At 42.7% G+C, this 214,577-nt stretch overlaps 6 protein-coding genes and 1 pseudogene across 8 annotated transcripts; 6 read left to right on the forward strand and 1 right to left on the reverse strand.

The window, feature by feature from the left end:
- The first annotated feature begins 1,592 nt into the window (after window positions 1-1,592).
- On the forward strand, window positions 1,593-19,688 carry phgdh (phosphoglycerate dehydrogenase). The gene is made up of 12 exons (XM_064975985.1): window positions 1,593-1,876; window positions 2,587-2,738; window positions 4,453-4,518; window positions 4,675-4,729; window positions 4,897-4,995; window positions 5,084-5,216; window positions 5,333-5,481; window positions 11,696-11,848; window positions 17,863-18,001; window positions 18,316-18,443; window positions 18,563-18,779; window positions 19,069-19,688. Exons 1-12 carry the CDS (start codon window positions 1,739-1,741, stop codon window positions 19,221-19,223), a joined length of 1,584 nt encoding a protein of 527 aa, XP_064832057.1. The 5' UTR covers window positions 1,593-1,738; the 3' UTR covers window positions 19,224-19,688.
- A 300-nt stretch (window positions 19,689-19,988) lies between these two features.
- Window positions 19,989-23,003, forward strand: klhl23 (kelch-like family member 23). Of its 2 annotated transcripts, none has more exons than XM_064975483.1 (4): window positions 19,989-20,361; window positions 20,706-21,935; window positions 22,242-22,394; window positions 22,484-23,003. In XM_064975483.1, the coding sequence occupies exons 2-4, from the start codon at window positions 20,711-20,713 to the stop codon at window positions 22,792-22,794; spliced, it is 1,689 nt and encodes a 562-aa protein (XP_064831555.1). In that variant the 5' UTR covers window positions 19,989-20,361; window positions 20,706-20,710; the 3' UTR covers window positions 22,795-23,003. The 2 variants fall into 2 exon arrangements, with proteins under 2 accessions (XP_064831555.1, XP_064831556.1); XM_064975484.1 differs by having other exon boundaries at window positions 19,989-20,296.
- A 3,537-nt stretch (window positions 23,004-26,540) lies between these two features.
- LOC135547210 (lupus La protein homolog B-like) lies at window positions 26,541-29,954 on the forward strand. The gene is made up of 12 exons (XM_064975988.1): window positions 26,541-26,675; window positions 27,192-27,255; window positions 27,360-27,463; window positions 27,573-27,747; window positions 27,840-27,947; window positions 28,050-28,153; window positions 28,231-28,302; window positions 28,394-28,436; window positions 28,668-28,805; window positions 28,882-29,071; window positions 29,149-29,265; window positions 29,381-29,954. Exons 2-12 carry the CDS (start codon window positions 27,199-27,201, stop codon window positions 29,473-29,475), a joined length of 1,203 nt encoding a protein of 400 aa, XP_064832060.1. The 5' UTR covers window positions 26,541-26,675; window positions 27,192-27,198; the 3' UTR covers window positions 29,476-29,954.
- Window positions 27,958-32,226, reverse strand: mettl5 (methyltransferase 5, N6-adenosine). The gene is made up of 7 exons (XM_064975989.1): window positions 31,872-32,226; window positions 31,501-31,615; window positions 31,235-31,419; window positions 31,076-31,158; window positions 30,935-30,986; window positions 30,019-30,068; window positions 27,958-29,598 (listed from the first exon to the last, which is right to left on the reverse strand). The coding sequence occupies exons 1-7, from the start codon at window positions 31,969-31,971 to the stop codon at window positions 29,557-29,559; spliced, it is 627 nt and encodes a 208-aa protein (XP_064832061.1). The 5' UTR covers window positions 31,972-32,226; the 3' UTR covers window positions 27,958-29,556.
- A 63-nt stretch (window positions 32,227-32,289) lies between these two features.
- LOC135547209 (E3 ubiquitin-protein ligase ubr3-like) lies at window positions 32,290-73,845 on the forward strand. Of its 2 annotated transcripts, none has more exons than XM_064975986.1 (39): window positions 32,290-33,127; window positions 34,916-35,055; window positions 35,251-35,403; window positions 35,594-35,743; window positions 35,913-35,950; window positions 36,045-36,108; window positions 36,222-36,352; window positions 36,497-36,725; window positions 36,849-37,028; window positions 38,229-38,362; window positions 38,475-38,561; window positions 38,652-38,717; window positions 38,804-38,893; window positions 40,589-40,717; window positions 40,810-40,862; window positions 41,021-41,154; window positions 41,290-41,375; window positions 41,789-41,930; window positions 42,724-42,820; window positions 44,502-44,646; window positions 44,793-44,897; window positions 44,986-45,162; window positions 46,199-46,650; window positions 47,735-47,823; window positions 50,119-50,268; window positions 51,177-51,310; window positions 54,207-54,317; window positions 54,421-54,633; window positions 54,936-55,072; window positions 58,198-58,283; window positions 62,779-62,881; window positions 65,033-65,133; window positions 66,872-66,996; window positions 67,977-68,084; window positions 68,313-68,438; window positions 68,555-68,734; window positions 69,613-69,822; window positions 70,022-70,161; window positions 70,314-73,845. In XM_064975986.1, exons 1-39 carry the CDS (start codon window positions 32,694-32,696, stop codon window positions 70,429-70,431), a joined length of 5,547 nt encoding a protein of 1,848 aa, XP_064832058.1. In that variant the 5' UTR covers window positions 32,290-32,693; the 3' UTR covers window positions 70,432-73,845. The 2 variants fall into 2 exon arrangements, with proteins under 2 accessions (XP_064832058.1, XP_064832059.1); XM_064975987.1 differs by having other exon boundaries at window positions 54,421-54,621.
- Window positions 73,846-87,123: 13,278 nt separating this feature from the next.
- On the forward strand, window positions 87,124-187,399 carry LOC135546822 (myosin-IIIb-like; annotated as a pseudogene).
- Window positions 187,400-199,264: 11,865 nt separating this feature from the next.
- LOC135546928 (transcription factor Sp5-like) lies at window positions 199,265-201,582 on the forward strand. Its single transcript, XM_064975485.1, has 2 exons — window positions 199,265-199,630; window positions 200,027-201,582. Exons 1-2 carry the CDS (start codon window positions 199,580-199,582, stop codon window positions 201,092-201,094), a joined length of 1,119 nt encoding a protein of 372 aa, XP_064831557.1. The 5' UTR covers window positions 199,265-199,579; the 3' UTR covers window positions 201,095-201,582.
- Window positions 201,583-214,577: the final 12,995 nt, after the last annotated feature.

Consider the following 214,577-nt stretch of genomic DNA (forward strand, 5'->3'; position numbering starts at 1 on the left):
GATGATGACAGATTAAATGTCAGGAAACCCCTACCTCTCCCAACACCTTCCATCTTAACAATGGGAAATCAACACACTCATTTTCAAATGTAAATAGCAAACAATTATATATATTTTTTAACCTCATGTCATAATCTAACCTATATCTAGTACACTGGTAAAACTCACCCTACTTATATCAGATATACGTTAGAATTACAAATAAACAAGTAACACAAAAGTTATATCATTTATCTGTGAAGAGAGTCTCAACCAGAGAAATCATCAATTTCGATAATAAAACAACAGCGCCCTCTTGTGGCGAAATGCGATATCGCCATAAACTGCACCAGCAACGTCTTATCTGATTCTTCAACGGCAACCACGGCGAAGTTCTGAGATGGAAATCCAGCGAAGGATGATCCGATCCAGAAGAACGGTCACGGCACCACTGTAACAGTACTCTTCTTGCGTTGTGTACAATCAATCATCGACACGAACTCCAACGTGAAGCACCAGTCATGGAGATTTATAATGACAGGAACAGCACAAAATTGCACGTCATGCAATGCACGGCTCACCGTCCAACTCTGCACTCACGCACTGTACAAAATATACGAACCCCCCCCCACCAGACACAGTAAATTGCTAGCTAGTATTAGCGGGAATTCTCTACAACAAAATGCACAACAAATATTCACCAAAAAACGCTGGATCTTATGTGTGATGTTCGAATAACATTTACAAACAAATTGATATAAATTGTACATTTAAATCCTCACTTGGGAGTATAAAAATCACTTTTGACGTACAGTGCTTTGCAACCAACAACTTGGCTGATTTGGTGCTTGTTCACTGGGACGATTCTAACTGAAACATCCTCCCTCGTAAGCAAGCTACGCAAACCAGCCAATAAGATGCCATGTTGAGAAGGCGAAGGCAAAACAAAACTAAAACCAAAAACCCATTGGCTTAACAATAAAGTGGCAAGGGGAATCACCAATATAACCCTGTTACACTTGCCCAGCTACATGTATAGACAATACAATTAGGTAAGCTAGATATCTATTCAGGATAGTACACAGACCACCAGATGCATAATGTTGCATTTTTAAAAGGGAGAAATTATAGATCAGCTAACTGCGTGACCATAGCAAGACTGGGTAAAGTTAGGGATGGAGTTTGACACTACAGCGTCGACGAACAGAGACAGGCCTGTCATCTGACAGTCAGTCTAATTGAGGTGCTTAAGTCTGTGCTTGATTTAGGAAGCCTATCACAGATTTTGAAAGCTGTTTCACTAAGTTTGAACTGATGTTCTTGAGAAATCAGCTACAAATGTATAATGTTTAAGGGAGGGAGTGGCTTGCACTCAAATACACATTTTCTTCAGTTTTGAAAATTGTAATAAAAAAAAATCTGTCTTTGAAACAAATAATCAGCAGAATTGTGTTACTATTGTACAACATTTCCATGTGATTATTGCATAGTATTTCTGGTCCAATAAGAATATAACAAATATAATTTATGTAGTTCCAGCTTCAGTATATATTGTCTCTCCCTGTTTCAGCATCACGTCAGAAAACTGGAGATGAGAAGAGGCGGGTTTACTTTGAAAGGGGGCAGTCCTTAGCCGAGTATTTTATTTTATTCAAAACCAACTGAACTCAGAGAACTTTTCAGCGTGTCCATCAGTTTACGAAAAAGGGTTCAACCATTCAAGTGTGAAAGTTTACCCAACGGTTGAGAGAACAGCAAAATGGCCCCAATATCCATCAAACGCATTTTAATCAGTGAAAGTGTTGACCCTTGTTGTAAGAAGATCCTGCAAGAAAATGGAATCCAAGTTACAGAGAAGCAAAATATGAGTAAGGATGACTTGATTGCGGAGATCAAGGTAAGAGTTTACATATTTTTTTCAAATTTGCATGAATTCCACGTAATAAACATTTAAGGCATGACATGCATTTTTGTTCAACGATGTCTTTCTAAAATTTGAAAAAATTCACAGTTGGTATCAAATGTATAATATTGAAAAAAGTATGTCGCGTTTGGTCATTGGTTGAATAACCTCATCAAAAGTCCCCCTGGGGGAAAAAAACCCGATGATTTCTGCGTTTCAGACAACTGGATTTTATATAGCGGATGATTTACAGCAGTTGCAGTTTAGTGGATTCTTGCATGTGCGGTCTCGTCCTCCTCTCTTTGGTGTCACGCTACAGTGTAGTACAGCCTTCTTGGAAATATGATGCAACTGCACCAAGTATTTAATGATTTCCCTCGTTTGGCCGACTATAGTCTATAAACACTATAGAATTACATTTAAGACTGGGGCTTTCTTCACGTTCTACCTCGTACGTTCAAAATGTAGACTACACATAGTTTGATCAATCACACCAGAGACGACTCATCTCATATTTAGCTTGTTTTCCTCATGACATCATGTGATGCCAAATCAATAACGAATGTTTGATTAATGCAAAAATTCCAACTATATAAGCTCATTCCTTATCTCATCAAATTACTCCAGTGAACAATATATACTTTTGTCATGCACTGGCATAACTATGCATATCATCTTTTTTTCCTTTTTCTATCCACCTCCAGGACTATGATGGCCTGCTGGTTCGATCAGCAACAAAGGTGACAGCTGATGTCATCAACGCTGCTGGTAACCTCAAAATCATTGGAAGAGCTGGGACTGGCGTTGACAATGTGGATGTGGATGCTGCTACTATAAAGGGCATAATTGTCATGAAGTAAGTTTGCAAAATAATAGTGTCATTCGTTAAGTCGTTGATACAGCCGTGTATCGTTTTAAGGAAACTCTTACAGTTGAAGTCAGAAGTTTACATGCACCTTAGCCAAACATATTTAAAGTAAATTTTTCACAATTTCTGACATTTAATCCTAGTAATAATTCCCTGCCTTACGTCAGTTAGGATCACCACTTCATTTTAAGAATGTGAAATGTCAAGAATAATAGTAGAGAGTGATTTATTTCAGCTTTGATTTCTTTCATCACATTCCCAGTGGGTCAGAAGTTTACATACACTCAATCAGTATTTGGTAGCATTGCCTTAAAATTGTTTCACTTGGGTCAAATTTTTTGGGTAACCTTCCACAAGCTTCCCACAATAAGTTGGGTGAATTTTGTCCCATTCCTCCTGACAGAGCTGGTGTAACCGAGTCAGGCTTGTAGGCCTCCTTGCTCGCACACACTTTTTCAGTTCTGCCCACAAATTTTCTATAGGATTGAAGTCGGGGCTTTGTGATGGCCATTCGAATACCTTGACATTGCTGTCCTTAAGCCATTTTGACACCACTTTGGAAGTATGCTTGGGGTCATTGTTTATTTTGAAGACCTATTTGCGACCAAGCTTTAACTTCCTGACTGAAGCCTTGAGATGTTGCTTCAATATATCAACATAATTTTCCTACCTCATGATGCCATCTATTTTGTGAAGTGCACCAGTCATTTCTGCAGCAAAGCACCCCCACAACATGATGCTGCCACCCCTGTGCTTGACGGTTGGGATGGTGTTCTTCGGCTTGCAAGCCTCCCCCTTTTCCCTCCAAACATAACGATGGTCATTATGGCCAAACCATGTGCAGTTACAAACAGTAGTCTGGCGTTTTTATGGTGGTTTTGGAGCAGTGGCTTCTTCCTTGCTGAGCGGCATTTCAGGTTATGTCGATATAGGACTTGTTTTACTGTGGATATAGATACTTTTGTACCTGTTTCCTCCAGCATCTTCACAAGGTCCTTTGCTTTTGTTCTGGGATTGATTTGTACTTTTCACACCAAAGCACGTTCATCTCTAGGAGACAGAATGCGTCTCCTTCCTGAGCGGTATGACGGCTGCGTGGTCCCATGGTGTTTATACTTGCGTACTATTGTTTGTACAGATTAACGTGGTACCTTCAGACATTTGGAAATTGCTCCCAAGGATGAACCAGACTTGTGGAGGTCTACAATTGTTTTTCTGAGGTCTTGGCTGATTTCTTTTGATTTTCCCATGATGTCAAGCAAAGAGGCACTGAGTTAGAAGGTTGGCCTTGAAATACATCCACAGGCACACCACCAATTGACTCATGTTATGTAAATTAGCCTATCAGAAGCTTCTAAAGCCAAGACATAATTTTCTGGAATTTTCCAAGCTGTTTAAAGGCACAGTCAATGTAGTGTATGTGAACTTCTGACCCACTGGAATTGTGATATAGTGAATTATAAGTGAAATAATCTGTGTAAACAATTGTTGGAAAAATTACTTGTCATGCACAAAGTAGATGTCCTAACCTACTTGCCAAAACTATAGTTTGTTAACAAATGTGTGGAGTTGTTGAAAAATGAATTTTAATGACTATGTGTATGTAAACTTCTGACTTCAACTGTATGTCTAAATCAAATCACCACAGATCAGTCTTTTCCCTGAATATTAGACTATTGTATGTGTCATTACCCTCTTCTAGCACACCAAGTGGCAACACCATCAGTGCTGCAGAGCTGACATGCACCCTGTTGATGAGCCTCTCAAGGTAAGACAATACAACAGATGATACAGAATACCTCTCGGGCCTAGTTCATGGTATTGGTTAGACACTGCTTTGCACTATACACCCCCATCTGTCCTTTTCATCCTACTTTTACAGGAAGGTTTGATATAACTTAATTCAAAACCATTCCCTTCCTAGACATGTGCCCCAAGCAGCCATGTCCATGAAAGCAGGGAACTGGGATCGTAAGAAGGTGAAGAGTATTTTGGTTTCCCTTTTATTTTGACACACAAAGCAATTACTCTCACTTGGTCTGCCCCAGTGTCCATCCAATCATCAATAATTCAATCTGATTTGTAAATCTATGGTGTCTCAAACTCTTCAGGGACCTGGGTCAAAGTTGTGTTAATGATTTTTCAGTTCATGGGCACAGAGCTGTACGGCAAAATACTTGGAATAGTTGGACTTGGAAGAATTGGAAAGGAAGTCGCCTCCAGAATGCAGTCCTTTGGCATGAAGGTTGGTTCATAATCCTCTGAAAAGTAAAACGATCTTTAAAAGCTGCCTACTGTAGCACGATCATGGTAACTGAATTTGCTTTCGACAGACCATCGGCTATGATCCAATCACCCCTCCTGAGGTGACTGCTACCTGGGGGGTCGAGCAGATGTCCCTGGAGCAGCTGTGGCCCAAGTGTGATTACATCACTGTCCACACTCCTCTCATGCCTTCTACAGCTGGTGAGTTTTATAGAGGTGGCATGGTTGTGGTACTGGAGGGTATAAAGTGATTAGATCGATTATCAAACAAAAAACCCATTATTTTCCACTTGAGGTTAAATTGTTGTTTCTCCTAGGACTACTGAACGACACGTCATTTGCCAAGTGCAAGAAAGGTGTAAAGGTCGTGAACTGTGCACGCGGGGGCATCATCGATGAGGATGCTCTCCTCAGAGCTTTGGAGTCTAGACAGTGTGGAGGGGCTGGCCTTGATGTTTTTGTCGAGGCAAGAATACCACGTCACATCATTTTTAAAACAAGCCATAGAAAGTTGGTTGCAATTTCAGTTTAATCCACCAGAAAAGACAATTATTACAACAAATACTATGGTTAAACTCAAATATACTAATTAATAGAAAACATACATGTATTTTGGGAATCAAAAAAAGGTATAATCTTTGTAAATTATATCATAAATAGGACTGTTGGAGTTATGTCACACATGCAGCTAACAAAAATATATATGAAATGTCTGCTCTATCCAAAATTACAACCAACTCATTGGAGCATTACCGCAAAAGTGTTAGAGGGAGAAAGTAAGGAACTTGTCTGTGCAATAAAGATATAATAACAATAATAACAAAGCAAAACCAGGTTTTTAGACATTTTTGAATATTGATAAAAAATAACAACTGAATTATCACATTTTATATAAGTATTCAAACCCTTTACTCAGTACAAATCCAAGTCAAATTGATTGGTCACATACACATGTTTAGCAGATGTTATTGCGGGTGTAGCGAAATACTTGTGTTTCTACCTCAGACATTGCAGTAACATCGAACAAGTAATGTCTAAACATTTCACAACATATACCCAATACACACAAATCTAAGTAAAGGAATGGAATTAAGAATATATAAATATATGAACGAGCAATGTCAGAGCGGCATAGACTAAGATATATAATAGAATACAGTATATACATAAGAGATGAGTGATGCAAAATATGTAAACATTATTAAAGTGACTAGTGTTCCATTTATTAAAGTGGCCAGTGATTTCAAGTCTATGTATATAGTCAGCAGCCTCTAATGTGCTAGTGATGGCTATTTAACAGTCTGATGGCCTTGAGATAGAAGCTGTTTTTCAGTCTCTGTCCGATGCACCTGCACTGACCTCGCCTTCTTGATGATAGCAGGGTGAATTGGCAGTGGCTTGTGTGGTTGTTGTCCTTGATCAGCTTTTTGGCCTTCCTGCGACATCGGGTATTGTAGGTGTCCTGGTGGGCAAGTAGTTTGCCCGCGGTGATTCATTGGGCAGACAGCACCACCCTCTGGAGAGCCCAGAGGTTGCGGGCTGTGCAGTTGCTGTACCAGGTGGTGATCCAGCCCTACAGAATGCTCTCAATTGTGCATCTGTAAGAGATTGTGAGGGCTTTAGGTGCCAAGCAAAAAAAAAATCAGCCTCCTGAGGTTGAAGAGTATGTGGATGGACCATTTCAGTTTGTCAGCGACGTGTACGTCGAGGAACTTGAAGCTTTCCACCTTATCCACTGTGGTACCGTTGATGTGGATGGGGGGTGCTCCCTCCGCTGTTTCCTGTAGTCCATGATCATCTCTTTTGTTTTATTGACGTTGAATAAGAGATTATTTTCCTGGCACCACACTCCCAGAGCCCTCACCTCCTTTTGTAGGCTGTTTCGTCATTGTTGGTAATCAAGCCTACTACTGTTGTGTCGTCTGCAAAATTGATGATTGAGCTGGAGGCCTGCTTGGCCACGCAGTCATAGGAAAACAGGGAGCACAGGAGGGGGCTGAGCACGCACCCTTGTGGGGCCCCAGTGTTGAGGATCAGCAAAGTGAAGGTGTGGTGTCCTACCTTCACCACCTGGCGGTGGCCCGTCAGGACCCAGTTGCACAGGGTGGGGTTCAGACCCAGGGCCTTGAGCTTGGAAGGTACTATGGTGTTGAATGCTGAGCTGTAGTCAATGAACAGCATTCTTTCATAGGTACTCCTCTTGTCCAGATGGGTTGAAGCACCTTTGACGCGATTACAGTCTCAAGTCTTCTTGGGTATGACGCTACAAGCTTGGCACACCTGTATTTGGGGACTTTCTCCCATTCTTCTCTGCAGATCCTCTCATGCTCTGTCAGGTTGGAATGGGGAGCGTCGCCGCACAGCTTTTTTCAGGTCTCTCCAGAGATGTTAGATCGGGTTAATGTCCAGGCTCTGGCTGGTCCAGTCAAGGACATTCAGAGACTTGTCCCGAAGCCACTCCTGCGTTGTCTTGGCTGTGTGCTTAGGGTCGTTGTTCTGTTGGAAGATGAGCCTTCGCCCCAGTCAGAGATTGTGAGCGCTCTGAGCAGGTTTTCATCGAGAATCTCTGTTTTTATTTATTTGACCAAACAAGTCAGTAAAGAACAAAGGCCGTCATTGTAAATACAAATTTGTGAGGATGGCACATACAGAGAGGGCTGCCTCATTTTTAGTCCTTAGGAAACTTTGCAGTATTCCGTTTTTTTTAAGCATTTCACTACACTCGCAATAACATCTGCATGTGACCAATGAAATTTGATTTGGCCTACACCGGACAAACTGACGATGCTGGGCCAATTGTGCACCGTCCTATGAGACTCCGTATCACGGCCGGTTGTAATACAGCCTGGATTCGAACCAGGGTGTCTGTAGTGACGCCTCTAGCACTGAGATGCAGTGCCTTAGACCGCTGTACCACTCGGGAGCCCGTTCATCTTTCCCTCGATCCTGACTAGTCTCCCATTCCCTGCTGCTGAGAAACATCCCAGAGCATGATGCTGCAACCACCATGCTTCAACCTGGGGATGCTGCCAGGTTTCTTCCAGACAACGCTTGGCATTCAGGCCAAAGAGTTCAATCTTGGTTTCATCAGACCAGAGAATTTTGTTTCTCATGGTCTGAGTGTCCTTTCACTCCAAGTGGGCTGTCATGTGCCTTTTACTGAGGAGTGGCTTCCGTCTGGCCACTCTACTTGATTGGTGGAGTGCTACAGAGCTGGTTGTCCTTCTGGAAGGTTCTCCCATCTCCACAGAGGCACTCTGGAGCTCTGTCCGAGTGAGCATCGGGTTCTTGGTCACCTCCATGACCAAGGCCCTTCTCCCCCAATTGCTCAATTTGTCCATGTTGGCCAGCTATAGGAAGAATCTTGATTGTTCCAAACTAATTCCATTTAAAAATGATGGCCACTGTATTTTGGTGGACCTTCAATGCTGCAGAAATGTTTGGATACCCTTCCCTTTATCTGTGCCTTGACACAATCCTTTCTCGGAGCTCTACGGACAATTCCTTCGACCTCATGGCTTGGTTTTTGCTCTGACATGCACTGTCAACTGTGGGACCTTATGTAGACAGGTGTGTGCCTTTCCACATGTCCCATCAATTGAATTTACCACAGGTGGACTCCAATCAGGTTGTAGAAACATTTCAAGGATGATCAATGGAAACAGGATGGACCTGAGCTCAATTTCATGACTCATAGCAAAGGGTCTGCACTGTATGTACAGTACCTGTCAAAAGTTTGGACACATCTACTAATTTAAGGGTTTTTCTTTATTTTTACTGTTTTCTACATTGAAATAACACATGGAATCGTGTAGTAACCAAACAAGTGTTAATCAAATAAAAATGTATTTTAGATTTTAGATTCTTCAAAGTAGCCACCCTTTGCCTTGATGACAGCTTTGCACACTCTTGGCTTTTTCTCAACCAGCTTCACCTGGAATGCTGCGGTCCTTCACTCTGCGGTCCAACTCATCCCAAGCCATCTCACTTGGGTTGACGTCAGGTGATTGTGGAGGCCAGGTCATCTGATGCAGCACCATCACTCTCCTTCTTGGTCAAATAGCCCTTACAAAGCCTGGAGGTGTGTTTGGTTATTGTCCTGTTGAAAATCAAATGATAGTCCCACTAAGTGCAAACCAGATGGGATGGCATATCGCTGCAGAATGCTGTGGTAGCCATGCTGGTTAAGTGTGCCTTGAATTCTAAATATATCACAGACCGTGTCACCAGAAAAGCACCATCACGCCTCCTCCTCCATGCTTCATGGTGTGAACCACACATGTGGAGATCATCCGTTCACCTACTCTGCGTCTCACAAAGACACGGCGGTTGGAACCAAGAATATCACATTTGGACTCATCAGACCAAAGGACAGATTTCCACCAGTCTAATGTCCATTGCTCGTGTTTCTTGGCCCAAGCAAGTCTTTTTCTTATCTGAGTTCTTTAGTAGTGGTTTCTTTGCAGCAATTCGACCATGAAGGCCTGATTCACACAGTCTCTTCTGAACAGTTGATGTTGAGATGTGTCTGTTACTTGAACTCTGAAGTATTTATTTGGGATACAATTTCTAAGGCTGGTAACTGTAATGAACTTATCCTCTGCAGCAGAGGTAACTATGATGTTTTTTGCGACTGCACTTAAAGAAACTTTCAAAATTCTTGAAATTGTCCATATTGACTGACCTTAATGTCTTAAAGTAATGATGGACTATTGTTTTTCTTTGCTTATTTGAGTTTTTCTTGCCATAATATGGACTTGGTCTTATACAGAAGATAGCCTTATTTGGTAAATCACCCCTACCATGTTACAACACAACTGATTGGCTCAAATGCATTAAGAAGGAAAGAAATTCCACAAATTCAGTTTTAACAAGGCACACCTGTTAATTGAAATGCATTCCAGGTAACTACCTCGTGAAGGTGGTTGAGAGAATGCCAAGTGTGCAAACCTGTCATCAAGGCAAAGGCTGGATACTTTGAAGAATATAAAATATATTTTGATTTGTTTAATACTTTTGGTTACTACATGATTCCATATGTGTTGTTTCATAGGTTTGATGTCTTCACTATTATTCTACAAGGTAGAAAATAGTAAAACATAAAGAAAAACCCTTGAATGAGTAGGTGTGTCCAAACTTTTGACTGGTACTGTATATGGGGATACCACCATCCCAGCTCTGCATATTTCAGTAGATAATTTGTTTTGGGACTGTCCACATTTAGATTATTTTTGATTGTAAGTTCAAGAATGGCTGAAGAAATGCAACATTTACCTGAAGCTAACTCTGCAAATAGCAATGCTAGGTGATTCGAAAAGTCATAGTTAATCAATTTTTGCTGAGTGTTATTAAATCATCTTTAATTTACAATCTGTAGAAACTATGAGAACAAGGTTCAGAACTTTTGTGAAATAGGAGAGTTGAACAATATATGGCAAATAGAAATCAAAACCGGATGGTCTATATAGATGGATGGGAGGGGTTGAGGGTAGCTGAAGGATGGGACTAAAAACAAACAAGTTAACTAAACCAAAATATACTTTCTGTAAAATGTATGTATACGCTGGAAGTAGAAGCCAAACTGCTGTTGACCATTAGTTTACTCCAATTAGGGGGGAGGGTTTGGGGGAAAATAACAAAGAAAAAATATATTTACACTGACGGTCACTTCGAAATTTCCTTGGTTTTGATAGAAAAGCAAAAAAAAAAATTGTCCATTAAATTAACATAAAATTGATCACAAATACAGTGTAGGCATTGTTAATGTTGTAAATTACTATTGTAGCTGGAAACGGCTGAATTTTAATGGAATATCTACATAAGTTTAGAGGCCCATTATCAGCAACCATTACTTTTGTTAGCTAATCCAAGTTGATCATTTTAAAAGGTTAATTGATCATTAGAAAACCCTTTTGCGGTTATGTTAGCACAGCTGAAAACGGCTGTGCTGATTTATTAAAGAAGCAATAAAACTGTCCTTTAGACTAGTTGACTATCTGTAGCTTCAGCATTTGTGGGTTCGATTACAGGCTCAAAATGGCCAGAAACAAAGAACTGTCTTCTGAAAGTCATCAGTCTATTCGTGTTCTGAGAATTGAAGGCTATTCCATGCGAGAAATTGCCAAGAAACGGAAGATTTCGTACAGCGCTGTGTACTCCCTTCACAGAACAGCGCAAACTGGCCCTAACCAGAATAGAAAGAGGAGTGGAAGGCCCCGGGGAACAACTGAGGCGACTCCGGGATGCTGGCCTTCTAGGCAGAGTTCCTCTGTCCAGTGTCTGTGTTCTTTTGCCCATCTTAATATTTTCTTTTTATTGGCCAGTCTGAGATGTGTCTTTTTCTTTGCAACTCTGCCGAGAAGGCCAACATCCCGGAGTCGCCTCTTCACTGTTGACGGACAAAAAATGTGCTTTTCGTTCAAAAACAAGAATTTCTAAGTGACCCCAAATGGTAGTGTATATATTTATTTACAAAATATATCCATATTTATTTACAAAAATATATGGGGGATTGGAAATTATGCAGACAATTACATTGATAGAAGCCACAATATATCTGCAATATTAAATCTAATTTACAACTAAAAAATAATCACGTTGTATTAATTTATTTTATTTTACTTGTCTTCCCTTCAATATTGCCAGTCTCACTTACATCATGGCGTTACATTCGTTCTCAGGAACCCCCAAAGAACCGTGCCCTGGTGAACCATCCCAATGTGATTAGCTGTCCTCACCTGGGTGCCAGTACAAAGGAGGCCCAGGCACGCTGTGGGCAGGACATCGCTCTGCAGATTGTGGACATGGTGATGGGCAAGAGCTTGGTTGGAGCAGTGAGTTCTTCTCTTCTATTACAGTCAAGCAAATGCCTATAGGTGCCCTACTCTAATAGGTTTTTTCTTTGATTGTTTCAGTGTTGCTTATGGTTAGAAAAACTGTTCCCTTCAGACCTTGAAACGTTCACAAATTGAACGTGTTCGTAACAATGTAACACAAAATGTAACCCTCAAGGTTGTTCACAAAGGATTCTAATGATAGTTTTGTTGCAAGAATGTATCTTCAATATTGAGTCATACTTTGCAATAATGTTCGCATTTTATCGCATTTTATTTGTCACATGCTTCGTAAACCGGTGTAGACTACCAGTGAAATGCTTTCTTACGGATCCTTCCCAACAATGCAGAGAGAAAAAGTGGGAAATAATATAAAAATAATAACACATGGAATAAATACACAATAAGTAACGAAAACTTGTCTATATACACCGACTTAGTACTGGTAGTCCATGTGCAGAGGTACAAGGTAATTGAGGTAGATATGTACATATAGGTAGGGATAAAGTGACTAGGCAACAGGATAGATAATAAACAGTAGCAGCAGCATGTGATGAGTCAAAAGAGGTAATGCAAAAGGGATCAAATCAAATTATATTTGTCACATACACATGGTCAGCAGATGTTAATGCGAGTGTAGCGAAATGCTTGTGCTAACCAACAAGTAATCTAACTAACAATTCCAAAACTAATTTCTTATACACAGTGTAAGGGGATAAAGAATATGTACATAAAGATATATGAATGAGTGATGGTGCAGAGCAGCATAGGCAAGATACAGTAGATGGTATCGAGTACAGTATATACATATGAGATGAGTATGTAAACAAAGTGGCATAGTTAAAGTGGCTAGTGATACATTTATTACATAAGGATGCAGTAGATGATAGAGTACAGTATATACGTATACATATGAGATGAATAATGTAGGCTATGTAAACATTATATTAGGTAGCATTGTTTAAAGTGGCTAGTGATATATTTTACATCCTTTCCCATCAATACCCATTATTAAAGTGGCTGGAGTTGAGTCAGTGTGTTGGCAGCAGCCACTCAATGTTAGTGGTTGCTGTTTAACAGTCTGATGGCCTTGAGATAAAAGCTGTTTCTCAGTCTCTCGGTCCCAGCTTTGATGCACCTGTACTGACCTCGCCTTCTGGATGATAGCGGGGTGAACAGGCAGTGGCTCGGGTGTGTGTTGTCCTTGATGATCTTTATGGCCTTCCTGTAACATCGGGTGGTGTAGGTGTCCTGGAGGGCAGGTAGTTTGCCCCCGGTGATACGTTGTGCAGACCTCACTACCCTCTGGAGAGCCTTACGGTTGTGGGCGGAGCAGTTGCCATACCAGGCGGTGATACAGCCCGCCAGGATGCTCTCGATTGTGCATCTGTAGAAGTTTGTGAGTGCTTTTGGTGACAAGCCGAATTTCTTCAGCCTCCTGAGGTTGAAGAGGCGCTGCTGCGCCTTCTTCACGATGCTGTCTGTGTGAGTGGACCAATTCAGTTTGTCTGTGATGTGTATGCCGAGGAACTTAAAACTTACTACCCTCTCCACTACTGTTCCATCGATGTGGATAGGGGGGTGTTCCCTCTGCTATTTCCTGAAGTCCACAATCATCTCCTTAGTTTTGTTGGCGTTGAGTGTGAGGTTATTGTCCCGACACCACACTCCGAGGGCCCTCACCTCCTCCCTGTAGGCCGTCTCGTCGTTGTTGGTAATCAAGCCTACCACTGTTGTGTCGTCCACAAACTTGATGATTGAGTTGGAGGCGTGCGTTGCTGCGCAGTCGTGGGTGAACAGGGAGTACAGGAGAGGGCTCAGAACGCACCCTTGTGGGGCCCCAGTGTTGTGGATCAGCGGGGTGGAGATGTTGTTGCCTACCCTCACCACCTGGGGGCGGCCCGTCAGGAAGTCCAGTACCCAGTTGCACAGGGCGGGGTCGAGACCTAGGGAACAGCAGACTGGTATAGGGATTGATTGAATATGTCCGTAAACACACCAGCCAGCTGGTCTGCGCATGCTCTGAGGGCGCGGCTGGGGATGCCGTCTGGGCCTGCAGCCTTGCGAGGGTTAACACGTTTAAATGTTTTACTCACCTCGGCTGCAGTGAAGGAGAGACCGCATGTTTCCGTTGCAGGCCGTGTCAGTGGCACTGTATTGTCCTCAAAGCGGGCAAAAAAGTTATTTAGTCTGCCTGGGAGCAAGACATCCTGGTCCGTGACTGAGCTGGATTTCTTCTTATAGTCCGTGATTGACTGTAGACCCTGCCACATACCTCTTGTGTCTGAGCCGTTGACTTGAGATTCTACTTTGTCTCTATACTGACGCTGAGCTTGTTTGATAGCCTTACGGAGGGAATAGCTGCACTGTTTGTATTCGGTCATATTACCAGTCACCTTGCCCTGATTAAAAGCAGTGGTTCGCGCTTTCAGTTTCACGCGAATGCTGCCATCAATCCACGGTTTCTGGTTAGGGAATGTTTTAATCGTTGCTATGGGAATGACATCTTCAACGCACGTTCTAATGAACTCGCACACTGAATCAGCGTATTCGTCAATGTTGTTGCCTGACTCAATACGAAACATGTCCCAGTCCACGTGATGGAAGCAATCTTGGAGTGTGGAATCAGCTTGGTCGGACCAGCGTTGGACAGACCTCAGCGTGGGAGCTTCTTGTTTCAGGTCAATGCAGATAGTCCGGGAAGGTTTTTGGTTAACTATTTAGCAGTCTTATGGCTTGGGGGTAGAAGCTGTTCAGGGTCCGGTTGGTTGTTTGGTTAGTTCGTTTTACACATGCTGTGTAGTAAAACCGGTTGGGCAAAAACAATGCATCTCAATGCAATAGAGCTTCTTGATACACTTTTCGGTCCTCATTCCAAATTATAAACCGGGTGGTTCGAGCACTGAATACTGATTGCCATGGTATATTTAAGTGATAATGCCGTGGTATGTTTAAGTGAAAATGCCTGAGAAGCTGGTGTTTGGAGGACATTGGGACAGGTGTTGTTAGGCCCAAGACGAAGACCGTGCCAATATATCCTCCAAACAGCGGTTTCGAAGGCATTATCAATTTTTTATACCATGGGTTACCAACATATTCAAATAATGATTCATATATTCATTAAAAATGTTATTTTGATTAATTTATTCATACAATTTCATCTTTCCACAAGGTATAGTCCCGACACAAATCTAGGGTTGCTACCCAAGCCTGCTGATCTTTATTTCTATCGGTTCTGTTGCCAGAGACGCGACCCAGTCGTTTAGTCTTTTTGTTCTGTATCTATGGAAGCGACCCAGTCGTTCGTTCTAAATGTTATATTGCCATACTGACTGGCAACGTTCTTATCCCTTGGTTGCTAGCTAGCCAAATATGGCAGGTAGCCTAGTGGTTAGAGTAGGGGTTGACAAACTTTTTGGCTCGGGGGCCACATCGGGATTCTGAAATTCAACAGAGGGCTGCATTTTTTTGGGGACCAATTGTTTGTAAAAATCCATTTGCGGGGGCCTCCCGAGTGGTGCAGGGGTCTAAGGCATCACTACAGACCCGGTTCGATCCCAGGCTGTGTCACAGCTGGCTGTGACTGGGGGACCCATGAGGCGACGCCCAATTGGCCAAGCGTCGTCCGGGTTAGGAGAGGGTTTGGCGGGCCGGGCGCATGCACGCTGACGCGGTCGCCAGGTGTACTATGTTTCCTCTGACACATTGGTGTGGCTGGCTTCCAGGGGAAGCGGGCATTGTTTCAAGAAGCAGTGCGGCTTGGTTGGGTCGTGTTTCTGAAGACTCTCGGCTCTCGACCTTCACCTCTCCCGAGTCCATACAGGAGTTGCAGCAATGGGACAAGACTGTAACTGCCAATTGGATACCAATGTTTTTTTTTTTTTTTTGAATGTCTCGTGTGCCAGAATGAAGTGCCCAGCGGGCCAGACAACTGACTTGGTATTCCCCTTTCCCTAACTCACAGTCATGTCAAACAGTGTATCCAGAATAACAACAAAGTAGCTGCATTTGCAGTTGTATAAGCTGTTTCCTAGTGACATTTATTTGGATACATCCAATGAGCTAATGAGGCGAGATTTCACCTGGCATAGAAGTGCTCTCTCATTAGGAGGCTGTTCAGAAGAGCTAGCCAAAGGCACATCTAACATAATCTCTCCAAACGGAAGCTGGAAAGACAGCAAACTAGCTGCACTTTGTTTTACCTGTTTGGTGTGTATATATATATTTATATTTATTTACATATATATATATTTATATTTATTTACATATATATTTATTTTTATTTATTTATATATTACATATATATTTATTTATATATATATATATATATGCAGTACCAGACAAAAGTTTGGACACACCTACTCATTCCAGGGTTTTTCTTTATTTTATGAATATATATATATATATATGTGTATGTATATATATATATATATATGTGTGTATTATATTTATTATATTTATTATATATTTATTTATATATAAATCATTTCTATAAATATATATAAATAATTTCTATAAATATATATAAATAATTTCTATAAATATATATAAATAATTTCTATAAATGTATATAAATAATTTCTATAAATATATATAAATAATTTCTATAAATATATATAAATAATTTCTATAAATATATATATTTCTATAAATATATATAAATATATAAATATATATACATATTTATTTCTATAAATATATAAATAATTTCTATATATATATATATATATATATATATATATATATATATATATATATATATATATATATATATATTATTATATATACACAGTACCAGACAAAAGTTTGGACACACCTACTCATTCCAGGGTTTTTCTTTATTTTTACTATTTTCAAAACTTTGAAATATCACACATTGAATCATGTAGTGACCAGAAAAGTGTTTGGGATGTGTTGGACCACAGAGTGAAGGAAAAACAGCCAACAAGTGCTCAATATATTTGGACTGTTGTAAAAGCATTCCAGGTGAAGCTGGTTGAGAAAATGCTAAAAGTGTGCAAAGTTGTCAAGGCAAAGGGTAGCTACTTTGAAGAATCTCAAATATAAAATCTATTTTGCATTGTTTAACACTTTTTTTGGTTACTACATGATTTAATGTTATTTAATAGATTTGATGTCTTCACTATTATTCTACAATGTAGAAAACGGTCAAAATAAAGAAAAACCCTTGAATGAGTAGGAGTTCTAACCAGTTGTGTGACCGGATGTGTATGTATGTATGTATGTATGTATGTATATATAACGCTGATTCATGATTTCCACTCACTGAGAAAAGCTGCCTGCCTGTCTCATCCCGACTCCCAACATGTTCATTAATATGTGACAGCTGGAGATCGAATTTGACTATTGAAACCATGTTGCAGGCTCCACCTGTTTACGAACAGTGAAAAGCTTACTTACGGGCCCATCCCAACAATGCAGAGAAAGAAAATAGAGAAATAATAGAAAAGTAAAACACGTAATAATAAATACACAACGAGTAACAATAACTTAGCTATATACACGGGGTACCAGTACCGAGTCGATGTGCAGGGGTCCGAGGTGGATCGGTTCATGTAACTAGGAATAAACCGTAGCAGCAGCGTATTTGATGAGTAAAAAAATGTTTGTGCTAAAAGGGTCAATGTAGATAGTCTGGGTAGCTATATGGTTAGATATTTAAATAACCTTTTAGCAGTCTTATGTCTGCGGGTAGAAGATTTTCAGGGTCCTGTTGGTTCCAGACTTGGTGAATCGGTACTGCTTTCTGTGTGGTAGCAGAGAACAGTCTGTGACTTGGGTGGCTGGAGTCTGACCAATTTTAGGGCCTTCCTCGGACACTGCCTGGTATAGAAGACCTGGATGGCACCTGGTATAGAAGCTTCTGTAGCACCTTGTGGTCGGATGCCAAGCAGTTGTCATACCAAGCGGTGATGCAACCCGTCAAGATGCTCTCAATGGTGCAGATGTATTACTTTTTTTGATAGGTTACATGTGCAATTTGGTGTGTGCAGGTGAATGCCCAGGTTTTGGCAAGCACATTCACCCCAGAGTCTCACCAGTGGATCAAACTTGGAGAGGCCATAGGAGCAGCCCTGAAATCATGCACCACCTCTAAACAACCCTTCAGCCAAGTCCAAATCATAACTCAAGGTAAGCACTGCCAGGCATTAGACTGTGTCCTAATATCATTCAGTTGCTTAATTTTCTCTGAAACTGCTGATCAGGCTTGATAGATGAAAAGATGTGTTAACATTACATGACCACTGTTCTCAGATCAGTGATCATAGGGTAAAGGAGACGATTGATGCCATTTTTGGATGCCATTCAAGCACACATATATTAGTGGAAGCTTTTGTTGTGCTTTGGTTTGTCTACCCCTGGTGGCATAATGGTGTAAATCACGAAAGTGTGGGCTCTCTGGCCATGCAAACTGAACATGGTCTATTATTTTTATCACAACCTAGGAGACTGCTTGAAAGATTCCTCCGCTTACATGACCTCAGCAGTAATGGTTGGATTACTTAGTGATGGGTCCCAGAGTTGCCCCAACCTGGTCAATTCACTGACCCTGGCCAAGGAATCTGGAATCACGGTAAAATGGCCACCATTGACACTTGGCTGAAGGTCATATTTTATTAATGACCTATCTTGTGTAATATAAATAAATAATCTTATTTGAGATGGATGACATTCTTTAAAAAAAAATCTCAGGTAACCAGAAACCACAGTGAGGGTCTGACTCAAGGTGCATGTGAGGTGGAGATCTCTGTCAATGGCTCCAGCTACAGAGCTACTGGTTCAGTACAGGGAGGAGTACCAGTCTTGTTGGAGCTGAATCGCAGCGTGTTCCGACAGCCGGTCTCTCTCACTGGCAACCTGCTGTTCTTCAAGGCCGTGGCGTCTCCTCCGCTCCTGCCCTCTGTGACTGGTGATAAAGCTATTTTTCACATTGTAACCTCACTATTGACTAAATTGAGCCATTCTTCTGTCTATTCAGCACAAGATTAGCAAGGTATACCGCCTTATTTGTTACTTATTTGACATAATCAAACGTGAATGATTTCTCTTTTCAGTCTGCATTCTTAACTCTTACTTGTTCTGCCTTTTACCATCAGGATGTGTTTACACCAAGTTCGCACTTGACAGCAAGCTTGCAAGATGAGCAGAATAACTGTTGACACGTATTTTACCTTGACTGTCTCCCACTCTTTCCTCAGGTTTGCTGGCCACGGCGGGAGTGGAAATGGAGTCATTCAGTGCCCCTGCAGCTCGTAGTGGAGATCAGTGGTACTGTGTGGGGTTATCCTCTCTCTTGGGGGACCTTGGTGCCTTAAAACCTTTAGTGAAAGCAGCAGCACAGGTCTCTGTGTAAATGGCAGCGAGAGCATATTGTTACAATGCTGAAGGACCAGTAGAGCGTTCCAATGTCTAAAAATCGAACCACTGAAGATTTGAGTATTCTAAATGGTTTCTTTTTGGCCTTTTAGCGTTTCAATACTTACTTTACAACACGTAGAAAGTATTTGTTTTATTTAACATTACACATCTAGAAAAAAATACTAAAAATGTCATTTCTATTGTAGAGATGCTGACTGTGTAGAATTTAATAAATACATGTTGCATTATTACAATTGTTTTATATTTTCTTGTATTCTCTACTTGCCGATTTTGCTAAATTTTCTCAATGTCAACACACCAGTAGGAAGATAACTGAAATGGGAAACAAAAAAACAATCCATCTCATCTGACCAATAAACTCATATGCATTTGCTGTGCACCCTAGGTTTCTATGGTGACTAGCCTATTTCTAGCATAAAATATTCCCTTGGGTGCAATAGAGATGAAATATGCTATGTTCGTTTACCAGCCTTTGTATACTGTATATTTAATAAATGTCCTGTTATTTCAACTGCCTAAAGTAAAATGTGCGTCACTTAGATGATTTTACTTAGCAGTTAGCAGTGAGGTTGTGAACCATAAAATCAGTGTTGGTCATAAGGTTTGATGCAGCACTTGTTCATGGCACCACACTACAATCTCTCTTTAGATTATGCAATCCTAATCCTTATTAGGATTTGGCTAAAACTGCCATGGCAACGAACGAGACTGAATGGAAGTGGCTCTGCGGTGGGGGAATTCCTCAATCAAATTAAAATAGGCTACCAACCATACCGTTTTTTTTGTTCACTTTGGGGTATTGATTGTCCTTGTGCGCAACGATGCTGTCTCGACTCAACCATTGTCGTGGTTGGAGAATGTGTGTCCAGGGAATAACGGGAACGGTGATTCGCTAAAGCGGTCTATTTGGCTGGTTGTATGTAGCCTATTATCTGTGAAGCAGGCTGGAGTATATGGAGCAGGGTGACAGCCGGCGCCTCTCCAACTATACACAGATACCAAAATAGGACAGCGGTGTGCCACAAAGGTCCTGAGAGCTAATTTGAGGTTAGTGTCTGCGAGCGCCTGTTTCAGTCTAGAAAGCGCAATTCATGCCATTAGACGGTGGAAAGGTAAGCGTGAATGAGGGAATATGGATTTGAAGATAAATGGTTCGTACAATGTTGTGAATAATGTTTAGTAGTATAGAATCCAGTGGTTTGAGAGTAGAAACTCATGTCCTCTGCTGATTACTCGAGAGCCTTTATTGCACTCTCAGATCGTAGCCTACTGATGTGTGTATAGATTTAAATAGCCCTAATATTGTAGTAGCCTATGTTGTGGTAAAGATGGAAGCCAACATGTAAAGAAAGCTATCAGATTTGAGTTGTTTTTAGCCCTATAGTATATAAAATGACACAATAAATTAAAGCCACAAATTATGAATGATGTGTTCTATCTTCTCTTCATTTTCTAGCCACTATGTCAGACAAAGGAAAAGGAAGCTACATTTATGACTTTTGTGACATCGCCCATCCAAATGAACTATTGGATGCTCTGAGAGAGTTCTACCTAGGTGGCATATTCACCGACATCACCCTACAATGTGCCACGGGACAGGTATTTTACTGTCACAAGGCAGCATTGTCAGCCCGCAGCTCTTATTTCAAAGTCATGTTCACAGCCGACATGAAGGAGCGGTCAAACAACCTCATCAAACTGACAGGGATTGATTATGACGTTCTGAGTGCTTTGGTGAACTACGTATACACTTCCAGGGTGAACATCACGGAGACAAATGTACAGAGCCTGCTGGAGGCAGCAGACCTCTTACAGTTCAGCTCAGTGAAGAAGGCTTGCGAAGACTTCCTTATACGCTTCCTGGATGTGGACAACTGCCTGGGTATGCACTCTTTTGCTGAGCTGCACATCTGCCCTGAGCTGGAGCGGGAGGCACGGAGGGTAATGCTCAGCAGGTTTGAGGACCTTCTACAGCAGGAGGAATTCTTGGAGGTGGACTACGACAAGCTGAGTTCCGTCATGTCTCTTAAGAACATCAACGTATGGAAGGATGACGTTCTCTTGGATGCGGTGGTCAAATGGGTCACCTATGACATTGTTAACCGTATTGATCACGTTCAGGGCCTACTCTGTTGTGTCCATCTTGAGCTGGATGAGGTGTACTTCAAGACTGCCCTGGATGGACAGAGGCAATGCTTACTGGGCAATGAGGGAAAAGTAAGGTCATTGATTATCAGCGCATTGAAGTCCAACTGCAAAGAGACTTCAGCGAGCAGGAAGAAAGTGTCCTCAAGCATGTATGTTATTGGAGGGTACTACTGGCATCCGCTCTGTGAAGTCCACATATGGGATCCAATAAGCAACACATGGGTGCAAGGAAAAGACATGCCTGACCAGACCAGAGAGAGCTATAGTGTATCTTTACTGGGGGCAAATATTTATGTGACTGGGGGTTATATGACTGAGACTATTGAAGCCCTGGACACAGTTTGGATTTATAATGGTGATTGTGATGAATGGACTGAGGGATGTCCCATGATCACTGCCAGATACTACCACTGTTCTGTGGCTTTACACGGCTGTATCTATGCCATAGGAGGGTACAGAGGGGGAGCTATACAACTTGAGACTGAATTCTATGACCCCTTAAAAAAGAAATGGTTCCCTACAGCCAACATGATACAAGGTATGAAAACATAAACAGAAGCACTATACAGAGGAGTTAGTTACAATGAGAAGACACCTGAGCAAACATGCAGGTCTGTGTTGCTCTAGTATTGCCCTTGAATTTGTCCGTTCCACATGGTTGGGCCAAAAGCGATCTTGGCCACTCATTCACTATTTGATTCTTAGCCATTGACCTGTAAATAATTACTTTCAAGTTATTTTGCATATTAAAATAACATGCAAAATACTTTACTGAGTCGCACTAATGAAATCAGGATTGTTTTGGCTGTTCACTGTTTTTGATCAAATGCTTCCTCTTTCAAAGGTGTAGGAAATGCCACTGCGTGTGTCATGAATGACACAATCTATGTGACCGGTGGCCACTATGGATCCAGAGGAAGCAGCACCTATGAAAAAATTCAGGCCTACAGGCCGGACATAAATGAATGGAACATTGTCACAATCAGTCCTCATCCAGGTATGACAGATTTTGAAGGAAGTGGGCATTTTATTTGAATTTGTATTCAGTAATATTTAGTAAGGAAATCCTTGTACTCATGCTTTCAGAGTATGGCCTGTGCTCTGTTTCTCTGAACAACAAACTGTACTTGGTGGGAGGACAGACTACGATCACCGACTGCTACGACCCAGAGAGAGATGAGTGGAGGCAGTTGTCAGTGATGAAGGAGAGGAGGATGGAGTGTGGTGCTGTAGTGATCAATGGCTGCATCTATGTGACCGGGGGATATTCCTATTCAAAGGGGACGTATCTGCAGAGCATTGAAAAGTATGACCCAGAGCTGGACACCTGGGAGGTTGTGGGAAGCCTCCCCAGCCCAGCAAGAACACACGGATGCATTTGCATTTACAGTGTGTAGTGTCTTTTTAATGTACTTTTACAACAAACATCAACTAAATCCCATGGATGCAGTTCCTTCGTGCCATACGGCCCATGAGTGGTAGGGGCTATGTACAGTGCCTTGCGAAAGTATTCGGCCCCCTTGAACTTTGCGACCTTTTGCCACATTTCAGGCTTCAAACATAAAGATATAAAACTGTATTTTTTTGTGAAGAATCAACAACAAGTGGGACACAATCATGAAGTGGAACGACATTTATTGGATATTTCAAACTTTTTTAACAAATCAAAAACTGAAAAATTGGGCGTGCAAAATTATTCAGCCCCCTTAACTTAATACTTTGTAGCGCCACCTTTTGCTGCAATTACAGCTGTAAGTTGCTTGGGGTATGTCTCTATCAGTTTTGCACATCGAGAGACTGACATTTTTTCCCATTCCTCCTTGCAAAACAGCTCGAGCTCAGTGAGGTTGGATGGAGAGCATTTGTGAACAGCAGTTTTCAGTTCTTTCCACAGATTCTCGATTGGATTCAAGTCTGGACTTTGACTTGGCCATTAGAACACCTGGATATGTTTATTTTTGAACCATTCCATTGTAGATTTTGCTTTATGTTTTGGATCATTGTCTTGTTGGAAGACAAATCTCCGTCCCAGTCTCAGGTCTTTTGCAGACTCCATCAGGTTTTCTTCCAGAATGGTCCTTTATTTGGCTCCATCCATCTTCCCATCAATTTTAACCATCTTCCCTGTCCCTGCTGAAGAAAAGCAGGCCCAAACCATGATGCTGCCACCACCATGTTTGACAGTGGGGATGGTGTGTTCAGAGTGATGAGCTGTGTTGCTTTTACGCCAAACATAACGTTTTGCATTGTTGCCAAAAAGTTCAATTTTGGTTTCATCTGACCAGAGCATCTTCTTCCACATGTTTGGTGTGTCTCCCAGGTGGATTGTGGCAAACTTTAAACAACACTTTTTATGGATATCTTTAAGAAATGTCTTTCTTCTTGCCACTCTTCCATAAAGGCCAGATTTGTGCAATAAACGACTGATTGTTGTCCTATGGACAGAGTCTCCCACCTCAGCTGTAGATCTCTGCAGTTCATCCAGAGTGATCATAGGCCTCTTGGCTGCATCTCTGATCAGTCTTCTCCTTGTATGAGCTGAAAGTTTAGAGGGACGGCCAGGTCTTGGTAGATTTGCAGTGGTCTGATACTCCTTCCATTTCAATATTATCGCTTGCACAGTGCTCCTTGGGATGTTTAAAGCTTGGAAAATCTTTTTGCATCCAAATCTGGCTTTAAACTTCTTCACAACAGTATCTCGGCCCTGCCTGGTGTGTTCCTTGTTCTTCATGATGCTCTCTGCGCTTTTAACGGACCTCTGAGACTATCACATTGCAGGTGCATTTATACGGAGACTTGATTACACACAGGTGGATTGTATTTATCATCATTAGTCATTTAGGTCAACATTGGATCATTCAGAGATCCTCACTGAACTTCTGAAGAGAGTTTGTTGCACTAAAAGTAAAGGGGCTGAATAATTTTGCACGCCCAATTTTTCAGTTTTTGATTTGTTAAAAAAGTTTGAAATGTCCAATAAATGTCGTTCCACTTCATGATTGTGTCCCACTTGTTGTTGATTCTTCACAAAAAAATACAGATTTATATCTTTATGTTTGAAGCCTGAAATGTGGCAAAAGGTCGCAAAGTTCAAGGGGGCCGAATACTTTCGCAAGGCACTGTATGTGTGTGACAGGTGCTAAGAATCTTTAAACAGTTACGCTGTTTAGAGTATCTTTTATAACCAGTTGGCCAAAAATGAATGTTCAGTGACAAATGATTGCTGCTGGTTTAATATTACAAAAAGAGCACATCATTTTCAATCCACTTATACATCTAACACATTGGTTCTCATGCACTTAACATTACCAGTTGTGTAATTTTGGCTTAGACAGGTTAACCTTGTAGAGCTCTACATATGCACACAGTTTTTAGACAAATCTCTACATTTGAAGCACAAATGTCATCAACCATACACCTGAATCTTAGGGTTTGGGGGATGCACAATTATTTCGGTTTACTTTGTTTAGACCTCTGATTCTGAATGTAAAAAGAATGAGCTACAACAGCTGTTGGTAAAAACCAAACTGATGATTATGGATTCAAAAATGTATAGGCAGAAGCAGACCACTGCCTAAACGTTGCAACAGTCTGCGGTTGATTGATTCAGTATGCACCTGATTTTACTTGATAAATGTAACTTTAAAGATGCAATATGCAGAAATTGCTCCGCCATTTCCTGGTTGCTTGTCCACCATTTCCTGGTTGCTTGTCATAGTTTGCCTAATTTCAGTTTATGTGACAAAACAAGGAAGTATAGTGTTGAGAATCATTGTACCATCTAAACCACTGTGAACCTTTTCAATAAACAAAAATATTGTATTTTCAGCTGTTTGAAGGTAAAATATGAGGGTGGGTGAAAACAGATTTGGGTGCTGTGGAATCAGTGAGGGTAACCAGAAGTGGTCTTGTGAAAGTTGTTTGTGTTTCTGCTGGTCAAAGGGAGCAGGCGCTCCATGTTAAACGAATGTGGGCAAGAGATGTGAATTATTTTGCTCTCAAGAAAAGGGTGCCATTGAAAGGAGTGATTACTGGGATAGAGGTAATTGTGAAAGCTGACAAGTTGAGTTTTTCAGGATTAGAGTAGTGCAGAAGTTGTCATATGTTGAGGCAGTGAAGAAGGTAGAAGAAGATGTGTCAATGGGGAGGGATCCTAAGAGGAGTGGTGTGAGTAGTAGATCTGTACCAGTACATAAGAATGAACCAACAAGTGATATATGTTTCAGTAAGATTGGAATTTTGGCATTTATAGTAATGGTTATCAACTGTACTGCAGGGATGAAATGTAAGTCGCAGAAAATAGCGGTTGTGGTGGCAGCTGCAGAGAGGTATTTGAGTGTGCGAGACTTGACATCAGAAGAGTTACAGGGTGTGTTAAGTGGTAGTGTACCATCATTTCAGGCTGTTGGCCTGAAGTAGGACTAAGTATATTTAAATAGGGGAGTATGGTATTTTTAAAAATGTTAAATTGGTGAGTTTCGCATTAGATGGTAGGGTGTTTTTTGTATTTGTGTATTTTAGTATAATTGAGTTATACTCCAGTCTAATAGGTGGCGTTAATGCAATATTTATTGTATGCCAACCACCGTTAAACCTCATCGAATACGAATTTAGGCAGCGCTGTACTGTAGTCTCGGCACGAGTGCAGAACGTAAAACCACAGTACAATGAGGCAGATATTTCACTGGATGTATAAATGTCAAGCATCCGCTTGGCGTTTCCACTCACTGCCAAATATGGTAGTGAGAGGAAGCCCATGGGCGGGCCCTGAGAGAAGATGGACCCAGATCGATTTTGGCCGACATTCTGCAAATGCTCTCATCGATGAAACAGTTGCTCTCAATACAGATGTCTGTTCCCAAAACAAGAATCTGCTATGAACAGAGTGGACTAAGTTTAGTAGACTTTACCCTACGAAAAAGTTAATCGCGCTGTGTAGAAGGAATGCAAAGGCGAAATGAGCAGAGTAGGCGTTCCCTAACGGACATATGCAGAATTATTCTAAAACGCGCCAATAGGATCTCGCTACCGTGTGCTTGGCTCTGCCCACGTCCATGCCTGTTCTGCCTACTGTGACTCATTTGTTCTATTGGAAATGACAGGCAGTGGTCTTACTTGGTTTAGTTATAAATCTTTGGCACACCAAGGCAGTTTTGGCCCTCAACGATCTCCGTAGCACGCAGGACAACCCACTTGCTTGCCAACGTGATTTAGCGCGTGTGGAAGAAAGCCTTCTCATCAATCTGAATTTCTGCAGGTAGCAAGTCAATATATCACAGTAAGTAAATATATTCCAATTAACCAGCGTTTAAACTTACTATGCAAGTCCTCTTATTTTGTATAGAATTGTCCTATCTTATATTTTAGAGGCCCGTGAGAAAGAAACAGTTACACGCTAGCTAACTAGCAGGCTAACGTAACGAGTTAGCAGACCGAGCGAGGCATTTCATGTACGTGCTGAACACGCTGTAAACGGCCCGTTAGGCCATGTCTTCCTTTGAATTTAGAGGTTATGTTACTGTAACCATTAGTGAACGCAATTCACACGGGCTTTCTATAGTACCAGGTAGCTTGCTAGGCTGGGTAACATGACTGTCTTCAGTCAGGAGTGAAAACGTGGGTGAGCAAAGGCTTTTCCCCACGCAAACTTCATGCGCTTGTCCGTTGTGTAATTAGCTGTCACGGCTCGTGCATGTCGCTAAAGCATTTTCCATTTGTTTTGTGTTGCTTATAAATCAATAAAATTGATTTGTCACATTTGTATCTAATAAATACTCTATTTACTTCTTTTCAGACTCATCATGGCAGAAATTCAAGAAATGTCTGAACTTGAGAAAAAGGTGGCTCAACAGCTTGAGGTATTATACTGGAGCTGTATATTCAAATATGGTGATATATACTGACAACAAACATGGAAAATGCTGGTCTTCCCCGATTGACACGTTTTTATTCATCTTCAAAGTACTACTTTGGTGATCACAACCTTCCAAGAGACAAGTTCCTCAAAGAACAGTTGCAGCTCGATGATGGCTGGGTGACTCTGGAAACCATGCTCAAGTTTAACAGGTTTGTGCAATTTAATTGTATCAGTTGACGCTTGGGACTTGGTAAGGCCTACATACATGTTTATTGTTAGCTGTAACATAATTTGTAACTTTCCCCTTATCATTTTCAGGCTGAAATGCTTGACTACCGATCACAGTGTAATTGTTGAGTCTCTGAAGAAATCCCAGACTGGCCTTTTGGAATTAAGTGAGGATACGACAAAAATCAGGAGAATCTCAAGCAAGCCCTTACCAGAACTGAACGACAAGTACAAAGATACCCTCAAACACAAATCTGTGTACATTGTAAGTTGAATTTTCCAAGATTCGAGATGCACCTAATTACAGCTGTTTGGAGCCCTGTGTTTGTATGTTAAACATTTTCTATGATCTTCCAGAAAGGTTTCCCATTGGAGACAACCCTTGATGAAATCGAGGGGTGGCTGAAAGGGAAAGGCGTCATAGAAAACATTCAGATGCGACGCAACTTCCAAAAGAATTTCAAGGTGATTCAGATCAACTTTATTATCCCACCAGGGGGAAATTTATTTAGTACATGAAAATAATGCGTGTAATACAAAACACTCAGCATCTCCATCCATTTTCAGGGCTCAGTATTCCTGGTTTTTGACACTGAAGAAGCATCAAAGCAGTTCCTAGCACGCACAGACACCAAATCATTCAAAGAAAATGATATGATTATACTTTCAAGGTAGGCGGAGGCTAAACTACCACGACCAAGTCTAATATGGTGAAAAGGGTATGAATTAACTCTGCTCTTGTTTTCAGAGAGGACTACCATGCAAAGAAATCAGAGGATAGAAAACTGTTAAAAGCAGAGTCCAAGGCTAAGGCTAAACAGTGAGTACATTACTGATCTTTTAATCATGTTTTTTTTTTCTGAATGTTTTTTTGTTCAAGTAAATTGTTCCAAATTAAATTTGTTTTACAGTGACAAGGACGAAAAACAAAAACAAGCAGAGGAAGAGGAAATGGTAAGATCTCTGGAAGTGCTATCACAAATCCTTATTGAGATTGTTTTGAAAGGGTTTTCATTATGGCTGAACATTTTGAAAGTAGCATCTGTTATTGGACAATTTTGTGTAGCACCACCTATTTAAGCCATTTTTTTTGCTTCTATTGGATAGGACCCTTTGTATTTTTCTTCCCAAAACAGGGAGGTTTAAAGTTGTTCTAAAGGTCTGCTGCTTTATTTTACACTGTAGAAATCTCTGGACGAGCAGACCGGATGCCTGTTGAAGTTCTCAGGCAATCTTGACAGTGTTTCAAGAGAGGACTTTCACGAGGTGTTCTCAGGTCATGGTCAAATCAAATGGATTGATTTCACCAGGGGTGCCAAAGAGGTAGTAATTGCAGTGTAATAAACCATTTGAACCACCCTTCAATTACAAATGTCATAGGAAATAAATTATCTTACAGGGTACCATCCTCTTCAGAGTGAGTGCCAAGGAAGCTCTTGATAAGGCAAAGGAAGCAAGTGGAGGAAACTTGAAAATTAAAGGTGAAGACGTTACGTGGGAAGTGGTGGAGGGAGATGCAGAGAGGGAAGCTCTGAAAAAGATAATTGAAGACCAACAGGAATCTCTCAACAGACGTCGAGGTGGTAGAGGTAACCTATTTCAAGGCGTTTTTTAAATGTATCTTAATGTCATTTCTGATCTGATGGTGCATTTCCTCTCTTTACAGGTGGCCGAAAATCAGGTGGTAGAGGGGGGAGAGGAGGACGAAGGGACAGGGGTGGACGTGATGGCAAGTCACACTACCAAGGCAGAAAGACCAAATTTGATGATAGTGATGATGACGGTAAAAGTAGTTATGTTAATCACGCAATATATGATTCTGCCGAGACGTGTCAATTATAAACTTTGGAACAATTGAGTATCTAATGTTTTCCTTCTAAATTCCATTTCTCCAATAGCACCTCCTAGCCCGAAGAAGCGAGCGCTGGAAGAAGTGTGCAAAGATGCTGATGCTCCAGCTGCAAAAATTGTCAAAACTGAAAATGGTTCTTAAATGTACTAGCACGTCTCGTTGAGGCATTTTATTTGAAAAGATACCCATTGAAAACAACTTTATTTCATTCCAGTGGAGGCTTCATGTTGTGGAAAACCGTAGGAAGTCCACCTTGATGTCAACCTAGAAAACAATTTAGAATATAAGACTGGAAAGTGTTCAGCCTTATCAGTAATGTGGTGTGCATCTTACATGGTCAATACCTATCAAGTTCTACCCTGAACATACTTTATGGGACTAATTTAATATGGATTTCATTAGTTGTGTTGACTGCATCTAAACAAATCATTTCATTTCAGCGGGAGCATATTACGCCTGTTTTAGTCACCTCCATACAAAGATGTGCATGTTAATAGAAAATTGTTAATCAGTGCCATTCTTTCAATTGTTTTAATCAAGTGTATACGGTTGAGTCCTAAAGCATAGATCTTGTTCCTTTTACTTTTGTGAATAGCCATTAAAGTTGAGTGTAAGTCAGATTCTCAGAAGCATATGTTCAAAGCACTTGTCTCAACAATTTAGACTTGCCAACATTTTTCTTACCGATTTCTTCTTGTGGAACTTGTAGGACGCTGGCAAGTCATATCTTAGCTCTGTCAAGGAGAGAAACACATTGTTAGGTTTCATGTGTACTTGTTCGTCACCTCCACTGCAGTGTTGTAGTTGAGTCACAAGTCCCTCTGGCTAAGTCAGTTGCCGGTGGTGGAGTTCCTATGGCTGACTATCGAGTCCTAGTCCATGTGCTCAAGTCTTGAATCGGTGTTAAACAAAATACATGAACATTGGTTTGTGCACAGTGAAAGCAAAGTGAATGGGGTTCATTAGACATTTTGGTTAGTGCTGGTTGTTGGCTTCTACAGTAGATATCTGCCCAGCAGAAATGTGACGGAAAGATTTGTGAGCATTGAAGTAACGCAAAGAATTGTCACCCAATGGTGATAATTGCCTGCAATAGCCTATGAAACATATCCATACGCAGGCTCACACATTTCATTTGCTGATTTGACAACTGAACATTTAATGTTTTGAAGGGATATATTCTCCAGGCAGTATTGGCTATTACTCCTGTCAGATTGATAAGAATGTCAATAATAAACAGGCTCACAGCTCTACTTTTCACATATGTGGGTGAATACCAAAAATTTAAGGGAGACTTTTCAGAACCGGCCTATGGGATGCTGTGGGGAAAAAAGTGAGTGAGATGACAAATTCAAACAGCCTACTTTCCTATACTCAAGGTGAAAGAATGACATTGCTAGACTTAAACTTAATATCAGTTTTGTAGACTGGTGGTTACGAGGAAGCCAGAGCTGCTTGAGCGTTATGTAGCCTATGATTGGAGGTGGAGCTAGAGAACAACCCTTGCTAATAGTTTGCCTATCAAGTACAAGTCACGGTAAGGTGAGTCAGAAGTAATCAAGACTCGAGTACTACAACTCTGTTGTGACATTTCTGTTACCTGCTATTACTTCCATTTTTACTCCCCAGTCACTTGCTTTCTTCTGTATGTGCTGTAATTAGGCAAAAAGAGGAATTAGACAACACTTATGGCAGAAGTTGTTGAAAGAGTAGTACACCATGGAGTGTTCTGACAACTTACGTCTCGTGTTGATGTTTTGTGAAGGGAATATACTGCTGTTGTTGCCATAGTTAAAGCCGTCCTCAGAAACTGCATGTCCATACCTTTATTTTTGAGAAAGCAATCAAAGGTTTATAACACATCAATTGGTTGTTTTATCACCTTAAAATATGATCTCACCTTGGTTGTGTTTGGTACCAAATGGAGGATTCATTATCACAGTGTCAAATTTCTTGGCATATGCATGGGATCTCAGGGAGCACATGTCACACTGGATCAGGTCTACGTTGGTCAGCTCAAATTCCTCAGAGTTCCTTTTGAATATCTCCAGTGCATCGTCATCAATGTCAAACCCAACACACAAACTATAAGAGAGGAAGGTGAGTGGTTAGATAAATACTCCAGTACAATAGCTTTTATTCAGACAGTTGGTGTTATTTTCTTACCCTGCATCAAGCATTGCTGCTCCAATGCTAAGAACGCCACATCCGCATCCCAAATCTGCAACCAATTTGCCCTCGATGTCATCAAATGTGTTGTGGATTGTATAAAGCATACATGCTGAAAAGATACGTTTAAATTACTAAAATTAGACTCAGCAATTTCAATTACAACACAATTCAAATTGGCATGCAAACAAATTGTGAAGAGCCAGTAGGAGGTTGGCAGATTGTTGTAGTTGACATCTATGCAAAAGTCGCTCGGATGTGTATGACGTAATGTCATACGGCTGAGTCTATCTTCAACAACAAACACACGTTTGTAATGTTATAGCGTTAGTGGGCCACCTATATTGATTATTGTGGAGTAGTCTTACCTGCAATGTGAGGGCTGGTTGGATATTGTTCAAGAAGAATTTTGGGTTCTTCAAAGGCGTCCACTTGTTGAAGACAACTTTCCAACGCTTTCAGTTTCATATTGGCTGGATAGCAAACCTTGACCTGCTACAACTAACACACAACGCCGAGAGCCCTATCGGAAAGGCAACATATATCAAGGAAGCTAGATTGTACTCGACAACTGCTCCCTGTAAATGCAATCCAAGAATTGGTTTGATTGTTTACCTTTGCTGGCCACATTTGAGCTAGAATTTTAGCATTCTATGCCATACTCACAGCACACCCCTCTTCAGAGCCACGGGGAAGGTGTACAGCGTGACACTTCCGCATTAGTGGGGTCTCAATGAAAACAATCCGAGGTGGAACAGACGCTAAGAAAAGTAGTACAGCTCTATGATCATGGTGTTTTTGCAATACAAAATATGCATAACATTTTCTGATTCCACTAGTTACTGCCACCATTGGAATTATCATTCCATAGTTAGGGATTAGCTAGTTTACTCTAATCGTGGGTTGTGATGATGGTTTATCTATATAACTTTTGGTGTACAAAATTGCATGGTCACGGTTGATCAGCTGCCTACTGGACAGCAGTAGCCGAAACTACTACACAGCTTGATCACCTGCCACACTGGATGTGGATTTGCAATGAAGCCAGGTCAGTGTGTTTGAACCAGTGATTTATATACGTCATTGGTTTAACACAATAGACGCGGAACACAATATCGAATGTATCGCGAGAAATTACGAGAACGTAGCAACAGGACAACAAAAATACATTTGTGTACAAGCCAGAGTGCATGATGGCGGCGTTGCTGCTACGCCGGGACAAGAAATCTACTGCTGCTCATTTAAAGTCAGACCTTAATCGGACTGACAACAGCTCTGGTGTCCGACAACTTCAAGAGCTGCTTGATTCTGTTCTTAATCCAGAAAAGCCACCGGCAGACACCGAGGCTCTTGACTGGTGTAAATGTCTAATAGCAGGAGAAGAAGGTTTCGAGGAGTTCTGCAAAACGGTCCGGTCCTATGACAATGCTACTCTATGCGGCTTGGTTTGGACAGCAAATTTTGTGGCATACCGCTGTCGGACTTGTGGCATTTCTCCTTGCATGTCACTCTGCGCAGAGTGTTTTAACAACGGCGATCACACAGGCCATGATTTCAATATGTTCAGGAGCCAGGCTGGTGGGGCCTGTGACTGTGGAGATAGTAATGTCATGCGAGAAACTGGGTAAGTCCTTAGCTTAAGAGCGCTAGCTGGCTAATCGCTAACGTTAACTGGCTAGCTAGATTGTAGTGACATTTTCTAATGAATTGATAACTTGCCATTTTTTTGACAGCAACTGACATAACCAAACAATTTTTAACAATGTATGGGGCAGGTCTAGCTATAGCTAGGCTGTCATAATGCCCAGTTTGCTGGCTAACAGCTAACGTTAGCTCGTAAAGTTCTACCTAGTATGCATGTTGCCTTACTGAGTCTAGTTTATATAGCAACTGTGCCGTTTTGACAGGTCCCCTTAATTTTACTGACATGTCACTGAACATGCTATTGATTGAAAAACCATTCATCTTTAGATTTAGCTATACAAAACCTAAACACTAATGGGGGTACTAGTTCGCCTGCGTTTAGACATTCCAATTCGGATCTTTTCACGAATTGGAGCTCTGAAAAAGCTCTAAATTATTGAAAATACAAATTATTTGGAAAAAAATGAAATTGGGCGTTAGCTAGCTAACAAAACACCAGAGGCTAGTTCGTCACTGTCATAGGACCCAACCCCAGCAATCTAGTCAAGTACACACAGCTTTGAACAATGGCTATAAACACCGCAGAGGTGTGTACACCTGTATACCCAACAGAAACATTTTACCTTTTAAGAATCCAATTGAACAAAACGTAATACTTGCATTTTATAGGTTCGCATTTCATATTCTTAATGCAAATACTGTGCTATTGAAATGAACTAATCCTACAAGGTTTCTAGGATAATTACAATTTGTCCCTGCATAATACCTCAATCACTTTTTGTAACATATCAGCTCATGTTTAGATTTAAAGGGTCTACTGCACTTCCTGATTTTGGCCTCATTTTTAAAGATTTGGTTAATTAGAGGCCATGATTCAATTTAAACGCGAGTTGGTTTTGGGGTGTGGTTTGATGTGGGTGTGTGTTTGCAGGTGGGAAGAGTTAACCAAATGATTCTGCCAATTAGCTTCAGTCTGGTGTGTGCCCGTTGCAAAGTTGGTTTGACTTTGGATAGCCTATCTCTGGGGCAAGTTACGGACCACCAATAAACAAGACAATATTTCAATTTTGTGCACCTTTTAGTTTTATTAAATATTTGTATATGAATTAATTAGCTCAAACCAACTATACATTTAAGTTATTGAAATTTGAATTATTGGAATTTTACAATTGTCCTATGTACTTGGTGTAATTTAGATGGTCCTTAACTAGCCCCGCAGGGATTACCGAAGTCAACCCACATTTACCACGGGCATTACAATAGAGTCTTGCAGCTGCACTCTGAATTGATGATTACTTGTGGGCAGGATTGAAACAAACCAAACTTTCATTTGTGTTCTGAAGCAAGTCACGACCACAAGTTCCTCAACTCAGTTTTGGATGACAGTGACTTTATGGCACTATTTACACTTTAGTCAATTTTGACAGAATAAATGCTTCTGACTCATATTGATGCCACATAGGTTATTTTCTAAATTAAATATAACATATCTTCTTTGCAGCTTACTCCCCACCATTCCTTTAAATTATTAGTTTCCACTTCTGCAGTTATTTTGTCTGATGGATGACAATGACATTTTATTCAAGGCAGTCAGATACTACTAGCCTAACTTAAAATGCACATATTCCACTATCAAAGGAAGACGAAATACACTGCTAGTGTCCGTTAGATAGGTTGTCCTGTAATTGTTCCCAATTACTTCCACAATTTTTATTTTAGGTACTTCTCTTGGTTATGAAATAAAAGTATATGGATGTTGTTCTGTCAGGTTTTGCAGACGGCATCGGTTAAGAACCGGGGAGAATGTTCCTTCAGTCCCCCGAGACTTACTACTGATGTCAGAGATGGTCCTCCCTCGCTTCATCATCTGTATCATACAGTACCTAAGGGATGGATACACTGAACCAGGTGGGAGAAACAGCATCGCACTACGTCTACAGAACACCCTAAAAGCACCTGATTGCAATTAAACAGCCCTCGGAGAACAAAACATTGTGGAGAAAGTTATTTTACAACTATCTTATGTAGGTCATTCTGCTTGTTTTCATGTGCCCTTCTGACACATTTTAATTTCACAACTTTTATCATACCTTGCTCTCACAGACACATCAGCTGAGAGGGACCTACAGAAGGTCTTACAGCAGCTAGAGCCCCAGATCACCTTCCTCGAAGAACTGACGAAGATGGGCGGAGCAATGAGAACTGTGCTGACAAAGATCCTAACGAATCAGCAAACATTCAAGGACCTGAGCATGGGTAAATATGTCTGTTTTCACTTACTCATAGTGCCATTGAGTGATTTGTTATTCTGACCGGGGGGGAGGAACTATCAAAAGGTGACATGATACTAATCAATATTGCCAAACCATAATAATTCAATGCTTCACACATGCTAATGAATGTCTGTTAGTTTAAAACATATCTCATATGTAAATATGCCCTATAGGTCAAGAAGAGAATGTATTTGCAAAAAAGAACTACGAGAACTACCTGTCAGCACTGAAGAACTCAGGCCTGGTGTCTGTGGAGGAGAAGGCCCAGACTGGGGCTGCAGAGCCCACACGAGGTTCTGAGACAGGGGCTCTGGGCTTACTGGGTAAGACCTCATCCACTCTTTAGGAGTTGGAACTCAAAATAAGAGTCTCTGATAGCATGCCATTTGTTGTGGTATGGAAACATAATGGAAGTAGTGTTTCTCAATGGCTCATTAATCAGGGAAATAAAGAAGTAATGGCTGCCATCTGTCTCTGCTCTGTTTTCTTTAGGAGCCGCAGCACCATCCAGCTCTGAGTCCAATAAAGAGGTATGTGAATATTGTATCAGAATAGTTAGTCTTTCTTCTCAGTATTGAAATATAGATACAGTAGTTATAATACTTCCCATTGTTTTTCTTAAAGGAGGATCAAGATGGGCAATCTATTGGACAGAGAAAGAGGGTGAAACTTAGTAGCTCAACCAAAGGTAATTTACATAACAAGCATTACATTCTATGTAAATGATGAATGATTTAAAAAAATGTGAAACTCAACATTGGCAGGAGTCACCAGTTTGAATAATGTATATTCTCTCCTTAGATCCATCCATTATGGACTCTCTGAAACACAAATGTTTTCTGGAGGAGTTGCTGTTTTGGACAATAAAGTACGAGTTCCCTCAGAAGATGGTTACTTTTCTACTGAACATGCTGCCAGATCAAGACTACAAGGTATGCATTTCAGGTTGTAGCTGTAAGTCTAGTGGCTCTGCTGCATTATTTAAAACACATTTTTTAGAGAAGCTGTTATGACTGCAGAATGTAGTCAATTATTACCTGTTTGATTGTTGTGCTTTTTTTGTTGTTGTTTTGTAGATCACCTTCACAAAAACATTTGTTCAACATTATGCGTTCATCATGAAAACTCTGATGAAAAGCCAGGAGTCGGATACCATGTCCAACCGCATCGTACATATCAGTGTACAGCTGTTCAGCAATGAGGACTTAGCACGTCACGTGACGGAGGAGTGTCAACTCCTAGACATCATGGTCACTGTCCTCCTCTACATGATGGAGAGTTGCCTTATCAAAAGTGAACTTCAAGGTGAGCCGTGTTTGAATGACCGTCCTGATGATTGTTTGACTGACTTTGTGAATCTGAACTGCTTCCCACACTACCAAGCCTCATTGTGGTCAGTCAGTCTTTTTTTTCTCTCGTTATTTCCAGATGAAGAGAACAGCCGCCACGTTGTGGTTAACTGCAGCGAGGCTCTGCTGAAGAACAACACTTACTGGCCTTTAGTTAGCGACTTTATTAATATTCTCTCACACCAAAGTGTAGCGAAGAAATTCCTGGAGGACCACTCACTGCTCATGCTGTGGATGAGCTTTGTGTCCTTCTTTCAAGGTAATTCCCTGTGGATTTAAGAATCTGAATAGCAGTGGTAGCTGGGATTGTGATATGTGTCAGTATTTGCTTCAAGGATGACTAATCGTTATTCGCTGGTGTGATTTTTAGTCTGAGCTTTACCTATTGGAGTCATGTGCTATCATCTGTCTCTGTTAAAGGCCCAGTGCAGCCAAAAATGTGATTTTTCTGTGTTTTTATATATTTCTACACTGCGGTTGGAATAATACCGTGAAAATATGAAAACGATCATAATACCCTTTTAGTGTAAGAGCTGTTTGAAAAGACAGCTAGAAATTTCAGCCTGTTTTGGTGCGATGGGAGTTTTGGCCTGCCTGGTTACGTCACCAGGCGGTAAATGAGTTAATAGACCAATAACAGTGTTACAAACCTCTGCCAATAATGGCTAGTTTTCAATTTTCCCCTCCCCACTCCGACCACTCCTAGGAAAATTTGTGCTTGGGGAAATTGCTCTTTTCTAAGATGCTCTTTTTTTGTAAGGTAACCAGAAATTATTTTGATATTGAGAGTAAGACGTCTGCATTGGCCCGTTAGTATCTGCTTAGTCATATGACGTAATATTAGTTCTCTGTAATTCCCTTCCATTGGTGGTAGTCACTGCTTATTTAGCTGGTAACTATTTTCAGTAGCTGAGCAAGATGTCCAGCAAAACAGATGTTATGGCACATTGAAGGCAACTTTTATTTTACACTTCTAGGAATTGAACCTGACAAAGACAATTACAGAGCATGTTATTCCTTGGCCTCGTTCAACATTATAGCAGACGGTGCAGGCAACCGCCGACTGACTGCGTCATAAATAACTACTCATTATTATTTGTAGATCAGTCAGTCACCATTTACCCACAATGCCTCATGGATTTGATGCTATCAAACACGGCCCTTGTCTGTGCAGCACTCCTGCTATGTGTCCACCATAACCCTAAAAATAACCCCTAGCCGCAGATACTGTGGGCTGGAGTATCCACTTACTTAGGCAAGATGCAGAGAGCATAGTGCCGTTATGGTATGAGTGTAGGCTGCCCTTACATACATGGGATTTCCCCCATTCTTAAGACTTATCTAGATGTCAACAAATATGTTTTCCGGGTTAACACTGCTTTGTCTTTGTGAATGAGACCACAGTAATGCTATCTGTTACGTGATGACTAACCCTGAAAGCTCTTGCCTGGTCCTGTAGGTATGAACTTGAATAAGCGGGAGTTGAGTGAGCACGTGGAGTTTGAGTCCCAGACATACTATGCAGCATTTGCGGCCGAGTTGGAGGCCTGCGCACAACCAATGTGGGGTCTCCTCACACACTGCAAAGTCAAAGTGAGTCCAATATCCCTCTTAAATGTAATGCAGATCACGTTACGGCTATTTGACATTCAGGTGTTAAGCACAGAAACCGAAAATGATTATACGAATCATTGTTTATTTGCAGGAGACACAGGAATACACCAAGACGGTGGTGCGCTACTGCTTGGAGACTCTGCAGATCTGGTTTGATGCCATTGGCTTTGTGGATGAGGTAACTCTGCAAATATGCACAACAGTCAGGAATCATTGTGTCGACAGAGGTTTCCTTTAGTGTTTATATCTGGTCTCTGTTTCTCTGTAGCTTGCTCCAAATCAGGTGACGTTTCACCTGCCACTGCACCGTTACTACGCCATGTTCCTAAGCAAGGTTTGGCAGATCTACAACACTTAAAGTTCTGTTCCTGGCGCTTAAGCCCTCTTTGTTGTGAGTTGACTGTGCCTATTGTCTCACAGGCAGTGAAGTGCCAGGGGCTTGACCTGGAGAGTCTCCTCCCAGACCAAGAGATGCTCATGAGGATCATGGTCCATCCACTCCAGATTCAGGTATTGCACCAATAAAGGACCATTACACATGCCATTTCAATGCCTTAATAATGCCTCACATATCAGAAGAAGTTGTGGGTGAATAAGGTCCCGCAATGTCTAAAAAGGAAAGGCTGACTTCTCTCGTATACCCAAACAGTTGTTAGTCTATTACACACACACACACACCACAGTGCATTCGGAAAATATTCAGACCTGAGAACAGGTTTAGATTTTTATTTAGCAAATGTATAAACATTAACATACCTTATTTACATAAGTATTCAGACCCTTTGCTATGACACTTGAAATTAAGCTCCGGTGCATCCTGTTTCCATTGATCATCCTTGATGTTGCTACTACTTGATTGAAGTCCACCTGTGGTAAATTCAATTGATTGGACATGATTTGGAAAGGCACACGCGTGTCTATACAAGGTCCCACAGTTGACAGTGCATATCAGAGCAAAAACCAAGCCTTGAGGTTGACGGAATTGTCAGTCGAGTTCTGAGACAGGGCTGTGTCGAGGCACAGATCTTGAAGGTCCCCAAGAACACAGTGGCCTCCATCATTCTTTAATGGAAAAAGTTTGGAACCACCAAGACCCTTCCTAGAGCTGGCCTCACAACCAAACTGAGCAATCGGGGAGAAAGGCTGACAGAGGTCCAGAGTCCCTTTGTGGAGATGGGAGACACTTCCAGAGGGATAACAATCTCTGCAGCACTCCACCAATCAGGCCTTTATAGTAGTGGCCAGACAGAAGCCACTCTTCAGTAAAAGGCACATGACTGCCCGCTTGGAGTTTGCCAAAAGGCAACTAAAGGACTCTCCGACCATAAGAACAATATTCTCTGGTCTGATGAAACCAAGATTGAACTATTTGACCTGAATGCCAAGCGTCACATCGGGAGGAAAACTGGCATCATCCCTACGGTGAAACATGGTGGTGGCAGCATCATGCTCTGGGGATGTTTTTCAGCAGCAGGGACTGGAAGACTAGTCAACATCGAGGGAAAGATTAACGTAGCAAAGCACAGAGAGATCCTCAATGAAAACCTGCTCCAGAGCGCTCAGATCCTCAGACTGGGTGAAGGTTCACCTTCCAACAGGACAATAACCCTAAGCACGCAGCCAAGACAACGCAGGAGTGGCTGCGGGACAGGTCTCAATGTCCTTGAGTGGCCCAGCCAGAGCCCGGACTTGAACCCAATCAAACATATCTGGAGAGACCTGAAAATAGCTGTGCAGCGACGCTCCCCATCCAACCTGACAGAGCTTGAGAGGATCTGCAGAGAAGAATGGGAGACACTCCCCAAATACAGGTGTGCTAAGCTTGTAGCGTCATACCCAAGAAGACTCGAAGGGTGTAATCGCTGCCGAAGGTGCTTCAACAAAGAGTAGAGGGAATTAAGTAAATGTGATTTTTATTTAAAAAAATCTTTACCTGGTTTTATTGTCATTATTGGCTATTGTGTGTAGATGAGGACAAACTATTTAATAACGTTTTGAATAAGGCTGTAACGTAACAAAATGTGGGAAAAGTCAAGTGGTCTGAATACTTTCCGAATGCACTGTATATGAGTAGGAGTCGTCGACTGACTTGTTTTAGCGGTTCCTGTGTGACTGCACTCTGGAGGTACCTTAATATTTGTTCAGTGTAATGTATACAGTAGGTACATAGCAGTTTATGTTAATGTCCCTTGTGTTTTCTTGTAGGCAAGCCTGTCAGAGATCCACAGTAACATGTGGGTCAGAAATGGTCTGCAGATTAAAGGACAGGCTATGACCTACGTGCAGTCTCACTTCTGCAACTCGATGATCGATCCAGACATCTTTCTGCTCCAGGTATATACTACTTTCTTCAAGGTGATTACAACATTAGGGATTGTTAGGTCCTAAACTCCATTCAATAATTGGGAAGAACAATCTTTCGACAGGTGTGTGCCTCGAGGCTAGATCCAGACTACTTCATCTCTTCCGTGTTCGAGAGGTACGGTCGACCCTTCTGGAAAAGTCCTTTTCGACCTGTCGTTTTTCGCCGAACTTCATTGACCTTGTTTATCACCTGTTGAAAAATCCCATTTTGAGTAACTAGTTGACGAGTAGCCCGGAGGTTTTACTGGCAGTAACATGTGTTTTCTTATCCAGATTCAAAGTGGTGGACCTGTTGACCATGGCCTCTGTGCACCAGAATACTGCACTTGACGGTGAGCAGGAGAGGCCAATGCTGGAGGGAGCCTTGACGTTTCTCGTCATCTTGTCCAGTCTTCGCATCCACTTGGGTAAGTGCAGATGCAACAAGGGAGAAGAAAGTTGTACATCAACAACAATTGGTATGTTTGTACACTATATTAGTGTTATCCATTGTTTTTTCTTTTTATACATTGGTAATGAATATTTCTCCCTTTCGTTGATAGGCATGGCAGATGACGAGATTCTTAGAGCCGAGATGGTCTCCCAACTGTGCATGAACGACCGTACCCACAGTTCACTGTTGGACCTCGTATCCTCACTGTTTTATCAGCCTCACAATTCACAGTAGAATTAATTGAACATCCTTACCCATGGTTAGTATGTTCTCACTTTGATTCTCATAATGACTTGTTGGTAGCTGAATATTTGGTCTCCAGATTTTTTTTTGTCAGTAATCTTTTTCTGAAGCGCTAGTTTTTTCTTTTCTTGGTAGCATGTGTAATTGTGTTGTCCTTGTTTTACAAAATGGAAAACCCACCAAAACACCTTGTTTTCATCAGACCTCCCCTTGTTGGTACATGTGACTTTGATTGTGACTAGTTTAATCAATGAAAGATTGATGTGTGTTAAATGATGCAATCTTGCCATTTTCACATTTTGGGATCACCTTCAATTATGCTGCACATTTGCCCGGGTACATACTTTCCTGAAGTGAATATTCAGATTCCTGAGAATCCCAACCCCAAGAGTGGGATCGTCCCAGGAAGTTGCAGCTTTGAGGAGATGCTGTCTGCCGTGGCTGACTTCAAAGCCCCCGTGTTTGAACTAGGGGGTTCCATGCAGCAGGGCATGTACACACCTAAAGGTAAGTTGTCTATTGTAGTTCCTGGCTTGGGATGTGTTCACTAGGGAAAGAACGGAACTAAACTGGGAGGGACCTGTATTTGTGCAATAGAAACTCTAGTTTTCACTTCAAAAACGTTTTACAACGGTGCAAAAAGTTTTTGCTGCGGTGTGTGACTAATGAATAGATGCTGTCCAAAAGCTTTGTTGGATCAACACCAAGCATATTGTTTTCATTCAACATAATCACTGCTTTTTCACCAGTCTGCCTTGAGAGGGCACTCATGCACCACAATTGACTCTAGTTCTACCCATGCAGAAGCCTAGGGACTTGCACAATTCACAAGTCTCAATCAAGACGTGGTCCCTCTTGAAGACTTAATTATTGTCCTGTACACGTTTGAAATTGGCCCAATTTCCAGTCTAAGTGTTGTTTTTTTTGTGATGGAGACCTCATACAGTCTGTATAATGTTTTATGAGGCCATTCTGTAATGATATGATTGTTCTGTTGGTGGTTTTATTAACCCTTATTTTACCAGGTGTGTTCTCAGTCAACTTATTCTCATTTACATAGAGACATTGGAAAGGTTTGTGGGTAGGTGGTAACAGCCAGAACCGCATTAGGTTAGTGTCATTGGAGGCGTCAGATTGTCATTGCAACGCCACATTTCCTGTCATTGCACATTCCACTTGGGGGCAGGCTAACTCCACTTTCTGAGGCCCCACGAGAGGGAAGAAAAAAAAAAAAAAGAATTTTATGGCAATGTGACTTTTTAGCAGCCGTTCCTCAAGTATTGGTCTTTCTGTTTTCCAGCGGAGGTGTGGGAGAAGGAGTTTGACCCCATCATGGTTATTCTCAGAACAGTCTACCGTCGTGATGTCCAGTCAGCAATGGACAGATACTCAGCATTGTAAGTTAAGTCACTAAGCTCATCGTCTCCAGCAAGAAATGAAGAATGGTTTATTTTACAACAAAAAAAACGTGTGAAATAATTTTCAGGTTTTGAATGACTAGGTATGAGTATATAGTTATTTTAACAGTACATTCAGAATGTCATGTTATGTAGTTCTGGTTCGTTTAAGTTTTACAGTTGGTCATGTTTGAAACCGAGTGGGTGGGTGTCATGCCCTGCATAATAATAATAATTTGTAAAGTGCTTTTCTCAGACCCAAGATGCAATTTAAAAAAATAACAATCAAAGCTGTCATCAGGTCTGGAGCACATGAGAACAGAATTAGCAGAGGTTCTTGAGAAAGCCTTTCTGAACAGCACGGTCTTGAGCTCTGCCTTTTTTAAAGAAGGACCAACAGTGCAGCCCTAATAGTGTCTGGAAGTATGTTCCAGAGCCGCAGAGCCGCGCAACTGAAAGCCCTGTCACCCATAGTTTTTCGTCTGTTAGAGGGCTGCTGAAGGGAGACGGACCAGGAGGAGCGACGGGTGCGTATTGGGCAGCAGAGTAGAATGAGGTCGGACAGGTACTTGGGCCCTGAGTCGTGGATAGCCTGGTAGATGTGAACCAAGATTTTGTAGTCGACATGTGAGCATGTGGGGAGCCAGTTGAGGTTGAGGACATGTGCTGCACATTTCTGGACATTGTAGCCTGTTTAGGCACTTGACAGATGCGCCAACAAAAAGGGCGTTTACAGTAGTCCAGACAGGATGAAATAAAGTCATGGATGAGTCGCTCACCTGCAGGATGTGATGGCGTAGGTCGTAATCTGGCAATGTTCTGTAGATGGAAAAATTTGACTTACTGGCTCACTATTCCCGCCTGTCCTTGAAGAGGGGTTCGGCCAACGTGGTGAAGAGGGCGGGGTTGGTTCCAATATTTTAATTGCGAGCTGTAATACAACTGAGAATCCTTCCTTGTGAGATCTAGGTTGGACGTCTCCGAAGACAAATGTGATGGTTGGGGTGGAAGAGAGAGATGGTGTTAGGTTCATTTCCTGACGATCTCTTTAAGATGTGAAGTGACTAAATCTACTGAAGTGTCCTCTCCTGGCAGCCCTTCTTAATTTGAAATAGCAGTTTAAGGGCAAGGAAAGATTACATGGGTAATGGATGAAACATTTTTCTTGCTCTGTGATTTCTGTAAATACCAAATGTAGGCTATATTGAACCAAGGCAATTTTAGAATTTCAAGCTATTCAACCCATGTTGAACAACAAATAAGAATGATTTCGATTTGTTTTTGCTGTTTTTAGATCATCACATGTTGAAACATACATTCTAGTACGGTGTGTAGTAACCCTGTCATGACACCAGGTGATTGTATTTCCCCCTTGAAGCATATTGAGGCTGCAATTTCCCCACAAGTCTGTGATAGAAGGCTTATGTCACTCGTTCACATTGTCGGAATATGACGGATTGCCTGTCAACCAGGCCACGTTGTTATATAACCACGATTCTTTCATCGCTAATAGCTTGTTCTTTCAGCCGATCGGCTGTTATTTTGCGTTGACTGACAGGTGCCGTGTGGTAGATTCCTCAGGAGATGATTTAATGTTACATTATTACCTATGCGTTTGTGATGTTGGGTTGAGCTCTATTGATTATTGCTCGGAATTGACCTGATTTGTTGTTGCATCCAGCTTGAAACAGTCCGGGATGCACACGACGGGGAATCCATGGCCACCGTACAAAGAGCGAACTCCTCTGCACCCATGTTACAAAGGCCTGGACAGGCTGTTGCACTGCAAAACTCTTCACATTGTCATCTTCACACTGCTTTACAAGGTGACCCTTCCAACACCTCTTCACTCACTCGTCCCTCAAAGAAACACCTGTGCATAGGAATTTCATTGTCTTTGATCAAATCTGATGGTGAGATTTGCCCCTATGGTTGAATTTGGCAGAACTATAATGAAATGTTTTGTTTTTAGATCTGGCTGGATCACTCCAACATGTCTGAGCACGTTCTGTGCATGGTGCTCTACCTGATTGAGCTGGGCTTGGACAACCAGGTTGAAGAGGACAAGGGGGATGAGGTTAGACCTTCAGCCACTCAGACCACGTTCGTCAGTTTCTTCCTATGTGCCCTTCACATTAACCCCCTTTCTCATGTTCTGTGACTAGGAGCCTTGCATTGAGGAGCACTGCCATGACAGCTGGTTCCCAGGCACCAACCTCTTGTCCAACCTGCACCATGTCATCAACTACGTGAGGGTGAGGGTACCTGAGACTGCCCCCGAGGTGAAGAGGGAGAGGGAGCCCCCTGCCAGCACCAGCGCCGAGGCATCCAACTTCGGCCAGGTCAGTTAACACCCTGCCTGCACACTGGGTGGTACTGCCTCGACTCGTGTATTCATGCTACTGTGTTCAGAATTTCTTACCCCTGGGTAGATGAGGTATAATGTTCCTTCAGTATACTGGGTATTATTTGTATTATGTAGCCTGTTATATCTTTTGATGTGGAGAGGTCGCTCTTTGCCAGTGTTATATGTGTTAAAAGCACTTACGTAATGTTGTTTTTGCCGTGCTTCTGCTCCACAGAATTCCAGGCGTCTAACAGGGAATTGGAGAGAGGTAGCGGTTTGCATTTTGAGTGTTTTGTTTGGTCTTACTAGGAAGACCTGGATGATGTCCTCAGGGCCTTGCAGTGTGTTTTCTTCTGACTGTCGTGTAAAACCTCCATTACAACGTTATTCTCTTGTTCATGTCTTATGATTTGTAGCCATATTTAGGTCATTTTGTGTGTGTGGTGGTGTGCTCTGATGGGGTTGAATCTAAGTGTATAATGTGAGTCTGAGTAAACGCTTTTTAACTGCATGGTACCTTGATAGATGGCGCTCCGACAGGGCTGTGTGATATATGTATATCTAACAGTGCTCCCATCCATTGTCAGGGCAAGTCATTGCAATTGTTCCAATGTTTTTCACATTTAAGGGGGGGTTGAATTTTCCTCTCATAATATGAACTAGAACTCTGTGGTTTCTCTTGAAAAGTCAGCAGAATTAGGGGTATTTAATGTGACTTCGATATGTGCGCCGTGCCCATCTGCTGATGGCAAGGGGGCCTCCTAATGTAGGGATGCGGGATCCATCATGCCAAAATGGATTTCTGTGACGTTGTAATTTGAGCAGGCATTTGTGTCGTGCACATAAACACTCCATTGAAAGACCGCTTTTTGACATGGACCGGCTGAATTGAAAGGAAAGGTGGTCACATGGGTGTCTCTCTTGCTCTCCCTCATCTGCATGTGTTTATTGAGAGGGCCATGGTTTGTGCTGCATGTTTGGAAAGCAGGTGTGTGTAGGAGAGATTTGACGTGTGCCTCTGCTATTGGTAGAATGTGCGGGAGGCGCAGGTGTTCAGCCTGGTGGCGGAGCGCCGGAGGAAGTTCCAGGAGATCATCAACCGCAGCAGCACAGAGGCGAGCCAGGCGGTGCGGCCCAAGAGCAGCTCCACTCGCTGGGTCCCGCCCGGCACGCCTCCCCAGCTGGTCACCGAGATCTTGGAGATCCACGAGAGCATGCTCTCCCTGCTCATCAAGCTGCACCAGAAGCTGTCGGCCAAGCAGAACTCGCTGTCGGCCACCTGGCTGGAGGACATGGACGCCAACCCAAACCGCCACGCCCACGGGGACGGCATCACCGCCATCGAGCGCATCCTCACCAAGGCGGCCACGCGTAGCCACCAGAGCAAGCGCAGCATCCAGGAGATCTGTGGGAAGGTCTTTCCTCCCGTCGCTCCCAAGAAGAACAGCCCAACTGCCAAGAAGACCATGGATAAGGAGGAGAGGTTTGTTACAGGTTGCCACTCCGTTTGCAAAACCATCAACTTATGTGTGGTGTCTCTTAAAATGAATACAATAATCAATGTTGAACTGTTTCAATGTGAGGACTTTATTAGCTTTTGAAATGAGAAACTCTTTTTTGAAGTTAGTCAAAGGGCATCTGAAGAGTATGAATTTGTAAAAGAATATATATATATATATATATATATATATATATATATTCAATCAATCAGCGTAGATGGAGCCTTGTTCTCGGGCTGTTGCCAGGGCGACTGGGCCAGCCAATGGCAGAGGAAGCTGAAAGGGGGTGCTTCACATTTCTCAGACGGCCTGTCTGTGCCCCTGACGCTGTCAGTGGGAATTACTGAGCTGTGGCGCTCCTGTCACCATTTGTTTATGTCCTCTTATTAGGGGTCTCTATTTACAGTCAACCCTGCTCGCTGGAAGTCTGCACAGGATCGACAGCTAGCCACATTAGGGAAGTAATCACCTTCACAGACCAGCACCCAGTCACATACTGTAGCCGTGCTCAGAATAGGCTCTTACGTTGTAGTTTGTATGTATCAGTGTCCAATGCTACAAAGCCAATCTCGCATGATCTTGTGTGCCTTTGTGGCGGCGTCTGAGGAAAAACGAGCGTTGTGTAACGGGCAGACCAGTCACTGTCTGGAAATGGTAACGCATTGGTTGGTGAGTGGTGGTGATGTTCATGGCTTGCCATTGAGAGAAGGGCTTTTGGTGCATTATTAAAACGAAGCATTTCCACTTACACATGGAAGCTGTTGCTATGGTGATGGGCTAACCCAATCAGTGAAGAGAATGGGCATTACTCCTGCATCAAAATAATGGAAGCCTGGGCCACATGCCTCAGCACTCTATTTTAAGTACACATTTTGATTAGAATAGCTCTGTAGGATTTTTTTGGTTTGTTTTATGTGTGGTGGTGTCACCTCAAGTCTCCGACTATTTCCAAGCTATGCAACACTTTGACACTTATGTGAAATGGTATGACTGTGACTCTTTGTATTGATACTAGTTTTTTATATGGAAGTAGTCTTCTGTGATTTTGAAGTTTTGTTTTCCGGTCAGGCGTCTGAGGGCTCGAGAGAGACAGCAAAAACTCCTGGCTGAGTTTGCCTCCAGACAGAAGAGTTTCATGGAAACAGCCATGGATGTCGGTAAGGCAGTGACTCATTTGGTCCAGCACCATTTCTCATTCTCAAAGCACATTCCTGTTGTTTTCCCCATCTATGAGTTATTGTGAATGTTGGGTCAGTCTTCTCAGAAACCTTTCCAAGCTTCTAGCTGTACTTATGTATTGACAGATTTATTCGATGGCGCAATATATATGCTAGGACTTCTTGGATACGGGGCCCGGTTCGCTATAACATTGAAGTGGACTCCACGCCACTCATGCTGAGGACATTTTATAGACTCGTTCCATTATAGTCTTTGAAGGAAAGAAAGCTTTGCCCCCCCGTGGCAAGGTGACACTGGCCACAGCCCCCGGCCCTCCCATGGACTACCTACACTTGTTAGGCGCAATGAGAGGAAAGCACTCCCCTGGGGTTGGAGTCGCACTGGTCGAGTGCACAGCGGATCAAAGCACTAATAGTGGTATGGACTCCCAGGGACGACCCTGACACAGCGTGGTTAGCGGATGAATAATGGTCTCTGTGATCAGAGGGAACACTTAGGCAGGGTTTAACAATGTAAATGGCCTATTTGCACAGATTTTGAAGAAACGTACAATTGGTTAGGTAGTAATTTCGCCATCTTATTTGCAGGTGTCCCTGCTGACAATGCCCCACATTTATTGAATGGATTAGCTTGCGTGTCCATCTCCTCAGTATAAAGATTGGTCATTGGCTTCTCATGAGCTATGTTTGTTTCACAGGTTGAATCAAAGGTCACAGAGGATATGAATATTTGTGCTGGGATTTTGACAAGGCAAATAGGTCCAATGGTGAAAGCATCTGTTCAAACACGAATCTCCCAGTGCTCTCGGCCGCAGTGGTTATGGGCTTTGTGGAAAACCAAAGATAAGACCAACATCCGGGTACTATGATGTCTTGTGTTCTTATGCGCAAAGACAAAATCCCCTTTTTTGAATTCCCGTTTACAGTGTTGCATTTTTGTTCTCGCTCCTAGCTGTGTGCCACATGAAAGATGACCATTTTGAATACGGTGAGGCTCGTGCGTTTCAAGATATGATCCTATTGTTTCTGAGCATTCATGCGTTTGACTCGAGCAACAGATCTGCTTTTTAAATGGATTTTGTAGCATGACTTATTATGGGCTCTAAATTGGAATGATTATGATCTAGAATTTCGCGTGTAAATGACTTTGGATAGTGATTTGTTTACGATTGAGCAGTTGTAGGCTATGCCGTTGGAGGGCTAAAAATACCACCGCATCCTTCATAGGATGCCATCTGAAAGCATTCAATTTGTCACTACAACTATCCTCACTCAATCATGCTGCAGTGTTGACTGCAAAGATTTTACACGTATGTTGTTCAGGAGCAAAAAATAGCATAGCCAGGCAGTCGTCCTCCATAGCAACACCAGTGTCCTTGTCTCCAGCTCAGCGTGCACTGACGGCCCGAGGCCTGAGCTGTTCCTTCTAACGCCAACTGTTTTCATTTCCCCTGGAACACACCGACCTCTCTCGAGATCAGTCCACCTGACGCAATAAATCAATTCCAACACGGGGTTGACATTTCTATGCCGTATTTGCTGTTCAAATTGAAATATTTTTTTAACGTTTTCTTTTTTTCAAATGAAATTCACTTCAGTAATTAATCTCTCGTGCCACGCCAATCACTTGGACAGAGCAAGCAGAGAGCTGAAAGTGTTGACGCGAGGCACAGTCCTTTCCACTACAGTAGAGTGAGTGGTGGACCAGTATGTCTGAACGCTACCTGTGCTTTTGTCTATGCTTATCCTCTTTAACCACCCCTTCTCATCTTGCAATTGAGAAAATGCAATTGTATAGGAAAATGCATGCTATTTCACTGAAGTGGAACTGTTGAGACCCGTGTCCAACCGAATAGAACTAGTCATTGATTTGCTCCGAATTATGAAAGAACAAAGTAATTGAGCGTGGTATTATTTCTAGGAATGAACGCAAGCTTATCTGGCACCTCCTCAAATGGCATTTTATTAACTGCCTGTTTTAGCCAGACCCAAAGACAGCAGTTTCACACCACATTACCGCCACACATGGCTTGCCAAGATCTTCCCCGAGCTCCAAGTACTTATTCCAATATGTTTGTCTCCTCGTTTAATGTCAATTGCTCAGAGAATCTGTTTTTAGAATGCAAAATTGCTATCCAGCTCCAAATGGGATTTGTTCTAGATGATCTCTCCAGCATTTCTGATGAAGCCTTTTTAAAAATTTTATGTGGTATTAATGAAGTGTTCAAGTGAGGAACCAAAAGTAACCCTTTTGTGTTGTCGTGTGTCTGTCAGAATCCCCGGACACTGAAGCAGCCATGGACCTGGGTGCCTCTGAAGTAAAGGAGTCTGAGGTCCTCTATGACTGTGTGATCTGTGGCCAGAGTGGCCCTTCCACTGAGGACCGGCCCACTGGCCTGGTTGTTCTCCTCCAGGCCTCCTCAGGTACTACTGTACTACATCCCCCAGTAGCCCCCTCCCTGTTTCACATCACTAGATGAATGGCCTACACAATCTGCTTTTGTCTCACCACCGTCCTGGTTGTGTAGTTCAATTTCATCCACCACCTAATGAAATGGCAATACGGAGTCATTTGAACAGGGTAGTGTATTTCATAGATAAGAACATTAGCATTCCCTTAGCACGGCCCTTGCCGATTTAAACCAAAACAGTTATTCATGGCAGCTTGGCTCCACCATATTGGAAATCTAATTTTAATAGGTAGTTGAGCTGTTTTAATTGGCTCATTTATCATTCACGTTGATCCCTGGCTGCGTTTTCATACAGCCTCTCACTGCTAAGAGTTAATTTCGATGCCATGCTGCTCAGATAGAGGATCATTCACTGTCATGAAAATAAACTGCATGTTTTATTAGTAATTAGTTGCGGTTTGGGAACACTTGCCGCCTCAAGGTCAAACGAACACCTTATATGATCTGCCAACTGCTATTTCATATGATGCCTATCAAAAGACAATGTAAACGCTAAGTTAATTATCTCCCCGATCATTATTGCACACGGTCGTCTTGTCCTTAGATCGGAAGCCATAATCATTGGGAGCGGGATATTTTTCCCGGACTGCCGCTGATTACTGAGAGGATGTGCGGGAGACGAGCTGTCATTATCGACTGATTTATCACTCACTAATCTCTGTTCCTGATGTGGAAAAGGGGGGAAAACGTCTGCTTTTGACGACAGGCATTCCTTCAACGTGACATGTTTTCCACGCAACCGCTGCCCCTCGATTGTTCTATGTAAATGTTATGCAGACTTATAAATGGGAATCTGAGAGATCCTTATGCGTAGTAATACATTATCACTCACTACGAGCCCCCGTGCTCTGACTCTTTCAGTGCTGGGACACCGATGCAAGAGCGACGAGGCGAAGAAACTGCCAACCACTGACGAGGAGCGCATCTACCCAGCGGACACGTGCGGGGCTGCTCACGACGTCAGGCTGGCTCTCATGCAGAGCTTCTTCAAAGATGTAGGTGTCTGACTCACTCACTTGGTTATTTTGCACACATTTTATAAACTGTATATCTCTCGTGTCTTTGGTTTTGATCTATCAAGTAAAAAGGCTCACTGTAACACACAGGTAAGCATTCCTGTTTTTTGTTGTTTTTTAAAAACATTTTATTGTGTACTTTTCCCCCTTTTTCCTTCCCAATTGTTGTGGTATCCAATTGGTAGTTAGTCTTGTCCCATCGCTGCAACTCCTGTACGGACTCGGGGGAGGCAAAGGTCGAGAGCCATGCGTCCTGCGAAACATGACCCATCCAAGCCGCACTGCTTCTTGACACTGCTCGCTTAACTTGGAAGCCAGCCGCACCAATGTGTCAGAGGAAACACTGTACAGCTGGTGACCGAAGTCAGCGTGCATTGCGCCCGGCTGCAACAAGGAGTCGCTAGAGCGCGGCCGGCTGCGACACTGCCCGGGATCGAATCCGTATCAGTGCCTTAGACTGCTGCGCCACTCGGGAGGCCAGCATTCCAGTCTCTCATGCACATGGAGTGGATTCTCATCATAGATGTTGAACCATTTCTGCCTGAGTGGGTTTCCGGTGATTCAACAGCCTAGTCCCAGCCCCCGGCGAAGTGTGCCTGCCTGTCTGTCAGTAGCCGACTCAACTCAACTGAGTCAAGCGGCAACTACTGCGGGCTATTTGTGTGCTGGAATCAGTAGTTTTTTTTGTTTTTTTTTACTGAAACTTCATTCTATGTCATGACCGAGCTATAGTCGCCACTCAAATCATTCGTAAATCACCAAGTTACGTTTAATCGGCTAGTCTGTCAGTAACTCCAGCAGCCTGAGAGCGGAGATAATGAGGCATGGAGGATTTAGACCTCCCGACAGACCTTCTCCTCCACCTTATTTTTTATTTTTTCCCTCTCTCTCTGACTGGGAGCACTGAGGCAGTTAGTCAGTGACTAAGAAACACTGCCACTGTCTTTCAGTTTTAGCTGCACTGCTATTCTTTCGTTCTTTCTCCAGAGAATGTTACTGCCTTACTGGCACATAGAAATTTAAATTCAGAGTTTAAAACTGCCACTTGCATTTGCAACCCTTTTGACTTGGCAGTGCGACACCTAATTTGAATTGGTTGGTTGGGTGCCAGTGATTGTTTTTTGATTTGTAATTTATTTTTTAATTTGTCATTTATTTTTTGCTTGTCACATTTATTTTTTGGTTCACAATTGGCTTTAAAAAAAACTGAAGATTTATTCAAACATTGGGAATGCAGACCATTCAAAAAGTTTGGTCTGAAGTCTTTGCGATGCGCAATTGTCATTGTGCTCTGTTTTTGAATTAACATTTTGAAAGGCTTTCCTAACAAATCTTCCCAATAAAAAGTTGACTGCAAAGTAGGCCTACCTGGCAGACTTATCACAATTTGTATCAATCGCGGGGCAACTGTAGATATTTGTTTTCCCCCTCCAAACTATCAATGTAAATATATTGTCAAGTTAAAATGTAATTATTTGTGTATGGAGGGTGGGTCATTATAGGCTACTTGCTCAGCCTGCAAATTTAAAGAGAACATTTAAGTGATTCACGCATCATCTGCTTTCCCGGGCCCAGTGTTCTTTGCATTCGGGCCAGTAGCTTTAGCACTGGCCCAGTGTGCCACTGGCAAAATTTCCTGAATGTCAAGCCCTGCGAGTGCATGCTAATTTAAAATATGGCTAGTTGTTTTTAACCTGGTTCTGTATAAAATGCAGTTACATGATGGGACACAGGTCAGGAGAAAATTGGTGTGCCCAAATCATGTGCTGGTGCCATCAACTGAAAAAGTGGAAAAAAGTTTGTCTTGAGCCTTGTAATTCATTAGAAATTTAGTTAAATGAATCTATTGTAAACTCAGCAAAAAAATAAACTTCCTCTCACTGTCAACTGTGTTTATTTTCAGCAAATTTAACATGTATAAATATTTGTATGAACATAAGATTCAACAACTGAGACAAACTGAACAAGTTCCACAGACATGTGACTAACAAATTGAATAATATGTCCCTGTCAAAAGTAAGTCATGTACTGGCTATACGCGAATCCGACCATCACCCCTGGTGAGACAAAACCACGACTCGCCAGGGAAGAGCACTTTTTGCCAGTCCTGTCTGGTCCAGCGACATTGGGTTTGTGCCCATAGGCGACGTCGTTGACGGTGATGTCTGATGAGGACCTGCCTTACAACAGGCCTACAAGCCCTCAGTCCAGCCTCTCTCAGCCTATTGCGGACAGTCTGAGCACTGATGGAGGGATTGTGCGTTCCTGGTGTAACTCAGGCAGTTGTTGCCATCCTGTCCCGCATGTGAGATGTTCGGATGTACCGATCCTGTACAGGTGTTGTTACACGTGGTCTGCCACTGCGAAGACAATCAGCTGTCCGTTCTGTTTCCCTGTAGCGCTGTCTTAAGCGTCTCACAGTACGGACATTGCAATATATTGCCCTGGCCACATCTGCAGTCCTCATGCCTCCTTGCGGCATGCCTAATGCACGTTCACGCAGATGAGCAGGGACCCTAGGTATCTTTGTTTTGGTGTTTTTCAGAGTCAGTAGAAAGGCCTCTTTAGTGTCCTAAGTTTTCATGACTGTGACCTTAATTGCCTACCGTCTGTTAGCTGTTAGTGTCTTAATGACCGTTCCACAGGTGCATGTTCATTAATGTTTCATTGAACAAGCATGGGAAACAGTGTTCAAACCCTTTACAGTGAAGATCTGAAGTTATTTAGATTTTTACGAATTATCTTTGAAAGACAGGGTCCTGGAAAAAGAGACGTTCTTTTCTTTGCTGAGTATATATTTAATTTCCACCGTTATGGAACTTCAAAGGGAATAGACTCTAACCTGTCTTGTGCTGTTCTCTTGTCTGTTTCGCAGAGTTCCTGTCTGCAGTCAGTCTCAATAGGCTGGGATGGAGGTGTGTATGTGCAGACCTGTGGACACACCCTGCACATAGACTGCCACAAGTCCTACATGGAGTCACTGCGGGTAAGAGAGTATCTATACGAGAGTATGGATTGACATAAGAGACATGACATGAGGCAGTCCTACCCTGCCTCTGTAATAATCCCAAGTGCATTTTTTTACACAGAATGACCAGGTGATGCAGGGCTTCTCTGTGGATAAGGGAGAGTTCACCTGCCCGCTGTGCAGACAGTTTGCTAACAGCGTGCTGCCCTGCCGCCCGGGCCGGAGCACCGAGGTGGTCAGCTGGCACATGCCCAGCAACAAGAAGACCTCTGTGCTGGTGAAGGAGGTGGAGGACCTGCAAGAGCAGCTGGGATTTTTCCCAGTAAGCACCACTGTAAGGCAGAGAGGTCTATACAGCTTCACCCCAGTCTGTTCCCCTGATCACTCCATTTTAACGCATCACTAGCTGACAAATGAGACTGACACGAACGATATTGCAGCTTTTTTAGTGGTACCCCAGTTTGACCTCCGTTCATATTGAACTGGTCATCTCCTGGCAAACCTTTGCTGTGGTTTGTTTCCCATACCATACCAGTGATTTGCAAATGCATACCAGTGGGTGACCATTATGTCGAAATTACCATTGTTGTCAAAATGGAGATGCTATGAAGTCACGGTGTAACCTTTCCCCTTCAGACGGAGTCCAACCTCAGTAAGGAGATGGAGTTGGTTATCAAGGACATCAAGAACACCACCCAGAGGAAGTACATGGACTATGGCAAGAACCCGGGTTCCCCTGACAATGACTTCCTCTTCATGTACTCTGTGGCCAGGTGAGTGACACTGCAGTCTGCTCTGAGACTCTTCAAAATAATACAATTTTAGAGACTCCATTTGTCACAGTCATACAGAGAATTCTCAATTTCAAGCTAGACTAAGTGAAAGTGCACCCTGCTGACAGGCCTTGGAGATGTGGGATAGCCCGCAGTGACCAGTCTATCTTTCAGTGATACTGTGTTCCTGTGGCTAGTGACTCCCTCACCTTGCTCCAGTCAGACAGGGAGGTCCTCCTTCACTGCTCTTATTATGCACACCACTGACTATTGTCTGGTGGCCGCTGGCTGCCTGTCCTGTCTGCTCCTTTGTGCTCTTAAAGCCAGCTCCCTGCCTGACATTAGCCTACAATAACTGGGCACAGAAAGAGAATTGCAACCTTTCCTGAGTTTAGCCTAGTTGTATTTTTGTTTTTTTCCCATTGAGTGCACGCACTTCTTCGATTTGAGAAGGGCTGCTTGAAAAGGCTTTTGTACATCAACTTTGGTGTACAGTCGAAGCGTATCGAATTTGTCTTTGTACCTGCATCGGATATATAGAGTATTTTGAAGAAGGGGAAAAATGAAGTTGCTCGGAACCTGTGAAGGTTTTCTTGATTGCCTTTATTCATACCTCTGCTTGTACTGCAGTGTGGGGCTGGAAGTGCTGCTTCTAAGCAGCTTTGTCAGTCACGGCTGCAGTAAAATGGTATTGACTCTGGTTGGTTCCACCATCCTTTGCCTTGTCTTTTATTACCTCTGACTGTATGGATTTATCACTCTGCCTCCCTTTGACTGATTTGAAGAGCTCTTTTTCTCCTGAGCGCTTATTCACAGTTTTGTTGCGCCGTGTGTTAGAGCCCAAATCGTCCTTCCTTGAACAACACGCTCCTCTGTAAAAATCTGGAGGTAGCAGGCGCTCTGCAGTGCTTTTATCATAACCTGAAATTGATCATGCGTTACAGGGAGTAGAGAATGCAACCGTCATTCTATTCTTTCACCAGAGTGTTGTGGGAAGGCCTTGGTCCCTCCCCGACCTCTCCCCGTCCTCATGACACGGTCCACTCAACCGGTTCCTCACCCTGTGCCCGGCAGAAAGAAATCCCTGCTTCCTGTGTCTGGGTTTCTGTTGGCTTTTACAAGTTCAGTGAACAGTGCAAATTGCCTGAGGAATAGACAATTCCTCTGTCACAGGGGCGCTCTTATCAGTAGCAGACAGATTGAGCTTGGCGCAGCTGCATTATCTATGTGAAATTGCTTTTTCATACAGGGAGCCCGAGGATTTTTTCCCCCACCTTCCCAGCCGTTGGGAGGAAATGGCCAGTGGCAGGATCAAAACAACTCCAGTTCAGTCTAACTTTAGCAACAACTACTGTATCTGCTTTTAATATCAATTTATTCTGTTACGGCTTTTATTTCATTATTTGGTGGCGCAAATGTTTATATTAAATGTTTACACGGAAACTGTGGATGAAACAGCTGTTATGCCAACAGCCTAGCTTGTGCAAACTCGGAACCGTTGAAGTTCTGTAATTTGTTGATATGGAATAGCTGGTCCAAAACAAACACAACAACAAATCTGATGGGTTTTTATAAATTGGGGGAAAGTCAAGTCACGCATATATTGAGGATAATTCTGCTAGGTGATGCGTTTAGGTTTTCCCACTAGCCCTACTGTTTTAGGTTGCTAATAGAGCCGAACCAATATGGGATTTTTCGGTCTGATACTCATTTTTTAATGGAGGCAAAAAGTCACATTTTATTTTATTTTTTATTTTTTTATTTTTTACACATTGTGCTCCAAAGGATTAACGTATTCTGTAAATTATGATTTCTTAACACAATATATTAAAATTAACGTTATTTAAGAACATTTTATTTGTGGATTACAGGATATCCACCAAAAAGCAACTATCCTGTATAAATATGGCAGTAAATTATACCTTCTTTAGTTTACTTTCTTAGGTACAACTTAAAGATGTCTATGGCAGTGGATAAGAAGCATTCAAAAGTGTTTGTGCTAAACCACCACAAGGGATGGCTGGTTGAATGAAACTGTCAAGTAAATCTGAAACTGCACTGTCCACAAATACGCGTTGAAATGCAGTAACATGCCGTTTGTAGTGTTTACCACTAGGTGTCAGTTTCAGCGTTTGTCTCGAGTTGATTTACTACAGTGTTTACAACAGTCACAGGTCCTGTAAACAAACACGTAAATGGCAACCTTTGACGAGCACAAGTTGGCTGTTCATTACGACAATGTTTTGTCATAGAAACCATATGTACCATACATTGTTATTAAATAGGACATGTACTGGCTATACATTTCAACTGCAAATGGCATGCGCTGATGACTGTTTTATGCAGGCAAAATCTTGCCGCACTGGTTTTGGTCACACGTTTTCATTTAGTTACCTAACTAAACGTAGCTACTTATCTCATCGTGAATGCAACCACATGGACTGAATGATAAATCTGTGACAACGGTCTTGCTTTTTGCAGATTGTATATTTCACAAAACGAACTAAGCCCATTAGCTAACATAATAGGTCCAGACACTATAACGGTGTTATGTTTGTGTCATGGACGAGTATTCACTCGGGCTAACAGTGTCCAGTGTTCTCGCTAAAGTAGCACAGATTGTTAGCTAGCTAAGCAAACTACCTTGCTGGCTACCTAGCCAGCTAATGTTAACTAAGTGAGAATGTGATGAGGACAAGGCTGCTTGCTTGGTGAAGTGTGTTTCTTGTTTATTTGACCAAGCCTACGGCTGAATGATGTTCCCTCTTCAGGCAACATTACATTTTTTTATGTCATAAAATTAGCAGACTTGTTTATTATATGTTTCTAATGTCGGCGCTTTATCTGTGGGATAAAAAACCGATACAAATATTTGTGAAAGGCTAATATCAGCCGCTAAAATCGGTCAATTGATTAATCGATATGCTCGAGTGGCTACTGCCATATCCGGTAGATGACAAGAAGGAATGTTAATAATCCACTTTTTTGTTGTTGTCCTGTTTCTGAATGGGGGGGGGAAACTCAGTCAGACTCCCTGAGCTAACAATGGCTGTGAAAATGCGTTAATCTTCCTCTTGTCCCTCTAAGTCCAACCAGTATGCTTAGTAATGGTTGTGTTTCCTCAGGACAAACCTGGAGCTGGAGCTGGTGCACCGTGGAGGTAACCTGTGTTCTGGAGGAGCCAGTGGTGCAGCCAAGCGCTCCTGTCTCAGTGAGTACACCACACCATTCTTCTGGTCTTGCTTCCCACTAGATTAACATGAGTGAACCCTCGTCCATCCATATACTCTGCTATACAAAGTGTGTTGTTCCCTGCTCGACCACGTCGCTATTGTGTACATCTGAAGTATGCCCGTCGACCCATGTTTCATATCATCGCATTTAAAAATGAATAATATTTTTTTTAAAGAGCATTAAGTATTTGTCTGTTTACTTTGTTATTTGATGATGAGGTTCATTGGTATTTAGGCTGACGAATACGGTGACTCGTGGGTGGCGGGGACGCCATGTCTCATCGACCTTTTGTGTAATGAAGTGTCAGAGTTGAGATTGGATTGATGTAACCGTTGGACCGTTTGTAAAGATTGTCGATTAGCAGGGAAGGCGAGCTTGGTATCCCAGGTGAGCTGTTGCCGTTGTGTTTTCTGGACATGGATCAAGTGCTGTTGTAGTTGATTGTGTGGCAAGGACGGCCTGCTCTGGGGGGGACTGGGAATGAAGACTGAGTGATGTTGTCCTGAGCTGTGACTGGGCCCCACTGTGACAATGTCAAAGACAAAGCCTCAGAGAATGGTATCCAATGGGAAGACGTGCAGACCGTGTAAGGTTTGCTTTTTGGATTGGCGAGTCGTTTTTAGATCCCCCAAGGTGTTTCTCCTTTATTGTACTTTGTCATTTGAATTGCACCTTTTAAAAAAAAATATATGTTAAACATTACTTTCTCCTAGTCAGAACTGAGCCTGTGGATGAGGGCATCCCATTTCCCCACTCTGTTTTAATTAGTCTGTTTAGTGGTGATGCATTTTAGCCGCTCGCTGCACTAGTGAGAGGCCTGTCATCCTTGATTGGGGCAAAATACATTTCACGCTAGAGGACTGACATTTTCTGAGCTACATTAAGTTGCGTAGCTGCGCTGGCGGGCAAGTAGCAATACATTAGTGATTTGTCTTCGTAGGGAATGGGATATGGAGGGGAACGTGGGACATGCGATAACAACTATAACCCAAGTGAGTTCCTAAGCCATATCCCACAAGGCACTTACAGTGGCAAGAAAAAAGTGTGTGAAGCCTTTGGAATTACTCGGATTTCTGCATAAATTGGTCATCAAATTGAATCTGATCTTCATCTAGGTCACAACAATAAACACAGTGTGCTTAAACTAATAACACACATTATTGTATTTTCTTGTCTATATTAAATACATCTTTTAAACATTCACAGTGTAGGATGGAAAAAGTATGTGAAGCCCTAGGCTAATGACTTCTCCAAAAGCTAATTGGGAGTCAGCTAACCCGGAGTCCAATAAATGAGAAGAGATTGGAGATGTTGGTTAGAGCTGCCTTGCCCTATTAAAAAACACTCACAAAATTTCAGTTTGTTATTCACAAGAAGCATTACCTGATGTGAACCATGCCTCAAACGAAAGAGATCTCAGAAGACCTACGATTAAGAATAGTTGACTTGCATATAGCTGGAAAGGGTTACAAATGTATCTCTAAAAGCCTTGATGTTCATTAGTCCACGGTAAGACAAATTGTCTATAAATGGAGAAAGTTCAGCACTATTGCTACTCTCCCTAGGAGTGGCCGTCCTGCAAAGATGACTGCAAGAGCACAGCGCAGAATGCTCAATGAGGTTAAGCAGAATCCTAGAGTGTCAGCTGAAGACTTACAGAAATCTCTGGAACATGCTAACGTCTCTGTTGACGAGTCTACGATACGTAAAACACTAAACAAGTATGGTGTTCATGGGAGGACACCAAGGAAGAAGTCACTGCTGTCCCCAACAAAACATTGCTGCACATCTGAATTTTGCAATCGAGCACCTGGATGTTCCACAGCGCTACTGGCAAAATATTCTGTGGACAGATGAAACTACAGTTGAGTTGTTTGGAAGGAACACACAACACTATGTGTGGAGAAAAAAAGGCACAACATCAACCTCATCCCAACTGTAAGTATGGTGAAGGAAGCATCATGTTATGTGACTGGTTTGCTGCCTCGGGGCCTGGACAACTTGCTATCATCGACAGAAAATGAATTCCCAACTTTATCAAGACATTTTGCAGGAGAGTGTTATGCTATCTGTCCGCCAATTGAAGCTCAACAGCGGTTTGGTGATGCAACATGACAACGACCCAAAATGCAGAAGTAAATCACCAACAGAGTGGCTTCAACAGACGAATACGCCTTCTGGAGTGGCCCAGTCAGAGTCCTGACCTCAACCCAATTGAGATGCTGTGGCATGACCTCAAGCAGTTCACACCAGACATAACAAGAATATTGCTGAAATAGTTTGGTGAAGAGGAATGGTCCAAAATTCTTCCTGACCGTTGTGCAGGTCTCATCCACAACTACAGAAAACGTTTGGTTGAGGTTATTGCTGCCAAAGGAGGGTCAGCCAGTTATTAAATCCAAGGGTTCACATATTTTTCCCACCCTGCACTGTGAATGTTTACACTGTGTGTTCAATAAAGACATGAACACGTATAATTGTTTGTAAGTTTAAGCAGACTGTCTATTGTTGTGACCTAGACGAAGATCAAATTTGATGACCAATTTATGCAGAAATCCAGGTATTTCCAAAGAGTTCACATACTTTTTCTTGCCACTGTATATTGTTAGGCTCATGAGGATGTCATGGGCTGGGGAGGGGAGCAGGAAATCCCTTGCGTTAAATCAACTGGAGAGTCCACACCTCAAATAGCTTGCATCTGGTTTATCAGCCAGAGAGAAGGTTTTGAATTAGGCCAGTCTACTGATGTAGCCTGCACAGAGAAGACGGCCTTGAACATCCAATACAATACTGTTAGGCCGACACCCACCGTATCACAATGAGATGATCAATTCCTATGGGCACATTTCAAAAGTGTTTGTACACTGGGGGGGGGGGGTAAAAGTAATCTAGGCCCACCATAGGTCACACAGGCATGACTAATCTAGATTAGTGGCTTGGCGGGGTAAAGATCATGGCAAATAGCATGAGCTTTGATAGAAGGCAAGGCCAGATCAATATCTGAAGGCATCTCTATTGATGTTGTCAGACTGTGTGGCTGTGTGTGGGGTGGGGGGGAGTAGAGAAGAGCAGCATGCTGAGGGGGAAGCATGCAGATGGAAGAGGTGGAAGCCATGTGAGCTGCAATTTGAAGCCCGGTTCCCTGCCACCTTGAAGGGCATTGGCTAGCGTTCCTTCCGACACAGTGTCCCTCCTCACATGTTGTCCTCTAGTGGAGAGACTTGAACCCCATCTGACAGGCGGAGGGACTGAATCGGAGTCACTCACCTCCCTCAGCTTCTGGTTTGTATCCTGCTGCTGTTGTGTTTCGACTGTAGAGGGCGGTGTTGCGCTAGTTTGACAGCCATGTTGACAAACACACCTGAAAGTCCATATTGCAGCAGTGGAATTCAATGTGTTGCTGCATTACAGCTGTCATAACTCTCTGGGGTCAAAGTCAAATATTGAGCTACAGGTTTGTTGACAAGGTTGCATGTAAAAAAAAGTAGCCTACACGAGAGCAGGTGGTATAAAGCGTTCGCCTGCTTGTAATCTGAAAAAACAGACATGAGTTACCTCTGTTTCGTTCAGCCATTCCTATGTGGAAAGAATAGAACATGAGCTTAGGAGATCTTATACATTTTGTTCTATGAGATACAGTATCAGTCAGTTAACAAAACCTTTATGTGCTTCAAAATTCACATATCTTCTAGAACAAAACGTATAAGATCTCCTAAGCCTGTGCATACCTTATTTTCAGTATTAATCCAAAATCTCAATTTTCCCATAGACTTTGTCCAACGAACCATGGTGCAATTGGTACATACAAAAATATGCTATATCCCTTTCGGGTAAAATTTTCATATTTCCAATACACTTTTAACTATGGCCCTAATGAACACTAACCTAGTGGGCTGTTGTGTGAGGCCACTATAAGAAGTAGGTTAAATTGTTTTTGAGCAAATTACATAAGAGGACACTGTTCCAGGAGGTGATAACATTTTTGTTTGTGTGTGCGTGCGTGCACCTTGGTGCAGCAGGTAGCCTAGTGGTTAGAGCGTTGGTTGCAAGATCGAATCCCCGAGCTGATGAGGTAAAAATCTGTCGTTCTGCCCCTGAACAAGGCAGTTGTTCCTATACACTGTTCCTAGGCCGTCATTGTAAATAAGAAATTGTTCTTAACTGACGTGCCTAATTAAATTTAAAAAGAAAGGTGTGACACTCTTCATGGTACACAGTGAACAGGTGTGACTCCTGACCAGAGGATAGCTGGGAGCAGAGTAGTGCCGTCTATCCATCTGGCCTGCTGTCTCCCAGCCAAACCATTACGCTCAGTGCAATCAAATCAACTGTATTTGGCATTTGATTCATTGATCGTGGGCGCTGGCCTACTGACATGCAGGTGGACAGTTTTACAGTAGCTGTCTCATTTCTGTGCCAGTGTTCTGATCTATCTCGCTGACCATTTTTAAAATTTCTCCTCTGTCTTTCAGATCAGCTGTTCCACGTGCTTGCCATGCACATGCGTCTGTACAGCATTGATTCTGCTTACAACCCCTGGACCAGGTTGACCCAGGTGGCCCTGAGCAGAGACAAGTGAGTGACGGCTATCCTGACGCTACACCACACAGACCTTTTCATCTACTTTGGCCTCTCCTCGTCCTGCAATCCCACTACACATATGGCTGTCTTATCACAAACTCCGCCACACACCCTGCATCAGCCAAACACACTGAACCTCTCTCCCCCCGAATCCTGCAGCTCCACCTCACCTGACATCTCTATAGCCCTCTCCTGATCCCAGTTTATCCTCACAGCACCCTAGCACAGCCTATAATCAGTGCCACTTTCCCCTCATGCTCAACACCACCACATCCTGCGTGCCCTGACAGCTTTTCCTCCAGGCAAAGAGGATTTAAAAACGGAGAAGGAACCCATGTGTGGTTGCCATAGATGCCAATAATTGCTGCATCTGGCAAATTACCGGGTGCTCCACAGAGAGCGAAACGACCCCTTCAGACGCTGCACCGAGAAACAACTGCCCCACACATCTCAGCCCTCCCCCGCCCAGCGTCATCTTTCACAGCATCGTAGAAACCGAGACATTTAACAAGGCAGTCTCCTTCACACGCTCGGTCTCTCCACACTGCTTGTTTGTGTAGCATCAGGTGTGCTCTCGGGCGTCAGTTTGCCTTCCGAGGTTTACAGCCTTGAGAGCGATCAGCATCCCACTCGTATAACACTTCGCACTATTAGATAAGCTAACGACCTCTCTCCCTCCCGAGACGGCTTTTACACCTGTTACTATTTAAATGCTTCGAGCCATGCAGGCATCTCGGTGGAGCAATTTTGTGTTAAAAATACCTTGTTAGGGATTCGGAAGGCAGCTATGTCACTGACACCCTCATGCAACCGTGTAGCTCTATTTAAACGGGACAAGGGAATGACGACGCTCATGCCTTCCAGACAGTGACCTAGACATTCACTTTTTTCATATCCTTTCACATATGTCCATTTTTGTGGATGCGTTTCACTTTTTTTTTGTTTTCAAAAGACCTGCATTGCTCATTGTATGTATTGGTCATCTGGATTTGACTGCAATTTAGCTGCGAGTGCTGCATACTGTAGTTTAGTCTTTTGCATGAGAGGGAATTAAAAGCACATTGCTGCGTCAGTTTTTCTGTTGTACGCTAGAATAAAATGGAATGCATTATTGTGTAAGTGTGGCCCCTTTTCAGTCGAAATCCCTGGACGTCTCCTTAAGGTAGAGTGGAGATTAGAGGCTCTCTCTGTGGGCAGCCAGAAGAAAACAAACCATTTTTTAAAATGGAGACGGCAAACAACAATCTTCAGTATGTGGCTCCAGCTGCATTATAGCAGTGAGTCACGGGATATAAAGGAAATATGCTTTGCTTTCCCCCACTGCATTAAAGTGGAGGGCAATTAGAAAGTGTGTGTTGTCATTGTTTTTTTAAGCAACGTTTTCAAGTGCAGCGTATATATTCAAGGGAGGACTTTGCTCTTGGCCCTGACAAGATAAAAAGCAATAGGATATGTATAGTGTGTACATAACCTCACTCCATTTAATGGTTTTCCTAACATTCCCCTACCAATGCCAAGTTATTGGGAATGGTCAGGGGTTGTAAAATGGCCAGGATTGATTTTGGGAAATTCGGTTAAACCTTTACACAAACATTTGATTTGTGTTCTACCATTCAATGTTATAAATTAGGACTTTTCCACCTGTTCTGCAGTGCAATACAAGTATCGAGGAATTCTCTCTAAGGAAAAACAATATATATTTTTTTCATTTCATGAATAAAAATAATTCACCTTGGGAGATCGAACTTGATCATAACAAACACATTTTAGAGCCCACAACGGCAGTCCATTTTATGGGGGGTTTGTTTACGTAGTCTTTCTAGGGCAGACCAGGGCTTTTGGCACCGGTAGGCTGCTACACAGTAGCCAACCAGCAGAGCTTGTGACTTCACGCTCCAGACCGGACACAGGATTCACCCAGGCCACGATCGTATTCAAATTGAACGTGCGTTCCTGGAACGGTCTTCCGGTGGCTGTTCCGGCCCATTTCCACCCCCTAATAAAACCTTTTACGGGTACCCACAGTTTCTTGTTAAACTACATACTTTACTCTTAATGAGCGTGCTGTATGTTTTTCAACACGTCTTTAAAAATCCTTACCCTGAGCTTGTATTGGTAAAAGGTTCCATGTGTTGTTCCCTACAGCTGCCTGGATGACGAGAGACCAGAAGTCCCCATGCTGTTCAGAGACTGCCCATCCCTGCTGATCATCTTTGTGTTGACCATGCCACAGCCGCTACGCAAAGGTGCTGTCACTGTTCTTACTATCCTGACTGTGTTTTCCCGATCAGTCCAAAGGGACCGGGAGGGGATGGTGGGTTAATGAGGCTACAGAGGGATGTTTTTCAGTGGCTGGGTCAGAACGGCAAACCGTTACCAGTCCGAATCATGACTGAATGTAGGGAGGGGTCTTATCTGTTCCCTCTTTTTTTTTTTGTATTTGGCTGTGAGGAGCAGAATGACATGGATCGCTTTATGGAGGCCGCCCGCTTCACATGCCCTTCATCTCCAGCTGAGCGCTTCCTGTTTGAGCTCCTCCAGGCTCGGCACCGTGCGCCTGGGGAGGGCCACCACGTTGGAGGCCAGGTTGCAGCAATCATAGGCCTACTTACTGGGTGCCATGCCACACAAAGCTGATAATTTCAGTGATTACTGAACTGACTGAACCCATGGACACTGAGGTGGTTTGACGCCTGAAGATCTCTCCTAGCATCAGAACAGGGGCGAGATAATCAACTCTGTTAAACCAATATACAAGTTATAAAGAGCCATTGGTTCTGTGAGGGGATATGTCTGTGACAGGTTTTTTCTCTCAAACGAAAGCCATTTCACAGCTATAAGATCACTCCTCCATATCGACTGTAACACTTCCTTACATTGCCCTAAAGAGTCTGCCGGGGAAAAGGGCACTCAATGTCTTATTAGCTTTTAGATGGTCTTTGTATAGTTTTTCAATTCCACATTGATTAAGCCAAAATAAGCATGACGGTCCTCATTGTGGAATGGTGAATTGATTGTAATACATCACAATGAGAGATGGGTGTGAATTAAGCATTTTATTAAAGTCGTTGCATGGCGATCAGGACGTGCCTGGGTTTTTGTCGTGTTTAGAGTGGATAGGTGGGAGGGGTGGGGAGGTCCTAACAGCCTGTGTGTCCTTCATGGATGTAAAGGGGTTGTCTTTTCAATGTGCTGACGCAACACAATGGACCTGTCACCAGCACCACTCTCCTGAGGAGGGCAAATAATGGCGCTCATTGTATTTCTTGTCACTTCAAATCCAACGCCTATTTCCACCTGGCGGCCTGGGTGCCAGCTGCCTCCTGCTAATTACCAGTCTCTATTTGATGAGCCTTTATAAACACTGGAGATGAGAGCCATTCCTCTGGAGACCAAATGCAACCTATTGACTTGTCTTCTAGCCCAATAAAAATGGTGTCAATCTCTTGTAGGCACCCTGATTTCCCAGCTTACAGAGCATTCTAGGCCTCTTAAGTAATTTATTTTATTCCGGTTGCTCATAAATGAAACTGCTTTCTATTTAACAAGCTGTTCTAAGTAGTAATTGGGAAGAGAAAATATTTCTAAATCGATGTGTTGTTCCACTCAGTAAGTGGTCTGTGTAGATAACACATCTTGGCTATTGTGATTTCCTATTTTGGCTGAATGCTAGGATGATCTATTCACATCCATAATTGTCAAAATGCCAATGAAGGGCAGTATTTGCATATTCTCCCAAAACAATAGGTGTTGCCATCATACTCCTGTTTTTTATGCTAAGCAGTCTGTCATCCATAACAGTAGTTATTCCAATGAGAATGGCAACAACTTAATTATAAATCTGTTATGATTCTCAAAACAATGAGACGGTCGGCCGAGTGTCATGACCAGGAAAACGTATGTGCGACACGATATATTTGTTCCTCTGACATTAGTGCACCTAACCTGGGTCTGTGCATCGCCTCTCTCTCTCTGTCCCTGTAGAACACTTCATCTGTCTGGTGAGGATGCTGTACAACCTGCAGTACACCCAGGCCCTGGCTGCTCTCTCGGCCAAGTTCAGCCCCGAGGAGAGGCAGGCCTGGAGCACGTCTGGAACTCTCAAGAAGGTAATGGAGATATCACCCTCATCGCCGTACTGCTGCTTTGTACTCTACCCAAGGGCCTTAGGATGCACTGGCTTCACAACATATCTATACTTTCTACTTGTTATCCCTGGGACCTGTTTACATCTGTGGCAAATGAAGGTGTGATGCAAATTAAGATTAAGACCTGGCCACGAGTTCTGTTAAGCAGTTTGGGCTGTAGATATATCGATCATCGTTAACAAGGAGAGAGTGATTACCGGAGCTGGTTGGCATTAATTGGCTATTCATCTTCAGTCTATTAAATCTGTATTAGCGAGTGGCTGGTTGGAATGTAAATGGGCCAACAGCAAAATGCCTCCCCTTCAGGGTGTTTTCGATCTATTGTGGCGCAGCTGAATATCTTACCCCACTTTGTCACGAACAGTGTAGCACTCTCTCACAAGCTGTCATTAAGACGGCTTGGAAATCCTCATTGTTAACACAGGCCACATTTGGAGTGATGTCATTGTATTTAAATTGCTGTAGATAAAAAGACGGTCTCAACCGAGATCCCGAGCCCAGAGGAAGGAAATCCAAAGACATTCAATTCCTCCCGCTATAAATCTTTGACAGAGAACACCAGGCTAGATAAGACTGGCTGCTGTTTTCTATTCCCCCCCCCCACCGTGAGCTTGATAAACGCTATCAGATCATTATTTCAATCAGTTGAATTTGATCAGAACACTCAGTCATTTCTTGGTGCCTATTTCTTTTATTGCATAAAAATTATTATTTATTATTCTGCGTTAGTTATTTTATACAGTGCACATTTTAAAGGGAGGTACGGGGGTTGGAGACACTGCAGCACACTTGACAATGGACTGCTTGAATATCATATGAAGCTGGTCCAGTGGCGTGAGACTCCTGAGAGCCTAATTGTGTCATACTGCTGTTGTACTACAAAAAGTATTATGTACTCTCAATGTGTCACCTCTCCACTGCCTTTGGACCATCTCCCACAGAATGCTTTCAATGCCGAGAAGTCCTATGAAGCTCTTCTCAGCCATGTCATCACTGAGCTGTCCAAGGTGAAGACTGTGTATGACGTGAACACTGACGAGCCATCCATGGTAAGCCATATCAAGTTCCGTAAAAATATATTAAACCATTTCAAAGCTGCCAAGCTCCCAGTACTTGGCTAGCCAGCCCCCCCACCCCACCCTCAGTTGTCTTTATTTTTTTACATGATAAATTGACCATTTAACACCATCTGTGCTCTCTCTGAAGGAGATCTATATCACCCCATTATCTGTTGAGAGGTTATTGATGAGGCATTACTCCTGTGCTTCCTTTCCCAGCTGAGCTCCAGTGTGTGGTCCCCACAGTCCATAGAGTACAGCCTCCAGCAGTTCTGCCTGCCTTACCTCCGCCTCTCCTGTCTCCTGCAGCACCATCTTTATGGGGACAACCTGTCAGGCTGCCCGGTATGGTTACTGCTACTGTTGCGCACCTCCCCACCTCTCTGCCTGCCTGCGTCTCTGTTCCATAGCTGCTCCAACCTCACGGCTTTAACTCATACTGACCATTTGTTCTGTTTCAGGAGGAAGAAGAGTTCTCAGGCCTGGCTGGCTGTTTAGGGCTCCTTGACCCAGCCCCTCAACCATCTAACCCCATGTACAGTGCCTCATGTCTGGACTGGACGGTCAGTGCTTTCGACCTGATGTCTCAATGGTGCTCTGAGGTCACAGGGCTCGCCGACACTCAGGCTGAGAAATCAATGGTAGGTTTGAGGCTGAGCACTTCTCTCCACCAATCGTTCTCCAGTATAGCGTCTCCAAAACACCAATGGTGGCGTCATTCTTTTCCCTTGTTCTTTTGGTACTAGTGACACCATGCGTTAGCTGTGGCACTGAATATAACCCCTCTTCACCTCTGGGAGTGATGGTTTTTCACACACTACCTGTGTCAATCAGCACTGTCCTTTTCTGCCATACATCACACAATGAAATCTCCCATCGCTTCACACGGCCATTCCGGATGATTCCCGCATACCTTTCAACTGTGGACATTGTTTATTGTCGCACCCTGTGGAGCTGAAGGGCATACACAAAATGTGGCATATAGGAACTTTTAAGGATTTATTCGGTAGAAGGCTTAAAACAGGCCAGCTTTTATTTCCTATATTTCTAAATCCTTTTTAGTAGCAAGTGGAGAGACTCAATGCCCAAACTGAAATGAATGTACAGTAACCTCAGTGTTTCTTGGGCTGATGCTTAGAGGAGCAGGAAACAAAGTGCTGTGGTATTTTCTTCGATGTCTTAAGGCTGCTGAGCCGGGCCGATGAGTCCGCTTACTAGAAGAGTCTATTGACAGTAGGTTAGAGAGCGAGTGGACGAGCACATGGTTAAATGAAAGGGACTTCGGATTCAGCTCTCGAGCGATTGGATTGGCTTTCGTAAGTTATGGGCTGCTGAAGTTTAGGCCTACCGTGGACACAGCACAATCGTGAGCCAGATAAAGCCCCCCCCCAGCTCCCATTGTCTATAAAGTCTGCACAATGTGGTCCGAGCTGTTACAAAAGATTGCCTAGGGCACAAAGTTGGGGTTCGTAATTGGAATAATGTTGTGACTTGCCGTGGTTAATTTCCCTCCATCCAGACTTTGCTTGTCCAGGATCTGCAGTGGGCCTCCCCTCACCTCCTCCACTTACCAGACAACTACAACACCATCTTCCAGTACTACCACAAGAAGGCCTGCACTGCCTGCAAAAAAGTTCCAAAGGACCCGGCGCTTTGCCTCGTCTGTGGCACCTTCGTCTGCCTCAAAGGGCTGTGCTGCAAGCAGCACGGGATCTGCGAATGCGTTTGGGTGAGTGGCCCTGCTTTTCAAAGGCCATATTAGACTATATCTGATATATTTCTTATTCAGCGAGTGGCTTCATTTTTTTAGGTCATTGATGGATAGTGTTACTCTCTTGTACAAAATAAGAACTTGCATGTTTGGGTGGCGCTGCTGGGTGCAGAGGACAATGTGTTTTGGTGAATAGGTTGTGTGTGTCTGTCTTTAGCACTCTCAACACTGTGGCGCCGCCACAGGCATCTTCCTATTGATCAACGCCTCGGTCATCATCATCATCCGAGGACACCGCTTCTGCCTGTGGGGCTCCGTTTACCTGGATGCCCATGGAGAGGAGGACCGCGATCTACGGTACAAATACACGCCATATACCCTTTGCATTACACTTCAGTTTCATCTCACACAATCATCTTGTCAGGTTCTCACTAGAATGGTTGATGTGGGGGGGGACTATGCTGAAAACATTGTTTGAAATCACATTTTCTATTCTGTTTTTTTTACAGCCGTGGAAAGCCCCTGTTTCTATGTGTGGAGAGGTATAGAGTGCTGGAGCAACAGTGGGTCTCGCACACCTTCGATCACATCAACAAGCGCTGGGGGCCTCACTACAACGGACTGTAAGGTCACCTGAACCCACACCCTGATGGGAAAGAATCTCTTTGGTTTATGTGTCTGCCTCTGTAAAACATATGGGAATCTTATCATGTGATATAAACAAACATGCAGTGAGGGTATTACTGCCACAGCCTTGGTTTATGTGAAGTTTTGTGTACAATCATGCCTAAAGACTAACCGTGTGTGTTTTTTTTATTTAAGTGATTTACTGTGTGGATTTTAACTGGGAGAAAGCACAACTTTGCCCAGTAACAGATTGGTTCTGAAGTGGTTTAGAAGACAGAAATATTTTTTGGGGGGGGCTCAGTTGGGTGAGTATTTGTACACTGATTGGCTAACAGTATGAGCTCGAGAGATATACATATAGACAAATTTGCCCTTGGTAATGTTAATGATAAGCATATTGTCACAATGTATGGGTTGGTGCATATCGCTCATTTTTCAGACTTTGTACTGCTGGCATGGGTTTAAAGCTCTTGATAAGTATAGCGATGTTATTGCAAATTGTGTTCTCGGTGTGTTTGTTGGGACATTATGGTAGGTGACAAGTCCACTCAGAGTTTATTGCCGTCAAGCACAGGCTCTTCTTTTTTACAGTGTAGTTGCAATTCATCCTCAGGTATATTTTTTTTGTTGCTGTAGTTTAGAATACAACATTTTAAATATTTAAATAAATGCTGGTGCTCATTGTTCAAATAAGTAATTTTACTTTTTGTAAAGATTTTTTATTTTCTAAAGAAATAAATGCTTTACGTTTATGGTAGATGACTGGCAAACATGGTCACCATCGCTATTGGTCTTTGCAGTCCTGCCTTTACTTAGGCTCCGGCCAGGTCCCTGAGGAAACTCAATGACCACTCACCAGTCCGGCCACAGTAGAGTACACATAAGACTGGTGTGGAGTATCTGTCTACTGTAATTGGCATGTTCTTTTTCCAAAACTTCCATTGCTGAGAATCATTTCAAGTGCATTGGGATTTTGCTAGAGTTAAAATATTTGAATTTGGGGACTCAATGCATAAGTTATACTACTGATATGGCATTCTGTAAGGGAATGGTTGTAGTTTCATCTTTTTATGCTGATGAAGACTTTTGCAGTTTTAGATAGTACAGTTGAATATTTCTTTTGTGAGTACATGGGCAATACTTGGTTTGGCCTTTCACATTTCCTTTGAGTTGCTCTGTGAAGTTATAGTAAATGTATTGGAAGATGTATATGGGCGCATAATGCAAAACCCTATCTTTGATTAACTAAAGGAACTAGTTGAAGATGGCTTTCGGTCTCTTCAAATTGTTATCTTTGAAACTCCATAAGATGTCATTTAGTTGGTTTTGAGAGGTGTAATAGTGTTAACCTTAACATAACACATGGATGTCATTCACCTAATCCACACTTGTGGTACAATATATTTTTTTATACTGTCAAATAACCAATCTGTTTATTTGCTTTTGGTTGCCAAAGGTTATAATTAAAGTAGCTATATTTACCGTGCCTTCGGAAAGTATTCAGACCCCTTGACTTTTTCCACATTTTCTGTTCGGGCTTATTCTGAAATTGTTTTTTGACCCCAATTTACACACACTACCCCATAATGATAAAGCAAAAATAGTTTTTTTTAAACAACTAACAAACTGATATCACATTTACATAAGTATTCAGACCCTTTACTCAGTACTTTGTTGAAGCACCTTTGGCAGCCATTACAGCATCGAGTCTTCTTGGGTATGATGCTACAAGCTTGGCTCACCTGTATTTGTGGAGTTTCTCCCATTCTTCTCTGCAGATCCTTTCCAGCTCTGTCAGGTTGGATGGGAAGTGTTGCTGCACAGCTTTTTTCAGGTCTCTCCAGAGATGTTCGATCGGTTTCAAGTCCGGGCTCTGGCTGGGCCACTCAAGGACATGTGTGCTTAGTCGTTGTCCTGTTTGAATGTGAACCTTTGCCCCAGGTCTTGCGCTATCTGGAGCTTGTTTTCAAGGATCTCTGTTCTTTGCTCTGTTCATCTTTGCCTCGATCCTGACTAGTCTCCCAGTCCCTGATAAACCTCCCCACAGGATGATGCTGCCACCACTATGCTTCACCGTGATGGTGCCAGGTTTTCTCCAGACGTGATGCTTGGCATTCATGCCAAAGAGTTCAATCTTGGTTTCATCAGACCAGAGAATCTTGTTTCTCATGGTCTGAGTCTTTAGGTGCGTTTTGACAAACTCCAAGCGGGCTGTCGAGCCTTCAGTTTGGCTAGGCGGCCAGCTCTAGGAAGTCTTGGTGGTTCCAAACTTCCATTTAAGAATGATGGATGCCACTGTGTTCTTGGGGACCTGCAGAAATGTTTTGGTACCCTTCCCCAAATCTGTGCCTCGACACAATCCTGTCTCGGAGCTCTACAGACAATTCCTTTGACCTCATGGCTTGGTTTTTGCTCTGACATGTACTGTCAACTGTGGGACCTTGTCTAGACATGTGTGTGCCTTTCCAAATGAAGTCCAATCAATTGAATTTACCACAGATGGACTCCAATCAAGTAATAGCAACATCAAGGATGAAAATGGAAACAGGATGCACCTGAGCTCAATTTCAAGTCACATAGCAAAGGGTCTGAATACTTATGTAAGTAAATAAGGTATTTCTGTTTTTTTTGTTTTTAATACATTTGCAAACATTTTTAAACCAGTTTTTGCTTTGTCAATATGGGTTATTGTGTGTAGATTGCTGAGGATTTTTTTTATTTATTTTTATCCATTTTAGAATAAGGCTGTAACTTAACAAATTGTGGAACAAGTCAAGGGGTCTGAATACTTTCCGAAGGCACTGTATAAGGAAGACATTCCCCTATGCCTAAATTTCTCCAAGTTTAAATTAAGATATTTCCTTGGGTCATGGATGCATTCCAACATAAGACATCGGACTTCAATACCCATAATATACCATGGTCATGAGATTGTTTTAATCACAGTTTTTGAGTTTGGTGTCTGAAATGCTTAGTTTCAATTACCATGTCTCCAACTGGAAGAGTCGATAAATCTGAAGTTGTGCCTGAAAGAGTAATATTGCCTTGTTTCGTGAAAAATCCCTGGGTAATTAATTCTGGTGAAAAGATTTGGTGAATTGCTGGTCCACATCGTGCTCAAAGGAGGTACATTTTAAGGGGGAAAAAACGCGCATGCTGCTTATGTGTACTGTTTCCCTTCCCTTTCTTTTTGCAGTCCCCACTTTGTACATGACTGCAACAGAAAATCCAATGAGTGAGTGTACATGCTAATTGAAAGCTTTTTGTGTGTTCACCTGTATGAATGAAAATCAGAAAACACAGTACATTACTGTAGGTGCTGATTCATACTTTCTGAGTTGGATCAGAAAGTGTGACTTAGACATTTATTGCAAAATGTAACATATGTGAATAAAATATAAACTGACTCGTTTATCTTCATTGTCCACGCTAACGTATTTTAGATTTCCCTATGGACCAAATTATTTTATTCTCACTAGTTTTCTTCCCTGTCCCATTCAGTGTAGTTAATTAACATAATTGGCCTGCAGCAAAGTCCCTTGTGCTTCCGGTGTCTACGCTGGCTATGATTTCTCAGGACATCAAGTCAGAGGTTAGCTCCATGGTAACCCTTAATAGTAGGTCTCTTAGCACTAACATGTATATCCTGTTCTTAAATTCAACTGTTCAGTACAGTTGGGAAAATAAGAAACTGAATGGTTCAAATGGAAAATAATTCTACACAAAAAGTGACAGGTAACCACTCTCCCCACATTGTTTCTCCCAGCCACTCGGTCAACATTCTGCTCTCCGCTCTGGTCATATGGGAAAAGCCCATCTCCCTTTCTACACCACCATTATAAGCAGCCTCTCTTCTGTGTTCTTGTCAAATTTGTATTATTGCATATAGGAAATGTATTGGTACAGTGCTTACATCATGAGAAGCTCCCCCCCCAAAAAACATACTATAATTGAAAAACACAATTACATAATTGATTCAGATTCATCAAATTGTTGCAACTAGAGGATCTCAGGGCATTGTTGCAGAAATGTGCAGATGGAACAGATCATTGCTCTGGGAGTGCTATGGATCACTTACTCATTGGCTGAACATTGTAGATTAAATCTGGCTCCTATCTGAAATAACTTTACAGGAAGAGCTATCATTTCTACTTTGGCACATATATTCAGTGGCTTTGTCTTTGTAGTTAGGAATAAAGGATGCTGTGCAATTTGGTTGAGTTCAATTCAAACATTTTAAAGGAGAAACAGGTTTGGCAAATAGGCCAATCACAATGCGTTGTTGCCGGGAAATGAGGGCATCTCATGCCAACTATGACAGCAACAGATTTGTGCACTGAAGTAAAATTGAGTTGAAATTGCAAAGACTAAAGGCCTCTCCAACGAAATTACCAATACCTTACAAAGCCTCTATGTCATGGCATCATCTCCAGTTAGTGAAATTTTGTCGGACATCCAGAAGTTACCAGCAGGGAATCCTAAGAGTTTCAACATTGATGAAATTGTTTGCTAGGCCAAGGTCTTATTCTGAGATGGACGCTTATTATCACACGAACACGGAAATATCCGCCACAGGTATCATCCCTAAATTTAAGCGATTTGTTGCTTCCGTGCTTTGGTAAAAAACCTTCAGTTAATAATTGTATGTATTTGTAAGACATTATATGCTATGTTTTATATTATCCTAAATAAGAAGTATGGAGTGCAGCAGTAGCCCGAAGAGCAACTATTTTAGGGTATGTTACATCCTCTCAATTGCTTATCAAGTTCCTCTTAATTAAATCATTGACGGGTTAGTGACGGTCACTACTATCCGGGAATCCTCGGGACGTCCCTACCATAAACCCTAATCCCTATTTACCTAACCTTAATACTTACCTTAACTATTTTACATATCTTAACTACTTTACATTTTACAAACTGGAAAGAACAAAAATATTCAACATGTTTTTATTTTATTTAACCTTTATTTAACTAGGCAAGTCAGTTAAGAACTAATTATTATTTACAATGATGGCCTAACAGGGAACAGTGGGTTCACTGCCTTGTTCAGGGTGACAGATTTTTACCTTGTCAGCTCAGGGGTTCGATCCAGCAGCCCAAAGCTCTAACCACTAGGCTACCTGCTGACTATTGTAATATATGATCACAATAGTCTGAAATTAAATTTCAGTCGTTTGAAAGGAAATTAAGTTATATATTTTTTGTTATATTATCTCTTAAAAATGGATATCTATGGTGAGGGCAACAGTACCAAAAATGAACCTATGCCTACAGTACCATACAAAGAGTGAATACTGTAGACTGACATGAAGCTCACATTAAGGCTTTGAGAAAATACTAGATGGAACTCATGGCCAAATATGAATGGTCCCTATCACTCAATACCAAGCCACTTGCATTCACACCTGTATAGGCTTGGCTACTGTATGCATTGGCTACAACCTTTTACAAACTCATATCAACCTAAATACTAGTTTTGGTCACAGTCATGTCTCTATTGCACTTGTATGATAACATACAGTGCACATGGGATAAATGTATAGTATTGACGATAGGGTGTGTTGTTTTCACTCAATGCTCAGGAAAATCACCTCAATGACAAATACAGTACCAGTCAAAAGCTTGGACACACCTACTCATTCAAGGGTTTTTCTTTATTTTTACTATTTTCTACATTGCAGAATAATAGTGAAGACATCAAAACTATGAAATACCACATATGGAATCATGTAGTAACCAAAAAAGGGAACACTTAAACAACACATTGTAACTCCAAGTCAATCACACTTCTGTGAAATCAAACTGTCCACTTAGCAAGCAACACTGATTGACAATAAATTTCACATGCTGTTGTGCAAATGGAATAGACAACAGGTGGAAATTATAGGCAATTGGCAAGACACCCCCAATAAAGGAGTGGTTCTGCAGGTGGGGACCACAGACCACTTCTCAGTTCTGATGTTTTGGTCACTTTTGAATGCTGGCGATGCTTTCACTCTAGTGGTAGTATGAGACGGAATCTACAACCCACACAAGTGGCTCAGGTAGTGCAGCTCATCCAGGATGGCACATCAATGCGAGCTGTGGCAAGAAGGTTTGCTGTGTCTTGTCAGCGTAGTGTCCAGAGCATGGTGGTGCTACCAGGAGACAGGCCAGTACATCAGGAGACAGGAATGCAGGAATGCTGGAAGATGGACGTTAACACTGCTGGACTGGTCTCCTGCTGCATCGAGCCTTTGTCGTCCTGGTGTTGGAAGACCCAATCTTGGGCTCTCACTGACAAGTTCCGCCTGGTGGGGAGCTGTGAGGATAGATTGGCATAGGCCACGTAACTCCTGCTTGAGGTCTTCGTCCCTCCTCTCAAGGCAGGTGAAAAGTTGCTGAAAAAGGGTTACCATGGTTGGGTGTGGTTCTGGTCCCCCAACTGCTCCTTCAGTCAGCAGCTCACCCAGTTCTGGTTGTCTTTGGCCCCGCGGTCGGGCTCCTAGTTTCTCATACTTGACCTCTTCTTCAACAGACAATTCCATGGTATTCCACCCCGGTTCAACTTCAGGTACCTTTTCTGACAGTTGATGCTGTTGCTGAGAACGCAATCCTGTACGCATTCCTTTACCTCTCTTGTTGGAATTCACTGATTTGCGGTACGCCATCCCACCACTGCCACCATATGTCACGTAGAGTAGGCCAGAAGGCTAAACTGGATAACCTAACCTCTATAAAAATAAAAAGATGGCGGAACCGCAAAAGTTCTTCTGTGCAAAGGTGTTTATTTACAAGTGATTCCGGAACAAAAAACAGTACTGCCATCAACGTCTACCTTATGGGACAGCTTAAAAACAATGCTGCCCCATCCACAGCTCAATCCAAACTGCCTCTTCATGACTGAAAGAGAGGCTCCTTTTGTAGGGCTAGCCCCTCCCCTCAGAACAATTAACCCTAATTAATTAATCAATTAACAATACAAACCTACATTTTCCATGAACTAAACATACTAAAGGATATACATTGCAACACGGTTTTAAACAATATCACAACATAACATTTACAACATTACATCACTACTGACAATATCTTTCAATATGCCCATATGCATTAATGAGCCATTTGGGACAGGCACTATAAAGCCAACCCAATTCCCTTAGCTCGGGTCCTTTTCCAGCATACCCGGAAGCTACAGAGATGGAGAGAGAGGAACAGAACAAACAAACAATGCGCTCATCCACAACATTGATAAGTATAATAATGATTGTATCTCTCAAAAAAAAAAATTGACAAGTGTGAAATGCATGCACCAAGACAGAAGTTAATTTGTGTGTTGACCCACATTGTTAACTTATCTTATAATGGCGCAGGGAGGAGTGATGAATATGTGTGTGCGTTAAAGAACCAAATGCTGCCCTCGGCCAGTGACGGACTTCTACGTCACACTCCATGAGGGTGGTATGAGGGCCCGGCGTCCACAGATGGGGGTTGTGCTTACAGCCCAACACCGTGCAGGACGTTTGGCATTTGCCAGAGAACACCAAGATTGGCAAATTCGCCACTGGCGCCCTGTGCTCTTCACAGATTAAAGCAGGTTCACACTGAGCACAAGACAGACGTGACAGAGTCTGGAGAATGTTCTGCTGCCTGCAACATCCTCCAGCATTACCGGTTTGGCGGTGGGTCAGTCATGGTGTGGGGTGGCATTTCTTTGGGGGGACCGTACAGCCCTCCATGTGCTCGCCAGAGGTAGCTTGACTGCCATTAGGTACCGAGATGAGATCCTCAGACCCCTTGTGAGACCATATGCTGGTGCGGTTGGCCCTGGGATCCTCCTAATGCAAGACAATGCTAGACCTCATGTGGCTGGAGTGTGTCAGCAGTTCCTGCAAGAGGAAGGCATTGATGCTATGGACTGACCCGCCCGTTCCCCAGACCTGAATCCAATTGAGCACATCTGGGACATCATGTCTCTCTCCATCCACCAACAGATATGTTGCACCACAGACTGTCCAGGAGTTGGCGGATGCTTTAGTCCAGGTCTGGGAGGAGATCCCTCAGGAGACCATCCGCCACCTCATCAGGAGCATGCCCAGGCATTGTAGTGTAGGGAGGTCATACAGGCACGTGGAGGCCACACACACTACTGAACCTCATTTTGACTTGTTTTAAGGACATGACATCGAAGTTGGATCAGCCTGTAGTGTGGCTTTCCACTTTAATTTTGAGTGTGACTCCAAATCCAGACCTCCATGGGTTGGTACATTTGATTTCCATTGATAATTTTTGTGATATTGTTGTCAGCACAATCCACTATGTAAAGAAAAAAGTATTTAATAAGAATATTTATTTCAGATCTAGGATTTTTTGAGCAGTGTATATTTGATATTCTTCAAAGTAGCTACCCTTTTCCTTGATGACAGCTTTGCACACTCTTGGCATTCTCTGAACCAGCTTCATGAATGTCTGATTCACATAGTCTCCTCTGAACAGTTGATGTTGAGATGTGTCTGTTACTTGAACTCTGTGAAGCATTTATTTGGGCTGCAATCTGAGTTGCAGTTAACTCTAATAAACGTATCCTCTGTAGCAGAGGTTACTCTGGGTCTTCCTTTCCTGTGGTGGTCCTCATGAGAGCCAGTTTCATCATAGCGCTTGATGGTTTTTGCGACTGCACTTGAAGAAACTTTCAAAGTTCGGATTGCACTGACTTTCATGTCTTAAAGTAATGACGGACTGTTGTTTCTCTTTGCTTATTTGAGCTGATTCTGCCATAATATGGACTTGGTCTTTTACCAAATAGTGCTATCTTCTGTATACCATCCATCCCTTCCTTGTTACAACACAACTAATTGGCTTAAACACATTAAGAAGGAAAGAAATTCCACAAGTGAACTTTTTAACAAGGCACACCTGTTAATTGAAATGCATTTCAGCTGTCTACCTAGTGAAGCTGGTTGAGAGAATGCCAAGAGTGTGGAACGCTGTCATCAAGGCAAAGGGTGGCTACTTTGAAGAATCTCAAATATGAATATCTTTAGATTTATTTAACACTTTTTCTGGTTACCACATGATTCCAAGGCACCTGAATATTTAGAGCTAGATCACATTGCTGATTCCCACTGCATGAATAAATTATCTTGGCTGATAAGCATGATTTAGTCAGGGACATGTTGCTAGGATAGACACAGAGACACACTTAGCAGAATGTGATGGGGAATCAACTGTTACAAACAACGTACACGTTATGCATGAATCTCAAATATAAAATGTATTTTGATTTGTTTAACACTTTTTTGGTTACCACATGATTCCATGGGGCGGCAGGGTAGCCTAGTGGTTAGAGCATTGGACTAGTAACTGGAAGGTTGCAAGTTCAAACCCCCCGAGCTGACAAGGTACAAATCTGTCGTTCTGCCCCTGAACAGGCAGTTAACCCACTGTTCCTAGGCTGTCATTGAAAATAAGGATTTGTTCTTAACTGACTTGCCTAGTTAAATAAAGGTAAAAAAAATTGTTATTTCATAGTTTTGATGTCTTCACTATTATTCTATAATGTAGAAAATAGTACGAATAAAGAAAAACCCTTGAATGAGTAGGTGTGTTCAGACTTTTGACTGGTACTGTATATTTTTGACTGGTACTGTATATATTTTCATTTTAGCCATCAAAAGAGTACTTTCCTGAGAGCAATAGCAGCTGGACTGGCAATATCCTACTAATTCAGATCAGAGGCTTGAGCACCAGGAGAAAGTTGATATTGTAGAGTGGGTGTCTGATGCTGCCAGCCACTTTGGCCACACAGCTGCTCTCTAGCAATAGCCTGGCATAGATGTCTGGGCAACAGGACATTCAACATGTTTGCAATGCAGAGAGTAGACTCACAGATGCTTAGAAACAAAATAGATCCATTCGTTGAGAGTAAATCAATGGCTCCAAAAAAACCATTTTCATCTTATTGATGCACAAGGCATGTGTGATTTACTGCATTTGAACGGGACTGAGCTGGTAAAATTAATTTCCGGTGATAAATAATAATAGCGTTGTCTTTTATCTGAAGTCTTACAGGGAGGAAAATGATTGGGCGGTCTCGTCTCGTGTTACACTCGCAGACTTTCAAAGAAGGCTATTCTCTCCCTCTTGTCCCACGTTATGTTTGCTTTCTTTGAGGAAGGACACATTGAAGGACATCCGCCACCACTTTGCACTGCATGTTTCAGATCAGTTTTATCCATCTCGTGTCAAGCCATCACTCACCCTGCTCCTACGCCAATTCATAAATCTATCCACATTGGTGCAGTGACAGAGAGAGACCTGGTGGTCCAAATATCGTTTACCTTTATTCTCGTCAACCGGTGCTCAAAATAAAAGCTCCCCATCTCCCACAGGATCAGTCAACCTCTGATACATTGCACTTATGTGACAAACTGAAGAGATGTGAGAATTGAACTCTCCTCCATTGAGAATATTCATCATTCAGGGAATATGGAATACATACATATGTAAATGTTTTTTTCTGATCCATCACGCACTACGACTTACTCAGGTGAATGTTTAGGCACCATCATGTTGTTTATGGCCTCACTTTATACAGACTGATTTATTATAGGCCTAACCCATCTGCTTTGATGCTATGGGGCAGTTTCCCGGACACAGATTAAACCTATTCCTGGACTAAAACGCATAATTAATTTTTTTTACCTTTATTTAACTAGGCAAGTCAGTTAACAACAAATTCTTATTTTCAATGATGGCCTAGGGACAGCAGTTTAACTGCCTGTTCAGGGGCAGAACGACAGATTTGTACTTTGTCAGCTTGGGGGATTTGAACTTGCAACCTTTCGGTTACTAGTCCAACACTCTAACCACTAGGCTACCCTGACGCTCCAAGAGAATCACTATTGAAAAGGCTGAATCTGTGTCCAAGAAACCACCCCTCATTATGTGATTACTTAATATGACTTAATATCTCACCTGTCATTGGTTAAAGACACCAAAGTCAGATAGAAAATTATATATATAAAAAAAAAAGCAATTGTAATAGTAAGCTCTTTCAGTTTGATTTGTGTGGAGCCTGGGGTTGGGGTAGAGAAAAGCACCATTCAAGGTAATCCCAGGCCAATCCAATTGATGCTGAAGACATTGAAGTGTTGGTAGTGGTGTCTTGATGGACATCGACAGGGTCCCTGTGGTGCGTGCTAATCCAGATTCCCAGTGCAATGCTACTTGTTACATGTCCCCTCGGAGATAAGCAAGTGTCATTGGTATGGGTCTTGTTTTACTATGAGACACTTTAGTCGTTTGTCTGCAGTCCAAGGCTTAATGAATAACAGAACAACACTCCCGATGTAAGTATCGTCGTTTGGTTTGAATTTTGCTTTCTCATCGGCTGCTTTAAACCTGTTAAGTGCCTCCCTTGGCCAAATAGATGTGTCATTGGGCTCAATGAGTCGTTTAGTGGTCTACTGTATAATATAATATATAGCAAGCTGTTAATATCTTTAGTGTTGATATATTGGTAATGAGAAAGTGTGTTTTGGTGAATCATTGCATGTAGATCAGTGTGGTCAAAGCCATATGCAGGATGTTTTGATCAGTCAAAGTCCTGCACCCAATTCATGTAAGTTAAACGTGATTGGGAGTCCCATAGGGCGGTACACAATTGGCCGAGCATCGTTAGGGTTTGGCCGGGGTTGGCCATCATTGTAAATAAGAATTTGTTCTTAACTGACTTGCCTAGTTAAATAACGGTCAAATGAAAATTAAATAAAAATGCAAAAGAGACACAATCAATTGATATGTCTCTTTAGAAAGTTGAGGTGCCAGTAATGTCGACTCTTACCAGTGATAACGCTAAACCAAACAAATGAATAAAAGAAATCATCTCTGTTTTTCTTGACTATTGTTTGCCTTGTCTCATTATAAATCAAATCCTAGCAAATGTATGTATATAGCCCTTCTTACATCAGCTGAAATATCAAAGTGCTGTACAGAAACCCAGCCTAAAACCCCGAACAGCAAGCAATGCAGGTGTTGAAGCACGTTGGCTAGGAAAAACTCCCTAGAAAGGCCAAAACCTAGGAAGAAACCTAGAGAGGAACCAGGCTATGAGGGGTGGCCAGTCCTCTTCTGGCTGTGCCGGTTGGAGATTATAACAGAACATGGCCAAGATGTTCAAATGTTCATAAATGACCAGCATGGTCAAATAATAATAATCACAGTAGTTGTCGAGGGTGCAACAAATCAGCACCTCTGGAGTAAACGTCAGTTGGCTTTTCATATCCGATCATTGAGAATATCTCTACCGCTCCTGCTGTCTCTAGAGAGTTGAAAACAGCAGGTCTGGGACAGGTAGCATGTCCGGTGAACAGGTCAGTGTTCCATAGCCGCAGGCAGAACAGTTGAAACTGGAGCAGCAGCACGGCCAGGTGGACTGGGGATAGCAAGGAGTCATCATGCCAGGTAGTCCTGAGGCATGGTCCTAGGGCTCAGGTCCTCCGAGAGAGAGAAAGAAAGAAAGAGAGAATTAGAGAGAGCATACTTAAATTCACACAGGACACCGGATAAGACAGGAGAAATACTCCAGATATAACAGACTGACCCTAGCCCCCCGACACATAAACTACTGCAGCATAAATACTGGAGGCTGAGACCGGGAGGGTCAGGAGACACTGTGGCCCCATCCGATGATACCCCCGGACAGGGCCAAACAGGCAGGATATAACTCCACCCACTTTGCCAAAGCACAGCCCCCACACCACTACAGGGATAAGCCGAGTATAGCCCACAAAGATCTCCGCCACGGCACAACCCAAGGGGGGGCACCAACCCAGACAGGAAGACCACGTCAGTGACTCAAACCACTCAAGTGACACACCCCTCCTAGGGAAGAGCACCAGTAAGCCAGTGACTCAGCCCCTGTAATAGGGTTAGAGGCAGAGAATCCCAGTGGAGAGAGGGGAACCGGGCAGGCAGAGGCAGCAAGGGCGGTTCGTTGCTCCAGAGCCTTTCCGTTCACCTTCACACTCCTGGGGCCAGACTACACTCAATCATATGACCTACTGAAGAGATTAGTCTTCTGTAAAGACTTAAAGGTTGAGACAGAGTCTGCTTCTCTCACATGGGTAGGCAGACCATTCCTTAAAAATGGAGCACTATAGGAGAAAGCCCTGCCTCCAGCTGTTTGCTTAGAAATTCTAGGGATAATCAGGAGGCCTGCGTCTTGGGGGGGGGTGGTCAATGTAAATAGTCTACTATATGACAGCAGTCTTATGGCTTGGAGGTAGAAGCTGTTATGGAGCCTGTTGGTCCTAGACTTGGCACTCCGCTACCACTTGCCATGCGGTAGCTGAGAGAACAGTCTATGATTTGAGTGACTGGAGTCTTTGACGATTTTTGGGGCATTCCTCTGACACTTCCTAATATATAGGACCTGGATGGCAGGAAGCTTGGCCTCAGTGATATACTGGGCTGTACTCGCTACCCTCTGTAGCGCCTTACGGTCAGATGCCGAGCAGTTGCCATACCAGGCGGTGATACAACCGGTCAGGATGCTCTTGACCGGTTGGATGCTCTCCTGAGGGGGACAAGGTGTTGTCGTGCCCTCTTCACAACTGTCTTGGTATGTTTGGACCATGATATTTTGTTGGTGATGTGGACCCACTCCACTACAGTACCGTTGATGTTAATGGGGGCCTGTTCGGCCCACCTTTTCCTGTAGTCCACAATCAGCTCCTTTGTCTTGCTGACATTGAGGGAGAGGTTGTTGTCCTGGCATCACACTGCCAGGTCTCTGACCTCCTCCCTATAGTCTGTCTCATCGTTGTCGGTCATCATGCCTACCACTGATGTGTCGTCAGCAAATTTAATGATTGTGTTGGAGTCACGCAGTCGTGGGTGAGGGGACTAAGCACGCAGATGGGTTGTTGCCTACCCTTACTACCTGGGGTCGGCCCATCAGGAAGTCCAGGATCCAGTTGCAGAGGGAGGTGTGTAGTCCCAGGGTCCTTATCTTAGTGATGAGCTTTGTGGGCGCTATGGTGTTGAACGCTGAGGTGTAGTCAATGAACAGCATTCTCATGCAGGTGTTCCTTTTGTCCAGGTGGGAAAGGACAGTGTGGAGTGCGATTGAGATTGCTTCGTCTGTGGATCTGTTGGAGCGGTATGTGAATTGGAGTGGGTCTAGTTAGGATGGTGTTGATGTGAGCCAGGACCAGCCTTTCAAGCACATCATGGCTACTGATGTGAGTGGTACGGGGCGGTAATCATTTAGGCAGGTTACCTTCACTTCCTTGGACACAAGGACTATGGTGGTCTGCTTGAAACATGTTTGTATTACAGACTCTGTCAGGGAGAGGTTGAAAATGTCAGTGAAGACACTTGCCAGTTGGTCCGTACATGTTTTGAGTGCACACGTCCTTGTAATCCGTCTGGCCCCGCGGCTTTGTGAATGTTGACCTGTTTAAAGGTCTTGCTCACATTGGCTACCGAGAGCGTGATCACACAGTCACCAGGAATATCTGGTGCTCTCATGCATGCTTCAGTGTTGCTTGCCTCGAAGCGACTATAAAAGGCATTTAGCTCATCTGGTAGGCTCGCGTCACTGGGCAGCTCGCAGCTGGGGTTCCCTTTGTAGTCCGTAATCATTTTCAAGCCCTGCTACATCCAACGAGCATCAGAGCCGGTGTAGTAGGATTCAGTCTTAATCCTGTATTGACGCTTTGCCTGTTTGATAGTTCGTCTGAGGGCGTAGAGGAATTTCTTATAAGCATCCCGATTAGTGTCCCGCTCCTTGAAAGCGGCAGCTCTAGCCTTTAGCTCGATGCAGATGTTGCCTGTAATCCATGGCTTCTGGTTGGGATATATACAGTGCCTTGCGAAAGTATTCGGCCCCCTTGAACTTTGCAACCTTTTGCCATATTTCAGGCTTCAAACATAAAGATATAAAACTGTATTTTTTTGTGAAGAATCAACAACAAGTGGGACACAATCATGAAGTGGAACGACATTTATTGGATATTTCAAACTTTTTTAACAAATCAAAAACTGAAAAATTGGGCGTGCAAAATTATTCAGCCCCTTTACTTTCAGTGCAGCAAACTCTCTCCAGAAGTTCAGTGAGGATCTCTGAATGATCCAATGTTGACCTAAATGACTAATGATGATAAATGCAATCCACCTGTGTGTAATCAAGTCTCCGTATAAATGCACCTGCACTGTGATAGTCTCAGAGGTCCGTTAAAAGCGCAGAGAGCATCATGAAGAACAAGGAACACACCAGGCAGGTCCGAGATACTGTTGTGAAGAGGTTAAAAGCTGGATTTGGATACAAAAAGATTTCCCAAGCTTTAAACATCCCAAGGAGCACTGTGCACTGTGATAGTCTCAGAGGTCCGTTAAAAGCGCAGAGAGCATCATGAAGAACAAGGAACACACCAGGCAGGTCCGAGATACTGTTGTGAAGAGGTTAAAAGCTGGATTTGGATACAAAAAGATTTCCCAAGCTTTAAACATCCCAAGGAGCACTGTGCAAGCGATAATATTGAAATGGAAGGAGTATCAGACCACTGCAAAACTACCAAGACCTGGCCGTCCCTCTAAACTTTCAGCTCATACAAGGAGAAGACTGATCAGAGATGCAGCCAAGAGGCCCATGATCACTCTGGATGAACTGCAGAGTTCTACAGCTGAGGTGGGAGACTCTGTCCATAGGACAACAATCAGTCGTATATTGCACAAATCTGGCCTTTATGGAAGAGTGGCAAGAAGAAAGCCATTTCTTAAAGATATCCATAAAAAGTGTCATTTAAAGTTTGCCACAAGCCACCTGGGAGACACAACAAACATGTGGAAGAAGGTGCTCTGGTCAGATGAAACCAAAATTGAACTTTATGGCAACAATGCAAAACGTTATGTTTGGCGTAAAAGCAACACAGCTCATCACCCTGAACACACCATACCCACTGTCAAACATGGTGGTGGCAGCATCATGGTTTGGGACTGCTTTTCTTCAGCAAGGACAGGGAAGATGGTTAAAATTGATGGGAAGATGGATGGAGCCAAATACAGCACCATTCTGGAAGAAAACCTGATGGAGTCTGCAAAAGACCTGAGACTGGGACGGAGATTTGTCTTCCAACAAGACAATGATCCAAAACATCAAGCAAAATCTACAATGGAATGGTTCAAAAATAAACATATCCATGTGTTAGAATGGCCAAGTCAAAGTCCAGACCTGAATCCAATCGAGAATCTGTGGAAAGAACTGAAAACTGCTGTTCACAAATGCTCTCCATCCAACCTCACTGAGCTCGAGCTGTTTTGCAAGGAGGAATGGGAAAAAATTCAGTCTCTCGATGTGCTAAACTGATAGAGACATACCCCAAGCGACTTACAGCTGTAATTGCAGCAAAAGGTGGCGCTACAAAGTATTAACTTAAGGGGGCTGAATAATTTTGCACGCCCAATTTTTCAGTTTTTGATTTGTTTAAAAAAGTTTGAAATATCCAATAAATGTCGTTACACTTCATGATTGTGTCCCACTTGTTGTTGATTCTTCACAAAAAAATACAGTTTTATATCTTTATGTTTGAAGCCTGAAATGTGGCAAAAGGTTGCAAAGTTCAAGAGGGCCGAATACTTTCGCAAGGCACTGTATGTACGGTCACTGTGGGGACGACGTCGTCGATGCACTTATTGATGAAGCCGATGACGGAGGTGGTATACTCCTCAATGCCATTGAATGAATCCCGGAAGATTTTCCAGTCTGTGCTAGCAAAACAGTCCTGTAGCGTAGCATCTGTGTCATCTGACCGCTTACGTATTGAGCGATTCGCTGGCACGCCAATGTACCTGTCCTTGTATTTACTGTTCCCAAGTAGATTCATTACCTGCCTCCTTTTCATCCATTTCCACCCCATTTCTACACCCACTCTCTACAGTCGTCCTTACCATCTCCCTCCGCCTTTATGTATGTCCTGACCTTAGTGATGTGCAGCCAGCTAACAGACCTGTCTGTGGTGCTGAGGCCAGGGTGGACTTCAGTGGCGCCATGTTGTGTTTGTGAGATTCAAGCTGAGTGCTTGCCTGTGATTGTGTCAGTGCTTCAATCCCTCTTGCGCCTCTCGCTGCCCCCCTGCTGCAGCTCCCTAGCTGGGTATGAAGATGTAGCTGCTTCCCTGCTCATCCCTCTCCTTGATTAGACCGCTGACAGTATCGTTCACGTATCCAGGAAGAGGAATTCTGCCTCTGTGACACTTTTTCTTCACTTCCACTGAGATTTAAACTGATATAGAAGAAGATTCATTGGTACTTCTAACCAAGAGTTAGTTTCCCTGTGTTTAATGGTTCCGGGCTCTGATTGAGGGTATTTTAGTTCCCTTAAATTTTATTTCAACATCCTTTTTTAGAAATGTAAGTATTTGTCGACACTTTGTTTTGTCTTTTGGTGTGTTGGTGTTCAGTCGACTGATGTTCATGTGTCCTCCATGTCGAAGGATGTTGATGAGGAGATTGAGGCTGAGTACAACATCCTGAGGACCCTGTCCAACCGCCCCAACGTGGTCAAGTTCTATGGCATGTTCTAGAAGTCAGACAGCCTCTGGATGGTTCTAGAAGTGAGATCGCCTGGGTTTTTCTGTCTCGCTTCTGTCTCGCCCAGCTTTACAATCCAGTCATATATTATATACTGTATCTACTGTACAACATGCAGTTAATCATTTAAGGGCTCATACAGTAGCACTTTGTCATTTGAGGCAATATAACCCAGTGGTGTGAGCTTGTCAAACAAGACAGTGTCTGATTGTGCTCAGTATAGGTAGCTGCACTTTATCGCCTTTGTTACATTTCCACCAATATGATCAACACAGTCTTACAGTAGACTACAGCCCATCTTTGTTGTTGTCTGTTTGAGCAGTAGAAAGATCACAAACGGTAGATTTACTTTAAAGAGCTGAGAGGAGGTCACCCTCCTACACTGGGGGAAAAATCTCAAGTTTAAAAGCTCTGGAAGGAGTTGTTACTCCAGTCTAATTGTATGTGTGGGAGGGATGGCTCTTGTAATTAATCATAATCTAGAGTGGTGAGTATTGGAGGAACCACTGTTGTTTCTCACTCTCACACACATGCGCACACACACACACACACAGCTGTGCAACGGGGGCTCAGTCACAGATCTCATCAAAGGCCTACTCATGCGAAGCCAACAGCTGCTGGAGCCCGTTATCACACACATTTTATATGGTTCCCTCTTGGTGAGATGGCCAACTGCAAAATGCCTACTGACAGCAGGGTGTGGCATCCACACACAATGGACAGGGGATTGACTCAGGAGGTGGCAGGGTGTGGGAGTAATACGCATGGCGGTAGACAGCTTTATTATTAACAAACAATTATTAATGGCATTACTGACACTTATTAAGCCCCTCCTCCTGCCTGCCAGGGTCTCCAGCATTTACACAACAGCCAGATTTTCCATTGTGACATCAAAGGAAACAACATGCTTCTGACAACCGAGGGAGGAGTCAAGCTTGTTGACTTTGGTAATGGCTGTGTTTTCCTGTTGTGGGGGCACTTCACTTCTGTCTGGGCCTTCATTTAAAGGTCCAATGCAGCCGTTTTTTTATATCTCAATATCAAATCATTTATGGGATTGTTTTAAATTAAAATGTTCAAAAATAAACTAAAATATCTTCTTAGCAAACAACAATTTCTCAAGTAAGACTTTTGCTAGGAATGTCGAGAAGTGGTCAGCGTGGGAAGCGGTAAACTGAGAACTAGCAGAAAGGTTTGGAAATCTCTTTCTTATTGGTTTATTAACTAATTTAGTACCTGGTGATGTCATCAGGCAGGCTAAAACTCCATCCCACCAAAACAGGCTTAAATTTCTGGGGGTCTTTTCAAAACAACTCTTACACTTAAAGAGCATTATCATAATTTTCACAATTTCACATTATTATTCCAACCTCATAGTGTGGAAATATACACTCACCAGCCAGTTTAATAGGTACACCCATCTGGTACCGTCGGACCCCCTTTTTCCTCCAGAACAGACTGAATTCTTTGGGGCATTCTCTAAGGTGTCAAAAATTCCACAAGGATGTTGGTCCATCACGAGATACTGGATCCAGTGTGCCTGGCACCGATGATAATACCACTCTCAGTCGCTTCACTCATTTTGCCTATTCTAACATTTTAATCGAACAGTAACTGAATGCCTCAATCCCTGTCTACTTGCTTTATATAGAAAAAGCGATCCATTTTCGTGAAACAGGGTGGTGTACATAAACTGGCCGGTGAGTGTATATAAAACACAGCACTATCACATTTTTGAACACATTGGGCCTTTAACAGATAACTCATCATTGATAGTTCACGGTTAATCCAATTGTTTTATTTGTCCACATAAAAGCCTGTGATATTATTGGTAAATACAAACATATGGGCATCAATGCGGTGATGCAGTACTCTTTCCATGTCTTTGTTACCGACCCTATGTAACATCTTTGTATTTCATGGACCATAGCTTAACCTAAGGCTATTATTGTCAATTTAAATTGCATTATTTGATCCTTTGCATATAAAAAAAGAAAGCTGCTCTGGCAAATGACTTTGAGTTGCCCCAGGCATGTTTATGTCCTCTGTGTGCTGAGAATGAAGTGGAATCCTGCTGATAAAAATCTGTCCCACTTAATTAGAAATGATTATGGTGGTATGGCAGGTTAACACACCAAGTGATATGCCATATCGCTATTGATTGATTCACACACTTTCCCTCTGTTTATGTAATTCACATGCATGTAATATGCACACAAATATAGAGTACCAGTCAAAAGTTTGGACACACCTACTCATTCAAAAGATTTTCTTTATTTTTACTATTTTCAACATTGTAGAATAATAGTGAAGACATAAACTATTACATAACAAATATGGAATCATGTAGTAAACAAAACAGTATTAAATAAATATTTTAGATTCTTTAAAGTAGCCACCCTTTGCCTTAATGACAGCTTTGCACACTTGGCATTCTCTCAACCAGCTTCATGAGGAATGCTTTTCCAACAGTCTTGAAGGAGTTCCCACATATGCTGAGCACTTGTTGGCTGCTTTTCCTTCACCCTGCGGTCCAACTCATCCCAAACCATCTCAATTTGGTTGAGGTCGGGTGATTGTGAAGGCCAGGTAATCTGATGAAATGTTTTGATGTCCCCACAAAGTCTCTGAAGCTGGAGTCTTTTATCTCCCTCTCTAACTTTAAGCATTATCTGTCAGAGAAGCTTACCGATCACTGTACCTGTACACAGCCAATCTGTAAATAGCACACCTGACTACCTCATCCCCATATTATTACTTACCCTCTTGCTCTTCTGCACCCCAGTATCTCTACTTGCACATCATCATCTGCACATATATCACTCCAGTATTAATGCTAAGTTGTAATTATTTTCACCTCTATGGCCAATTTATTGCCTACCTCCCTACTCTTCTACATTTGCACACACTGTACAGAGATTCTTTCTATTTTTATTTTATTTTGTGTTATTAACTGTATGTTTGTTTATGTGTAACTGTGTTTTTGTTTGTTTTTATCGCACTGCTATGCTTTATCTTGGCCAGGTCGCAGTTGTAAATGAGAACTTGTTCTCAACTGGCCTACCTGGTTAGATAAAGGTGAAAAAAAAATGCACCACCATTACTCTCCTTCTTGGTCAAATAGCCCTTACACAGCCTGGAAGTGTATTTGGGGTCATTGTTGTGTTGAAAAAACAAATGACTGTTGAAAAAAACAACGTTTTTCTGCTTTTAAAAAAAAGTATTTTTCTTGATCTCTGAAACAGAATCCCCCAACAGAAGCGAACTAGCTACTAGCTAGTAGTCAGCTAACCACTGCTAGCGGTCATCAGCTACCTTTAGTGCGGAAAGCTCTTGCCAGTTTGTACAACGCGATTCAAACTAGAGCATACCAGACCTATTTTCTCTCCATATCCCCGGATTCTGACCGCAAGCACTGAACACACCTGGTTCATCTCAGCTAGCTAGCTGCAATTCGAGTGACTACTCCCGGCTAACGTCTCTGTCCCGAAGCAAGCACCAACTAGCCTGGAGCTAGCCCATGCTAGGCCCATCTCCCGGCTAGCTGAAGAGGTCCATCAGCCACTCCTGGGCTACAATACTTATTTTGCCAACTGGCCTGGACCCCTTTTACTGCTGGTACGGGGTACGGAACCCCGCCGATCCTTCACGACTGGACTACCGACGTAATCTGCTCGAGGGGGTTACTCGACTGGCTCTTAGTTCGCGACGTCCCCGGAATGCCCGCCTGCTAGCAGCGGCCCGCTAGCTGTCTAGAGCATATTGGACTGTTAGCTAATAGGTCCATCGGCCACTTTCTCGGGCCACTATTCCTATTTTGCCAATTGGCCTGGGCCCCTTTTACTACACGAAGCCCTGCTTATCCATCACGACTGGACTACCGACGTAATCTGCCCAAGGTTTTTTTTTTCTCCAACAGGCCCCTCCGTCGTGACGTCCCCTGAGTGCCCATCTGCTAGCCTGCTAGCCGCAGCCCGCTAGCTGTCTAGAACATATTGGACTGTTAGCTGAATAGATCCATTTGCTAATTGGACTGGACCCCTCTGCTACACAGAACCCTACTAATCCATCACGACTGGTCTATTGACGGAACCGCACAAGGAGGCTCCTCCATCGCGACATCCCTCTAAGGCCCTTCTGCTAGCTTGCTATCCCCGGCCTGCTAGCTGTCTGAATCGCCATGTCTCCAGCCAGCCCAGCCACTCACTGGACCCCAATGATCACTCGGCTACACATGCCTCTCCCTAATGTCAATATGCCTTGTCCATTACTGTTCTGGTTAGTGATTATTGTTTTATTTCACTGTAGAGCCTCTAGGCATGCTCAATATGCCTTAACCAACCAAAAAGTTCCACCTCCCACATATGCGATGACATCACCTGGAGACTATCTCTCTCATCATCACTCAATGCCTAGGTTCACCTCCAATGTACTCACATCCTACCATACCTTTGTCTGTACATTATGCATTGAATCAATTCTAGCGCGGCCAGAAACCTGATCCTTTTACTCTCTGTTACGAACTTACTAGACAACCAGTTCTTATAGCCTTTAGCCGTACCCTTATCCTACTCCTCCTCTGTTCCTCTGGTGATTTAGAGGTTAATCCAGGACCTGCAGTGCCTAGTTCCACTTCTATTCCCCAGATGATCTCATTTGTTGATTCTGTAACCGTAAGAGCCTTGGTTTCATGCATGTTAACATTAGAAGCCTCCTCCCAAAGTTTGTTTTATTCACTGCTTTAGCACACTCTGCCAGCCTGGATGTCTTAGCCATGTCTGAATCCTGGCTTAGGAAGACCACCAAAAAAAATGACATTTTCATCCCTAACTGCCAAAGGGGCCGGAGTTGCAATCTACTGCAGAGATAGTCTGCAGAGTTCTGTCTTACTATCAAGGTCTGTACCCAAACAATTCGAGCTTCTACTTATAAAAATCCACCTTTCCAGAAACAAGTCTCTCACCGTTGCCGCTTGCTATAGACCACTCTCTGCCGCCAGCTGTGCCGGGGCACCATATGTAAATTGATTGCCACCCATCTATCTTCAGAGCTCGTGCTGCTAGGTGACCTAAACTGGGACATGCTTAACACCCCTTCCATCCTACAATCTAAGCTTGATGCCCTCAATCTCACACAAATTATCAATGAACCTACCTGGTACAACCCCAAATCTGTAAACACGGGGCACCCTCATAGATATCATCCTAACCAACTTGCCTCCAAAAACACCTCTGCTGCTGTTTTCAACCAAGATCTCAGCAATCACCGCCTCATTGCCTGCATCCATAATGGGTCTGCGGTCAGACGACCACCCCTCATCACTGTCAAACGCTCCCTAAAACACTTCAGCAAGCAGGCCTTTCTAATCACCCTGGCCGGAGTATCCTGAATGATATTGACCTTATCCCGTCAGTAGAGGATGGGTTATTCTTTTAACTTATTGGCGCACCCATCCAGTTAGCGGGATAATTTTCGTCAACATCCGTTGAATTGCAGAGCGCCAAATTCAAATTACAGTGGGGCAAAAAAGTATTTAGTCAGCCACCAATTGTGCAAGTTCTCCTGCTTAAAAAGATGAGAGAGGCCTGTAATTTTCAACATAGGTACACTTCAACTATGACAGATAAAATTAGAAAAAAAAACTAGAAAATCACATTGTAGGATTTTTTATGAATTTATTTGCAAATTATGGTGGAAAATAAGTATTTGAAAAATGTTAGAACCAGGAACTGATATAGCCCTTGGTTCACTCCAGACCTGACTGGCCTTGACCAGCACAAAAACATCCTGTGGCGTACTGCATTAGCATCGAATAGCCCCTGTGATATGCAACTTTTCAGGGAAGTTAGGAACCAATATACACAGGCATTTAGGAAAGCTAAGGCTAGCTATTTCAAACAGAAATGTGTATCCTGTAGCACAAACTCAAAAAAGTTCTGGGACACTGTAAAGTCCATGGAGAAAAAGAGCACCTCCTCCCAGCTGCCCACTGCACTGAGGCTAGGAAACACTGTCACCACCGATAAATCCATGATAATTGATCATTTCAATAAGCATTTTTCTACGGCTGGCAATGCTTTCCACCTGGCTACCCCTACACCGGTCAACTGGGGTAGGCACCCCCCACAGCAACTCACCCAAGCCTCCCCCATTTCTCCTTCACCCAAATCCAGATAGCTGATGTTCTGAAAGAGCTGCAAAATCTGGACCCCTACAAATCAGCCAGGCTAGACAATCTGGACCCTCTCTTTCTAAGATTATCTGCCGAAACCCCTTACTAGCCTGTTCAACCTCTTTTGTATCACATGAGATTGTCAAAGATTGGAAAGCTGCCGCGATCATCCCCCTCTTCAAAGGGGGAGACACTCTAGACCCAAACTGCTACAGACCTATATCTATCCTACCCTGCCTTTCTAAGGTCTTCGAAAGCCAAGTTAACAAACAGATTACCGACCATTTCGAATCCCACCGTACCTTCTCCGTTATGCAATCTGGTTTCAGAGCTGGTCATGGGTGCACCTCAGCCACGCTCAAGGTCCTAAATGATATCATAACTGCCATCAATAAGAGACATTACTGTGCAGCCGTATTCATCGACCTGGCCAAGGCTTTCGACTCTGTCAATCACCACATTCTTATCGGCAGACTAAACAGCCTTGGTTTCTCAAATGACTGTCTCGCCTGGTTCACCAACTACCTCTCTGATAGAGTTCAGTGTGTCAAATCGGAGGGCCTGTTGTCTGGACCTCTGGCAATCTCTATGGGGGTGCCACAGGGTTCAATTTTCGGGCCGACTCTCTTCTCTGTATACATCAATGATGTCGGTCTTGCTGCTGGTGATTCTCTGATCAACCTCTACGCAGACGACATCATTCTGTATACTTATGGCCCTTCTTTGAACACTGTGTTAACTAACCTCCAGACGAGCTCCAATGCCATACAACTCTCCTTCCATTGCCTCCAACTGCTCTTAAATTCAAGTAAAAATAAATGCTTGCTCTTCAACCGATCACTGCCCACACCTGCCTGCTCATCCAGCATCACTACCCTGGACGGTTCTGACTGATATGTGGACAACAACAAATATCTAGGTGTCTGGTTAGACTGTAAACTCTCCTTCCAGACTCACATTAAGCATTTCCAATCCACAATTTGTTGAATTTATTATGGATAAATGAATAAACAATATCCCCATTTTAAATAGAATTGTAACTAAGTAAACTTATACTCTGTTTTATAAGTGATCAACAATATGAGTTCATAAGAAGGGATTGTGTGACACGGACAAGGAGTAATAAAAAGTTAATGAACACCATTCCAACTAGGAATAAAACAAATGGGTTGTGGACTGTGAAAACAGATAAGGTCATTAGCCTATAGTTGACCCTACAGAAACTTAGCTCTGGGGTTTTTAGATAAGGCAGTGAGTGCATTCCTAGGTTTTCTGTTAATTAAAACTGTCAGTTCAGTGGTGATCGATAATGTTGAGGGGTCAAAAGTTATCTGGGAGTGTGTTAGTACGTTAGAATGAACTTTTCACCTTACTTTGTCCCGGTCAAGAGGAGGGGATTCTGTTAAAGCAATGAAATGACGTCATGATCTGTATATAAACTGCTGCACGTGATTAAATGGTAGCTCGCTCCGAGAATAAATTCTATTACCTATTATTGAAAGACTGGTCTGCGTCTATTTTATGCAAACAAGAAATCTTACAAATTCTCATAAAATAGATTAACGGCTTTCAATTGATGAAAGCACATTGGCATAATTAAATTACAGTAACACAATTAAATCTAGAATCGGCTTCCTATTTCGCAACAAAGCATACTTCACTCATGCTGCCAAACATACCCTTGTAAAACTGACTATCCTACCGATCCTCGACTTCGTCGATGTCATTTACAAAATAGCCTCCAACACTCTACTCAACAAATTGGATGCAGTCTATCACGGTGCCATCCGTTTTGTCACCAAAGCCCCATATACTACCCACCATTGCGACCTGTACTCTCTCGTTGGCTGGCCCTCGCTTCATACTCGTCGCCAAACCCACAGGCTCCAGGTAATCTACAAGTCTGCTAGGTAAAGCCCCGCCTTATCTCAGCTCACTGGTCACCATAGCAGCACCCACCCGTAGCACGCGCTCCAGCAGGTATATCTCACTAGTCACCCCCAAAGCCAATTCCTACATTGTGTCCGCCTTTCCCTCCAGTTCTCTGCTGCCAATGGCTGGAACGAACTGCAAACATCGCTGAAGCTGGAGACTCATATCTCCCTCACTAACTTTAAGCACCAGCTGTCAGAGCAGCTCAAAGATCACTGCACCTGCACATAGCCCATCTGTAAATAGCCCGTCCAACTACCTCATCTCCATACTGTATTTATTTATTTATTTATTTATTTATCTTGCTCCTTTGCAACCCAGTATCTCTACTTGCACATTCATCTTCTGCACATCACTCCAGTGTTTAGTTGGTATATAGTAATTACTTGATGCACCATGGCCTATTTATTGCCTTACCTCCCTTATCTTACCTCATTTGCACACACTGTATATAGATTTGTTCTACTGTATTATTGACTGTATGTTTGTTTATTCCATGTGTAACTCTGTGTTGTTGTATGTGTCGAACTGATGGTCAGGTCGCAGTTGTAAATGAGAACTTGTTCTCAACTAGCCTACCTGGTTAAATAAAGGTTTAATAAAAATAAATAATAATAAAAAATACATTAATAAGCGCAAAACTGATGGGTCGGCGTATCGCTGCAGAATGCTGTGGTAGCCATGCTGGTTAAGTGTGCCTTGACTTCTAAATAAATCACTGACAGTGTCAACAGCAAAGCACCCCCACACAATCACACCTCCTCCTCCATGCTTCACGGTGGGAACCACACATACGGAGATCATCTGTTCACCTACTCTGCGTCACACAAAGACACGGCAGTTGGAACCAAAAATCAAAGATTTGGGCTCATCATACCAAAGGACAGATTTCCACCGGTCAAATGTCCATTGCTTATGTTTCTTGGCCCAAGCAAGTCTCATATTTTTTTATTGGTGTCCTTTAGTAGTGGTTTCTTTGCAGCAATTCGACTCTGAAAACCCATTCACGCAGTCTCCTCTTAACAGTTGATGTTGAGATGTCTGTTACTTGAACTCTGTGAATCATTTATTTGGGCTGCAAGTTCTGGTAGTCTGGTAACTCTAACGAATGTATCCTCTGCAACAAAGCTAACTCTAGGTCTTCCTTTCCTGTGGCATTCCTCATGAGAGCCAGTTTCATCATAGCTCTTGATGGTTTTTGGCGACTGCACTTGAAGAAACTTTCAAAGTTCTTGAAATGTTCCTGATTGTCTGACTTTCATGTCTTAAAGTAATGATGGACTATTGTTTCTCTTTGCTTATTAGAGCTGTTCTTGCCATAATATGGACTTGGTCTTTTACCAAATAGTGCTATCTTCTGTATACCACCTCTACCTTGTCATAACACAACTGATTGCCTCAAACGCATTAAGAAGGAAAGAAATTACACAAATGAATTTTTAACAAGGCACACCTGTTAATTGAAATGCATTCCAGGTGACTACCTCATGAAGCTGGATTAGAGAATGCCAAGAGTGTACAAAGCTGTCATCAAGGCAAGGATGGCTACTTTGAAGAATCTCAAATACAAAATATATTTTGATTTGTTTAACACTTTTTCGGTTACTACATGATTCCATGTGTGTTATTTCATAGTTTTGATGTCTTTACTATTATTCTACAATGTAGAAAATAGTAAAAATAAAGAAAAAGCCTTGAATGAGAAGGTGTGTCCAAACTTTTGACTGGTACTGTACATGACAGAATAATAAAGCATATTAAACAACAGTGAATATGCCATTATAACAGGTCATGTGATATAATACATCAAATCTTAATTTTGCATCAAACATTGACTCACATCAAACATTGATTCACTATCCAGGTGTCTCTGCTCAGCTGACGAGGGCACATTTGCGAAGAAACACCTTCGTTGGCATTCCCTTTTGAATGGCAGCTGAGGTTAGCCTTTTTTACATGACCCACTAAACCCCTTTTACTTGGGGTTGCATGAGAACCTAAAGACTTAGCACAGAAATATCATACACGATGACACCATTGAGTTGTATTCCATGTGCTATATGGACTGTCGAGAGTGATAGACGAGTGTGTACTCACCTGATGTATGACTTTAACTGTAACCTTTTTAAATTAACATTACAATGTGTATTTTAAACACAGACCATTTTAAAATGACTTGATCTTATGCATTGTTGTTTCATGTTACTTCCGCTTCAGAATCAATGAAAGCCTTTTGGTGCCCATACGAAGTTACTACCTCACTATTGCTAATACACCTGCTTGTGTCATGTTTGTCCTGCCTGTGTCATCCCAGGTCATCGCCTGTGAGCAGCCCACTGTGACGTGTGGTCACTTGGCATCACAGCCATAGAGCTGGCTGATGGAGACCCCCAGTTGTCTGAGATGCACCCCATCAAAGTCCTCTTCAAGATCCCACGGTAAGGCACTAGAGGGCTCCATCTGCACACAGCTGGCTGGGACAGATCAGGCACACAGCTGGCTGGGACAGATCAGGCACACAGCTGCGTATACTTTCATAAAAAGCCTTTGATTTTTGTCTGGAGGAAAATGGCAAACTGAATTTAGAAGTGGATCATCGCAGAGCCATTTCTCTGAAAATAATAAAATGCCAAATACGCCAAGAAATTGTAAAGATTCTTAATGTTATTTTGTGTGCTCATGAAATGCAGGATAGACCTGGTAGAAATGCCTTAAATTAGGAAAATAATTAGTGTGCTTCAATGCGTGTTTCCAAGCTAAAACGCTAGATTGTAAATTCAATTGAAAATTCCAGAATGATAAACTGAACAGAAACTTAATCAAGAGTAAATGGAACAATATTTGGCCTTACCCTTAAAACTGTTACTTAATCAGAAAAATCTCTAACGTAAACACAATTTCTAATGAATAATTACTTGAAAGCTTTGATACTACAAGTGACTGACCTTTTGCTGTCGGCACAGTAGCACAATTATCTCCCACTTTGGTGATGATGAGCCCTTTTGATTGCAATTTGCATTGGTGATTAGCTCCATTCACATTGAGATGAGGCTGTCACCAGCCACCCATCACAATGTTATCTCCACCCCACCAAACCTGATGAGAAACAAGCATGCGTCGTGTCGCAGGAGTTCTGGTAGCCACAACAGCAGTTTATCACACCAAACTCAAGGGAACGTAAAACGGGTCACAACAATTAAAGGCGCAGAGAAAGCTCTCCTGGTCAAACGAACGCTCCCAAATCCCAGAGCCTGGAATAACACTGCCGGGTCTGGGATGGGGCATGCATTCAGTCATCTGAGTTGATAGGATGGAATCATTTCAGTGGGATGTACAAATGGTTAGCTCCTAAATTCTGTATAGTGCTGAAATGGTAATTGGCCTGTTTTTGGTAGAAAGGTGAAAACGGCAGACAACACCTTAAAGAGATGAAGCTATTGACACAGTCCCAGAGCAGGTTTTTGCATTTTGTGTTAAGGATGTTAATTTCCCTTAGATACCATTCACTAGAGGTCATGATTAACAAAGAAAGGGCATGTACATTTCTCTCCTTTTTAACATTCATCCCTTTTTATTCACCTTTTTTCTGAAATCGTTTGACTTTCTGAGTGATTTGGAATACGAAGAGTTACACGTGTGCAGCGACCTACCTTTGTTGAGACTGGGGTTTCTTTTTCTAAATAAAAATAGATACTTGGCCCTGGCCCATAAATCTTTTGAATTGGGACCTTTGGCTGGGCAGCTCCAGGATAAATCAAAGTGTGAGCACACTGAACCATGAAATGATTCTGTTAAAATATATTTCTCCATCAATGCAGCACGGCGGTCACAATTATAAGGGGAGGTTGCCTGACATTGTCTGTCGTATGTGGATTCTATTCGAAACAGAAGACTTGTGTCACGAAGTTGTGTATCGGCTTGCTGCACTTTTATTCTGCACATTGATGAGCACGGAAATGATAATGATACACTATAAATGACCTTAATGATTGTAAAGAGGTAGATTTTAATGATTTGGGGTGTTGTTTCCTACGAGTGTTTCACATGCTTCAGGAGCTCTTTATATTGACTATCTCATAAGCCGTAATCAGAGCGGCTTCTCCTGATAACCATTGTCCTTGGGAATAACAGGTTTCATAAACATCTCACTTGCACTGAAACATGCTAGATTTTTCTTATGACATTAGATCGTATGTCCTTGCACACGTTCCTGTATTTCCATCTCACAGTCCGGTCAAAGGGACAGTATATTAATCTACTGTGTAAATCCCAAGATTATTCCTAGGACGAGGACATACCATTCCAAACATGGTCACCATTTGGTATAAGCATTAAGAAAAGCACATTGGATGTGTCTATGAAATATGGTAATAACGGCATATTCAGTGACACTGTCTAAATCTAATTGATGCATCTCTTTCTGGCTCCATCTATTTCCTGTGGTTTTGTGATGTCGCTGGCAGTATGTAATCCTTGGGTTGAGATCTGAGAGGGTTCTGGTTGTTTTGGCTGGCTGAGGTCTATGCCCCTCGGTGTACTGCAGCATCTCCTCCACGTCGTACAGCAGATGGAGTTGCCTGAGGGTGTGGACTGTGCAGATAAAACAACAGCACCATTAATGTAGCCAGGCCTCTGGGGGCAGGGACACTGGGGCTGAACACAGGCAGGACTACTGCAAACCATGTGATAGAGCTGTGGATTGGCGGTGGGAACTTGCACAGATGGTATCCCTTTCACAGCGACCAGTGTGAAGTGCTGAAAGGAGTTCAGATCGCTGTCAGGGAAGCTGCTCTGCTCCTCCACTCCATTTATACCTGCTGCTTGGTCCTCCTGTTCACAGATAGCATCAGATACAAGGAATTGTATTGATTCCAGCACTAGTGTAAATCAGTATTACAGATGTAGGATCTTAATTAGAGCCAGTTTGCTACAGAAGGAGCAACAGGAAATGTGAATTATTATGTGGATTATAATTAATGGACATTTTTGTAGGGGTTGATACATTTTTAAAAAGGGAAATGACAAACTTCAGATGTCTGTTTTAAACCTCAAATACACTATAAGTTTGACATTTCCTGCAATGCAGGAAAGGTCTGATGCAACAGGGTGATCAAATTAAGATCCTACATCTGTAACAGTAAACTAAGGCGGGCCCAGGATTCATTCAGTTGCAGATAGACCTCCAAGAGCCAAGCACATATCCTCCACTACGGAAACAGATTATATGCCCATTTTAAAATGGGCTGGATGTAATTTTGCCTGCTATATAGTATGTAATATATGTGGGGCCCGTGGTTATTATGAATGTGGGTAATGGAGCATATAAAAGGGTAAAGCTGTAAAACGGTTAACTGCAGAATTAATTATGGATACTTGAGACGATGCTCTCAGATATTCAATATGTGGGAAGGTTAATTGCTTGAGCCAATATTCTCCATGCTGTATTAGCCAAACCCTGACAAAAGTCCTGTGTAAAGTCATAGGGAGAAGGTTGTGAAGGTTAACAGTAATTGGCAAAGAAGTCCAAAGCTGTGTTGATCCACCCAGATCCCAGTGGATATTAGCAATATATATAACTGGGCTTTGTGTCTGTCGGAAGGGAGACGAGAACTGAGGAGGATGATGGGAGTAAATGATGGCTTGTCAGAGGCAACAAAGGCAAATTAAATCATAGGGCAAGTGAGCGGAATCCCAAGCAGTGTTCTGGTGAGAGGTAATACACCAGCCAAAAGCCACAGGTGATGTAAAGGCTACAGAGCAGAACAGTCATGGGTGAAAGACATCAATACAATGTTTACTGTTTTCTTTTACCGATACTCTTCATCCATTTTCAGGGCTCAGATTGTGAAATTGACACCTGACTATCAGCCACACAGAAAGCAGGCTTTGGTTCAATGTTCAATGTGAACAGAATACTTGGCAGAATGTCAACAGTGATTCTTGTGTTGCGATCTTGACATTAAAGAATACATGCACTGATATTTACTAAATCCTGTGTGGCTTAGTCAGTAGAGCATGGCACTTGGAATGCCACGGTTTGTGGGTTTGATTCCCGCTGCTTGGGCCACCCATATGAAAGTGGTATGCATGCCCAACTATGGTGTACATATGCATTCAGCCCATGTAACATTTTGGTGATTTGAATGAGAGGCTGGGATTAGGGTTGAGGTTAAGATGTATTCTTGCTCTTCTACAAACAGTGAGACTTTTTGATTGAGAAGTTAGTTTCAATGTTAACTCACAGCTTCTGGCACAGACGTTTCACATGTTGGGCATTTTGGAATGTATGTGGCAGATAATTACTATTGACTACATGCCAGCTGGCCGATCCATCGTAGATTGATAGTGTCTGAATGTTGCTGATCTTGTACTGTACTCGTCCCATGTTTGTATCTCTCTTCTGTAGGTCTTTTTAAACACATAGCATCAGGAATAGTTTTTCAAAGGAGGCTGAAAAGATTTGTCATGGGCCCTTAGATCGTCAAAAAGTTCTACAGCTGCACCATCGAGAGCATCTTGACTGGCTGCATCACCGCTTGGTATGGCAAACGCTCCGCCCTCGACCGCAAAGCACGACAGAGGGTGGTGCAGAAAGCCCAGTACATCACTGGGGCTGAGCTCCCAGCCATCCAGGACCTCTATATAGGTGGTGTCAGAGAAAGGCTTGTAAAATTGCCAAAGACTCCAGTCACCCAAGCCATAAATTGTTCACTCTGCTACCGTCCGGCAAACAGTACAAGAGCATCGGCTCTCGGTCCAACAGGCTCTAAGACAGCTTCTACCCCCAAGCCATAAATAGTAAATTAATAGTTACCTGGACTATCTGCACTGACCCTACTATGCACACTCACTAGACAATATACACTGAGTGTACAAAACATTAGGAACACCTGCTCTTTCCATGACGTAGACTGACCAGGTGAATCCAGGTGAAAGCTATGATCCCTTATTGATGTCACCTGTTAAATCCACTTCATTCAGTGTAGATGAAGGGGAGTCAGGTTAAAGAAGGATTGTTAAGCCTTGAGACAATTGAGACATGGGTTGTGTATGTGTGCCATTCAAAGAGTGAAAGGTCATGACAGAATATTTAAATGTCTTTGAACAGGGTATGGTAGTAGATGCCAGGCGCACAGGTTTGAGTGTGTCAAGAACTGCAACGCTGCTGGGTTTTTCACGCTCAACAGTTTCCCGTGTGTATCAAGAATGGTCCACCAGCCAAAGGACATCCAGCCAATTTGACACAACTGTGGGAAGCAATGTAGTCAACATGGGCCAGCATCCCTTTGGAACGGTTTCGACACCTTGTAGAGTCCATGCCCCAACAAATTGAGGTTGTTCTAAGGGCAAAAGGGGGTGCAACTCAATATTAGGAAGGTGTTCCTAATGTTTTGTACACTCAGTGTATACATGCTCACTCACACACACTACTTTGACACTCCCACACAAATCCAAGACACATTCACATACATTACAATCACATACACACACACACCGACACAACACAAACACTGAGTGTACAAAACATTAGGAACACCTTCCTAATATTTTGCCATCAGAACAGCCTCAATTCCTTGGGGCATGGACTCAACAAGCGTTCCACAGGGATGCTGGACCATGTTGACTCCAATGCTTCCAACAGTGTGTCAAGTTGGCTGGATGTCCTTTGGGTGGTGGACCATTCTTGATACACATGGGACATTGTTGAGTGTGAAAAACCCAGCAGCGTTGCAGTTCTTGACACACTCAAACCGGTGTGCTTTGCCTCCAGAAAGTATTCAGACCACTTGACTTTTTCCACATTTTGTTACGTTACAGCCTTATTCTAAAATTGATTAAATAAATATAAATCCTCAGCAATTTACACACGATTCCCCATAATAACAAAGTGAAAACGGGTTTCTAGACATTTTAGCAAATGTATAAAAAGAAAATAACTGAAATACCTTATTTGCATAAGTATTCAGACCCTTTGCTATGAGACTCGAAATTGAGCTCAGGTGAATCCTGTCTCCATTGATCATCCTTGATATGTTTCTACAACTTGATTGGAGTCCAACCTGTGGTAAATTCAATTGATTGGACATGATTTGGAAAGGCACACACCTGTCTAAATAAGGTCCCACAGTTGACAGTGCATGTCAGAGCAAAAACCAAGCCTTCCATAGAACTCCGAGACAGGATTGTGTCGAGGCACTGATCTGAGGAAGGGTACCAAAAAATGTCTGCAGCATTGAAGGTCCCCAAGAACACAATGGCCTCCATCGAAGAGGTTTGAAACCACCAAGACTCTTCCTAGAGGACAACCATCTCGGCAGCACTCCACCAATCAGGATTTTATGCTAGAGTGGCCAGACGGCAGACACTCCTCAGTAAAAGGCACATGACAGCCCGCTTGGAGTTTGCCAAAAGGCACATAAAGACTCCAAGTGTCATGTCTTGTTATGTCTGTTCCTGTCCTTTCTCTTCATTCTCTCTCTCTGCTGGTCTTTTTAGGTTACCTTCTCTGTCTCTCATCCCTCAGCTGTTCTACATTTCCCCTAACTAGCTCATTCTCTCTTTCCCCACCTGTTCTCTCTTCCCCCTCTGATTAGGTCTCTATTTCTTTCTCTGTTCCTGCTACTTTCAGTGTCTGATTCTTGTTTGTGTTTTTTGATGCCAGAAGCAAGCTGTCGTCTCGTTTGCTTCCACCTTGTCCTGTCCTGTCGGAGTCTGCATGGCAGGTGCAACCTGCATTATACTACGTTCTTTTGTTCCATTGACTACGTTGGAAGAGGATTTATGCCATTCCTGTTTTTTATTAAAGAACTCTGTTTTCTGTTAAAACCGCGTTTGGGTCTTCACTCAAGTTCATAACAGAAGAATCAGACCAAGAATGGACCCAGCGGCTCCGGACCCTTTTCACTCCGCCGTCGAGATCCAGGGAGCGATGCTAGGCAGACACGAGGAGGAATTGTCTGCTGCTCAACATGCCGTTGAGACCCTGGCCGTCCAAGTCTCCGACCTCACAAGACGGGTTCACCAACTCCGCCTCGATCCACCGCCCACTTCCAGGGTTTCCGAGTCTCCGGAGCCCAGGATCAACAACCCGCCGTGTTACTCTGGGGAGCCCACTGAGTGCCGCTCATTCCTCACTCAGTGTGATGTGGTGTTCTCTCTCCAGCCCAACACTTACTCCAGGAGCGCAGCCCGCATCGCCTACGTCATTTCTCTCCTTACCGGACGGGCGCGTGAGTGGGGCACGGCAGTCTGGGAGGCGAGGGCTGAGTGTATTAACCAGTATCAGGACTTTAAGGAGGAGATGATACGGGTTTTTGACCGTTCTGTTTTTGGCGAGGAGGCTTCCAGGGCCCTGTCTTCCCTATGTCAGGGGAATAGATCCATAACGGATTATTCTATTGAGTTTCGGACTCTCGCTGCCTCTAGTGACTGGAACGAGCCGGCTTTGCTCGCTCGTTTTCTGGAGGGTCTCCACGTCGAGGTTAAGGATGAGATCCTCTCCCGGGAGGTTCCTTCCAGTCTGGACTCCTTAATAGCTCTCGCTATTCGCATAGAGCGACGGTTTGATCTTCGTCGCCGAGCTCGTGGAAAGGAGCTCACGTTCTCCGTTGCTCCCCTCTCCACATCACTGCCACCTGCCGCATCACTGCCACCCTCCCCCGCCGGCTCGGATGCTGAGCCTATGCAGCTGGGGGGTATTCGCATCTCGGCCAAGGAGAGGGAACGGAGAATCACCAATCGCCTCTGTCTCTACTGCGGCTCCGCTGGTCATTTTGTCACCTCATGTCCAGTAAAAGCCAGAGCTCATCAGTAAGAGGAGGGCTACTGGTGAGCGCAACTACTCAGGCCTCTCCTTCTGGATCACGCACTACCTTTCCGGTCCATCTCCGCTGGCCCGGTTCATCTGCTTCCTGCAGTGCCTTGATAGACTCTGGGGCGGAGGGCTGTTTTATGGACGAGACCTGGGCTCGGGAACATGACATTCCTCTCAGACAGTTAGGGGAGCCCAGGGCCTTGTTCGCTTTAGATGGTAGTTCTCTCCCCAAGATTCAGCGTGAGACGCTGCCTTTAACCCTCACTGTCTCTGGTAATCATAGCGAAACCATTTCTTTTTTAATTTTTCGTTCACCTTTTACACCTGTTGTTTTGGGTCATCCCTGGCTAGTGCGCCATAACCCTTCTATTAATTGGTCTAGTAATACTATCCTATCCTGGAATGTTTCTTGTCATGTAACCTGTTTAATGTCTGCTATCCCTCCTGTTTCCTCTGTCTCTTCTTCACAGGAGGAGCCTGGCGATTTGACAGGGGTGCCGGAGGAGTATCACGATCTGCGCACGGTGTTCAGTCGTTCCAAGGCCACTTCTCTCCCTCCACACCGGTCGTATGACTGTAGTATTGATCTCCTTCCGGGAACTACTCCCCCGGGGTAGATTATACTCTCTGTCGGCTCCCGAACGTAAGGCTCTCGAGGATTATTTGTCGGTTTCGCTCGACGCCGGTACCATAGTCTCCTCCTCCTCCCCCGCCGGCGCGGGGTTCTTTTTTGTTCAGAAGAAGGACGGGTCCCTGCGCCCATGCGTGGATTATCGAGGGCTGAATGACATTACAGTTAAGAATCGTTATCCGCTTCCTCTTATGTCTTCAGCCTTCGAGATCCTGCAGGGAGCCAGGTTTTTCACCAAATTGGACCTTCGTAACGCCTACCATCTCGTGCGCATCAGGGAGGGGGACGAGTGGAAGACGGCGTTTAACACTCCGTTAGGGCACTTTGAATACCGGGTTCTTCCTTTCGGCCTCGTTAACGCTCCAGCTGTCTTTCAGGCACTAGTTAACGACGTCCTGAGAGACATGCTGAACATTTTTGTTTTCGTTTACATGGATGATATCCTGATTTTTTCACCGTCTCTCTCGATTCATGTTCAGCACGTGCGACGCGTCCTCCAGCGCCTTTTGGAGAACTGTCTTTATGTGAAGGCTGAGAAGTGCACTTTTCATGCCGCCTCTGTCCTTTTCTCGGTTCCGTTATTTCCGCTGAGGGCATTAAGATGGATCCCGCTAAGGTCCAGGCTGTCATTGATTGGCCCGTTCCTAAGTCACGCGTCGAGCTGCAGCGCTTTCTGGGCTTCGCTAATTTCTACCGTCGTTTCATCCGTAATTTCGGTCAGGTGGCAGCTCCTCTCACAGCCCTTACTTCTGTTAAGACGTGCTTTAAGTGGTCCGTTTCCGCCCAGGGAGCTTTTGATCTTCTTAAGAATCGTTTTACATCCGCACCTATTCTTGTTACACCTGACATCTCTAGACAGTTTGTTGTTGAGGTTGACGCGTCAGAGGTGGGCGTGGGAGCCATTCTTTCTCAGCGCTCTCTCTCTGACGGCAGGGTCCATCCTTGCGCGTTTTCTCTCATCGCTTATCGCCGTCAGAACGTAACTATGATGTTGGTAATCGCGAACTGCTCGCCATCCGCTTAGCCCTAGGCGAATGGCGACAGTGGTTGGAGGGGGCGACCGTTCCTTTTGTCGTTTGGACTGACCATAGGAACCTTGAGTACATCCGTTCAGCCAAACGACTTAATGCGCGTCAGGCTCGTTGGGCTCTGTTTTTCGCTCGTTTCGAGTTTGTTATTTCTTATCGTCCGGGCTCAAAAACACCAAACCTGATGCTTTATCTCGTCTCTTCAGTTCTTCTGAGGTCTCCACCGACCCCGATGGGATTCTCCCTGAGGGGCGTGTTGTCGGGTTGACTGTCTGGGGAATTGAGAGGCAGGTAAAGCAAGCACTCGCTCACACTCCGTCGCCGCGAGCTTGCCCTAGGAACCTTCTGTTCGTTCCCGTTCCTACTCGTCCGGCCGTTCTTCAGTGGGCCCACTCTGCCAAGTTAGCCGGCCACCCCGGCGTTCGGGGTACGCTCGCTTCCATTCGCCAGCGTTTCTGGTGGCCCACTCGGGAACGTGACGCGCGTCGATTTGTCGCCGCTTGTTCGGTCTGCGCGCAGACTAAATCTGGGAACTCTCCTCCTGCCGGCCGTCTCAGACCGCTTCCCATTCCCTCTCGACCGTGGTCTCACATCGCTTTAGATTTTATCACCGGACTGCCTTCATCAGCGGGGAAGACAGTTATTCTTACGGTTGTCGATAGATTCTCTAAGGCGGCTCATTTCATTCCTCTCGATAAGCTCCCTTCTGCTAAGGAGACGGCTCAGATCATTATCGAGAATGTTTTCCGAATTCATGGCCTTCCGTCTGACGTCGTTTCCGACAGAGGCCCGCAGTTCACGTCTCAATTTTGGAGGGAGTTTTGCCGTTTGATTGGGGCTTCCGTCAGTCTCTCGTCCGGCTTTCATCCCCAGTCTAACGGTCAAGCCGAACGGGCCAATCAGACTGTTGGTCGCATTTTACGCAGTCTTTCTTTTCGTAACCCTGCGTCTTGGTCAGAACAGCTCCCCTGGGCAGAGTACGCCCACAACTCGCTTCCTCGTCTGCTACCGGTCTATCCCCTTTTCAGTGTAGCCTCGGGTACCAGCCTCCGCTGTTCTCATCTCAGCTCGCCGAGTCCTGCGTCCCCTCCGCTCAGGCTTTTGTCCAGCGTTGCGAGCGCACCTGGAAGGGGGTCAGGTCGGCACTTTGCCGTAATAGGGCGCAGACTGTGAGGGCCGCTAATAAGCGTAGGACCAAGAGTCCTAGATATTGTTGCGGTCAGAGAGTATGGCTCTCCACTCAGAACCTTCCCCTTAAGACAGCTTCTCGCAAGTTGGCCCCGCGGTTCATTGGTCCGTTCCGTATTTCCCAGGTCATTAATCCTGTCGCAGTGCGACTTCTTCTCCCGCGCTATCTTCGTCGCGTTCACCCGGTCTTCCATGTCTCCTGTGTTAAGCCCGTTCTTCGCGCCCCGCTCGTCCCTCCCCCCATCCTTGTCGAGGCGCACCCATCTACAGGGTTCGTAAGATTTTGGACATGCGCCCTCGGGGCCGTGGTCATCAGTACCTAGTGGATTGGGAGGGGTACGGTCCTGAGGAGAGGAGTTGGGTTCCCTCTCGGGACGTGCTGGACCGTTCGCTGATCGATGATTTCCTCCGTTGCCGCCAGGTTTCCTCCTCGAGTGCGCCAGGAGGCGCTCGGTGAGTGGGGGGTACTGTCATGTCTTGTTATGTCTGTTCCTGTCCTTTCTCTTCATTCTCTCTCTCTGCTGGTCTTTTAGGTTACCTTCTCTGTCTCTCATCCCTCAGCTGTTCTACATTTCCCCTAACTAGCTCATTCTCTCTTTCCCCACCTGTTCTCTCTTCCCCCTCTGATTAGGTCTCTATTTCTTTCTCTGTTCCTGCTACTTTCAGTGTCTGATTCTTGTTTGTGTTTTTTGATGCCAGAAGCAAGCTGTCGTCTCGTTTGCTTCCACCTTGTCCTGTCCTGTCGGAGTCTGCATGGCAGGTGCAACCTGCATTATACTACGTTCTTTTGTTCCATTGACTACGTTGGAAGAGGATTTATGCCATTCCTGTTTTTTATTAAAGAACTCTGTTTTCTGTTAAAACCGCGTTTGGGTCTTCACTCAAGTTCATAACACCAAGACCATGAGTAACAAGATTCTCTGTTCTGATGAAACCAAGATTGAACTATTTGGCCTGAATGCCAAATGTCACATCTGGAGGAAACCTGGCACCATCCCTACGGTGAAGCATCATGCTATGAGGATGTTTTTCAGCGGCAGGGACTGGGAGACTAGTCAAGATCGAGGCAAAGATGAAGGGAGCAAAGTACAGAGAGATCCATGATGACAATCTGCTCCAGAGTGCTCAGGACCTCAGACTGGGGCGAAGGTTCACCTTCCAACAGGTCAATGACCCTAAGCACATAGCCAAGATAATGCAGGAGTGGCTTCGGGACAAGTCTGTGAATGTCCTTGAGTGGCCCAGCCAGAGCCCGGACTTGAACCCGATTGAACATCTCTGGAGAGTCCTGACAATAGCTGTGCAGCAACACTCCCCATCCAACATTTACAGAGCTTGAGAGGATCTGCAGAGAATGGGAGACGCTCCCCAAATACAGGTGTACCAAACTTGTAGCATCATACCCAAGAAGACTCGATGCTGTAATCAATTACCAAAGGTGCTTCAACAAAGTACTGCGTAAAGTGTCTGAATACTTATTTGAATGGAACATTTCAGGTTTTTTTATATACATTAGCAAAAATGTATAAAAACCTGTTTTTGCTTTTTCATTATGGGGTATTGTGTGTAGATTGATGAGGGGAAAAAACAATTTAATCAATTTTAGAGTAAGGCTGTAACGTAACCATACATGGAGAAACGGCTTGTTCTCCTTCAACATATAGCTTTTAAGACCTAATGCACATCTGCTATTTTGGCAGTTTCAACCTATAAGACGGATATTGGTTGTGTGACAGTCCAATCATGAGCAGAACAGTCAGTGTTTAGAACATTATGCATCTATCTTTCTATAATGCAGTTATTCTATGCAGGCACACTGTGATACTCCCTCCCAGTCCATCCTACAATACCCTGTGTTGGTGGCGAGCCTGAAGACAGCAGAGAAAAATGTTGCAGCACTTCTCCTTGTTCACTCATGTGTGCTCAACAGAACTGTTGGCTCTCTCAGATGATAGATGAGCTGGAGTTTGAGCAGGTGGCTCACAGACGAAGTCTTTATTATGTTTTCCCATACTGCTGCACTTTGCCCCTTTTCAAGGCCATCAGGCTCGCTTTGTTTTCATGCTGTTGCCCCTCGAAGTTCAAAGGCTGCCAGTCTCTTTACTTTTCCACAGTTTAATGATGAACTGTGTATTCCAATATTCTATAGCTCTATCTACTGTATGACTTTGGCTGTCAGGATTCATGTACATTTTCCAAACCGTTTTTTTTTTTCATGTCTATTAGGAAAATGGGAAGAATTATGAGCTCTGCATACAAAGTATCATACCCCTATGTTCCTCTATTCTTTTTTGTCTTTCTTCTGAGCTTAGTAGCAGACTTAATGCTTTAAAAGTGGTGCTGACAACCACTGATTTTTGCCTCAATCCACTGTGACACACATTTGACAGGAGGAGTGCCCAGGCCTAGATTTAAATAAGCCAATTGTGTTTACAATATGAGTCGGTGCTCTCACAAATACTGGAAGAAAAAAAGATGCCTGAATTTGCTAAGCACAATGAGGGTACTTGACAGTGTTATCACCAATGTGCTGGTGTATTGACTTTGTAATATATAAGCAGTGCAGCAGTACAACATCAAGGCAAGAGCATAGCTGCAGGCTCATATTATAGTTTGTCTTGAAGCAGTCAGTTAGTAGGCTTTGATCTGCACTTCAGAAAGGACTGTCTGTCTGAATCTCTATCACAGACCCGAGCGACTTAGTGGTGGAAAGAATGACACATTTTCTCTGAAAAATAAAGATGTTTAATAGGCTCTCGTTTATGTGTAGCCTATAGCTTTGTTCTTGATGATGTTTTCTTGTCAAAGAAATTAGAACCATTTGTTCTTGGTTGTTTTTTCATGGCTTAAATGTACATAGCTTTTCTTCAGAGTCGCTGTCTCCATTTAATAAATTAGTCAATGATACATTGAAGATTAAGCTTGATAGCTTAAAGGGAACCAAAACCTGCGGACTCTCCTTCACTGCAGCCGACGTGAGGAAAACATTTAAGCGTGTTAACCCTCGCAAGGCTGCAGGCCCAGACGGCATCCCCAGCCGCATCCTCAGAGCATGCGCAGACCAGCTGGCTGGTGTGTTTACAGACATATTCAACCAATCCTTATCCCAGTCTGCTGTTCCCACATGCTTCAAGAGGGCCACCATTGTCCCTGTTCCCAAGAAAGCTACGGTAACTGAGCTAAACGACTACCGCCCCGTGGCACTCACTTCCGTCATCGTGAAGTGCTTTGAGAGACTCGTCAAGGACCATATCACCTCCACCCTAGCTGACACCTGAGACCCACTCAAATTTGCTTACTGCCCAAATAGGTCCACAGACGATGCAATCTCAACCACACAGCACACTGCCCTAACCCATCTGGACAAGAGATATACCTATGTGATATTGCTGTTCATCGACGACAGCTCAGCATTTAACACCATAGTATCCTCCAAACTCGTCATCAAGCTCGAGACCCTGGATCTCGACTTCCCCCTGTGCAACTGGGTACTGGACTTCCTGACGGGCCGCCCCCAGGTGGTGAGGGTAGGTAACAACATCTCCACCCCGCTGATCCTCAACACTGGGGCCCCACAAGAGTGCGTTCTGAGCCCTCTCCTGTACTCCCTGTTCACCCATGACTGCGTGGCCATGCACGCCTCCAACTCAATCATCAAGTTTACGGACGACACTACAGTGGTAGGCTTGATTACCAACAACGACGAGATGGCCTACAGGGAGGAGGTGAGGGCCCTCGGAGTGTGGTGTCAGGAAAATAACCTCTCACTCAATGTCAACAAAACAAAGGAGATGATTGTGGACTTCAGGAAACAGCAGAGGGAGCACCCCCCTATCCACATCGACGGGACAGTAGTGGAGAGGGTAGTAAGCTTTAAGTTCCTCGGCATACACATCACGGACAAACTGAATTGGTCCACCCACACAGACACCGTCGTGAAGAAGGCGCAGCAGCGCCTCTTCAATCTCAGGAGGCTGAAGAAATTTGGCTTGTCACCAAAAGCACTCACAGACTGCTACAGATGCACAATCGAGAGCATCCTGTCGGGCTGTATCACCACCTGGTACGGCCACTGCTCCGCCCACAACCGTAAGGCTCTCCAGAGGGTAGTAAGGTCTGCACAACACATCACTGGGGGCAAACTACCTGCCCTCCAGGCCACCTACACCACCTGATGTCACAGGAAGGCCATAAAGATCATCAAGGACAACAACCACCCGAGCCACTGCCGGTTCACCCCGCTATCATCCAGAAGGCGAGGTCAGTATAGGTGCATCAAAGCAGGGACCGAGAGACTGAAAAACAGCTTCTATCTAAGGGCATCAGACTGTTAATCAGCCACCACGAACATTGAGTGGCTGCTGCCAACACACTGACTCAACTCCAGCCACTTTAATAATTGGAATTGATGGAAATTGATGTAAAATATATCACTAGCCACTTTAAACAATGGAACTTAATATAATGTTTACATACCCTACATTACTCATCTCGTATATGTATATACTGTACCCTATATCATCTACTGCATCTTTATGTAATACATGTATCACTAGACACTTTAAACTATGCCACTTTGTTTACATACCCTACATTACTCATCTCATATGTATATACTGTACTCGATACCATCTACTGTATCTTGCCTATGCCGTTCTGTACCATCACTCATTCATATATCTTTATGTACATATTCTTTATCCCTTTACAGTTGTGTGTATAAGGTAGTAGTTTTGGAATTGTTAGGTTAGATTACTCATTGGTTATTACTGCCTTGTCGGAACTAGACCCACAAGCATTTCGCTACACTCGCATTAACATCTGCTAACCATGTGTATGTGACAAATAAATTTGATTTGATTTTGATAATCCACCCCCCAAAAATACAAATCATGAAACTCCTGTCAATTTGGTGAAAGCCTATGTTCTATCGGTGGGTAAAATAAAACATTTCCCCACGACTTCTAAGTGGTCCTTCTGTGAAATCAGGAAATCGTGTAGGAACTCGTTATAGCTACATGGTTCTTGTCACACGAGATGGGGTATAAAACATCACATTTCATAATTTTTCAAAAATCAATTACCTGCCCACCAAATCAGCCAATAGATTGTATGGGCATACCTGTCTAGAACACATTCGTCTATTTCTATCATCATGACAAAGTATACATTTCACTTAGATGTACTCATTCTTAACAGTGTACCAAACGCTCCCTGCAAGTCTGTTGGAAACGTGCGAAAGGGCAACTGTTGCCATAGCAACGTACTCTGCACAAGCCCTGGACAGAGACGACCTGCAAATTGGAAGTCAGTGAGATATACCCCTAAATGGATTGTGCAGTTTGTTTAGGCGATTGTACAGCTAGCTAGCTACTTCACATAATGACATTGACGTTGGTAGTATTGTGTGTCGCTTCGTTTGCTAGCTAGCTCACCAGCCAGCCCAGAGAGAGCATTGCATTATGGGTCGACTTGAGCTGCAACTTATTTCCACAACGATTTTAACATGTTTCTACCAACCAACGACAAAATGTAACGTTTGTTCACCGGAAAATATTATTTTCACATGTTAGTGTTATTTAACACTATTAATCACAGGAATTAGTGGTTTGGGGTGGATTATCCTTTTAAGTGTATAAATGCACCCTATCCAATATGACATTATCACTCATGATCGAAATCATATTGTTGATTATAATATGCGTGTAAACATAACTGGTCACCCTCTTCCCCATTACATTATTTCTTTAATTTCTTTGGTGAGCATGCTGAGCTGTGTATAGTGTAGACATGATCATGCCCAGTATTTGAGCCTTCTTTTACTGCCCTGGCTTCATTCCTGATACATGTATCAACCACTGAACTAATCTCGAGGTACTCGTTATAGATGGTTTCTTTAAATGCTGCTGACAGAGGTATTACCGGGTCCCATAATTTTGGCTCCCGCTGGCAGATGCTTCCTACCAGACCGTTAAGGAGCTGTTATCATTTGTCACTTTTCTCTTGCTGCCTGGCATGGCCCTGGCTTGGCTGGCTCTCCACCGGCCTGTACTCCAAATTGTGTAACTCTCAGGTCCTATGACTATAATCAGCACTCAAGATTATACTCAACCATGCTGCTGCTCCAGTCTCATGAGAATGATCGTGTTTATGCCAATGACAACAACATCAATAACTTAAACATTTCTAGTTCAATATTTAAAAAAAAATATCTTCATATCCAAGGAATGATGATTTTTGTGTTGTGTGCGTTTGTTTCAGAAACCCTTCCCCTACGTGGCGCAGAAGCTTCACTTCATTGCCTGGTGAGTATCCTTCATAGCCGAGTGCTTCCTGCTAAATAGTGTTCCTCTATTCCTACACAGTAATGAGGATGCTGGGCCCGATAGTGGGCAAATATTCCAGTTGGAGAATATACCTACTACTGGCAGCTTTTATTTAGATCACTTTTTTTATTTTATTGTGCATGTTTATTTTTCTTTATTTACTCCTTGAAGCAACCAACTGGCCCCAATGCAGCTAGTTAATGGTGATAAGAACAACATATATGAATTGCAGTTAGTTACTGGTGATAAGAACAACATATATGAATTGCAGTTAGTTAATGGCGTTTGACAACAAAATATATGATTTGTTACTTTCTAACCAACTGGCCCCAATGCAGTTAGTTAATGGCGATGACAACAAAATATATGAATTGTTACTTTCAAACCAACTGGCCCCAATGCAGTTAGTTAATGGCGATGACAACAACATATATGAATTGTTACTTTCTAACCAACTGGCCCCAATGCAGTTAGTTAATGGTGATGATAACAACATATATGAATTGTTACTTTCTAACCAACTGGCCCCAATGCAGTTAGTTAATGGTGATGACAACAAAATATATGAATGTGTTACTTTCTAACCAACACAAGCCCATTACAATGCAAAAATAGAGTACACTTGTACATCTGACTTTTAAAAATGTAATTGGTTTCAATGGCGAGACTTCAATCTTTTCCCATTTGACCAACGGAGCAGAATGCACTGGTTACACATTTGGTTCTGGGCATCCTTTGATCACTGGAAATGGAAGGACTTGAAATTGATATTTTTTAAGCTAGATTGTATCAACCCTTTTATCTTCCTCATATTTCATCACTTTTCATTTCCATAAATCTGTCGCAGAGGAAAAACGAATTCTACTGAATTATCAGTTTTATCTTTAGGACGAGATAAGTAATCAGTCCCTCCAGTGTGGAAAACAAATAATGTCAACATTGGCCCATAATAGTCTCGCTGAATAAACAACCTCAATATCTAACATGCAGTGCAAATTGGAGCAGTGAGCGAGGTGTAAATGAGAGAGAAAATTCAATTTCTTCAGGGGTTACTTATGGGTGGGGATTTTTGTCTTCCTTCTGTGTTGTTATTGGTGGAAAAGATTGAAAGGCAATGGTTATTCATTCATTATTAATAATGAAAACATCAAACAGTACAGCTGTGAACCCATAACCATTAGTGGTAGCAGACTCATTTATTTGTGTTAGTCATGCATTCCTCAGAGCACCAGGTCTGTCAGAGTTGGATTAGAAGCTGTAGCTGAGTCCAATCTATAGTTGGTGCTACACTACTGCCTTAAAATGCTGGTAAATCTTTGTTTGAACCTATCATGCAGACATTTTGTTTCATATTGCATATTGAACATTGTTTTAATGATGTTATTACCAAGCACCTTTTGTGTGCCTCGTTATTTATTAATTTGGTGTAGCTGGAGAGCTGAAAGAGACTGTTCAAGGCCCACGTGAACAGGAACAAATGGATGGTGCTGTTGTGTTATAGGAACCCTATAGCAGTGGGTTTCTATGCCATTTGTGTCATTTCTTGGGAATGCTGGCATCTTTATTGATTCTCTTAAAAAGCTCAATTATTCTCTCTCGTTCCGAGAGAACACAACTCATGCAACCATTACTTGATTCTTACAATACAATGTTTATAAAACATCTTACTGTAATGTTTTTTTTTTGTTTTTGTTTTTAAACACACACATTTTTATTTCACTTTACATATTCAGATGCAATGCATTTTATTGGGTGGTTTTTTTTTTCAATCGTGCTCTCTCTCAGTAGCATGAGGTAATGGATTCTGTGATATCAGATCAGAAATAATCTCCTCAAACAAAGCCCACCAGGCTACAATGTGTGGAGGGTGGACAATGTTATCAGGCCTGGCACAATGTTTGTGAGGACTCTCCTGCTCTCAGCCAGACCAAATCAAATTTGATGTGCCACATATGTGGTAAACAACAGGTGTAGGCTAACAGTGAAATGCTTACTTACAGGTCCTTCCCAACAATGCAGAGAGAAAGAAAATAGAGAAATAATAGAAGCTAATAAAAAATACATAATGAGTGACGATAACTTGGCTATAAACACCAGGGTGTGTGTGTGTGTGTCTACTATCGCTGTTCTGGATAATAAAATGCATCATCAGTGTCTGTCCCCATGCAGCCAAAGGAGCCGTCTCTTGAAACAAAGTGACCTGATGTTTAGCATCCCGGCTGCGCATCTCGGCTAATGGCTGCAACCTCTGCTTAATGTCCTGACACTAATGAATTCGAGGAATGAATTTCCAGAGCAGACTGATAGAAAACTGATAGAAAGAGGAAGAAAGCGGAAGCAGAGTTGCAGCCCAGATTAGGTAGCAGGAGTCAGATTGGTTTTGTTCTCTTATCTCTTTGCTGTCTGCCTGCAGAGTTGTGTCGCAGTACTATAAAATATATTCAGGCGTTTTAAGTGTTTAGCTGAATTAAAGAATGATTGATGTTTTGAAGGGGAAGGGATTTATACTGTGTGATGGCTATAGGTAAACATCTTTTCAGAATGAAAGCGGGATAACAAAAAAAAAACTAATTTCAAAAGAAAGTACTTGGCAGCAGGATTAAATACCCTCGCCATTTGAAATGGTATCACACCATGTCCAAGGACTTTTTACCAGTGTAAAAAAATATATATATATAATTTGAACAACATTCTATTGCCTCTGGATTGAAAATATTTATATCGTACATCATAGATGTGAAGGCAGTAGTATAGTGATATACATGACCACCATGACAAAGAGTGGTCTCTAATTAAACACGGCACATAGCAGATAGAGGTCATCCATGGCTGTGCCAAAAACAGAGCTGTTTGCACTGGGGGGCCATGGTGATGACCAGACCATGCTCACAGAGGGGACAGTGTTCATACACAGAAGCACTGATGAGAAGCTCCATAGAAGCACCCTACTGAGAACACCCTTGTCAGATAATACAGAGAAATCAGCTTTGTAAGATGTTCAGGTCACCGTACTCTTTGTTTATTTAGTTTTTGTACATGTGTTGACGTCGCCTCAAATGTAAAGATCCACCAGGTGAATTAGTTATCAGAGGTTTTGTTTTAAACCAAGGAAAAGGTTGCACCAGGGTTGGTTTTCGATCTCATTTATGATGTATTGTGATGTTGTAATTGCATTCTGTCGCTACACAGGTGTCGGTTAAAATATTTTGAGGCTTGTCCGTCTGTGACCCGCCTTCTGGAACACCCATTCATTAAACAGGCCCATGGCAAAGGCTCTCGGTCAACAGCTGTCCACACTCATCTACGAGCAACAAGACCCGGGCTCCAAACTTAAGACCAAGTAAGTGTATTGTCACCTCAAAGAAATCCTAACATTTTCAGCTGAAAAATTCCCGAGGCGACTAGGTGAAAAATCTGCCGATGTGTCCTTGAGCAAGGCACTTAAACCTAATTGCTTCTGTAAATCGCTCTGGGTTCGAGCATCTGCTAAAATAAAAGAATCTAAAAGAATCCCCACTGCAGAACTTATTAATGAATTGATGAGCTGATATGTGTATTCTCACCAGTGGGTGGCAGAGTTTTATTTCCTTTCACTGTCCCTTCAAACCAGTGTAACAGATATGATGTGTAGTCAAAGTAATGAGAAGTATGTGATTAAAGAGAAGCTAGGGGAGTGAAACTAATTTGATAGGAGTGATTGTGCTGACTCAAAGTTAGATTAATAAAAGTGGTTTTCTCCCAATGGATCGTTTTTAACAGTGTGACGACGACGAACATTTAGTACAGAGCACTCCTCCACCCATATGATTAAACCAATTATCCATGGAATAAAACACTTCAGTCTCATATTGATTTACTTGTAGAAAATACTAACTGTTCAACCTTGCATTGTCACTGAATTTAGAATTATGCAATGATTTATATCGTGCCTACGGTGAGCTTTTATTCAAGAACAGTTGATTGTGATTGGGAAATTATTCTGTTGACTGCTTATCAAGTTTATTTTAGGACACAGACTGACTGGGGTTCGTAGACTAGAAGTAATCACACGTGTGCCAATTCTATAAGTCTGACTTACATCCAACCACCACATACTGTACAGTAGAGTATCTTACTGCTGGTGCAGTTATTAAACACATTCGTTTTCTGCAATTCTACACATGTTTGGGCCCATGCCATGGCATTTTTACTATTTTAGATTGTCCCGGACTGTCTATTTTTTATTTTGCTGATTGTTAGATCTCAAAGATTATGTTATTCAAAAATATATTCCTCCATTATATTTTCTGCATACTTTATATCTGGTTTCAGCCATTTAAGTTCACACTGAAACATTTTACAATCCTGAACAACAACAAAAAATATATATGCTTTTATATATTTTTGGTTAACATTTTGCAGTGGTGGCCACTAAAATGCATATAGGGGAAACACTGCACTTTGTGAATGAGATCTTGCCCATTTCATTGTTCATATTAGGTTTAGTATCTGAACTTGACCGGAATTTCTGGGTGCAATATTTTAGTGGTGATAACAGTTTTATTTTAGAGCTTGTTGTTTTTGTCAAAAGTGCTGATTAACCTAGCGAATCTCGATTACATGTCTATTTACACACACACACACACACACACACACACACACACACACACACACACACACACACACACACACACACACACACACACACACACACACACACACACACACACACACACATCCCTCCAATTATCCCAATGCGCCAGCTGCCTCTGTGCTGACCTCTTGCCAGCAGGCCCCATTGTAGAGTGAAAGGTCAAACAGAGAAAGTACAATCACAGCCTGTAATAATGGTGGAGTTCTCCCTGGGGAACACCCTTATGGGCCACCAACTACCCATCTAAATGAATGGGTTTTATATCCAGACAGATTATTAGTCATTTAGCTGTACTCTTTAGTCACTATAATGCTTTCTTCACCAATATTTTGTCCTTTTCTCCAACAGACATAAAATAATCAATACTCCTAAAACAGTCAAAATAGAGAGCAGTCCTGATGATGATCTGGTGAACCTGGAGGTTTTAGATGAGGTAAGATTGGATACTGTATGTTGACTTCATTGTTGTTGGACTAGAGGACGGTATATGTACACTACCGTTCAAAAGTTTGGGGTCACTTAGAATTGTCCTTGTTTTCCATGAAAACATACATGAAATGAGTTGCAAAATGAATAGGAAATATAGTCAAGACGTTGACAAGGTTATAAAAAATGATTTTTAATTTAAATAATAATTGTGTTCTTCAAACGTTGCTTTTTTCAAAGAATCCTTGCAGCAATTACAGCCTTGCAGACCTTTTGGCATTCTAGTTGTCAGTTTGTTGATGTAATCTGAAGAGATTTCACCCTATGCTTCATGAAGCACCTCCCACAAATTGGATTGGCTTGATGGGCACTTCTTACTTACCATACGGTCAAGCTGCTCCCACAACAGCTCAATAGGTTTGAGATCCGGTGACTGTGCTGGTCACTCCATTATAGACAGAATACCAGCTGACTGCTTCTTCCCTAAATAGTTCTTACATAGTTTGGAGCTGTGCTTTGGGTCATTGTCCTGTTGTAGGAGGAAATTGGCTCCAATTAAGCGCTGTCCACATGGTATGGCATGGTGTTGCAAAATGGAGTGATAGCCTTCCTTCTTCAAGATCCCTTTTACCCTGTACAAATGTCTTTACCATCACCAAAGCACCCCCAGACCATCACATTGCCTCCACCATGCTTGACAGATGGCGTCAAGCACTCCTCCGGCATCTTTTAATTTTTTTCTGCTTCTCACAAATATTCTTCTTTGTGATCCGAACACCTCAAACTTAGATTCTTCTGTCCAAAACACTTTTTTCCCCAATCTTCCTCTGTCCAGTGTCTGTGTTATTTTGCCCATCTTAATCTTTTATTTTTATTGGCCAGTCTGAGATATGGCTTTTTCTTTGCAACTCTGCCTAGAAGGCCAGCATCCCGGAGTCGCCTCTTCACTGTTGACGTTGAGACTGGTGTTTTGCGGGTACTATTTTATGAAGTTGCCAGTTGAGGACTTGTGAGGCATCTGTTTCTCAAACTAGACACTCTAATGTACTTGTCCTCTTGCTCAGTTGTGCACGGGGCCTTCTGCTCCTCTTCCTATTCTGGTTAGAGACAGTTTGCTCTGTTCTGTGAAGGGAGTAGTACACAGCGCTGTACGAGATCTCCAGTTTCTTGGCAATTTCTCGCATGGAATAGCCTTCATTTCTCAGAACACGAATAGACTGATGGGTTTCAGAAGAAATTCTCAGGCCGACTCTTTTCTCTGTATTTATCAATGATGTTGCTCTTGCTGCTGGTGATTCTCTGATCCACCTCTACGGAGACGACACCAATCTGTATACTTCTGGCCCTTCTTTGGACACTGTGTTAACAAACCGCCAGACGATTCAATGACATACAACACTCCTTCCGTGGCCTCCAACTGCTCTTAAATAGTAAAACTAAATGCATGATCTTCAACCGATCGCTGCTCGCACCCGCCCGCCCGACTAGCATCACTACTTTGGACGGTTCTGACTTAGAATATGTGGACAACTACAAATACCTAGGTGTCTGGTTAGACTGTAAACTCTCCTTCCAGACTCACATTAAGCATCTCCAATCCAAAATTAAATCTAGAATCGGCTTCCTATTTCGCAACAAAGTCTACTTCGCTCATGCTGCTAAACATACCCTCGTAAAACTGACTATCCTACCGATCCTTGACTTCGGCGATGTCATTTACAAAATAACCTCCAACACTACTCAGCAAACTGGATGCAGTCTATCACAGTGCCATCTGTTTTCTCACCAAAGCCCCATATACTACTCACCACTGCGACCTGTGTGCACTCGTTGGCTGGCCCTCGCTACATATTCGTCGCCAAACCCACTGGCTCTAGGTCATCTATAAGTCTTTGCTACGTAAAGCCCCGCCATATCTCAGCTCACTGGTCACCATAGCAATACCGACCCGTAGCACGTGCTCCAGCAGGTATATTTCACTGGTCATCCCCAAAGCCAACGCCTCTTTGGCCGCCTTTCCTTCCAGTTCTCTGCTGCCAGTGACTGGAATGAATTGCAAAAATCACTTAAGCTGGAGACATATCTCCCTCACTAACTTTAAGCATCAGCTGTCAGAGCAGCTTACCGATCACTGCACCTGTACACAGCCCATCTGTAAATAGCCCCCCCAACATCCCCATATTGTTATTTATTTTTGCTCTTTTGCATCCCAGTATCTCTACTCACACATCATCATCTGCACATCCATCACTCCAGTGTCAATGCTAAATTGTAATTATTTCGCCACTATGGCCTATTTATTGCCTCACCTCCCTAATCTTACTACATTTGCACACACTCTATATAGATTTTTCTATTGTGTTATTGACTGTACGTTTGTTTATCCCGTGTGAGAACTCTGTGTTGTTTTTGTTGTACTGCTTTGCTTTATCTTGGCCAGGTCACAGTTGTAAATGAGAACTTGTTCTCAACTGGCCTACCTGGTTAAATAAAGGTGAAATAAAAAATAGATTTAAAAAAGTTATTTGTTTCTGGCCATTTTGAGCCTGTAATCGAACCCACAAATGCTGAATCTCCAGATACTCAACTAGTCTAAAGAAGGCCAGTTGTATCGCTTCTTTAATCAGAACAACAGTTTTCAGCTGTGCTAACATAATTGCAAAAGGGTTTTCTAATGATCAATTAGACTTTTAAAATTATAAACTTATTATCTAACACAGGAATGATGGTTGCTGATAATGGGCCTCTGTACGCCTATATTTCATTAAATCTGCCGTTTCCAGCTATAATAGTCATTTACAAGATTAGCTATGTCTACACTGTATTTCGGATCAATGTGAGGTTATTTGTCAAATTAGCTTTTCTTTCAAAAACAAGGACATTTCTAAGTGACCCCAAACTTCTGAACGGTAGTGTAGGTATTTTACACAATGTGTGTTCTCCTTCTTCTCTGCAGGAGACCCTCATCAAACACCTCTCGAAGAGATATTACGAGCTTCAGATATACATGTACGTTGGAGACATCCTTATCGCTCTCAATCCCTTTCAAACTCTAAGCATCTACTCGGAACAGGTTAGTTTATGACAGCAGTGTCATTGTGTGTCATAATTCCTGTGAATACCTCTGTAAAGACAGAATGGTATTGATATTCTAATATGGTGGGTTTGCTCACAGTTCTCTAAGCTGTACCATGGGGTGGAGCGAGCCGACAGTCCTCCACACATCTTTGCTGCTGCTGAAGCAGCATACCAGGGCATGATGACCTTCTGCAAAGACCAGGCATCTTGTGTGTGGAAGTAATATTTAGTGATATGCAGTTTTATATGGATAATGTTATCATTGGCATTTCTTTGTGAAATGATCTCGTTTAGAGATCTAGTGATGCATTTGTTTGAGACATCCCGGTGACAAAGTGGTTGTTGATGTGTTTCAGTGGAGAGAGTGGAGCTGGGAAGACCGAGAGTGCCCATCTGATTGTCCAGCATCTCATCTGGGAAAGGTACTGTTTGTGTGCTAAAACCCCATGAATCAGTTTCACATATTCTACTACATCATGTTCACAAATATTGAACTAAGTTTTCCACCTTGATGGAGTTCAAGCTGACCACGACTCCATTTTGCTGATACCTGCCTACAGACAAAAGTTAAAAAAAGAAGCTCCCACGCTGAGGTCTGTCCAACGCTGGTCCGACCAAGCTGACTCCACACTCCAAGACTGCTTCCACCACGTGGACTGGGACATGTTTCGTATTGCGTCAAATAACAACATTGACGAATACGCTGATTCGGTGTGCGAGTTTATTAGAACTTGCGTTGAAGATGTTGTTCCCATAGCAACGATTAAAACATTCCCTAACCAGAAACCTTGGATTGATGGCAGCATTCGCGTGAAACTGAAAGCGCGAACCACTGCTTTCAATCAGGGCAAGGTGTCTGGTAACATGACTGAATACAAACAATGCAGCTATTCCCTCCGTAAGGCTATCAAACAAGCTAAGCGTCAGTACAGAGACAAAGTAGAATCCCAATTCAACGGCTCAGACACAAGAGGCATGTGGCAGGGTCTACAGTCAATCACGGACTACAGGAAGAAATCCAGCCCAGTCACGGACCAGGATGTCTTGCTCCCAGGCAGACTAAATAACTTTTTTGCCCGCTTTGAGGACAATATAGTGCCACTGACACTGCCTACAACAGAAAAATGCGGTCTCTCCTTCACTGCAGCCGAGGTGAGTAAAACATTTAAACGTGTTAACCCTCGCAAGGCTGCAGGCCCAGACGGCATCCCCAGCCGCGCCCTCAGAGCATGCGCAGACCAGCTGGCTGGTGTGTTTACGGACATATTCAATCAATCCCTATACCAGTCTGCTGTTCCCACATGCTTCAAGAGGGCCACCATTGTTCCTGTTCCCAAGAAAGCTAAGGTAACTGAGCTAAACGACTACCGCCCCGTAGCACTCACTTCCGTCATCATGAAGTGCTTTGAGAGACTAGTCAAGGACCATATCACCTCCACCCTACCTGACACCCTAGACCCACTCCAATTTGCTTACCGCTCAAATAGGTCCACAGACGATGCAATCTCAACCACACTGCACACTGCCCTAACCCATCTGGACAAGAGGAATACCTATGTGAGAATGCTGTTCATCGACTACAGCTCGGCATTCAACACCATAGTACCCTCCAAGCTCGTCATCAAGCTCGAGACCCTGGGTCTCGACCCCGCCCTGTGCAACTGGGTACTGGACTTCCTGACGGGCCGCCCCCAGGTGGTGAGGGTAGGTAACAACATCTCCTCCCCGCTGATCCTCAACACTGGGGCCCCACAAGGGTGCGTGCTGAGCCCTCTCCTGTACTCCCTGTTCACCCACGACTGCGTGGCCACGCACGCCTCCAACTCAATCATCAAGTTTGCGGACGACACAACAGTGGTAGGCTTGATTACCAACAACGACGAGACGGCCTACAGGGAGGAGGTGAGGGCCCTCGGAGTGTGGTGTCAGGAAAATAACCTCACACTCAACGTCAACAAAACTAAGGAGATGATTGTGGACTTCAGGAAACAGCAGAGGGAACACACAAACTGAATTGGTCCACTCACACAGACAGCATCGTGAAGAAGGCGCAGCAGCGCCTCTTCAACCTTCAGGAGGCTGACGAAATTCGGCTTGTCACCAAAAGCACTCACAAACTTCTACAGATGCACAATCGAGAGCATCCTGGCGGGCTGTATCACCGCCTGGTACGGCAACTGCTCCGCCCTCAACCGTAAGTCTCTCCAGAGGGTAGTGAGGTCTGCACAACGCATCACCGGGGGCAAACTACCTGCCCTCCAGGACACCTACACCACCCGATATTACAGGAAGGCCATAAAGATCATCAAGGACATCAACCACCCGAGCCACTGCCTGTTCACCCCGCTATCATCCAGAAGGCGAGGTCAGTACAGGTGCATCAAAGCTGGGACCGAGAGACTGAAAAACAGCTTCTATCTCAAGGCCATCAGACTGTTAAACAGCCACCACTAACATTGAGTGGCTGCTGCCAACACACTGACACTGACTCAACTCCAGCCACTTTAATAATTGGAATTGATGGGAAATGATGTAAATATATCACTAGCCACTTTAAACAATGTTACCTTATATAATGTTACTTACCCTACATTATGAATCTCATATGCATACGTATATACTGTACTCTATATCATCGACTGCATCCTTATGTAATACATGTATCACTAGCCACTTTAACTATGCCACTTTGTTTACATACTCATCTCATATGTATATACTGTACTCGATACCATCTACTGTATCCTGCCTATGCTGCTCTGTACCATCACTCATTCATATATCCTTATGTACATATTCTTTATCCCCTTACACTGTGTATAAGACAGTAGTTTAGGAATTGTTAGTTAGATTACTTGTTGGTTATTACTGCATTGTCGGAACTAGAAGCACAAGCATTTCGCTACACTCGCATTAACATCTGCTAACCATGTGTATGTGACAAATAAAATTTGATTTGATTATTCAATGGACAGATTAAGACACTGATATATTTAGTCCTACATATTTCGCTTGTATTGCCTCTGCAGGGAGTTGTGTAAAAACAATTGCTTTACTGTGATCCCAGGCAAACCATCGGGACGCTGCGGGAGAAGATCCTCCAGGTGAATCCCCTGGTGGAGGCATTTGGGAACACGTGTACGGCCATTAACGACAATTCCAGTCTCTCTCCAGTACCTGGAGATTAAGAATTCACTGCAATTACTTCCCAACACCAGACAGATAAAAGTGAAGTGTCTAATGCTGAGGCCTTAGAAAATGGTAAGACAACAGTACTTCAGTATTATTAGCAAAAGCAATTTTTTCTTGCATAGTTTGATTTAATAATAGATGGTAACATTCCAACCTATTGGTGCATACACAGTATTGCTAAATTGTTTCTTCCTTGCTGCTGTATGTGACAGGGGCCTGCTCTGTCCCTCAGCTTCTGCCTTGCTCTGCATCGGCCCTGAGGTGCTCATGGAGGCCCTGGCGTCCCGCTGTGTGGTAACCCGGGGAGACACCATCATCCACACCAGTACTGTAGACAAAGCCGGGACGCCATGTCCAAGGCTCTGTACGGACACCTCTTCAGCTGGATAGTCAACCGCATCAATGCCCTTCTGCAGCCTGATATGAATAACGAGTAAGTGTAAGGCACTGGTTCTCTCTCTCTGGTCCCTCTTGTCTTTGGTTGTTGCACTCTGCTTCAGATGTGTGTGTGTGTTGCTGTATATTATTAAGCTCTAGTGACCCTTCTATCTGGGTGGAGAACCGAACACGGAGAGTAGAATATTAATGGACAGCAGGAGACAAGAAAGGGCGCAAAAGAAGTAGAATACATTTTAGTTGCGTGCGGAGAAAATAATATTCAGATGATTAAAATATCTTCAGAGAGACTGTAAAGGGTTGTTCATTGATCCAAAATAATTCCCTCATAAATGTGAGCGTGGACTGTCAGGGAGTCATCTGCTGTCTCTGAGCTGCGGAAGGCCCACAGGGTCTGTTTCCACTTCAATCATCTGCACACTCTGTTATTGCCATTAATAACCTGTTAACCAAGACAAAAGGTGACCTCTAATGTCTTGGTAATTGAAGGGATTATGGGAAATGGTGTCTCTCCATCTTAGCAATACCGGAGTGAAATCACTCTGTTGTAAGGTCTGTGTTTAGTGTAGACCTAAAGACTTGTCTAGATCACGGTTAAATAAAGACTCTTTGTACAATACTTGTTAATCATAAAATGTTATGATTCATTGATTGTAGTCAGAGAGCTCTGAATGTTCATAATTGTTGTTTCCCCATAAAGTAGAACTGGCCATTCAGATCAAAATATTCTCTATTTGGGTTGAACTTGGTTCATCATTAAAGTTTCATAAGTCAATGTGGTTGCTTGGGATTTGCTCAGACAGTTCCACACAAGAATGATTTTGTTCGTCTGTCCTGTTTTTCCCCTTTGAAGTGCTGCAGAAAGTGGCATGAATGTGGGAATCCTGGTCATCTTTGGATTCGAGAACTTCAAGAAAAACTCCTTTGAACAACTTTCCATCAACATTGCAAATGAGCAGATTCAGTTTGACTTCAACCAGCACATTTTTTCAAATCAAATCAAAGTTGATTTGTCACGTGCGCGGAATAGAACAGGTGTAGACCTTACAAGTGGAATTCTTGCTCACAGGCTCTAACCAATAGTGCAAAAAAAAGTATTAGGTGAACAAGAGGTAGGTAAAGAAATAAAAGAACAGTAAAAAGACAGGCTATATACAGTAGCGAGGCTGTAAAAGTAGAGAGATTACATACAGAAGAACAGTCGTATTCCTTTTACCTTCCAGTGTAGTGAGAGCAACTTTATCACGGTGCTACATCATACCTGACGTATATCTGCCTGCTTCAACGCCAACAACTCAGATAAACATGAAATGACACAGGGAATCGATAGAACATCCCTCAGAGATGCACAAGAACAATATAACATTCCAAATGTGTGAACCTTTCCTTTAAATATCCAGATGCAGTATGCCAGCTTGTTCGTCAATCACAGGAGAAGTGTCTCTTAAATGAAACACTGTAATTCAGTGTTGTCTTCTTCATAGCTTTATATGACGTTAAAATGATACTTTTTCTTCTCCCTCAACTACTAGTTATTATTCTCGTAATTGATTTACTGAAGCTGTTTACCCTGGAGTGTGGGAGTTTATTGCTTTCGCTGACAACGTTGTGTAGAAATGAATCAAGAGCACTTTTTTGCTGCATTGTCCTTTTGTCTCAACGTTTGCTCTCTAGCAATTCCTTTCAAGGGAATTAGAGTGAAAGCTGGTATTCATGATCACTTTATTCATGTATAACGTATAGATAAGAATTGAAGTGTAAGAATGAGGTTGTGTTCTTAACGGTATGTGCTGGATGTGACCTTTTGGAAGCATTTGTAGACCACGGCTTAACTAGGCATACTTCATTTCCGGATCATAACTAGGTGACTTTCCTGCATGATTTGTCATGTTACATAGAATATGTTTTAGTTGACTTCGATTTAGGGTTAGTGGTTTAGCGGGAAAGTGATTTTTATCATGTGAAAATGTCTTCAATCCAGTGGTACACAGAAGCGGATTATTCTGAGTTAATGATTTAAACATGGGGACGGTTTAGATCCGTTGCTTCCACTTTATTGGTCAAATATATATTTAAAATAACTTTTTGAATTAAATTAAGCAGATGCAATAATGTGATACGCCTCTGGGTTATTTGCTAATGGAACTAAATTATGAATTAGTAAGTGGCTTTATTTGTTATTTCAGAACAGTTCTGTATAATTTCAGCAACTGATTTTGTTATACATTTCAGCCGAAGAAGGAGAACTGGACTGGTGCTGTTGATTTAAGAACTTTTTTTAAACATGCAAAAATCCTATTTAGCCTAGATTGTTTAATTGGGTTATTTAGTGAAATCATTAACTGTGGACTGTTCTATATTCTCTGTGTTTTAATTAGATGGAGTATCAGAGCGCGGGGCTGGATGCCAGTATGAGGACAACCATCCCATCCTGAACATGTTCCTCCAGAAGCCCATGGGCCTGCTCTCTCTGATGGATGAGGAGAGCCGGTTCCCCCAGGCCACCAAGCAGACCCTAGTGGGTAAGACAAGGCCTCACAAGCAGACACGGTCAAGTCCATGTGCACTAAAACAACCCTGCTCTGGTGGGTAAGACAAGGCCTCACAAGCAGACAAGGTCAAGGTCATGTGTACTAAAACAACCCTGCTCTGGTGGGTAAGACAAGGCCTCACAAGCAGACAAGGTCAAGGTCATGTGTACTAAAACAACCCTGCTCTGGTGGGTAAGACAAGGCCTCACAAGCAGACAAGGTCAAGGTCATGTGTACTAAAACAACCCTGCTCTGGTGGGTAAGACAAGGCCTCACAAGCAGACAAGGTCAAGGTCATGTGTACTAAAACAACCCTGCTCTGGTGGGTAAGACGAGGCCTCACCAGCAGACACGGTCAAGTCCATGTGCACTAAAACAACCCTGCTCTGGTGGGTAAGACAAGGCCTCACCAGCAGACAAGGTCAAGGTCATGTGTACTAAAACAACCCTGCTCTGGTGGGTAAGACGAGGCCTCACCAGCAGACACGGTCAAGTCCATGTGCACTAAAACAACCCTGCTCTGGTGGGTAAGACAAGGCCTCACCAGCAGACAAGGTCAAGGTCATGTGTACTAAAACAACCCTGCTCTGAAAACAACAATGTTTAATTAAGATTAGTATTTTTTTTTCAATGTTATCTTCAAATATGTTTTCTCTTCAGATACGTTTGAGGACAATCTGTACTACAAGTACTTCTGGAGACCAAAACATATTGAGCTCTGCTTTGGGATTCACCATTATGCTGGCAAGGTGTAGATCAGGGCCTTGTTGCGAATAAAGTTAAGCACTACGACGATCGTACCAGTACATCGTTATTTACGAGCCAACTTTTTAAGAGTGTTTCCCAAACAAGCACATTTATTTGCATCCCCATTAGCTTTTACAGAAGCAGCAGCTACTCTTCCTGGGGTCCATAAAAAACACCAAACATGACAAGTAACAAAACACTGAAACACTCTAACTGCTAGGCTATCTGCTGCCCATCACTCTAACGATGATCTTAACGCTACGAAGGCTCTGGGAATTGAGGCCCAGTGCAGTATGTATGGATTAGTATCCAATGTATCATTGGTGCTTGCACACTAATACAGTTGGATAGGTCATTTTTTTTATCAGGTATGGTTTGATTATCCCTTTGCTGTCATGTACGTCTTGTACAACGTGTACGAGTTTCTGGAAAAGAACTGAGACGCTCTTCCTGCAGACATTGTTGTCCATTAACAAAAACCGGTAGGTCGCAAGACTTTCAATAAAAATGTTTTAGAATTCATTATCATTCATTATCACTCATTTGGAGTGTTATGTTACTGCCCCAAATTCCTTACAGGAAGTTGGAAACCTCACTTTTTGTTTAAACAACTAAATCATCTTAATTCTGTTTACACTGTGGTAGACATGTATTGGGGTCCCGATGAGTGTACAAAACACTAGGAACACCTACTCTTTCCATGACGAAGACTGACCAGGTGAATCCAGGTGAAAGCTATGATCCCTAATTGATGTCACCTGTTAAATCCACTTCAATCAGTGTAGATTAATGAGAGGAGACAGGTTAAAGAAGGATTGTTAAGCCTTGAGACATGGATTGTGTATGTGTGCCATTCAGAAAGTGAATGGTTAAGACTAAATATTTACGTACTCTGAACGGGGTATGGTAGTAGGTGTCAGGCACACGTGGTTTGAGTGTCAAGAACTGCAACGCTGGTGGGTTTTTCATGCTCAACAATTTCCTGTGTGTATCAAGAATGGTCCACCACCCAAAGAATATCCAGCCAACTTGACACAATTGTGGGAAGCATTGGAGTCAACATGGGCCAGCATCACTGTGGAATGCTTTCGACACCCTGTAGAGTCCATGCCCCAACGAATTGAGCCTGTTCTGTGGGCAAAAGGTGGTTCAACTCAATAGCAGGAAGGTGTTCCTAATGTTTGGGACACTCAGTGTATGATTGTGTGTTTTTGTTTCTAGTATTGTTCATGTCTCAAACTTTCAGGTAAGGAGATTTTCTTTTCTTTTTTAAAGACGCCTCTCCAGACACAGCGGCATCCTGGTCCTCCTCCACTCAAATCCTCTCTCTCTGCGATGCGTTACTGTGTGTGGATAAATCTCCAGTATCCATTATCTCCTGAGAGGCTCAGCTCTCCATGGAGGGCTCTGTTTTTTATTTTCACTAAGCTGCCCCGTTTGGTTTCCTGCTGCTTGCTGCTATCTACAGATTGTGCAGCAACGGGATATTTTTGTGATAAGGTTTCCAAATACCCAGGAGATGAAGAAACGGTATTTAGAGATCATATAAGCAACTCTTCTTCCCAGTCTTTTCTGTGCAGTTAAATAAAGGTGGTAATATCCTCATCATTAGCCGTGGCTGGGGCCCCGTGGTCACTTGGCTGAGCCGGCATGCTAATGGATGTGTTCAATTACCAGATACAGCACTTCATACTTTCCTGCAGTTAAGCCACATTATGTGCTTCGCTTCCTTTTGAGCCACCTGTAAATGACTGCTTTCAGTTATAGTCGAATTAAGAGCAGCTCCAATTTACGATGGGTACTTTTGGTTTAGCTTCCATTAGAAATCCATGTGCAATGTCTATAGGCTATATTGGAACGTAGTGCATGAGGTGAGCCCACAGCCATCCTCTTTACTTGATTGTAGAAAAATACACTAGCATGAAAAAGTAAATTCAGTATAATGTGAATGGGTGGAGAATTCACTGCACTTTGGTACTCCGAAGTATTGAGTAACAGCAGAGATGTGGTTCACCATTCATTGCTCCAGACATGGTGTCAATTAGGCCTAAAAGCCTCTCTAATTTGGTTCAGCTTGTCCAACGGCTTTCTTATATTCAGCATAAACACACAAAGGGATATACACTACATAACCAAAAGTATGTGGACACTCGTCGAACATTTAATTCCAAAATCCTGGGCATTAACATGAAGCTGGGCCCCTCCCCCCTTTGCTGCTATAACAGCCTCCACTCTTCTGGGAAGGCTTTCCACCAGATATTGGAACATTGCTGCGGGAACTTGATTCCATTCAGACACAACGGCATTAGTGAGGTCGGGCACTGATGTTGGGCGATTAGGCCCGGCTCGCAATCTGCGTTCCAATTCATCTCAAAGGTGTTTTATAGAGTTGAGGTCAGGGCTCTGTGGAGGCCAGTCAAGTTCTTCCCCACTTTTTAAAAATTTGTATTTTTTAAATTATTATAATATTTTTTTTTACCCCTTTTTCTCCCCAATTTCATGGTATCCAAATGGTAGTTAGTCTTATCTCATCGCTGCAACTCCCGTACGGACTCGGGAGAGGCGAAGGTCGAAAGCCGTGCGTCCTCCGAAACACAACCCAGCCTAGCCACACTGCTTGACACAATGTGTCGTAGAAAACACCTTTGTTTTTGCCCTAGCACTACACACCTGATTCAAATCATCAAAGCCTTTTGATGAGTTGATCATTTGAATCAGCTGTGTAGTGCTAGGGCAAAAACAATAATGTGCACCCCTTTGGGCCCCCAGGACCAGGATTGAGAACCAATGCCTTAGACCACTGTGCCACTTAGGAGGCTTTCAATACCAATCTCAACAAACCCTTTCAGTATGGACCTGGCTTTGTGCATGGGGGCATTGTCATGCTCAAACAGGAAAGGGCCTTCCCCAAACTATTGCCACAAAGTTGGAAGCACAGAATCGTCTAGAATATCATTGTATGCTGTAGCTATAAGATTTCCCTTTACTGGAACTAAGGGGCCTAGTTCGAACCATGAAAAACAGCCCCAGATCATTATTCCTCCTCCATCAAACTTTACAGCTGGCACTATGCATTCAGGAAGGTAGTATTCTTCTGGCATCCACCAAACCCAGATTCGTCAATCAGACTGCCAGATGGGGAAGCATGATTCATCATTTCAGAGAACACGTTTCCACTGCTCCAGAGAGCTTTACACCACTCCAGTCGACACTTGGCATTGCGCATGGTGATCTTAGGCTTGTGTGTGGCTGCTTGGCAATAGAAACCTGTTTCCTGACGCTCCCGACTAACAGTTTTTGTGCTGGCGTTGCTTCCAGAGGCAGTTTGGAACTCAGTAGTGAGTGTTGCTACTGAGGACAGATGATTTTTTACGCGCGACGCTCATCTGCACTCGATGGTCCCATTTGGTGAGCTTGTGTGGCCTACCACTTTGCGGCTGGGGCAGTTGTTACTCCTAGATGTTTCCACTTCACAATAACCACACTTACAGTTGGCCGGGATAGCTCAAGCAGGGCAGAAATTTGACGAACTGACTTGTTGGAAAGGTGGCATCGTATGACAGTGCCAGGTTAAAATTTACTGAGCTCTTCAATAAGGCCATTCTACTGCCAATGTTTGTCTATGGAGATTGCATGGCGGTGTGCTTGACTGTATACACCTGTCAGCAACCAATGTGGCTGAAAACCATGAATCCACGAATTTGAAGGGGTGTCCACATACTTTTGTGTATATATAGTGTATTTGCAGCAATGTCATTGGGTCAAGTGCACAGTAGGTAATAGGCATCAAGTTGAGATTATCATGATTGACTGCAGTAAAAGCGTTATTACTGTGTAGTTGTAATCTAGTCATTGTTGTTATTAGTGTTTCAGTCATGGAATCTTACCCTGTATCTCGTCTCTCGTTCTCACTGGTTTTGAGAATGTCCACAGGGTGCCCTCACTCAATATTCAACATTCCTCTGATATAGAGGTCCTGTCTTCTTATGACACTTCATGAAAGTTTAGATAATCACGTAAGATAAGAGCTTTGAGACAATCCACTTCTGCTTATCAAGTGGGAAAGGCTTGAGTTCCCTTTTAAGTGACAAATAGCAGAGGAAAATTGTAATTCCATTCTTCAGGGTAAAATCTGGAGGAATGTAATTTGCATTTTAGTTCATATCATAGATTCAGTGTTATTTATTAAATTACTGCTATCAGATGCAAATCTATTTAACCCAGGTTGGTTTAGTTTTATGCTGCCGAGTTGTGAATACCAACCGGGTGGCCCTAGTTGTGACCACTAGGTGTCAGCCTTGTTGACATTTGAGATGAAAGGACAATGGTGGATCCGGAACAAATAAAGTCATTGAATAAACTTTTATCTGTCTTATCAAATGTGAATATCAAATTAAAATAACCAAAGCATGTAACACTTTCCTGTTTGTTCTTCAAATGACGTCTCAAAGTGATTGAAGATACTGTGAACACTTGACTGCCTGGAACATTTCAGTGCTGTCAGTAAATATTACTAATTGGGAATGGACTGGTCTAGAAATGTTCAAATAAATTGAAATGTCGCATATTGATAAGTAAGATGTGATTGCACTTTAGAGTGAACCATCAAAGCCCCAGAAAGTGAACAGATTTCCTGACCTGAATAGTGGGACCACTTGAGTCTAGCAGAATCTCATCAGGCAGGGTCCTTGAGGCTTGGCCATGTGGTGGTGTTTTGTCAGAGGAAATTGGATGTATTTGCATCGACAAATTCCTCCAAGCCACGGCCTTTCCCAGATCCCTCAGATCAGAGTGTCTGAATCGGTTGAGCTGTGTATGGTCCGGTGAGGCCTGGGAGGCCTGCGGTCAGAGGAGTTGTATGTATCCTTAGGGTCGTTGTCAGCAGAGCACATCTGCACACAGGCATGGCACCGTATGACAGCCCTCACTCTGCCAGAGCAGCCTGCAGGGCATAGGGGTCGAATTCTATTTTTTTATGGTGCATGGCTCCTTACTGCTGGCTTGCTTCTGAAGCTAAGCAGAGTTGGTCCTGGTCAGTCCCTGGATGGGAGACCAGATGCTGCTGGAAGTGGTGTTGGAGGGACAGTAGGAGGCACTCTTTCCTCTGGTCTAAAAAAAATATCTCATTGCCCCAGGGCAGTGATTGGGGACACTGCCCTGTGTAGGGTACCGTCTTACGGCTGGGACGTTAAACGGGTGTCCTGACTCTCTGTGGTCATTAAAGATCCCAAGGCACTTATCGTAAGAGTTGGGGTGTTAACCCCGGTGTCCTGGCTAAATTCCCAATCCGGCCCTCAAACCATCACAGTCACTTTATAATCCCCAGTTTACGATTGGCTTTTTCACCCCCCACCTCTCCCTTGTAACTATTCCCCTGGTTGTTGCTGTAAATGAGAATGTGTTCTCAGTCAACTTGCCTGGTAAAATAACAGATAAAATATAGATTTACAGTATACTTACTGTATGTGTGCAGAATGGCGCTGAAGGAAATATCAGCCATTTTACGGGTTCCTGACCAATTGTACTATTTTGTGTTTTCTTGAGCTAATGTTTAAAAAAAATACACAATGTTTCCGCCAACGTTTTCTATGAACGAACAGAGGTCCTGGACATCAGAACAGTGATTACTAACCTCGATTTGGATAAGGATTTCTATTTCAATGAGTTGGTGGCGAAGGACATACGGCTCATTCCGGGCCAGGCCAAATCCCTGACACTCGAAAAAGGAAGAGGCGACGTTATTGAAGCCGGCGTGCGGGATAACTGATGAGACAATGTTGGCGAGTGGATAAACCGCCTCTACCCTCTGTTCTATTGGTGAATGTGCAATCACTGGAGAATAAACTGGACGAGTTCCGTTCGAGAGTATCTTGTCAACGTGATCTGAAGAACTGTAATATCCTATATTTCTCTGAGTCGTGGCTGAACAAGGACATGGAAAATATAAATCTAGTTGTTTTTTCTATATATCGGCAGGATAGAACAGCAGCGTCAGGTAAGCTCAAGGCGGGTGGTGTGTGTCTCTTTGTTAATAACAGCTGGTGCACGATTTGTCTTGAGGCTCCACTCACCTGAGTTAGAATACCTCATGATAAGCTGTAGACCAAACTATTTACTCATTGTTTTCATTTATATTTTTGTAGCTGTCTATTTACCACCACAAGCAGATGCTGACACAAAGACTGCACTCAACATGGTGTATAGGGCCATAAGCAAACAAGAAAATGCTCACTCAGAGACAGTGCTCCTAGTGGCCGGTGATTTTAATGGAAGAAAATCCATTTTACCTCATTTCCACCAGCATTTCACCTGTGCAACTAGAGGTGCAAAAACTCTAGATGGCCTTTACTCAACACACGGAGAAGCATAGAAAACTCTCTCTCGCCCTCCATTTGGCAAATCTGACCTTAACTCTATCCTCCTGATTCCTGCTTACAAGCAAAAACTCAAACAGGAAGTACCAATATGGAAGTGGTCCGATGATGCGGATGCTAAGCTACAGGACTGTTTCGCTAGCACAGACTGGAATATGTTCCAGGATTCATCAGATAGCATTGAGTAGTTTACCATATCAGTCACCTGCTTCATCAATAAGTGGATTGATGATGTCATCCCCACTGTGAGTGTACATACATATCTCAACCAGAAGCCATGGATTACAGGCAACATCTGCACTGAGCTAAAGACTAGAGCTACCACTTTCAGTGAGTGGGACACGAATCCGGATGCTTATAAAAAATCCTGCTACGCCCTCCAAAGAACCATCAACCTGGCAATGCGTCAGGACAAAGATCGAATCCTACTACACCGGCCCTGACGCTCGTCGGATGTGGCAGGGCTTCCAAACTATCACAGATTACAAAGGGAAACCCGGCCAACCTGGGATAAATGCCTTCTATGCTCACTTAGAGGCAACAATGAACCATGAATGAGAGCACTAACTGTTCCAGGCGACTGTGTGATCATGTTCTCCATAGCCGATGGGAGTAAGACCTTTAAACAAGTTAACATTCAAACTGATTACCAGGGCACTTACTGAGAGTATGTGCTGACCAGCTGACAAATTTTGCCTGACTCAGTCTGTAATACTTACATGTTGGAAGCAGACCACCATAGTCCCTGTGCCCAAGAAAACCAAGCTAACCAGTCTAAATGACTATTTCCCTGTAGCACTCACATCTGTAGACATGAAATCCTTTGAAAGGCTGCTTATGGCTCACATCAACACCATCATCCCAGACACCCTGGACCCACTTCAATTTGCATACCATCCTAACAGATCCACAGATGATGCAATCTCAACTGCACTCTACACTGCTCTTTCCTACCTGGACAAAAGGAACACCTGCGTGAGAATGCTGTTCATTGACTACAGCTCAGTTTTCAACACCATAGTGCCCTCCAAGCTCATCACTAAGCTATGGACCTTGAGACTGAACACCTTCCTCCGTAACTGAATTCTGGACTTTCTGACAGGCAGTGCTCAGCTGTTGAGAGAAGGTAACATATCCCCTACGCTGACCCTTAACACGGGGAGTCCTAGGGGATGTGTGCTTGGTCCCCTCCTGTACTCTGTTCACCCACGACTGTGTGCCCATACACAACTTCAACACTTAAGTTTGCAGACGACACAATGGTGGTAGGCCTGTACAGCCTATAGGGAGGAGTTCAGAGACCTGGCAATGTGGTGCCAGGACAACAACCTCTCCCTCAATGTCAGCAAGACAAAGGAGCTGATCGTGGACTAAAGAAAACGGAGTGCCGAGCACACCCCCATACACATCCACAGTGCTGTCGTGGAGCAGGTTGAGGAAGTTCCTCGGTGTCCACATCACCAAGGACCTATCATAGTCTAGACACACCAACACAGTCGTGATGAGCCTCTTCCCCCTCAGGAGGCTGAAACGATTTTTGCTTTGGACCTCAGATCCTCAAAAAGTTATACGACGGCACCATTAAGAGCATCTGACTGTTTGCATCACCTCTTAGTATAGCAACTGCTTAGCATCCGACCATAAGACACGACAGAGGGTAGTGCGTACAGCCCAGTACATCACTGGGGTCGATCTCCCTGCCTAAAGGTACCGGAGCACCAAGTTTTGGACCAAAAGACTCCCGAATAGCTTCTACCCCTAAGCTTAACAGTTAATCAAATGGCTACCCGGACTATTTGCATTGACCCCCTTTTTTTGTTGCTCTGACTCTCTTCCACTGACTATGCACACTCACTGGACTCTACCCACACACCCAAACATACTAAACTGACACACACACACACACACACACTACATACAGTTGAAGTCCGAAGTTTACATACACCTTAGCCAAATACATTTAAACTCAGTTTTTCACAATTCCTGATATTTAATCCTAGTAAAAAATTCACTATTTTAGGTCAGTTAGGATCACCACTTTATTTTAAGAATGTGAAATGTCAGAATAATAGTAGAGAGAATGATTTATTTCAGCTTTTATTTATTTCGTCACATTTCCAGTGGGTCAGAACTTTACATACACTCAATGATTATTTGGTAGCATTACCTTTAAATTGTTTAACTTGGATCAAAAGTTTCGGGTAGCCTTCTACAAGCTTTTCACAATAAGTTGGGTGAATTTTGTCCCATTCCTCCTGACAGAGCTGGTGTAACTGAATCAGGTTTGTAGGCTTCCTTGCTTGCACACGCTTTTTCAGTTCTGCCCACAAAATTTATATAGGATTAAGGTCAGGGCTTTGTGATGGCCACTCCAATACCTTGACTTTGTTGTCCTTAGGCCATTTTGCCACAACTTTGGAAGTATGCTTGGGGTCATTGTCCATTTGGAAAACCCATTTGCGACCAAGCTTTAACTTCCTGACTGATGTCTTGATGTTGCTTCAATATATCCACATAATTTTACCTCCTCATGATGCCATCTATTTTGTGAAGTGCGTCAGTCCCTCCTGCAGCAAAACACCCCCACAACATGATTTTTCCTCCTAACATAACTATGGTCCTTACGGCCAAACGGTACTATTTTTTGTTTCATCAGACCAGAGGACATTTCTCCAAAAAGTACGATCTTTGTGCAGTTGCAAACCGTAGTCTAGCTTTTTTTATGGCGGATTTGGAGCAGGGACTTCGTCCTTGCTGAGCGGCATTTCAGGTTATGACGATATAGGACTCTTTTGCTGTCCTGGGATTGATTTGCACTTTTCGCACCAAAGTATGTTCATCTCTAGGAGACAGAACGCTTCTCCTTCCTAAGTGGTATGGCGGCTGCGTGGTCCCATGGTGTTTATACTTGCGTACTATTGTTTGTACAGATGAACGTGATACCTTCAGGCGTTTGGAGATCGCTCCCAAGGATGAACCAGACTTGTGGAGGTCTACAATTATTTTCTAAGGTCTTGGCTGATTTCCTTTGATTTTCCCATGATGTCAAGGACAGTGGCACTGAGTTTGAAGGTAGACCTTGAAATACATCCACAGGTACACCTCCAATTGACTCAAATGATGTGAATTAGCCTATCAGAAGCTTCTAAAGCTATTACATAATTTTCTGGAATTTTCCAAGCTGTTTAATGCACAGTCAACTTAGTATATGTGTATGTGAACGTCTGACCAACTGGAATTGTGATCCAATGAAAATTTTGTGAAATAATCTGTCTGTAAACAATTGTTGGAAAAAGAACTTGTCATGCACAAAGTAGATGTCCTAACCGACTTGCCAAAACTATAGTTTGTTAACAAGAAATTTGTGGAGTGGTTGAAAAATGAGTGTTAATGACTCCAACCTAAGTGTATGTAAACTTCCGACTTCAGCTGTACATCTGATCGCAATTACCTCAACTACACTGTACCCCTGCACATCGACCAGGTACCTGTCCTCCTTGTATATTGTTATTAATATTGCCTCATTATTGTTATTTTATTATGTTGCTATTTCCTTTTTTTGTTTTTTTGTTTTTGTAAAATGTTCTTTCTTTTTAACTCTGTGTTGTTGTAAGTAAGCATTTCACAGGTAAAGTCTACACCTATTTGACGTATGTGACAAAGAAAATTGTATTTGATGTAATCAATTTATTTCTTCTGTCGCACAATATATTAATATGAATTGTGTATTTCTCTGGGTTTTTAGCATGTACGTACATCAACCAAGTTGTATCTACATTAATAACCAGGTAATATAAACACGACTAGTGTCAGGATCATTTGTGTATGTTTTGAATTATTAGGTATCCTCGGCTTATTGGTGAAAACATGCAAGTAAAATGGTGTGTTGTGGGTTTGTAATGTTTATGTGTATTAACTTAAACACTTGCAAGTGAACGTACATACATTTTATAATGCCTATTTTGCAAATGTGTATTAGCTTGGAGACTAGTATCTAATAAAGTCAGCAAAAAAAGAAACGTCCTCTCACTGTCAACAGTGTTAATTTTCAGCAAACTTGACATGTGTAAATATTTGTATGAACATAACAAGATTCAACAACTGAGACATAAACTGAACAAGTTCCACAGACATATGACTAACAGAAATGGAATAATGTGTCACTGAACAAAGGGGGTGTCAAAATCAAAAGTATCAGTCATTATCTGGTGTGGCCACCAGCTGCATGAAGTACTGCAGTGCATCTCCTCATGGACTGCACCAGATGTGCCAGTTCTTGCTGTGAGAAGTTACTCCACTCTTCCACCAAGGCACCTGCAAGTTCCTGGACATTTCTGGGGGGAATGGCCCTAGCCCTCAACCTCCGATACAACAGGTCCTAGACGTGCTCAATGTGATTGAGATCCAGGCTCTTCGCTGGCCATGGCAGAACACTGACATTCCTGTCTTGCAGGAAATCATGCACAGAACAAGCAGTATGGCTGGTGGCATTGTCATGCTGGTGGCTCATGTCAGGATGAGCCTGCAGGAAGGGTACCACATGAGTGAGGAGGATGTCTTCCCTGTAACACACAGCGTTGAGATTGCCTGGAATGACAACAAGCTCAGTCCGATGATGCAGTGACACACCACCCCAGACCATGACGGACCCTCCACCTCCAAATCGCTCCCACTCCAGAGTACAGGCCTCGGTGTAACGCTCATTCCTTCGAAGATAAACGCGAATCCGACCATCACCCCTGGTGAGACAAAATCGCAACTCGTCAGTGAAGAGCACTTTTTGCCAGTCCATTCTGCTCCAGTGAGGGTGGATTTGTGCCCATAGGCGACATTGTTGCCGGTGATGTCTGGTGAGGACCTGCCTTACAACAGGCCTACAAGCCCTCAGTCCAGCCTCTCTCAGCTTATTGCGGACAGTCTGAGCACTGATGGAGGGATTGTGCATTCTTGGTGTAACTCGGGCAGTTGTTGTTGCCATCTTGTACCTGTCCCGCAGGTGTGATGTTCAGATGTACCGATCGTGTGCAGGTGTTGGTACTGACCCTGCGAGGACGATCAGCAGTCCGTCCTGTCTCCCTGTAGCTCTGTCTTAGGCGTCTCACAGTACGGACATTGGAATTTATTACCCTGGCCACACCTGCAGTCCTCATGCCTCCTTGCAGCATGCCTAATGCACATTCACACAGAGCAGGGAGCAGGGAGCAGGGACCTTGGGCATCTTTCTCTTGGTGTTTTTCAGAGTCAGTAGAAAGGCCTCTTTAGTGTCCTAAGTTTTCATGACTGTGACCTTAATTGCCTACCGTCTGTAAGCTGTTAGTGTCTTAATGACCGTTCCACAGCTGCATGTTCATTAATTGTTTATGGTTCATTGAACAAGCATTGGAAACAGTGTTTAAATAATTTACAATGAAGATCTGTGAAGTTTGGATTTTTACGAATACTCTTTGAAAGACAAGGTCCTGAAAAAGGGATTTTTTATTTTTTTGCTGAGTGTATATATAGATGGTAAAACACTATTAACACACTGTATATTTATCTATAGTTCTGTGGTATGAGCCATGTGGCTTTGAAGTCATCTCTTTGTCGTGGCAACCTTATTTTACCGCAGAGAAAATGTCAATACTGTATATAGGTCTATGTACCTTTTATTGTAAATACACAAGCTTACATTTCAAACATACAAGAAGTGGTCACAGACTGATTGTAATACATTACAAATAATTTCTATTCATGTACTATGCAAGTCTGTATGTTCCGAGTTAGTGCATTCTCTGCATCAACCAGTACAGTACATTTAACTCCATATAGTTTTCTGCACGTAATTCCGCTGTGATGTTTGAAATGGTACATGTTGGTTCAACATATTTCACAACTCCAAGACAGTACGATGTTCCTCTCTTCATGTTAAGACATTCTCTTAAGAATTGACATGTTCCTTCAGCCGTGCAGCAGGATGACACAACGTGCCCTTTGTTCTCTTTTAGTAGTCTGCCTTTCATCCCACTGGGTTGCATTCCTCTATGCTTCGTCAGGGTGCCAAGCTAGTCCTCCATCTACAGTGCATTCGGAAAGTATTCAGGTACCTTGCCTTTTTCCCTATTTTGTTACGGTACAGCCTTATTCTAAAATGGATTTTTAAAAATGTGACTCATCAATCTACACACAATACCCCATAATGACAAAGCAAAACCAGGTTTTTGGAGATTTTTGCAAATTTCTCAAATATAAAAAACTATCACAATTACATAAGTATTCAGACCCTTTACTCAGTACTTTGTTGAAGCACCTTTGGCAGCGTTTGGGTATGACGCTACAAGCTTGGCACAACTGTATTTGAGGAGTTTCTCCCATTCTTCTCTCTCGATCCTCTCAAGCTCTGTCAGGTTGGATGGGGAATGTCACTGCACAGTTATTTTCAGGTCTCTCCAGACATGTTTGATCGGGTTCAAGTCCGGGCTCTGGCTGCGCCACTCAAGCACATTCAGAGACTTGTCCCGAAGCCACTCTTGCGTTGTCTTGGCTGTGTGCTTAGGGTCATTGTCCTGCTGGAAGGTGAACCTTCACCCCAGTTTGAGGTCAAGGATCTCTCTGTACTTTGTTCCATTCATCTTTCCCTCAATCATGATTAGTCTCCCAGTCCCTGCTGCTGAAAACATCCCCACATCATGATGCTGCTGCCACCACCATTCTTCACCGTAGATTGTTTCCATGTTTCCTCAAGACGTGACACTTGGCATTCAGGCCAAAGAGTTCAAACTTGGTTTCATCAGACCAGAGAATCTTGTTTCTCATGGTTTGAGATTCCTTTCGGTGCCTTTTGGCAAACTCCAAGTGGGCTGTCATGTGCCTTTTACTAAGGAGTGGCTTCCGTCTGGCCACTCTACCAGAAAGGCCTGATTGGTGGAGTGATGCAGAGATGGTTGTCCTTCTGTAAGGTTCTCCGAAATCCACAGAGAAACACTGGAGCTCTGGCAGAGTGACCATCGGGTTCTTGGTCACATCCCTGACCAAGGCTCTTCTCCCCCGATTGCTCAGTTTGGCCGGGCGACCTTCTCTCCTTAAGAATGATGGAGGCCATTGTGTTCTTAGGAACCTTCAATGCTGGAGAACATTTTTGGTACCCTTTCCACGATCTGTGCTTCGACACAATCTTGTCTCTGAGATCTACGGACAATTCTTTCGACGTCATGGCTTGGTTTTTGCTCTGACATGCACTGTCAACTATAGGACCTTTATATAGACAGGTGTGTGCCTTTTCCAAGTCCTGTCCAATCAATTTAATTACCACAGGTGGCTCCAATCAAGTTGTCGAAACATCTCAAGGATGATCAATGGAAACGGGATGCGCCTGAGCTCAATTTCAAGTCTCATAGCAAAGGGTCTGAATACTTATGTAAATAAGGTATTTCTGTTTTTTACAATAAGGCTGTAACCTAATAAAATGTGAAAAAGGGAAGGGGTCTGAATACTTTCTGAATGTACTGTATATGTCTAAGCATGAATCTTAAGTAATACTTTTGTATAGTTTCTCTAATCACAGGGAATGTTTTGAGTCAGCAGTCAGATTCTGATACCCCTTTACTTTGATACCACAAGTCACATAAGTATATTCTTTGATAATGTTGTATCACTAAAAGCCAATTATGCCATGGTTTTGATGATTGATCTGCTTTGACAGTAGTGGATGGCATTTAACATGAACTGCCTCTGGATTAGTCTCTGTGCGTAAATGGTGCTGGTTATGGGGGGCGAGGGTTATGGCTGCCATAATCTCATTTGCTTAGTTGCTGACTTGGGTTTCCAGATCACATTTATTCAAAAACGAGAGCGGGAGAGCAGGAGAGATATCCACCAAGCCTCTGCAAACTCAGCTTTGCGAGGCTGCTCTCTTACAACTTTGATTGTCCCCTGTGTCGACAGCTCGATCCACAGCATCTGAAGGACAAGGCTCGCACTGGCACTCATAAAAGAATGTAGGGAGGTGTCATATTGAACGCGGGATTGCTTTTTAATCCCGGGTACATTGACTATTCTTGTCAATAGAAACCCAATACAACTGCCAGCTTGAGCTTTTTTTCTATATGATTCTTGCTGGGCTTAATTTTCAACGTGAACGCACAGATGCCAGGGAAGGCTTTTTCTCATTTTCTCCCTCTGTGTATCTGTGGCGACAGCCCATGCCAAGAGCAACACGCATGAAGCAGAAACGATCAGTGTGATCCTCCAGCACCGCCTGCTCCCTAAGACGGGATGACCTGATAGGAGATGGACCCCCTCACTTCCTCCTATCCACCCCTACAGCCTCTCGTGATTAACCCTCTGGTGAATACATACCGTTTTGTACAGTTGTGATGATGACTCCGAATATTGAGAATAGCCACGGTTGGGTTTTCAGTAAGAGGATGTTATCTGGTTTTAAAAAGGAAGATTTAGTGGAAAGGTGCAGGCTTAGTTAGAGAGGTGATTTACCTGAGCGATTGACAAAACGTTTTTGCTGATGGCCCATGCACGTTGTAAGGCATGAGCCTACATACTTGACTCAAAAACAGATTCCATTGCCTTTAAAGTGCAACGGTGACTTCTTCCCACTCCGTATGTGCTCAGTGTCAATGCTACACTAGTATTACCAACAGACAGAAACCAAACGTTTCATCTCAATCTGTCATTGACTTTACCACAGTCTTGTGATTTAAGGTTTGCTTTTATGCTGGACATCTCAGGTGCTGGTATGTTTCAAGAAAGGAAATCTGTGAGCGGAGTGACAGTTAAGCACTAATCATGTAGTCATAAGGGAATAGGGAATCACAAGGAGAATGAATTAATAAGAGCTGCCGAGGGAATACATGTAGAAAGAAGTGAGAGTGTCCGTTGCGAGGCTTAGGTACAACTGTCATAGCGTCCCTCATCATCAAAACACAGCCCCTTCATCTCCCCTTGGTGGTGTCATGGCAAGTGAGAGGCGTGAAAGCACAGCGACACTTGATGGGCCCGTTCGACACTCAGCCGCTAATTCATCATGACAAATGTGCTCAGATGATCTGGCCCAGCAGCACTAATGGGGAGAGGAGAGACCGACTCCAATTAATCCATCCAGCTTTACTTTGGGCTAATTGGAGCGCGTCCCTGCTTCTGCACTGGCCTAGCAGCTACCTGACACCATTTATCTGTGGGCACCATTTTGAGAGATCCATTTTTGTGTGTTTGGCTGAGGCCTGTAAGATGTTTCTTTTATTTTTCCACAGAAGAGCTCTTCTCAAATTTGACTGACTGCCTCAATTTGGTCTTACGTAGCAAAATTTGATTATTTATTTTTTTACATTGGATACAAGTAGAGACTATGAGCTAGAAAATGGTATATCATGCTCTGCAGTTGAGGAACAATGGGAAAGTAATTCTGCTTTGAAAGTTGATAAACTTGTAACCTCACTTTTGAGAAAATGGCCCTAGAATGTTTTAGTACACCTACTGGAGAGCTCTTCTTTGTCTACACCCATTCAGCATCGTCCACACCCTCTTAAGCCTTAGCCCCACCCATCTCCATAAGGATTCACAAGTGAGGCCATGTGCTAAACAGAGTGAGTAGTTTAGTAAACAACGAAAGATTTCAAGACTAAAAGTGGTAAAAGTAGTAGCCTACAATAAGGAAAAACCCCAGGTAAAAAATACACTATATAGTCCTTTGCCTATATCCTAATTTGTGACAACCCTCCCACTGTCTGCCGAATTATTTCTCTTTGCTTTTGTTTTCCTTAATAAGATGTCGGTGGGCAGAGCCAGGAGGGTCGTCACCAAAATGGGACACACATGAGCTCGGGTGTGTCCCAGGGATAAATATACCTTTCCTTCATACATTGAGGAGACTCTCTCCACACAGACACACTTTTGTTTTTCGTTGTGGCAATTTTGGGGCCTCTTTTTGTTCATTTGTTTTGGCACTTCTCAACACCCCTCATTATCACCAACTATGCACGCATCCACTCATTCATGCAGACACAGGAGGCAGATGGTTTGAGTCTCTGATATTTATTGTACAACAAGGGGCAGGCAAGAGGCAGGTCGAGGACAGGCAAAAGTTCACAAACCAGGTTGGAGTCCAAGCAGTACAGGGCGGCAAGCAGGCTCGAGGGCAGGCTGAATGGTCAACCAGGCGGGCTTAGTGTCAGGGCAGGCAAGAGGTCAAAACCAGGACGACAAAAAAAAGAGACTAGGAAAACAGGAACTCGGAAAACACGCTAGTAATCTTGACAAGGCAAACAGGCAACAGACAAACAGAGAACACAGATATACACACACTGAGGGTAATAGGGAAGATGGGTGACACCTGGAGGGGGGTGGAGACAATCACAAGGACAGATGAAACAGATCAGGGTGTGACAACACTACTGACTACACACTCACCATTGTTATTTAATAAATATGTTTGTCATTTCTGTATCTTCGTGTTGTCTCCCTCTTTGTTACGGGCTACGAGCTGGTTCGTAACAAATCTGACTTTGATACAGGTCATGTTCTTCACATTACTGTCTCTGGTAAACACACACAATATCAAATAAAATCTAAGTTTTGTTTGTCACTTGCACAGGATACAGAAGGTATAAACGGTACAGTGAAATGGTTACTTGCGTAGTAGTAATATCAAAAACAGGAAGTGAGAAGATAATATTTGCATTTGGTTTTACTTGCATTTAAGAGCAGTTGGAGGCCACAGAAGGAGTGTTGTATGGCATTGAAGCTTGTTTGAAGGTTTAACACAGTGTCCAAAGAAGGGCCAGAAGTATACAGAATGTTGTTGTCTGCGTAGAGATTCACCAGCAGCAAGAGTGACATCATTAGTATATACAGAGAAAAGAGTCATCCCGAGAATTGAACCCTGTGGCACCCCCATAGAGACTGCCAGAGGTCTGGACAACAGGCCCTCTGATTTGACACACTGAACTCTACCTGAGAAATAGTTGGTGAACCAGGCGAGGCAATCATTTGAGAAACCAAGGCAGTTGATTCTGCCGATAAGAATGTGGTGATTGACAGAGTCGTCCTTGGCCAGGTCGATGAAGACGGCTGCACAGTACTGTCTTTTATCAATGGCGGTTAATGATATCGTTTAGTACCTTGAGCGTGGCCGAGGTGCACCCATGACCAGCTCTGAAACCAGATTGCATAGCGGAGATGGTAAGGTGGGATTCAAAATGTTCGGTGATCTGTTTGTTAACTTGGCTTTCGAAGACTTTAGATGCCAGTTTACATTCAAATGCCTCTCCTGTGACATATGCTTAGTTTCCTGAAACGAGTATGTTATGGATTCTAATTTTAAAAATTGTCACATATTCCAAATAAAAACAAGTGTAGACTACCTGTGAAATGCTTACTTGCGAGAAAAAAACAACTTTGTTCTAAAACTCGTCAGTCTATTATTGTTTTGAGAAATGAAGGCAATTCCATGCGAGAAATTGCCAAGAAAGATCTCGTACACATCTGTGTACTACTCCCTTCACAGAACAGAACATGGAATAGCCTTAATTTCTCAGAACAAGAATAGACTGACGAGTTTCAGAATAAAGTTCTTTGTTTCTGGCCATTTTGAGCCTGTAATTGAACCCACGAATGCTGATGCTCCAGATACTCAACTAGTCTAAAGAAGGCCAGCTTTATTGCTTCTTTAAACCAGGACAACAGTTTTCAGCTGTGCTAACATAATTGCAAAAGGGTTGTCTAGTGATCAATTAGCCTTTTTAAAATGATTAGCTTGGTTTAGCTAACACAATTGGTACACAGGAGTGATGGTTTCTGATAATGGGCCTCTGTACGCCAATGTAGATATTCCATAACAAATCTGCCGTTTTCAGCTCAGAAGACAATTCCACCATTAACAATGTCTACACTGTATTTCTGATCAATTTTATGTTATTTTAATGGACAAAAAATTTGCTTTTCTTTCAAAAACAAGGACATTTCTAAGTGACCCCAAACTTTTGAACAGTAGTGTGTGTGTGTATATATAGCCTCAATAAGGAAAATATCTAAAATATATATACATACATATATACATGTTGTTTTAGCAAATCAATCAATCCAAATTGTGCAGTGGCCATTTGGTGAAACAAAACACCAAAAAGTTGAATGACATTCAGAGATTGTCAAGCCATGCCTTCAATACTGGTTAGGCCTACAAAGTAGGGATTGATGTATTTTCTGTTTGTCGCGATTGACAAAGTCTATTTATTGTGGTGTTGAAAACACAAACCATGATATTGAAGCTCTGGATGTTGTTATGCTTTGTTTCTTGGTTGTGTGGTGTATTAGCACAGAGACCAGTTGGTGGAAAATTTGTTGCATATATTTAATATAACTATTAATATGGCATCCACATGTAGAAAATCTGATTTCCCCGTAGCTGATCATTGTCTGCAGCCGGCTCTGATTGTAGTGTAAATGAAACAGGCAGGGAAAGTGAGCTTGTCCCTAGGGTGCTTGGCGAACCCTCAACCTTCTGGCCCGTAGCCCTACGGGAGATCAACTGTGCCACAAAAACAAGTGACACAGTCGATAGCCACATTTATAAATTCAGGGTTGCTACAGTTATTGTTATTTGTGGCCAAAAACATTATTTTGAGTTCATGTGGAGGGGGAGGGTGTGCATTTTTTTTTTACAGTCAGGACCAGCCCCCCCAGTAAATGTCAAACTGTCCCTCATGTGTTTTGTCAGACATAAATTGTAATTTCTGTCATTCCATTTCTTAGCCCTGTTTACAAGCCAGCAGTGGGATACAAGGTGGTATGCTGTTGCATGATTTCATAATTTATGCAATACTGTGCTTCTGTGCATTTTCTGTTTGTTTGCGGTAGTGGTGTGTGGGTAAAATCACTGTGGAAGCCAAGCCAGGGAAAAAAATACATATTACAACCCGTGTGTTGTGATAATTGTGTTGTTTGCTCTATAACCTGTTAGTTCATATGCCTCTACTAATCCAGCACCATTTCAACATCATCTAATCACCTATGCTTAGTCTAATACAGTGACAACTAAAAGATACCAAAACTATTTTGTCCAATCAACGTAAGCTATATAAATATGATGTGGCTGTCGATGGTACAGGTGTGTGTGTGTGTGTGTGTGTGTGTGTGTGTGTGTGTGTGTGTGTGTGTGTGTGTGTGTGTGTGTGTGTGTGTGTGTGTGTGTGTGTGTGTGTGTGTGTGTGCATGCTTGCAAGTAGAATAAAACATGTTAACTCACCCTACTTGTAGAGGAATGGCAGCAATGCCATCCTCTTCTTTTTCATGTTGATGAAATTGTCTATAACTCTGTCATACAGAGTCACACTAAATGCGGAAGACACATTTCAGTTGAATACCTTCGGTTGTACAACTGACTAGGTATCCCCCTTTCCTTTTAGTTTTTGTTGTCCTAGGCTACCTGGCTAAAATGCTTGCTTGCTAGCCTAACTTCCTTTCACGGGCAAATATGCACCAGCCTACTACATCTAGCTACATGTTTAACATCCATCCTCTCAGGCTAGGGGCACAATGTATATGTTTATGATTGATCAGAATTGTTGTTATAATCATTGGCCAGTATGGAAAATTAAGTAAAACCACAAGTCCAAATCCCTATCTCCATCCATGGCTAAATAATGAATGGGACGATTTTAGCTAGCTAGCTAACCACCGGAAGACAACAACAACAACAATTCAATTTTTTTCTGTCTATGACGTTTGGATTGTGATGATGTCATTGGTGTGAAGGCAAATCCAACCTGGCTTCCCTTTACACTTTTTTTTGGTGTGCCAGGACCATTCACAACTGTGCTTACTCAGTTTAGCTCAACCCTGATTGGCTATTATTTTATATATAAAAAATTATCAGGGAGACCAAATGCTTGCAAGCTTCCCTTGCATTCAATGCTAGCTAAACTAAAAAAAGAAACGTCCTCTCACTGCCAACTGCGTTTATTTTCAGCAAACTTAACATGTGTAAATATTTGTATGAACATAACAAGATTCAACAACTGAGACATAAATTGAACATGTTTCACAGACGTGACTAACAGAAATTGAATAATGTGTCCCTGAACAAAGGGTGGGTCAAAATTGAAAAGTAACAGTCAGTGTCTGGTGTGGCCACCAGCTGCATTAAGTACTGCAGTGCATCTCCTCCTCATGGACTGCACCAGATGTGCCAGTCTTTGCTGTGAGATGTTACCCCACTCTTCCACCAAGGCACCTGCAAGTTCCCGGACATTTCTGGGGGGAATGTCCCCAGGCCCCCCCTCTCTGATCCAACAGGTCCCAGACGTGCTCAATGGGATTGAGATCCAGGCTCTTCGCTGGCCATGGCAGAACACTGACGTTCCTGTCTTGCAGAAAATCACGCACAGAACGAGCAGTATGGCTGGTGGCATTGTCATGCTGGAGGGTCATGTCAGGATGAGCCTGCAGGAAGGGTAGTACATAAGGGAGGAGGATGTCTTCCCTGTAACACACAGCGTTGAGATTGCCTGCAATGACAACAAGCTCAGTCCGATAATGCTGTGACACACCACCCCAGACCATGAAGGACCCTCCACCTCCAAATCGATCCCGCTCCAGAGTACAGGCCTCGGTGTAAAGCTCATTCCTTTGACAATGAACGTGAATTCGACCATCATCCCTGGTGATGTTACACGTGGTCTGCCACTGTGAGGACGATCAGCTGTCCGTCCTGTCTCCCTCTAGCTGTCTTAGACATCTCACAGTATGGACATTGCAATTTATTGCCCTGGCCACATCTGCAGTCCTCATGCCTCCTTGCAGCATAACTAATGCACGTTCACGCAGATGAGCAGGGACCTTGGGCATCTTTATTTTGGTGTTTTTCAGAGTCAGTAGAAAGGCCTCTTTAGTGTCCTAAGTTTTCATGACTGTGACCTTAATTGCCTACCATCTGTAAGCTGTTAGTGTCTTAATGACCGTTCCACAGTTGCATGTTCATTAATTGTTTATGGTTCATTGAACAAGCATGGGAAACAGTGTTTAAACCCTTTACAATGAAGATCTGTAAAGTTATTTGGATTTTTACGAATAATCTTTGAAAGACTGGGTCCTGAAAAAGGGACATTTCTTTGTGTGGCAACAATGTCATACTCTTTCTGACCAAAATGTGTGACTGTCGGACCCTAAACACAATGTCATTGTTATTACCGTTGAATAAATGACTATATTCTGTTTCAAATCATATGTTGTGGGCTGTCTTGACTACAGCTGTGTGTGTGATGTGACAACACATTCCTTTGGCATGAAGTGAAGCCTTTTGGCAAGAGCAGGACGTTCCTGTTAGACTTGATCGGACTTTTAATTAATCCATGGCAAATGGATTTCTATCACTCCAGAGATGCGAAACTGTATGAGTCATACTGTAGAATATGAACGGATTGTTTGTCCGTTGGAACAAGAAAAGTGTGATTTCAGGCCATAGTTGTTTTAGGTGAATCATTCTCAGCTATTTTTTTAATTTTTTATCTTTATTTAACCAGGCAAGTCAGTTAAGAACAAATTCTTATTTTCAATGACGGCCTAGGAACAGTGGGTTAACTGCCTGTTCAGGGGCAGAACGACAGATTTGTATCTTGGCAGCTCAGGGATTGACCTAAAGTGTTGTAATTATCATGAAAGGAATGACCTCATCTTAGTCCATTTGAAGTACGGGTCTATGAAATCCAGGATGTTTTCCTCGGAGTGTGTACTGCAGCCTGGTTAATGCTGCCTCCTGTTTCTGGAGACGTATTTTTCTAAGGTGTGTGTGGCACATCTGTGTGTGTGTGGCACATCTGTGCAGCTATTGTTTATTCATGGCGTAAAACCCTTTGAAATGTGTTAAGATACTTCCCACTCATTATAAAAAATCCTGCCACCCATGGATTAGGACTTTGATGTCACCAATCCTGCTTCAAAGGCTTATTTCGCTGCTATTAATCACAGTTTAGCCTCTGAAGATATAGCCAGAGAAAACATTTGGACATCTTGTGCAGAAACTTTGAAATGTTTCAGACTGTCTTGCATACGCTTGGTTCATATCCTCTCGTCCGTGTGCAGGAGGGACTGTAGCACCCCCTGTGCAGACAGCTGTACTGCTGATTCCATACAATCCAGCTCAGAATGGTCCTAAACTGCCCTTTCTGTCTACCTGAAGGATTACCCAACACACTGGTCCACAATGGAACTGGCCTACTCTTAGAGTCATGCTTGTTGAAAGCAGGAGTTAACTTGATTTTTCTCTCTATGGCAACTGTAATACTCTGGGTACAGTAGTTAACTTTTTCTATTGAAAGGATTGCTCTGTATAATAGACCGTATACTGTCAATACAGGTAACTGCCAAAATAAAGGAAACACCAACATAAAGTGTCTTCATAGGGCGTTGGGCCACCATGAGCCAGAACAGCTTCAATGCATAGATTATACAAGTGTCTGGAACTCTATTGCAGGGATACAACAGCATTCTTCCACGAGAAATTCCATAATTTGGTGTTTTGTTGATGGTGGTGGAAAACTCTGTCTCAAGCGCCGCTCCAGAATCTCCCATAAGTGTTCAATTGGGTTGACTGGTTACTGAGACGACCAGGGCATATGGTTTACATCATGTTCATGCTCATCAAACCATTCAGTGACCACTCGGGCCCTGTGGATGGAGGCATTGCCATCCTATAGGGGGGCATTGTCATGCTAGCCAAAATAATGGCCTGCCAAGCAGTTTTATACATGACCCTAAGCATGATGGGTTGTTATTTGCTTCATTAACTCAGGACCCACACCTGTGAGGAAGCACCTGCTTTCAATATACTTTATGTCCCTCATTTACTCAAGTTTTCATGACCTGTATGTGGTATTGTATTGACTTGTTGCTTTCTGTATTGGTTTGAACAGGTCATCTGGCCACTTCCAGGGCGAGAGTCAATGCTGCCTCAAGGTCAATGTCACCCCAGCTCAGCTCAGCTCAGGACACCAAAAAGTGGGCTCTCTCTCCCTTAACCCTTTATACAACTCAAAAAACATCATGGTGGTGGCTATTATTTCATCCAAGTTGAGACCATATCACTCCTTATATACGTTTACAGGCATTGCATCAAAAACAAACAGTAGAAATCAAACACGACGTAGCATTCGCATGTGACTTCCAATTAAAGCAGATCGATTTGAATCCTTTGAACACTGAGAACCATTTGAGTCCATTTGCACCATGCTCTACCTTTAACTGCGACCCCCCCCCCCCCTCCTGGCACGACAAGGATGAATTGTCAAAGGGGGCATATCTCAGTGGTCCCCTCTGTCAACAGCTGGTGAGGAAGGAGGCTTTAAATGCTGACTGCTGATACAGCTTGCTCTTACAATTCCTGTTGTAAAGAACAACATGTTGAATTGTTGAGGTTTGATGGATGTTAAAGGCCTCTAGACAGCGTGAGGTCACAGTTAGGCCATAAACAATTACATCCTGCTACAGCCCTCTGAAAAGGCTATCTGGGGTTATACCTCACCTATAAACTAGTGTAGTAAACCTGACTTTTGCACGTTCCCCCTCAGTGTTGCACTTAGTGTACCATAAAAGTAATTGTCAGCGATTTATACAAATAATACTCTGCTGCTCTATTCATCTCTCACTGTCTGAACTAACCTCATTTAAGGAGAACCATTCACTACAATCATAATGTCCAGTTAAGATTTTGTCCATTGTCAAATATTGTATATTAAGAAAATACTTCTCACGTTAGGATTTTTTGTTGTACCCCTTAAAGGGGATGTCAGATTATTTCTTCTTCTCTATACTCTTGTAATGTCCTTTCTTTCCATGTTTCTCAACAACACCTTCCTGTATTCAGTCTCCCAAATACCTATTGAAGGTAAGAACAGCCTATGGTTTACAATGCATTCGGAAATAATTCAGACCCCTTGAATTTTTCCACATTTTGTTACGTTACAGCTTTATTCTAAAATGTGTTAAATTGGTTTCCCCCCCTCATTAATCTACACACAATACCTCATAATGGCAAAGCAAAAAAGTATATATATTTTTTTTTTGCAAATGTATATATATTTTTTTAAATGATTCAGACCCGTTACTTTGTTGAAGCACCTTTTGCAGCGATTACAGTCTCGTATCTCCTTGGGCATGACTCTACAAGCCTGGCATACCTGTATTTAGGGAATTTCTCCCATTCTTCTCTGCAGATCCTCTCAAGCTCTGTCAGGTTGGATGGGGAGCGTCGCTTCACAGCTATTTCCAGGTCTCTCCAGAGATGTTAGATCTGGTTCATATATGGGCTCTGGCTGGGGCACACAAGGGCATTCAGAGACTTGTCCCGAAGCCGCTCCTGCGTTGTCTTGGCTGTGTGCTTAGGGTCATTGTCATGTTGGAATGTGAACCTTCACCGCAGTCTTAAGTCCTGAGCCCTCTGAAGCAGGTTTTAATCAAGAATCTCTCTGTACTTTGCTTCGTTCATCTTTCCCTCAATCCTGACTAGTCTCCCAGTCCCTGCTGCTGAAAAACATCCCCACCGCATGATGCTGCCACCGCCATGCTTCACCGTAGCGATGGTGCCAGGTTTCCTCCAGACGTGACGCTTGGCATTCAGGCCAAAGAGTTCAATCTTCGTTTCATCAGACCAGAGAATCTTGTTTCTCATGGTCTGAGAGTCCTTTAGGTGAGTGGGCTGTCATGTGTCTTTTATTGAGTAGTGGCTTCCGTCTGGCCACTCTACCAAAAAGGTCTGATTGGTGGAGTGCTGCAGAGATGTTTGTCCTTCTGTAAGGTTCTCCCATTTCCACAGAGGAACTCTGGACTTTCAGAGTGACCATCGGGTTCTTGGTCACCTCCCTGACCAAGGCCCTTCTCTTCTGGTTGCTTAGTTTGGCCAGGTGCCCAGCTCTTGGAAGAATCTTTGTGATTCCAAACTTCTTCCTTTTAAGAATGATGGAGGCCACTGTTGTTATTGGGGACCTTCAATGCTGCAGACATTTTTTAGTACCCTTCCCCTGGTCTGTGCCTCAACACAATCCTGTCTCTGAGCTCTACAGACAATCCCTTCGACCTCATGGTTTGGTTTTTGCTCTGATATGCACTGTCAACTGTGGGACCTTTATATAGACAGGTGTGTGCCTTTCCAAATCATGTCCAATCAATTGAATTTACCACAGGTAGACTCCAATAAAGTTGTAGAAACATCTCAAGGATGATCAATGGAAACAGGATGCAGCTGAGCTCAATTTCGAGTCTCATAGTAAAGGGTCTGAATACTTATGTAAATAAGGTACCTCTGTTTTTTTTATATACATTTGCACACAAAAAAATACAAGCTGTTTTCCCTTTGTCATTATCATCAATGTTTAAAATATATATAAATATTTTAGAATGAGGTTGTAATGTAACAGAATGTAGAACAAGGTCTGAATACTTTCCAAATGCACTGTATCTTAAACCTCATCTTTCTTGAGTCTTAATGATAGACCAAAGGTAACATGTTGCGGGGTCACTTACGCTGGGGTTTGACATTGTGCCATTTTAATGCAGTCTTTGGAAAAGCATCAAACCACCTTATGAGCTACAGCAGTGGTTCCCAACCAGGGGTACTTGACGTATCCACGGGGGTTACTTGAGAAGACTCATGAGACCATTGGCCTACTGGTAAAATACACATGAGGGGGCACTTCAGGGGTACTCTGGGCAGAGCAACATTGACTTGGTGGTACAGGAACAGAGAAACGAACCACTCGGCTACACTGTACCTGCTCTGTGAGAAGAAAGTACATGGTAACGGTTAGTCAAACTCTGAAATGTGACTGATGTAAAATGCTCAATCAAAGTCGGTGGAAAGTTCGAAACAGTTAACCGATGAGAAGTTCATAAAAGTTATCATTGCAAAACAATGATGGAACTGGTGCAGTCGTGTGGACGGCCCTTGTTAAAAGACATGAACAGAAGTAGTTGAACAGAAAGGGGATAATTGCTGGTAGTTCTATCTGAACAGTGTTGAACATAGTAAACTGTCAGAACATCCAATTGCTCCATGAAGTTATTCAGAAAATGTTTGACATACCTTTCCCCCTGTGCTAAGATCAAATAAAGTATTAAGATATGCACTTTGCTGTGTAGACTTACTATGAAATATAGATTGAGTCATACATTTGATTGAAGCCATGATGTGCGAGGACCATTAAAATGCTTATATTGCGTCCTCGTTAACCCGTTGTTAGAAGGACTATCTGGTTTGGGATGTCAAGCCTCATTATACAGAGCAGCGTTAGCTGCAATTCTCCCATGGCCCTACACTGTTGGCTTTAAGTGTTTATGGTGCTGCTGCCCTACAGAGACAACACCGAACAAGCAACAATGTACTGTTTTCCATCCCATTGTGAGGTAGGAATTATGGTGACAGCTTGTGTTTAGGTGGACACCATGGAGATGATGCGGCACCCTGAGGAAACCACCAACATGAGACAGACAGTGGCCTCCTACTTCCGGGTATACATCTCCCTAACCATCATCATCATCACTATACCCAATCATTCCATTTCAGCAATGTTTTTCATTTAACTCTAATACAGTACAGAAATAGAAAAGGGTTTTCATTTTTGGGTCGATTTATATCCACCAGTGAATAAGAATGTCAGTAAGAAGATTGTTTTGCTGACACAATGACAAACCAGCGTCAGCACGATATCTGGGAATTCCACAATGACCGTAGGAAATAATGCATAATGCAAATAATAATCCCTGTTTTCTTGTTTGCTCCGCCCCCGTCGCCTTGCTTTGTCTCCTCACTGCGTTGGCAGCACTCCCTGATGGATCTGCTGTCTAAGATGGTGGTGGGTTGGCCCCACTGTGCGCTGCATAAAGCCCAACGATGACAGACAGGCGCTGGGTTCCTGTAAGGGGAGGGTGCAGCTGCGTTACGCTGGGGTCCTGGAGACAGTGAACATCCGCCACCAGGGCTACTCCCACCACATCCTGTTTGGAGAGTTTGTTAACAGGTAACAACCGCGCTCTACTGGGCGCCGGGGCGCTAGCTGTGCACTCACGCTGAGTGCTGACACGACCCCAGAGTTAGAGCAGAACAAGTGCACGGCGTGTGCTACATCACACAAAACACAGCTTCTTTAATTGGAAAGGAGTCCAAACTTGAGCAGAGCAAGCGGCTCACTAATTGGCAGTCGTTAGTGATAGCATAAGACTACATCTCTTAACTGGGTGGGTTCACTTCACGGAACTGGGAAATAAGGGCAGAACTCAAACAGAGAGGAACTCTGAGGCTGAGGATAGACATTTTAATTGATTTCTTTACTATTCATGAAGGGTTTGTTTTTGTGCCCCATGTCCTGGATAGTGTCTATATCTGATATAGGAGCCCATTATTCCCTGGGTGGTTGTCATGAATGATGAAATTGGGTTACTGACTTTTTTTTCTACTAGATACAGGATATTAGATAAGGTTTTTATTTGTTTTCCCAATGTCTGGCAACATCTGCCAATGTGAGAGGTATCAGAATTTCTTCAATTGAAATGGCCTAATAAAATATTAAGCTTAGATTTGATTTTATCCACTCCAAAAAAATCCAAAAGCAGGTATTTAAACCTTCTTGAATCCTGTCAAGAATAAAATACATACTCAAACTCGGTCCTTGGGGAAATGTAGGAAACCTACGTTTGATCAATTATCCTTTGAAAAATATTCCAGGCACCTCCAATGGGGAGCTTTAATACGATATCAAATGTAATTAGCTTGGGCTTGTGGCCTGTGTAAAAAGCAGTGAGACGGCTGGTTAGTTCCGCTGCTCCAGGGTAGCTTTTAAAAGATTGTGTGTTTAATTTAGCCTGATTTCTTGCAGAAAACCCTGAATGACCATAAGCTGTTATTCTGCCTATCCCAATTCTAGGACGGTGTTGGTGAGGCTATTTTCACAGTGTTAAAGGTGACAGTTCATCACCTGACAATGGGCTGTTAACCCTCATAGAGTGTGTGTGTGCGTGCGTGTGTGTGTGTGTGCGTGTGGTAAAGGGGGGCTAGATTCTCAAACGTTCAAACTCTGCTGTTCTATTGTCTTACTGGATGGAATGAACCCGTCTATTGTTTGGAGTATAGGAGGCCGTATCTTAGCATGTCCCTGGCTTTCTGGCCTCTGTCGTGACTGCAACCTCGCAATCGAGTCCACCCCATCCCATCCAAGCCGGGCAGAAATAATACTGACAGACTCAGTAGTTAAACTGCACCTTAAGTGGAAAACTGATTTAAATGTGTGCTCTCATATCAAAGGCACATCTGAGGTTACCAAGGAGTGTGCTCTGTATTTGCCATCAAAGAAATAACAGGTATCAACAGGAATTAGAATGAAAGGCTGTGGAATGGGGGTGTTCAAATATGTTTTTCTTCCAACTCGATTGTTTCTTTGACCAACACCAGAACACAAGGAATGAACCAGCAGTTTGGGAGCCTTGATGTCCCTGAACAAACAGTTGTATCAGCTCTGTCCTATGCAGGTGTTTTGTAAACTGTGACAGGCAGGACAGTCAAAGCCTTAGACAATGAAGTAGAGGCATTCCATGGAGTTGATTTACACAGATTGGCCCTGATGGGGATCATCTGTGTAATTGAAATAAGAGAGCGTGGTCCATTCAAAAAGAGCTCAGACAGTAGGCCTCTGTTAGCGGCTCATGGCTCAGTGAGTCTCGTTTTCTTTGTGCACTGTGGGTGGACCCATGCCTCAGATCCCATGCATGGTAATTCATTTAATTTAGATTTAAACAAAAATTAAATCAACTTGTATGGAGGAAGAGTCTCTGAACGGTCTGAAAACATCAATTCAGAGCAAAACATATGATTACGATATACACTATATATACAAAAGTATGTGGACAGCCCTTCAAATTAGTGGATACTGCTATTTCAGCCACACCCATTGCTGACAGGTGTATAATATCTAGCACACAGCCATGTAATCTCCATAGACAAACATTGGCAGTAGAATGGCCTTACTGAAGAGCTCAGTGACTTTGAACGTGGCACTGTCATAGGATGCCACCTTTCCAAAAAATCAGTTTGTCAAATTTCTTCCCTTCTCGAGTTGCCCCGGGCTACTGTAAGTGCTGTTATTGTGAAGTGGAAACGTCTAGAAGCTCAGCCGCACAAGCTCACAGAACAGGACCGGCGAGTGCTGAAGCACATAGTGCATAAAAATTGTCTGTCCTTGGTTGCAACACTCACTACCAAGTTTAAACTGCCTCTGGAAGCAACGTCAGCACAAGAACTGTTCATCTGGAGCTTCATGAAATGGGTTTCCATGGCCGAGCAGCCACACTCAAGCCTAAAATCACCATGCGTAATGCCAAACGCCGGCTGGAGTGGTGTAAAGCTCGCCACCTTTGGACTCTGGGCAGTGGAAATGTGTTCTCTGGAGTGATAAATCACGCTTCACCATCTGGGTTTGGCGCATTCCAGGAGAACGCTACCTGCCCGAATGCATAGTACCAACTGTAAAGTTTGGTGGAAGATGAATAATGGTTGGGGCTGTTTTTCATGGTTCGGGCTATGCCCCTTAGTTCCAGTGAAGGGAAATCTTAACGCTACAGCATACAATGACATTCTAGACGATTCTGTTCTTCCAACTTTGTGGCATCAGTTTGGTGAAGACCCGTTCCTTATTTTAGCCTGATGGTGCCACATGCAGAAAGCAAGGTCCATACAGAAATGGTTTGTCGAGATCGGTGTGGAATAACTTCACTGGCCTGAACAGAGCCCTGACCTCAACCCCCATCAAACACCTTTAGAATGAATTGGGATGCAAACTGCGAGCCAGGCCTAATCGCCCAACATCAGTGCCCGGCCTCACTAATGCTCTTATGGCTGAATGGAAGCAAGTCCCCTCAGCAATGTTCCAACATCTAGTGGGATGCTTTCCCAGAAGATTGGAGGCTGTTATGGCAGCAAAGGGGGGACCAACTCCATATTAATGCCCATGATTTTGGAAGAAGATGTTCGACGAGCAGGTGGCCAAATACTTTTGGTCATGGAGTGTATGATAAAGGTCAGACAGTAAAATGTCATATCTTTCCCTCGCCCCTTTTTCATAGGTATTACTACCTTGCTTTCCGGGCTCACCGGGTTCCTGACACCAGCAAAGAGATTGCCGTTGCCATACTGGAGCGGGCCAAACTAGAAAACTGGGTCTTAGGGAAGACGAAGGTAAAGTGGTGATGATTATCCAGATACATTATAGTAATGTTTGTTTCCAAACCTATGGCTGGCATCTCAACTCTGTCCATGGATTGAGGTGTTTCAATGTTAAGCTCCCTGGGTGTACTGTGTGTCAGTTGTTCCTGAACTACTACCATGTGGAGCAGCTGAACCTGCTGCTGAGAGAGGTGATCGCACGGGTGGTGGTGTTGCAGTCCTACATCACCGGCGCGCTGGGGGGCGAGGCGCTACCGCAGAGAGGAGGAGAAGAGAAACCACGAAGCCATCTTCCAGTCAGGGATACCTCCACCTGGCATAATCTGGACTAGTTTTCGTTAAAGAGATTAGTTTGATAACCACAGTGTGAACGATAGGGGCCAAAAGAGCAACGCTTCAGAGAGTAGACAATAAGAGCTCTGAGAGTTCAAAGGGATCTAGCTCATTGCCACCTGGTTGTGGTGTGTTTTGAAGTGGGATCTCATGTTGTAGGTGCTGTCTATGTTTCACTGAGGTTGATCAGTAGCTTTTTTCTCTCTGTAGCCTAGAGGGGCCACACTGCCCGACAGAATCTCAAGCAAACCAGGAAGGAGTGGGAAGCTGCATCTGTTTGCATAAAATCAGGTAAAGCATTGGTGATATTGTTCTATTGCTCTCAGAAGTACTCAACACACTCGGTCGGGAGCTTCTGGAATTCATGTCCAGTTTATGTGCTGGGGGGGGGGTTTCTTTCAATATTTTTTAAGAGAAATTAATAAAAGCCAGAAAATCGTAAGGTTTGATAAAATACCTTATTGATCTCAATAAGCATTCCATGAAACAGTAATCATTCATTAATAATGTATAAAGAAAGGCTCTTGAAAGTTTGGGCAGCATTTGGTCTCCATGTTTCAGAAGAACAGTGCACATTGAGATCCTTTTTTCCTTTCATCTCTTTCCCAGTAAAGGCAAGAGAGAGACTTATCCCTTCTGTTTCCTCACAACTTCCTCTCTCAAATTCCCAGTCTATTACACTGCTCTCACATACCAGAAACAAGATGCCTTTTTGTACTGTCAACCTTTTCATCTGAAATGTAAATTAATTCTTACTCAGTGTGCCTTGACGAAGATCAAAGTGAGCACATTAACCTTTTCGGGCCTCCCCCACTCCTTTGAGCCTCTCGCTGGAGGACAAGGGAGGGTGCCAAGAAAGGGAGGGTTGAGGAGGGAAGAGGAGGGCTGGGGGAGGAGACTTGGCGTTGTTTTATGTGGCTCCTAAGGGCTGCCCTCATCTGGCACACGGAGCATCTCAGTCGCCTGCTCACCTTGTGTAATTGTCCTCCATTAAAACACTTATAAATAACATTGTGGAATGGATAAACAGGTTTTTTGGTGTGAGAAAAACTTCACTGTCGGCTCTCGCTCGCTATCTCTTTGTAGAAGTGCACATTGATGTGTTTGTGTGTGGGCAGGAGGGCTGTGGAAAGGGCTCGTCTTTACATAAGTGGGGCCTCAGCCCCCCCGACGGAACACTCCAACACACTCACACTGTGTGTTTGACTGCAGTTTACAGCCTTTGAGGTGGGCCTACATTTGCATTTTTTAAATAAACAGATGCCTTTCAAATGTATGAGCCTGGTGGCTCCTCAGATCTCGACAGGGCCTGGGGGGGGCTGCTAACCATCGATCAGATTAGACCATGGAAAATAGAGCTGCTTAACAATGTACTGCAACATGGTTTGCCACTGTGTCAAATTTTACAACTAAAACACTAAGCCCTTTGACTGAATAATGTGAATTGCCCTAATTTGATACATCCAAAAGAGCTGAGGTTCCCCTTTTTAATCACATATTGTTTTGAAAATGAAACCCTCCTTTTAGTACTGGATAACATCTTTGTTTAGAGAAATTGTCAAAGACTCCAGTCACCCGAGTCATAGACTGTTCTCTCTGCTAACACACGGCAAGTGGTACCGGAGCGCCAAGTCTAGGACCAAAAGGCTCCTTAACAGCTTCTACCCTCAAGCCATAAGACTGTTGAACATTTAATCAAATGGCCACCCGGACTATTTACATTGACCCCCCCCTTGTTTTTACAATGCTGCTACTCGCTGTTTACCCCCCATGCATAGTCGATCTTCACCCAGGGGCAAGAGGCCACACCACCGAGGACATGCATTTTTGGGTCAGTTTCAGTTATCTCTGTCTCTGTTTGTGTTTATGTATCCGTTAGGCCCTAATGATTAGGATGCTCCAAAGTTCAGCCATACAGACAGCAGGGTCCTCCACAATGCCCCTAATAGGGGATGATATTCTGTCTTTGAAGGTCATTTGATCTGAGCCTGGTGTGCACCCCTGTCAAGCTCTTTCTCAAGTTCTTACAAAAGGACCTCCGGTAGAGACCACAGTCATGGGGCAAGGGGGTTTGCATACCAGTCACTCAACCGGAGTTCTACTAGGCAGATTTATTTCCTCCCCTCTTTAATGTATTGTTGTTTCAACCACCAGGAAGCTCCTCCTCTTGCACCACATCTCCTTTTTATAAGCCTAATAAATATCTTTCCACCAAGATAGCGGTCAGACAAGCGCGCTAACGGGGCTGGGCTCTGAACTGGTCTCCAGATGTAAGAGCTGAATGCCCGTTTGTGTTTACTCAGCATATAGACGACTCGTCATTAAGGAAGTATGTGTAAAGCAGGAGAGCAACAGCTGAACTGCAGTATACATGGTGTCTGGCCAGTGCTGCTCGCAAATCCAACCTAGCTGACTCTCACACTCTCCTTTAACACTTGTTCTTTCATTCAAGTCCCTTATTTGCTCTCTCTTGCCTTAGTATTTAGAATAGTATTAGTTTATTCCATTATCTTTAAATGTTAAAGGTCCAATGCAGCTGTTTTTTTTTAAATCTCAATATCAAATCATTTCTGGGTAACAGTTAAGTACCTTACTGTGATTGTTTTCAATTTAAATAGTAAAACAAAAGGAACAAAAATAGCAATTTCTCAATCAATCATTTTGCTAGGACTGTCTGGGAGTGGGCTGAGTGGGGAGGGGAAAACTGAAAACTTGCTGTTATTGGCAGAGAGGTTTGGAACTATCTTTGTTACTGGTCTATTAATGGATTTAATGGTGCCACCAGACAGGCCCAAACCCCATCCCAACAAAACAGACTGAAATTTCAGGCAGTCTTCAAATGGCTCTTACACAATTTTTGTACATTCTTTTTTTATTTAACCATTATTTAACTAGGCAAGTCAGTTAAGAACAAATTCTTATTTACAATGACGGCCTACCCCACTATAAGGGCATTATCATAATTTTCACAATTTCACAGGATCATTCCAATCTCATAGTGTAGAAATATATATAAAACACAGGGAAAGGATGTTTTTTACTGCATTGGGCCTTTAAGGATCTGAACTGACAGGTTTTGAATGCCATTTTTAGAGGGTAAATACATAGAAAATCCTTCCCACTGGGCACAAACTGTTTGAATCAGTGTTGTTTCTACGTGACGTGTCAACATATTGTGATATGGAATCTACGTGGTGTTACGAGTTTTTTGTTTTTTCAATTTATGTTTTTAGGTTGGACTTTAGCACGTATAGCTCGTTAGCACGTAGGGCGCACCGTTTGGTGTCACCTCGTTAGTCAGTATGTGTTACACTAGTGCCGGCTTGTCATCTCGTTAGTGGGAAGGTGTTTCCCCTATGCTCCAGTTGTCTTGATAGATGCGGAGGGTTAACACCTTTAGTTGGCTCTCCCTATTTAGATTTCTAGACACACAATCCTTTATCCGACTTCTTAGACTTTCGTTTTGCTCCACCTTTTTGGTTTGCTTCCTGTCTTTAAAAGTTTGGTGTGGGTTTTTCTTTTGTTTGCCTCTTAGTGACGCAAATTTAGTGGGCTCTCATGATGGGTGTTTTTTATGTCCCAGTTCTTGCTGTAAAGCAACTTTCAGTGGACACCCCACATGAGTGTCTTTTAGAACCCCTCCTAAAACAACATCCTGTTCCCTTTTGGTTGTTGTCACTGACTCTTTGTTAGTTCCTCCTTCTGGTTGAGCGACATTTTTCGTTTTCTCGCTGGGGAACGTGACAGTGGAAAATACATTGGACTTTTGGAATACAGTAAATCGCCTATTAACTTGTCGACAAGTTATCACATATGTTGGATTCACGTCGCCAACTAAACCAAAAAAAAAAGTTATAGAATAGGATTAGCTATCCAACCATTAGATACATCTCTTTACATGTTGATATTTGGTTGCATGATCAACCAAACACAATTCAATACTACTTTTGTAACACAGTAAATAGTCTACAGTTAAGGCTATCTTGCAAACTAATGTAACAGTATTCAAATGAGTAACACATAGATGGCCACATTTAGAGGTTACTATAACTACAGTATAAATGTCTTACATAATCATAGAAAGAGTGCATGTTCAACATAGCATGCAATGTTGCAGGACTCACAATTGCTACAATAATCTGTGCAGAATCTCATACAGCATTGAACACTTGCACCTTTTAATGTAATGTTAAGGAGAAAAGGGGAAACCTAGTCAGTTGCACAACTGAATGCATTCAACTGAAATGTGTCTTCCACATTTAACCCGACCCCTCTGAATCAGAAAGGTACAGGGGGCTGCCTTAATTACATCCATGGCACCCAGGGAACAATGGGTTAACTGCCTTGCTCAGGGGTAGAACAACAGATTTTTACCTTGTCAGCTCAGGGATTTGATCCTGCAACCTCTCAGTTACTAACCATCAGGCTACCAGCAGGCAGGCAGGCAGTTACCTGCAATCCAGGTCATTTGATTGTGCTATTAGATGAAGCACAGTGATAAGACATTAAGTTGTTGTATACATGCAAAATATCTGACATTGTATTCCAACTTTGCTGTGCTTTTAAAAGGTCGAAGGATAGTGATAACACATTGGGAATTCAACAAACTTCTGTCTTGCCTTTTTGAGTGGGTGAATAAATGTTGAAATCTCATTGATCAACGTCTCAACCAAATAATACCCAAATGTCCACGTTGAAATGACGTGGTGAACAGTGGTGTTGAGCACTCGCCAACTGATGCACAGATCCTCCGTTTTGATGGAGATGAAATCTTTATTCATTTCAACTTTTGTTGACTTTGTCGGTCAAGGCAATGCATCTCTCCAGACTCTTACTAGATTTTTACATCTGAAAATGTTATGCTTGTTGTATACCCGGGCTGAGTTTTTCTTCTGGGAATTTTTCTCCATGTTTACAATCATATTCCCTGGTGAGAAAACTTCAAAACTCAACTTAACAATTCTGTTTAATCAGTGTTGGAATCGCTCCATATAGATTTATTTTGACTTGATCTGGCACATTCTCTCCTTTTAAGATCTGTGTGCTCTTACCTAGACACTGTTACTTTCCCCTTTCATATCCCTCAGTGCACACGGTCTATGTTTGTGTCCATCTCCAAAGGTTTCTAGTGCATCATACTTCCAAATGTGAATAATATTATCCGTCTTTGTTCTATTGCTCCTGTGTAGTGTGTCTTCGAATTTTGATTATATCTACTGTACCACATTAAATCTATTGTGGTAGGTGGTTAAGGGTCAGTCCTCTAAACTATCTTTTTCACCTTCTGTAGATATGAGGGCAGACACATTTTCAGTGATGAGAGAAGGTAAGTTTATATCAGAGAAATTCATATTTTTTAGCATGCGGCTCTAGCTTTAGCTATGTATTCATAATGCTGTAGTTCTACAAAGCCCCTTTAACATAGATTATTCGTGAGAGTTTTTTTGAGTCCTTGAGACAAAAGACTTCTCTTGCTCCAAACTCCATCTCAGAGGAGAGACAGGGTGGTACGGGTATGGAAGAATCAAAAGGCTGGAAATTCACTGCTGAGAATAAATGCTCGCTGTTCCCTGAGGTGATTTGTCTTTGCGCTTCTCTTTCTACAGATGTAAGAGCCCTTTTTTAGTAAAGACCTGAGGTTCTTTGGTACCACTTTGATATCCTGCTCGAATTCAATATGTGAAATAGAAGAGCCACTCCGTGACTTGGAGCACATCACAGTCTTTGAAGTCTGATCCAATTTTTGCTGCTCACCATTTGATGTTGAAAGGATGAAATGAGGAAAACGTAGAGTTTTTGCCAGTAACTCTGCTGAGCATATGTAAGATTAAAAAAGCAAAATCCTTTGGAGGATGTACTTAGAAATGTTAAGCAGATTAATACTTTCCTATAGCTCTTTTATTTAAAGATAAAATTAAATATGAGAGGATGTCTGTGTGTGCTGTTATTTTCACCCTCACAATTAAGTCCGTGTGCTGCTATTTGCAGGAAGGTAGGGGTAACAGAGGGGCATATGCGATTGCATTAGCATGTGATTAACATTGCAAAACACATTCATGGGTTCTAGTAAATTCATCTGCCAAAACAGTAAATTCAAAATAAATTAATTTGAATCCTGTGACTGAGTAAGAAACAATAATAAGACATGACTATGAACCAATAATAAATAGGCAGCCTGCTTTTACCTGTCTGTCTGTCTGTCTGTCTGTCTGTCTGTCTGTTTCCATTGACAGTATTCTTCAGGCTGTGTTTATGCCTCTTCTTTAAAGGTTGCCTCCGACAACCATAATAGACAAGTGAGAGACAACAGCAGAGACAAAGGGATAGAAGACACAGTAGTGAATCCTTGTAGGGAGACAGGCAGTCTGCGAGACACAGTGTAAACAAGGTAAGCCCGAGCACACAGCTGGCGGGTGCAGGTAATTACAAAAGGAGACAGGAGAAATCCTGCTTTAATGGATAAAGTGCCATTTTTAATACAGAACCCCTTTCAACCTTTCATCCCTACCAATCCTTCCTGACATTTTTTTGTTGACAACAAAGGGATGGTGTATTATGAGTAATCATTTCTGTGGTATTTTAATAACCTGGGTCAGATCATCATAAACGACGTCTCATCGCGAGGGTTTTAGAAGCACCGAGCACTTCAAAGCCTCATTTTCCCACACGCCGAGCCCTTCACTAAAGATCCCATCAATGTCTCTAATAGACCCACATAGTAATGGTGACAGGAAAAAACACAAACCCTGATTTGTTGAACATATGTTTGGTTTGCTTTTTGCCCAAGGCGCTGAAATCCATTAATTCATGCTGCCTGGGAGGCTGAGTGGGTGGCTGAACAGGGGGTTGCTGATTACGGCCGTCACCCAGCCCACCGCTAGCCTGTCTGGGTAATGGGGGCTCGGCCCTTCATTAATGTTATTAGGAGTCTGAGGTAAGAGACAGAGGTGGAATACCGTTTAGCAGCGCGGCCAGGAGATTATGTGGATTAGACATGATAATATAACACAGACAGTGCTCTCCAGCGGGCGCAGGATTAGTGTCAGCACGCCACAGCAGGTCTGGGTTAGATAGCGGCTAATCCGGTAATGCCAGATACAGGTGACCCCCGCTCTGAAGCATCACTGCCGCTGACGAGAGACTGCTTTTAAGAATTCATGACATGTGATGTGAATATAAAGGGAAATGCTGGAAGGAGTAGTAGTTCCCTGCTTTATAGCAAAAATAATTGAGCAGTCATGCCATTATGAATTGGGAACAGTGTTTGGGAAAATATTCATTATTAATAGCTAGGTTCATTAATGAAGTTTGAAACTCCCCTCTCCTAAGAGCAGGGGAATAGTTTTTGGGCAAAATGCAAAATGCTGTGATAAAACTTTTTCCTTTTCAATAAGCCATGGGCTTTCCTAATACTTTACTTCTGTTGTGTGCAGAGAACACACAGACTTTCAGGTGTCCATTATCCCTTTCCTCCCCCTTTGTGTTCTGAGGTCTGCTTGTGGCTCCAGTTGCTTTCAGGAAACCATATTTGAATACATTGAGGGAGGCCACGGTGGCTCAGCAACCCAGGGCACACTTTGATCCCTGCAGATCTGAGGCCTTTTTTCTATCCTGAGGTTGAGCGAGTGATGGAAGCCTGGCCCTGCCAGATGTTTGGAGACCAGGCTTCTTCCTGTGTCTCATCCTGCTGACGCCCCTGGTGATCGCTTATATTCTGAGGTGAAACTGGAGTGTTTCAGGACACCAACAGAGAAAGTTCCAAATCAGGCCAGGAAATTCAAATCCGCTTTTGCGTTTGGCCAAAACCGCTTTGGCACGACCCGGAACCTCTCTTTGAGTTTGATGGACTCTAAGTCCCTTCTCCAGGAAGTCATTTGACTGAGCCCAGCTCTGCTGTGTGGGCCAGGCCATTCAACCCCCTTTGTGCTTCAAAACAAAGAAAGCAAGACAGGAGGAGATTACCCCCAGTTTAAAAGATGTCTGTTTCAGTGTATGTTTAACACAGGGCTAAGGGACTATCCCCCAGCTTTAGCCAGATAGCCGCAGTGCTGTCTTTTATGGAGGGAAGGAGGGAAGAGAGAATTGATGCACTCCACAGTCACAGCCCTTTCCTCGCATGTCTGAGGTGTCAACCTTTGATTTGCAACATTTTGTCACCGAGAAAGTTCAGCGAGGCGCAGTCATGTAAACAGAACACTTACAGTACGTAACTTCTCCCTACCTGTCTCTCCGGCCTGAATATGAATACAATATAAATCATATTTCAAAACGAGTCACGCAGACGAAAGGCTCTGCGAGTAACGTGGCGATATGATCAGAGTGCTGTTTACGCTCCTCAGTGTGGTAAACAGGCTGGTGCCGAGGATCAGTCAGAGGCTGACTTTATGGTTTATGAAAGCTGAGCTACTTATGTTAACAGGCTTTTTGAAGATTATAGTGCTGGTAAACATACATGTCAGGAGTGAGACGGTGATAAAGAGGAGTCACAACACAGAGACCAATTACCACTGCGTCTGGGAAGACTCTTAACCTGGTCTTTTGAAGAGTAGGGAAGAAAATGGAAAGGAAAAGAGGAAGGCTCAGTACCTTTGAGGTTTCCTATTACTTATTGGTTATGGTCATGTACTTTGAACTATATAGCGTGTACTAGTCAATGTGCATTGATCTGGTTGGCACCCCGAGCTGTCCTGCAACTTTAAGTGATCAATGGGAACCCGGTAATAGGCCATGGTATTACCCAGCTGTACTAAAACCCACATTCACTGATCCATCCCACTTTCCTACCATTCAACTACCCCATTACCACCAGCTCTTGACACCACTAACCACATGTCCTCTCACTTGCTGTGCAACCACGACGCCCCCCTCCCCCAGCCCAGCGCCTACCCTCACCACCACCGCCATATCAACATACATCTGCAAGACAAATGATCCACCCTCTCCGTGTTCCTCAGACAAACGCTCTCCCTCCCTCTCCCTGTCTCTCAGCCTTTTGATTTATCTGTCTGTCTCCACACATCATAGAGGCTGAACCGGATGCCTCACACATTTCTTCAGTTTTAGGCAAATTACAGGCACGTAGCTGAGATTTGGAGTGGATAGGAAGGCTCAATTTAACGGAAGGAAGAAAGAACTCCTCCCGTCTGCCACTACCTAGCATAATCCTCTTAATGTCAGTGAGAGTAGTTAACAGGATGTACTTCCAAACTACTCATCACAATTTCTACAGGATAATCTGTTTCAACGTACCTGTAGTATAGCAAGGTGTAAGATTATATTCAAACTTTGTGGCTTGGGTTATTTTGAACGTTTTTTTTTTCGTAATCAGAACTTTTAGGATATCCAGATTGTTGAAGTTGTTGTCCTTTTTAGAAATGGTTATAAGAATGAGTGTTACCCAGCACAGTGCATTTTAGTTACTTTGGTTCGTCACTTTGCGGGATGGTTTCTCAATGACTGCGCGACTTCTCCTGTGCAACATACCAACATGCACTCACTGCTTCACCTGGAGGGCTGCACTGAGACGTCATACAGAAGTCTGACAAATGATTGACAAGTGATTTTCACCGGCACATGAATATTTCTTCCGGAGTCAAGCCCCAAATCTCCAGTCAGTGGAAAATGATTGATTTCAGTGTGAAAAATTGGTTGTAAGTAACAACATCCTCTGCCTGCATTAGTGAAAAACAGATGCAGGAACTGCCCTTCAGAGCATAATCTAGAGAACCCTGTGATTTTCCGAGTGTGCCTTTTATAATTCAAAGCACATGGGTTACCATTTAAGTACGATGTCCCAAATGAAGACATTGGTAATAAATTACAGGAGTCCTGGAAAGCTCTGGAACTCCCCTTGAAGTTTGACTGGAGCTAGCTGTCTATTCAGGGACTTTCTGTTAGCAATAAACTGTGTGTGTGCGTGCGTGCGTGTGTGTGTGAGGGGGTTTGCAGGGGAAAGAGAGGGGTCTGGGCTACACATGCCTCATTTAGACATCAAAGGACTCCACTGATGATTTTTCCTTATAATCCATGCCTTTTGCAGATCCGGGTCCCTCCATCTGAATAAACAAAGCCCAAGTGGTTAACTATGGTCTGGGAGAAGTCAGGTGATCCCAACACGTGATTCAGGAAGTAAATCGATACGTCTCCTAATTTATTCAGCTAAAATCCCTTTTAGCAGCTAATTTATTGAGGAGTATTCTGATTTTCAAGGTATTTACAACTGGTATGTAGAGATCAGAACCTCTTTGAAAATTAAAGAAGTTGTCACGTTCTGACCTTTTATTTTCCTTTGTTTTGTCTTTATTTAGTATGGTCAAGGCGTGAGTTGGGGTGGGCAGTCTATGTTTAGTGTTTCTGTGTTTAGGTTTCTGTTTCGGCCTAGTATGGTTCTCAATCAGAGGCAGGTGTCGTTAGTTGTCTCTGATTGAGAATCATACTTAGGTAGCCCGGGTTTCACTGTTGGTTTGTGGGTGTTTGTTTCTGTGTCTGTCACCACACGGGACTGTTTCGGTTTGGTTTTAGTTCATGTTCACATTTATTGTTTTGTAGTCCTTAATGTTCTGTTTATGTTTTATAATAAACGTTTTGGTCCGATCCCTGCTACACCTCCTCTTCAGACGAAGAGGAGGAAATCTGCCGTTATAGAAGTACCTATCTCAAAAATGATTCTCATCCTTTTTATCTGTCGATGTAAGCATGTACAATATGTAAGTATGCTGCAAAGAACCGCAAACTCTGCTGGGGGGAAAATCTGATAAGGAAAATCAATGTTGTATGAATTGCAACACTTCTGTATTCTCTGTTGACCATTGATCTACCCCACACCAAACATCAGATGGTGCCCACCATCATTTAACAGGCCTGGTGTAAGCCAGTCTCTGACCTCTTCCCAGACCTACCTGGTTCCAAAGTGCTCTCATGCCTGAAGTCCATTTGGCAGCCTCAGTCCCTGTAGGTATCTGCAGGAACAGCTTTCCTCTGGGACTGGCCTGGATCAAATGGCAGTGATTTTCCAAACTGAGGCGGAGATGGGAAGCCTGACCCATTCTCTGATCTGCTATACGCTTTAATCACTGCGGGTCAGGCTGGATAAATGGGGATGTTGGAACTGGGAGTTTTTGACTCCTGGACTGCACACTCACACAGGGATCCAGGTGTATACAAGTTACAGCTGTTCACTCAGGATGGAGGGTCTAAAGTGAATAGAGAAAGCATCTCAACTCAGACCCCAAACATAAATATCCTCCATTCAGGAATCTAATGCTATAATGAATCATTCCTTTGCCATAAACATTCATGATGTCCTTCGTTTCTTTGTTTTAAAGGAAAGGGCAATGTCTTACTGAACAGAACTTGGTTGGAATCTTGATTAGAAAATGAATGTCAACTATCAAGATTGCATGTCAGCTACCAAGCTAACTCGCTATCTAGAGCACAACTACGTTTTTCTTAACATGTTTTGTTCCAGTGAAAAACAGTGCATGTGTCACGACTTCCGCCGAAGACGGTCCCTCTCCTTGTTCGGGCGGCGTTCGGCGGTCAACGTCACCGGCGTTCTAGCCATCGCCGATCCACTTTTCATTTTCCATTTGTTTTGTCTTTGTCTTACACACCTGGTTTAAATCCCCCAATTACCTGTTCATTATTTAACCCTCTGTTCCCCCATGTTTTTTTGTGAGTAATTGTTTCTATGTAGGAAGGTGCGTTATTGTGGACTCTGTTTTTGTATTCCATTTATTATATGTTGAGTAATATACATTTATTTACTCATATCTGCTGTCCTGCGCCTGACTCCTATACACCAGCTACACACAGACTTCCTTACAGCATGCTGCTATGTACTGTAGTTAAAATATTCTGCAGTATGATTACATTATGACACTTTGTTCAAGGCCGTCAGGATTCATTATTCTTAATTGAGTGCTTTGATTCGGTTTCAGGGGAATTTAAATGTGCTTATCAAACCCATTTCAAACGTCATTAGCAGAATAATGTCCCACACACATTTTTTTTGTAAAAACCTTCAGCCGATTGAAGCTTACGTCAATTGGCCATGCTCCCAGCAAGCTTTGTGGTGCCATTGGGAAAAGATGAGCATCAACCAATTGGTGCTTATGTCAATACATTGCATTCAATGGGAAAAGATGAGTGTCAACCAATTGAAGCTTATGTCAATACATTACATTAAAAATGATGTGAAATAAGCCTTTCACTAACTAATACTCACACTTTACCTTTTCCCCCCCTTACTAGCTCTGACTTTGCTGATAGCTACTTTATTGAGGAAAAATGTGTTTACTATGACTGTCATATGTGGTTGTCCCACCTAGCTATCTTAGGATGAATGCACTAACTGTAAGTCACTCTGGATAAGTCTGCTAAATGACTAAAATGTAAATGAGTGTCTCCTTCCTCTCTCTATCTCTCTCCCCTCCTTCACCTTCTCTCTCCCCCTCCCTCCCACCATCTCCCCCTTATCTCCCTCCCCTCCATTCACTCGCCCTCCTTCTTCCCCTCCTCCCTCTCATCTCTCTCAATTCAATTTAAGGGCTTTATTGGCATTGGAAACAAATGTTAACATTGACAAAGCAAGTGAGACAGATATTAAACAAAAGTGAAATAAACAATAAAAATGAACAGTAAACTTTACACTCACAGAAGTACCAAAAGAATAAAGACATTTCAAATGTCATATTATGTCTATATACACTGTTGTATATACAGTTCTGTATGTGTGTTGACTCTACCCCCCTCCCCTCTCTCCTTCACCCTGTCTCTTTCTCTCTTCCCTCCTTCTCGCCCTCCCTCCTCTCCCCTCCCTCTCTCCCTTCTCCCCCTCCATTCTTTCCCTCCTTCTTTGCCTCCCCTCCGCCTTTTCTCATCTTCTTGTCCCTCCTCTCTCTCCCTCCTCTCCAACCTCCACAGACAGGACATTGACGCTGAAAGACAGGCAGGCAGACGAAGGCAGACACACAGACAGTTTCTAGAACTGCAAGACCATTGTGTCCAATTGAGGTAAAAATGCTTTTGGATCGATTGACTTCCAATTTCATATGCCGGAACATGATGGTTCCCCGGTCACAAGTGTATATATAATTTGGGAAGATTCAACTTTTTTAAGCCTTCAAAACAGCCCCTATGACTCCCAATTAAGTCACTTACTGTAATTGCAGGAAGTAGAAATGAAATGTATGGACTCCTGGGGACACCCTTTAACATTGCCCTGAGCTTCAAGTCTTTATGTTAAGAATGGACCGTTCAACAGAGGATGGAAGACATTGTTTTTGTGTAACTGCAGGGAGAGAATGAAGCCCCATGTTGAGGATGAATTAACCCATTTCATGTTGCCACAGTAAGCGGAACCTCAACACAGGGCATCCCTATAAGGCCACGATGAGTTGTGTGGAAGCGCGGTTAGCTGGCTCAATTACAGTCCACGGGTGGGTAATGGTTATGTGAGGGCTATAGGTAATGCTTTTCTATGGAAGAAAGGCCTTGTTCTCTGTGGGACCAAGTTTTCAATGAGAAGAGTTCAGGTTGTAGGCTTGCGTTCATCGGGAGCATCTGTTGATCTCTCCCATACCTGGATTTTGTTTCCATTCTGTCAATGTCACTCAAAAGCTGTTCACTCCTTTACCGTCGGGCAGACTGTATTTGATCATGAGGTCTGATACCAACTTCAAGTCATGTCTACCTTTCTGTAATGTAGTGGGGGGTGGGGCGAATTAATTAGGGTTATTTCGAGGATTGAGGCCCTTTAAAAAATATATATATTTCACCTTTATTTAACCAGGTAGGCTAGTTGAGAACAAGTTCCCATTTACAACTGCGACCTGGCCAAGATAAAGCAAAGCAGTTTGACAGATACAACAACACAGAGTTACACATGGAATAAACAAACATACAGTCAATAATACAGTAGGAAAAAAATGATATACAGTGTGTGCAAATGAGGTGAGGTAAGGCAATAAAATGGGCAATAGTGGCAAGGTAATACGATATAGCAATTAAACACTGGAGTGATAGATGTGCGGAAGATTGATGCGCAAGTAGAGATACTGGGGTGCAAAGGATCAAAATAAATGAATAAATACAGTATGGGGATGAGGTAGTCGGATGGGCTATTTACAGATGGGCTATGTACAGGTTCAATGATCTGTGAGGTGCTCTGACAGCTGGTGCTTAAAGTCAGTGAGGGGGATATGAGTCTCCAGCTTCAGCGATTTTATTTTTTATTTTTTTTCTCCAGTCATTGGCAGCAGAGAACTGGAAGGAAAGGCGGCCAAAGTAGGAATTGGCTTTAGGGGTGACCAGTGAAATATAACTGCTGGAGCGCGTGCTGCGGGTGGGTGCTGCTATGGTTACCAGTGAACTGAGATAAGGTGGGGTTTTACCTAGCAAAGACTTGTAGATGACCTGGAGCGAGTGGATTTGGCAATGAATATGAAGCGAGGGCCAGTCAACAAGAGCGTACAGGTCGCAGTGGTGGGTAGTATATGGGGCTTTGGTGACAAAACAGATGGTGTTAGACTTCATCCAATTTGTTAAGTAGAGTGTTAGAGGCTATTGTTGCGAAATAGGAAGCTGATTCTAGATTTAATTTTGGATTGGAGATGCCTAATGTGGGTCTGGAAGGAGAGTTTACAATTTAACCAGACACCTAGGTATTTGTAGTTGTCCACAAATTCTAGGTCAGAACCGTCCAGAGTAGTGATGCTGGACGGGCGGGCGGGCAGGTGCGGGCAGTGATCGGTTGAAGAGCATGCATTTAGTTTTACTTGCATTTAAGAGCAGTTGGAGGCCACGGAATGAGTGTTGTATGGCATTGAAGCTCGTCTGGAGGTTAGTTAACACAGTGCCCAAAGAAGGGCCAGAAGTATACAGAATGGTGTCGTCTGCGTAGAGGTGGATCAGAGAATCACCAGCAGCAAGACCGACATCATTGATGTATACAGAGAAGAGAGTCAGCCCGAGAATTGAACCCTGTGGCACCCCCATAGAGACTGCCTGAGGTCCGGACAACAGGCCCTCCGATTTGACACACTGAACTCTATCAGAGAGGTAGTTGGTGAACCAGGCGATGCAGTCATTTGAGATACCAAGACTGTTGAGTCTGCCAATAAGAATGTGGTGATTGACAGAGTCGAAAGCCTTGGCCAGGTCGATGAATACGGCTGCACAGGACCTTGAGCGTGGCTAAGGTGCACCCATGACCAGCTCGGAAGCCAGATTGCATAGCGGAGAAGGTACGGTGGGATTCGATATGGTCAGTGATCTGTTTGTTAACTTGGCAGGGTTGGATAGATACACTGGGGCAAAAAAGCATTTCGTCAGCCACTAATTGTGCAAGTTCTCCCACTTAAAAAGATGAGAGGCCTGTAATTTTCATCATAGGTACACTTCAACTATGACATTCGTTACCTGTATTAATGGCGCCTGTTTGAACTTGTTATCGGTATAAAAGACACCTGTCCACAAACTCAAACAGTCACACTCCAAACTCCACTATGGCCAAGACCAAAGAGCTGTCAAAGGACAACAGAAACAAAATTGTAGACCTGCACCAGGCTGGGAAGACTGAATCTACTTTAGGTAAGCAGCTTCGTCTGAAGAATTCAACTGTGGGAGCAATTATTAGGAAATGGAAGACATACAAGACCACTGATAATCTCCCTCGATCTGAGGCTCCACACAAGATCTCACCCTGTGGGGTCAAAATGATCACAAGAATGGTGAGCAAAAATCCCAGAACCACACGGGGTGGACCTAGTGAATGACCTGCAGAGAACTGGGACCAAAGTAACAAAGCCTACCATCAGTAACACACTACGCCGCCAGGGACTCAAATCCTGCAGTGCCAGACGTGTCCCCCTGCTTAAGCCAGTACATGTCCAGGCCCGTCTGAAGTTTGCTAGAGAGCATTTGGATGATCCAGAAGACTGGGAGAATGTCATATGGTCAGATGAAACCAAAATATAACCTTTTGGTTAAAAACTCAACTCGTTGTGTTTGGAGGACAAAGAATGCTGAGTTGCATCCAAAGAACACCAAACCTACTGTGAAGCATGGGGGTGGAAACATCATGCTTTGGGGCTGTTTTTCTGCAAAGGGACCAGGACGACTGATCCGTGTAAAGGAAAGAATGAATGGGGCCATGTCTTGTGAGATTTTGAGTGAAAACCTCCTTCCATCAGCAAGGGCATTGAAGATGAAACGTGGCTGGGTCTTTCAGCATGACAATGATCCCAAACACACCGCCCGGGCAATGAAGGAATGGTTTTGTAAGAAGCATTTCAAGGTCCTGGAGTGGCCTAGCCAATCTCCAGATCTCAACCCCATAGAAAATCTTTGGAGGGAGTGGAAAGTCTGTGTTGCCCAGCAACAGCCCCAAAACATCACTGCTCTAGAGGAGATCTGCATGGAGGAATGGGCCAAAATACCAGCAACAGTGTGTGAAAACCTTGTGAAGACTTACAGAAAACGTTTGACCTCTGTCATTGCCAACAAAGGGTATATACCAAAGTATTGAGATAAACTTTTGTTAATGACCAAATACTTATTTTCAACCATCATTTGCAAATCAATTCATTAAAAATCCTACAATGTGATTTTCTGGATTTTCTTTTCTCATTTTGTCTGTCATAGTTGAAGTGTACCCATGATGAAAATTACAGGCCTCTCATCTTTTTAAGTGGGAGAACTTGCACAATTGGTGGCTGACTAAATACTTTTTTTGCCCCACTGTATAGGTCTGTAGCAGTTTGGGTCTAGAGTGTCTCCCCCTTTGAAGAGGGGGATGACCGCAGCAGCTTTCCAATCTTTGGGGATCTCAGACTATATGAAAGAGAGGTTGAACAGGCTTGTTATAGGGGTTGCAACAATTTCAGAAGATAATTTTAGAAAGAGGGGGTCCAGATTTTCTAGCCCGGCTGATTTGTAGGGGTCCAGATTTTGCAGCTCTTTCAGAACATCAGCTATCTTGATTTGGGTGAAGGAGAAATGGGGGAGGCTTGGGCGAGTTGCTGTGGGGGGTGCAGCGCACTTGACCGGGGTAGGGGTAGCCAGGTGGAAAACATGTCCAGCCGTAAAAAAATGCTTATTGGCCTCCCGGGTGGCGCAGTGGTCTAGGGCACTGGCAATGAAGCAGTGATCGCTGAGATCTTGGGTTAAGACAGCAGACGTCTATTTGGAGGGCAAGTTGGTCAGGGTGATATCCATGAGGGTGCCCGTGTTTACGGATTTGGGGTTGTACCTGGTAGGTTCATTGATAATTTGCGTGAGATTGAGGCCATCAAGCTTAGATTGTAGGATGGCCGGGGTGTTAAGCATGTCCCAGTTTAGGTCACCTAGCAGCATGAGCTCTGAAGATAGATGGAGAGCAATCAATTCACATATGGTGTCCAGGGCCCTAACCATAATGGGGTCTACACATAATACGCAAACAAAGCTGATGGAGCGTAGCGCAATGTCAATTTTTGTCACAAAAGCGGCAGCTCCTTGTGGTGCGCTCCGACATTCAACGTACTCCCGTGCCACTTGAACATTTGAATGCGCCGTATCATCCCTTTTGTAGCCATGGAGGCAGTGTTGTGTAGGTAATGAAGCTTGATTGGTTCCTTGATCGGATCTATAAGCTATAGGCTAGGCATCAAAGTAGACTATTTTGCATTAATAAGCTAATATAATCTCATTGACAATAAACCAAAAAACATTGTAGCCTTATTAGAATCTCCCCAAAATGTATTTTGTTTTAAAGTAATAACTAATGATTCCGGGCTACTGGTGAAAACAGCTGCGAGATGTGTGCTTTTTCTCTACAACCAAAACATGATGACATTCTATTTTTAGGTGATATGGGAGTGAATACATTCAAGCAGCATATCAAATAAATAAATGTTTATTTGTCAAATGCTTCGTAAACAACAGGTGTGGACTAACAGTGAAATGCTTACTTACGGGCCCTTCCCAACAACGCCTGAGAGAAAGAAAATAGAGAAATATTAGAAAAGTAAAGCAGGTAATAATAAAAGTATAGATACACGTCCTCCTGAGTGGCGCAGCGGTCTAAGGCACTGCATCGCAGTGTTGCGGCGTCACTACAGCCTCGGGTTTGATCCCAGGATGTGTCATTACCAGCCGTAACCGGAAGTCCCATAGGGCGCTGCACAATTAGCCTGAGTTTGGCTGAGGGGACTTTATTTGGCTCATTGTGCTCTTGTGTCGGGTCGGGCACCTGCAGGCTGACTTCAGTCGTCAGTTGAACGGTGTTTCCTCCGACACATTGGTGCAGCTGGCTTCCGGGTTAAGCGAGCGGGTGTTAAGAAGCGCAGTTTTGCGGGTCATGTTTCGGATGGACGCATGACTCAACATTCGCCTATCCCGAGCCAATGAAAAGTTGCAACAATGAGACAAGATTGTAATCATGAAATTGGGGTAAAAAAATGTAAAGAAATAAAAAGTATAGATACACAATGTGAAAGGATAACTTGGCTATATGCAAGAGGTACCATTTGCGAAGTTGATGTGCAGGGGTACGAGGTAATTAAGGTTGATATGTACATATAACTAGGAATAAAGAGACAAGGCAAAAAGATGGATAATAAACAGTAGCAGAAACATATTTGATGAGTCAACAGAGTTAGTGCGAAGAAGGTCAATGCAGACAGTCCGGGTAGTTATGGTTAACTATTTAGTAGTCTTATGGCTTGGGGTAGAAGTTGTTCAGGATCCTCTTGGTTCCAGACTTGGTGCATCGGTACCCCTTTCCATGTGGTAGCAAAGAGAACAGTCTATAACTTGGGCAGCTGGAGTCTGACAATTTTTCGTGTCTTCCTCTGACAATGCTTGGTGTATAGAGGTCCTGGATGGAAACTCGACCCCAGTGATGTGTCGGGCCGTACTCACTTCCCTCTGTATTGCCTTGTGGACGAATACCAAGCAGTTGCCATACGAAGCGGTGAAGCAACCAGTCAAGATGCTCTCAATTGTGCAGCTGTATAACTTTTTGAAGATCTGAGGGCCCAAATCTTTTCAGCCTCCTGGGGGGGAAGAGGAGCGTTGTCGTACCCTTTTCACAACTGTGTTGTTGTGTGGACCATGATAGATCCTGAGTGATGTGGACACTAAGGTACTTAAAACTTCTTGCGACTAGCAATCCCGTATCCGGGAGCGTAATCATAGCCTCAAGCACATTACCATAACGCAACTTTTCCTATTCATGAAAATCGCAAATGAAATTAAATAAATATATTCAAACACAAGCTTAGCCTTTTGTTAACAACACTGTCATCTCAGATTTTCAAAATATGCGTTACAGCCAACGCTAGACAAGCATTTATGTAAGTTTATCATGGCATAATGCTAAGCTAGGCTCTGCTGGCAGCAGGCAACATTTTCACAAAAAGAAAAGCAACCAAATTAAATAATTTACCTTTGAAGAACTTCGGATGCTTTCACTCAGGAGACTCCCATTTAGGTAGCAAATGTTCCTTTTTTCCAAAAATATTATCTTTGTAGGCGAAAAAGCTCCCGTTTCTTCACCATGCTTGGCTGAGAAATCGACCGAAAAATACTTAAACTATAATGGCAAACTTTTTTCAAAATTTGCTCCATAATATTGATATAAACACAGAAAACGTTGTTTAGGATCCATTCTCAAGGTGTTTTAACATATGTATTCGATAATATATCCGTCGAGGCAGTTGGTTTCTCATAAACGCAAGATTTTCTCCGGGAGATACCATGTGACCACTCGCTGTATATGGTCCCTTACAGCCATTCTCCAATGGAAATGCCTGAAAAAGACGTCACAATGCTGTAGACACCTTGAGGAATGCGTGGAAAACGTAAGCTCATTCGTAGCTCATTCACAGCCATATAAGGAGTCATTGGCATGAGGCGGTTTCAAAAAATGCGGCACTTCCTGATTGGATTTTTATCTGGGTTTCGCCTGTAACATCAGTTCTGTGGCACTCACAGATAATATCTTTGCAGTTTTGGAAACGTCAGAGTTTTCTTTCCAAAGCTGTCAATTATATGCATAGTCGAGCATCTTTTCGTGACAAAATATCTTGTTTAATATGGGAACGTTTTTCATCCAAAAATTAAAATAGCACCCGCTATATCGAAGAGGTTAACTTCTTGAAACTCCCCAACCCGGATCCGGGTTTGTGACTAAAGCCTCAGGCTCATTAGCATAACGCAACTTTAACGATTTCTGAAAATCGCAAATAAAATGAAAATAATGCTTCTGCTCTCAAGCTTAGCCTTTTCTTAACAACACTGTCATCTCAGATTTTCAAAATATGCTTTTGAACCATAGAAATGTACTAATTTGTGTAAGAGTATGCAAAGCTAGCATAGCACTTTGAGTAGCATGTAGCACGCAACATTTTCACAAAAACCAGATAACCAAATAAATAAAATCATTTACCTTTGAAGAGCTTCTGATGTTTTCAATGAGGAGACTCTCAGTTACATACCAAATGCGCAGTGTTTCCTGAAAGCGTCTGTGTGTAGGAGAAATCGTTCCGTTTTCTACATTGCGTCTGGCTACCGAAACGAACCGAAAATGCAGTCACCTACAACGTAAAACTTTTTCCGGATTAACTACATAATATCGACTGAAACATGGCAAACGTTGTTTGGAATCAGTCCTCAAGGTGTTTTTTCACATATCTCTTCATTGACATGCAGTTCGTGGAAGCTTGCTTTACTCTCTGTATCGCATGGAAAAATACTGGCAGGTGACTTTTGCGCACCAATTTCGGCGCAGGACACCGGGCGGACACGTGGTAAATGTGGTCTGTTATGGTCAATCTTCCAATGATCTGCCCACAAATACGTCACAATGCTGCAGACACCTTGGGGAAACGACAGAAAGGGTTGACTCATTCCTCTTGCGTTCACAGCCATATAAGGAGACCATGGAAAACAGAGCCTCAAAAATCCTTGTCATTTCCTGGATGCCATCTCATCTTGGTTTTGCCTGAAGCTCACGTTATAGGGCACGCACAGAGAAGATCTTTGTATTTCTGGACACGTCAGAGTGTTTTCTTTCGAACGGTAGCAATTATATGCATAGTCGAGCATCTTTTTGTGACAAAATATCTTCTTTAAAACGGGAACGTTTTTCATCCAAAAATGAAATAGCGCCCCCATAGATGTAAGAGGTTAAAGCTTGACCTGCAGTTACTCCTCAGTACACTCTCTCTCTCCCCTCTCCCTCTCTGTGGGATTGGGTGGTTGGTGACAGGTGTGCTGGAGTCAAAGCAGATCCCTACCAGCTGCAACTCATTCCATAATCAAGACCTCTATAAATACTCAGTTCTGCCACTTCCACTCTGCCAGATCGTAATCTTTGCTAATTTACCGCTCTGTCTCCGGCTCCTGTCTCCCATTCGACATCTCACCACCTGTTCTGGATTTAGCTCACCACCACTACCTTGGATTCCCCTCCAGACCTGTTTACCCGGTTCTACCCAGTTCACTCCAACCTCAGTCTCCACATCTGGTTTTCTACAACTCATCCGAGCTTCCCCGGATCTTCCCCTGATCTGTGTTACAAGAAATCTCTTGGTTCATTCATAGCTATTTCCTTGTCTGAGTCTGCTCTTGGGTTCCCCTGTGTCGCTCCGCCTAACAGTTTCCAATGGTCCACGATCAGCTCCTTTGTCTTGCTGACGTTGCAGAAGAGGTTTTTGACCTGGCACCACACTGCCAGGTCTCTGACCTCCTCCCTATAGGCTGTCCCATCGTCATCGGTGATCTACCACTGTCGTGTCGTCGGCAAACTTAATGATAGTGTTTGAGGTGTGTGGCCATGCAATCATGAATGAACAGGGAGTAAAGGAGGGGACAAAACACAAACCCCTGAAGGGCCCCCGTGATGAGGATCAGCATAGGGGATATGTACCTTCACCACCTGGGTGCGTCCTGTCAGGAAGTCCAGAATCCAGTTGCAGAGGGAGGTGTTCAGTCCCAGGGTCCTTAGCTTAGTGATGAGCTTGGAGGGCACTATGGTGTTGAACACTGAGCTGTAGTCAATGAACAGTATTCTCACATATGTGTTCTTTTTGTCCAAGTGGTAAACGGCAGTGTGGAGCGCAATTGAGATTGTGTCATCTGTGGATCTGTTAGGACAGTATGCAAATTGAAGTGGGTCCAGGGTGTCTGTGATGAATGGTGTTAATGTGAGCCATGACCAGCTTTTCAAAGAATTTCATGTCTACAGATGTGAGTGGTATTGGGAAATAATGAAGTAATTTAGACATGTTACCTTGGTGTTTTTGGGCACAGGGACTATGGTGGTCAGCATGAAACATGTACTGTGGTATTACAGACTGGGCCAGGGAGAGGTTGAAAATGTCAGTGGACACTTTCCAGCTGGTCAGTGCATTCTCTGGGTAAATGTCCGTCTGGCCCTGCGGCTTTATGAATGTTGGTGGTCTTACTCACATCAGCTATGGAGATCGTGATCAAATGTCTGTAGCCACGTCAGTGTTGCTTGCCTCGAAGCGAGCATTGAAGGCATTTAGCTTGTCTGGTAGGCTTGCGTCGCTGGTCAGCTCACGACTGGGTTTCCCTTTGTAATCCGGGAGAGTTTACAAGCCCTGCCACATCAGATAAGCGTCAGAGCCGGTGTAGTAGGATTCAATCTTAGTCCGGTATTGTCGCTTTGCCTGTTTGATGGTTTGTCGAAGAGCGTAGAGGGATTTCTTATAAGTGTCCGGGTTAGTGCCCCGCTTCTTGAAAGCGACAGCTATAGCCTTTAGCTCAGTGCAGATGTTGCCTGTAATCCATGGCTTCTGATTGGAATATGTACGTACGGCCACTGTGGGGATGACTTCATTGATGCACTTGTTAATGAAGCCAGTTACTGATGTGGTTAACCTCTCAATGCCATCGGATGAATCCCACAATATATTCCAGTCTTTGCTATCGAAACAGTCCTGTAGCTTAGCATTTGCTTCATCGGACCACTTCTGTGTTGAGCCTGTCACTGATACTTCCTGTTTGTCAAACTGGGAGTACACCGGCAAGTATAAGAATATTTGCCAGGGCGTATTATTTCATTATAAATCTGATTATTTCACAAAGCGATGTGGGAATGCTTAAAGGCTAGCTAGCTGGCAGTATTTAGCCAACTTGCTAGCAAGGGAAGACAAGACAAGAGACTCTTCTTTTGCTTTCCCAACAAATGAGAAGACAGCAAGAAAACCCAATAATCCACCCACAAAAGTTGTTTTGTTTACAAGTAATAACTTGTGATAACAGGCTATTGAGAAATGGTAGAACCTGCTGTAACCAACTACCTAGTCATGTGCTTTTTTTCTCCGTGACCAAAATATGACGTTCTGTTTTTAGATGATAAAATGAATACACAAGCAGCATATCAACCTGGGATAATGTTTTAGGCTACACCAATAAATATACAAATATTTGGCAGGCATATTTTTGCATTATAAATCTGATTATTTCACATGGAGATGTCAGAAACTAAAAAGGCTAGCTAACTTGCTATCCTTTTAGCAAGGCTAAAGCCAGTTAGCCAGGCTGCCAGCGAGCTACTACTAGCAATGAAAAGACTTTGTTATGAATGGGATTGGGACCGGTAAGGATATTATGTTATCCAAAGTGGTCCGCTACTCCAAAAATCCCTATGCACGCGCACACGTAGATCAACAGAGTGGAGCTTGTAGTAACCTTAACCCTAACCCTAGCTTCATATCCACTTCCGGCTCAACCCTAACGCTAACCCTAAATCTAGCTTCATGTGTACGTCCCGGCTAAACCCTAAACCTCAGCCCCACCCTCCGCTGGGTTTGAAGAAAATGGATACATCTGGTTTTCAGGGATACAGTATCTTCAACCTAGTTTCCTTTTCCCCCGGATGTGTGTGTTGGATGTGGGGACGCCTGCTACGTTAGTTTACATCAAACCTAACCCTATCTTCATATCCACTCCGGGCTCAATCCTTACGCTAATCCTAACCATAACCCAGATTAATGTCCACATCCCGGCTCAACCTTAAACCTAGCCCCAATCCTAACCCTCGCTTCACCTCTACATCTCGGCTCAACCCTAGACATAACCCTAACTTCTGTCCACTAACCCTAAAAATAACCCTCATTAACATTTAATTAACCCCACCTCCCACTATATTGCAGAAAGGTAGGCCTCACTTGAAGCCTGACCTAGAGTTAATGTGCTTTTGAGGAACATCGGTAGAACGGTTGGGCTAGAAACAAAATTTGGGTATGGGATCGTTCAACAGATGCACCCGATGAAAGCAAGCCTACACCTGACCATGTGAAATTAATTGAAACTTGGTCCCACAGAGAACAGGGCCTTTCTTCCATAGAAAAGCATTACCTATAGCCCTCACATAACCATGACGCATCTGTGGGCTGCAATTGAGCTAGCTAACCGCACTTCCACACAACCCATCATGAGCTAATAGGGATGCCCTGAGTTGAGCTTCAGTTTATTATGGAAATGGATTAATTCATCCTCACCATGGTTCCTCAATCTCTCCCAAATTCTTACGTAAAGACTTAAAACTCTGGGTATTGTTAAAGAGTGTCCCCATGAGGCCGTACATTGTATTTCAGCTTCCTGTGAATACAGTAAGTGACTTAATTGGGGGTCATGTGAGCAGTTTCGAAGAGTTATAAATGTTGAATCTTCCCAAAATGTACATATTTGTGACCCAGGGTCCATCATGACCCGGCATATGAAATTGGAAGTCAATCGATCCAAAAGCAGTTTTTTTCCTCCATTGGACACAATGGTGTTGCAGTTCTAGAAGCTAAGAGGCTTGTGAGAATTAATTCTGAAGAGAATATTGGTTGAAAAAAATGTATTTACTTGAAACTGTCTGTCTGTCTGTCTGTCGAGAGGGGAGGGGGGGTATGTGAGTCACATCTTTTCCCATTGAATGCAATGTTTTGACAAAAACCTCAATTTGTAAACACTCATCTTCTCCCATTGAACGCAATGTATTGACATAAGCGTCAACCCTGTGACACTCGTCTTTTCCCATTGAGTGCAATGTATTGACATACCCTTTGACACATCCTTTCTCAGTGAATACAATAGAATACATTGTGTGCCCTGACACTGGGACAAGAAATCTTTCTGACTGCTCCTGATAAAATAAAAGGCCCACGTTAGAAGTGCGGACGAATGACAGCATCTCCATGGGCCTTTTCGAAGTTCTGTGAATTTAGTAAATCTACGCTGGTTTGAATAACATCAAGAAAGCAGAATGAGGGGAGGAGAAAACTCTTGAGCTTTGATGTATAGGATTGAGATGTGATGAGGTCTGTTCAAAGTGAGTACAAAGTAGTGTTAAGCTGCAAAAAAAAAAGTAAATGCAGCTTAAGTCAAGGTTGTGAAGCTGAAGTAACAAGAGATGATGAAGGAATGTCCTGTCTCACCCAAAACGAAGGCTCGAAGATGAAACGCTGTCTGGCATCAAAAATAGATGCTTCGTTGTAAAGGTGTTTTGAGTTTTAAAATGCATTTTTGTAACTGCTACATCGTGAAAACGTGGAGGTAAAGTTTTCGAGAAGATCTACTGTGAATGAAATGGTCTCATGTTTGATTAATCAGGTGATCATGTAAGCGCCTGCTCATTATCTATTGCAAAAACCTACCGTGTTGTATCCCCATCTATTGTGTTTATGAATAGTGAATAGTTAAAACCATGTGGCTTTGAACATGAAGAGACAACAACATGAAATTGGCAATGCTACAGACGTCTGCTCTCAGAAGTGGATCTGAGTTTGAGTCATTGATCTGCTGGTGCCGTATTGCCACAGTTAGCGCTGAGAGCTCGGCTTTCCTCTTGGGTCCCATAGAGGGGAACAAACCCCATTGACATAACTGTTGGAATATTTGCTTTTCACCCTGTCCCTTACAGATTTTAATGCCTTCATGGTTTTTCTGTGAGGTTTTATTACCTCATTGTGTTTTTTTTAAACCTTTACTTCACTAGGGAAAGTCAGTTAAGAACAAATTCTTATTTTCAATGGCGGCCTAGGACCAGTGGGTTAACTGCCTTGTTCAGGGGCAGAATGACAGATTTTTACCTTGTCAGCTCGGGGATTCAATCTTGCAACATTTCGGTTACTAGTCCAACTCTCTAACCGCTAGGCTACCTGCCACCCAGTGCAATTTGAATGCATCTCATTGAGTAGTGGTTATCCATTGGGGCTGTTACAGCACTGCGTATCAGTGTGGAATTTTGTTTTGGTTGTTGTTGTTGTTGTAAGAGGATCCCACTGGGTGCCATGACTCTGTGCTGTGTCTGAGTGATTTGTCTCTGTTGCAGGTCCAGTGCTCAAGCTGCAGCAGCGAACCCCTCGCCGGCGGGGCCAGCAAACTGCTGAACAGCCCTGAAGACAGTCTCTATTACAACCAGCTAAATGTGAGTTCAAAGTGGTGATAAAGCCCTTTGTCTGACTTTGGTTCCAGATGATAATACAATTAAATCTACCTGTGCCAGACCCTCGAGCCCCACCCCCTCGCTTCTCTGCCTCTTGTCTTGAACATGTGCTTATGCTCTTTATCTGTTGCTTTCATGTCAGGATGTCTGCCTTCACGGTGAATAATTGATGTGGTTTATCAAAGCTGAGCAAGATGGATGCTTCATCAGGCTCACTTGAGCCCTTTGATACAAAAAAAATAAATATGCTGTGACTTCTGATACTATCAGCATCTGCTCTCATTCAACACAAAATCACTTTGAATTAAAAATGTATGACTCTCTGCTCATCTTTTGACTGTGTGCTCTTGGCCCTTTCCACAGAGAAATCTGGATTACCAGGGGAGCAAGAGGAAGCCGAGAAAACTTGGGTAAATAACTGCTTTCCTTCCTACAGCAACTCTAAACAGAGCAGGCCCTTTGTGGAATAGTAGAATCCAGGAATGGATTTTGTTTTCCTATCATGTAAATTGAGAGCTGAAAATAACCACATTTTTTTTACGAGCTCCTTTGCGTCATTGGAGAGGGCGACATATTAAGGCTTTGTCAGCATGCTAATTTTAATTGTTGACAGTTTGACTATTTGCAAACCAGCTTTATAGGCGACCAAGTCAATGTCCTATAGAAGAGGCTTAATTCCTCTCTGCCTTATCTATGTTAGATATCATTGCTTTTATTAACGGGATTAAACTGACTACATTTTCTGTTTTGAAATGTTTTAAAAGAGCCGTCTTAACATTTTCCCTCTCATAATCTTCCTATCTTCAACATCACAGCTAAATCCAAGTGCTGGACAGAGTACTACAAATTACTGTCACCGGTGGAGTCAATCCTTGAGGAAAGCTACTCCACTGGGGCCCCTCCCACCTTGTCAAGAGGGCCACTCTTCAGTCAGAACTGAGCTACAACCCATGTCAACTGGTAAGAGTCAAAGAGCACTAGCCAGACACACACTGAAAGAACATTTCCTCCATATGCACCATGTATTACAAGTACCAGTGATGTACAACAAGAGACCAAAGCAAATTATTTTTAATTATTATTTTTTTTATTTTTTTTATTATTTTAAGAATGACTAATAATGCTCCTCATGTACAGGTATGTGTGTATCTGGCTGATCATGAACTTTTCTCATGAATATAGTTCCGCTGCCATGTTTTATATCAGCAGTTCCTTGTACATTGACACCTCCCCCACACACCTCTCAATTTAGTCAGATAGGCTCCAGTAATGTAGGGATTAGTTATGGTGTCGTTCATTCCTCTTCTGGCTTGTTTTGAACAAATCTGGTTCACACAAGAGACTCATGTTAAAAGAAATATTTGTCTTTCAAAATCATGACAAAATGGTACAGATGTTGCACACATACATTAAAAGTCAGCGACAAATGCACGTTTGTGGGAAGAAAATGACAGTGCTGTTTAGCGGAAGAGGAAAAGACCAATGAAATCATATATTTTTCTTCTATGAAGTTTCATTGTCGGGGAATATTGTACAATAGACCCTGACTAAGACTCCCCTAACAGCAAGCTTGAGCCAAAGTAGATACTGTAGGAAAACAGCTCTATTTAGAGATTACGGGTGGAAATCAGTCATGGAACCAGACTCTGAGAACTAGACATTTGCCCATCATCCTCAGTCTGTGCAGACCAGGGCTAGCATTCGAAAGGAGTAATAGTGTCATGATCGGTGTATCAATTCTCTGTTCACTATGGTACACTAAATTAAGTGTATCAATTCTCTGTTCACTGTGGTACACTAAATTAAGTGTATCAATTCTCTGTTCACTGTGGTACACTAAATTAAGTGTAGCAATTCTGTTGTCAAGTCCTCTCCCTGAAAAGCTGTATTGAGAACATAGAGGTATACTGTAATGTGAATAGTCAATGTTATTATTTAAACCTTTGCGGTTAATTATCCAATAATGATTGTAATATGTTATTTTTTTATCATTATACCCAGAGTGATCTATAGTTCGATTCTGTGTACTAGAATCTCCAAAAATTGTCTTTCACTGACACAGAGCCCGTCGTAACTCTGAATTTCCCCCAAAGTATAGGAATTTCCTTTTAAGATGTGTCGGAAATGCGGGGCTGGCAAGTTGATTTGTAGTGGGGGGGGGGGGGGGTAATTTGCATATCATTTACTGCATCTCCTTTTGTTGACACCCCAGGGCCCAAGCCAAGATTTTGATCTTAATAGGAAGAGTACGGGGGTATGACTAGTTAAATAAAGGTTAAATAAATAAAATAAATAAAAATGACTGAAGATCCCTTCCTCCTTATTCTTATTCAGTGAGAAACACATTAGAGCTCTGCTGAAATAGCAGGACCAGCCACAGTCAAGCCAGGTTCTACTCTGATTCCTTTGGGTTTTCAGAAGCCCTTGGTGGCCATCAGAGAGCAAGACTACTTACAATACGGGTCAGGACTAGGTCGAGTTGCATTCAGGTTTTGTGGGACTTTAAAGCTAACATGTTGTATGGCTTTTTTCACATTGTGAGACATACTGTACTAATATGTACTAATAATGTTATTCATACCTGCGTACATTTTATTTGCCATATCTTCAATCTAAGCCTACTAGAAAGTATATGCCCTCATGCCTGGAGGGAAACTGAAGTAATTCTGCTACCCAAGAATAGTAAAGCCCCCTTTACTAGTTCAATTAGCCGAGCAATCAGCCTGATACGAACCATTCGTAAACTTTTGGAAAAAATTGTGTTTGATTAGATACAATGCTATTTTACTGTAAACAAATTGACAACAGACTTTCAGCAAGGAAGGACATCCAACAAGCACAGCACTTACACAAATGACTGATGATTGGCTGAGAGAAATTGATGATAAGAATATTTTGGGAGCTATTTTGTTAGACTTTAGTGCGGCTTTTGACATCAATCATAGTCTGCTGATGGAAAAACGTATGTGTTATGACTTTACACCCCCTGCTATATTGTGGATAAAGAGTTACCTGTCTAACAGAACACAGAAGGTGTTCCAAGTAGAATCAAGAATTCCTCAGGGCAGCTGTCTAGGCCCCTCACTTTTTTCAATCTTTACTAATGACATGCCACTGGTCTTGAGTAAAGCCAGTGTGTCTATGTATGTGGATGACTCAACATTTTACACGTCAGCTACTACAGCGAGTGAAATCACTGCAACACTTAACAAAGAGCTGCAGTTGATTTCGGAATGGGTGGCAAGGAATAAGTTAGTCCTAAATATTTAATAAACTAAAAGCATTGTATTTGTGACAAATAATTCACTAAACCCTAAACCTCAACTAAATTTTGTAATAAATTATGTGGAAATTGAGCAAGTTGCGGTGACTAAACTGCTTGGAATAATCCTGGATTATAAACTGTCATGGTCAAAACATGTTGATAAAACAGTAGCTAAAATGGGGAAAAGTCTGCCCATAATAAAGCGCTGCTCTGCCTTTTTAACAATATAATCAACAAGGCAGGTCCTACAGGCACTAGTTTTGTCTCACCTGAACTACTGTTCAGTTGTGTGGTCGGGTGCCACAAAGAGAGACCTCAGAAAATTACAATTGCCCCAGAAAAGGGCAGCACAGCTGGCCCTTAAATGTACATGGAGAGCTAACATTAATAGTACATGTCAATCTCTCATGGCTCAAAGTGGAGGGGAAATTGACTTCATCACTACTTGTTTTTATAAGAAGTGTTGACATGCTGAATTCACCGATGTTTCTGTTTAAACTACCTCAGACACCCATGCATACCCCACAAGACATTCCACCAAAGGTCTCTTCAAAATCCACAAGTCCAGAACAGACTATGGGAGGTGCACAGTAGTACATAGAGTCATGACTACATGGAACTCTGTTCCACATCAGGTAACTAATGCAAGCAGTAGAATCAGATTTTTTTTAAAGATAAAAATACACCTTATGTAACAGCGAGGACTGTGAAGAGGCACACGCACAGACACACATATACATTATAAGACACACACTCTACACATGGATGTTATATTGTAATATTTGATAATAAAGTGTTATGGTTAAAGTGTTATGAAATGTAATGTCATGTAATATTTTAAATTGTTTATAACTGCCTGAATGTTGATGTACTCCAGGAAGAGCAGCTGCTGCCTTGGCAACAGCTAATGGGGATCCTTAATAAATACAAATAGTGAGTTGAAAGATTATTGGTGGTTGAAAAGGCAGAATCCAGTCTTGATTTGGAAAAGCTCTTCTGTTGTTTAGGGGCAGCATCAGAAAAGAGTATATCCAAATTTAAAGGACCAATAAGATCTGTTTAGTTCCTCTGTCAAAGCTAAAAGCATATTTTTGTATTCAAATTGTAAACCTTTTCTACCAGAGCGGATTATAAATGAAATGCCCTTTGAGATTGAAAATTTGTCTGACGAAAGTCAAACTAAGGGAATTTAAATGAGTGTACTGAGATACTCAATCTCTGATGTAATTTTACAGCAGACAGTGACATTCAAATGAATAGTTGACTATTAGTTATTGAACCTCACCAAATATTTATTTAAGACATATACGTAAATTGCATTGCAGTATTTTACATGTCAACACGACGCAGAGGGATTCATATGGAAATTGCAAAATTGCAAGGAAAAAAAAGGGGCCTATAATGTGGTGTTGGCGATTGTGCAGTTAGTTCAAAAGCACTTCACCTCCGGTTGTACAGCGGCGGATCCAGCAGTAATTAGAATACTGCTTGTGCATTACTCCCTTACTGGGGATATTTCGTTCCGCTGTAGAGCTGGCTGAAATAGGTCACCACAGCACCCTGTAGTGTGTCTTAAAAGTACACTGAATCAATTAAGTGTGATCATGCGCCCTTGATTATTTTGGCCCTGTTTTACCATGGAAAGGAATTTGAAATAGGCTTACTTAGTTTTAATAACAAGGTTAGACTATGGTGATATATGGTGCTGTGAGTGGGTGTTACTTTCCCTCGCTCTCTCTCTCTGCCAAATGAAGTCCCTGGCTGACTGCCTGCCTGAGCATGTGAAAGGAGGTGACCTGTGGATGTGACAACGTTGGGTAATTGATTATGTATCCGGTAAACAATGTTACACTGTTTGTTCTAAGCTTACAATATGCTTGCGATGGTATGAATGGTATGGATGGGAAAAGTAGTCATACTGGTGTTGGACGGACAGGTGGACACCAACCAGACGGAGCAGATCTCAGTGTGTGTCTGTTAAGTAAAGGATTGAGGCCTGTCACCTGTTTTGTTTAATACCTCTTCATAAACCCCAGCTGCCTCCTGTTTTTCCCCTCATTAAATCTGTCTGAATCTGGGGCAACAGAGGACTCCTTTAATGTGGTTAAATCACCACTGATGACATTTTCACTAGTTGCTGCAAACACTGCGTTTTCCGCCTAAAAACATTCATATCAACCACATTTCATACTACCGCTTTCTTTCTGATATCTCGAGCTCCAGCCTTTTACAAATTATGAAAAGCTTTTATTTTCCACGGGAGCACATTTACCTTTTTTTCACCTAATAGTGATGTCTTACTTCAAAGAGTGAACACAAATTAGGGCAACGTTGTCCTGTTTCTATATCCTTTGAGTTCAAAGGGAGAGTTTTTGAATATCAATGTTTCTTGAGCAGTATTTGCAGGCACACTCTGTTTTAATGCAGTTTATGTCCTTTTGAGATACAGATGTTCAGCATTGCATTAAAGAATTTCAGCAGAGACTCTCGAGGACGGTCCTCGCAGGCCTTACCCTATGATGCTCTTAGCAAGCTAATGATTGATGCCAAAGAAATGGACAGGCATGAACGTCAAACAGATGTCAGATGTGTTGAGGGTTCTGTGCAAAAGAACATTCCCTAAAAAGTGCATTAATAAAGGAACTGGTTGAGCAGGGAAGAGAGGATAGAGAGGAGAGAGAGGAGAGAGAGCGAGAGAGAGCGAGAGAGAGCGAGAGAGAGAGAGTAAAAGGGATAGAGGAAGAAGGAGATAAAAGAGTGTGTTGATTTTGCACATCAAAGGCCTTTTAATGACAAGGGATTACATTAGAGTTACAGTGGCTTTTGTTTCAGCTTCCTCACACCTGCAATTTGTTGCGGGCATTCTATGCGCAGTTTGAGTTGCTCACATTTGCATGAAGAGAAAATGTATGCATGAAGGGATTTCCTTGAAACTTTTCCCCTGTCATTTGGGTAGCTAATGACTGGTTTTCCTCCAAAGATTTGTATTTGAAAAAACGAGCATTCAACAATCAGGTTACTTACCCATGCAATAACATAGTAAGCTAGCAAAAGACTAGATACAAAACAGCGTAAGGAAACAACATTCATCCTATGTCCTACGAAATGTGTTTGGCTAAGAAGTTTGAATGCCTCTGGTGTTGGAGTGAGGTTTGACAAATCAGAGCATGAAATTCTGATTAGCCTCTCTCAGCTTGTGGAATGAACGGGGCACTAGCAGGCTGGGCATGGCCAAAGGTGTGTAACCTGTTCTGTTTTGCCTCGGCACTGTTCGCCCAGATGGTGGGACCAGCTGCCATAGAATAAACGCTGGGCGGGTAACAGTGTGAGAATCACTGTGGCCTTGCTGTAGTTTGGGAGAATAAATGGGGAAATCTGTCTCTCTGTCTCTCTGTCTTTCTGCCACTGCTAAGAGAAACAGGATCATATCACCTTGGGCTTCATGAAATAATCTCCTTTACTGTCGGGCACAATTATACATTTATACTTCTTATAAAACAAGATAGAGTGGATTGGGCTATTTCAACCACACCCGTTGCTGATAGGTGTATAAAAATCGAGCATACAGCCGTGCAATCTCCATAGCCAAACATTGTCAGTAGAATGGCCTTACTGAAGAGCTCAGTGACTTTCAATGTGGCACCAGCATAGGATGTCACCTTTTCAAAAAGTCAGTTCGTCCAATTTTGGCCCTGCTAGAGCTTTCCCAGTCAACTGTAAGTGCTGTTATTGGGGCTATCTGACCCACTGCATAGTGCCAAATGTAAACTTTGGTGGAGGAGGAATAATGGTCTTGGGCTGTTTTTCATGGTTCGGGCTAGGCCCCTTAGTTCCAGTGAAGGGAAATCGTAACAGCAGATTCTGTGCTTTCAACTTTGTGGAAACAGTTTGGAGAAGGCCCTTTCCTGTTTCAGCATGACAATGCCCCCGTGCACAAAGCAAAGTCCAAACAGAAATGGTTTGTTGAGATCGGTGTGGAAGAACTTGCCTGGCCTGCACAGACCCCTGACTTCAACCCCATCGAACACCTTTGGGATGAATTGGAACGCCGACTGTGAGCCAGGCCTAAGTGCCCAACCTCACTAATGCTCTTGTGGCTGAATAGAACAAGTCCCCGCAGCAATTTTCCAACATCTAGTGAAAAGCCTTCACAGAAGAGTGGAGGCTGTTATAGCAGAAAAGGGGGAACCTACTCCTTATTAAAGCCCATGATTTTGAAATTATATGTTCGACAAGCAGGTGTCCACATACTTTTGGTCATGTAGTGTAAAGTATAACACAGGATATGTAAATAAGAGAACATGATGTAGTGAGAACTTTTACATGCAGTTAGTTAGTCTGCGACAGGTGCTTTTGTCCCTGGCTGGCTTCTCCGACAGCGTAATTACTTGATATGAAATGTCCATTTCTCATCTTTCCTGGCAGAGCAGGTTTTGACGCTGAGAATTATTGTGGGAAGGCTGAGTTACCACACACAGGGTGGGCTGAGAGAATGTGAAATGACTTTCCCTTCCTTCCTTGACCTTGGGCCAGCCTGCACATTGCCATGGCTTTTCTCTTGAATATGCAGAGATCCTCTCCTTCGTAGGTTGGGGGAGAAAAATGTGTTTTATCGCATTGCAGGAAAAATCTTGAAAATTAGAGAGACCAAAGTTGGAGTTCTTCTATGTTGGAGGCTGTGAACAATGGCAGCTTTCTGTCAGAGAGCAACTTCAAAGGTCTGCTGAGTGACTGCTCTGAGTTATACTTTCTTGTAGATCACTGAGGAAATTCACAGATGTTTTCTCATACGAGACACCATTATAGCGGCTCAAGTACCCAGTAGCCTCGAGCACCTCTCTTCTCGCGCTCCCCCACTCCCTCTCTCACTCAGCCTCCCTCTCTCTCATGTCTCTTGTGTGAGACAGATGTGGAACCTGCTTTCTCTCCAACTGTCCAGAGAATATGAAAAGTTAAAAAAGGGTTCACGTTGTTGCATTGCCCCCCAACTACCTCAAAGCTGCACTTCTCACTGTCAATGTATTTAATGTTATAAGACCGGATGCAACGCCACTTTCACTTACTCCACAGACAGTATATGCAATTTTCTGGGAAATAATTGATACTGAAATATGAAACATGCCATATTAATGCACGTATATAGTAAAATGCTTTTTATATAGATGGAATAAGCCATTGTGCCTGGAATTGGAGACATGTTATCCTGTGTATTTCAATGTTTAATTCTCTGGACTTGAAGTCAACTATGTTGAAGTAATACAAAAGGAATGAATGATGTATTATAAATGGACTTTTGTCTCTCTTTGTGGATTTAAAAGATTTGGTTATAGATGAGTTGAAGTGATTGAATGTTTACGTCTCATTATTTTTGATTGGCTCTATTATTTGCCCAAGCAAAGTGATTGAGAAGGCTATGATCAATAGTCTTCATTGAGATCATTTATCCAAAAACATCACATTTATATATTGAACAAAAATATAAACGCACCATGCAACAATTTCAAAGATTTTACTGAGTTACAGTTCATATGAGGAAATCAGTCAATTGAAATAAATTTATAGGCGCAAATCTATGGATTTCACATGACTGGGCAGAGGCTCAGCCATCGGTGGGCCTATATAAGCCCACCCATTTGGGAGCCAGGCCCGCCCACTGGGGAGTCAGGCCCAGCCAATCAGAATTAGTCTTTTCCCCAGAAAGGGGCTTTATTTGAGACAGAGATACTCCTCAGTTTCATCAGCTGTCACAGGTGAAGAAGCCGGATCTGGAGGTCCTGGGCTGGCGTGGTTACACGTGGTCTGCGGTTATGAGGCCAGTTGGACATAGTGCCAAATTCTCTAAAACAACACTGGAGGTGGCTTATGGTAGAGAAATTAACATTCAATTCTATGGCAACAGCTTTGGTGGATATTCCTGCAGTCAGCATGTCAATTGCACTCTCCCTCAAAACTTAAGACATCTGTGGCATTGGGTTGTGTGACAAAACTGCACATTTTAGAGTGGTCTTTTATTGTCCCCAGCACAAGGTGCACCTGTGTAATGATAATGCTTTTTAATCAACTTCTTGATATGCCACACCCGTCAGGTGGATTGATTATCTTGGCAAATGACAAATGCTCACTAACAGGGATGTAAACACATTTGTGCATGATATTTGTGAGAAATACGTTTTTTTTGTGTATATGGAACATTTCTGGGATCTATTATTTCAGCTCATGAAACATGGGATCAACATTTTACATGTGTTTATTTTTGTTCAGTGTATATAAAAGTGCAAATAGCATGGCTTATCATACTAGTAACGATAAATGGTTTATAAGTCACCTTTGGTGGAATGGCATGAATTGCTGTTATTTTTTATATCCATGTATTCCACTCTCAACAGTATAATGTCAACAGCAATTTATTGTAGATTTGTCATTCACCCCATGTGAGATCAGAGTTGTAGTCAGTAGTACATGCAGGTTGGTATTTTTTGCGCACTTGCAGCGTGCTGCCTTTAACATGTACGCGTTCTCACCGTCTTAATTTGTATCCACATTGTTTTACAACGTTCTAATAAAGTGGAGTAAAAACAAATCAAACAAATTTACTCAACGCTTTTGACTAGTGTTTGAACTGCCAGTCAGGCGACCACAAGTCATCTACAAGATGCATTCAAAGTTATACAATATATATGTTTCTAGTCCTAATTGAATATATATGACTCTTGTAAATGGAATGTTTCTGAAAAGCAATAATGAGTTGCTATTCCTTGAGCCATGGTCTAACTGTATACGAGCAAGCGCCACTCATATACGGCCCCTTTTGTATTTCATAGAGCGCAGTGGATTAGAGGTAAAGTTATTGGAGCATAACGAATCCTATACACTACCTTTTATTATTCAGCAGTAACACGCATAGGAAATTAGATCCTTATTGACCTGTTGTGATACTTGCTATTCATTTAGTTGTAAATAATATGTATTAAGGCACAGGCAAGCAAGCAGCCTATTTATTGCTTTGGAGAGAAACGGCCCAGCAGGACTCTCCCTTTCCCCCATGACTGTGTGTAGAGCCGTGGGAGAGGACCGGGAACATTAATCCCTTCAAAGAAACAGATTTAATTCAAAATCAGCCGCTCCAAAGTATTTGAGAGGACAGTGATTTGTTTCTTCGGGGAAGCCTGATAAAGATGACTGCGTTGATATAGAAGAAAAGTCGCAGGGCTTTACAGTTGAAGATGGCTAGGCTACAACAGTTTTTTTTTTTTTGTTACAAAAGTTTTGAAATTAGAATGATCAGAACGGTAGTTTATATTGTATAATATGGATTGTAATTCTTATTAGAAAATATATGCCTTTATATGCCTGTATTAAACGTTAGTTTGTTTATTTGTTTTATTTAGGTCTAATTCATAACACTCGTTAATTATGAAACGCCTTGAGGTCTTACGTGCTTGGCCACTTGCATGAATGCTCAACAAGCTCAAGGCGGAGATGCGGGCGGGGAGTTTGTTTCCACTTTCTTGGGGATGGTAAAACTCCTCCTTCCTTCCCAGGCCTCTCTGCACTGGTACAACTTTTTAGGAAACACACAATAGAGACATCATACTCTCTGCCAACTTTGAGCTGGATCAATGGAGGGCTATCTAAATAGGTTATGGTTAATCATGCAGCAATACTATGGTCGTTTAGTGTTAAATCAGTTGCAATTAGTTACTGGAAATAGCCTATAGTTGTTAGGCTACCGCTTCCAACTTATTTTTAACTAGGGAAGTTTGTTAAGAACAAATTCTTATTTACAATGACGGCCTACACCGGCCAAATGGGATTTCCAATTACGGCCGGTTGTGATACAGCCTGGATTCGAACCAGGGTGTCTGTAGTGACGTCTCAAGCACTGAGATGCAGTACCGTAGACCGGGAGCCCAACCATACATTATCCGACAGTACATTTTGCCACCAGTGGGTAAAAGTACATTTATGCACTACAACGCTAATGACAGCACAATAGGCTTCTGGGGTTAACTATCAAAGATTGAAAGAAGTGAAGCGATGCCACTGAAATGCCTATAAGCACGTATAAACGGTAACCTTATTCAAAGAGATGTTTTACAGTGGTCCGCCACTTGATATGTAATGCTTGATAAACTATCAAAAGTATTTTAGTTCCATGGAAACAAGTTATCAACATCATAACTGTTTGTTATAATAAAAAAAACATTTTATTTTGTATTTTGAAACACGAGCTTTGTGTTGAGTCACTAGATTTGGTCTCATTAGCTACTCCTCTTGAAGTTATCAAATAGCTATTCGCCAGGAGATCTCGAGAGATAACAATGTCACATTGTCACAGAGGGTCCTGCTACAAATCCTTAATTACAAAAGAGGATCAAATGACTACAGCATCCAAGACCGGAGTCTCCAGGCGGCATGGGGGTCTTTGATCAAGAAAATCCAATTATTTGTGTATATACATTTCCCACATAGTGATTACTTCATTAATTGTCCCGCCTTTATCTCCACCCTTCCCATCCCCCCCTAATAATCAGCTCTTTTATCCAGACCAACAAACACACCATAGGAGCTTTGTGGATTCAAAGGATTTGCTTTCCCCTCTCAAAGAGCCGCTATTCTTTGATGATTGGGCAGCGGCAAACTTCAAAGTAACAAATCTTATTTCTGACTGGCTGGCGGCCCACCAAAGTCCTTATCAAATTCTAAGAAGTGATCCCTCACTCTCCAGATAGTCGACGGATATCTCGAGGAGAGGAAGTACTGAGTGTGAAGACCTTACCACGTCAAGACATTTTCCTACGATTTTACGTTCATCTCAATTCGTTTTATTGTGAGTTGTTTTTTAACAAGAAGGAAGAGGACGTTCACCATGGCAGCAGTGGCTGTACTGCGGAATGAAACACTCCAGGCTTTTCTTCAGGTTTGTCCAAAAGTTTTTGCTCTCGTGTTTTTAATTTGTCCTCAATATTATTGTACGTATATGGTAGTTTAAATATTTGTTTAGAACACGCGTAATACGCGTGTGTGCGCGCGTAATGGACATTATACCCGATTCATATCCTATAATGACTGAAATGTGGCTCTATGAATTACTTACAGTATGTAGCGAAATGAACGGCTTGGATGATTATGTTACAACTCTATGTTTATTTTGTAGGCATGAGAGTGTATTGAAACTAATATTAGGCTAATGTCGTTTTAGTTCACGGAGCGTCAAACGTGGGTCCTATGCCGTTATGACTCTGTAGTCTTTAGTTTAGTCAAGTTTAGAGCCAAGTAAACACATAATTGATAATGATTTGTTTTACTTATGCAGGACCGTACTCCGAACTCTTCACCAGAGAACTGCAAACACTCTCCACTGGCGCTGTTAGCTGCCACTTGTAACCGGATCGGACATCACCACGGATCAAGTCCGGCAGATTTCCTACAGGTTCCTTATGACACTACTTTAGGCTCACCGTCGCGAATTTTTCATCCTTGGAGTAACGAGGGGAATCCTCAAAGCACTCTCTCTAGCAATTCCACTTTTGGACTATCTAAATCCCAACTCCACATCCAAAGCTCATTTACTTCCCACCACGAGCTCCCGCTCACCCCCCCAGCGGATCCCTCATATCCCTATGACTTTTCTCCTGTGAAGATGTTACCTTGCTCCATGCAGTCTTTGCAGTCCTCGTGCCCACCCACGTACGTCCCTGCTGTAACTTATGCAGCGCCAACTGCCATGCAAGGTTTCGTTACCGGACACTCTGGCCTTGTGCACCAGCAACAGAGACAGTTGTCCCCTAACACAGGGGAGGATATTCCGTGGTGGAGTCTCCAACAGGGAAACCACGTCAGCCACCACTCAATCACCACTCAATCCCTAGGTCACCACCGTTTCCAACTGCAGAGGGGCTTGGTAATGGGACATACAGACTTTGCGCAGTATCAGACTCAAATCGCTGCCCTCCTTCACACCAAGTCCCCCCTTGCAACAGCTCGAAGATGCCGGAGATGCAGGTGTCCAAACTGTCAGTCATCCACCTCAAGCGATGAGCCCGGCAAGAAAAAGCAACACATATGTCACATACCAGGGTGCGGGAAAGTTTATGGCAAAACTTCCCATCTCAAAGCGCACCTGAGGTGGCACTCGGGAGAGCGTCCATTTATTTGTAACTGGCTTTTCTGTGGCAAGAGTTTCACCAGGTCTGATGAGCTGCAGAGACACCTGAGGACTCATACTGGGGAGAAGCGTTTTGTTTGTCCGGATTGTTGCAAGAGGTTCATGAGAAGTGACCATTTGGCAAAACATGTCAAGACTCACCAGAACAAAAAATCTAAGTGTCACGAGAAGACACTTGATCTTCACGTTAAAAGGGAAGATTTGAGGAACATGTAGTAACCTACATTAGAGTCATGTTGATTAGTAATCAAGCTATACTAGTGCAATATAAGTCCTTTACTTAGTTTAAGTACAAAGAGACATTTTTTTTTATTTTTTTTTGGTTTCCTTGTTTTTTCCTACATCCCGAAAAATGATTTCTCTAACATTGCTGTTCTGTTGTAGCACATTTTTGTATATATGACATCTGTCTCATAAAGTTAAGTTGGGATCCTGGAAAACGTACTATAATACCCCATGAGCAGGTGGTGTTCACTGTCTATACCATATCAAGAAAGACACATTTCAGCTTGTGTTTTGATCCATTTTCCTTGTGGAAGATTTCACCTTCGTGTAAATAATATTTAATAGCTTTTGTTGAATGATAGTGTCCCGTTTTGCTCTATGTGGGGTGTTTTAGCATGCTCTTTAAAAGATATGCTATTGTTGATATGACCCGAATACTGTGTGAGAATAAAAAAAGAGAACATTTCCCAATGTCAGAATTAGTCTCCTTTAATTTTCCATAATAACATATACCCCCCCCCCCCCCCCCCCCAAAAAAAAAAAAAAACTGTACTCCTACATAACTTTCACACTATGTGGTTACCTGTGTAAGGACTTGCACTTTGATCCACGTCAGTTGACCATTGCTGCTGCTCAGACGGAGAATGCATTAATAATAGGAAAAGTTGTATGCCATAACTGTAACCCGAGAAGTTGGTCAAACCAATGATTAGGATTAGGTCCTGACCTGGACGAGAGGTGTTGGCATTTCCAGCAGCCAAAAGAGCGTGTAAAACCACCGTCATATTTCTCTGAAAAGTGATGATTTCCTGATCATGAAACCGGTCATAGACATCACATTGAGTATGTGACGTGTAGGGTGCATCAGCCTAAAACAAGATCATGTTGGCTCATATCAGCTAGAATCACACTATCTCTGCAGATAAGGTGTCCAATGACAACTTAAATGAAAAGTTAGTGTATGTATGGATAATTGCTATGAAATGATCAACATAATTGTATTCAATTGCATTAGATGGCTTTCAGCACACACAAAGAATTTTAGAAAGTCAGCTTCTTCTTGGGACTAATTATGTCCAGGAAACAAATTGCTCCAATAATGTTAGAAGTGCAAAGTGGGGGGTTTCCTAACTTTTTTCTGTTGTGACCCAATATAAATCTTTACATTTCCTGATGAATAAGAGTCCAATACCGATGATTTTCCTGTGACCCAGTAGGAGTTGATCCACCAGTGGTTTCAACCCAGTATACGAGAAACACTGTGTGATATAGAATATGTGAGATGCATACTATTTTTTTTTTCTTCTGTTGAGTTAAGAGACTACTCTGTAGAGTAAATGGGAGTCAGTATATTCTCAGGCTACAATAGACATGATATTAGAGCAGTGCACCAACAACATGATTTACTGGTCATCTTACAGTGTACAATCTGAAAATGTTTTGTTTTATTTAAAAAAATAGAGTTGTCAAAGCAACATTCAGGCTTTTGCTCTGCGGTATATTTCTTTAAAGAAAAATAATTCTAGTCCCACATAGATATTTTTCAAAACTGAAACTAAAATAATGCATTATACTGTATTACTAAATAATCAATCAATAATATTGTCACAAACACTAAGAACAAAATTAGGATTGGTTGCATACTGTAAGAGCAGTAAAGAGTCTTAAATGAGTCACCAATAAACATATCACAATTCACTGACATGTCTTTACCATAATTTAAATCTAGCCATATTTTTGTACAAAAATTCCTCAATTCCGTTTATGTTACCCTCGACGCTATAATTCAGGAAAATGCGTGACTACATCAAAGAACTCCCCAGCTATTCATCAAAAGATGAAACTTTTCAGCGGTCAGGTTACTTGTTTTCCTTGCAAGAGCGCCCCCTATCGTACATTGTCATTGAACCTTTATTTAACTCGGCAAGTCAGATAAGAACAAATTCTTATTTACAATGACGGCCTACCTGGGAAGAGTGGGTTAACTGCCTTGTTCAGGGGCAAAACAACATATTTTTACCTTGTCAGCTCAGGGATTCGATCCAGCAACCCTTTCGGTTACGGGCCCAGCATTCTAACCCCTAGGCTGCCTGCCTCCTAATTGCACTAGAAATGTTCCTGTGACCCCTATCACCAACTACATGTAGGATCCTAATTTGAGTTTGCTACAGCAGGAAAATAATCCTGCAGCAACAGGAAATGTGAATGATTATGTGGATTATAATTAATGGAATTCTTTTTGTAGGGGTTGATACATTTTTCATTCGGGTATAATGTTTGTCATTTTAAAGTGCAAATTGCTAACTTTAGAAATCCCTTTTTAAACATCTACATCTAAACATCTACATCCTACATCTAAACATCTACATTCTACATTTGTATGGTACAGGTCAACGAGCCACACAATTCAGAATTTCTGCACAGTCACTCTCCTCCCTATGGAAAAAAAAACATAATTGAATATATAGTAAATTATTTGAAAATTGATGAGGAAATGAGACTTGTGATTGGTTTAGGAATACCCTCCCGAGTGTGCACACTGTAGTTTTAATATTGTATAGTGGCTGATATCACCCGTCCATTGCAGGACTCCCCTGAAAACAGTGATGCACAGCTCCAAGCCATGAAACCCTGAAACATCACAAGAGAACCATAATGGACCTCTGTCATAAGAACTGACTAAAAGGCCCTGCTATAAAACCAATGTAGTGACCAGGCTTTGGGATCAGTCAAAACCGCCAGCTTTTTCCCTGCAGCTACAGTTACATGTAGTGGAGTTACTTTTTGTCATTTCCATATTAATTCAACATTTACCAATCATTTTTTTGGCAACATCCATGTCATGTTTGAAATAATATGCAGTCTAAATGCGTTTCTATTTATAGCATGCTGCAAACATTGATATTTTGTGCACATGATTGCAAATGGTTATTTTTGCGACACAAGAAGATTGCACTTTTCAACTTTGCCTGTCCCTGAGACCTAGTAACCCAGTGATGGACCGAATAGGGCCCTTAGAACTCAGGACTTAAGGAAATTCATATCTAAACACTTAATGAGTTTGAGGACTTCATCCAGTTTTCCCAGAGGACTTCTCCACATTCCACGGGCAAACAATAGTCATCTACAGTACATTCATCACACAAAAGCGAGGAGGGAAGGGGTGGGGGTATTGTGAACCAAATACATCAGGGAGACCAGGGCCGGCCCTAGCCTTTTGGGGGCCCCTAGGCAATATTTAGTTTGGGGCAGGGATGTAGAGCTGCTGTAGCGACGGGGACCGGCACTTCCTCACTTTTTTTTCAATTTGCGACTACAAGGAGCTTATAGAAAAATATATTAATTAAAATAAATTTGAAATAAATTGTATTTAATTACCACAAATTCCATGAAAATTAATGACAAACTAAATAAAAAAAACCTAGGCTATAGCAGCCTATAGGTCGGTACATTGTGGTTTCTTCCCTGTCTTCTCTCTCTCTGGCTGTGGCGTGAATGATGAATAACTGTAGGGGTGTGGGGAGAGGCCCGTTGGTCGTAGGCTTGACCACTTTGAGCGCGCCAAATCCGACATAGCAAGAACAGCCACAGACAGAAACTCTCCCAGAGGTTGCTAAAACGGCTGTCCTCAAAACAGTTTGTTATGTGTAAGGACCGTTGCTGGAGATGAGAAGCAGGTACAGGGTGTTGAACATTTAATGAGGGAAAGACAGGTAACAGGAGCAGCGTAAGCACACCGCTAAACAAGGGCATGCGACAATCAATGCAGGAGCAGGGAACATAGCGTGGAACCAGACAGATATAGGGAAGGTAATGGCAGAGGTGATTATGTCCAGGTGAGTCCAATAAACGCTGATGCGCGTGACGGGGGAAGGCAGTGGCGTGTAATGGTGATGGCAGGAGGGCGCAATGCTGGAGAGCCTGGCGCCCTCGAGCGCCGGGGGGGGGGGGGGCAGGAGCAGGCGTGACAGTCATGGGCTTGGGGCTCATGTATGATACACTTGTACTCGCCCTACTGTTCGAGTGCCTAGCTTACAGAAACGTACTCTGTATCTGTTGAATACGTCTAATTGTCCTACTTAATATTATTATTTCAAATAGAATATAATCACTTACTATTATTATTTCAAATAGGATATTATCACTTACTATTATTATTTCAAATAGGATATTATCACTTCTCTCCAAGGGCAAGATTGTGTTGTAGATATTGGGGAGAATGAACAGTAGACGGGGTCTTCCCTCAACTTTTTTTTGCTGGCATTTTCAAACGTATTTCTTGCAATTCTACAGTTTAACATGACTTATTATGCCTCTCTTGTGGGGTATATGGAGGGGTATTTTGAAAATGTGCTATCCTACACATTTTATCGTCTGATAGAAAATATTGCAGTTTTAAAGCTAAAGTCCTTCTACTCTACGCATTTTGCCACGAGGCTTAGAGAAAATGTTGCAATTTAAAGGAACTGTCCAGCAAAAATCTAATTTGTAAAAGTTAATATTCTGTTAACTCATACCCCCCAAAAATGTGTTGACTTATCCTATACTCGTATTTGTGGCCATAGCATAAATTGGATTTTAAAAACACTTAAACAAATTCCACCTGAAACTTGTATCTCAAACAGATTGTTTCAAAAATGCTATTCCCTCGTAGAGGATGTTGTCTGACAAGGATAAGATGGCGAATCAGTGGTATACTCCCACACCATTCTGTTGGGGTACGCCCACATCATTCCAACACAGAAGATCAGCTTTTTAACCTACTTCATTAAAGAAACATTGGAAGGGAAACTTTTTCACTCATATTGTAGTTCATTATAGGCCATTTCTCATAGAAATCTGGAAACACTGGACAGTTACTTTAAAAGTCGACCTTTGGCAAAAGCACTAAAATAACATCTTTAAACTATATAATGGATCAATGCACCATCATACTAGGTCATTTAATGCTTAAAAACTCAAACTAAATGGATAAAATATATTTTTCTAGAGAAGTGCCATTTCCTACCAATTTCTACAGCTTCCGTCCAAAACCAAATCTAGTGAAATGATGTCAACACATACTGGAGGAGTTACTGGCTAGCTACAAGTGGCAAGCTTAGCTAACGAACTAGCTACTTCGGTCGTGGCACACATGACACGTCAATGAACCACCAAAGGCACACCCCATTTTTGTTTGAAAATTGAGAAAGAGGTGGAGTTAGCAGTATTTCACATAACAGAACCGAATATAATAGCAAATGCTGTAGCATAGTACGCCTATAATATGTTACACCAAAAACACAAGCTGAGTCATTTCTTATCTGAAGCTGAATCGTCAGAGATTTTTCTTTCATTCGTGAAACAGTCATTCAAGAAGATCTAAATGCATAGTCCCGTGAAACTGACTGAGCTCAAATGGTTGGCATGCAGTTTGGACATTTCTCTGGTAAAATGTGAAGCGTTATCATTCATTAGGTATGCCTAACTTGGTGTTTGAGGGTATAAGAAAATAGATCTAACATTTTCTTGAGACAATATGTGTGGACATAGGCAGACATTGCAATTGGATGATGCATTTTAATGCATAGATCTATTCTACAATGGTTTGTGCCCCCCCTCACAGGCAAAACATTTTAGTGGCCCCCTCTTGATGGCGGAGAGAGAAAAAAAAATGTATGTTTGAAAGTTAATTTCCTGCAATTCTACAAATTTGGCCATGGGGCATAGAGAACATTTTGTAGTTTTCTGCAAATCTACACATTTAGCCATGGTGTGGAGAGGAAATTGTGCAATTTTATAACAAATTTCATGCAAATCTACAAGTTTTGCTTTGGGGCGGACAGATAAAAATGGCAGTTTTACAGGTACTTTCCTTAAATTCTACACATTTTTCCATGACTTATGCCATTTAATATAATATCTGAGTGAGAGTGACTAATACAATTAATGTGGGCCCCCTGGAGGTCAGGGCCCTGGGCACATGACCTTCTTGCCCAGTTGGTAATTTGGTCATGATTACTACAAGTTTAGATAGCTGGGTATACTAACTTACCAATCTAAAAAATGTTAGCTGACATTAATTGAGTGACTGTCAGTGACTGACTGAGCAAGAGGAAACTGCTAATGCACAACACAATTTCTAAATTACACCCTGTTTATTCTACTATTCTAATGCTCAACAGTAAGTTAAGTGTCATGTTCGTTATAAGGATCAGACCAAGGAGCAGCGTGGTATGCGTACATTCTTATTTATTTAAAGAATGAACACTGAACAAAATAACAAAATGTGAAGCTATACAAACGAGTGCTGACAGGCAACTACACATAGACATAAGAACCCACGAACACAGAAGGGAAACTGGCTACCTAAATATGATCCCCAATCAGAGACAACGATAAACAGCTGCCTCTGATTGGGAACCATATCAGGCCACCATAGACATACAAATACCTAGACCTACAAAACCCCTAGACATACAAAAACACTAGACAATACAAAAACTAGCATACCCACCCTTGTCACACCCTGACCTAACCAAAATATAAAGAAAACAGAGCTAAGGTCAGAGCGGGACATTAAGACCCCGTCTGAGTCCCCCCCCCCCACAATTTTTTTTTTTTCTGACTTTTGGATCGGGGGGCCTCTAGTGGCCAGAGGCCCGAAGCAAATGCCTATGTCAATTATGCCCAGGGCCGGCCCTGGGGGATATCATTGAAAGAAGTCTTCACCATTTGAACTTTGTCTTTGCTTCATAACAGGATGATGAAATTTGAACAATAATCTAGGGATGAGTTGAGAACATCCATGGAGGCTTCTAATAGCAGACAAAGGATTTGTTGGCCACTGATTGGCTTTACATTTCAAAGATTATAATGACTGTGGAATTTTAGAGACTGTTGGGGGTCGCATACATGGCTGTAAATACAAAGCCTAGTTACTCCAGTAAGTTCAGTTTTATTGGTAGAATAGACTATTCATAGTGTGTCTGGTTGTCCATAGAGCTATTAACGTCCAGTAAGGATGTTAAAGTGCAGTTGGTCAGATTGATGTTCTGTATGTATTGACAGCATCGGAGCTATAGGGGGTGTAACTTGTCAGGCGTTGCAAAGCTTGTGAATTTTTGGGGCATCTGACCATCGACATCATATGGCTAGAGGTGGAATGGATCAGTTGTGCCAGCCTCGTGGTGATAGGTTGGGAAGTAGGAAGTACTGGTGGAGTCTCCTAAACACCCCCACATTTTTTTTAAATGTAACAATGCGTGTGTCTGATGTCCCAATGGTAGTAATAACTTTGGTCTTGGTGGGATATGTCAGAGCATGGTAGACATTTGGTGATGCATGTTGGTGATGCAATATACCTCCTATTGGTGCTTTCAAGACAAATGGGAACTCGTAAAAAAACAAGGTCAAATCATTACGTTGGTGATCTTCAGGTCGGGAAGTCGGAGTTCTAGAAAGATGCCTGACTTTCCGACTTGGAATTCCAAGTTGGATGATTGTTCAAAACTATTTTTCCCAATTAGAGCTCGTTTTTTGTCTGAGTTCCCAGTTGTTTTGAACGCACTGGTGTCGGAAGTCAGAGATTTCGGAGTCCTGAGTTCCCAGTTGTTTTTACCTAAAGAACAGAGAAATTATGTTATGGAGAAGGGAGGGGGGGGAGGCAGGAAGACATAAGTGACAGGTTGATGTCGACGTATACAGTTGAAGTCAGAAGTTTACATACACCTTAGCCAAATACATTTAAACTCAGTTTTTCACAATTCCTGACGTTTAATCCTAGTAAAAATTCCCTGTTTTAGGTCAGTTAGGATCACCACTTTTAATTTCAAGAATGTGAAATGTCAGAATAATAGTAGAGAGTATGATTTATTTCAGATTTTATTTATTTCATCACATTCTCTGTGGGCCAGACGTTTACATACACTCAATTAGTATTTGGTAGCATTGCCTTTAAATTGATTAACTTGGGTCAAATTGTTTGTGTAGCCTTCCACAAGCTTCCCACAATAAGTTGGGGGAATTTTGGCCCATTCCTCCTGACAGAGCTGGTGTAACTGAGTCAGGTTTGTAGGCCTCTTTGCTCGTACACGCGTTTTCAGTTCTGCCCACAACTCTTCTATGGGATTGAGGTCAGGGCTTTGTGATGGCCACTCCAATACCTTGACTTTGTCCTTATGCCATTTTGCCACAACTTTGGGAAGTATGCTTGGGGTCATTGTCAATTTGGAAGACCCATTTTGCAATCCAGTTTTAACTTCCTGACTTAATGCATTGAGATGTTGCTTCAATATATCCACATAATTTTCCCTCCTTCATGATGCCATCTATTTTGTGACGTAGACCAGTCCCTCCTAAAGAACCCCCACAACATGATGCTGCCAACCCCGTGCTTCATGGTTGTGATGATGCAAGCCTCCCCCTTTTTCCTCCAAACATAACAATGGTCATTATGGCCAAACAGTTCTATTTTTGTTTCATCAGACCAGAGGACATTTCTCCAAAAAGTACGATATTTGTCCCCATGTGCAGTTGCAAACCGCAGTCTGTTCATCTCTAGGAGACAAAACATGTCTCCTTCCTAAGCGATATGACGGCTGCATGGTCCCATGGTGTTTATACTTGCGTACTATTGTTTGTACAGATGAACGTGGTACCTTCAGGCATTTGGTAATTGCTCCCAAGGATGAACCAGACTTGTAGAGGTCTACAATTATTTTTCTGAGGTCTTGGTTGATTTCTTTTGATTTTCCCATGATGTCAAGCAAAGAAGCACTGAGTTTGATTTTTTTCTTAGCTGTTTAAAAGCACAGTCAACTTAATATATGTAAACTTCTGACCCACTGGAATTGTGATACAGTGAATTATAAGAGAAATAATATGTTTGTAAACAATTGATGGAAAAATGACCTGTGTCATGCACAAAGTAGATGTCCTAACCCGACTTGCCAAAACTATAGTTTGTTAACAAGACATTTGTGGAGTGGTTGAAAAACGAGTTTTCATGACTCCAACCTAAGTGTATGTAAACCTCCGACTTCAACTGTATATGCTGTGTGTATACAGACAGTGACTTGTCAGTGGGAGGAGTTAAATGTGGTATTTGCTTCTGAACATAAGCTACATCGAAGCTCATGACTGATTAATTAGGACAGCAGCAGAATCAAACAGAGGAACACCAAATACTTATGTGGAATTCTGTGTCTGTTGGGAGCACTTGTTTTCTAGAGAAGAGGACGACACCCTTTCATATTACCATATAGACATACTGGAAAAAAAACCTCGTAGCACAGGGACCCACCACGAGTCTTCTGTGACAGAAGGTTTAGCCAAGGGTAAGGTAGACAACATTTTATTTCCAAATATTTCAACATGTAACTATGAACATTTACGAAGCCTGTGACCCCTCTTGGCTCGTTTTCAGTAACCTCCACCTTACCACACAACAGCAATTAAGACTGTATTGATGTGTAACGTTTTGGAATTGATTTAAACAGATAATGAGTCATTTTCAGGGTCATGTTTTGACAACATGGATCTCTGCCACAACCCAACATAGGGGCCGAGACTGTAGGGCGGGCCCTAGAGCATTGGAAACATGTCTCTTGATACCTATTGACTTAGCTATTGACTTAGCATTGGTTACAATGCTAAATCAATAGGTATCAAGAGATATGTTCAATAACGTTATACATGTGAAATTGTCGTCCTTGTTGAGGTGTAATGTAGCAAAGTCTTATAAAACACCTTCCACGGTAAGCCACTTGGGATTCATTTCATTCCACTGATTTAATCATCTTATCACTGTTTCCCTCCAAGACAAATATATAGATCTCGCCTAGCTGTGTACATATACCAAAAATACAGAAAACCAAAAACCTTGAAGTTTAGAACTGCATATCTTAGATCAACGGTTGCAACTGCATGTATTTAAGTGGATTACTAATGAGACATTGATACAACATACACTCAGTGTACAAAACCTGCTCTTTCCATGACATAGATTGACCAGGTTTAATCCAGGTGAAAGCTACTCAATATTAGGAAGGTGTTCTTAATGTTTTGTACACTCAGTGTTTGACAGTGAATTAGACCAGTCCATTTACTTTGCAAGAGGTCAGTGACCATGTCTTCAGTATCATCGACATGTGGTACTTTTTGTTCTAACACATGGATGTCATGATAATGCCTTATTTAGTCCCTTAAGGATCTTCTTTCAATATTTACTCCATTATCCAATTGCTTTGAACTCAATAAAGAAATGAAGATGTATTTTTCATTGTTTGATCATAATTCCTCAGATTTTTAACTAGCTTTTTTGAGTAATTTACATTTTAAAATGAAAGGATTGTGTTTTTGCATATTTTAATTGGCTTTTACAAAATAAGGGTGCAGGGTATTTAACCGTGCAAAATTCTTAAATTGGATTTTAACATTCTAGAAGGATATGAAAAAAAAATTATGACAGAGAGAATTTTATGCTATTTTGAGAAAAGAGATCTCCTGAAAAACAAGTTGTGAATATAGAGAACTGGTCAGTACGTGACATTGTCGCACATATTAATTCATTTCATGGTACATATATCGATATAAGTATATATCCTTTTTGTCAAACTGGCGGTTGGATGATCCTCTAGTTGGATTCAGTTGTTTTGTTCTTCACAAATACCTGCTCATTCAGAGTCCTATGAATAAAATATAACCTTGAGAATCATGGTTGTATCACAAAACAACACATTTTGTGACACCGGTTTGAAAAGTTGTGTGAATGCTTGGACGTACCATTATGTCAACATCGGAGTATACGTCCAAGTTGTTTATGGCTCCTTCTCTTGTCAAAGGATGCACATTATCAGGGAGAAGACATGAATGATTGCTGTGGCAATGATGATTCAGAATACTGTTGGGACACCAGTGACACACCCTCTGACAGCTGCTCCTTCGGAGGAAGAAGAAAGGGAGGGTGGGAGGGAGGGAGGGAGGTATCCTACTTCCACATTCCCGAAATAGTGAAGAACTCAAGAGGGCAGAGGTGGCATGGTGCAATGTGTTTCAACCCACTAGACCCACACATCCAACAGTCTCTGTGACTGCGCTAGAGGGGAAAAAGTGCATCATATTAATTATAAGCCAGGGGATAGATGGCCATGATGGTATGAGGTTCAGGTAGGGAAAACATTTCCATTGTGTTTATTGTGGCCCTTTCGGGTAAATGTGTCTTGCATCTCATCACAAACAGGCGCAGCATCACATTAGCCTTGGCCAGAGCGGGGTTAACAGATCTCTGCTAGATTTAGCTATGAGGTCTTGCGTGACCATACGGAGGCAGTGTGTCTCAACTCAACCGAAAAACAGCACACTTGACAGTTAAGTGTCCATATGCCTTGCAAAGGACACTGTTTTAAGAGTGCCCCCTAGGCCTTCCACCAACACTTCTAGTAGCGACCATTTGGTCTTTCATCCAGGTAAGGGTAGTCCTATTATTTGCTTTGCTACAGATGAGCGACCCATGGAAAAGGTGCATGGAAAGGGTGCACGGAAATGGTGCACGGTTGTGGTCTTTTGACTGTATAACTGTATGACTAAGATTGTCTCCGGTGTTCCAACACATGACATCCGACCTCTTGAATTCTTCAACTGCACTCTAACTGAAATGGAACATAACATTTGTTGTTGTCAACATTGAGCCTCCTCTCTGATTAGCCAAGCGTTTTGAAAGTAATGACATTGTCAAGAACAGAACCTCATTTATGAACGATACACCCTGGATGTGTTTTTCAAATCTCGCATTCTCCTTAAATGGCTTACAATAGTGTTTCCCTCTGCATTCTGGGGGCAATCTCTCCATAATGTAGTTTCAAAGTGTTTCACGGTTTGTCTGGTTTGAATGGTAGGATGAAGCGCCATCTCCTGGAGAGTGATGCTCCTCAACTCTATGCAACGCGATGAAGAGGACTTTCATCCTTCACTTTCCTATGGATGGCAGTGAAGATCTGACGTCTGACTTTTAACGGCTGCCACGTGGTAATTAAAAAAAAGAAAACTATAAAAACAGATTAATCCCAAACATGATTGCCTATTACAATCTGAATAAGAGACACTCAAAACCTGCCAATGAAGTGAAAAATAATGTATTCACTGCTCTGAAAACAGGTATATGTCATTTGTTTGTGAAATCATAGTGCTGCACGTAACCGTTTGACTGTTGACTGACAGCAGGCCTATGTCATTAACGGGTCTGGCAGCGTCCACTCAACTGGAACGCGCTGGCGCTGTCCAGGTGCTGAAAATGTCAAAGACAGTCAGCATCCCTACCAAGGTCCGCTGAGATCACGTGCGCTGAAGTAAAAGCTATGTTACATGCTTGTTACACAGTCTCACTCAGATATGTTGAATGGTCAGACGTTAAATGGTTTTGTATTGTTTATTTATTGATCTTAGATCTTTGATCTTAATAATGCTTAGAATAGAATGCTCATTGAGTATGCAATATATTAGCCTTTGCTAGATAAATATGATCTTCAATGTGCTTAATATTCAAATGGAGGGTAAAAAAAATTTTTTTTTTTTAATTTAGGATGATGACCATGGGCCTGTATTTTAATTGATTGAAAGAGTAAACCTGTAGTCTATAGCCTAGTCCAGGGTTTCCCAAACTCGGTCTTCGGGACTCCAAGGGGCGCACGTTTTGGTTTTTGCCATAGCACTACACAACTGATTCATATAATCAACTAATGATCAATATTTTTGCTTTGTAGTGTTAGGGCCAAAATAAATAAACGTGCACCCCTTGGGGTTCCGAGGACCGGGTTTGTGAAACGCTGGCATCGTCTATGAATAGCTTGTTCCCTTGAATCTTATTCTTGGGCACTGGGCCTATTCTTGATCAATTGAACCTATGTAGCTTTGGTATGGTATGAAGTAGCAAATCCGATTCAAGTCTCGGTTTATTATTAGCTTCGTGAAGTATTTACGGAATTACACACTTCACTTAGGTGGAGTTCTGGGAGGAATCATTGATGATTCCTTACTGCCACCTTGTGGATTTCATTACAACCCTTACACACTGACTTTGAATTTCTCCATTTTGCTGCTAAAAAAGGAAAGCTAAATATTGCGCAGTCATCATGAAAATCCATTAATTGTCTGTAAATGTTATTATTGATAAGATATTGCTTGTAGCCTATAGAGCAGGGGTATTCAACTCTTATCCTACGAGGTCCGGAGCCTGCTGGTTCTCTTCTACCTGATAATTAATTGCACACACCTGGTGTCCCAAGTCTAATTCGGGCCCTAACTAGAAAGGAACAATGAAAACGCAGTGGAACTGGCTTTTAAGTAGAGTTGAGTTTGAGGGCTATAGAGGAACAGATGAACCCTTGCATACTGATATTTGAACAAAACATCCTAATCCTAACGTTTCAATCATTTAGAAGACGCTCTTATCAAGAGCGATAATTAGGGTTAAATTCCTTGCTCAAGGGCATATCAA

This window comes from Oncorhynchus masou, chromosome 10, assembly GCF_036934945.1.
Source record: "Oncorhynchus masou masou isolate Uvic2021 chromosome 10, UVic_Omas_1.1, whole genome shotgun sequence".
NCBI classification, from domain to species: Eukaryota; Metazoa; Chordata; class Actinopteri; order Salmoniformes; family Salmonidae; genus Oncorhynchus; species Oncorhynchus masou.

Excerpts from the sequence above, each read along its gene's own strand:
- phgdh (XM_064975985.1), top strand. The coding sequence starts at position 1,739 with ATGGCCCCAATATCCATCAAACGCATTTTAATCAGTGAAAGTGTTGAC. Across the intron at positions 2,739-4,452 it reads AAGGGCATAATTGTCATGAA|CACACCAAGTGGCAACACCA; the intron begins GTAAGTTTGCAA and ends ACCCTCTTCTAG. Across the intron at positions 4,996-5,083 it reads TGCAGTCCTTTGGCATGAAG|ACCATCGGCTATGATCCAAT; the intron begins GTTGGTTCATAA and ends TGCTTTCGACAG.
- klhl23 (XM_064975483.1), top strand. The coding sequence starts at position 20,711 with ATGTCAGACAAAGGAAAAGGAAGCTACATTTATGACTTTTGTGACATC. Across the intron at positions 21,936-22,241 it reads TACAGCCAACATGATACAAG|GTGTAGGAAATGCCACTGCG; the intron begins GTATGAAAACAT and ends CCTCTTTCAAAG. Across the intron at positions 22,395-22,483 it reads CACAATCAGTCCTCATCCAG|AGTATGGCCTGTGCTCTGTT; the intron begins GTATGACAGATT and ends TCATGCTTTCAG.
- LOC135547210 (XM_064975988.1), top strand. The coding sequence starts at position 27,199 with ATGGCAGAAATTCAAGAAATGTCTGAACTTGAGAAAAAGGTGGCTCAA. Across the intron at positions 28,154-28,230 it reads GATATGATTATACTTTCAAG|AGAGGACTACCATGCAAAGA; the intron begins GTAGGCGGAGGC and ends TCTTGTTTTCAG. Across the intron at positions 29,072-29,148 it reads CAGACGTCGAGGTGGTAGAG|GTGGCCGAAAATCAGGTGGT; the intron begins GTAACCTATTTC and ends CTCTCTTTACAG.
- mettl5 (XM_064975989.1), bottom strand. The coding sequence starts at position 31,971 with ATGAAACTGAAAGCGTTGGAAAGTTGTCTTCAACAAGTGGACGCCTTT. Across the intron at positions 31,159-31,234 it reads TGGTACCAAACACAACCAAG|GTATGGACATGCAGTTTCTG; the intron begins GTGAGATCATAT and ends TCAAAAATAAAG. Across the intron at positions 29,599-30,018 it reads AGTTCCACAAGAAGAAATCG|GTTGACATCAAGGTGGACTT; the intron begins GTAAGAAAAATG and ends ATTGTTTTCTAG.
- LOC135547209 (XM_064975986.1), top strand. The coding sequence starts at position 32,694 with ATGATGGCGGCGTTGCTGCTACGCCGGGACAAGAAATCTACTGCTGCT. Across the intron at positions 38,562-38,651 it reads CCATTGGCTTTGTGGATGAG|CTTGCTCCAAATCAGGTGAC; the intron begins GTAACTCTGCAA and ends GTTTCTCTGTAG. Across the intron at positions 38,718-38,803 it reads ACGCCATGTTCCTAAGCAAG|GCAGTGAAGTGCCAGGGGCT; the intron begins GTTTGGCAGATC and ends ATTGTCTCACAG.
- LOC135546928 (XM_064975485.1), top strand. The coding sequence starts at position 199,580 with ATGGCAGCAGTGGCTGTACTGCGGAATGAAACACTCCAGGCTTTTCTT. Across the intron at positions 199,631-200,026 it reads CACTCCAGGCTTTTCTTCAG|GACCGTACTCCGAACTCTTC; the intron begins GTTTGTCCAAAA and ends TTACTTATGCAG.